The sequence below is a fragment of the Aquarana catesbeiana genome, linkage group LG13 (genome assembly GCF_042186555.1).
Source record: "Aquarana catesbeiana isolate 2022-GZ linkage group LG13, ASM4218655v1, whole genome shotgun sequence".
Classification (NCBI taxonomy): domain Eukaryota; kingdom Metazoa; phylum Chordata; class Amphibia; order Anura; family Ranidae; genus Aquarana; species Aquarana catesbeiana.
In genome coordinates this window covers 44,590,267-44,849,815 of record NC_133336.1, presented here as the reverse complement: position 1 = coordinate 44,849,815, position 259,549 = coordinate 44,590,267, and the positions used below count along the sequence as shown (strand labels likewise).

At 44.5% G+C, this 259,549-nt stretch overlaps 2 protein-coding genes and 2 long non-coding RNA genes across 10 annotated transcripts; 1 reads left to right on the top strand and 3 right to left on the bottom strand.

The window, feature by feature from the left end:
- Positions 1-45,466: 45,466 nt before the first annotated feature.
- On the bottom strand, positions 45,467-216,062 carry LOC141117628 (cholesterol 24-hydroxylase-like). 6 transcript variants are annotated; one of them, XM_073610572.1, is made up of 15 exons: positions 210,611-210,947; positions 205,756-205,818; positions 195,327-195,408; positions 193,990-194,060; positions 191,893-191,979; positions 184,441-184,579; positions 177,637-177,747; positions 176,053-176,209; positions 175,226-175,288; positions 174,852-174,924; positions 170,626-170,710; positions 167,354-167,464; positions 163,034-163,122; positions 158,768-158,834; positions 45,467-45,789 (listed from the first exon to the last, which is right to left on the bottom strand). In XM_073610572.1, the coding sequence occupies exons 1-15, from the start codon at positions 210,739-210,741 to the stop codon at positions 45,643-45,645; spliced, it is 1,476 nt and encodes a 491-aa protein (XP_073466673.1). In that variant the 5' UTR covers positions 210,742-210,947; the 3' UTR covers positions 45,467-45,642. The 6 variants fall into 6 exon arrangements, with proteins under 6 accessions (XP_073466673.1, XP_073466672.1, XP_073466670.1 ...); XM_073610571.1 differs by lacking the exons at positions 45,467-45,789; positions 210,611-210,947 and adding exons at positions 133,746-134,925; positions 215,741-216,062; XM_073610569.1 differs by lacking the exon at positions 45,467-45,789 and adding an exon at positions 133,746-134,925 and having other exon boundaries at positions 210,611-210,945.
- LOC141117629 (uncharacterized) lies at positions 58,540-64,529 on the bottom strand. The gene is made up of 3 exons (XR_012237186.1): positions 64,437-64,529; positions 61,133-61,243; positions 58,540-58,638 (listed from the first exon to the last, which is right to left on the bottom strand). It is a non-coding gene; the product is annotated as an uncharacterized lncRNA (long non-coding RNA).
- LOC141117627 (cholesterol 24-hydroxylase-like) lies at positions 78,384-125,242 on the bottom strand. Of its 2 annotated transcripts, XM_073610567.1 has the most exons (15): positions 124,985-125,241; positions 122,509-122,586; positions 109,585-109,666; positions 106,912-106,982; positions 104,241-104,327; positions 102,839-102,977; positions 92,787-92,897; positions 91,821-91,977; positions 91,177-91,239; positions 89,306-89,378; positions 87,064-87,148; positions 86,062-86,172; positions 84,877-84,965; positions 80,855-80,921; positions 78,384-78,721 (listed from the first exon to the last, which is right to left on the bottom strand). In XM_073610567.1, exons 1-15 carry the CDS (start codon positions 125,113-125,115, stop codon positions 78,566-78,568), a joined length of 1,500 nt encoding a protein of 499 aa, XP_073466668.1. In that variant the 5' UTR covers positions 125,116-125,241; the 3' UTR covers positions 78,384-78,565. The 2 variants fall into 2 exon arrangements, with proteins under 2 accessions (XP_073466668.1, XP_073466669.1); XM_073610568.1 differs by lacking the exon at positions 80,855-80,921 and having other exon boundaries at positions 78,566-78,721; positions 124,985-125,242.
- Positions 106,119-134,119, top strand: LOC141117630 (uncharacterized). The gene is made up of 3 exons (XR_012237187.1): positions 106,119-106,242; positions 127,513-127,697; positions 133,783-134,119. It is a non-coding gene; the product is annotated as an uncharacterized lncRNA (long non-coding RNA).
- Positions 216,063-259,549: the final 43,487 nt, after the last annotated feature.

Sequence of the window (259,549 nt, the reverse complement as noted above, 5' to 3'; positions counted from 1 at the left end):
CCCTGATTTGCAGTAATGTCCCTCTGTCCCTCATTCCTCCTCATTTGTCCCTCATTTTGGTCTGATCTATATAGTTGTATATAAAATGCACTTTTTATCTATCAAAAAGTATTTTCCAGCGCTAAACCTTTCATCTGATTTCTAAATGGCTGCATTTGTAAATTCCAAAAGCCAATATAAAGAAATAGTAGTGGTAAAAAAAAGCACTTGTGGGTTTACCCATCCTGTTTTTTTGTACAATTCTCCTATAACCACTTCGGCCCCGGACCATTTGGCTGCCCAAAGACCAGAGCACTTTTTGCGATTCGGCACTGCGTTGCTTTAACTGACAATTGCGCGGTCGTGCGATGTTGTACCCAAACAAAATTGAAGTCCTTTTTTTTCCCACAAATAGAGCTTTCTTTTGGTGGTATTTGATCACCTCTGCGGTTTTTATTTTTTGCGCTATAAACAAAAAATGAGCGACAATTTTGAAAAAAAAGAAATATTTTTTACTTTTTGCAATAATAAATATCCCCCAAAAATATATAAGAAAAAAATAATTTTTTTCATCAGTTTAGGCCAATATGTATTCTCCTACAAATTTTTGGTAAAAAAAAAATCGCAATAAGCGTATATTGATTGGTTTGCCCAAAAGTTATAGCATCTACAAAATAGTGGATAGTTTTATGGCTTTTTTATTTATTTATTTATTTTTTACTAGTAATGGCGGCAATCTGCGATTTTTATCAGGACTGCGACATTATGGCGGAAACGTCGGACAATTTTGACACATTTTTGGGACCATTGGCATTTTTACAGCGATCAGTGCTATAAAATTGCATTGATTACTGTAAAAATGTCACTGGCAGTGAAGGGGTTAACCACCAGGGGACAGTGCAGGGGTTAAGTGTGTCCTATTGTTAGTGTTCTAACTGAAGGGGGGATGGGGCTGTGCAGGGAAGATAACAGATGTCTGTTCATACTCTGTGTGTGACATTCCTGTTCTCCCCTCAGAGAACCAGAAACTGTGTGTTTAAACACACAGATCCCGGTTCTCCGTGTGCCCCGAGCAATCGCGGGAGCCCAGGGGTGATCACAACGGCCGAGCACTCGCATCGGCTCCGTGGGCGAGCAGGGGGCACGTGTACGCGCCCTCTAGTGGCTGTCTATGGTACAGACGTACCATGACGGCGATTCGCGCAGCCGAGCCATGTTGCCACAGTATAACTGCGGCGGCTGGTCGGCATGCGGACAAGGGGGCGTGGCAGGGGGTGTGTCCTATGCATGCATACTTTTGCTGATAGCTGTTCCTCATTCCCAACTTAAAAAGTTGGGAGGTATGCAACTAACATGCACTGGTGGTTCCAAACAAACAGAAGTGAGGGGAAAAGGAGAGGTTTTGGAGCTCACAGAGTTTGTTACACAAAAGTTGAAAAATGCAATAAGAAAAATGGAATAAGAAAATAGATTACAAGCCCATGAAGTAATGGATGTGTATATATTAATATAAAGAGGAAGGGAACCTGCGTTAAAGAGCAATTGAAGATACTAGACTACAGCTGCAACAAAAAAACACCAATATCTGTGTAATAAACTAAAGCAAATAAATTAAGTGCGCTTACAGTCGAATAGTCACAACTCAAAATTCATATGTTGCTTACATAAATGAATAAATGAATATATATTGTGAATAATTAATGAATCAGATACCCTAAATGAAAGAGTGCTGAAAAATCAATAAAGTGAATAAATTAAGTGCTCAATACGTAATAAATCATGTAAAATATAAAGTTAATAAATGTAAAAAGCAGAAACAAAATTGAATATCATAAATAGGGGAAAAAGGGGATAATCCTGTCTTAAGGCTCCCCTTTTCCTTATGGGATCGTGACAGGAGCAGTTTCAGGCTTCCTTCTGTGAGAAAAAGGAGGGAAAGCTTGTTATTGGTCCGTTAAGGTCAGCTGTCTTGGAATCCTCTAGAATCCAGTAGCCCCTTATCAGGATAGGCCAGCTAGGGTCACATGACCCCCTGGAACATTCTGGAATTCCAGGGGGACCCTATATAAAGGGCTAGTTCATAGGGTCTGGGGCCAGTCGTTTTGAAGAGGATCAACAGCGGAACTTGGGCTTTAATACTGGACAAAAGAGCTGTGGTATATCCACTGTTTTGATCCTCTTCAGCGACATGAAGACCCTGGTGCGCCAGCTATTGGAGCGGGCTGAGGCTGAAGCAGGAGATGATTGGATCCGGAGATGTCTGGAGTTACCTGCAAGTCAAGCGGTAGGAGTGTCCGCTCCGTTCGTCGCTGATTCCATGGATGTCCCGCCAGAAGATGTCAGACTATTGGAGGAAACAGCGGAATCTAATGCCGACCTTCCGTTTCCAGGTCACAGCAAGGACGACGCCTCAGAAGGCGGAGCGATAGAGGAGCGGCTAAGCAAGAGGCGGCGCCCTCAACATCGCAGATTCAGCCCTTCTCCAGCAAGGAGTGCGTCACTGCGCAGGGCGTAGCCGGCCTCCAAATCTAAACGGCGGCCTGCCACTCATACTTCTGACGGCGGAGTCTGCCGAAGGCGGTAAATGCGGAACGGCCCATCGAGGACACGGCATCTACAGAACACACAGTGATGCTGCCTGAGGTACAGTTGCCTAGGCAACAAGTCAACCATTCGTCTGTCTCCAGCGGCGCTACAGGATCAGCTTCGTAGGCCTTGGGAGCAGCTGGTTTTCCTATTCCAGTGCTCCATTCATCCCCACAGCCTAGCTCTGGCGCTAGTGCGGGTGATGTATCTGGAGGTGAGACGCATCTGTTGCCCTTATTTATTCAACTGTCATCTTGTTTCTCTAATTTTTTAACTGAATTTAAAGCTCACACTGCTTTAATTTCTCACACTAATCTTGTTTCTGCTAATCAATCTTCCCCTATTGTTAGTGTTTCCTCACAGGAACCAGCTGCGGTTATTTGGTCTGAGGACCATGTGCCGCATTCAGCTGATGTACTTCCAGTTTCACAGGAATATTGTAAGGTTAAAACAGTTACGCCTGCTAGCACTTTGCCAGATGCTACTTTTAAAGAGTCTATGCCAGGGGTCTTCAAACTACGGCCCTCCAGTTGTTCGAGAACTACAATTCCCATCATGCCTAGTCATATCTCTAAATGTCAAAGTCCTTCAATGCCTCATGGGACGTGTAGTTCCGCAACAGCTGGAGGGCCGTAGTTTGGAGATCCCTGGTCTATGCCCTGTTTTTTGTCCCCTTTAGGTTTTCATTTATCTATTGCTACTAAAGAAAAAATTTGGAAGGGTGACTTTGTAGATATTTTATCTTTTTTACCACCTGGCAAAGAGTCCTTTTTGAAACTGGATAAAGGTGATAAGATTGATGAAGATCGTCGTAGAACTGTTCCAAAATCTTTTTCTAATTGGTTGCAGGGTTTTTGTGTTTTTTCCAATGTAATTTCCAGATAAAAGTCCTGGTTTATTTCAACATATTGATATTATACAGGAAGCATACAAGTGTTTTTCAGGTTTTTCTTGGTTTTCGTACGACGAAGCATTTGGTCACAAGTTATCGGTCTATCCAGGTTTACAGTGGGGTTCGAAAGATGTAGGTTTGTAGCTTAACCTTTTCCTTCCACAGAAACCGAATTTTCCCAAGTCTGGTACAGGTAATGTCGCTAATAAGCCTGCAGTGCCGTATAAAAAAGGTATTTGTTTTTCATTCAATGATAGCCAATGCAGATGGCCAGCTACATGTAAATATAAACATGAGTGCGCTCTCTGTGGAGGCTTACATCCTGTATCTAAATGTTTTCGTTTAATTATCCTCGGCAACAGCCAAACCAGAGGGAATTTTTTCTTAAAAGCTCTCACCCCAGTGAACTTGGAAAAAATGCTTCCATGGCTACAGCATTATCCAAATCGGCAGACAGCGGATCTACTCATTAAAGGTTTTGATGAGGGTTTTTTAATCCCAAAATTTCATGGTTCAGGTTGCAGTATGGTGGATAATTTAAAGTCAGTTTCCGAATTGCCTTTGATAGTAACTAGAAAATTGGAAATGGAACTTTCAATGGGTAGAATCTCTGGCCCTTTTGATCACCCTCCTTTTCCTAATTTTCGTTTGTCTCCATTAGGCGTGGTGCCAAAAAAGGAGCCTCATACCTATCGCTTGATTCATCATTTGTCTTTTCCTGCAGGTTCGTCTGTAAATGATCAGATAAATGATGATTTATCGTCGGTTTCTTATGCTTCTTTTGAACAAGCTGTGCATAAGATTAAAATGTTAGGAGGTCCTGTTTTATTGGCAAAGGCAGATATAAAATCTGCATTTAGACTGCTTCCCATCCATCCTGATTGTTTTAATTCGTTAGGTTTTCAATTTCAAGGAAAATTTTATTTTGATTGCTGTCTGCCGATGGGGTGTTCGCTCTCTTGTTTTTATTTTGAAGAATTTTTAACTTTCTTGGAATGGGTAGTGTCATCTAAATCTGGATCCCCCTTTTTGATCCACTATCTAGATGATTTTTTATTCATGGGTCTTTCTGATTGTTCTCAATGTCTTTCTCTATTGTCAATTTTTGTTGATACGTGCAAGGAGTTTGGTGTTCTGTTGGCATCTGAAAAAACGGTTTTGCCAACTACTTGCATTGACTTTTTGGGTATAACCATTGATACAGTGGAAAGAGAATTTCGTCCACCTTTTGAAAAAATTGAAAAAATTACACATCTTCTTCAGTCACTTATTAAGAAACCAAAGGTTTTATTAAAAGATTTACTATCCTTATTGGGGCTTTTAGCCTTTGCGACACGAATTTGGTGGGTAATTTGGCTATTTCAGGTTATAAAAACCCTTTTTCTCATATTAGATTAACTACGGATTTGAAAGCAGATATGTTAGTTTGGCTGAATTTCTTACTCCATTTTAATGGCAGGGCTTTCTGGAAGGATGATTTTATCCTGGACAGAGATTTCTGCTTGGCCACTGATGCCACAGGTTCTATTGGTTTTGCGGCAATCTGGGGGGATCATTGGTGCGCTGAATCTTGGCCGGTAAGTTGGTCTACCAGGGGTCTATGTACTAATATTGTACTTATGGAATTGTTCCCTTTAATTGTGGCAATCGAGCTTTGGGGTGAACGGTTTGCAAACAAAAGGATCCTGGTTAGTACGGACAACCGGGGTGTTTTGTTTGCTGTTAACTGTTTGTCTTCCAGATCTCCTCCTGTAATTGCTCTTTTGCGTTATATGGTTTATAAATGCCTTTGTTTAAATATATGGGTTAAGGCTCAATATATACCGGGCAAGGCTAATGAGACAGCTGATGCCCTTTCTCGTTTACAGATGGAGCGATTTTTCTCCCTATTACCGACAGCGAATTCTATCGGAACACCTTGCCCACCTCGGTTATGGGAAATCGTTTAGTAGCTGAGAATATTAAGAAATCTTTGGCTTCAGCCTCATGGTCTGGTTACCGGTCCTCATGGTTATTGTGGTCGCAATTCTTGGCTGCTAACCAGGCTGCAGTTTCTGATTGTTCGGAACATGTTGTATTATTATTTCTAGAATTTTTAATGTCTAATGATTATTCATGGTCTCATGTTTATAAAATTTTGACAGGCATTTCATTTTTTCAAAAACTAAATAATTTGACCTCTTGTCTCATTTATTTTTCCGTACATCAAGCCCTTAAGAGTTATAAAAAATTTCATGCTAAGGTTGATGACAGGCGTCCTATAACTCCTGAATTTCTCACATCTTTCTGCTCTATTACGAGTTCTATATGTTTTTCTTCATTTGAAGCTATACTTTTTAATGCCGTTTTTACTCTGGCCTTTTTTGCGGCTTTACGAATTTCTGAAATGGTGTCATCTAGTAAACGTAAGCTTTCTGGTTTGCAAGTGCAACACGTTATCCTTGATTCTACAGATTTAAAAATATTTATTCAATCTAGTAAAACTGACCAATCGAAGAAAGGCGTTTGGCTATGTCTATTGGCTTGTCCCGGTTCTCCAATTTGTCCGGTGATGAGAATGTCTTCTTATTTGGCTATTCGCTCCAAAAAGGAAGGGGTGCTTTTTATCCATGAAGATGGTTCGCCTTTCACAAGATTCCAATTTAATAGGGTTTAAATGTTGCACAGCTTTGCACCTGTCAGACATACGTATTTCTTCACACTCTTTCAGAATCGGTGCTGCCACAAAAGCAGCTAAATTGGGTCTTGGTTCTGGTCGAATTAAAAGTTTAGGAAGGTGGAAGTCGGATTCTTTTAAACTCTATATTCGTCCTAACCCTGTTATTTAATTATTATAGGTGTGCCTGGAGTGGTCTGGATTTTAGGACACTCTTTCGTATATTGGGCGCATCAACGTGCAGCTGCTCTTTCTTACACTTCTAATTTAGGTCTGGATCCGACAATTTTCCAAGTTTTATGGTTTGGAAGACGAGGTATGCTGTGGGAGGAATTGCTATTTGAGTTCAGTTCACTTCTTCTCTCCTGGCCTACCCCTGATATTTTAATTTTACATTTAGGAGGTAACGATGTAGGACAGATGCACACGTTGGATCTTATTTTCAGCATTAAACATGCCATCCGTCTTACTAAGTTGTCATACCCTATGATGGTGATAGTTTTTTCAGAAATTATTCCCAGGTTACGGTGGTTAGATTCCGCCGTTCTGAGGCCTTTTGAAAAAGTCTGGAAAAGGGTTAATAGGGCAGTTTTTAAATTTATGGCCCCGACATTTGGTTTTGCTTATCGGCATGTAGATCTCGAGGGTGGGATTTCGGGTTTTTATAGATCCGATGGTGTACATCTATTGGACATTGGCTTTGATATAATGAATTTGGCTTTTCAGTCTTGTATTGAACAGGCCGCGTGCTGGGGGTCGATGACAGGTGGGGTTTATACAACCCCTGTCCTGTCTTTTGGGGACAGTTTTGTAAAATAATATTGAAGAAAGATTGTTTTTTCAGCTTGAGTCGTAGTGGCTGAGCTGTATTTTCTTAATGTTGGTTATTGCGTTTTTCCATGTTGAATAAATACGTATGGTAATTTAACCACTTCAGCCCCGGAAGGATTTACCCCCTTCCTGACCAGAGCACTTTTTAAAATTTGGCACTGCGTCGCTTTAACTGCTAATTGCGCGGTCATGCAATGCTGTACCCAAACAAAATTTGCGTCCTTTTCTTCCCACAAATAGAGCTTTCTTTTGATGGTATTTGATCACCTCTGCGGTTTTTATTTCTTGCGCTATAAACGGAAAAAGATATATTTTTGATATAAAAAAAATCCAATAAACTCAATTTTAGTCATACATTTAGGCCAAAATGTATTCTGCCACATGTCTTTGGTAAAAAAAAGTCAATAAGCGTATATTTATTGGTTTGCGCAAAAGTTATAGCGTCTACAAACTAGGGTACATCTTCTGGAATTTACACAGCTTTTAGTTTATGACTGCCTATTTCTTGAGGTGCTAAAATGGCAGGGCGGTACAAAATCCCCCCAAATCACAGTTTCGGAGGCTATGGAATGCTCAGGTGGCACAAACCCCCCCCCCCAAATGACCCCATTTTGGAAAGTAGACACCCCAAGCTATTTGCTGAGAGGCATGGTGAGTATTTTGAAGCTCTCATTTGTTTTTGAAAATGAAGAAAGACAAGAAAAAAAATTTTTTTTTTTCTTTTTTCAATTTTCAAAACTTTGTGACAAAAAGTGAGGTCTGCAAAATACTCACTATACCTCTCAGCAAATAGCCTGGGGTGTCTACTTTCCAAAATGGGGTCATTTGGGGGGGGTTTGTGCCACCTGGGCATTCCATGGCCTCCGAAACTGTGATAGGCAGTGAAGAGTGAAATCAAAAATTTACGCCCTTAGAAAGCCTGAAGGCAGTGCTTGGTTTTCGGGGTCCCGTACGAGGCTAGGCTCCCAAACAGTCTCACACATGTGGTATCCCCGTACTCAGGAGAAGCAACAGAATGTATTTTGGGGTGTATTTCACATATTCCCATGGCATGTTTGAGCAATATAATTGATCAAATAGGGAGGACAGGGGATTATCACGGTGCCAGAGAAAAGAGGTGTGAAGATAAGATAGCAGATATAAAATTACAAAAATACTTTATTTCACAGAATTCAAAAATTCTATACATACAAAAGACGATAAAATCATTAGCTGAGATTAACATATATATTGTACATGACCACAATGCAGTAGGGTGGGCCAGGGGTGGACGGCCTTCAAAGCAAGAGCTCAGTTTCCTACATGTTTCGCCAAGGCATTGGCTTCCTCGGGGAATGGTGAGAGCTAGTTGCAATATATAAGAATCTATGCATAGAAATACAAAAACATCATATAAACAAACAGATAAATAGACATTGGGATATAGGCTAGTATGAACAATGATATGTGTAGGGGTACATGGCTGGACTAATTCACAAGGGGAGGTATCCGTGCAAAGCCCCAGGAACCCGAACATACCTGAAAGCCAGACACCCGGGGGAGGCTCGGCGGGGGGTCCCCAACCGAGGAGAGATAAAGCTGCACCGTATCTATGTCTGCAGGGGGCATATAAAAGACCTGGCAATTAAATATATTATAGATTAGGAAAATGTAATGACTATGCAAGCTTGAAGTGTGTGTAAGACACACAATTTTTTAGGATATGAGCGGGGTCAAGGACCGCACGTAAAGTAAATAGGGCATCAAGGCCTCAAAAAGACTCACGCTTTAAAAACAGATTAGTTGATAAGACAGAAACGCCTGGAGATGGGTTGAAAGACAAGCTTGGAAGACTGGCAAGGATGATGGATAATAATCTAAAAAATGCATAAAATAAGGGGAGGTACAAAATGGGCCATATGACCTGAAAAAGAGATAAGTGGCAGCACTTTTATAAAGGGGTAGGAAGTGATAATAGAGAGGGGCTTACCCTAGAGGCTATTTGTAAGACATGTGGCTATACAGGATCGCTGCTCATATTGTATATGAGAAATGATAGTTGAGAACTAGTCAGTGGCAGGGGGTTGATTCGTCCTGAGAGAGGTTGAATGAGAGCAGAGTTAGGAATATAGAGGGGGATTGTTAAAAAGTGCTAGAAAATGAGAAGCAATTGAAAGTTACCTTGCCAGTATGTGCAGAGCTTGTCCAGGCGTTAATCTTGTCCAGCTGAATGGAAGGACAGGCCGGCTAATATATCCCCCCCACACCTGATCAGAGATCGATCAGGTGTGCGGACGCTGAGGTGAGGCGTCTGCGCACCCGGCAACACATCGGAGCCTACAAGGTCCGAAATGCCCCGCGGGCGCACGCTCGGATCACCCGGCCCCAGTGCACAGGGCTGGTGCAAGGATTTTTGACACCCTAGGCGAAACCTCATTTTGCCACCCCCATTGGCTCCACCCCTGACTCCACCCCCTTTGCCGTGCCCATGTGACAGGAGGCGGCGCTATACCGGAAGCATCGGCTCTGCTTCCTCTAGCGCTGGCTCCAGTGCTGCGCTGCACCTCTAATTACACTACCGGACAGACAAAGCAGCTGCCTGAGACTGAGTTAGTTACAAGCTGCAGCCTGCGGAGCATGCAGACGCGGAGGGAGACCAGTGGCTGGGCGCCCCTAGGCAGCAGTGCGCCCTAGGCGGCTGCCTAGTTTGCCTAGTGGTAGCACCGGCCCTGCCAGTGTAGCCAATAGGAGGTGGGAGGCGCCGTCAGAGAATGATCCAATAGCGCAGCCGAAACTCCATCAGCTGGTGGATTGAAGGAGGCCGGGTAGCACGAACGGTGCGCTGACGCCTAGGGGCAGACAGTAAATGTACTGCCCTGGGCGTCCATGCAAACAACAACAGTGCAAGCCCCGCCCGCCACCGCGGGGGACCGATGCCCGACCCCCCCGGGGTCCCGGTGATGGGACCCTCCGGTTGGGAAACTTGACGTGGGGAGAGGCGTCAGGTAGGGGGAAATTGTCCCCAGACTTCCCAGCCATCCCGTGGGTCTGTAGGGGCAGAGGGGATATCCCTGCGCCTCAGCCCACGCGGTCCAGCCACATAAACCATGAAGTACATATGGAATAACATGGTCCCAGTGTGAGAATAAAAGGGCAGATAAAACAAAAATCTGGAAGAACTAATGAAGAGTATAATATACTAATATAAACCATAGAACAAGGAGCCGCAAACTATATATGTGTCGTTTGTACAGCATCATAAAGTTAAGGTATTAAACATCAATAATAAATGTCAATGTACATAGAAACACAGGTAGTTGTTTTTTCACTGGTAAAATGACTAATACTGTGTGGGAAGGGCACAATATCATACCATGACAGGGAAATGGGGAAAGAAACGCAGTAAAAGGGGAAGAGAAAAAGAGAAGAGAAAAAAGAAGACGGGGGGGGGGAGAGAGGGGGGGAGGGAAGGAAGGGGGGTCAGAAAAGAACTAGACATGACGTGGATGGGAAGGTAACAAGTAACAATTATTTGGATAGATAGAGATTCTAGAACAGAGAATGAAAGATTAAGGAATATCTAAAGTCACAGAAAGGGTTTAAAACTGATGTGTTCATTGAGTCCAGGAAACTTAGTAGCCTGTAAGGTATGGATCCATTTTGTCTCCAGCTGTAGTAGTCTGTTATCAATGCTCCCGCCTCTAGCATGTGACGGAACATGCTCGAGTGCGGGGAATTGAATAACGTGGGGATCAAAATTGTGTTGGGTGGCAATATGCCTGTTGATGGCTGTGGTGGTAGTTTTTTTGGATAAGGGTTTAATGTGGTCTCGAATGCGAACCTGAAAGGGTCGCTTGGTAGTATGAGCCACATCGGCATTGAGCCAGGTATACGACTCCCACGGTGACGCAGGTGACTTGATGTCTAATACTGTGAGTCAATCCATTGGGAAGAACGAGTTCCCTTGAATTGGTTACAAAAGTACAAACGTCACATTTTCCACACTGATAGGTTCCAGTGCTGTTGGAAACATGTTGTGTGTCAACCGAATGGTGGCTTTTGATTAGTCGATCTCAAAGTGAGGGGGATCTACGATAGGTGATGTCAGGGTGGGCTTTGACATATTTAGAGATTGTGGAGTCCGCAGTTAGTAAGGGCCAAAACTGGTTTAAGATATGTCTAATTTGAGTGTGTTGTTTGGAATATTGAGTAATTAATCGTACAGGCTGTCTAGTGTCTGAGGATTTGTCAGAGAAGACTAGATCCTTTCTGTCAAGTTTCTTGGCCTTGTTGAAGGCTTTTTTCAGAAGAGAATGGCTGTATCCTCTGTCTATGAGTCTGCTGTATAGTTCCTGTGATGCTATTGTTTGAGCAATATATCATTTAGTGACAACTTTGTGCAAAAAAAAAAAAAATGTGTCTCTTTCCCGCAACTTGTGTCACAATATAAAATATTCCATGGACTCGACATGCCTCTCAGCAAATAGCTTGGGGTGTCTACTTTCCAAAATGGGGTCATTGGGGGGGTTTTGAACTGTCCTGGCATTTTATGCACAACATTTAGAAGCTTATGTCACACATCACCCACTCTTCTAACCACTTGAAGACAAAGCCCTTTCTGACACTTTTTGTTTACATGAAAAAATTATTTTTTTTTGCAAGAAAATTACTTTGAACCCCCAAACATTACATATTTTTTTAAAGCAAATGCCCTACAGATTAAAATGGTGGGTGTTTCATTTTTTTTCACACAGTATTTGCGCAGCGATTTTTCAAACGCATTTTTTGGGGAAAAAACACACTTTTTTAAATTTTAATGCACTAAAACACACTATATTGCCCAAATGTTTGATGAAATAAAAAAGATGATCTTAGGCCGAGTACATGGATACCAAACATGACATGCTTTAAAATTGCGCACAAACGTGCAGTGGCAACAAAATGAATACATTTTAAAAGCCTTTAAAAGCCTTTACAGGTTACCACTTAAGATTTACAGAGGAGGTCTACTGCTAAAATTACTGCCCTCGATCTGACCTTCGCGGTGATACCTCACATGCATGGTGCAATTGCTGTTTACATTTGACGCCAGACCGACGCTTAGCGCGAGAGCAGGGGGGGACAGGGGTGCTTTTTTTTTTTTTTTTTTTTTTCCTTTATTATTTTTTTGCTTTTTTATCTTATTTTTAAACTGTTCCTTTAATTTTTTTTTTTAATCATTTTTATTGTTATCTCAGGGAATGTAAATATCCCCTATGATAGCAATAGGTAGTGACAGGTACTCTTTTTTGAAAAAATTGGGGTCTATTAGACCCTAGATCTCTCCTCTGCCCTCAAAGCATCTGACCACACCAAGATCGGTGTGATCAAATGCTTTCCCAATTTCCCAATGGCGCTGTTTACATCCGGCGAAACTTCCTGTTTCTTGGGCCATAGAGATGTTTGGAGCCACTCTGGTCTCTGATCAGCTCTATGGTCAGCTGGCTGAATCACCGGCTGCATTCTCAGGTTCCCTGTTGAGAGAGGAGAGCCAGAGAAAAACACGGAAGAGGGTGGGGGGGTCATTCCCTCCCACTGCTTGTAAAAGCAGTCTAGAGGCTAATTAGCCGCTAGCATTGCTTTTACATGAAAGCGGACCGCTGGCTGAAAAGAATGATACCAAGATGATACCTAAACCTGCCAGCATCATTCTGGTATAACCACTCAAATTCGTGAATGGTGTACCTGAAGACAAAAAAATGGTTAACAGTAAAGCACAGTAAATGGTAAAGTATAAAAAATTGCATACCTGAAAAGCAAACATGATAAAACATAATAACAATAAAACATTGCAGAATAGAATACGGTAAAAAAGAGCAGAACAATAGAGAGAGAATAGAGAGAGAGAGAGAGAACAATAAAACGACAACTATTTTTTTTTATTTTATATATTTTTTTGTGTTTTCTTTTTTTTTACACTTTTTTTTTGTAACTGTAACTTTTATAACTGTAACCGGTTCCAGGTTCGGGTCTCTCAAAATGCGATGGCATCTTGGGAGACCCTGTGCAAGTGTGTCTAGTCTGTGCAATGCTGTACCCTACGCTATTACTCAACTAGTGAATGGTAGCGTTCAAAACATTCACCAAGGCAAAGACCAGGATTGTCAGGACAGGAGGGAAAATAATAGCGGGTGTCACGCCTATATCCGTGCTTGCTGCAGACACGACATCTTTTTTGGGGGGGTTCGTTGGGTAGGGGTACTCGGGAGGACATAAAGAAAATGCCTCTCATGCAGCCGACTGCATTTGGTTGGGGATGTGAATGGGGGAAGTACGGGTGCTGCAGAAGTGGTGGGTTCCCAATTAGGATTGGCGAATGCAGCAGGAAGGGCATTATGAGCACGACGGGCCTGTTTGTCTTCTTCTTGGTGGCAGCGGGACACTACTTGTGCTTGCCACCTCACCAGCTTGAACTGCACTTATGGGACTCGCCACGTCACCAAGTGTTACTGCAGTGCTGGTTTGACTACGACCGGGGTGTACTAGGCCTCTGGCGCTTGCCAGTTCACCAAAACGCTACCAAAAAAACTGTTAGCGATCACAGGGATCAGGCCTGACTCTGCAAATGCTGCAGTTATGCGTTTAGTGTTTTGTAAGTGTCGGTGATCGATCGATACTGCACTTGGGTGGGCTGGGCGGAGGGGCAAAACGCAGGTGCTAGCAGGTATCTGGGCTGATCCCGCTAACACTGCGTTTTTGGGAACCCTAAACTGCTGGGGACGCTAGTATAGATCTGATCGGATCAGATATTGATCCGTTCAGATACTATACCACTAAGGGAGGTGTACGGTGCGTGTGTGGGTGTTAGCGGTACTGGCACTAACCTAACGCTGCCTGGGGCTGGTGCTTGCCAGTTCACCAAAACACTACCAAAAAAACTGTTAGCGATCGCAGGGATCAGGCCTGACTCTGCGAATGCTGCAGTTATGCGTTTAGTGTTTTGTAAGTGACAGTGATCGATCGATACTGCACTTGGGTGGGCTGGGCTGGGCTGGGCTGAGGGGCAAAACGCAGGTGCTAGCAGTTATCTGGGCTGATCCCGCTAACACTGCGTTTTTGGGAACCCTAAACTGCTGGGGACGCTAGTATAGATCTGATCGGATCAGATATTGATCTGTTCAGATACTATACCACTAAGGGAGGCGTATGCTGCATGCGTGGGTGTTAGCGGTACTGGCGCTAATCTGACGCTGCTTGGGGCGACGCATATCACCGCCGGGCGATCAGGGGGCTAAACTTTTATTAGGTAATAAATGGCGGGTGCCCTGACACTATAAAAAATAAACTAACTAACCAGCGTCACCCGTAACGGTTATACGGTGATCTCTGGTGAAAGGGTTAACTAGGGGGCAATCAGGGGGTTAAAACCTTTATTCGGTAGTATATGGGGGTCCCTGTCGCTATAAAACACTGACGGCGAACCTAAATATCTACCTCCCTAACTAGCGTCACCAGTGACACTAATACAGCGATCAGAAAAATGATCGCTTAACGACACTGGCAACGGGGGTTGATCAAGGGGTTAAAATTTTATTAGGGGGGTTAGGGGGGTACCCTAGACCTAAAGGGGGCTAACACTAACTGCCCTACCACACTAACTGTCACAAACTGACACCATGCAGTAATCAGAAAAAAAATAAATAAAAAAAAACTGCTTGGTGTTAGTGTGACGGGGGGGGGGAGGGGTGATTAGGGGGTGATTGGGGGGGTAAAGGGGGGTGTAAAGTATGCCTGGCATGTTCTACTGTGTGTGTGTGTGTTTGTGTAACTCACTCGGATGTCTTCTCTCCTCGGCGCCGGAACGGGAAATACCGAGCCGAGGAGAGATGACATCACATCCCCTGCCTCTGTGTACTATACAGAGGCAGGGGAAGATTCTCATTGGCTGAGAGCCATCGCGAGGGGGGCCACGAATGGATGGCCTCCCCCTCATCTCTGAACGCTCCCAGACCAAAGCCAACCGCCTCGGGCACCGGGGGGGGGTCCGATCAGCCCCCCCGCCCGCGGGGAGGCAATCACGTACGAGATCCTGCCTGCACTCGTCAGTCCGAGTGCAGGCAGACGAGTGCAGGCAGGATCTCCCAGCTGCTGTCACACAAGTGTAGCGCTGGTAGATTTGCAATCTACCGCACGTTAGGTAAATTTAGTAACTTGTTCGTTAGGTAGGTTAAGTTTGCCTCTGTTCCAGCTTTGCTGACGTTGTGTGTGTTTCCATGCTGACCGGTGGGTGTCGCTGTTATCACTGGTTAGTGTTGGAAGGGCAACGCGTTGAAGCGTATGGATGCTCTTCTGTCCCGGAGACAACTCGGTGGAGGTGGTCCTCCGAGTTGCATTCTGGGCGAGGGTATTTATGGGACAGACACCATATTTTGGGGTTCATTTTTCAGCCACCTGCTGGCCCTCCTGGCCGACAGGTATGCGTTAAGGAGCTACCTCGTGGTCCTCCGTTCCGCGTGTGTCGTCCAGAGGTAAACTCAACGGAACCCTAGACCCGGTGCCGGTGAAACAGAGGGAAGCAGAGTGAAGGTAACAGACCCGCTTAAATCAGCAGCTCCACGAGAGTTATTGCTACATGTGGGGGCGTCGTCCGGGATTTGTTGACCGTCAATTCTTGCAACCCAGTGGAGTGTTTTACCGGGAGTTTACGGAGAGAGCTGGAATTTAAAAAAAAAAAGAAAAGAAGAGAATCTTTCAGGAAAAGGAAAGGTAAAACTGCAGGACTTTATTTCTGAGTGCGTAGACGGCGGGCACCAGTAAAAGGCCCGAGAGCTACGTGACTAGAAGAACAAGTGGGAGGAGTTACCCTACTTGCTACCGTGTGGGACGCGGGTATGTGTTTGGCGCCAGAGGAAAAGAGAAGCCTCGTGATCGTGCTAAGAAGATCAGAGTGTGGCCATGCAGCCAGTTGTGAGACCGAGAGTGTTTCCTACAAGCACCGTGATGAATAGTGTGCTATCTGGAACTCTGCTTACAGATACTGGAGTTCGTTTGAAACTGCAGGGGAGGTTTGTCCTGTATACCTCAGGAGATGTTGAGGGATTGGGCATGATCTGCCATCGATGCGAAGAATTGGCTGTGCATCTTCGTCCATTTGGCCGATGTCCGCAATGTGGAGAGTACTTGTTTGTGGTGGAGCAACCTACTACGTCGCCCCGTGCTTATAGGATGAATTGGGCAACAGGTATCGCCACAGTAGAAGCTGCTACTGCTACAGAGAGGGAGCGACAGGCCGCTACTTGGCCTGTTGTTACTGACAATGTTCCAGAAGGAGACACTGCTGCTGTTGTCTCATCAGGGGACATTACTTTGGTTTCTGCGTCCACTACGCCTACTCCTGTTGTACCTACTCAGAGGAAGGTGGGCTATGTAAAGGCTTCCCGCGGCCGTGGTCAAGGCCTACCCCAGAGGTTACCTGGACCGGAGCTACCAGAGTCCACGTCAGGAACGGGTAAGCCACTGTTGGGGAATGTGTCCGGGACTGTAAATAAATATTTGCCACCAGAAGAGTTGGGAGATTCGGAAATAGAATCCATGTCGGATCTTTCCGGTGATGATGACCTATTTGAGACTATGTCACAAGAGCTGTTATGGTCACAAAGTGAGGATGTTGCTTCCGCTATGACTTTACCTGAATGGACAGCCCTGAGTTCTGGGAAGACGTCACCCTGTGTGGAGCCACACAGTACTATTAATGGGACTTTGCCAAAAGTTGCCAGTTCACTGCAGACACCGGCTGGTTCTATGGAGAGCAAATCATTGGATTCCTGTATACCGCCTGGTATGGGGAGAGACAGATCTTTGCCAAAACTTGCCCGCTTACAGAGGAAATTGAACAAGCGTGTGGTGGCAGAGTATGGTTTGGAGTTCCCCTATGTACCCCGGGATATCATGCAGGAGATTGAAGCCGGTCGGGTACTTTGGTACAGTGAAGCTGTTTGGGACTATTTGTCTGTACCTAAGCCCTTCAGAAAGATTGGATGTTCTGTTAAGATGAATGAACGTTTTAATGGATGCTTTGAACATTGCAATTTCGGTCGGCACATCTATGCTGACAAAGTGGTAATTTGCAGACCGGGAAAAGACAATGTTGTGTATTTCATTACCACAGTGGATAAAGAGGGAAAGACACTGACTTTGTCAGATCCCCGGTTTTACTGGTAACTATGGACAAAAGAACTTTTAGCTAGTTAGAGTCAGGGTAAAGAGATCTGCGTGGTCAAGATCTACATATTCTGTTCAGTGTTTAAATCCAAGGACTTCCTTTTGCTAGCTGGATTTTGTTTCATAAAAAAAAAGGAGAAGAAGAATTTTATATAGGGATGGACTCCTAAAGAATATTTTTGATATAGGTTATAGGAAGAGAGTTTCATTTTTAAATGCTCCTAATGTTGTGTAGGATGTACATATGTGTGTGTGTAACTATGTTTTCTTTTCAGGGATCATCGGATCTTATATTAAAGTGGGGTTCCACCCAAAAAAAAAAAAAATACCTGAAAAATTCAAAAACAAAAAACAAAAAAACATTTGGATATTTTTTTTTTTTTTACTTACCTCTAAATGCCTGTTGCTAGGTGGTCCCTCGTAGTCTGCCTCTTCCTTTGCCTGGGCTGGTGACATCACTTCCCCCTCGGCACAGGAAGGGCTCGGCTCTTCTCCCTCCCTCCTGTCAATCATCTGGGACCCATTACAGGTCCCAGGTGATTGAGCGGCCAATCAAGGCGCGCGACGCCGCTCGCTCATGCGCAGTGGGTGCCAGGCTGTGAAGCCACAGCCCGGCGCCCACAGTTGAAATGCCGGCGCCGACGAGCGGAGGGGGGGGACGAGCGGGGCTTCGATCCCCCGCATCTGTCAGGGAAGACCAGCCAGTACTCAAGATGGCCGAAGGAGAGGTCGACCTGTGACCTCAGCCTGTCAGGGAAGACCAGCCAGTACTCAAGATGGCCTACGGAGAAGTCGACCTGTGACCTCAGCCTCTGTCAGAACACCTTCGGTTCACCTGTGTGCACATTACCAAGGGGCTATTTAAACTTGGTCTGTGCTTGCATCCAGTGCTGTCCGTTCTACAGCGTTCCCGTGTGTTCCTGCCTGCTTTACTCGTGATACCTGCACCTGTTTACCGACCCGGCTTGCCTCTGACTCTGCTACCTGCTGCCTGCATCTGACCCGGCTTGTTCTGACTCCGCATCTGCCTGCTCCTTCTACTACCACGCTGCCAGCCCGTTGCCGACCCTGCCTGCATCCAGACTACGCACCTGCCTCCGCTTCTGTTCCTGACGTTCCTGCCAGTGTTTGACCCGGCTTGCCCGACCTGCATCTTCCGCTCATTGGAGAACCCTGCTCCAGCACCGTGCCACCTGCCGCTGTTCTACATTACAGTGAAGACAAACTGTTTGGCACTTGTGCGACTCTGCACTTCTGCTCCTCCTGTCTACTCTATCAGGGGGCCAGAATCAGAGGAGCAAGAGAGGCCGTTCCCTGCACATCAGGCACTACCGTCAGGTACGTGACAGCATCGCTGGACCCTGGGACAGGTAAATGTCCAATTAAAAGTCAGCAGCTGCAGTATTTGTAGCTGCTGACTTTTAATTTTTTTTTTAATGCACTCCTGGGTGGAACTCCTCTTTAAGCTGGGAGGCTTTTCAGCTAGTTAGATAGTGAGGTTGTGTACAATCATACTGTGGTTTTGTTTGCGGATGTAAACATAATGTTTTATAGATATAAGTCTTATAGTGTCATTTACTGTCCTTTTCTCTCTCTCTGTCTATCCAAAGTTATAAGAAACTCAAATGCTTACTCTCAGGCTTGGGAGTTATTGTCACAGTTTTTTTGGACAGACGTTGGGGACAACGTCTATTATAGTGGGGGGAGTATGTATCGCTGGTAGATTTGCAATCTACTGCACGTTAGGTAAATTTAGTAACTTGTTCGTTAGGTAGGTTAAGTTTGCCTCTGTTCCAGCTTTGCTGATGTTGTGTGTGTTTCCATGCTGACCAGTGGGTGTCGCTGTTTTCACTGGTTAGTGTTGGAAGGGCAACGTGTTGAAGCGTATGGATGCTCTTCTGTCCCGGAGACAACTCGGTGGAGGTGGTCCTCCGAGTTGCATTCTGGGCGAGGGTATTTATGGGACAGACGCCATATTTTGGGGTTCGTTCTTCAGCCACCTGCTGGCCCTCCTGGCCGACAGGTATGCGTTAAGGAGCTACCTCGTGGTCCTCCGTTCTGGAGGCCCACGATACTACGGCGCAGGGGTGGGTCCAGAGGCTTGTCTGGGGCCTACCACCGCGGCCGAGGAATGGTCCTGAGCTGTTGATCCTGTGTGGCGAAGCTGGACAACCGAGGAGATCCCAGGGGAGGACCCGTCTTGAAGGGATCATGCAGCGTGCTGGTCTATAGAGGGGCCTGGTGACTCGGTTGGAGGACGTATCCGAAAGTAACTATACAGCATAGTGTTACCGGGTTGGCTTAAAGGTTCAAGCACTGTGACTGACATTCATTACAGAAAATCTGATACATCCTGTGGCAGAGGATCGTACGGATTTTGTTCCCAAGCAAGTCTGTGGCAGAGACTTTGATTCGTGCTGCGTGCTGGCTGCTAGGCTGGTGAGAGAGGCCTATCCAGATGAGCAAGGAGTGTGTCCCATGAGGGGAGCGCATTCCATACAATATCTGAATTCTACCCGAACATTTGTTAAAAGAACCCTAAAGGAAGATGTTTGAGTTTCTTCTGCAGTTTCCCTTTCGTCTCTTTCCTGCTATTTCCTAAGTCAAGTGTTTAATAAAGCATTGAAAACGTACTCCAGTGTTGGTGCGTGTATCGTCCAGAGGTAAACTCAACGGAACCCTAGACCCGGTGCTGGTGAAACAGAGGGAAGCAGAGTGAAGGTAACAGACCCGCTTAAATCAGCAGCTCCACCGAGAGTTATTGCTACACAAGTAGAGTGGGGTTGTGTGGCAGGCATAGCAACAACAGTCTGATAAGTACAGGCACAATATCCAAGCCTCTGTCACTCAGGAAAATGTTTCAACTGAATTCTTGCCATGGGAGAGTACAAACGTACAGTGCATAGGCATAGCATTCTATAGCTCAATACAGTGGTCAGCACTTCTGCCTGGCAGCACTAGGGGCTTTGGTTGAAATTCCAACCACAGCATAACATGCCTGGAGTTTGCATGTTCTGCCTGTGCCAGGGTTTCCTCGGTTTCCTGCATGCTGATTTGGTTGTGGAATTGAAGTACCAGGGCTCTGTTATAAGAAGTCACACACATATATACACTCCTGTTGTCCTGCCACTGGAGTCCCTCTGCACAGCAATCTTCTATGCCACAACATCCAGAAGGAAACTCCTGATGAGATTATCCACTTGATCTTTTCCATGCCTGAGGGTCAATCTGTGGCCACTACTGTCTGCCGACTTCAACTATCAAAGAAAAGTTCAACATGAATTGAACTGGGATCTTTTAAATCCCCATGAGCTTGAGATCTCCAATGAATTGTGGATCTGTGACTTTTCCCTCATGGGACTGATACACCTCCACTGAGCTGTCTTTGAATGGACTTTATTCACTAATTTATTATTTATGATATTCAATTTTGTTTCTGCTTTTTACATTTATTGAAAAACAAAATCAACCAGCGCAAACCAAAATCCCTAATTAAGCAGCTGTGATACTGAGGGTAAAATTTATCAAATTTATTAACTTTATATTTTACATGTTTTATTACGTATTGAGCACTTAATTTATTCACTTTATTGATTTTTCAGCACTCTTTCATTTAGGGTATCTGATTCATTAATTATTCACAATATACAGTGGGGCAAAAAAGTATTTAGTCAGCCACCAATTGTGCAAGTTCTCCCACTTAAAAAGATGAGAGAGGCTTGTAATTGTCATCATAGGTATACCTCAACTATGAAAGACAAAATGTGGAAACAAATCCAGACAATCACATTGTCTGATTTTTGAAAGAATTTATTTGAAAATTATGGTGGAAAATAAGTATGTGGTCAATATCAAAAGTTCATCTCAATACTTTGTTATTGTTAGGTTCAACTTTTAAACAAGTTGCTTAAGTTTATATTGCTTTGCCAAATTATTGCTTCATATAGGAATTAAGACACAGAGTCAGGTATGTCTGTATCAAAGTTCTGAGCATCCCCAAAAAGGACTGCTCCCTTTACGTCTTTTATAGGCAGTTCCAAAAGCAGTAATCTTATCGGCATTACCAAATGAGGTTAAGGTACAAAGAGTTTCTCATCAGCGAACATGTAATGATTATTCAGCAGTTCCAAATTCCATCTAGATACAGATTGATAGAACAATTGATACGTACACAGGTAAGAAAGGAGCACAAACAACTTAAATAGAACAATTGATACGTACACAGGTAAGAAAGGAGCACAAACAATTTAAATAGAACAATTGATACGTACACAGGTAAGAAAAAAACAGAAACACTTAAAGTGGAACTCTAAGTCATTATTTCAACCCTATCAATTTCCCCCTTTGACATCATCCTCTCCTTCCCCCTGGGTCCTCATGAATAAGTTCTAGTCAGTTTTTCCCCAGAGTCCTTTCCCTGACCGCGAGTTGTCAGAGGGGTAGAACCCATCCCCCTAGGTATTACCAACATCTTAAAATTCAAGAAGAGGAGTTTTATAGGAGTAGGGTGATGTCAATACACACTTATCAGTATACCCTGTCTATTCTCCTAATTTTCCTATTTATTTTCCTGTATACACATATATTCGTGATTGTAAGTGATATTAATATTAGAATAATAATTACCATTGGACTTAACAACCAGTGAAAGGTATTGGTTGCTGTAGAAGACATTCCACTAAATATATCCCACCAATGTGGTGCAGTATCCTGTTGTATCTGTGAGGAAAGATGTACTAGTCTACCTTTGTCAATAATAATTTGCTACTTTAGGATCATCTATAGCCCATTCGAAAGTTGTTGTTTCCTCTACTTCAAGTACATTAATACCAGGAGTCCATGCATATATTTGTAAAACAACAATCTTCAACAAAAAATCTGTAAGTAGATATTTCATCATGTTGTTTTCTCGGGTTGTTTCTTGCAATGTGATGCGTGTATCCAGGTAGGTTTTCCTTCCAGCTTTACTGAGGTGGCTGTGGTCAAGAGTACTTGGTAAGGACCTTCAAACCTGGGTTCCAATGTCTTTCTGGTGTGTTTCTTCACATATACATAATCCCCTGGTAGCAGAGTATGTGTACCTGTAATTGAATTAGGGTCTGGAAGAGAAGAATACACACTTTTGTGGATCTTAGTTAGACGTTGTTGTAATTGTATCACATATGCAGTCAAACTATCACATTGCAATTGCATACTCTGTGGAAAGTATAAACCCAATCTAGGTGCATTCCCAAAAAGTATCTCATATGGGGATAATCCTGTCTTTCCTGTTGGAGTGTACCTTATAGAGAACAAAGCCAAAGGCAGGCATTCTGGCCAAGGCTTGTTTAACTCTTGCATGGCTTTTTGTATTTTTAACTTTATTGTCCCATTTACTCTCTCCACTGATCCTGAACTCTGTGGGTGGTAAGGGGTGTGAAAACTTTGTTGAACCCCTAACATGGTCATCACATTCTGCATGATTTCTCCTGTAAAGTGTGTCCCCCTATCTGATTTTATGGTTTCAGGAAGACCAAACCTAGGTATTAACTCAGTGATCAGTTTCTTAGCTGTGGCTTTAGCTGTAGCCGATTTTACTAGATAACTTTCGGGCCAACCTGAGAATAAATCGATACACACGAGGACAAATTCAAAAGGGCCGCTCTTAGGCATTTGTATGTAATCAATTTGCAGTCTCTGGAAGGGGTATTGGGCCCGGACCTGGTGTTTTCGTGGGGTTTTTACTCTCTGTCCTGGGTTATTCAGGAGACAGATTTGGCAGGCTGCACAGTAGTTTCTTGCAGTGCTACTGAATCCAGGGGTGAGCCATCCTTGGTTCACAATCCTATACATGGAATTGGAACTGACGTGTGTGGGTAGGTGAACTGCCGCTGCCATTGCTGGGTACAGAGAGGCAGGTAGGCATATTTTGCCCCCTTCCCTCCATACATTGTCAAGGTCTGGTGCTGCTCCCATTCTGACCCACTTATCTTTCTCGCTCTCCCCTGCTTGTTCCTGTAATTTACTCAGCTGCTGCCATGTTGGTTCTGGGATACTCACCTCTACCGCTGCTAAGGTCTCAGGGCTTCCTTCCCCTAGAGCTGCCTGTTTTGCAGTCAAATCTGCAAATGCATTTCCTTTTGCCTCAATTGTTTTTGCGCTTGTGTGTGCCGCTATCTTCATAATGGCTACTCGTTTAACCTTTTGAAGATTGTTCAGGACTCTCTTAATCCCTTCTCCATGTTTTACAGATGTACCTGCTGCTGTCAGATAACCTCTAGCCCTCCATATGTGGCCATAATCGTGCGCTACACCATAAGCGTAGGCAGAGTCAGTGTAAATATTCCCTTCTCGTTCTTTTAAGTATTCTAGGGCTTGTTCTAAAGCTTTTAATTCTGCTTCCTGTGCTGACATGTGGGCTGGTAAGGCCTGTGCTTCAATTACCTGCGTATCAGTCACTACAGCATACCCTGTGTGATATTTACCCTTGTCATCAGCAAACCTACTACCATCTATATACAAGGTGTACTCAGCATTTAAAATCGGTGTATCTGTAACATGTGGGAATCCCATTGTCTCCTGTTCCATGAGCTGAAAACAATCGTGCTGATCTACTTCTTTAAACAAAAGAGTGTCAGTGTCCTCATTTCTTTTCTCACTAGTACTATTAGTACTATCATTCCCCCTTGCCAAATCTGGTGACTGAAGAGGCAAAAAGGTGGCCAAATTTAAGGTTGTACAGCGCTGAAAAGTAACATTTGGAGGTAAGAGTAAAGTACACTGTAATCTTAATTGCCTAGCCATTGAAATGTGTTTGGGCTGTACCTGAGACAAGATTGCATGTATGTCATGTGTGGTATGCACTACGACTGGATTGTCTAGAACAATCTCTGATGACTTATCTATGATAATTGACACTGCAGCTACCGCCCGTACACAAGACGGTGAACCTCTAGATACTGGATCTAATGCTGCTGAAAAGTAAGCGACTGGTCTTTGTTTTACATGTGCCTGTGTCAGAACACCTGTGGCGTGTCCAGTGATCTCAGCAATGTACAGATTAAATATCTTGGTGTAATCTGGTATACCAATAGCCGGGGCAGAAATCAACAACTTTTTCAAAGTGATAAACGACTCATAAGCTATTTCTGTAAGCATATACGGTACAATTTTCAAACAATCGTATAATGGCTGCATCAAAGCACTAGCATGTGGTATCCACTGTCTACAATATGACATGATACCTAAAAACATACGCAATTGTTTGAAATTCCGTGGGGGTAACATTCCCTTTATCACTTGAACCCTCTCCTCAGTGAGATGTCTCGTACCCTGTGATATACAATGTCCCAAAAAGATAACTTTTTCCTGACACACTTGTAACTTTTTCTTATTAACCTTGCAACCTTTTTCTGCCAAAAATCGCAACAAATTAAGGGTGGTGTGCAAGCTTTCAGTCTTTCACTTATCTGTGGAATTAATCCTTCCATAAACTGTCTATTGAAGGCTCGGATCGTGACTGGCAGCTCTAAATCCATTCCCTCATCTGCCATCATACTTTCCATAGATAAGTAAAATTCCGATACAGTCTGTCCTGGCATTTGCTTCATGGGTGATATGGACCCCCTCTCCTGTTGTTTTGCTGACAAAAAGCTTCTAATCTAGCAATAAAAGGGGCCCTTGAGTCTATATGTCTGACATGTCCTGTCTCTAAATTGCCATCCCCATCAACTTGTCCTGCAGGTCTGTGTGGACCTATTTCTGTCATAAACTGGTTAAACAGGGTCAGAGTCATTTTGTGTCTGCATAGATCCTCCCCATCCTGCCAGGTCGCTTCATGTGTATTCATTAACTGTGTCACAAATCTACAAAAAGCAGCTGGCTTTGCTACCGGGTCTGGGGCGCTCTGTATTAATGCCATAAGGGTGTCTGCCGACCATGGTGCCCAAGTCCTTATTTGCATTCTACGAGTGACAGTAGGCGGGGCATTTGGATGGGCTGCTTGTCCAAATTCTGAATTGTTTACCTGAACAATGCGTGTATCAGTGCGTACGGGAGCTACAGTTTCTGGATGAGGTTTTTGTGCCCCACAATGCACACATTCTACTGCCCATTCTGGGTTTTGTGCTCCACAATCCTGACAAACCCATCCTCTCCCCTCAAGTACCGGATATATCTTGTGTGGTTTGCGTTCTACGTCAGTGTATGGGGGTGGGATGGCTGAGCTGGGAGCCTCGACATTTTTTGTTCTTCTATCTTTCATATCCCAACCATCACAATCTGGATTATACTTCCACCCCTCTTCTTTCGCTCTATTTGAGACCTTAATTAAGCATTGAACCTGACGCATCCATTGCTTCTCTAACACCTCTCCTTGTCTGTCCCTTTTTATTTCACTCCATACATCCGGGTCTAAGCCCGCTGCTCCTTTCACCTTAAATTTACGAAGGACATCCTTTAAGTCCTGTGCTTCGGTTTTCCCATAAATGTTCTTAATTATCTGTGGCACCGTATAGTGCGCCACAATTCCCTGACGGGGTTTTGTGTTCCTCTGGCCCATTCTAACAGTCCTGCCTAGGTAGCCTGTGGGACACTTAGTGTACAATATAATGCGGCTACAACATATACAAGAATGAATAATTACTTTATATGCTAGCCCAATAGCAAACCAGCTAAGTTACACTAGTTCCTCGTTGCCTTCCTCCTAGGGTGCTAGAATTCTAGAAACCTCTCCGGAATGAGATTTCTGAAACCGAATTACTTTATATGCTAGCCCAATAATAAATAATTACTTTATATGCTAGCCCAATAACAAACCAGAATGCGGCTACAACATATACAAAAATGCGGCTACAACATATACAAGCATTCCTTTAAGTGGCCAGGTATCCGACTAGATCTCGGGACTTTGTTGAGACCTTATTCCCTCCCCGTATCTGGGAATCCCTCTCATACACTCTTATCCCTGCTTTATGGAGCAGACAGGGCTTATACTCTCAACCCGTCTATGGTTTATGAGTTAGATGTGAGGTTAAGCATAAGCGTCAGACCCCCAAGCTCACAAGCCCTCAGGTTCCCAATCGTGTGAGGTAAGGCGCATTCCGTTGCTTAGTTCGGCAATCCCCTTCTAACTCATACCATCCTTGACAAGGCTCATTCACTTTCTCAACAAGACAGACAAGACAAACACAGATAACAAAACAAACAAATAATTCCAGCAATATAAACTAAAATATGCAGTAATTCTAGACTCACCACTACAGAGGCTGGTGTTTTAAAACCAGGAGAACCGTAACTGACAGAACGGATAGGCACAAATCAGGGGAGCACAGAATATAAGAAAAATAAAGCTTTTTCTTACCTGCGCAGGTTTTTTTTTTCTGTGATTCCCGGAATGCCTATTCCTTTTTGTTCCGTCAGCCGCGTTCGTCCACCTCTTGTAGTATCATCGGTGAGTCCCTGTTTCGGGCGCCAAAATGTTAGGTTCAACTTTTAAACAAGTTGCTTAAGTTTATATTGCTTTGCCAAATTATTGCTTCATATAGGAATTAAGACACAGAGTCAGGTATGTCTGTATCAAAGTTCTGAGCATCCCCAAAAAGGACTGCTCCCTTTACGTCTTTTATAGGCAGTTCCAAAAGCAGTAATCTTATCGGCATTACCAAATGAGGTTAAGGTACAAAGAGTTTCTCATCAGCGAACATGTAATGATTATTCAGCAGTTCCAAATTCCATCTAGATACAGATTGATAGAACAATTGATACGTACACAGGTAAGAAAGGAGCACAAACAACTTAAATAGAACAATTGATACGTACACAGGTAAGAAAAAAACAGAAACAATTAAAGTGGAACTCTAAGTCATTATTTCAACCCTATCATTATATATCCTTTGTTGGAAATGACAGAGGTCAAACATTTTCTGTAAGTCTTGACAAGGTTGTCACACACTGTTGCTGGTATGTTGGCCCATTCCTCCATGCAGATCTCCTCTAGAGCAGTGATGTTTTGGGGCTGTCGCTGGGCAACACAGACTTTCAACTCCCTCCAAAGGTTTTCTATGGGGTTGAGATCTGGAGACTGGCTAGGCCACTCTAGGACCTTGAAATGCTTCTTACGAAGCCACTCCTTCATTGCCTGGGCAGTGTGTTTGGGACCATTGTCATGCTGAAAAACCCAGCCACGTTTCATCTTCAATGCCCTTGCTGATGGAAGGAGGTTTGCACTCAAAATCTCAGGATACATGGCCCTGATAAGTTCTGGACTTTCCCTAAGGACTTTCAATAACATTGACTGCTGAAGCCAAATTATAGATGATGTATTTAATATACAAGCCCAGAGTTTTAGCTATAGGCAGGGAGAACAATACAGTAAGTACATGGTGACATTCAATATGATTGTTCTGACTGAAGCTGGGACCTAACTAGCTTTTATACTCTAAACATAGCTGCAGGCTACCTTGTAAGTCTCTTTGAAGTCTTGATTAACATGTTGGTTATTTACATTGTTAAACAGATGGTCAATTACATAGTTACACAGCTACACAGCTAGTAAGGTTGAACAAAAACACCAGTCTATCCAGTATATCTGGTTAATCAGAATACATGGTTTTGGCTACTCATAAATAAATGTTTTGATAAATAAATAGCTATTCCATTTACCCTATCAATCCCATCTCTTGGTCAAATTAAAAATTGACCACATAACTAACAAAACTTAACATAACAGCACTATAACAAACAATTCATACACTGGTTGTGGACAGTTGGGTTCTTGACTATTCAGTGTAGAGATTCTTTTGGTGACAGTTAAAGCTGTATGGGCCTAACTAGATGTGAATATTACAGGCAATGATATTGGGAAAATGGAACAAACTAGGTCTCATAACACATGTAAAAGAACAGCAGATAAAGAACAGCAGATAAAATTACAATTCCTATAAATTGCTTCTAAATTCCAACATCTTCCTCCAACTGCCTAATCTTTTTTAGTTCATATTCCTCCTAATTTATGTACCCAATTTACTTCTGCAGAAAAATCTCATTTTGCTTTGTCAAGGCTAAACAAAAATAAAAAATACAAAAATGTCTGAAAACAAAATTTACACATTGGTCTAACAATGTATGAACACCAAGTCTTTAGTTGATTGTAACTTTGACAGCTCGTCCTCCATAAGACTCCATTGCAACACCTTAAGAAGGCATACAGTTTTCATACATAATCTTGTTTTCTTCAGGACTATCGCAGTCCACATATCAAGAAACTTCCAGTAGGTGTGCAGATCTTTTTGCAAATATATCAAAGTGAGCTGTGATTTTTTTTTTTAGACAGCTGACACGATAAGTATCAAAGTTCTTCAGACATCTCAAAAGCTTCTGAAAGCACGCTTTTCCATCAATGCTGTTTGTGGCTGATGTCATAAAGCCAAGGAATGAGGGAGGATATTTGTGAGGATGGCGTAACTCAGATTGTTAGTCCAACATTTGATCATTAACAAAAATGGCCATAAAGCCGTTTGAGTTTTTTTACTGCTGAAGTAAATCTATGTTCTACCTAGAAGAAAAGAAAAAATGTCTTAATACAAGGAGAAACCATTCTCATTTAGTATAAAATGTTATTCAACTGTCATTTAAACTAAACTGTCTAGACTATATAAACATTTATCATGAACAATAGGCTTCTCAGAAGGGGGGGGCTATCACGTATGGCCTGGACCATTGATCCTACAGGAACTTAGACAAGGAATGACAAGAATGACAGGAGTATAGTGCAGTACTGGGGTTCAGGGTTCACAGGAGATACAGTTGACGTGTACAAGGATTCTAAGCCAGGAAGGATACCTAATGGTACTATCTGGGGAGAACGCAGCATGTCCTAACATGCAACAATGGTGAGGGCCCCTGAAAGGGCCGAGGCGCAGAGTCTAAGGAACTGCCTTGTCTTCTCCAGAGATCTTGATGGTAGAGATGGTTTTGTGCTGCAGACAGATCCCCGGTTGCGGCCCTCTTACTCACCCAAGCCGGCAGATACCTAGAACTAAGGGCCAATGGACAAATGAGAATCCCTTGCAGCTCTGAGGTGCTGGGATCACTAAACAGTAGGGAGCAAAATTCAAGCTAACAGGTGTGTGCCTGGACACACACAGACATTGGGGACAGATACACAAAGACACATAAACAGCTAGAAATGAGTAGCCATGCAAACAGTCACACAGGAATCTATAAGAGTAGTGAAGTTGCATGGTGTCACCGAACAGGAAACTAGTTTACAAAAATACACTTGGAGCCACAAAGGCAGACTTGCTTGGGACATTATTATTCAAAGCCTAAGGCAATCTGCTTCAGTTTGAGAAGGCAGTACTGGCTGGGCATGTAGTTAATTCAATTAACAACAGGAGGTTTAATCTAGTCTTAAAAACAAATTTTGTGGGACAAGATACAACCGCAGACCTTATATGTTAAAGCATTGGAACTAAATGCCAATACCAATACAATAATAATACCAGTATACCTGCTGATCTTTGGGAATAGAGGAGACAGATCTGTGAAAAAGCTGACAATCTGTGACAGGTCTAATTTAAAATCTTAATAATACCCAAGTAATTCTTAACACTCCATGTAGTAACACTGACATACATGTAGTAATACATTCATTACTTTTTTTTTTTTTCATCATAGGTATTTAAACTAGAGCAGCAATGTTTCAATTCAATGTTAATAACTTTTTCATCTTAAAATAATATACAGAAACTATATAAGGCTCAGTTCCCACTATTGCGACTTAAAGTTGCAGCGACTTTGAAAAGGTTCTTCCACTACCCTGATGAGACATTCAATGCAACTATGATCTAGAAACTGTGAAGATGGATCAAAGTCACACTCCAGAGTCTCTGAATCACATGACTTTGGTAGTCATTATAGTGGAAACGTAGTCTAAGACAAGAAACGCTTAATTATCTAGGGCAGGGGTGTCAAACTCAACTTAATCATAGGCCGCATCAGCATTATGATTGTCCTCAAAAAGGGCTGGTTGTATCTGTAAGATTAGATGTCCAGCGCATCCCTTCCCCTTACATTAGATGTCAAAAGCCACCCCACCATCAGAAGTTGAGTCCCCTACTCTCCCTTACATCACAGTGCACCACCTTTCCTTATGCTGCTGCTGGGAAGAAGCTGGATGCATTGCTTGAAAACAGAATGTAAGGGTCTGGAGGAGGACCAGAGGAGGGCTGGAGCTCTCCTGCAGCTGCAGGGGAGGTGCGAGGGCCACATGAAATGGCCCGGAGGGCTGGATTCGGCAACAGGCCTTGTGTTTGACACCTGTGATCTAGGGCATTGAAACTCGTTAAATTTCAAAGCTCCTACATGTCAGATCATAACACCACATAAAATTTAGCACCTTATATTGTAAAGAGGAACCAGAAACTGGGCAGTACAGACTCAAATGACTGCATCAATATTTAGCTAGTGGGGGGAGTGAAGTGAAACCCATAAATGTTGACATATGAAAATAGAAACACTTTAGAACAATACTTCCATTGGTAAATTGTCTTTGAAGGCCGTGGTCTCCTTCTGTTTCGGAAGACCTTAAATATAAATCCACTCAGGGCATAGAACTAATCTGAGGAAATAAGTATCAAAATTTTAGTAACAACACATTATATTTTCCTCCTAAAAATAAACCAAAGGTTAGAGATATTTAGCATACAGTAAGCATTTTGAACATTTTCTTTCTTAGATGTTTTACCAGTGCACTTTTTCTAATACCAAAAATTGTTTGACGTCAAACTAAATGTTACCACGTGGATTTTATGTATGGTATACCATTACTATAAAAAACTATTATTCACCATGGTTAAAAATGAGCAGCTCAAAAAAACTAATTGTTTATAAGTTCCCCTTTGACTTGCAAGACAGTTATACTTCACCATACTGAGCACATTGGAAAACTTCTTCCAAAACTGTTTATTCTATGGAAACAAAGATTACCGTTAATATACACACACATATAAATATACATTATTAGGAGGTATTACTTTCTCTTTTTTTTGTTTTTTTTGTTTACAGTTCACTCAGCTCACTCAATTTGCATGACAATACAGCTGTTCACACACACAAGCCATGCAATTTAACCTTCATTTAAAGTCCCACCTTTTTTGTTCCTTTTCCTTGTCCAAATTATCGGGGATGGAGGCGCTTGGCTCTACACACCTCGCGCCTCATTCAAAGTCCCACCCTCCTGTTTTAGGTTTTTTAAGTTTATCGTATGCAATTTAACCTGTCAAAGAAAAAAGGTGGGGGCTCGTTGCTCCTTTAAACTATAAAAACACCATTCCTTATTTTTAAACTTTAATCATTAGTGAAAAAGGTTTTTTCTTACTAATTTAATTTTATTAAATGTATTGGGTGTGGCTCCAATGACCACATGATCAGCCACCCCAGCAAGTATTTAATTTAACGATTTTCTGCTCACAGTTTTTAGATTAACCTTTCTTTTAGAATAAGCAAATATAATAATTTGTTTTTCTTTTTCATATTAAATTGACCACAGTGCAAAATGACTACACATTGCACACAAAATTTATCATTTTAAGTAAAAATTTTTTATACCCAAATTTATTTAGATCAAATTGTTCTTTTAAGTCAGAAATACAATTTTTAGTCTTTTTTTTTTTTTTTAAGGTCACACTTTACAGACAAAATATTTTTCTTGCTTCTAAAAGTTGCAATGACCAACATTCCACTGACTTGTTACCTGTAAGAGCCCTTTCACACTGGGGCGGTTTGCAGGCACTATTGCGCTAATAGCGCCTGCAAACCGCCCCGAAAGTGCCGCTGCTTTCATTCCAGTGTGCAAGCCCCGAGGGCTTGCACACTGGAGCGATGCGCTGGCAGGACGGTAAAAAAAGTCCTGCCAGCAGCATCTTCGGAGCGGTGAAGGAGCGGTGTGTATACCGCTCCTTTACCGCTCCTGCCCATTGAAATCAATGGGACGGCGCGGCTATACCGCTGGCAAAGCGCCTCTGCAGAGGCGCTTTGCGGTGGTATTTAACCCTTTCTCGGCCGCTAGCGGGGGGGGTAAAACCGCCCCCCGCTAGCAGCCGCATACCGACGGTAAAACGCCGCTAATAATAGCGGCGTTTTACCTCCGACGCCGCCCCCCGCCCCAGTGTGCAAGGGCTCTAAATGTCCATGTGGCAATGTCCCATCATTTTAAAACAAAAATAACAAACACAAAAAACACAATCATCATGCCACCCATATTCATACTGTGTTACTATTATTTCACATTCATCAGTCCCTACCCTCAAGGAGCTTACAATCCTAAGGTCCCTAACTCACATTCATACATACACTAGGGACAGTTTAGACAGGATACAGTTAACCTACCAGCATTTCTCCAGAGTGTAGGAGTACCCAGAGGAAACCCAGGCAGGCACAGGGAGAACACGCAAACTCCATGTAGGTAAAGTCATGGTTTGGATCAACTGTTTTGCTGATACAGCACTTTGGGCATATTAATACAACTAACGTGACATAACAATCCATGGATCTCACACACATATATACAACAAACATAACTCTCACACTTAGCCAACTACACCCTGTAGACAAAAATATTTCTCTAATAAAACTGCACTTTTTCTTCTTTTTTTTTTTTTATTTTTTTTTTTATATGTTCACTCATCTATAATGGGCTCTAATCCATATGTCTACTTAGGTCATTATAAGTGCGCTGGGTGGTAGAGTATAATGTGCTTGCAGTTATTTTAGCAATGTTATTATTAGGTTCAAATTCATATACAGGACAATAAGTTTCTTTCATTTCCTTTTTTCAACATTTTTTGTCATTTGTTTTAGCCTTCTAGTGGTACAAAAGCATCTTGATTGTATCATTACCTTTGAGAGAAACATCAGCATACATATTATTCTCAAAGGCTTTATTGGACACTGGTTGGCCTTCTTGTCAATATCTATCCAGGTTAGAGGACTCCCTTTGTTCTAATTCTAGTTCTTTTTGAGGTTTAGCTTGATAATTTTTGCAAAATTTTGCATAATGGCCCCTTTTGCAACATCTGTAACATGTCACATTAGAGGGATCATGTTTTCCTGACTTAAAATGTTTTTTATTTGTTTTATGCCTACTATTTTTAGGTACAAATTTACCATTAGGACCAACATACATTACTTTTTGTGGTCTGGCTTTCTCTTTTTCCTCTATATCTCGTATTATAGAAAAGGACCCCATTGTCCTCCATTCTGGTCTTATCATTTTTATTCTGTCACTCACTTTTTTGTTAAACCCACTCATCAAAGCACTTCTAAGGATTCCATCAATCACTTCCTCATTTGCATTCTGACAACATGCAGCAACATGCTCACTCATTCTTTGAAAGAACATATCACGTGTCTCATTCGCCCCCTGGGTTGTTTGCAATAGACCAGCCCAATCACCCCCCTTGTATTGTTTTTGTACCTGTGTACAGAAGGTGTTAATCCATTCATCACCCTCTTTCACATCAGTATTTGGTATAGGTTCTTTCAGACTGCCACTGGTATTTAATAATTTGATTAGTAATTTGGACACCCAGGCATGCACAACAGACTCTGTACATATCATATGCTGAACACTGGTAAGCAATTTGTAATGCTTTCATCTTTTTAGTGAAAGCATGTGGATTTCTTTCAGGGTCAGGCATGGTTTCTATAATTATCTGTAAATCAGAGTTAGTGATGGGGACAAGCCAGGTGACAGTAGTCCTTGCCCTATCATTTGCTGTTATCAACTGAGTTCTCGCTGGCCCCCAAAAATTAGATTAATTGGGTGAAATAGGGGACATGGGAGGCTGATGTGTTATCACAGGTCTCCCTGAGGGGGAGGAAGTTAGGATGGCTGAGAACCCCTCTGCTAGTGGTATTGTAGAATCTGCACCTATTGTTGTTTCTGGCTGGGGGGGTAGGGGTGGGGGTGCAGATAAATGATGCACAGTGGAACTGTTTGCTGCCCTTTGATCATTATAAGTAGGTGGAGGTGGTAATGTAGGGTATAATCTGCTTACAGTCATTTCAGCAATATTGTCATCAGGCTCTTCAGCACTGTATTCATATAACTTTCTCACAGGGCAATAGGTTTCTTTCAATCTCGTTTTCAACATGTTTTGACACTGCTCACTTGCATACATCCATTTATCTAATGCCTGCTTGTCTTTTCTTGTTTTAAAAGTACTTGGATAGTATTTTTTACATTCATTCCAGAAGTTAGGGTCAAGTTTCCCTTCTAGAGGTATAAACCCTTGTGTGCCTCTGTTCCATTTCTTCAGGGAATGGACCGTCCCTGCTCCAAAGTTATATATCATATAATCTTTGGCAGACCAGGTAGGGTTCACAATAGGATCACACAGATCCTCCTCTGAGGCGTACGCGGTGGCACAATTCCCCATCTCACACGGTGATGAGACTTCCTGAAGAATTAATCTATTACTAGATCCCCATGTCACACAGACACAGTGAATCTTAAATAGCAGGAACGGTATATCTGGCCCCAAACCTGGCCAAGGTTCTATACCAGACTATACGCTGCACAAATCAGCCACACAGACTGACCGGCACACAACTAAAAAAAGAGTTCAGTTACACAAACTGAACGGGGTTAAAACAGTTTACGAATGTAAAGATACTCCCTTAGACAAGGCAGGACACACACAGCATCACATATTCCAACAAATTGTGCAGTACAGTAACAAAAATCTCAATAGGAGAAAATTCTAGCGTACAGAATCTGACAGTTCTGCTTCCCTAAAGTCTTCCACATCAGTTTATAGGCACTGTGCAGAATAGGAGAGATAGTACATCTGCTTATTGTGTAGTTTTATGGAGAACTACGCAGATGCGAAAAGTAAATCAGAATTTCATTCAAAACTGGTACTAAAATAAAAATTAAGTACAGCGCTACGTTTAGAAAGAAAGTGAAAAGCAGCCAACACACCTATAGACTCAAGGCAGAAAAAAAAACAAAAGAAACAAAAGTGTGGCGCTATATATCACATCCACAGCCGTGTGTATTACAATAAAGACATATAAAAATAGTGAATACTACCAAAAAATGTATGATCATAAAATGGATAGTGTCAAATAATTAATCAGTACAAACATATAAAGTAAATACACAATAATGCTTAATCATCAGATGTGCCAGTGATTAGTAGAAACCCGTGCTTGTTCCATGAGCCAGACACCAAACATAAAAAACATAAAACTTTAAAAGTCCATAAAAACTGTGTAGAAAAATAGTGAAGAAAACATCAACAGTGTTCAAAGGGGGTGATGCATGGCCAGATGGTATTCACAGAATTTTAGTCGCACCAAATCTGGCGAGTGGGCAGAAGTCGCACCAAAGTCGCACCAAATCTGGCGAGTGGGCAGAAGGGAAACCACAAGTGTGCATAGATTGTACATCAGTGCCGGGGCCAACACCAAGAGTAGAGGAGGCTTACCGGAAAAAAATTGACCTGAAATGGCGTACGCCAGACAAGTCAAAAAAACATAATAACCACTGGTTCTGGGAAATGCGTCTTGTCAGATGTCATTAACAGATCGTGGAAAGAAAAAGGGGGGGTCCGCACGGCTTCCTCTCCCATAGGTAATCCAGCATAAGCCAAACCTGTAGTTTCATATGCCATGCAAGGAGCAAACAAAACTCACATAGCGTAATAACGTTTTAAAACACTAGTTTATTAAAATAATAAAAAACAAACTCACATTTGGAAGAACGAAACAGAGCTCAAATATCAAATAGCAGCGATCGTGAGGGGTCCACCCGACATGTTTTAGCTAAGGAGCCATCATCTGGGGTATGGACCACCCTCACCTCACCGCTTTATAAACAGAAGATGACCCCCACTGGGAGTGTCTACAAACCGGAAGTGCAACAAGTAAGAATCACTTCCGGTTTTCAGGGTCATAGGATGACTAATTGAATAGTTATATTAAGAACAAATTAATGAAACAGAGAACCATGTATCTCATGTTTCTAAATTAGGAGATTAAAAATGAAAAAATAAGTACAAAAAAAAAAAAAAAAACAGTAAGCTGTGCCCTGAATCAGTCCATCTATCAGGAACTGGTCAGAGCGCTAGCCAAGCCTCCCTTTCAGCCAGCATGCTCCTCAAGCCTCACTCTCATATGTGATGCACTTCCCAACACACAGAGAGGAAGTAATACCACTGCACTCCATAAGGAGGAAACCAAGCCTCAATCTGAGGTGAAGTGTCAGCAGAGAGGAGAAAAAAATCAGTGCACTGAAAAAAGGCAGTGCACTGGTACTAAGGATTCAAGCGGCGCTGTTTTTTAAGCAGGCCGTCACCCTCGGCAATAAACCAGGGCCTCACCACACATAGTACCTTATCAGCCACAGCCTATGAATGATCCCTTGAGTCCGAAGACCCGATTCCTGACCTGCGCGGTCGCCCGACACAGGAAATGCAGAAATCCTAACTACGCGCACACTGCGCCTGAAATAGGGCAATTCATTCACACAGAACACACACTTGCAAGGACAGTAATAAGTACAGGTAGTATGCAAAGTAAAAAAGAAACGTAAAAAAAAAAAAAATTCAACAGTCAAGGTTCTTGGAAAGAGTACTTCTACATGACACCAACTTACGCAAATCAGTACAGCACAAGGGGAAATCACAGTAAGCAGAAAGTTAGCTTACCTTAGCCAGTTTCCAGCTTGTGTTGTCCTGTTCTGTGTCTCAGCGGCGTCTGCAAAGTATCGTTTTCCGGCTTCGAAGGACCAATTGATAGGGAAAGTCCAGAACTTAAGGACTTTCAATAACATTGACTGCTGAAGCCAAATTATAGATGATGTATTTAATATACAAGCCCATAGTTTTAGCTATAGGCAGGGAGAACAATACAGTAAGTACATGGTGACATTCAATATGATTGTTCTGACTGAAGCTGGGACCTAACTAGCTTTTATACTCTAAACATAGCTGCAAAATACAAAAAGGACTATCAAAAGAAGTATTAGACATGTAAAACAGGCACAATGCAACAGTACCTCTGTAAAGTGTTCCTTAATAGTCCAGGGGGGGGGCAAGAGTAGATATATATATAAAATATATATATATGTGGAAGAGTCTGTCAGGGCAGCCACCGAGAGGACCAAAAGCAGGATCCACAAAAGGCTAAGAAGAAACAAGGAGAGGGGCGCCTCTGAATATATATCAATAAACCATTTATTATAAAAAAACAATATCCACTCACATGAAAGACTGCATATATGCGTTTAAGCATGTCTCAGGATGGGAGGAGCGGAGGAGGACTACAGGTCTCAGCAAGTCCATAGGTGGTTGGCAGCACATCGAATCCAATAAGGATGGTGTGAGATGGTGGGGCACAGCGATTTCTCCTTTGTCTTATCCAAATTGTACACCGGGCAAAGATAAAGATGCAGCTTTAGCTTATCCGGCCAGGTGTGAGTTCCGGAGATGGGGGAAGGGAGGTCCGGTCCTGTCACAGGCTATGCCGTGGTGTTTGTGAAGCTCGTCTGGCGTCCGAGTAGGAGGAAAGACACGGCCGTGTATGGGGAGCCAGAACGAGGCCTAGAGAGCACAGCAGAGTGTTGTGACATCACGGCCCTGCGCCACTGGTCTGAGCACTTGCTATTATTGAAAGATGCATCTGGAAGATATTCCGTATTCGCTCCTGGCAACAGATGACAGAGATTTTTGTTATCAGACATTAAGTGAATGCACTAGGGAACAGTTGTTAGAATACATCCATCTAGCTCATGTTTTTATTGATCAAGGCAGTATTTTGTTTGAAGAAGTGCAACCATTTATTCATATCTGTGCTGAGATTATTGCACTGATAGAAGGTTTTGGACACAGACAGGAATTTAGTTAAGACGAGTCTCCCAATCCCTATTTGTAACCAAATAAAACAAAACGAAAGTTGTGATTCTTTCAACCGAATGGGATTTTTGTAGGGAGATAATACGTCTGTTAACCAGTAGGCATAAATGAGTAAAATATTTAAAATATAATTTTTTATTTAGATTGTAATAAAAAAGGAATATACAAAACAAATATACAGATACTGTATATACAGCAGTATGACCATCCAGTATTGTGTTTAAAGTTCATTCGTGTCTGTCAGCCAACATGTTTCGCAGAAAATTAATTGCTTCATCAGGGCATAAACAGCATCACTGGTTCATTTGAACTATATAGACAACAGATAAATATACTACGGTTATATAGTGGTCATACATACTTATGTAACCACATACAGTACAAGAATATTCAATCAAAACATTCAATTTAATAGTCTCACCCACTGGTGCAAGTTTAAAATTAAAAGCACACACCACCATTGCCAGGCATCATCCACTGTACCAACTGGTGCAAAAGATCCAAGGGTGCCAGATCCCAACCGGATAATACCAACAGAGGAACTGGACCACACAATAGCAGGGCAAGAGTCTAATATAGTATATGAAGAAAAAAAGAAAAAGGAAAAAAGACAAATAGAGCCAATAAATTCCTAATCCAAGGCAAAAATATAATTAATCTATGCAGTATGACAATTGAAAAATATTATCGCTCAAATTATGCTACAGCGTAAAGTTAAATGAGTGAGATTAAAGTTATGGCCATCTATGCTAGGAAATCAATCTTAATATGGGAGGCAAGTAGCTATATCCGTGTATGAGGTTATATTTAGTGTGTAATACAACTATGCATTGGACGCGTCCTGATCATGCATGGGCAAGCCTGGTCTCATGATACCTTTAATGACTGCAGGCAACTGTGTGAGGAATGTCAGTATTGACTGAAATGCTGCATAAAGCTAACAGGGCTAATAGGGCCATACAGTGCTGTATAGTGCTATATACAGCTAATAGAGACCCCAAGGTCCTAATAAGGTAGCCTGGCTGCCAGGCATTAAAAAATAATAGGTAAATGGCTACTGCATTTCCCTCTCTGACAGACGGTTATACCCCCCCCCCCCCAGACGGGAGGAAAACAGTGCACAAAGATCCACAAGAAGCCAGATGCCCTCCCAGATGGCCATAAAGATACAACAAAGTAATTACCTGCAGAGGCCAGAAAGTCGTAGCTCCTCACTTAGAGAGTCTCCTCCTGCCGATAAAGACGGGTCGGGCCGAGTGTGTCTGGTAGACAACACGCCGGCGCCTCCATCTTTTGTATGGTCCCACCGGAAGTGAAAAGGTCAGGAATAACCTCCGGCATCACTGCCGGTCCAGACGTCCCTGCACTTGATGCGCGCGCACCCAACCGGGCGGATGCAAGCGCAACCACTCCGGCGGATGCGCGCGCACTGCCCACACTTCGCGAACGGAGTAAGGGCATATAGGGCGGACATAGACACTCCGCCCCATTATGCAGGGATGTCTGAGTCCCCCTATCTATGGCAGTAACAGCAGTAAGGTACATGACAACCTGGCATGGGGGGGGGGGCTCCATAAAATAGTCCCGCAAAAGGCTATACAATCTGAGTATCAAATATAATATACAAAACAGATAGGAAGCCTATGTAGCTATACATAATAATAACCCATACAGGGATCTTTCCCTTAGAAGCCAAACAGGCATGCCTGTTTGGCTTCTAAGGGAAAGATCCTTGTATGGGTTATTATTATGTATAGCTACATAGGCTTCCTATCTGTTTTGTATATTATATTTGATACTCAGATTGTATAGCCTTTTGCAGGACTATTTTATGGAGCCCCCCCATGCCAGGTTGTCATGTACCTTACTGCTGTTACTTCCATAGATAGGGGGACTCGGACGTCCCTGCATAATGGGGCGGAGTGTCTATGTCCGCCCTATATGCCCTTACTCCGTTCGCGAAGTGTGGGCAGTGCGCGCGCATCCGCCGGAGTGGTTGCGCGTGCAGGGACGTCCGGACCGGAAGTGATGCCGGAGGTCATTCCTGACCTTTTCACTTCCGGTGGGACCATACAAAAGATGGAGGCGCCGGCGTGTTGTCTACCAGACACACTGGGCCCCGACCCGTCTTTATCGGCAGGAGGAGACTCTCTAAGTGAGGAGCTACGACTTTCTGGCCTCTGCAGGTAATTACTTTGTTGTATCTTTATGGCCATCTGGGAGGGCATCTGGCTTGTTGTGGATCTTTGTGCACTGTTTTCCTCCCGTCGGGGGGGGGGGGGGGTATATCCATCTGTCAGAGAGGGAAATGCAGTAGCCATTTACCTATTATTTTTTAATGCCTGGCAGCCACGCTACCTTATTAGGACCTTGGGGTCTCTATTAGCTGTATATAGCACTATACAGCACTGTATGGCACTATTAGCCCTGTTAGCTTTATGCAGCATTTCAGTCAATACTGACATTCCTCACACAGTTGCCTGTAGTCATTAAAGGTATCATGAGACCAGGCTTGCCCATGCATGATCAGGAGGCGTCCAATGCATAGTTGTATTACACACTAAATATAACCTCATACACGGATATAGCTACTTGCCTCCCATATTAAGATTAATTTCCTAGCATAGATGGCCATAACTTTAATCTCACTCATTTAACTTTACACTGTAGCATAATTTGAGCGATAATGTTTTTCAATTGTCATACTGCATAGATTAATTATATTTTTTCCTTGGATTAGGAATTTATTGGCTCTATTTGTCTTTTTTCCTTTTTCTTTTTTTCTTCATATACTATATTAGACTCTTGCCCTGCTATTGTGTGGTCCAGTTCCTCTGTTGGTATTATCCGGTTGGGATCTGGCACCCTTGGATCTTTTGCACCAGTTGGTACAGTGGATGATGCCTGGCAATGGTGGTGTGTGCTTTTAATTTTAAACTTGCACCAGTAGGTGAGACTATTAGATTGAATGTTTTGATTAAATATTCTTGTACTGTATGTGGTTACATAAGTATGTATGACCACCATATAACCGTAGTATATTTATCTGTTGTCTATATAGTTCAAATGAACCAGTGATGCCGTTTATGCCCTGATGAAGCAATTAATTTTCTGCGAAACATGTTGGCTGACAGGCACGAATGAACTTTGAACACAATACTGGATGGTCATACTGCTGTATATATCTGTATATTTGTTTTGTATATTCCTTTTTTATCACAATCTAAATAAAAAATTATATTTTAAATATTTTACTCATTTATGCCTACTGGTTAACAGACGTATTATCTCCTTACAAAAATCCCATACGGTTGAAAGAATCACAACTTTCGTTTTGTTTTATTCAGATCTGTGCTGAGTTGGCCCTGTCCGATGCCAGTCTAGAGAAGGTGATGATTATACACCCCCTTTTATTGCAGTTCAGGTAGAGTCTTTGGTTTGGCTATTGGAAGATGACTAAGCCTTTTTCTTTGAACAATATTCAGCTTGTCCTCAACAGGTGCTTGCAGAATGTATTGAGTCAGTGCAGTCTCTGGTCAGATGAGCAATGTGCAAACCTGATTTTGTGCAATCGCTATTATAGGCCTGGTCAAGTTTGTTGTCAGTTCCCAACCACCCATTTCTGTGGCTAGATACCAGCCTGCTGGGATGTCTTCCTCTCCTTTACCCCCAACAACCACAGTTTCCGCCCAATACACCCTTCTACCAATGAAGTACCAGTACCCTGTTTCCTCCTGCTGCATCTACCCTGCCTTTAACCCTTCTGCTTCTTCTTGGCTGCCTCCATCAGCTCCACTAAATCTCCCTTCAAAATGTGCTCCCTCTGTCTTACCATCCTTCTGTTCTTTGCTTCTACCAGCTACATCCACTACCTACAGCCCTATATCCACATACACATTTTCAGTGGCTAAAACCAAAAAGAGGAGGAAGTTTTTCCCAACCCATACCATCATGCCAGTATCCAATCCTGCCTCCACTCCATCCGTCATCCGGCTTGCTGAGCCGGTGCCCGTTACCCAGCCTACTGGGCCGGTGCCCGTTACCCAGCCTGTTGAGCCGGTACCCGTTACCCAGCCTGCTGATACGGTGCTCGCTGCCCGGCCAAATGTTTCAGTGTCTGCTGCCCAGCCAGATGACCCAAAGCCTGCTGCCCAGCTTGATGTGCCTCTGCCTGCTGCCCAGCTTGATGTGCCTCTGCTTGCTGCCCAGCCTGATGACCTGGTGTCCTTTGCCCAGCCTGATGACATGGTGCCTGCTAAACCTGTTTCTGATGCCCATCTTGTCGCCGTTTCAATCCTGCTTGTCGCCCAGTCTGGATGTAATGCCTCTGTGTGGTCCGCCTTCTATGGGTTCTTGCCCGTTGCCCTCCTAATTTTCATTTCCGAATCCAAACTTTCTGACCCCAGTGGTGGGGTGCGTGTCTTATTTTCAGACTGATGGCACGTCCCCCAGTGAACTAAAGGACTCTGGCCTTAGAAGTATGAAGAAGTCTGGAGATTCAGTAGGGAAACTTTTTAGGGTGTTTCCGCACCCACTCGGACTGTCGAACCAAGGGCTGAAAGGCCACTCCTTAAAGCGGTGTTCTGCCCCCACCCCCCCGCCCAAAAAAAAAATTAAAAGCCAGCAGCTACACATTCTGCAGATGCTGGCTTTTAACAATAAGACACTTACCTTTCCTGGAGTCCAGCGATGTCGGCACCGCAGCTGATGTTTTCATCAGCTGTCGGGTGCTGCTGCCGCCATTGCGGGTAAGGGTATAAGGCAGTGCAGCCTTACGGCTTCCTGCCGGGAACCCTACTGCAATATGTTTTTCTTTAATACTGCATTCTAGTCACTACATGGAGCTTATGATACAGGCTTTAATCACTTAGTAAATATATGGGAAATTTTGTTCAACTTTCATGAATGTTTTTGACATTAGTGCAACAAAGGCTTTATAAACAGACCCCCCCTAGTGTCAGAAAGGCATTACTGCTAGAGAATACATGATATGCAACTGATCCCAGTTGCATATCATGAACCATAAGAGTGGTTAGGGTATAACAAAGGCTACTCTTTATCTGTATTTAGTGTACTGTATACGTGTTTGCATTTGGGCTGTAATGGTTGACCGAAGAGCTCAAGAATAGTTAATCCGCAGGACCCTTTAGAGATTTGGTCCACCACTAAGCTCCAAATGTATTACTCAGGATAATAATAACGCTGAACTTGAAGACATATTTAAAAAGCAAACAGTAATGCAGATTTGTAATCTTTACTACAAGAGTAAATGCTTTTTTTTTCTTCAATCGTTTTTTTTTTTTTTTTTTCATTTTTACTAAAAATGCAGCAATTAGGAAACAAAAAAACTGTCAAGGCACCAAGCCTAAAAGTACAAAGGGAAGGAATACAAAACAAAAATTACACACAGATGAGCATATGGAATTTTTTACACAAACGTTCCACTGTGGCCCTTGTAACAAGCAATGTAAGTATCTGAAAAAGAAAAAACTGCGCTAGAAAAAAAATATATATAAAGCAGCAGCTATCAGTGAGATAAACACAACAAAAAAATAGAAAATAGAAAAGCTGCGCTTAAAAATTAAATAAAAATCATGAGTATAATAAAATAGTCTCTGTGAAAGATTATTATAATTGGTGATTATAAAACTAGTTGAAGTCCAAATTAATAGTCCCAACTTTCCAAATAATAACACATACTGATAAAGCAGAATGTGTCCCCAACTGATGAATGGCATGCTTACCAGAATGTAAGCCAATCAAGCAGGTGGCTTAACCCAGCCTGGGCCTTGATGTAAACCAGTCACAATAGGGTATAGCGATATTCCACAGATAGCAAATATTTAGTGCAAATCCTACAGGTATGTGAACCATCAACCAGTGAAGGGATCAGTAAGTGCACCAACACCACACGGAAAACCTGTTTACCAGATGATAAATCACAAGTGTGGATCCTGCAGCTATGTGGAACATCAACCAGTGAAGGGATCAGTAAGTGCACCAACATCACACAAAGAGCCTGCTTACCAGATGGCAGACTCAAGAAGGCAAATGTCTTAACCACCGAATGGAAATCTAGCTAAATGGATAGAGGTTATGGGACCTCCCATGGGAGGTAGGTGCTGACGTCACCACGTCGCCCCATTGAGGAGGACGGGAGTTTTGTTTGTTGCCGGCCGACTTCGATCTACCCTGAGTATCGCTCTTAATACAGTTCGTTTGTAAGTGTTTTTTTTCTTTATTTAATAAACCAGTATAAACAAGATCACGCTATTTGGCATTGTTCCATTCTTTTTGGGATTGGTCCTATTTACATCATGTGAGTCGTGGAGCCTTCGATTGAGGCTGCGGGGACGGATCATCCATACCCTCTGTCCATTTAGCTGGATTTCCATCCGGTGGTTAAGACATTTGCCTTCTTGAGTCTGTCATCTGGTAAGCAGGCTCTTTGTGTGGTGTTGGTGCACTTACTGATCCCTTCACTGGTTGATGGTTCACATATCTGTAGGATTTGCACTCAATATTTGCTATCTGTGGAATATCGCTATACCCTACTGTGACTGGTTTACATCAAGGCCCAGGCTGGGTTAAGCCACCTGCTTGATTGGCTTCTGGTAAGCATGCCATTCATCAGTTGGGGACACATTCTGCTTCATCAAATCACTGAGTGTTATTATTTGGAAATTTTGGACGATTAATTTGCACTTTAACTAGTTTTATAATCACCAATTATAATAATCTTTCACAATGTAAGTATCTGAATTTGATCTGGTATTAGCATCTTGACTACTAGTATATAACAAGTCCATATCTACATGCTCTGCTTTTCAACAAATACATTCAAAAATACATAGCTCTCTATGCATCTTTAGTTTAAAGAGTTAGTTCCATTTTTTTTCCTATTTTACCACAAATCTGCCTAAGCAGGTAAGGGGCGCCTGTAGATAAAAACAAACTGCAGCTTTGACTGAAGTTGAATGATGCCCTTGCTATAGGTGTAGGCAATTTATGTAACATACCTCCTGTAGCCTGGTTGAAAACTCCCACAGATGGCATCATCCCATCCTGCCTTGTTGCTAAGACATTGCTAAGGTTCACTCCCAGCTGCTACTGCTCACTCCAGCCATCACTGGAGTGAGCTCTCAAACCCTGGCAGATATGTGGTCCACTATCTCCTCTATCATAGCATCACTAAGCTCAAAGCTACAACAACTGGGGATAAAGAGTGCACGCAAAGGAGTTTGATTTAGCTGGGAGTGTCTTAGCAACGTCCTAGCAACAAGGCAGGACAGGATCATGCCATCTCTGGGAGTGTTTTGGCCAGGCTTTCAGAAGTACATAAATGGCCTACTCCTATGGTTAGGGCATTATTTAACTTTGGTGAAAGCTAAACAGTTTATTTCAATCTACCTGCATCCCTTACATGCATAAGCAATTTTCTGGTAAAAGTAAGCTGACCCTTTAAAATTACATTTTTTTTTTTTTTGTAAACTCATTAGTATATAGACTTTTACATAGTCTTCTTATTTTAGACAGTTATTTGACATAGTCTCTACGTGAAACAATATACATAAAAACTCTATTTCTTTGTGGTTCCAGAGATTGTTCGGGGCCTCAGTCTACATATTGCCTCTTTCTTTATCACTACATATTGCCCCTCCCATGGGCCGTAGAGAGCCTGTGTCGTATATCTCAAAGCTTTGTCCTTCCACCAACTCAAACTCGAATCTCTGCAGGAGCTTGGCTATTACCACCTTCGCTTCCATCTACATAGGAAGACACATAAAATCAGTTTTCGGTACACCCAACAGTAACATTGTAGATACAACTCATGCAGCTTCTCATATTTAAAAAGTTCCAAGACAGAGATCTCCCTGCCATAATTTCTGATTGCGTTGCTTTTCAATGGGAGTTTTAGGTCTTCCTGTACCCCTTTGTGTTTCATCTCCTTCTGTTACAATCTCCATAATATGAAAGAAATTAAAAGAATCCAGCAGGCGGAATGGGAGCCCCTTATACAGGCCACAGAAGATGCACAAAGTTTCCAAGAGAGCACCAAGGGGAAGGTGCAAACCTCTGGAATTCTATTGTGATCTCTATGTGTTTAAGATGCTGAACTGCACACCTGCTGGCCATGCGGTATTAGTAGAGGGGATGTATTGACTAAGGCTGTTGCCGCAACTTGTCAGTTGTTTTGCTTGTCACTTTTTGTAACCAACTATTAACATCGCTATATGGACTACAGAGTTGCCGGCTCAATCCTTTTACTTGTTTCAGTAGTAGAGGGGAGCTGGATAAAGATTTTCACAGGTCGTCAAAATGCGGACAAAGTCATTACTTGAGCCCAATGGGCCTCTATTTGGCAGGTCACCACAAAGGCAGGGAACTCTCCAGGAAAGAACATTCACCCGAGTTGAGAAATCCAAGTGTAATAAGTCAAAGTGAAAGCCAAATGAGAAATCCTTGGGAGTCCAAAGTCATTATTGTTCTACTGGGTACCACAACCAGGGCAAAAGCCACAAATGCGGTTTGGGGGGTCACACAATTCCTCTTCATTGGGCCCCCCAAAATGCATTGGTGGCTTTATTTGTGCACTTCTCATATTTGGTTGCTTTTTATATGTTTTACATTTATTTGACTGTTTTTTTTACACTGTGCTTTTGAGTTATGTTACATACCTATTGTACCCTATGACAACTTTTTAACCCGCAGACACTAATTGTATCACCTTGAACTGAGGAAGTTGCAATTTAAAGCCACAAAACGCATTTTATTTGGTGAAATAAAGTAATTGGATGTTTTACTAAAGCAGACGACTCATGCCTATCCTTTGAACAATCACATCGGGCGCTTCTGCCAATAGAACTACCTAAGGGTTCTTTTTGCACTGATTCTTTCTACCACTTCATTCACCCACCTGAGAACCCTCAAAGAGCACCCAGGATGGGAATGCCGAGGCATAGAGAGCCGCCACACTGACCCTGCATGGAGATAGTAATTGTAAGTCCATTTTGACCTTTTTGCGTTTTATTGTGGAAGCACGGTTTTCTTGTTTTCTAATTAATCTATTACACTATACAGTGAGGGCTCTCCTGCCTCCCTCTCTTTTTTTTTTTTTTTTTTTTTTGGTGGAAAATCGGAGCTCTACCAAAAACACCAGGCCAGCTCCTCAGGATCCTTCAGTCCACGATCTATCACCACACCCAGACCTTATTGGTGGCCTTTGAGTTGCTTGTTTTAATCAATTGAACAATAAAGAATTTTGACTCTTAAGGATTTTTCATTTGGAACTCTCTTTGACTTTTTAAACTTGAATGTTCTCTCCAGGACAGTCCCCTGCCTTTGCGGTGAGCTGCTGAATAGAGGCCAATAGGGCTCAAGTAATGACTTTGTTTACATTTTGATGACCTGTGAAAATCCGTATCCAGCTCCTATCTACCACTACCTCTTGGACAGCAGATGTGCAGATCAGCAGCTTAAAGTGGAGTGCCACCCAAAAGTGTAACTTCCGACCCCCTAACATGCCACATTTCATTTTTTTGGCGAGGGGGGGTAGGTACCTAGTTTTGACAGGTACCCAGCTCCCACTTCCGTTCTGACTGCCTAGGCGGCTCGAGCGGAAGTTCTGCTCTAACTGCAATCTTCTGGGACACGTCACAGGCCCCAGAAGATTCCCCGGCCATTCAGGATGTGCAGCGGGGCTCACGCATGCGCAGTGGGTACCCGACTGTAAAGCCGCAAGCTCTCACAGCCAGATGCCCACACTAATGATGCCGCACCAGGGAGAGGCGAGGGAGAGAACGGAGGCTTCAGGAGGCCACATCACTGGATCCTAGGACAGGTGAGTGTTTATTGAAAGTCAGCAGCTACACTTTTTGTAGCTGCTGACTTTTAATAAACACGGAAACGGCTGGAACTTCGCTTTAAACAAAGAGATATCACAACAGAGTGGTCAACATTTGTAAGAAACTGTCAAATGATCCCCCCACTTCCCCCCCACCGAGGGCTCTGACATTTAAACTGAGATTTGGAGGAACATGGAAGAAGAGAGTATCAATGGGGAAATTCAATTAAGATGCTGAGCCACTTTTCTGATGTTAATCACTCTTGTTAATGTATTGCTCCGAATTCATGAAGCTTCTGCAACTTCTTTGGCTCTGACAGCGACTCGCATAGCAAATTCAGGTAGTTCTAAAATATTTTACATTGTGGCAGGTGGCGGCTGGTGTTTTTTTTTTTTTTTGGAGGGGGGGGGGAGGCGGCAAACAACCACCCATTCCTCCCCCCCGAGCGGCACCCACCGGTCTGGTACTTACCCCATCATAGGGGTGGCAGGCAACGTGGTGCAGTGTCTTGGCTCCGAGTCCTCTCCTCCATGGCAGCCTCCCTCCTCCCCCTAGGCATCTAAAAGGATCACCTGTCTTTTCAGCCAATTAGGTGACCGGTGTAAAAACCCGCTTCCTGATTGGCAGGGATTCAAGTGCAAGTTTTAGACAGGTACATAAATTTAGCACATGCTGTAACACTTTTAGAACACATAAGAGACACTTTCGCAAAATCTGTGTGCGCCAGTCTTTATGAATTTCAGGGAGTGTGTAAAAAAACAGCCCTGATTATTCAGTAACACATAAGCATCTACTCATTTATACTGTCTTGTGAAATAGAATTTGAGTAGAGTGACTTAAAGCGGAGTTACACACAAAAATGGAACTTCCGCTTTTCGGAACCCTCCCCCCCTCCGGTGTCACATTTGGCACCTTTCAGGGGGGAGGGGGGTGCAGATACCTGTCAAAGACAGGTATTTGCACCCACTTCCGGCATAGACTCCCATGGGAGTCTATGCCTCTTCCCGTCCTGACCGCGCTGTCTCCTGGGAACACACAGCTCCCAGCAGAGAGCGGGGACCACTAGGGATGCGCAGCGCGACTCGCGCATGCGCAATAGGGAACCGGGAAGTGAAGCCGCAACGCTTCACTTCCTGATTCCCTCACCTAGGATGGCGGCGGCAACTGCCGAGAACCGAGCGGGTTCTCGGCGTCCCCTGCCGACATCGCTGGACCCTGGGACAGGTAAGTGGCCATGTATTAAAAGTCAGCAGCTGCAGTATTTGTAGCTGCTGGCTTTTAATATTTTTTTTTTTTTGGCGGTGTGGGTGAACCCCCGCTTTAACCACTTGCTTACAGGGCACTTAAACCCCCCTCCTATCCAGACCAATTTTCAGCTTTGAATGACAATTGCGCGGTCATACAACACTGTACCCAAATTAAATTTTTATCATTTTTTCACCACAAATAGAGCTTTCTTTTGGTGGTATTTGATCACCTCTGCGGTTTTTACTTTTTGTTAAAAAAATTTTTTTTTTTTTTTTTTATATTTTGTTATGAAAAATTTAAAACGGGTCATTTTTCTCCTTCATTGATGTACGCTGATGAGGCACTGATAGGCGGCAGTGATGGGCACTGATGGGTGGCAGTGATGGGCAGCACTGCCAGGTGGCACTGATTGGCACTACAGGTGGGCATTGATAGGTGGCACTTGTTGGCACTGTTAGGTGGCACTGTGGGCACTGTTAGGTGGCACTGTGGGCACTGTTAGGTGGCACTGTGGGCAGTGTTAGGTAGTACTGTGGGCAGTGTTAGGTGGCACTTTTAGGTGGCACTGATGAGGCAGATGTGCCTCTTCCACTTGGGGACCGATGTCCCTGACATCCGAGCCGGTGATCGGCTTTTTTTTCTACTCACGCTGTCAGCGTGAGTAAAAAAAAGAAACGATTACCAATCTTTTGTTTACATCATGTGATCTGCTGTCATTGGCTGACAGCTGATCACATGGTAAGGGTCGGTGATCAGCCGAGTCTCAGTGACTCGGTGATCACAGCGCGCCCGGCGCGCCCTACAGGGCGCGCGCAGGGAGCGTGCACAGGGGAGGCCGTCATATGACGGCCTCCCGGGAATTCAGGTCCGCGCTGTGGCCGTCATTCGGCCATAGCGTGGATGCGTAGTGGTTAAAGTGGTTGTAAACCTCAGACATGAAATATGAACAAAGCACATATTTCTATAGTGTTTTTGCATCTCTCCAATGCACTAAGTGGCAGTTCACACTAGCGCGATGTGGGAACCGACACAATTCCAGTGGCTGATCCCGCATCGCATAGGACTCGCAGGCAGTTCACACTGCACTATGCGAACCACTACGCTCCACATCAGCGCTCTTCACAGCCGGGCCTCTTCAATTTAGGAGCGAGGTGTGGCGAGCAGCAGAGATGACATCATCTCTCACTGCCCACCACACATCAGAACTCTTCCACCCTCACAGCACGGTGGAGTGGAGGTCATGTGCTTCCTGTCATCGTGGGGCTCCACTTTGCAGCCAGACCCCCTTGCTTCAATGTCGGAGGTGCATCGGGGAGCAGCGAGATGACATCATCTCTCAGTGCCCTCCCCGCATCACCGCTCTCCTGCTGTCACTAAATGGACCAGTGCTGTCAGCCTGCCACCAATGCTGCGTCAATGCACATTTGGTGGCACTGGTTGGCATGGCAAGTGACAATCCACATCAGTTGGCAAGTGACAACCCACATCTGGTGGCTGGTGACGTGGCAAGTGACAATCTGCAAATGGTGGCAGGAGATGTGAAAAGCCAAATGGTGCCAGGAGACGTGGCAAGTGACAATCTGCAAATGGTGGCAGGTGACGTGGCAAGTGACAATCTGCAAATGGTGGCAAGAGATGTGGTGACAATCTGCAAATGGTGGTAGGAGACGTGGCAAGTGACAATCTGCAAATGGTGGCAAGAGATGTGGTGACAATCTGCAAATGGTGGCAGGAGATGTGGAAAGCCAAATGGTGCGAGGAGACGTGGCAAGTGACAATCTGCAAATGGTGGCAGGTGACGTGGCAAGTGACAATCTGCAAATGGTGTCAGGAGATGTGGCAATCTGAAAATGGTGGCAGGTGATGTGGCAAGTGACAATCCACATCTGCTGCCAGGTGAAAGTGGCAAGTGACAATCCACATCTGGTGGCAGGCAACATGGAAGGTCCCCCCCGCAGGCATGCAAAAAGGTTGGTGACCGCTGCTATGGGCTCTAGCCCCAGATCTTTTGCAGACCTAGCAACGCCCCTGGTTACATAGTTACATAGTAAGTGAGGTTGAAAAAAGACACAAGTCCATCTAGTCCAACCTATGTGTGTGATTATAAGTCAGTATTACATTGTATATCCCTGTATGTTGTGGTCATTCAGGTGCTTATCTAATAGTTTCTTGAAACTATCGATGCCCCCCGCTGAGACCACAGCCTGTGGAAGAGAATTCCACATCCTTGCCGCTCTTACAGTAAAGAACCCTCTACGTAGTTTAATGTTAAACCTCTTTTCTTCTAATTTTAATGAGTGGCCACGTGTCTTGTTAAACTCTCTTCTGCAAAAAACTTTTATTACTATTGTGGGGTCACCAGTATGGTATTTGTATATTGAAATCATATCCCCTCTCAAGCGTCTCTTCTCCAGAGAGAATAAGTTCAGTGCTCGTAACCTTTCCCCATAACTAATATCCCCCCGATTCTTTATTAGCTTTGTTGCCCTTCTTTGTACTCGCTCCTAGTCCAGTACATCCTTCCTGAGGACTGGTGCCCAGAACTGGACAGCATACTCCAGCTGCGGCCGGACCAGAGTCTTGTAGAGCTGGAGAATTATCGTTTTATCTCTGGAGTTGATCCCCTTTTTAATGCATGCCAATACTCTGTTTGCTTTTGTTAGCAGCAGCTTGGCATTGCATGCCATTGCTGAGCCTATCATCTACTAGGACCCCCAGGTCCTTTTCCATCCTAGATTCCCCCAGAGGTTCTCCCCCCAGTGTATAGATTGCATTCATATTTTTGCCACCCAAATGCATTATTTTACATTTTTCTACATTGAACCTCATTTGCCATGTAGTTGCCCACCCCATTAATTTGTTCAGATCTTTTTGCAAGGTTTCCACATCCTGCGGAGAAGTTATTGCCCTGCTTAGCTTAGTATCGTCTGCAAATACAGAGATTGAACTGTTTACCCCTTCCTCCAGGTCGTTTATGAACAAATTAAGCAGGATTGGTTCCAGCACAGAACCCTGTGGGACCCCACCACCCACCCCTGACCATTCCGAGTACTCCCCATTTATCACCACCCTCTGAACTCGCCCTTGTAGCCAGTTTTCAATCCATGTACTCACCCTATGGTCCATGCCAACGGACCTTATTTTGTACAGTAAACGTTTATGGGGAACTGTGTCAAATGCTTTTGCAAAATCCAGATACACCACATCTAGGGGCCTTCCTTTATCTAGCTGGCAACTCACCTCCTCATAGAAGGTTAGTAGATTGGTTTGCAAGAACGATTCTTCATGAATTCATGCTGATTACTGCTAATGATACCGTTCTCATTACTAAAATCTTGTATATAGTCCCTTATCATCCCCTCTAAGAGTTTACATACTATTGATGTTAGGCTAACTGGTCTGTAATTCCCAGGGATGTATTTTGGGCCCTTTTTAAATATTGGTGCTACATTGGCTTTTCTCCAATCAGCTGGTACCATTCCAGTCAGTAGACTGCCTGTAAAAATTAGGAAAAAACACAAGGGGAAAGGCGCCTCTGGGTGTAGTATAAAACCAATTTATTAAAAACAATGTGCAAGCAACTCACATTTAGAAGGTTAAAAAGCAGCATGTAGTGGATTAGGGAGATGGTTAATGAGAAAAAGTCCATCAGGTCGGTCACGATCCCCTCTGCTAGCTGGTGAAGCGTATGGCTTGCTGTGTACCGCTGAAGCCGGCTGCGGTGATGGTGGAATCCAAAGCAAGGCCAAGAACGCAGATGGGAGGCAGGCGCGGGGTAGTGACGTCACTGGACAACGACGCGTTTCACGTCCAGTGACATCACTACTCCGCGCCTGCCTCCCATCTGCGTTCCTGGCCTCGCTTTGGATTCCACCATCACCGCAGCCGGCTTCAGCGGTACACAGCAAGCCATACGCTTCACCTAGCAGAGGGGATCGTGACCGACCTGATGGACTTTTTCTCATGATGGATCATCTCCCTAATCCACTACATGCTACTTTTTAACCTTCTAAATGTGAGTTGCTTGCACATTGTTTTTAATAAATTGGTTTTATACTACACCCAGAGGTGCCTTTCCCCTTGTGTTTTTTCCTTCAGAATTTGGAGCCCGGTTTCAGTTCTCCTGGAAGGCAGCCCTGGTTGTGGATCCCATACTATTATCCCATCTTCCCATACTTTTTACATGGACTGTCATGGACTAACATATCATTGCTCTCTCTTCATATATAGCATCTACCTGTATTATATGTTTAAACATTTGCCCATAGTGATGGTTTTATAACTTTCCAGTTTTTGCGCCTTTACTTGTGCATTGTAAAAGTTAGGAACAATGGTCTGGCAATCACTTGACTGAGTTCCCTAATTACCCTCGGGTGCAAGCCATCTGGTCGCGGTGATTTATTAATGTTAAGCTTCTCAAGTCTAATTTTAACTCTGTCCTCTGTTAACCATGGAGGTGCTTCCTGTGTTGTGTCATGAGGATAAATACTGCAGTTTTGGTTACTGAAGCCCCCGATTCCCTCGTGAAGACTGAGGAGAAGAATAAATTCAATACCTTCGCCATCTCCCCATCCTTTGTAACCAGATGTCCTTCCTCATTCTTTATGGGGCCAATATGGTCTGTCCTCCCTTTTTTACTGTTTACATACTTAAAGAATTTCTTGGGATTTTTTTTGCTCTCCTCCTCTATATGTCTTTTATGTTCTATCTTAACCATCCTTATTGCATCCTTACATTTCTTGTTGCATTCTTTATAAAGTCTGAATGCTGATGATGATCCCTCAACCTTGTATTTTTAGAAGGCCTTAAGTTTTATTTTATGTCTAATTTTATTTGTTTTCTTTTTTTAATGCACAATAAAAAAATTGTGGAGAATAATACTTGGCTATGTGTTTTACTTCAAATGACAGTTTGGGAGTAGGCAGTTACATTTTAAAAAAATTGACAAGGGACACCAACATAGTTGTATCTTTGATCTTAAAAACTACGGGATAATGGTGTTTTGGTAACTTGCACCAAAAAAAAAAAACAACAAGCATAATAATATTATTCTTGATATCACTAGAAAAAAAAAGCCTTTGGAAATTCGTTTGGCATCACTCCATCAGTATCACCAGCAAAGCAGCTTCATTATTATCCCATTAAAGAAGAGAATTGTGCGGTGCATTTCGAGATTTCATAATTTGCCGCGTCACAAATGTTAATTCTCCATTACGAATGCTAGTTTACAAGACCGACCACTCCCAGCTCGTCCTTGCTTCCGAGTATGTGTGTTTGTACTTTGGACTTTTGTCCGACGGACTTGTGTACACACGCTTGGAAAATCCGACAACAGACATTTTGTCCAATGGAGCGTACACACGATTTTCCGCCAACAGCCTGTCATCACACAATTCCCCTTGGAAAATCCGATCGTGTGTACGAGGCTTAACTCTCCAGTCTCTACCAAACTATCAAGTTTGGGTGGACTGACCCTTGTCAACTCTACTCCAATTCTATTTTACTAGACAGAATAAATGAGTAGATGCTTATATGTTACCATATAATCAGAGCAGAAAAAATGGAAAGGAATAGGCAAAGTAATAGGGTTACTAACCCCCTTGTCCCTCCAAGCATCAACTGATGCTTACCTTCTTTCTGGATTTGTCATCTGTCAAAGCTCTTGCAAATAACAGATTTGGGAAAGTGTGTGACCTTCTCCTAATCGCAACACGTGATGCTATCGCTCAAAAGGAGCTTCTCCTCCTTTTTGAGTGACAAGTGGCGCGCGTTGCTATTTTTGCCGCACGTGCAGCGCGACAATTGTGGCAAAGTCACGCCGCAATTGAAGTTATGGCATTGCAAACCCCCCTGACATACCTTTTTGGATTACATTAATTTAATCAAGCAATTCCACTGTATAAGATGACTTATGAAGCCAGAGGATGCCCTAAAACATTTCTTAAAATGTGGTCCCTTTGGGTAGAATCTGAATGCACTATAGCACCTGAAGGGAATTGATACCTAATGATCTTGTAACATATTTAAAATATATGAATGGTATGGTGAATCAGATATGTATCCACCCCCCCTTTTTATTTTTTTTTTTAATTTTTTTTTTTCTTACGTTCTGTTCTGGTTCGGATCGCTCAGGTGTGAATGGAACCTAATACCTAATAGACCTAATGTGCATAACATTTGTTGCTATAAAAATATCATTAATGCCTATTTGGGCAATAGTGAAACCCATTCACACATTTTCAAAATTGCCATGCAGGCTGATCTTTCAATAATGTCCAAATAGAGTCTGCTTCAGGAAGCCCTTTGAATGAGCTGGATGCCATGTCAATAATTTGCAGACTCCCTTAATTAAAAGCAGAGCTAAACCCATCAATATAACAGTTAAAAAAAAAAAAACTTACATTCAGAATGTAACTGTCACATTTGCTTGTGCTGTCAACCAAACTGACAAACCATCAAATGGCTGGAGTAATTACTGATCACATATGCAATGTCATGGCAGTTAAAGATCAAACAGAGGCTAAGGGCCCTTTCACACCTAACGCAGTGGGATGCAGTTGGATGCATTTTAAACATCACTCCAATTGCATAGACAGCTCATAATCAAGGTAAGCCTTTGGGCATAGTCCACATCATTGCAATGCAGTTCAGCACAGTTAAAAGAGTAGAGCATGCTGCATTTTTCCGCACCGCAAATGTAGGGTATACACTACAAGCACGCTTCAAATGCATCACACCACACCCCTTTAAGCCAAGAAAGCCAAGGCCAAAAATGCATAGACAAATGCACTATAAATGAAGCACAAAACGCATGCAAAATGCAGTCAAGGTCGCTTCAAATGCATGCAGTCAAAAATGCGAAGTTATGTGCAGTTTGTGTCCTAAGATGGCAGCTTCCTTGGTTAAAAAAAGATATCAGAGTTTAGTTCTGCTTAAAAGGCCTGATTCACAACTATGCATTTTTAGTGCTTTTTGTATTTTGCATGTAGCAAAGTCCCGGGGCTCCTGAGGCCTAATGGTGACCTCCAGAGTTGGGTACAGCTGACATCCTTCAGTGTAGAGTGGGTTACAAGGCATGGCGGGTGTGATGCAAGATGAAATGGTGGGCGCCAGACACCTTTTTGAATGCAAAGAGATTTATTGTCTCTTAAACAAAACTGTAGGAGAGAGGGTTAGGACCAGGACACCCTTAGGTAGATGCAATGTTGATTAACAGACTGTAAGACTTCTATAGGTGACACTGTTGACAACTTTCTTCAGAGCCTCAACCAAGACCCCTTTCACACTGAGCCGTGGGCGGCGTTAGCAGTAAAGCGCCGCAAGTTTTAGAGGCGCTTTACAGCTGTTTTAGTGGTGCTATTTGGCCACTAGCAGGGCACTTTTAACCGCCACTGGCGGCCAAAGAAAGGGTTAAATGTGCCCGTGTAGCGCCACTGCCGAAGCGCTTTGCAGGAGCTTCGGCAGCGGTGCTCATTAATTTCAATGGGCAGGAGCGATGTATACACCGCTCCTCCACCGCCCCAAAAAGATGCTGCTTGCAGGACTTTTTTCAATGTCCCTCCAGTGCAGCGCCCCAGTGTGAAAGCACTCGGGCTTTCCCATTAGGGTGGCAGGGGAGGTGTTTTTCAGGTGCTTTACAGGTGCTATTTTTAGCCCTTTAGTGCCTGAAAAACACCTGCGGTGTGAAAGGGGTCTTAAAGTAGAACTAAATGCAAAACTTTTTTTTCCATCTTGGGTAGAGTCAGGAAGGTTTTTAACCCCTGTTACATTTTTTTGCCATCTGTGTCCCATTGAGGAGATTTACCTTCACTTCCTGTCCCATAGCCAAAACAAGAAGTGAAAGGAAATCCCTTTAAAGCAAAGGAGTTCCCAGTTGTCACCTGGGTCACCAGAACTAGCATCTCCTTGAAGATTTCCCTTCTATTACCGTTCTGGTGACAATCCAAAATTTGGAATTTTCTTTCTATTTTCACTCTCAGTGATTAGGTTAACAGGACAAATAGAGAGGGTGAGTTTCCCTAATGAGGACAAAGGTAATGTATAGAAAAACTCACCCAAGCTCTACCGCATGGTTGTAGAATGATAAGCTAAATAACGGCGCTCAGGCTTGTTGTGTCCCATAAACATCAAAATAGCAAGAAAAGCCGGCAACTCGATTGCTTCTTCTTAAATTTTTATTGAACACTAACAGCAATGCAACATCTAAAGTGCTAACATGTTTCGGCCGGAGCCTTCTTCATCGCATACAGGTTTACAATAAAATCAAGTTTATATAGAAAAGATATCCATTCCTCCAAAAAAGGGGCGGTACAATCCAATTTAAAATCAATCAACAACTAAAATCATGTGAAGTTGGCAGAACCAGAAAAAGAAGGGAGGGAAAATAGAAACACAGACTGAAAACCGACATGATTTTAATTGTTAATTGGTTTTAAATTGGATTGTCGCGCCCCTTTTTTTGGAGGAATGGATATCTTTTCTATACAAACCTGATTTTATTGTAAACCTGAATGCTAGGAGGATGGCTCCAGCCGTAAAATGTTAGCACTTTAGATGTGGCAATGCTGTTAGTGCTCAATAAAGATTTAAGAAGAAGCAATCGAATTGCCGGAATTTCTTGCTAATGTGGACAAAGGTAGCAAAAAAATCCTAATACTGTAGGTCTTTTAATATCTCCCCACTCCCACCCTGAGAAAATAAGGTCTGGTTCTCTATGCGTTAAAGGCATAAAGGTTCGCCTTTAAAAATGTAAGAAATGCACCCACTTTATCAAAATATGAAATGTGCATTTATTCCATTTTATACATAGAAGCCTGCAGGGCATTTCAACCATGATCAGTGCATCACGGGGGCATTGCGCAGGCTACTGCTTTACATCTCAGCCAACAACACCAAAATGGGGCATAATTCCTTTAAATGGAAACCAAGAATGGGGCATAAAACCTCCCAACGACATAAGCAATGGGGCATAATTCCTCCCAATGACACCAACTATAGGGCACAATGGTCCACTGGCGCTGCGCTATGTAATTTTTTTCTAATCCTACTGACCACCAAGCCTGAAGCATTGTATACTCTCAGTGATGCCAAGCCATTTTCTACTCCCACCAGCTGCAGTTTGCATTCCCCCAGAGTCTGAAGGACAGTCAACTGATCTTTTGTTTACAAAGTTTTGGAGACCCTTGATCTTCTAGACCAGTGATGGCGAACCTTGGCACCCCAGATGTTTTGGAACTACATTTCCCATGATGCTCATGCATTCTGCAGCGTAGTTGAGCACCATGGGAAATGTAGTTTTAAAACCTCTGGGGTGCCAAGGTTCGCCATCACTGTTCTAGACCATAACCAATGATGAAGTATGGTTTTTAGTCAAACTGCCTATTTCCAGGGTATCACAGAGGTAACAATTAGCACAGGTAAGAAAAATTATTACTTGGGAGCATCAGGGTGAAATCGACCTGGGTTGAAAACAAGGGGATCTGGGTAAAACTGCTCCATCCTTCCCATGACGTAGGTGTTAAACTGTGCAAGGAACAACAGAAGATACAGGTTTATTTTATAAAATAAATTGTCCAAACTTTGTTTCAGTAAGTAGAACATTCCACATTTTTATTAGCTGGATTGATTTTAGAACATTACTCAATGAACATCACTCACTAAGGTGTCATACAGGATGTAGTTGTATACTATGCAATATACAATGATGAGCCATAACATTATGACCACTGACCGATAAATTTCAGAAAAAGGGGGAGGGGTGATTTTTTTTTTTATATGATTTTTATGTTTTTGTCATGTCCTTTTTGCATCATGTATATGTATTTATATTTTTGTATTTCAATTAAAGTTTATATTTTTTGGATATCCCTCTGGTTTGCTGTGCCTTCAAAGTCCGACCTGGGGTTTTCTTCTTGAGGAACCCCCCCCCCTTTTCTAAAATTTCTATATAGTTTACGGATGAGGCAATTGGAGTGTTCTCTCTTTTCACTGACAGATAAAGTGAATAACATTGATTATCTTGTGACCACGGCACCTGAAAGTTGGCGGGATATATTAAGTAGCAAATGAACATGTACTCCCTGAAGTTAATGTGCTGAAGTAGGAAAAATGGGGAAGCATAAGGATTTGAGGGACTTCAACAATGGCCACATTTTATTGCTAGATGACTGGGGCAGAGTAACTCCAAAACTGCAGCTGTTGTGGTGTGTTCCTGGTCTGCAGTGGTTAGGACTGACAAAAAATTGTCCAAGGATGGAAAACTGGTGAACCAGAGACAAGGTCATAGGTGGCCAAGGCTTATTAATGCACATGGGGAGAAAAGGCTGGCCCATGCAGTCCGATCCAATAGAAGGTCTATTGCAGCTCAAATTGCTGAAAAAGTGAATGCTGGTTCGGACAAAAAGGTGTCAGAACACACAGTGCCTCGCAGTTTGTTGCATTTGGTGCTGCGTAGCTGCAGACCAGTCAGGGTGCCCACTTTGAAACGTGTCCACAGCCAAAAGCACCTACAATGGGCACATGAGCATCAGAACTGGACCCCAGAGCATTGGAAAAAGATGGCCAGGTGTCAGGAAAACAGAATTCATGCCTGTGCTCACTCAGGAAAATGGAATTCATGCCGTAGTCAAAAGAGCCGTGTAGGGAATTAAGGCCATGCATGTGTGCCTGGGCAATTAGCATGCATGTTTGAATGAACGTAGCTGCCCAGACGCCTATTATAAAGCACTAAAAGACTCAAGGATCATTGCAGAGTGATCGTTAGCTCCTTCTGCCTGTGACCTGATCCCATATTTACGTGGGTGTTCTGACCTGGCTTGTCCGACTCTGCTTGCTCCTGAAACTCTGTTACTGACTCTGGCTTGTGACCCAACATTGCCTCCTGCCTGCTGTTCCAGTACCTTCTCTGCCCACCTGATATTAACCTTGGCCTGACTCCTGGTTCCTGATTCTGTACCTCTGCTGCCCGGGTTGTTGTTGCCTTCTGCCTGCCTGCCCACACATCTGAGATCCTGCACCTGCCAGCTTGCATGCTGCACAGCATTCCACGTCTACTACAAGATATCCTGACCTGGAGCTCCTCCAGGGACCCATGCTACTCTGTACCCGGTTATACCCTGTCTTTAAACCCAGAGGGAAACAGGACAAGTGGTGTAGCCTTCTTGTCAACTCATCTTTGACCAGGTAAGTGACACCTGGTCTGATGAATCACTAATAATAAATATTAAATTATTGGTATTGGAATTTCCTTTCAAATTTGGCTGTTAGTGAATGTAACAAGTACGAATTTATCCGAAATTACGCATTATCTGAAATAACGAATGCCGTATCTAAACTAATGGAACGTACAGTAACAATCTAATAATAAATAACAATAATAATAATAATAATAATAATAAAAAAACCTAATTTGTTCCGTTCCATTTGTTTAGATGTGGCATTCGTTATTTCGGATAATTCGTAACTTCAGATGAATTTGTATCCGTTACGTTTCTAAACAGCCAAATTTGAAAGTAAATTCCAATACCTATAATTAGTTAGTTATTATTTCGAATTTTACTGATTTTCTTTCTTTTTTCAAATTTTCGGATTTTCACATTTTTGAATTTCCGAATTTTCGAATTCTGAAAATTCGGAAATTCGGAATTCGAATATTGGGAAATTTGAAAATTTGAAAATTTGAAAATTCGGAAATCCGAAAATTCCAAATTCGAAAATTCGGAAATTTGAAAATCCAAATTTTCGGTTTTCCGAATTTTCGAATTTCCAAAAAAAGCAAAAAAATGAATGGAACCAAAAGGAAAACGAACAAATCTTTGGCAGTGCACATGTCTACATAAAAGGTTATGTAAAGAGGTGAGGGGAGGGACAAAGTTGCTGGGCCAGCACAGACAGTAATTAGACCCTCCCATTAAAGGGGTTAGATTGGTGATATAATCTCTCTAGGGTAGTCATTACTATATATGTAGACTGTAAACATTGCTTGGGTCAGTGGGTGCAGTAGTGGTTTGGATCTTACCATCAGGGACGATTTAGCAGGAATTCTCACGCCCTCTATAACAGTTTTTTCTTCTAGCGCACGTGTTGTACCTGGACCAGGGGGGTAGAGTCTTAAACTTTCCTTTAAGACCTACAAAAGATGCACATTAAATCCAAAGTTTGCCAATCTTGCGACTCTGACATATAATATCAGACAGCAAAGGTCTTTGTAATAACATCAATGTCCGTTTTTAGCCCCTTAATGCCTTAACAAAGTTTTTAAATGTGTTAGTAAAACTGCATAAATTATCGCAACTACTGTGAATCCAGGTGAATTATACTTAATTTTTTTCAGGACAAATTGGGCTTTCGTTTGGTTGTAAGTGATAATGGATACCGACCTGATTTTTAAAAAAATTATCATAGGAAAAATAGTAAAAATATATAATTAAAAATATTTAGCTGTATTTTTCTTGCCATTACTATGACCCACCATGAAAAAAAACCCAAATAAATTCTCCTACTGATGTTTGCAGCTATACCAGATATGCGCATGTTATTTGTACCTGTTTTTTTTATCATGTTTAAACAAACACATAGAGATTAAATAAGAGATAAAAGATTTTTTTTTTTTTCTAAAAAAAAACAAAACAAAAAAAAAGTCACCTTTGACCCCTGACATTAGCATCCTTGATCCTGACAATTATTTTTATTTTTTATTATTGTATTTACTACTTAATGGCCATGTAATCTCTTTCTTTATTAAGTTGTTTCACTGTGTTTTTCTACCTCCTTGCAATGGCCTCCCCAAGCTCCTAAATCTCTTTTTCCCCTTTACTTCCATTTGTTTGGAAGAAGCAGTACACATTAGTTGCAGTCATGTGCACTACTCCACACACACTACACATCTCATTGTCCATAGTCGTACTCGGGAGCCAGCACGAGAGGGTGGCTGCGTTCCTACATAGAGTGGGACCATGGAGAACAAATGTAGCCAACCCTCTAACAGGAGGTTAGATCACAGCAACAAAACGAGGAATTTGGAGAATTGGAGGAGACTAACAGCAATAGGAAGTTTGCTGAAATAAGAATACATACTGGAATAGAATTTTTAACATTCTGTGCATCGGACACTTCAATAATCTTGAACAAGGCTTTTAAAAGAGAGCAGCTCACTTTTCTTCTTCTTGAAATTTATGGAGTGGCCAGTGACAGCTGGGAACTAGTAATCAGAGTCGGCAAAGTAGGGGGTATGTGTGCCTGTGTTCTGTCAGGTAGTGCCCGCTATCGAGAAGTGCCCGGGGACGAACGGCGCATGTGCCGTGCATGTGCCATAAGGAGCAGCACAACAGCTGATTTTACCATCAGCTGTTGTGACGGCGAGACGGCGCCTGTGCACAATAGCCGACGGAAGAAATTTTTGTGTCAGATCATGCCCCGCGCTGCCGAGGCGTGTTCAGTGTTCATGTCAGTGAGGGGCGGATTATTAAATGATGGGCAGTGCTGCTAAACACATATTTTTCTGTACTATACATTATATATATAGATATATATTTATATATATCTATATATATATATATAGATATTTATACATATATATATATACACACAGTATTTCACAAAAGTGAGTACACCCCTCACATTTTTGCAAATATTTTATTATATCTTTTCATGTGACAACACTGAAGAAATGACACTTTGCTACAATGTAAAGTAGTGAGTGTACAGCTTGTATAACAGTGTAAATTTGCTGTCCCCTCAAAATAACTCAACACACAGCCATTAATGTCTAAAGCGCTGGCAACAAAAGTGAGTACACCCCTAAGTGAAAATGTCCAAATTAGGCCCAATTTGCCATTTTCCCTGATGTGACTTGTTAGTGTTACAAGGTCTCAGGTGTGAATGGGGAGCAAGTGTGTTAAATTTGGTGTTATCGCTCTCCCTCTCTCATACTGGTCACTGGAAGTTCAACATGGCACCTCATGGCAAAGAACTCTCTGAGGATCTGAAAAAAGAACTGTTGCTCTACATAAAGATGGCCTAGGCTATAAGAAGATTGCCAAGACCTTGAAACTGAGCTGAAGCATGGGGGCCAAGACCATACAGTGGTTTAACAGGACAGGTTCCACTCAGAGCAGGCCTCGCCATGGTCGACCAAAGAAGTTGAGTACACGTGCTCAGCATCATATCCAAGGGGTTGTCTTTGGGAAATAGACGTATGAGTGCTGCCAGCATTGAGGCAGAGGTTGAATTGGTGGGGGGTCAGCCTGTCAGTGCTCAGACCATACGCCACACACTGTATCAAATTGGTCTGCATGGCTGTCGTCCGAGAAGGAAGCCTCTTCTAAAGATGATGCACAAGAAAGCCTGCAAACAGTTTGCTGAAGACAAGCAGACTAAGGACATTACTTGAACCATGTCCTGTGGTCTGATGAGACCAAGATAAAATTATTTGGTTCAGATGGTGTCAGGCATGTGTGGTGGCAACCAGGTGAGGAGTACAAAAACAGGTGTGTCTTGCCTACAGTCAAGCATGGTGGTGGGAGTGTCATGGTCTGGGGCTGCATGAGTGCTGCCGGCACTGGGGAGCTACAGTTCATCAAGGGAACCATGAATGCCAACATGTACTGTGACATACTGACGCAGAGCATGATCCCCTCCCTTCGGAGACTGGGCTGCAGGGCAATATTCCAACATGATACTGGCCCCAAACACACCTCCAAGACGACCACTGCCTTGCTAAAGAAGCTGAGGGTAAAGGTGATGAACTGGCCAAGCATGTCTCCAGACCTAAACCCTATTGAGCATCTGTGGATCATCCGCAAACGTAAGGTGGAGGAGAACAAGGTCTCTAACATCCACCATCTCTGTGATGTCATCATGGAGGAGTGGAAGAGGACTCCAGTGGCAACCTCTGAAGCTCTGGTGAACTCCATGCCCAAGAGGGTTAAGGCAGTGCTGGAAAATAATGGTGGCCACACAAAATATTGACACTTTGGTCCCAATTTGGACATTTTAACTTAGGGTGTACTCACTTTTGTTGCCAGCGGTTTAGACATTAATGGCTGTGTGTTGAGTTATTTTGAGAGGACAGCAAATTTACACTGTTATACAAGCTGTACACTTACTACTTTACATTGTATCAAAGTGTCATTTCTTCAGTGTTGTCACATGAAAAGATATAACAAAATATTTACAAAAATGTGAGGGGCATATTCACTTTTGTGATATATATGTATGTATATATATATATATATATATTTTGCTCTGGTGATTGTGTGTTCCCTCAAAGGGCCTTTTAAATATAGGGCAACTTGTAAACTGGACCTTTTTTTTGCAGCTACCTGAGACAAATATTGCAGTTTTCCAAGATCTTCGTACTCAAGGTCTCTTTTGGAACCAATAACTTCATCCACTTCATCCTGAGCCCTGTAAGGTAACTTTGGTAACAATTATATATTTCAATCACTGTGCCACAGATTCAACCCTAAACTCTTTCAATACCCCTGCAGATCTTCTCACAATCTTGTGCTAAAATGCACTTAGATGTTAGACTACAAGGTTACCGCAATGAATGAGTGCTAGGTATCAATATGTGCCCCTAGACCTCAAACTTCACGTACGTTCCCTTAATAGTGCGCTTGAAGCCTATTAAACGTGTTCTCCAAATGGTGCTCTTCAGTGATTCCACTGTTACTCACTTCACATGCTACAGTGCCTCAGTTGGCACCCAGCAGATTCCAGCAGTGTAATCCCTCCAAAAACCTCCAAGACTGAGGCACTGTAGCATGTAAGTGGATTTTTTTTATCTCTGTTAGAGCTATACCTATTTTAATAAACTGGTTGCACAATGATCCTGTGTTTGGTTTTCCATCACTGAGTTGTAAAGACAGAGAAAAGGACCATAAGGGAGGTGGATATCCAAATATCCGGATCCGGGAACCAACACAAGCACATATAGACCCACTTAAACTGGGTCTAGAAATCTGGTGAGTCTCAGTGTATAAGGTAGATGGAGTAAAATCACTGAAGAACACCCTTTGGAGAGCACTTTTGCCTGCATGAATCGTGTGGAGCATGTTTAACAGGCTTCAAGCACACTATTTAGGGCACATTGAATTATTTTTCATGGACATTCAAAGTTTTTGAGCATGAGAATTATCATTTTAATTGGTATCATGAATAGTTTTTTGTTTGTGTTTTATTTTTACATTTTTACAAGTTTGATGTTTAGGGGCACATATAGATACCTAGCTTTGTGGTATCCTTTAGTTTGTTGTTTAATATATTCTACCGACTAAGCAAAAAGGGACCTCATATACACTAGACAACTCAACTACCAAAAAGAATGGTATTTTCTTTTTTTTATAAATGCTTTTTATTGAGTTTTCTTACAGTACAATACAGAACAAAACAACTTACAACACTTATAGGGCGTACACACGGTCGGACTTTGTTCGGACATTCCGACAACAAAATCCTAGGATTATTTCCGACGGATGTTGGCTCAAACTTGTCTTGCATACACACGGTCGCACAAAGTTGTCGGAAAATCCGATCGTTCTGAACGCGGTAACGTAAAACACGTACGTCGGGACTATAAACGGGGCAGTGGCCAATAGCTTTCATCTCTTTATTTATTCTGAGCATGCGTGGCACTTTGTCCATCGGATTTGTGTACACACGATCGGAATTTCCGACAACGGATTTTGTTGTCGGAAAATTTTATCTCCTGCTCTCCAACTTTGTGTGTCGGAAAATCCGATGGAAAATGTCCGATGGAGCCCACACACGGTCGGAATTTCCGACAACACGCTCCGATCGGACATTTTCCATCGGAAAATCCGACCGTGTGTACGGGGCATTAGCCAGGTAGGCAACATACCCAACCGACATTGGCCACGCAACCGTTGAGAACTAACATAGTTTGACCTAACCCCCTTCCCTTCCCCCACTCCCCCCGTCCCCTAACCCGACCAACTGTCACAACCTAGGATTCACGTAGATGTGCACCTTCTAACTTTGTACGGTTATATTTTGTCCTCTGTAAACACAGTTATCTTCATTCCTCAGTAAGCGAATATGATCTTGAATACCTCAGGGGGAACAATGGTCATTTCCAAATTGACAAACTCCCATTCACTTAAAACATGCCCAACCACCTATACATATTTTTTCAATTTGCCCACAGTTGCTGATGAGTGGAGCCATGCTTGCCAGACTCTTTTAAACTTTTTTTCACAGCCTCTAGCCCTGTATGTAGCTTTATAAAGATGTATCACAGAGTTGATCAATCCCTTCCAGAACGACAGTGTGGGTGCACGGATTTCTTCCACTTCAATAAGATAGCCTTTCTGCCATAAAATAACTCTATATTAAGCAATGTGCGGTGTGCCAGAGATGGAACTACCTCCACCAACCCTATGAGGCAGATCCTAGGAGTCATAGGGACCGGAATGCCAAGCACCTCCAACAGACAACCTGTTACACCGGACCAGAAGTTTTGAATTTGTGAGCATTTCCAGAAAATATGTTTCAAATCTGCTGGGGAATGTGTGCACCTCCATGAGGATGGATAGATACGGGACAGCTTGGCTGGGGTGAAATAAATTCGCTGCAGGAATTTGAACTGTATTAGACGGTCCCTAGCGGAAACCAAATGTTTAAAAGGGTGATCCCACATATCCTCCCAGTCCTCCCCTTCAATGTCTGGAATTTCCTTCTCCCACCGCTCTCTACATCTAGATACCCCCTGAGGTGTTTTGTTAAATAAGGATTTGTAAACTGTTGACAAGGGTTTGGCCAGGTCCTCCTCCTTTAAGAGGGTCTCTAGTGCTGAGGGAAGAAACGTAACTCTTCCGCCACTGAACTGCGCCTGAAAAGCATGGCGCAGCTGCAGATAGCGAAAGAAGATGGAGTAGATTATGTCTTGCCTTTAGTTGATCAAAGGTAATAACGCCTCCACAAGCCCATATCATGGGATCCGGGAGGGAGCAGAAATGTGGTAGATTTGGGTTCATCCACAGCGGGGCCAAGGGCTGACTCCCAGATAACTAGGTGACACTAGGGTAGTGTTGGCCTCCCCAATGGTGGCTTTCATCGAATCAGTTAAAGGTAGGCTTGATTTTGGGCCCCTGTAGAGGGCCAGTCGCAGGCTCTCGTAGGACCCCAAGTGTGCCGCTTTCAGAACTGTGGCAGAGTCCCCGTTGTCCGCCAGCAACCAGCATCTGACAAGAACGGTATTTTTAAGCACTATATCAGTATATACAGTATCTCACAAAAGTGAGTACACCCCTCACATTTTAGAGATGTTAGAGACTTTGCGTTCCTTCACCTTCCGTTTGAGGATGCCCCACAGATGCTCAATAGGGTTTAGGTCTGGAGACATGCTTGGCCAGTCCATCACCTTTACCCTCAACTTCTTTAGCAAGGCAGTGGTCATCTTGGAGGTGTGTTTGGGGTCGTTATCGTTATCATGTTGAAAAACTGCCCTGCAGCCCAGTCTCAGAAGGGAGGGGATCATGCTCTGCTTCAGTATGTCACAGTACATGTTGGCATTTATGGTTCCCTCAATGAACTGTAGCTCCCCAGTACCGGCAGCACTCATGCAGCCCCAGACCATAACACTCCCACCCCCATGCTTGACTGTAGGCAAGACACACTTGTCTGTGTACTCCTCACCTGGTTTCCGGTACACACGCTTGACACCAAATAAGTTTATCTTGGTCTCATCAGACCACAGGACATGGTTCCAGTAATCCATCTCCTTAGTCCGCTTGTCTTCAGCACCCCTTCAACCGCTGCAGCAATGCTGGCAGCACTCATATTTCTCTATTTCCCAAAGACAACCTCTGGATATGGCGCTGAGCACGTGCACTCAACTTCTTTGGTCAACCATGGCGAGGTCTGTTCTGAGTGGAACCTATCCTGTTAAACCGCTGTATGGTCTTGGCCACCATGCTGCAGCTCAGTTACAGGGTCTTGGCAATCTTCTTATAGCCTAGGTCATCTTTATGTAGAGCAACAATTCTTTTTTTTTTTAGATCCTCAGAGAGTTCTTTGCCACAAGGTGCCATGTTGAACTTCCAGTGACCAGTATGAGACAGTGAGAGCGATAACACCAGATTTAACATACCTGCTCCCCATTCACACCTGAGACCTTCTAACACTAACAAGTCACATGACACCGGGGAGGGAAAATGGCTAACTGGGACCAATTTGGACATTTTCATTTAGGGGTGTACTCACTTTTGTTGCCAGCGGTTTAGACATTAATGGCTTGTGTTGAGTTATTTTGATGGGACAGCAAATTTACACTGTTATACAAGCTGTACACTCACTACTTTACATTGTAGCAAAGTGTCATTTCTTCAGTCACATGAAAAGATATAATAAAATATTTACAAAAAATGTGAGGGCTGTGCTCACTTTTGTGAGATACTTTATATACTGTATATATGTGTATATATATATATATAATCAGTGTATGATATAATACAAACTAAACAAAAATACAAATAACACAGTTATTTGTGCTCTACTTACATTTGATTGTACTGATATAGTGCCTTAAAACTGTTCAATTGTCTATATCCAGGGCTTTTTTTCTCAGAAAAAAGGTGCAGGAACTCACCCTCCCCAACCAACTCTCCACCCCCAATCCTGTCGTTCCATGGGGAGAGAATTAAAGCAGCGCCAAATCCACGCAGGCCCAAAAGGCACTAAGGAGCGCATAACACACAGGACTCAAAAAAGTGTACTCTGCAGTGATTAGGTGTGTGTATCACACATGGCACAGAAATAAAAAATCAGCAGACAGTACTTGCATATCTCCCCCAATGTAACCATCTATTGCTCACCTCTGTGCCCCCCATTCAAACCTCACCTCTGCAAACCTTGTCCACAGATGACCTATGCCCCCCTTCCACAGCTCACCTCTTCTTCCCCCCGTCTGCAGCTCACTTCTTCTTCCTCCGTCTGCAGCTCACTTCTTATTCCCCCCATGCACAGCTCACATCTTATTCCCCCCATCCACAGCTCACTTCTTATTCCCACCATCCACAGCTCACCTCTTTCCCCTTTCCACAGCTCACCTCTTTTTTACCCTGTCCACAGCTCACCTCTTCTTCCCCCCTGTCTGCAGCTCACCTCTTCTTCCCCCCGTCTGCAGCTCACTTCTTCTTTCCCCTGTCTGCAGCTCCCCTATACTTCGCTCCTGTCCACGGCTCACCTCTTCTTCCCTCCTGTCCACGGCTCATCTGTTCTTCCCTCCTGTCCACTGCTCACCTCTTCTTCCCTCCTGTCCACGGCTCATCTCTTCTTCCCTCCTTTCCACTGCTCACCTCTTCTTCCCTCCTGTCCACTGCTCATCTCTTCCAACCTCCTGTGCAGGGCTCATCTCTTCCAACCTCCTGTCCACGGCTCATCGCTTCCAACCTCCTGTCCACTGTTCATCTCTTCCAACCTCCTGTCCACGGCTCACCTCTTCTTCCCTCCTGTTCACGGCTCATCTCCTCTTCCCTCCTGTCCACTGCTCACCTCTTCTTCCCTCCTGTCCATGGATCATCTCTTCTTCCCTCCTGTCCACGGCTCATCTCTTCTTCCCTCCTGTCCACTGCTCACCTCTTCTTCCCTCCTGTCCACTGCTCATCTCTTCCAACCTCCTGTCCATGGCTCATCTCTTCCAACCTCTTGTCCACGGCTCATCTCTTCCAACCTCCTATCTATGGCTCATTTTTATCCTCCCTCCTGTCCACGGCTCACCTCTTCTTCCCTCCTGTCCACAGCTCATCTCTTCCAACCTCCTGTCCACGGCTCATCTCTTCCAGCCTCCTGTCCACGGCTCACCTCTTCTTCCCTCCTGTCCACGGCTCACCTCTTCTTCCCTCCTGTCCACGGCTCATCTCTTCCAACCTCCTGTCCACGGCTCACCTCTTCTTCTCTCCTTTCCATGGCTCACCTCTTCTTCTCTCCTGTCCACGGCTCACCTCTTCTTCTCTCCTGTCCACGGCTCACCTCTTCTTCTCTCCTGTCCACGGCTCACCTCTTCTTCTCTCCTGTCCACGGCTCACCTCTTCTTCTCTCCTGTCCACGGCTCACCTCTTCCCCCCATAGCTCACCTCTTCTTCCCTCAGTCCACAGCTCACCTCTTCCCCCCGCAGCTCACCACTTCTTCCCCCGATTCGCTACTCCCTCTGTCCGCAACACACCTCTTCTTTCCCCTGTCCCTCCTCAATTCTGCACCCCTGTCCACATGTCATCTTAGCACCCCCCACAAATCACCTTTGTACCCACTGTCAACAACTTAACTCTGCAGCCCCCACATCTACAGCTTACACTCCCAGTCCACAACTACACCTTCAAAAAACCTGCCAGCCCCCCTACAAGCTCTTGCCACTGTATCACCTGCCCCCCCTCTCCACTACTCAGCTCTCACTTTGCACCTCTCCCTCTTTCAAGCTTTAACAACTTCACCCCCCTTCACAAATTCACCCCCACTGCAGTCCACAGCTGTTACCTCCCCTGCAGATGCCACTCGCCCCCCCCCTTCCCTCCATAGTTTTTAGTGCACTCACCTCTTCTCCATAGCTTGAAGTGCAGCTATCATTGATCCGTTTTGAGCATGCAGGCTTTTTTCCGGCCGAACACTTCACTCGGCTCTCAGCTACAGGGAGGCATGGCAGAGCGGGACGAGAGCCGCGGGGCAGGGTGGGATGGAAGCCGCGGGGCAGGGCGGGACAGACGGGAGTCGCGGGGCAGGGCGGGACGGAAGCCGCAACTCCCGAAACTCCACAAAAAGTAAAAAATAAAATAAAATATGCAGCGGTCACAGTGTGGGGAATGACTGACTTACACATGTCCCGACAATAGGACACAGAACCCGGTGGGGGAAGAACGTAGTGCCTACCTCCTCTACCGCCTTCTGTGTTCAGTGACTGGGGAGAGGACAGGGCTGCCAGAGGTGGCAGAACCCCGTTCCGCCGCGTTCGGGCAGAAAAAAAGCCTTGGGTATGACAAAAAAAAAGTGGAGAAACAAAAAGCCAAATCTGAGACATTCCACGTAAAACTCCAAAAATGGACTGGACAAAATTATTGGCACCCTCAATTTAATATTTGGTAGCACACCCCCTTGGAACAAATAACTAAAATCAGTTGCATCCTGCAACCATCATTGAGTTTCTTACACCTCTCTACTGGAATTTTGGACCACTCTTCTTTCGCCAACTACTCCAGGTCTCTGCTCCAGGTCTCTGAGATTGGAAGGGTTCCTTTTCCCAACTGCTGTTTTGAGACCTCTCTACAGGTGCTCTATGGGATTTGGATCTGGACTCTTAGCTGGCCAATTCAGTACTCTTCAGCGGTTTGTCTTAACCACTTCAGCCCCGGACCATTATGCTGCCTAAGGACCAGAGGACTTTTTCCAATTTGGCACTGCGTCGCTTTAACTGCTAATTGCGCGGTCATGCAGTGCTGTACCCAAACGAAATTTGCGTCCTTTTCTTCCCACAAATAGAGCTTTCTTTTGATGGTATTTGATCACCTCTGCCGTTTTTATTTTTTGCGCTATAAACGGAAAAAGACCGAAAATTTGGAAAAAAAATGATATTTTCTACTGTTTGTTATAAAAAAATCCAATAAACTCAATTTTAGTCATACATTTAGGCCAAAATGTATTCGGCCACATGTCTTTGGTAAAAAAAAGTCAATAAGCGTATATTTATTGGTTTGCGCAAAAGTTATAGCGTCTACAAACTAGGGTACATTTTCTGGAATTTACACAGCTTTTAGTTTATGACTGCCTATGTCATTTCTTGAGGTGCTAAAATGGCAGGGCAGTACAAAACCCCCCAAATGACCCCATTTTGGAAAGTAGACACCCCAAGGAAATTGCTGAGAGGCATGTTGAACCCATTGAATATTTATTTTTTTTGTCCCAAGTGATTGAATAATGACAAAAAAAAAATATTTACAAAAAGTTGTCACTAAATGATATATTGCTCACACAGGCCATGGGCCTATGTGGAATTGCACCCCAAAATACATTCAGCTGCTTCTCCTGAGTACGGGGATACCACATGTGTGGGACTTTTTGGGAGCCTAGCCGCATACGGGGCCCCGAAAACCAATCACCGCCTTCAGGATTTCTAAGGGCGTAAATTTTGGTTTCACTCCTCACTACTTATCACAGTTTTGAAGGCCATAAAATGCCCAGATGGCACAAAACCCCCCAAATGACCCCATTTTGGAAAGTAGACACCCCAAGCTATTTGCTGAGAGGCATGTTGAGTCCATGGAATATTTTATATTTTGACACAAGTTGCAGGAAAGTGACAAATTTTTTTATTTTATTTTTTGCACAAAGTTGTCACTAAATGATATATTGCTCACACAGGCCATGGGCATATGTGGAATTGCACCCCAAATTACATTTAGCTGCTTCTCCTGAGTATGGTGATACCACATGTGTGGGACTTTTTGGGAGCCCAGCCGCGTACGGGGCCCCAAAAACCAATCACCGCCTTCAGGATTTCTAAGGGTGTAAATTTTTGATTTCACTCTTCACTGCCTATCACAGTTTCGGAGGCCATGGAATGCCCAGGTGGCACAAAACCCCCCCAAATAACCCAATTTTGGAAAGTAGACACCCCAAGCTATTTGCTGAGAGGCATGGTGAGTATTTTAAAGCTCTCATTTGTTTTTGAAAATGAAGAAAGACAAGAAAAAACTTTTTTTTTTCTTTTTTCAATTTTCAAAACTTTGTGACAAAAAGTGAGGTCTGCAAAATACTCACTATACCTCTCAGCAAATAGCTTGGGGTGTCTACTTTCCAAAATGGGGTCATTTGGGGGGGTTTTGTGCCACCTGGGCATTCCATGGCCTCCGAAACTGTGATAGGCAGTGAAGAGTGAAATCAAAAATTTACGCCCTTAGAAAGCCTGAAGGCGGTGCTTGGTTTTCGGGGGCCCGTACGCGGCTAGGCTCCCAAAAAGTCTCACACATGTGGTATCCCCGTACTCAGAAGAAGCAACAGAATGTATTTTGGGGTGTAATTTCACATATTTCCATGGCATGTTTGAGCAATATATCATTTAGTGACAACTTTGTGCAAAAAAAAAAAAAAAAATTGTCTCTTTCCCGCAACTTGTGTCACAATATAAAATATTCCATGGACTCGACATGACTCTCAGCAAATAGCTTGGGGTGTCTACTTTCCAAAATGGGGTCATTTGGGGGGGGTTTGAACTGTCCTGGCATTTTATGCACAACATTTAGAAGCTTATGTCACACATCACCCACTCTTCTAACCACTTGAAGACAAAGCCCTTTCTGACACTTTTTGTTTACATGAAAAAATTATTTTTTTTTGCAAGAAAATTACTTTGAACCCCCAAACATTATATATTTTTTTAAAGCAAATGCCCTACAGAATAAAATGGTGGGTGTTTCATTTTTTTTTTTCACACAGTATTTGCGCAGTGATTTTTCAAACGCATTTTTTTGGGGAAAAAACACACTTTTTTAAATTTTAATGCACTAAAACACACTATATTGCCCAAATGTTTGATGAAATAAAAAAGATGATCTTAGGCCGAGTACATGGATACCAAACATGACATGCTTTAAAATTGCGCACAAACGTGCAGTTGCAACAAACTAAATACATTTTTAAAAGCCTTTAAAAGCCTTTACAGGTTACCACTTTAGATTTACAGAGGAGGTCTACTGCTAAAATTACTGCCCTCGATCTGACGTTCGCGGTGACACCTCACATGCATGGTGCAATTGCTGTTTACATTTGACGCCACACCTTTGCGCGAGAGCAGGGGGGACAGGGGTGCTTTTTTTTTTTCTTTATTATTTTTTTGCTTTTTTATCTTATTTTTAAACTGTTCCTTTCATTTTTTTTTTTAAATCATTTTTATTGTTATCTCAGGGAATGTAAATATCCCCTATGATAGCAATAGGTAGTGACAGGTACTCTTTTTTGAAAAAATTGGGGTCTATTAGACCCTAGATCTCTCCTCTGCCCTCAAAGCATCTGACCACACCAAGATCGGTGTGATAAAATGCTTTCCCAATTTCCCAATGTCGCTGTTTACATCCGGCGAAATCTAAGTCATGAAATGCTCGTAGCTTCCGGTTTCTTAGGCCATAGAGGTGGCCATAGAGGCACTGTTTGGAGCCACTCTGGTCTCTGATCATCTCTATGGTCAGCTGGCTGAATCACCGGCTGCATTCTCAGGTTCCCTGTTGAGACAGGAGAGCCAGAGAAAAACACGGAAAACGGTGGGGGGGGGGGCATTCCCTCCCACTGCTTGTAAAAGCAGTCTAGAGGCTAATTAGCTGCTAGGATTGCTTTTACATGAAAGCCGACCGCTGGCTGAAAAGAATGATACCAAGATGATACCTAAACCTGCAGGCATCATTCTGGTATAACCACTCAAAGTTATGAATGGCGTACCTGAAGACAAAAAAATGGTTAACAATAAAACACAGTAAACGGTAAAGTATAAAAAATTGCATACCTGAAAAGCAAACATGATAAAACATAATAACAATAAAACATTGCAGAATAGAATACGGTAAAAAAGAGCAGAACAATAGAGAGAGAATAGAGAGAGAGAGAACAATAAAACGACAACTATTTTTTTTTATTTTATATATATATATATATATATATATATATATATTTTTTTTTTTTTACACTTTTTTTGTAACTAACTTTTATAACTGTAACCGGTTCCAGGTTCGGGTCTCTCAAAATGCAATGGCATCTTGGGAGACCCTGTGAAAGTGTGCCTAGTCTGTGCAATGCTGTACCCTACGCTAATACTCAACTAGTCAATGGTAGCGTTCAAAACATTCACCAATGCAAAGACCAGGATTGTCAGGACAGGAGGGACAATAATAGCGGGTGTCACGCCTATATCCGCGCTTGCTGCAGACACGGCATCTTTTTTGGGGGGGGTTCGCTGGATAGGGGTACTCGGGAGGACATAAAAATGCCTCTCATGCAGCCGGCTGCATTTGGTTGGGGATGTGAATGGGGGAAGTACGGGTGCTGCAGAAGTGGTGGGTTCCCAATTAGGATTGGCGAATGCAGCAGGAAGGGCATTATGGGCACGACGGGCCTGTGTTTGTCTTCTTCTTGGTGGCAGCGGGACACTACTTGTGCTTGCCACCTCACCAGCTTGAACTGCACTTATGGGACTCGCCACGTCACCAAGTGTTACTGCAGTGCTGGTTTGACTACGACCGGGGTGTACTAGGCCACTGGTGCTTGCCAGTTCACCAAAACGCTACCAAAAAAACTGTAAGCGATCGCAGGGATCAGGCCTGACTCTGCGAACGCTGCAGTTATGCGTTTAGTGTTTTGTAAGTGACAGTGATCAATCGATACTGCACTTGGGTGGGCTGGGCTGGGCCGGGCGGAGGGGCAAAACGCAGGTGCTAGTAGGTATCTGGGCTGATCCCGCTAACACTGCGTTTTTGGGAACCCTAAACTGCTGGGGACGCTAGTATAGATCTGATCGGATCAGATATTGATCCGTTCAGATACTATACCACTAAGGGAGGCGTATGCTGCGTGCGTGGGTGTTAGCGGTACTGGCGCTAACCTGACGCTGCCTGGGGCTGGTGCTTGCCAGTTCACCAAAACGCTACCAAAAAAACTGTTAGTGATCGCAGGGATCAGGCCTGACTCTGCGAACGCTGCAGTTATGTGTTTAGTGTTTTGTAAGTGACAGTGATCGATCGATACTGCACTTGGGTGGGCTGGGCGGAGGGGCAAAACGCAGGTGCTAGCAGGTATCTGGGCTGATCCCGCTAACACTGCGTTTTTGGGAACCCTAAACTGCTGGGAACGCTAGTATAGATCTGATCGGATCAGATATTGATCCGATCAGATACTATACCACTAAGGGAGGTGTACGGTGTGTGCGTGGGTGTTAGCGGTACTGGCGCTAACCTGACGCTGCCTGGGGCTGGTGCTTGCCAGTTCACCAAAATGCTACCAAAAAAACTGTATGCGTTTAGTGTTTTGTAAGTGACAGTGATCGATCGATACTGCACTTGGGTGGGCTGGACTGGGCCGGGCGGAGGGGCAAAACGCAGGTGCTAGCAGGTATCTGGGCTGATCCCGCTAACACTGCGTTTTTGGGAACCCTAAACTGCTAAGGACGCTATTATAGATCTGATCGGATCAGATATTGATCCGTTCAGATACTATACCACTAAGGGAGGCGTATGCTGCGTGCGTGGGTGTTAGCAGTACTGGCGCTAATCTGACACTGCCTGGGGCGACATATGTCGCCGCCGGGTGATCAGGGGGCTAGACCTTTATTCGGTAATAAACGGCGGGTGCCCTGACACTATAAAAAATAAACTAACTAACCAGCGTCACCCGTAACAGTTATACGGTGATCAGTGGTGAAAGGGTTAACTAGGGGGCAATCAAGGGGTTAAAACATTTATTAGGTAGTATATGGGGGTCCCTGTCGCTATAAAACGCTGACGGCGAACCTAAATATTTACCTCCCTAACTAACGTCACCAGCGACACTAATACAGCGATCAGAAAAATGATCGCTTAGCGACACTGGCGACAGGGGGTGATCAAGGGGTTAAAACTTTATTAGGGGGGGTTAGGGGGGTACCCTAGACCTAAAGGGGGCTAACCCTAACTGCCCTAACACAGTAACTGTCACAAACTGACACCATGCAGTAATCAGAAAAAAATTAATAAATAAATAAAAAAACTGCTTGGTGTCAGTGTGACAGGGAGGGGGAGGGGGGATTAGGGGGTGATCGGGGGGGGGGGTCGGGGGGTAAAGGGGGGTGTTTTGTGTGCCTGGCATGTTCTACTGTGTGTGTTGTGCACTCACATTGAAGTCTTCTCTCCTCTGCGCCGGAACGAAAAATACCGAGCCGAGGAGAGATGACATAATTTCCTTTGCTGCTGTTTAGCATACAGCAGCAAAGGAATTATTTGATTGGCCGGCGGCGATCGCGAGGGGGTGGCCATGAACGGATGGTCTCCCCCTCATCTCTAATCGCCGCTGGTCAGAAGCGGACCGCCTCGGGCACCGGGGGGGTCCGATTGGACCCCCCGCCCGCGGGAGGCAGATCACGTATATGTATGTGATTCTGCCTGCCCGTGCCATTCTGCCGATGTACATCGGCGTGAGGCGGTCCTTAAGTGGTTAAACCATTTCTGGGTGCTTTTTTGACGTGTGCTTTGTCATTGTCCTGTTGTAAGACCCATGACCTCTGACCGAGAACCAACTTTCTGACACTGGGCCCTAAATTGCACCCCAGAATACTTTGGTAGTTTTCAGATTTCATAATGCCATGCACACAGTCAAGACATCCAGTGCCTGCAGCAGCAAAGCAACCCCAAAATATCAGTAAACCTCCACCATGTTTGACTGTAGGGACTGTATTCTTTTCTTTAAAGGTCTCATTTCTTTGTCTGTCTACAGCAAATTTTCCCAAAAGGATTTTGGGTTCCTCAGGTAAGTTTTGGGCAAACTCCAATCTGCCTTTTTTAAGTTTCTGTGTCAGTAATGGAGTCCTCCTGGGTCTTCTACCATAGTCTCCCTTTTCGTTCAGATGGCGAAGTATAGTGCGAGCTTACACAGTTCCCTATGCATAAAGGTCAGCTTGAATTTGTCTGGAAGTTGATCTAGGCTCTTTATCCACCATTCAAACAATCCTTTGTTGCAATCTTTGTTCAATTTTTCTCTTTCGCTCATATCCAAAGAGATTAGCTACAGTGTCATGGGCTGTAAACTTCTTGACAATGTTGCTCACAGTGGGCACAGGAAAGGATCTCTGATGGACTCCCGCCCCCCGCATGCTCACTGGAGCGCTAAGCTGTGGAGATGGCGGGAGTGGCTGGCTCAGGCTCTCAGCAGCTCGCTCAGAGGCTGAACTGGTTGCCAGTCCAGGCATATGGTCGCAATCTTTCCCCAGTCTGGACCGGCTCTGTGACATTAGCCGACAGCAGGCTTCAGCCCACTGTCTGCTGAAAACGGGTCACAGGAGTGCATAACAAACTGCACTCTTGTGATCCACAGCTGAAATACAGCCAAACAAGCTTTGCCTGTACTCCTCCTTTAATAATAATTTAAAATTAATCACTCCGCTAATACTAATAAAGCAGCTGACATAAATTGTATGGTAACAATAAATAACAAATGGATGGATATATATGCAGCGCTAAACGCATGATATTATAAAGTAAGAGTCCATTGTGTTGAAACAAAGTCCTTGTTCAGGGAAAAAAAAGTGGAGCCACCCACGGTGTAAACAGGGACATCGCTTGTATATCAAGCCAAAATTTATTTAAAAATGTTGCTTGTCTTGCACAACGCTCTCAAACCAAGTTACTCTCAAACCAAGGTTTTACTGTAGTCTTGTTACATTAGACAGTTAGTTGGTATAGTCATTACATAAAAAATGTACATAAAAGTCTATTTCTTCATGGTTCCTGTTCTGGGCCGCAGTCTACATATTGCCCCTCCCATGGGTCGTAGAGAGCCTGAATCATAAATCTTGAAGCTTTGTCCTTCCACCAACTCAAACTCGAATCTCTGCAGGAGCTTGGCCATTACCACCTTCGCTTCCATCTATATAAAGAAATACAGATAATCAGTTTAAAGTATTACCCTTGGATTTCTCAACTTGAGTGAATGTCCTCTCCTGGGAGGTCCCCCTGCCTTTGTGATGAGATCCTGAATACAGGCCAATTGGGCTCATGCAATGATTTTGTCTGCATTTTAGTGACCTGCGGAAATCCCTGTCCAGCGCCCCTCTACCACCATTGCATTGTCAGCGGGTGTGCAGGCCTAGCAGACTAAACACAGGGATGTCACAATGGAGACCTCAAGATTTGTAAGAAACTGTCAGATGTATGCCCTGAGGGCATAAACAGAGAGATGGAAGTATGTGGAGAAGGTGGGTATCAGTGTGTTGGGTGGAGGGGGTGTTACTAAGAAAACCTGACACTTTGCCTATTCCTGTTAACTCAAATCCCTTTTTTCTAAAAAACAGCCTTGATTATTCAGTAGCACATAAGTGCTCATTTATACTCTCTAGTGAAACTGATTTTGAGCAGAGTGACTTAAAGTTTCAGTTCACAAACTGCATACTCAATGATTGGTAGAGACTGGAGAGTTAGATCTCTTGCAGATTGGCGGTTGGGGAGGTGGCAAAAACAGGCAGCAGAGCCGCGGTTTTACTGCCACCTGGCTGCCCACCCAAATTTGAAAAATACAGCTGAATGGAGCTGTACAAATTTTTAACGTTAGGTACAGAGTTTGACGGGTGGTACCACCTGTCAAACTCACCCACTAAGTTCAATGGGGCTGCGCTGCTTTCGTGTGCAATGCATGCAATTGTGGTGCGGTAGTGTGGCAATACAGGGCTAAATTAGGCAGTTAGTAGGCGATATAACACTATAGATTGCTCTTCGGAGGGCACCACAGTCCACCACAGGTTTGAAAGAGCCCTTAGCTATCCAAATCTTCACAGCTGGACTGGGGGCAGGTGAGAATACAAGTTTTGGAGGGGGGCGGGGAACCACAGAAGGTGCAATTACACTTCAACTCTCCAGTCTCCACCAAACACTGAGTATCAAGTTTGGGTGGACTGACCCTTTAAGTCACTCTACTTAAATTCTATTTTACTGGACAGTATAAATGAGTAGATGCTCACATGTTACCAAAAAAGCAAAGCTGTTTTTAGAAAAAATGCAACTTTAGTTAACAGGAATAGGCAAAAGTGATAGAGTTATCTAATAACAAGCCCCCTGCCCCTCCAGGCAAACACTGATACTTACCTTACCCTTGGTCCTTCACTGCTCTGTTTATGTGTCAGAGGCCTTGGAAAAAAATGGTTATGGGAAAGTATATGACCTTATCCTATTCCTCACAGGATGTGGTGCTCAAGCCCAGGATTGCTGTTAAAAACCATGGGGCCCCGTGCAGCCTAGCTTACAGGAACAGTGAGCCAAGCCTAACGGGGCTCCAGCTGAATGAAGAAACCACTAATTCTTGCAATCAAAAATTCCTGTGAGAATAAGCCCTTGATTAAGGTTTTCTTTTATTTTTTTACAATTTTATTTTATTTTTTTTATTTTTTTAACAGCCCTGTGAGGGTTGGTGAAATATCAGAAGTCTAAACAGACACCCAACGTATCTCTTTTGAGACAGAGAAAGAGATTGAGGACACAGATTCCTCAATTCTTTCTCTGCACCCTCAGCTTCAGAGTGAATGAACAGGAAGTGTTCTGTACAGAGGCTCCCCGTTCATTCACACACTGAATCATTGCAAACACAGGGAGGGACATAAGGGGATTGGTACCAGTAATTGTGCCAATTTCTGCTGCTCTGGGCCCCCCTGTTGAACTTATGGGGCCTGGGCCCAGTACAGAAGGACAGCTACTACCCCCTTATCAGCAGCCCTGCTCAAGCCTGTTCAGCAAATTACCAGAGCTGTGCATGTGTGGGAGGGAATAAGACCCTGTGTAAGCTCCGGCATGAAGCTCCAACAAGGATTAGACTCATGGGTCCAACAAGCCAAGGGGACAGTGGGAGAGTGAGGGGAAGGTAAGTATCAGTGACCGGGGATAACTAGATATAAAAAGGACTTGTCACTTTGTCCTCCAGTTGTGTATGCTGGATGTGTCTAGGCAGGCTCTAGGCATATAGTCCAGGCATTTTCTTTGCCACATTGTTATGTGATAAACTAAAATATCGTACCTGCGCAAAGACTTGTCCAATACAAGAACGTGGCCCAAGTGAAAATGGGAAATATGTAAAATATGGCCTGTTTGGAGAAATCAAAATTACTCACTTCATGTGCCAAACATTTCAGCTGAAAAATTAAATTACTACAGGCAATTTTGTCAGAATCAAAGTGTACTACTTTAAGACCAAATGTGCATAGGCATTTGTTTGTATGAGATTTTAATTAATGCCTATGCTTTGACAATAGTGAAACCTATTAACACATTTTCAAAATTCCCATGTAGGCTGATCTGTTATTAATGTTCAATTGTGTCTGCTTCAGGGAGCTTTTTTAATGAGCTGGGTGCCATGTCTGTATTTTGCAGGCCCTTTTCATTAGGATGTAATGCAGAGAGGATGCTTTACTAAATACTTGTTTGCCCCAAACATACAGTATCTGTAGCCCTACCCTGGGAGCACTTGGCAGATGTTAGGAAAACGTACCAGGTGAATCTTTCTTATTTGTGCAAAAGAATGTCCCAAGATATCGGTGCTGCGAAGGTGCCCGGTATTGGTGCGTATGGAGAGGTCAATTTAAAAAATCTTGTGTCCAGAGTAAAATCTATTTTATTGTTGTAGTTACATTAAAACATCATATAATGCATTTCATGGTTGCTTGCTACGTCTTCATAACAGGCATGTCACATATACTTTAGTCAGGGTACTACACATTCTGCACACTGCTGACAACTTTCTTCAGGGCCTCAACTAAAGTGTGACTCACTTGTGCTGAAGAAATGTCACATTGGTATGAAACACATTATATGGTGTCTTATCATAAGTACAACAATAAATTTTAGCGTGGCTCCGAATGTATAATCCACCAATATTGGACACCTCTGTATAAGCATTTGATTTGCATATCTCTTATCCTACAAACCACTCCTGTCACAGCCCACCCTGAGGGAATAAGGTCTGGTTCTACCTATGCATTAAGCAGGGGTCTCCAAACATTCTAAACAAAGGGCCGGTTTATTATCCTTCAGACTTTAAAGAAGTCGGACTGTGGCCAGTTTGAGTAGAAAAAGAAATTTGCCCCATTGTTACTGTCGGTGGGAGGAATAGTTCTCCAAGGGGCAGTGAAGTAATTAGTACAATAAATATACCAGGGTGGTAACGAATTCCCTCTATTGCACCTATGTATTAACTTATCTATTCCTATAGTTAGCTAGTTTATTAAAACTCTGACCACAGTTACTGTTGATATCACTATAATACAAGGTTATCTATGAAACCAAGCACACTGCTTAATAAAACAAAGTCTTAGGAAAGGAAATAGGAAAACACTAACATGAAAATACTAAAGAAAGATATTACAAAGCATATAACACCAGAACATATAATACAAGAATATGAAAGATACTTATCCCAATGCTTTCCTCAAGATTTTGTTTCGTCAGCTGGGCTCAGATGGCAAAAGAGATAGCCATGAGGCTCAGAGCCATCAGGCAAGAGCCATGAGCGAAAAAAGGGACAAATTCTCTCCTGTGTGCCCTTTTTACACATTCATTCAGACCCATTCGTAACCACCCCCACTAGCCTCCTGTCCAATGAGATATTTTCAAGAGGTAGTCCTTTTAATATCTTATATTATTGTCCATCCTGCTGTATTGGCCTCTAGGGGCAGCACTGTCCATGTGTCATCTCTAGATGCCTCTTCTGATCCTTTGATCTATCTCACCCATCGTCATCAATCATCCTGGCAGCCATGGCTCTCTTTGAAGATTGCTTGAAGTGTATTATCATACCAGTCGGCTCGGAGCCAAGCCCTTGTTACAGCCTTGCTAGCTTTCAGATGCAGATTCTGATATTCTACAAAGCTCTGATGTGTAACTGGTTAAATTCCAACTTGGGGCCATCTGCCTGTATCAACCAGGGAATTAAATACCAGAAATATAATATTAAACCATGTTGCCTTCCAACAGGTAGATAAAGGCAAGCAAAGGGCCGCAGTTTGGAGACCACTGCATTAAAGGAATAATTTGTCTTTTGCAAAATTTAGCAAATGCATACACATAATAAAACAAATAATTTGCATGTATTACATTTTTGCATTGAAGCCTGCAGAGCACTCCAACCAACCATGGTTAGTGCATCGTGGGTGCAATGCACAGACTCCTGCATTACATCTTAGCCCCATGTTTGTACAGTTATGGGGCTAGAGGAAGTAAACAATGGACTACAAGTGCAGGGATGTCGGAGTACTTGTGCTGACACTCTGTGAGTCCCTGCCATGTTGGCAGATAGAACTTGTAGTCTTTCATTCACAGGTCCCTGTATATGAATCTGTGAATGGATGACGTGGCAGTGTGGGTGTAGCCACGCACAGCCTTGTTAAATAAAAAAAAAACAGGATACTCCAGGAAGAAGGCCCCTGTGATTCAGATAAATGGGGGGCAGTTTGAGGGTGGGGGTTGGGGAATACGACCATGTTTCATGTTACTGCTCAAATACTGTATGGGTGTAATATGAAACATGGTCCAATAGGTGGAACAAGCCTTTAAGTTTGACCATCCACTAAAAGATTAATCTGCGTGGAGACAGAGATATTCTTCATATGCCTGATGACAGGTTGCATACTATTTAGGTGGACTACTGCAACCTAACCAGATGTAAATAATATTATTCCAAGATATTTTCCTATTTGTGGCCATAAAAACCAAGGAAACTACACTATATGGGAGTCTTCAGACTGATTGGTTGCCTGCATAGGCTCTTATACTGCTGGGAACATCTACGATCTTTAAAAAAAAGTATTGGAAATCATTAGAATTGGAGATTTTTAGGTGCTACCATTGCCCTAAGGCAAGAATGGACTAGAAAATGTAAGTTTAGATGTCTAAAAAAAAGAAAACCCCAAAAATTCACAGCTGGACCTTTTGTTAAAATCTGACACTGACTCGAGATGAAAAATTTTTTGTCCTCGGGCTGCTCCAAACAGATCGAAAAGGCTGTATGATCCCATTTACATCCAGCAATAAGGCAACGCTGATATATGGAAACCTTTACATGTTATTGATGTCTGATATGTAGCTGTCCAGACCAGTGGTCTCCAAACTGCGACCCTCTGGCTGGATGTGGCCCTTTGCTTGTCTTTATTTGGCCCTTAGGGCACTATTACTCCCATTGATACGAGATAATATTCTACTAACACCAACAATGCAACACCATTCTTTCCACTGACACCAATGATGGGGCACTATTCCTCCCACTGATACCAATGATGGGGCACTATTCCTCCCACTGACACCAGTGATGGGGCACTATTCCTTACACTGACACCAATGATGGGGCACTGCTACTTCCACTGATACCAATGATGGGGCATTATTCCTCCTGCTAATACCAATGATGGAGCACTGCTCCCTCCACTGATACTAATGATGGGACACTATTCCTCCTACTAATACCAATGATGGGGCACTGCTCCCTCCACTGATATCAATGATGGGACACTATTCCTTCCACCACCACAAATAATTGGGCACTATTCCTCTCACTAATACCAATGATGGGGCACTGTTCCTTCCACTGATACCAATTATGGTGCACTATTCCTTCCACTGACACCAATGATGGGGCACTATTCCTCCCACTAATACCAATGATGGGGCACTGCTTCCTCAACTGATACCAATGATAGGGCACTATTCCTTCCACTGACACCAATGATGGGGTACTATTCTTACCACTAATACCAATGGTGGGGCACTATTCCTTCCACTGATACCAATTATGAGCCACTATTCCTTCCACTAGTACCAGTGATGGAGCACTATTCCTTTCACTGATACCAATGATGGGGCACTATTCCTCTTCCTAGTGACCACATATCATCAACCAAGCCTAGGCATGATTTACTCCCTGCGATGCCGGGACATTTCTACTCCCACTGGCCACAGTCTGGACCCCATGAAGTCTGAAGAACAGTCCAATTGGCTATTTCCAATGTATTACAAAGGTAACAATTAGCACAGGTAAGAAAAAACAATTACTTGGGAGCATCAGGGTGAAATCGATCTGGGTTGAAAACAAGGGGATCTGGGTGAAACTGCTCCATCCTTCCCATGATGTAGGAGTTCAACTGTTTAAAGAACAACAGAAGATACAGAAGATACGGGTTTATTTCATAAAACAAATTGGTCAAACCTTGTTTCAGTACATTCCATATTTTTATTAGGCGTATTGATTTTAGAACATTGCAATACTTAATGAACATCACTCACTAAGCTGAGATATAGGATATTCTATACAGTATACTTGTCAGTGGCTCCTTTCCACCCTTTACAAAAAACACAATTATGACTCTTCCCAGTTTTAAGGAAAATTGGTTCCAGTCTGTGTTCCCATTAGAGAGATTTTTCATCACTTCCTGTCCAGAAAGTGAGGGTAAAATTTACCAATGGAGACACAGAGAGCAAATAAACGGATGAGAGAAGTTCTATACCATTCCCATTTTGCCTAAAAAAAAAAAAAGCAGCTAAGCTTTAAAATGGTACAAAAAATGATAAAAAAAAAAAATCGCGGGCAGGCAGGCTCTTTATTGCAGACGGAAAACGGTCTCTTGTGTAATAAAATACACCTACCTGCATGTTTGCAATCCTCCGTAGAATGTACACTGAGCTGCGCATGCACAGCTCAGTTTACATTCTGGCACACTGCCTGTGTGATAGGATGACTGAACTCCTGTGCATGAGAGGGGGAGACATCATCCCATGTCAGGCAATCGAGATGCCCAAAGACCAGCACCCGGAAATAGTCAGGGAGAAGATGCTGGCACCGGCAAACGGACCTTGCAGGCATTGCTCCTCCCCAGCAGCTGCATAAAAGGTTATGTAAGGAGGTGAGGGGAGGGACAAAGTTGCTGGGCCAGCACAGATAATAGACACTCCCAGAAAAGGAAAAAGCTTTGACATGCACAAAAAAAGGGTGCTGTGTTAGGGAATCAATTAGGCTAATTTTCTAGCAAGTTCCAACAAACAATGCAAGTGAGTAAAACAGTTTTTTTTCTACGCCAAGGAAAAACACTGCAATTCTGCATGTAAAATACATATTTGTTTGTTGCTTTTTTTTCTGCATTTTTTTAAATTGGTGCAAGGGTCTCTTTAGGGTAGTGATTACTGTATATATACACTGTAAACATTGTTTGGGTCAGTGGATGTGGAGGGTTTGGATCTTACCATCAGGGATGTTTTAGCAGGAATTCTCAGGCCCTCTATAACAGTTTCTTCTTCTAGTGCACGTGTTGTACCTGGAGCAGGAGGGTAGAGTCTTAAACTTTCCTTCAAGACCTAAAGAAGATACATATTAAATCTGAAGTTTGTAATATCATTGCAACTACCTAGGAAATCCAGGTGGATTATACCTTGTTTTTTTCAGGACTAATTGTCCTTTCACATGGTGGTAAATGGTAATGAATACCGCCTGTTTTTTTTTTGTTTTTTTTTTTTTATCAAATGAAAACTGGACCAAAATAGTAATAAAAACAACCATTTTTTAAAATTCAACTGTATATTTCTTGCTGTTACTAAAAAATAAATAAATTCTCCTATTTCTTATGTTTGTGGCAATACCAGATATGCAACCCAGCCCAATACTTCAGGGGGCCCATGTGGCTTCCTTGTCATATTTAGTTCTACACCTGGATAGGAGGGGTGGTGGGGGCAGCATATAGAGGAACCAATGTCCTTCATTTTACTCCTGTAGCAGCTGAAAGCCAGCTTCTCCTCCTCTCCCTCCCGCCAGTATTCAGCGGCTGCAGGAGAAAAATGGAGGGCATTGGTACCGCTATATGCCGCCTCTCCCTTCCACCAGTATATAGCGGCTGCAGGAGGAAAATGGAAGCATTGGTTCCGCTAAATGCCGCCCCTGCATCCCCTCTTATCCAGGTTAAGTGTTTCCTGCTGCCCCTCAGGCCCCAGTCTGCTCCCCTGGTCCCTCTCCCCTGCTGCTGGCTTCCATCTTCCCCTCTCTCGCCAGCTGCTGCAGGGGATGCCTTGAGGATGGAGAGTGAGGGAAGGGGCCGGTAAATTATATATTTTCCTATTTTCCTTTTTTAAATGGACACAGTGAGTAAACGGTGCCAAACGCTCCTGTGTCCATTCATAAGTGAATGAGCTTTGGTGATCAAAGGAGCTTTTAAATATAGAGCAACCTGTAAAATGGACAGTTTTTGCAGCTACCTGAGACAAATATTGGAGTTTTCCAAGATCTTCGTACTCGAGGTCTCTTTTGGAACCAATAACTTCATCCACTTCATCCTGAGCCCTGAAAGGTAAACCGAGTTCGTTGTTTAATCTGTATAATATTTAACCAATGTATTGTGAGTTTTGCACTTTTCTACATAAATTTTATAATGTTTTTGAGGATTTATTCATAAAATATATGCATTATTCTCCTTTGCACAAAATGTTAGCCACTGCCCCCCCCCCACCTATAACTGGCCTTTGCAACAAGGAGCATTGGAGGGCAACATATATAAAAAAAGGCCAAGGAAAATTCCAAGCTCTACTTACCGACCAGCCTGCGACCAACCAAACTGACCTGTCTAACAAGATGCGTTAGGCCTCTTGCACACTGCAGCTTGAAAAAGCTCAGCACAGCTTATTTTTTTTACTGAGTGAAAATACAGCCTAATAATTGTAATGTGCCTATGCACACAGGCGCGTAAACAAGCGTCGTGTATTCTTCAGTAAAAAAAATAAAATAGAAAGATCTGCATTTTTGGTCAGTAATATACGCGTCACACGCGGAAATATGCACGCATTTTCCAAGTCCGTTAACCTATTGTGAACGCGAGAATAAGTTTGCGTGCGAAAATTCGCGGAACTGTGCGCATGCTTATGCCCTCAAATATATGCGCGCAAATACATACAAAAAAAACATCTGAAAAAACAGATGCGCAAACAGGAGTATCATGTGCAAGAGGCCTTAAAAACAGGGGTTTAGTCTGCACACATTTGCAAATACATGCGCAAGCTACAGGCTCAAGGCACCCTGTTACCTGTAGTCCCTACCTCTGACTTTTAAGAGGCTCCACAGTGGAAGCACATGCATTCTGATGGATAGATAGAGGGCAGATGGGCTGGAGGGAGCCCAAACCTCCTTAACCACTTCAGCCCCAGAAGATTTGGGCGCTCAATGACCAGAGCATTTTTTGCGATACGGCACCGTGTCGCTTTAACTGACAATTGTGCGGTCCTGCAACGCTGTACCCAAACAAAATTTTTCCCACAAATAGAGCTTTCTTTTGGTGGTATTTGATCATCTCTGAGTTTTTGATTATCTTGCGTGATAAACAAAAAAAAGCGTTGATTTTGAAAAAAAAACACAATATTTTGTACTTTTTGCTATAATAAATATCCCCAATTTTTTTTTAAAAAAAGCTAATTTTTTTCTCAGTTTAGGCCGATATGTATTCTTCTACATATTTTTGGTAATAAAAATCGCAATAAGCGTATATTGATTAGTTTGCGCAAAAGTTATAGCGTCTACAAAATAGGGGATAGATTTGTAGCATTTTTATTATTTTTTTTTTTTACTAGTAATGGCGGCGATCTGCGATTTTTATCGTGACTATGATATTATGGCGGACACATCGGACACTTTTGACACATTTTTGGGACAATTGACAATTATACAGCGATCAGTGCTATAAAAATGCATTGATTACTGTATAAATGTCACTGGCAGGGAAGGGGTTAACACTAGGGGCAATCAAGGGGTTAACTGTGTTCCCTGACTGTGTGTTCTAACTGTAGAGGAAATGACGGATCGTGGTTCCTAGCTATTAGGAACTCACGATCTGTCTCTACACACAGAACAGGGATGTGTGTTTACAAACACACATCCCTGTTCTGCATCTCGTGCCCGCCATCGCTCGTGGCCGGTGGTCATTGCGACCGTCGGCCACGAGCATCGGCACCCCTGCAGTGCAACTATCCCACTTAAACGAGCCGACGTATAGCTACGACGGCTCACGGGATCTTGCCGACCTGCCGCTGTATAATGACGGCGGCTGGTCGGCAAGTGGTTAAAGATGCAGGGGCACACTGGACACCCAGCACTTAGCACTATGGCCGCAAAGGTGTCAGTGCTTTACCTGACCAATATATATCTACTGTGGAGCCTCTTAAAACTTAAAGGTAGAGACTACAGGTAACAGGGTGCCTTGACAGGGCCTGTAGCTTACTCATGTATTTGCAAATCTGTGCAGACTAAACCCCTGTTTTTAACGCATACTGTTAGACAGGTCAGTTTGGTTGGTCGCAGGCTGGTCGGTAAGTAGAGCTTGGAATTTTCCTTGGATTTTTCCTTGGCCTTTTTTTGGAATTATTCTCTTTTGCCCAAGGAATGATTTGATTTCTTAATGGATAATACATCAGTAAAGTGGTATCTTCACTTTTATCATATTATGTGTCTCACTTTTTAAGAATGTCCGGGTTCCGTGCCAGTTCTATCACTGTAAATGATAACTGGTTGGCAGTTGTTTCTTGCCCTGAAAAGAACACAAATCTGTTTAAAGAGCCTTTTCAAGCAAGCACAAGAGCTAGCAATCGGTGCGGCTAATATACAAAAAAACAGAGAACTAGAAACAGTGGCAAAACTGAAGCTTGCTAATGACAGCCAATCCAAAAAAGGTGAAAGATGAAATCATATTGGTTGTTTGAGGATATTGCCACACATTTACCCTTATTTGCATTGCTTCAACGTCTGTAAAACATGCCCACCTACCCATTCAGGGCAGAATGACAGGGCCTCCCTGCTGTAGAAATCTATCCTGGGTCTGCTCCGTTGTCATATGGTGTCAAAATGTAGCTGGGTAGATGACATCACTGATTCCCTTCCCCAAGTGACACAAATGGCGATGTCCTGGGTCAATATATGTTGCTTGGGGATGGGGTTGCAATCAGGAGGCATTGTCATTCTGCTTTGTATAGGCCTAATGAGTGTCTTATTAAGTCAGAGCTCCTGATCTGCATACTTGCATCAGATCAGTGAGTCAGAATGTACTTATGATACTGGATCAGCATGACAGCCAGGCAACTAGTATTTTCAGGAGAGGTCAAGGATGGAGGCCTCCTACATTCTCAGTATAGTAAAGTAAAGTAAGTTCTAAGAAAAGCACATGTAGTTAGGCTTTAAACTGTATTATATACAATCGTATAATATTTGCATATATTTTCTGAGTTTACTGCTTCATTATACACCTTTGCTCTGAACAATTTCAGTGTAAATTTTCTGACTTGTTTTTCAACTGATTACATTGTATCAGTTCTATAATAAAGCGGAACTCAACCCAAAAGAGGAAGTTACGCTTTTCCTCCTCCTCCCCCCATCCTCTCCCATAATTGGAATGTATTTTGTGGGGGGGGGGCAGGTACCTGATTTTGAGTCGGAATGCCGCGGCAATCTAAGCAGAAGTTCGCCCCCCCCCCTCCCACAGTCTCTTGGGACACGTCCCAGGTCCCAGGAGACTGCAGGACCATTCACGAGGTGCGGCTCACGCATGTGCATTGGACAGCTGGCTGTGAAGCCACAAGGAGTCACAGTCAGCTGCCGACAGTTAGGATATTGACACCTGGCCCCGAAGACCAGCAAAGATCTGGGTCGGGTAAGGACATTGCTGGATCCTGGGACAGGTAAGTGTGTGTTTTTTAAAACAGTATTTGTAACTGCTGGCTTTTAAAATTTTGTTTACAGGGTGAAGCTCCTCTTTAATAATTTCCTCGCTTATCCTGAAACTTTCCTTATTACATCAATATATACTTTTGTAGAACAGCTAAAAAAAGCTGTTGACTCTTATGCCACGTACACACGGTCGGAATTTCCAACGGGAAATGTTCGATGTGAGCTTGCTGTCAGAAAGTCCGACCGTGTGTATGCTCCAGCGGACATTTGCTGTCGGAATTTCCACACACAAATGTTTGAGAGCAGGTTCTCATATTTTCCGCCAACTTCACTTTGTTGTCGGAAATTCTGAGCGTGTGTACACAAGTCAGACGCACAAAATTCCACGCATGCTCGGAATCAAGCAGAGGAGCCGCACTGGCTATCAAACTTAATTTTTCTCGGCTCGTCGTACGTGTTGTACATGACCACGTTCTTGACGTTCGGAATTTCCAACAACATTTGTGTGACCGTGTGTATGCAAGACAAGTTTGAGCCAACATCCTTTGGAAAAAAATCCACGATTTTGTTGTCGGAAAGTCCGATTGTGTGTACACGGCATTATTCTACATGCAGTTCTACCTGTTCAAAAAAGTCATTGTACATTTATGGATTAGATTACAAACCCGCAATGAAGAAAGTAACAAAATTATCTATCAAATCTTCCATATCACATTCATCCTCCTGGGCTGTGAAGAGAGGGAAAAGTAAATTAGTCTTTCTTGAAAAAAAAGAAAATGCTTATCCATAGATATTTAATAAGCAAGAATACTTTTTTCCCTAAATGTATTACATCATGACCCCAGACAACAGTGGGGGTTTATAAGGGAGACCTCTTTCAAAACCTCTTACAGGAGAACCTTTACCAAGATTGGAATACCTGCCTTACTTTTTTTCCTAGGTATGGCCCCTAAGTGTTTTACGTCATACCCCTGGGATGGGAACAGTAAAGAATGAGCAGGCAGACTTCTTTCCAAACCTCTTCCAGGGGGGAACCTCTTCCAAAATCAGAGAATTGGCCTTACTTTTTTCCTATGTATGGCCCCTAAATGTTTTACATTATAACCCCTGGGAACAGTAAAGAACGAGCAGGTGGAACTCTTCTAAAACCTCTTCCAGGGGGACCTCTTCTAAGATCAGAGAATCTGCCTTACCTTTTTCCAGGTATGCCTCCTAAATGTTTTTCATTATAACTTCTGACAACAGAAAAGAATGAGGAGGGAAACCTCTTTTGTATAAAATGAGATAACTGAGAGCTCTTTTGGCTTACCTGCCCCTTTGAGGATCTGTGTTAATATATCCACTGGAACGTCTTCTCCGTCTTCAATTGCCTTTCTGCGTCTATTGATACATTCTCTCCCAGTTTTTCTGAGAAGTTTGAGGCTCTCTTGAGTATCTTTAATATACTTCTGCTTTTCCATGGAGAACTAGCAAGAAAGATATACAGAAATATACATAAAATAATTTGTTTCAAAATGCATGACAGATCATGAAAGCTGCACAAACATGGACTCTTTACAGCAATGTCTTTGGGACTCAATCAGGATAACATGTGGCTGCATAGTGTCTATAAGACTCTGTAGCAAGAGAGAGTCCACCTGGAAGTGACTACTTAAGTAAAACAACACAACTACCCACAACTGTCCCCATAAACAGTGTCCCTTACAGTTAAAATCCAGGGTAGTTCTGTTAACATGGGCAAACAGCTGGAGGGATCCAAGGTCCAAGGACAAAGCGCCATCCAGCTGAAACTGTATTACTCTGCTAGCTGTGCACTGTTAGGCTCTGGCCCAGCTGTCCACACGCCGGTTCTGCCAGTAAAAGGCCTCACACCTGGCTGAAGGTCAATTACCCAACTACCTCTGCCTCATCAGGTGTTGTGTTTTGGAGCTGCTGAGGCAGGGAAGTAGAGAAACGTGTCTTCTGTGAGTGTGTCTAAGAACCCAGGGAGTTGTTGGAAAAAAGAGGTAATGGGTCGGCACCTACATTTGAGCATGGTGAGTAAATTGGCACTCCGCTACATTTTTTTAAGCCCCAGGTGCAATACTCACTGCCTCTCCAGTGCTATCACCCACAACTCCTAAGGACAAAACATAACCTAGGAGCATTAGAAAATGGAATATTGTAGCATCCTGTAGAGGAGAACAGCAGCAATATGATCATAGTAGCATGAGCTAAGGACATCAGTCTATATGGGCCCCACATTGCAAGATAGAAAAATCAATCCAGTCCTCACCCTAATAAAAGGGTTTCTCGTTTCCACTAATCCTCTCATAGCCAGGGATATGGCTCGAGGAAACGGAGTCTGATCATCATCAATGGAATTCAGGTCCATCCCAAAAGCTACCTAGAAAAAAAAAACAATGAATTATAATGTATGTCTAGATTTTGGCCACATTTATCCGCAAACCTTCCTCTCATCCTTTACATCAGACTTTTTTAACCACTTGAGCTCTGGAAGGTTTTACCTCCTTAAAGAGGAGGTCCAGCCTGGGTGAAAAAAATTAAAAGTCAGCAGCTACAAATACTGCAGCTGCTGACTTTTATTATTAAGGCACTTACCTGTCCAGGGAGCCTGCGATGTCGGCACCCCAGCCGATCTTCGGATCTACTCCCAGGTGCTGCCGCCGCCATTCCTGGTAAGGGAATCAGGCGGTGAAGCCTTTCGGCTTCATTGCTGGTTCCCTACTTTGCATGCACAAAGCGCACTGCGCTTTCTAATTAGCCCGGTGGCAGGGGAATAAGGAGGGGGGCCGAACTTCCTGGAAATCGGGCCACGGCCCGTCTCCCGGAAGTGAGGAAGGGGACCTGTCAAAAACAGGTCCCCGTTCCCCCCTCCCCCTGAAAGGTGCCAAATGTGGCACCGGAGGTGGGGGGGGGAGTATATAAGCAGAAGTTCCACTTTTGAGTGGAACTCCGCTTTCATGACCAGGCCATTTTTTTGCTATTTAGCACTGCTTTACTTTAACCGGTAATTACGCGGTCATGCAACACTGTACACAAAAGAAATTCATATCATTTTTTTTTTTTTTTTTACAAATAGAGCTTTTTTTGGTGGTATTTGATCACCACTGGGTTTTTATTTTTTGCGATATAAATGAAAAAAGACCAAACATTTTGGGGAAAAAAACTATATTTTTTACTTTCTGCAGTAATACATATCCAATAAAAGAAATTCATAAAATTGAATTTCTATATAAATTTAGGCCAAAATGTATTCTTCTGCAGGTATAACAATATACTCTGTCACTGTAATAATGACTCCGGCTGGGAAGCGGTTAACATCTATGACAATCAATGGGTTAAATGTGTGCCTAACAATGTGTAATTGTGTGTAATATGTGCTGCTTTTTACTAAAGATCTCTGTTTCTTATCCCTGTACAGCGCCCTGTGTTGATTGTCACCACAGGGCTCTGAGCTGTGATTGGACACAGGCATTAATCATTGGCTGGGACTTGCAGACAGACTCCCTCTGTGTACAATCAGAGAGGGTGCCGTGCGCTCTAAACCTGTAAGCAAGCAGCGATATACAGATACATCGCCGTGCCTGCACAGGCAGCCTGTTCTCAGTACAGTGCGGTGTGTGTGTGTGTGTGTGTGTGTGTGGGGGGGGGGGGGGGGCAGGGCCATCTTCTTTAATATTGATTGGACCCTGGGCAAACATTTTTTTGGGGTCCCCCAGCTCCCCCCCCCACTCAAAATCAGTTTACTGTAGCAGATCAGGCAGTGATTGCGATTGGTTGCCAGAGGCTACAGCATATCATTACCGCTCACTGACTGGATGCTAGAGGTTACAGCACAGATTACGACTCACTGATTAGTTGCTAGGTTACAGCACATCATTTCTGCTTGCTGATTGGTTACTAGAAGGTACTGCACATCATTACTGCTAATCAAATGGTTGCTAGAGGTTACATGCTTACTGCTCACTCATTGGTTGCTAGAGGTTACTGTGCATCATTACCACTTATTGGTTACATAGTTACATAGTTACATAGTAGGTGAGGTTGAAAAAAGACACAAGTCCATCAAGTCCAACCTATGTGTATGATTATGTTTTAGTATTACATTATATATCCCTGTATGTTGCGGTCATTCAGGTACTTATCTAATTGTTTCTTGAAGCTATCAATGCTCCCCGCTGAGACCACCGCCTGTGGAAGGGAATTCCACATCCTTGCCGCTCTTACAGTAAAGAACCCTCTACGTAGTGTAAGGTTAAACCTCTTTTCTTCTAATTTTAATGAGCAGCCACGAGTATTGTTAAACTCTCTTCTGCTAAAAAGTTTTATCCCTATTGTGGGGACACCAGTACGGTATTTGTAAATTGAAATCATATCCCCCTCAAGCGTCTCTTCTCCAGAGAGAATAAGTTCAGTGCTTGCAACCTTTCCTCATAACTAAGATCCTCCAGACCCTTTATTTGTGTTGTGTCATGAGGATAAACACTGCAGTTTTGGTTACTGAAGCCCCCCCGATTCACTCGTGAAGACTAAGGAGAAGAATAAAATCAATACCTTCGCCATCTCCCCATCCTTTGTAACCAGATGTCCTTCTTCATTCTTTATGGGGCCAATATGGTCTGTCCTCCCTTTTTTACTGTTTACATACTTAAAGAATTTCTTGGGATTTTTTTTGCTCTCCTCCGCTATGTGTCTTTCATGTTCTATCTTAGCTGTCCTAATTGCACCCTTACATTTCTTGTTGCAATCTTTATAAAGTCTGAATGCTGAGGATGATCCCTCAACCTTGTATTTTTTGAAGGCCTTCTCCTTTGCTTTTATATGTATTTTTACATTGGAGTTAAGCCATCCAGGACTTTTGTTTGCTCTTTTAAATGTATTACCCAATGGGATACATTGGCTAATGCCCTTATTTAATATGCTCTTAAAGCAAACCCATCTCTCCTCCGTAATCTTTGTTCCTAATATTTTATCCCAATTTATGCCTTTTAGCAAGGTTTGTAGTTTAGGGAAGTTGGCTCTTTTGAAATTCAGTGTCTTTGTATTCCCTTTATGTTTCCTATTTGTGTGATTTATACTGAAATTAATTGACCTGTGATCGCTGTTACCTAAATTGCCCCATATTTCAACATCCATGATCAGGTCTGTATTGTTGGTAATCAGTAGACCCAGTAATGTTTTATTTCTAGTTGGTGCGTCTACCATCTGACCCATAAAATTGTCCTGCAAGACATTAAGGAACTGGCGAGCCTTAAATGAACGCGCGGTTCCCTCCGTCCAGTCTATGTCTGGATAATTAAAATCCCCTGTAACGAGTCCTTGTTCGCTCGGTTCCACTCTCCCGACACTCCTCTGCTGCTATAGAATCAGACTGCAGATCGCAACATCTGATTGCTCGGTCATCCGATGCTTCGGGATTAGAACTACAGCTCTGTGCCGTTCTAACCCAGTTGTGATAGCTCAGAACAAACACCAGGCAGGCTGTATGTAAGTTCAAACAGGAATCTCTCTTATTGCAATATACAGGCTCTTTTATACACTAAAAGTGGAGGTGCATACCTCCAACTCATATTACTCTAACAATACAGCTGTAACTTAATTGACCTAATTAACATGAGCTAATTAACTAATCCCTTTAGACAGCCTAGATGACTCAGACATGACCTTTAGGCCAGACTGGCCGTTTTGTAGTTCAGAAAATCCAATCAACATTATCACAATAGCAGAGTTAATTAAACACAAACAACAATGGGGATCTAATGACTCTTAGATCCCATACTAGAGACTTATTTACAATACACATTTTAGCAGACAACAGACAGACAGGTGCTGGAATTTACATCAGCATCTCCTAACAGTATCTGTCCCAGCATTATGAATCAGCCACTATTCCAATATGGCAAATCCAGGGTCCCCAGAGTCTGTGTGTCCTGGGGGACCAAGACCCAAATCCACAGTAATACCACCTCAAGGGTCCCCAGGCATACAGCTCACAAAGAGCACCGTTACCCCAAATGCAAGGGCCCACAATCGATCGGCAAGAGGCTAGCATACAGTCCCCTCCAAAATCTCTCTCCCAGCTAGGTCTGTCACATCCCCCATTATGATAACACTTCCCATCCTTGCTGCTAATCCAAATTGTGATAGGAGATCTGTCTCCACTTCCTCCCTCAGGTTAGGGGGCCTATAGCATACTCCCAGTATTATTTTCCCCTTAGCTTCATCCCTTTGGAGCTCCACCCATAAGGATTCCACCTCCTCTCTAGCTCCCTCGGTGATGTCATCTCTCATATTCACTTGTTCATTATTCTTGATATATAGGCATACCCCCCCCCCTTTTTTAGCCTCTCTATCCTTGCGGTATAGGGTATACCCTTGAATGTTTGCCAGCCAATCATGAGAGCTGTTGAACCAGGTCTCTGAAATTCCCACAAAATCCAAATCCTCCTCGTACAAGAGTATCTCTAGTTCACCCATCTTGTCCGCCATGCTCCTGACATTGGTGAACATGCCACATAGTTTAGACCGGTCGCATATTGTCCTCGTATTGGGTGTTTCGAGATTGCAACTAGGACTTGCTACTATACTCACCTTGTGTTTTTGTGCTTTGGTTAACCTACCACTAATGCCCCCAATACTACCCTCTGGAATATCTTCCGCGCTGGCTATCTCTGCCTCTGGACCCTCCCCCCCCATCGCCTAGTTTAAAAACCCCTCTAACTTTTTGGCCATCTTCATTCCCAGCAGATCTGCACCCTCCTCATTTAGGTGCAGTCCGTCCCTTCTATAGTACCGGTTACCGACTGAGAAGTCGGCCCAGTCCTCCAGGAACCCAAACCCCTCCTTACTACACCAGCTCTTCAGCCACTTGTTTACTTCCCTAATCTCCCTCTGCCTTTCTGGTGTGGCTCGATGTACCGGTAGTATTCCTGAGAATACTACCTTGGAGGTCCTTTTCCTCAATTTAGCTCCTAAGTCCCTAAAATCATTCTTTAGGACACTCCATCTGCCTCTGACTTTGTCATTGGTGCCAACGTGCACCATGACAGCCGGGTCTTCCCCAGCCCCTCCCAGTAATCTGTCCACAAGATCCGTGATGTGCCGAACCCGAGCGCCCGGTAGACAACATACTGTTTGGCGCTTCAGGTCTTGGTTACAGATTGCCCTCCCTGTCCTTCTAAGAACTGAGTCCCCTACCACCAGAATCTGTCTTTCCTTTCCCTTTGCTGCCCCCCCACTCTCACTGGAGGAGTTCTTCCCCCGGCAGCTAGGAGAGTCCCTCAGCTCCAGCAGTGCTGGTCCCTGACTGGTTTCACCAATGTCACTCAATGGAGCGTACTTATTGGGATGCTCCAGTCCTGGATCGGCCTCCCTGGCACTTCCCCCTCTACCCCTCCTGACTGTCACCCATCTACTCTTTGCTAGTGCCTGCACCTCTTTGTCTCCACCCGCCTCTGTGCTGGCCACTGCCGGCACCTGCCGTGTACGTTCCTGGCTCTCCTTTAGTATGGAGGGACTTCTCAGTGCTGACAGTTGCTTCCCCATATTCAGAATCTGGGCTTCCAGGGAAACAATGTGCTTACATTTTGCACAGCAGTATTCGCCCTCGATCGGATGATCAAGGAACGCATACATGCAGCAAGGTGTACAAAGAGTCGCCTCTCCACACACGCCAGGCATCGTACCTATTAAATATAGTGAGGATTGGGGATTTTACCCTGTCCAAATTACCTAACAGCTAGCTTCCTGGCACTAATACTCAAGACAATACACAGGGTTGTTAGGGGTTACAGCACATCTCCCCACTGCCTGCACACCATGGACTGGGGAGGTGAGGGGACCCACCAATAGACAGAAAACTCCTAGAACTTGCTATTAGCAATGAGCAGAGCAGAGAACACAACTATGAAGGTTAACTGAGTGCATGTAGGCACAGAGTCCAATGTGAGCAGTATCCCTAAGGACAGGCTCCCAGAAATAAATGACTAGTCATGCCACCTGCAGTAGAGCAGTGTTGAGGGGTAAGCTACATACAGAGTGCAGGATTGAGGAGTGTGCTTTGTATGGAGTGCAAGGTTGAGTGGTACGCCATGTACAGAATGCAGGGCTGAGAGGTGAGCTACGTACAGAGTGCATGGTTGACGGGTGCGTTACATACAGAGTGCAAGATTGAGGGGTGCATTACATACAGAGTGCAGGGTTGAGGGGTGCGTTACTTATAGAGTGCAGGATTGAGGGGTGCGTTACATACAGAGTGCAGGATTGAGGGGTCCATTACATATAGAGTGCAGGGTTGAGGGGTGCGTTACATACAGAGTGCAGGAATGAGGGGTGCATTACATATAGAATGCAGGATTGAGGGGTGCGTTACATACAGAGTGCAGGCAGGGCCGTTTGAAGGAATTTGGGGGCCCCAAGCAAAATGGACATGGAGGCCCCCCAGTGCATTGCGGGCGGTATAGCCATGCTGTCCCATTGCTTTCAATGGGCAGCAGCAGTGAAGGAGCGGTAAACATACCTCTCTTTTTCCGCTCCAAAGATGCGGCTAGCAGGACTTTTTTTACCATCCTGCTAGCGCAACGCTCCAGTGTGACAGTCCTCGGGCTGTCACACTGGAGTGAATGTGACAGCACTTTAAGGGCGGATTGCGCTATAGCGCCTGCAATACACTCCAGTGTGAAAGGGGTCTTATGTACACATCAACATGGAAGCATTGTGGCAGTAAACAATGAGGTCTTAAAGCACCCATATGGCTGGACATATAAATTATGGTGTAGCGCTGGTAGATTTCTAATCTACCGCTTATAGGTAAATTTAATGGATCATCTGTGCTATACATTGTTGAGGTTTAATCTAATGTTAGTTTAGCCTCTGTTCCAGCTTGGCTGTGTTGCGTGCATTTCCACATTGCGCCTGTGGGTGTCGTTGTCATCGTGGGTCAATGTTGGAAAGCAACAAGCTGAAGTGTATGAGTGCTCTTCTGTCCCGGAGATAACTCGGCGGAGGTGGTCCTCCGAGTTGCATTCTGGGAGAGGGTATTTATGGGGCAGACGCCATGTTTCGGGGAGCTTTTCGCTTCGTGGCCCTCTTGGCCTAGAGGTATGTGTCAGTGAGTGCTATCTCGTAGCCCTCCGGCTTGGAGGGTTACGCCGCTGAAGCCGTGCAGGTAGGCCCAGAAGCCTGTCTGGGGCCTGCTACTGCTGGGATGGTCCTGTGCTGTCTGTCCTGAGGGAAGAAGCCGGACAATTGAGAAGAATCCAGGGGAGGACCCGTCTTGGAAGGGACCATGCGGAGCGCTGGTCTGGAGAAGGGCCTGGTGACTCAATTGGAGGATGCATCCTAAATTACCCTACCGCACAAGTACTGCCGGGTTGGCTTAAAGGTTCTGGTACTGTGTTTGCTGTTCATCGAAAACTACTACATCCTGTGGCAGAGGATCGTATGAGTTTGTCCCACCAAAGTCTGTGGCAGAGACTTTTTGTTCGTGCTGCGTTCCAGCTGCTAGGTCAGTGAGAGAAACCTATCCAGGCGGGCAAAGATTTATTCCTAAGCTGAGGAAAGGGACAGAGGGGGGCAAGGCACTGGCGCCGTTCTCTAGTCCAGCATACATGGCTGGTTGGGCTTTCAGTGCAGAAAAGACTATGTAGTTCAGTCAAAATGTTAGAACCGCACTGGATTTTTAGCAGATCAACATGTATTTGATGAGATTTGTTTCTTGTGTGTCCCTACATTTTTAACCTCTTGCCAACCATGTAACGCATATGTGCTGTAGCGGGGAGGTTGGGCCTTAAAGCCACACATGAGTCCATGTCTGAGTTTTCTGTGCTGAGAGCGTGATCAATGCATGCTCCCAGCACAGTGACCGAGTTGCCACAGACAGATCCCAGCCCCTGTTTGTGATTGGGCTCCTGATCATGTTATAGAGAAGTCCGTTCAGGGACACACTTGAGGTCTTCAGTTACCACTGAGCTATGCTGGGCTCCTGTTGTGACCCTTCAGCATTAGAGCGAGAAAACGTCACCAGCATGCAATGAATGAATGGGTTCAAAGCTTTATTCAGCGATCACAATGCTACAGCAGAAGCAACGTTTCGGAGCCTTGTAGGACCCCTTCATCAGGCATGCCTGATGAAGGGGTCCTGCAAGGCTCCGAAATGTTGCTTCTTCTGTAACAATGTGATCGCTGAAAAAAGTTTTGGACCCATTCTGGTGGTTCATGGTGTGCTGGAGACATTTTCTCGCTCTGACTATCTTCGGTTCCAGCCGTTGGTCGCACTTATGCACATACCCGTAGCCATTTCTTCATGAACGTGTGCATTGAGAGTAGTGGTTTGGAACCTTCACTGTTAGGGCACAGGGATACACTAGCATAGCATACAGGCATATGTCCATGCGCTATACTCGTGTTTAGGATAGCACTGCTGTATATACCCAGAGTACAACCCTTCATTTCTTTCATTTCTATTGGAGGCTATACGCAGTACCTGGGCTTTCTGGGTGAGGGGGGTAAATGTTAGGACTTGCATTGAACAGGCTCAGGTGGCTGTGTGCATCAGCACAAACAGTGTATAGCAGTGGGTAGAGTGTTAATTCTGAATTTTTTGATTTACTTCATGGTTGCCGGTTGAGTCGCAAATTACTTCCAATGCTGCTCTAAACTACAATAAAATACAATCTGCCATGGGACCACTTCTTAGCTATGTGTCTGTTTGGATTAAAAATCTTCAGTGCTAAATCTTTCTCAGACCTTTGCAATTATGTGCATAGACTTTGTTAATTGAAAGGCAGCCTGATTTTTGTCTAATTGTGTTGCTCATTTTGAGCAGCGCTTATGCTAGGGCTGCATCCATTATCCTATATGCAGTCTGGGATTTCAGGTCAAAGGCCGAATGTCTGGATGTTTCTGATGCTGAGACAAATCCAGGCATGGGGTATTCATGTAGTGCTCTCCTCTAGTTAGGTTGCTAGGTTAAAATCAGGGTTGCCACCTATCCGGGATTCACCCGGACTGTCCGGATTTTGAATCATGTATCCAGTTTTCAGTCTGCCTGAAACCCGGATAGACGGACTAGACTGCAGGGAGCGACAGAGAGAGTCGGCACTGGGACTGAGAAGATGGACCTGATATAGGAAGCCACTCTACCGGGGGCACCTGATGTAAGGGGGCACTTTACTGGGGACACCTGATCTTAAAAGTCACTCTGATGGGGAACCTTGATGTAAGGGGGCACACTGATGGGGACACCTGATGTAAGGGGGCACTCTGATGGGGACACCTGATGTAAGGGGGCACTCTGATGGGGACACCTGATGTAAGGGGATACTCTGATGGGGACACGTGATGTAAGGAGGGACTCTGATGGGTACACCATATGTAGGGGGTACTAGCACTGTTAAAGTGTTTGGCTTGAAGAAAAGGTGGCAACCCTAGGTTAAATTTAGTTTATGGCTTCGCTGTAGTGAATGGAGCAGTGATTGATGGTTTTTGTCTGTACAGGGTTTCCTAGTTGGGTGTTTGATTTCTCCCACCGGTTTCTGGAAGAAGCTTGGCAATCTCTGGAAGGAGGTTTCTAGAGGGTGGCTGTGGAGGTGATCCATTTTGTGGGAGCTCTGGATAAGTGTGCTTCCTTTTCAAGGATAGTTCCAGTTTCCTAGGAGGCTGCTGCCCCTAGGAGAGAGTCTCTCAGAGAGGAGATTGCAGTCTGGTACTCAGCAGATGCTGGGCTGAGACCCCGGGAAAGACTGCTAAAGATGTATTTGCTGAAGAGCACTGTTCTGAAGTCCTAGTTTGGAGAAGGATCCTTTTATCTCTCTCCCTAAGGATCTACTTCTGGAGGCTGGGTGGCAGACAGCTCCAAGGACATTGTGAGTAAAGACCTTGCTGTGGACTTTGGGTGTGCTTGTGCTAGAAGAGATCTAGGTGACAGTGGTTGCTACATGGACTGGGGCTGCTTTCATAGAGTCTTAGGTATACTGGCCATTCCCTGTTACCTCCAGGAAAGGCTATTGTAAGAAGATTAGGGAGAAGCTGTCCTCCCATTATTGCTATTGATCATTTTGGGAGTATACTGTAACCCTAAACCCTTCTTCTGCTAAAGTTCTTCAGCAATGGATACTAAAAAATCATCCCCTAGACTGAACCTGTATTGTCAGTGTGCGTGGGACTGTACTTATGTGACTGCCAGCCAATGTACTGCATTGAGAAACTTGGGTACATTCTCAGTGGCTACGTTGGGGGTAAGCAATACATTTAGATTGAAGGAATCCATCTGCTGGTGTATGGGCAACCTTATAAGTAAAGCCTACATCAGTTCACTTTATGTACCTTCGAGATGACATCCAGGGTGACTCTGCATAGCATGTCATGCATTCCAATCTCAGTTTTTCCATCAGCCTTTTCTGCAAGTCTCTCCACCAAGTCTTCAGCTTTCTCATTGAAGGGTGCCATCAATCCTATCAAGTATCTGTATGCAGATAACAGAGTCAGTGCTAACCAAGGTTAATGCACAATGCACCAGACACCAAAATGTATCTTCTCATATACCTCCATTGCAACAGTGGAGAGCGATGCTACTTTACTAGTGCACCGTCTTATAGCTAGTCTGCTAGAATAAAAACCTAAAAAATGGTCTCTCTGTAAACACACACATAAATCACGCATACAGTCTTGTTCTAAAAAGCGGTCAGGGGACGGTAAAAGCTTGTGGTTGAGCCACTTCATCATCCATCTAAAGAAAGGAATGCAGCTGCTCAGGGCTAGACACATGCCACAACCTTGATGCTTTGCTTCGCAATGAAGGCAGAAATTACTGCACGTCGGCGGGCGGTAAAGATGCTGAATGCAAGCCCTTTAAGTTTATGGGACTGGGCCACAACTACCCTGCAACCGCATGCATTGTGGTGGCTCAGCCTTTTGAGAAGGTGACATATAGCCTCCTTGCAACCTGCCAAAAGACCTCTAAAGGGTTGCCATGAGTGAGACCGAACCCTGCCCAAAGATTTGTTTAAGTTCTTGAATTTGATCTGGTATCATTATCCTTTCAGTCAAGCTTGGACCAATGTAACTATGTACTGTATATACCATACCAGGCTGATGCCCCTGGAAGCTGGAAATCACTGATGCAGACACGGCTACTCCAGTGATCTCCACTTGCTTCCAGGTCCTGTGCTGAGCAGCTGACATGCTGTATTGTGACCACAAAAGATCGGCCGCTTGGCACGGGCACCCGTCAGAGAATGCTTTACATTTTCTGAATGAATGCAAAGTGTTCTATGTTTGGACAAGGTGGAGAGCGTGACATCACCGCTCCACCTCGTCAGTGAATTGTTTGCATTCATTGAGAAAAGGAAAGTGTTCTCTGAATGGCACCTGTGTTGAACCGCCAACTTCCCTTGTTCACAATGCATCAGGTTGGCCGCTCAGCACGGGACCGAGATGGTAGTGGAGATCGGTGGGCATAGCGGTGTCTACTTTAGTGGCTTCCAGCTTCAAGGGGCATTAGACAGGTATAGTATATACATAGTTACATTGCTCCAACCTGGCACAATGTACTGTAACTATGTAAAAAATATCCATATCTGGAATTTTTCTTTAACATCTCATATGTGTATTTCGCTGTTTCCATGGTCTTCAGGTTTTTTTTTAACAGAGAAGATGGTCTTCAGGTTTAAAAGCAGCATCTATTTTACCCTCTAAGTTTTAACGTCTGGTTAATATTTGTACTTACGTTCTACTAAACGCTGGATCCATGATTCTCCTCTGTTTGTGCCAGTGATCATAATCCCGATCTGTCACCAAGCCTCTTCCCATGAACCTGGTATATGATGGGTAATAAAACACCAAAAAATGTTAAAGCTAGAAAAGTGTTAATGTAAGTTCTGCATAACTAAAGGAGGTGATTGGTATTATTTTAGTTGGGTCAGCCATGTGGATCTGCATCGTTTTCTCAGTCTAGTCTTCTTTTGAAGTATAACTAAAAGCAAAACCTTTTTTAACTTTTGTATAGAGTGGAGAAGGATTAGTACATGTCAGCTTTTTTATTGTTGTCTGTGCCCCCCCCCCCCCCTTAGGGAGATTCACCCCCTTTATTTGCCTATTATAACTGAGAGCAAAAGTGAAAGAAAAGCCCGAATTTTGGGTTGTCACCAAAACAGGACAAGAAGAGGAAATCTTCCAATGTGAACACTAGTTCTAATAACACCCAGGGATTTCTTCCCACTTCTAGCTTTGGCTATGGGACAGGAAGTGAAGAGAAATCTGTCCAGGCAGACACGTGATTCAAAACCCAGGCTGTCTGGGTGAATCCTGGACAGGTGGCAACCCTAGTATAACCCCTGTCAGTTTTTTCCATCTGGATCAGGATTCACCCAGACAGCCTGAGTTTTGAATCACGTGTCAGGGTTTCAGTCTGCCTGAAACCCAGACACATTATTCAGACTGGGCTGTGGAGTAACTTAGATAGTTACACAAAAATCTGTTGCCGTCTGGGAGCTGTGGGCCACTGTCTGGGGACAGGTTCATCATCACTGGGGGGGGGGGGGGGCAATGATGTCAGCAAGAGCAGTTTTGCTGCATTATCACTCTCCTTGGGGCACCCAAAGGTGTCCCAGGTCTTTTATAATCCTATAGTGTATAGTACAAAAAAACAATGTGACCTGTGCTGCTAAAGTGTTCAGTTTTGGCTTGAAGAAAAGGTGGCAACCCTAGTTGAAAGTGAGGGATTTCTCGTCTTGAAATGGCATGGATTTTTAGAATTAAATGTTACACACCATTCGTATTGAATGTGGAAGTCGATCTGAATGCATTCATTGATAATGCTTAAAGTCGTTTTGAATGTGAACTCGATGTGACATCTCAGTGTTCATGGAATTATTTAATTCCCCCTTCCCTCCTTTTTTTTCCCCTTTTTTTTCCTTTTTTTATCCCAGCTTATTTTTATTTTTATTTATTTATTTTTTATTCATTTTATGTTTGTTTATTCTTAATATTGTATTCATTTTCTATTCATTATCATTTTTTTCATCTAATTACATTATTTTTATAATATCATTTTTAGTGCCACTTTTATGTAAAATTTGGCACATTACATTTATTTCTATCACAATATGTCCCTCATAATTGTGTGAAGTATAAGTTCACACAATTATTATTGTATACCATGAGACGTTTCTGCCTCTTGGTTTATATATGATAATTGGGAATAAATTAGGTTTTCTAGTTTCATATCCATGAAGACCGTTCAATTATTATTTGAGTTCACTCATCTGGTTTTCTTGCACTTCCACTGCCATTTCTTTAATCACCACATGATGGCAGAGTACCGTTTTATACTTCATTTGCATAAGTATTAAGGGGTAATGAACTAGTCCGACCCATTGGTAGATGAAGAGTTTTTAGATTGCATATTTTTAATAAAATTATCCGTTTCACATATCTATATCCTTGAATTGGGTATTCTTTAAGTACAAGATGTGTTTTCTGTTTTCTCCTTTTCAATACGAGCCGTGACTTGAGTGGCTGGTTCCTTCTCCACCGCTGAGATCTCAGAACAAGGCGTGGTTTTTGTATCCTACTTAAGGCGATGACTCAGAGCGTCGCCCGTTCCCCAGACGACGCCATTTGTGGTGAAACGTACGTCGGGAGGTTGACGCTCTGACGTCATTGCCATCCTACTGTGGACGGGTGCTCGCTATGCCAGCCGGCGTTTTGCTGTTTTTATACCTTGTTATGTAAGTTTTCTACCTTTTTTAATACATTATTCTGCCAGATTTACACTATGGCCAGTTTCCTTTCATTTACATGCCTTTGGGGTCCCTGCGGTATCTTCCTAGCCACGTTGCTTGCAGTAGTATACACCAGCTGGATTTCCCATGTTGAGATGGATTACAGGCTACTTTTTGCTTGCTTTGTGGTAAGCGCAAAATCTGTGTGGTGGCGGATCACTGAGTGGGGTGTCTTTTCCATCGTCACCACCGAGTTTTATTGTGTTCATCTATGGGCTTTCCTCTGGGACTGTTTCTGCTAACATCATATATAAGGATTCCCATGTAATCTTATGGACACTACTGTTTGATTCACATTTATATGTATGGACATTCTGATTATTATTATGGTTTATGAATTTCCCAAGAGTATTCTTGAGATATGATTGCATGATCATTTCATTAGTATTTTTTAGGTAATTCAGCGCGTTTTTTTATTTTTATTTTTAACCCTAGTTGAAACCCTCCCTTACTCTATCCAAAATGAGAAAAAAAAAAAGTTTTGCTTTTAGTTCTACATTAAGCACAGAAGCTTTTACGCATAAAAAGAACCATAGCAGGTGAGGAGTTAGACCTTCTGTATTGGATAACCCCAATTTAATTTGTATGTAATTTTCTGGAAGATATGATACATACCGAACGCCAAACATGTTGGACATACTGTTGTAAAACCAGTCCTTTGGGTATTTTGGAGACATCAGAAATTCCTACAATAAGGTATAAAAAAGATATCTTAGCGCTTTGCTTTCTTTTCCTGCACATTGTTCCAACAGTATCCCTTGTGAAATATACATGCTTCACCCTGACAACTCCATTCTATTTAGCCTGGCAAAATTTCTCTACAGAATTCTCAATTTCCTGGACACATGTGCATTCTAACTGACATTTTGCACGCTATTTAATCACCTATTGCCCAAATCTATGGCATGTACTGTGCTGCAAAATGATGCTACCAGAGTTTTGTAGTGTACCTAAGCTCAAGAACAAAAAAAATGTAGCAGCTTACTGGTTCTTAGATGTGGTGGCTGCATTTGTTTTTTTGTTTTTTTTTGTGTATTTATCCCTTTTTCACACCTTCTGTCTGTTAGGACTATCTCTTCTTATCTCCATAGCATATCTCTACAGCATAGTGTGGAGTGTTCTGTAGTCAACTGTGATAACTGGGAGCAATGCTAACTTCCCCCTCAATGTCCTGAGATCAGTCGGGTGCAGTCCGCTCACTCTCTGCTGCAGTCAATAATTCAAAAAAACAGGCAGCACAAAACAATCATTTTACTCCAAGGAAGGTTTATTGCAATGAAAACACACCACTCACTCCCACTCAAAGCCACGCCCCCAGTGCTTTTCACCCAGCGTTGTGTTTTTTTCACTTATATCAAAATTATGTATTTAGCGGTTTGCTTGAAGTTCCATTCTAACCTACACATATATTCATTATTTATTTTTATCAATTTACCAAAAAAAAAAATCGAAATTGAATCAACATTTGGTGTGACCACCCTTTGGCTTAGAACCAGCATCAATTCTTCTAGCTACACTTGTACACAGTTTTTGAAGGAGCTTAGTAGGTTGATTGTTCCAAACATTTTGGAGAGCTAACCACAGATCTTCTGTGGATGTAGGCTGCCTCAAATCGTTCTGTCTCTTTATGTAATCCCAGACAGACACAATGATGTTGAGATCAGGGCTCTGTGGGGTCCAAACCATCACTTCCAGGACTCCTTGTTCTTCTTTACGCTGAAGATAGTCCTTAATGACATTAGCTGTATGTTTGGGGTCACTGTCCTGCTGCAGAATAAATTTGGGGCCAATCACACGCCTCCCTAATGGTATGGCATGATAAAAAAGTATCTGCCTGTATCTTTCAGAATTGAGGACACCATTGATTGGGTAACACTGAGGACCATAGACGCGGTGGTCAGCAAAGGAAACTTAATGCAGCAGATTAAAGGCACATCATGCTTATCTGCCTTTGGAAGGTGTCCTGCAGTGCCATCAACAAAAAACTGGTGAAAAAACAGTGGTATCCATGCATGCCTATCTACCGTCCGGAGAAGTCTGGTCAGAAGTGGTTTTCATAGAAGAATTGCAGCAAAAAATCCATATCTCAGACGTGGAAACAAGCGACTCAACTATAAATAAGTTTATCTTGGTCTCATCAGACCACAGGACATGGTTCCAGTAATCCATGTCCTTAGTCTGCTTGTCTTCAGGAATCTGTTTGCAGGCTTTCTTGTGCATTATGTTTAGAAAAGGCTTCCTTCTGGGATGACAGCCATGCAGACCAATTTGATGCGGTGTGTGACGTATGGTCTGAGCACTGACAGGCTGACCCCCCACCCCTTCAACCTCTGCAGCAATGCTGGCAGCACTCATACGTCTATTTCCCAAAGACAACCTCTGGATATGACGCTGAGCACATGCACTCAACTTCTTCTTTGGTTGGCCATGGTGAGGCTGTTCTGAATGGAACCTGTCCTGTTAAACTGCTGTATGGTCTTGGCCACCGTGCTGCAGCTCAGTTTCAGCGTCTCCGCAATATTCTTATAGCCTAGGCCATCTTTATTCAGAGCAACAATTCTTTTTTTCAGATCCTCAGAGAGTTCTTTGCCATGAGGTGCCATGTTGAACTTCCAGTGACCAGTATGAGAGAGTGAGAGCGATAACACCAAATTTAACACACCTGCTCCCCATTCACACTTGAGACCTTGTAACACTAACAAGTCACACGACACCGGGGAGGGAAAATGGCTAATTGGCCCCAATTTGGACATTTTCACTTAGGGGTGTACTCACTTTTGTTGCCAGCAGTTTAGACATTAATGGCTGTGTGTTGAGTTATTTAAGGGGACAAAAATGTACACTGTTATACAAGCTGTACACTCACTACTTTACATGCTAGCAAAGTGTAATTTCTTCAGTGTTGTCACATGAAAAGATATAATAAAATATTTACACAAATGTGAGGGGTGTACTCACTTTTGTGAGATACTGTATATAGTGAAGCAAAATCTGTAATCACATCCAAACATTTAGGGGTCTCTTTATCAATGTTTTAACCCAAGATGCACACAAGTTTCTTTAAAGATTTAAACATTTTTTTCTGATTGAATATTTTTTTAAAAAATGTGTGACTCTTGGGTGATCAACGTGTGAATCTTGGGTGAATACAAATGCATAGATAGACCCCCTTACCTTAAACGGGTCAAATTTTACTACAGCTAATGATGACATATCTTATGCTTACTCTAATGAGTCAACTGGTTCATTGAAGGGTCAGAGATGGTGCAGAGATGGAGATATTCTTACCTTTACTGCTTCTGGGCTGACAACTAAAATCACCACACTATGGAAAAAATTCAACCGTAAAACTGGGCCATATTTCTGGACCCTGTAAAAAAAGACAAAGTATAAACACAGGTACTCTTATTTGTCCTTTATTGTTCAGAACAAGAACTGTGCACTGCATTGTAGTGGGTGGGAGCCTCCTCCATGCTGGGCACCTGACCCTTTGTGTGACACCCTTTTTATCTTATGCACGCTTCATATTCTTTTAGAAATGTGTGGCTATCACCAGCGCTCCAGAGTGGCTCCAAGAAGACCTTTTTTGCCACAATGCAATGTTTCAAAACCATACTAGGACCCTTCATCAAGATAACAGTCCCTGTTGAAGTGCTGGTGATATCCAATTTTTTCTGAACTGAGTAATAGCGACATTTGTTCATTTGTACCTTAGCACCCCTTCCATCCAGTTCTCTACACTGTAAGATGTGTGCCAAGTGTCCCCAAAGCTGGTCAGATACTAGTAGAATTTTGTTAGAGAGTTTTCATTTTAGAATGTTCTTTTCGTTTTTTAGTGGTTAATGAGCTCAAATCAACATTTTTTTTTAACAACAGTGACAAGAAAATTGAAAGAAGACGGATGGAAAAGTGTTCTTGAACAAACAAAATTCCAACTGTGAATGTGGTTTTTGTTTTGGAAAAAGCATACATATTGTAATGTGCATGTTCTAGGCACAAAAGAAACCAGTTTTCTATGTCTAGGATTCCATTCAAGTAGCAGATCTGGACACATTTTCAAAGACCTTTGAACAAAATTAGTTGATGATGACTTAATGATGGAAGATCAAATGCTTTGACCAATGATTTTTCGGAATTTCTTTTAAACGTTCAAACAAAATTTGACTAGTGCATGGCCAGCTAGTCTCACTCCTGTTCTTTTGGGCTCCTAAGAAGCTAAAACTGCTCTCAACCATTAAAAATGGCCATAGATGGCCATAGATGACTTAAATTTTGAATGAAAATTCTTAGGAAAAGAATGATTTAAGAAAGTTTGTTAGTTCTTGTAATTAGTGAGGTCATTTTGACATTTGCTTTTGACCGCAGTGATGATAAAATGTGATGGATCAGAATAGAAAAAATTTCTTTAAAGGAGTTGTAAAGGTAGAAGGTTTTTTATCTTAATGCATTCTATGCATTAAGATAAAAAAACCTTTTGTGTGTAGCAGCTTCCCCAGCACCTCCCTAATTACGTACCTGAGCCCCATCTCTCTCCAGTGATGTCCACGAATGTCTAAGCCGTCCAGGGCACTCCTCCTGATTGGCTGAGACACAGCAGCGGTGCTATGGCTCCCATGGCTGTCAATCAAAGTCAGTCAGCCAATCAGGGGCGAGAGGGGGCAGGGCCGGGTCGGGGGTCTGTGTCTTTTTTTTAAATTCCTTTATTGTTGACACACTGAAGGCATAGAAATACAGTCTAGGTTACAGTATGTTACATATTCCATAAAAAAACATACTTTTGAATCACATAAAATATGACTGTAGACCAAAATCCAAGTTATTAATCCAACAAATATGGTAGCATAGATAAGTTCTAGCCAAAAGTATGTCTGTTCCATACAGAATATAAAATATCAAGGTTGCCTACCACGGGCTTCCTTGCATAAAGCTTAATTGGTATATGAACAGTTTTGATATATATAATAATATTTAAACCTTCAAAGACAGATATGTCTATTGCTATACAGATGAGTGTTACCTGCTCATCTTAAGTAATGTCATTTACATTGTATTCGTTATCGCCGTCCACTACGGCTGCTTAGTGAGCAGATCGAAACACAAAAGATTAAAGAAAAGAAGAGATTAGAAAGTGAAAAGAAAAGCGGAGTAGGAAGGGGGGAGGGGGAGGCATGAAAAGAGTGGGAAGAGGGCAAATAAGAGGGGGTTATATAGGAATGGCTGTGACACCGCCCCCCACCCGATCCCACCTGTCACACCCCAGAGGGGTGTATACAGATATCTGTGTTAATGGGGTTGCATCTCAGGTAGGCGAGGATTGTGTCTGTACCAAGTCCTGTAGATAAGCGTCTGTACCGACAAAATATCTCCAGGGCCTCCATTTGTCCATAAATTGTTCCTCTTTGTTTTGTAGAGTTGCCGTCAGTTCCTCCATACGTAAAATACAGTTAACTTTTGAATACCACAGAACCCTGGTCGGGGGGAGAGGATCACGCCAGAGCGCCGGAATGCATGTTCTAGCAGCGTTTAGGAGTTGCATAGTCAATGTTTTCTTGTACTTTTGAATCGGTCTTGTGGTCAGGTGTAGGAGGCATGCGGCCGGGTTATCTTTGAGATCGACCGAGGTCAGACTTTGAATAGTCGAAGTCACCTCCTCCCAAAAGGGTCTCAGAAGTGGGCACGACCAAAAAACGTGGAGCAAGCTTCCCACTTCCCTGTCACATCTCCAACACCTATCCGACAGCGACGGATTCATTTTATGTAACACGTATGGGACTCTGTACCACCTGGTCAGGATTTTATATCCCGCTTCTTGATATTGGCTCGCAATCGAGGACTTATGTGCCAAGACCAAGACCTTCTCTCTTTGCTGAGTGGAGAACTGGGTCCCCAGATCCCTTTCCCATTTCAGGAGGAACTCTGGAGTTGAGTCCCCTCTCTGACCTGAAAGAAGACTGTACAAGAAAAATAGTGTGTGTCTGATAGGTTCTCCAGACCTGCAGAGGGATTCCAGAGGAGTGTAGCTCCGAGGGACATATGATAGTTCCTGGAGCGTCCTCAGATAGTGCCTAAGTTGGAGAGTGCTGAAGCCGTCTAATGGAGGATCTATGAGTCTGGAGAGTGTGGAGGCAGTTGGGAACTCTCCCCGGGGCCAAATCTCACCTAGAGACTGCTTCTCATTAAACTTTAATTGTCTCAATCTATGACTTGTGAGTCCGGGGGTAAAGTCCGGGTTACCTATAATAGGCGTCATGGGTGAGGGTAAAGGAGATATGTCTGTGGTGCGGAATATTTTCCTCGCCACCGGAAGGGTGGCCCCTATTAGCGGGTGGGATTTCATGTCCGCCGGCGGAGTGGACAAGAGCCACGGTGATGGGAGTAAGGGAATAGAGGAATCTTCAATTTCCATTCCCACCCATTGTTTGGAGTCTCTATTGCAGTGCCAATCGGCTATCCTGGCTAAGTGAACCGCTTGGTAATATCGAAAGATATCCGGGAGACCCACTCCCCCCTTGTCCTTGGGTTTGGTCAGTGTTTGTAATTTCGTTCTGGGGGATTTATGAGACCAGATAAACTCTCTAATGATAGACTGAATTTGCTTAAAGAAAGTAGTTGGTAGCTGGATCGGTAATGTTTGAAGTATATATAAAATCCGGGGAAGGGCTGTCATTTTCAGGGCGTTACAACGCCCAAACCAGGTCAAGGTAAGTCTGTGCCACGTCTGGAGATCTATCTTAAGTCTCTGCAGTAGGGGTGCAAAATTGCTGTTGTATAAATGTGCCAAGTCCGGGGTGATGTCCACCCCCAGATAGCGGATAGATTTCTCCGCCCACCTAAAGGGGAAGGTTTTGCTCATGCTTACCGCTTCCATAGCTGGTAATGTGATGTTTAACACCGCGGACTTGGCACAATTGACTTTGAAATTTGATATTTCCCCATACACCCTAAGAGCTGACAAGATGTTGGGTAAAGTGATACGCGGGTTGGAGACGAAAAAAATCAGATCATCGGCGAAAGCCGCGATTTTGTGATGTCCCGAGGGCTTAGCAATACCGTTACATTAGGGTTCCCACGGATGCTACACATGAACGGCTCGAGGGTGAGAATGAAAATCAGTGGGGACAGGGGGCACCCCTGTCTCGTCCCGTTTGTAATGTCAAAGAATTCCGAACGCCACTCGTTGACCCATACCGCCGCCGAGGGAGTCGAGTACAGAGACGATATCCAGCCTCTCATGTTTGGGCCCATACCGATATGCTCCAGGGTGGCCCGCATAAAATGCCAGGCCACCCTATCGAAAGCCTTCTCTGCGTCCGTGGAGAGGAGCAGAAAAGGCTTCTGGACTGATCTCGCTTCATGGATTAGATTGAGAACTCTGATGGTGTTGTCTCTCGACTCCCTCAGCGGCACAAACCCTGCCTGGTCTAGGTGAACTAGCTGTGGGATATGTGGTAAGATTCTATTGGCGAGGATTTTGGAAAATAATTTCAGATCTACGTTAAGCAACGCAATCGGGCGATAGTTACTGCAATAATTGGGATCTTTCCCCTCTTTTGGGATCAGGGATATAAATGCCCGTAGGGAGTCTACCATGTTAGTACTAGTATTATCCCCCTTTAGTGAGTTGTACGCTTTCAGAAAGTGTGGCGATAAGTTGGGCTCAAAAGTCTGGTAATAGGTCAGAGTGAAGCCATCCGGCCCCGGTGCCTTCCTGGGTTTCATTTGTGCCAGGGCTAGCAATAGTTCTTCCTGGGTAATATCCGCTTCAAAAGCGTCACTTATTTCAGTTGGCAAAGTAGGCATGCCCGAGGCCCTGATGTATTCACCCGCCAACCTCTCCTTCTCCACTAAAGAGCCAACAGGTTCCCCCCTGTGTAAATTGTATAGTTGTTGATAATACTCAACAAATTCACTGGCTATATCCCTAGAGGTATGGACTTTTGCCCCTTGTGAGGTCACTATAGATGGAATGTAGGTGCGTTGTCTCGGAGCCCGTAGAAGTCTGGCCAACATGGTACCTGGCTTATTGGAAAATTCGAACGTAGCTCTTCTAGCCCAAGCCAGATTCTGTAATGTTTTATGGTACAAGAGGTCTTTCAATTCACCCCTGGCCTTCAGTAAAGCCTTGAGGTGTGTTTCGGCCATGGACTTCTTGTGTAGCTGCTCGAGAGACCGCACCTGGGATATCAAGAGGTCGATCTGTTTGGTTCTTTCCCTTTTTTTGGCAGCCCCGATCCTAATTAGTTCCCCTCTTATTACACATTTGTGGGCCTCCCATATTGTCATTGAAGACAGCGATGGGTCTGTGTTTTCTGAAAAATAGTTGGTTAATGTCCTACTTATCTCTGCACGTACTTCCGGGATTTGTAGCAGAGACTCGTTTAGTTTCCATGTAGGGGGTGATCTGAGTTCTGTATCCCAGCACATGGTTACATGCGTGGGAGCATGATCCGATAGGGAAATGTAATCAATTTGGGATGAAGTGACACAGGGGAGATCTTTATGTTGGATCTGGAAGAAGTCTATCCTGGAGTAGGTTCCATGCACCGCCGAGAAGTAGGTGTAATCCCTCTCCTCAGGGTGCATGATCCTCCAGGGATCAACCAACTGAAGGCTAGCCAACTCCTGTTTAAGTTTTTTCAGGTAGGCGAAGGACAAGTGAGACGCTCCTCTCGAAACGTCAAGGAGCGGCTCCGGGGCAAAGTTAAAGTCACCGCCCATCAGGAACAGACCCTCCCGGAACTCTAGGATCAGGGGAGTGAGTGTTCGCAAGAAGGACAAGTGGTCAGAATTAGGGAAATAGACATTGACCAGAGTCACAGTGGTACTCCTAATTTTGCCTTTCAAGAGCAGGTACCGCCCCAGTGGGTCCGCTCTCTTTTCTAGCAGCGTCCACGGTACAGATCTGGCTATCAATATGCTAACCCCCTTAGATTTCGACAAGGGGGAGGGAGCATGGTATGCGTTGGGGAAATCCCTGTTGCAAAGTCTGGGAACTGCCGACTGTTTGAAATGCGTTTCCTGAATAAACGCCACCTGTGAGCGTGTTTTTTTCAGGTCAGAGAGGAGTCTGGAGCGTTTTTCCGGTGTCGCCAGACCCCTAACATTGAGAGAGGTAAATTTTATCTCACCTTGCGTACGTGAACCCGAGGGGATACCCAGGGGGGCCATGTCGCCCACCAATAACAAACCGAAAATACAAAAATAAAGAAAATGATCTGAGAGGTATAAAGCTTGGGGTGAGGGGGGGGGGTCACAGTCAGGGGGCGAAAAGGAGTAGAGAAAGGAGAAGAGAAGGGGGGGAGGGTAGAAGTGGAGGGGAGGACCGGGAGAGAAAGGAAAAAGTAAAGAAGCAAAGCTAGGAGATGAAAAAGAACAATACTAAGAAGGATAAATGAATTATCCCACTGTTGCTAAACTAAGCCTTGCGCACGTATGCGCTACCTATTAGCGGGTGTGGAAGACTAGACTCTGCGACACAGCGGGAGATGTGTCGACAGGTGAGAACCGGCATATTAAGAGATACCGGACTACTACCGTTATAAATGGAACATAAAAAATAATAAAAATTTCCAAAAACAACTCTATTTGCCATATTGCAGAACCTTCAGGCCGCGTGTATGTAGCCCCCTGTAATGTAGTATATATGAACACAGAGAAATACATACACTAGCTTCCCGTCTGCAACATAGCTATCACAGTGAACTCTGGTATCAAACATCAAAACAGTATTAAGCTATACACAATTCCGTGTCTTGTGGATCAGGGCTCCTTCAGTGCCGCTCTCCCACCCCTTCGACAAAAAATGAGAGAAAAACTGTAAACGGAGGGCAACAAAAAAAAAAAAACGAACAAAAAATGTCTCCGTTAAAAGAGGTGAGTAATGGAGGGGGGGCGCAGCGCGAAGGCCCCAATAGCATTTGGGTCTAAGCAACCATTTTAGGCATTGCCTCCCTGTATCTAGGGGCAAGGCCCCTCAATAGCATATATACAAAATAAGCCCCTTAGACTATCTATGACCCACTCACGGAACCGTGTAGATATATTATAAGATCAGGAAGGATAGTCCAATCAAGACTCTGGTGAAGTGAGGTTGTCTCTCGGAGAAATCCTGGATCTTGAACGCCATTGTCGTCTACTGGGTCTTTGGGGTCTCGGTGATGCAGAACGTGGGTTGTTGAAGGTTATTGGAAAGTCCAGCCAGTTGGGTACAGAGAAACCGGGGATCGCCAAGAATCCGAACAGATCAGGAAGCTGGTCCGGCCATCGCAGTACAAAAGAGTTGTTCCCTTTCAGCACTATCAAATGGAAGGGGTGTCCCCATCTGTATGTGGCACCCGTTGATCTGATTGCTTCAAGTAATGGTCGTAGTTGGCCCCTCATGCGCAGGGTGAGTCGCGATAAATCTGGGAAAAGTTGCACAGACGCCCCATCAAAGTCCAAGGGACCCCGGGACCATGCTCTTTGTAAAATTTCCTCCTTAATTGTGTAATAGTGAACTCTCGCCAATACATCTCTCGGTGCGGGATCATCTCCTCCCCTAGGACCCTGTACACGGTGCACTCGGTCCAGTTCCAGCTCATCTGTAGGTGGTTTGTCCAGCAATCGATTAAATATGGCCACTATCGTGGCTCTGAGATCACCCCCCGATGTGGCTTCAGGTAGGCCTCGCACCCTAATGTTGTTTCTCCTGCTGCGATTTTCGCCATCATCTATGGAAAGCTGCATCAGGATCAAGCGCTTTTTATAATCAACATGAACCTTTTCCATGGCTGACATTCTGGATTCAAGCAGGGAAGTGGATGTTTCCACCTCAGATACCCTAGAGTCCACCGTATCTATCCTCTGCTTAAGGTCATGGATTTCTTTAGAAAGGGTATTCACAATTATAGCTGCAGAGTCAGAGATATCTTTTTTAGTAGGGAGAAGGGCGATCAGCTCTTTCCAGCCTTCAGGGAGTGCTGGCCCCTGTGTGCTGGCAGTCTGTACAGTTTGCACGAATGAGCAACTATCTAACCCCGGGATTTCTGGGGATAAGATCGGGGAGTCCGGTCTGTTGGGGAGAGACCCGTTACCTTGTGAGGCGCTGGGGGGTCCTTTGCCCGTCTTTTTGAGCGATGCTGTGCCTGCGTTGTTGTTGCGCGGCGGCGCCATCTTGGATTCCTGGGCCTGTAACGGAGTGGCCGAATTCCGCAGGAAATAGGCTGCAATGTCCGCGGTTTTGTTGGCTGCGGGAGATCCCGGGGGTCTGTCCGTCATGGACATGTAGTTGTTTACCCGGTAGGTGTATTAGATCCGGTTCCCGGCCTGAACGAAGCACGGAGCTCCCAGGAGAAGTAGCCTCACAGCGCCATTGCCAAGCCACGCCCCGGGGGTCTGTGTCTGAATGGACATACGGAGATGTGACTTGGCTCCAGTGCCCCCATAGGAAGCTGCTGACTGTGGGGGCACTCGATGGGAGGGAGGAGCCAGGAGCAGCAAAGAGGGACCCGAGAAAGGGAGGAGCCGAGCTGTGCAAAACCAACTGCACAAAGCAGTAAAGTAAGTAAACCAGGTTTGTTATTATTTATTTATTTTTTAAACGAGACTTTACAATCACTTTAATGATTGTAAATGGTTTTCATTCAGTAAAGTCCATTCTTTCCAAAATCAAACGTTAAAAGCAAATAAAATCTTTCAATTGTTCTGAGAATTTTCCTACAAGTTTTGTAGGAGTTTTCCAAAGAATTTCCAAAATTCTATCCAGCTATGGCCAGCTTTAAAGAAGTTGTAAAGGCAAAAGGTTTTTTATCTTAATGCATTCTATGTATTAGGATAAAAACCTTTTATGTTTAGCAGGCCCCCCTGTACCCCCAATACTTACCCTGAGCTCCTTCTCTATCTAGCGATGTCCACGATTCCCTCGGCCATCCAGAACTCTCCCCGATTGGCTGGGGCACAGCCATAGCGCCATTGGCTCTCGGGGCTGTCAATCAAAGTCAGTTAGCCAATCAGGGGAGAGAGGGGGCAGGCCGGGAGCACAGAAGAGGGACCCGAGAAGAGGAGGATCCGGGCTGCTTGGTGCAAAACCACTGCAACAGGGGAGCTAAGAATAACATGTTTGTTGTTTTTTTTTTTTTAAGTCAAGACTTTACAGTCACTTTGAAGTAGTCCTGATGTAAGTAAATTACTGTTGCAAGTACAATCATATATCCAATGAAAGTGTTTGCAAACTGCCTATGTCATCTAGGATTTCATTTGAAGTGGTTCTAAAAGCAAAAGGCTTTTTTACCTTAATGCATTTTCTGCATTAAGGTAAAAAACCTTCCAGTGCCTGTTCACCCAACCCTGTCCCTAAACCCCTACCTGAGTCCTCTCTCGATCTAGCAATGTCCCCTGTGCAGCAGTGCTGCTTTCTCTTCCTCTTCTCACAGGACACACTGAGAGTAGTGGGAGGCAATGGCTCCTGTTGCTGTCATATCCTGTGAGGAGAAAGCAGGGGTGTGTGGTCAAGCCATGCTATGTGTCTATGAATCCACACAACCCTACTTGTGAGCCCACTAGCACAAGTGCCCCCTCAGCATACGGCTTGCTGAGGGGGTACTCGGAGAAAAGAAGGCATCTACAGTGAAATATGGGACCACCAAAGAAGAGGTATGGGACTGCTCCGTGCCATACCATGGGACAGAGCAAGTGGGTATCCTATTCATTATTAAATTTTTTTTTTCAAAATGTTTTTATTGAATTTAGAAAAGGGTAAGATGTACACAGAAAGCCTGTTGGGCATACGCAGGCTTGAGAAAACACAAGACAAAAGGCAACAATAAAACAAACACATAAAACTTAAAAGTTGGCAACCAAGGCCCAAGGTCACCCCCCCCTCAGACTGGGCAGCTCCCCAAAAAGGCACACTCTCTCACTCCAGCTCTTCCACCCTACAACTCCTCCCCAGCTGGTCTGACCCTAGATATTTATGGAGGCCTGCCCCCTGCCAATCCAGGTTGGGGATTGGTCAGGGCTCCCTAAAACACCACAGGCAGCTCCACCTCTCCTCTCCTCTTCTCTTTACAGAACTTTCCAGCAAACTCTAGAAAGAAGAGGGAGGTCTCAGTGATGCTGCCTGTGAGTCACCAGCTGAACCCTGAGCAACTCTAAATTTGCCTGTCCTACAAAAAATCCTACCTCTAGCACCTACCTACCTAGAGGGTGCTACATATTTATTATTTTAATGGAAAAAAAAAAGATTTACAACTGTTTTTTTAAGTAGCAGGTCTGGACAACATGTTTTAAGACCTTTGAACAAAATTAGTTGACTCAACAACGGAAGATTAAATCTCACTATTGTACAAAAAGAAAACATGGTAGATATCGGGAATCCCACTAGTTAAATGACATGGTGGTGCTATCCACAGTATGACTGGATGGGTGGCACCAAAAATAAGTACCAAAAAGGAAAACAGAAAAGAGACTAGGACACCACAAAAGCTACCATCCAAAAGATATGTTTATTAATAAAGTCATAGCAAAAGTTACATGTCAAAAAATAAAAATTATGCTAGTGCCCTCTGGACCCAATCTGACCCTCCCCGTAACCCCCCACAAAACCACCCACCTGCAATTACTCCCGCACCCCTCCACACTCTTCAGGACCCCCCCCCAGGCATGTACTGGCCATTGGGACTACAGGGAGTTTCCCGGTGGGCCGATGGCTCAGTGGGCCGATTTCAGTGACAGTGGACCGCTGCCTCCCTCCGGTCCTCTGTCCCCCCCCCCCCCCGCAGTGCTCACCTCCTCTCCCTGGCTAGTTATGCAGCGCGCCTGAATACAGACATGATGCTCAGGAGTCAACACTGAGAAGCTCATCATACGATCTGGAAGGAGGGCGGCCTCACTTTCCTGCCTAATCTTGTCCCATTGGGGGGGGGGCGCCAAACTGATTCTTTGCCCCAGGTGAAATAATGTCTAGCTTCCCCACTGGTACTGCCTATAAGAGAAATAATGTAGAACGGCTAATGGCTAGTGGGGGGGAGGGGGCTTGGGTGGCAAGCCGTCATGGGAGAGACCTGTCAAAGTGGGCCAGTCTGGATGAAGTCCAGGGCCAAATTTTTGTCCCAGTCCAGCCCTGCCCCCCCCCCACCTTTCAACCCCCCTCTCCCTCCTCCCAAAGGGGCCCAAATAGAACCTAATAGAAGACGCGCAAAGACAGTGGACGTTCCAAGTAGGGAGATTTGGCTGAATAGCCAACAACACCACAACGGGTAGAGTGTAATCACTCAAAGGTTCTTCACTCGAGACATCCACTGGTGAAAGGCAAAAAAAAAGGAGGGCCCTCAGCAAGGGTACCTAGCACTAGAGGATGGCCAGCCCAGAAATTACAGATGGCCTGTAAACTGCTGGGGGACCTAGCCAGTGTCCCAGCAAGAGGGTGTCCACTAGCATAGGTTTATGAAATAAAAGTAGACAACACAGTAGATCCTCAGTGGTTGGCCAACCATCTGCAGATGGAAATAAACTCAATGTGAAGGACCTATAGACTACTACATGAGAGTATGAGAAAATCTCTCTAATATGTGGGTGCTACCCAAAAGTATGCTGACCAGTCCATATAGTCCACGATCATATGCACAGGGCTTTTTTTCAGGGGGAACTTGGTGGAACTCAGTTCCATCGCCTCTGGCTCAGACCCTTTGGTGCCTGCTCACCACAATCACTTGTAAAAACAGAAGTCTGGTTTCTGTGTTTACAAGTGACAGCTCTGCACTCTGTATGTAATGCAATTCTGGTATTTAATGCCCCTGTAAGACCCTCCTACTGTTTTTGTGAAATTTGACTGAACACACCCACTATTTGATGTAATTTGGGGGGGGGGTGTAGGGGGAGGGGTTTTGTTGGGCCGTGGCTAAGTTCCAGCACCTATTGTTTGAGGAAAAAAGCCCTGCATATGCATGCATGCAAAGTGACAGATATACAGTGCCTTGAAAAAGTATTCATACCCCTTGAAATTGTTCACATTTTGTCATGTTACAACCAAAAATGTAAATGTATTTTATTGGGATTTTGTGTGATAGACCAGTGTTTCTCAACTCCAGTCCTCAAGGCGCCCCAACAGGTCATGTTTTCAGGATTTCCATTATTTTGCACAGGTGATTTGATCAGTTTTACTTCCTTAGTAATTACCACAGCCGTTACATCTGAGGGAAATCCTGAAAACATGACCTGTTGGGGCGCCTTGACGGCTTGAGTTGAGAAACACTGTGATAGACCAACACAAAGTGGCACATAATTGTGAAGTGGAAGGAAAATGATAAATGGCTTTCAATTTTTTTTTACAAATAAAAACCTGAAAAGTGTAGCCTGCATTTGTATTCAGCCCCCCTGAGTCAATACTTTGTAGAACCACCTTTCACTGCAATTACAGCTGCAAGTCTTTTTAGGTATGAATCTACCAGCTTTACACATCTAGAGAGTGACATTTTTGCCCATTCTTCTTTGCAAAGTAGCTCAAGCTCTGTCAGATTGTATGGAGAGCATCTGTGAACAGCAATTTTCAAGTCTTGCCACAGATTCTCAATTGGATTTAGGTCTGGACTTTGACTGGGCCATTCTAACACATGCATATGCTTTGATCTAAATAATTCCATTGTAGCTCTGGCTGTATGTTTAGGGTCATTGCCCTGCTGGAAGGTGAACCTTTCAAAAGAATTTTGATCCATCCAAAAAATTTACGAATAATCGAGGAATTCATCGTTAATTTCCGCAGCCCTACCTTTAATAAAACAAATACACTACAAATTACACTCATATAACAATATACATCAGAGTCCTAACATACTCCAGCAGCATGGCAGAGCAGGTCTAGATGGAGGTGCTCTCTATCTTCTGAATGCTGGGCGCAGCCTGCCCTGGATCAGCACCATGCATTGCCATTATGCGGGTGGGACATTGTGTGTTCCAGCTCTAGAACTTCATTGATTGTTATGGTGCCTGTGGCTGGCCCACACCATGGCAGCGCATTATACTGATTCAGGGCAGACCGCATCATGTGTTCATGGCATCCCAGGGGAACCAGAAAAGGCTGCTTTATTATATCCATATTAGCAAGATGGCAAATGTAATCACTTTTTTCATAATCTCAAATAAATCTGTTGCCTTTGCTATTTTTTTTCCCATATGTCACGCCTCCCCAGTATAATGTAAGATAAATTATTGCTTATGTGAAACTTATGATAAACTTACCACTCAAAAAACAAGTCATACACAAGCTCATTTTTCTTCATGTGCTTCAATGTTGTGGTAGCATGTCCAAAGAGGAAGCTAAAAGTGAAAATAATTTCCTATGAATGATACAGCAGATTGTGTTTTGTACGCACATATTTTTAGTTATAATTGCAGTGTTTAACCACTTAAAGCGGTAGTAAACCCGCTGACACTTTTTTTGTTTTTTATACACCTGTAAGGTAAAAGGCATTATGAGCTAGTATGCACCGCATACCATCTCATTATGAAATACTTACCTTAGAACGAGGCATCAGTATCTCACTTGGTCCACGCCGAGGTAGCTGACATGTTGCCTCGGCGTGTCTTTCGGGTATCGTGGCTCCAGCGCTGTGAGTGGCTGGAGCCGCGATGTCGTCACTTCCGCGCATGCGCGCGGGAGACTTCTTTCCGGCAAGGTCCGGCATCTGCCGGGCTTTCAGCTGAGAATCTCCTGTGCGCATGCACCTCTGCAGTCGGCGGCTCATTGCAAGGGGAATATCTCGTAAACTGTACAGCCTTATTATAGGCTTACCTGTAGGTAAAAGTTAAAAATTTGACTATACAACCGCTTTAAGGGCCGAGCCTCTTTTTGAGATTTGTTGTTTACAAGTTAAAAACTGTTTTTTTTTGCTAGAAAATTACTTAGAACCCCCAAACATCATACATTTTTTTTCCTAACACCGTAGAGAATAAAATGGCGGTCGTTGCAATACTTTCTGTCAAAACGTATTTGCGCAGCGGTCTTACAAGCGCACTTTTTTTGGAAAAAATACACTTTTTTGAATTAAAAAAATAAGACAACAGTAAAGTTAGCCTAATTTTTTTTATATTGTGAAAGATAACGTTACACCGAGTAAATTGATACCCAACATGTCACGCTTCAAAATTGCGCCCGCTCGTGGAATGGCGACAAACTTTTACCCTTAAAAGTCTCCATAGGCGACGTTTAAAAAATTCTACAGGTTGCATGTTTTGAGTTACAGAGGAGGTCTAGGGCTAGAATTATTGCTTTCACTCTACTGATCAGGACGATACCTCACATGTATGGTTTGAACACCGTTTTCATATGCGGGTGCTACTCACGTATGCGTTCGCTTATGCACGCGCGCTCGGGGGGATGGGGCGCTTTAAAAAAAAAAAATAGTTCTTATTTATTTTACCTTTTATTTTTTATTTTTACACTGTTCTTTTTTAAAAAAAAAATCTATCACTTTTATTCCTATTACAAGGAATGTAAAAAAAAGCATGACAGGACCTCTTAAATATGAGATCTAGGGTCAAAAAGACCTCAGATCTCATATTTACACTAAAATGCAATAAAAAAAAAAAATAATAATAATTTGTCATTAAAAAAAAAAAAAAATGGCCCTTTAAGAGCTATGGGAGGAAGTGCCGTTTTGACGTCGCTTCCGCCCTGCAATGGTATGGAGACGGATAGGGGCCATCTTCCCCCCACTCGTCTCCATGCCAAGAAAGGCACAACATCCGTTTGTCTCCGCCGCTGCCGACATCTCTGGTAAGCGGCGGAGGGCGGCGGAGCGAATCCACCGCAGAGACCACTTTTATCTGAAAGTGGACCGCCGGCCGAAGAAGAGGATACCGGGGTTATGGCAGCTAGATGCTGCCATAACAACAATATTCCTCTTCAAAGTCAGGACGTATATCGGCGTGCGGCGGTCTGGAAGTGGTTAACTTATCTGAAGGACATTTAGGCTGGGTTTACACGGCAGCACGATCCAGCTCACAGCCGGAGTCCGGTGCTTCTCCATTCACCGTTTCAGGTCCATTTTCAGCACAAATTTTTGGCTGAATTCGGACCTAAAACGGACCGGACCAAAAGACACACCGGACTCCTGTGCAATTCTCACCGGATGTGTGAACCGGCTCTATAGAGAGCCGGTCAATTGGATGCAGGGACACCCACATCCAATTTGCAGTAGTCTGAACCCAGCCTTAGGCCCTGAGTGATTTTATGCTTGAAGCTTGTAGCTCTAAAACTCTCAAAAAGCCAAATTCAATTTATTTCAATGGACCCTGTACCGGCTGTGAACCCTAAAGCGCATGCGTGAAGCGCGCTGCACTTTGTGAATGGCCTGGCGGTGGGGGAAGGGGGACCAAACTTCCGGGTAGAGTTGCCACCTCATCCCTTTAAAACCGAACACATTTTAATTACACAGGTTCTGGGGCTAATTAAGGTTGTGATTAAACTCACTTGGTGTCTTATCTGCATTATGAACCTGTGTAATTCATATTGGGGGCCCAGGGGCTTAAAGGGATGAGGTGGCAACCCTACTTCCAGGTGATCTTGCCGCGGTGAAATCACCCGGAAGTGGAAGCGCATACCTGTCAAAACGAGGTATCCGTTCATCCCCTCCCCTCCGAAAGGTGCCAAATGTGGCACAGGAGAGGGGGGTGGAGCTCCGCTTTAGCTATTTTAAAATAAGTTTTCACTTACCTGTCTCTGGGGGGTCCAGGAATGTGGTCATATTTCCTGTGTATGTAGAAGATATATCCGCAGAATAGGATAAAAGACACAGAGGCCAGGGATAGCAGAAGAGCAAAAATCCAGAAAACAAGAGCCCACATTGTCACCGAGAAGCTGCAGAAGCCTTTTGGCTGACAACAACTCTTCTCAATTCCAAGCCGGCTGCTGAAAATAGGACAAAGGCCAACAACAAACTCGATTTCCTGGATTGGTCCAACCTTCCTTTAGACTGGGGCCTCTACAATAAGATGAGGGCTGTGCAGTGCTTGGTGGTGCAATATGAGAAACTTGCATTTTATAGCTCCTCAGCATGATACAGGATTTAAAGGGACAATAAACTCTGGATTTAAAAAAAAATGATATTCTATTAAATATTCTTAACTCAAAAAAAGTCCCTTTTGTTACTCTCAGCCTCCTCCAAATTATTATTATTATTTTATTTTGCTGCTGTGATCTGACTCCCTGTTAGAGAGGGGCTACGTTCGATCTCCGAGGTCCCACTGTATGTAGCCGCTCTCTCTTGCTCGCTCCTGAGATGGACTATGGGATTTGTAATGTGCATAGAGCAATGTACATGACAGCAACTACATAGCTCCCAACTGTCCCTGATTTCGAGGGACTGTCCCTGATTTGGAGCAATGTCCCTCTGTCCCTCATTCCTCCTCATTTGTCCCTCATTTTGGTCTGATCTATATAGATGTATATAAAATGCACTTTTTATCTATCAAAAAGTAGTTTCCAGCGCTAAACCTTTCATCTGATTTCTAAATTGCTGCATTTGCAAATTCCAAAAGCCAATATAAAGGAATAGTATTGGTAAAAAAAGCACTTGTGGGTTTACCCATCTTGTTTTTTTGTACAATTCTCCTATAACCACTTCAGCCCCGGACCATTTGGCTGCCCAAAGACCAGAGCACTTTTTGCGATTCGGCACTGCGTCGCTTTAACTGATAATTGCGCGGTCGTGCGACGTTGTACCCAAACAAAATTGTCATCCTTTTTTTGCAACAGAGCTTTCTTTTGGTGGTATTTGATCACCTCTGCGGTTTTTATTTTTTTTTGCGCTATAAACAAAAAATAAGCGTCACTTTTGAAAAAAAAGCAATATTTTTTACTTTTTGCAATAATAAATATCCCCCAAAAATATATTAAAAAACTATTTTTTTCCTCAGTTTAGACCAATATGTATTCTTCTACATATTTTTGGTAAAAAAAATCGCAATAAGCGCATATTGATTGGTTTGCCCAAAAGTTATAGTATCTACAAAATAGGCGATAGTTTTTTGGCTTTTTTATTATTCATTTTTTTTTTTTTACTAGTAATGGCGCCAATCTGCGATTTTTATCGGGACTGCAACATTATGGCGGACGCGTCGGACAATTTTGGCACATTTTTGGGACCATTGTCATTTTTACAGCGATCAGTGCTATAAAATTGCATTGATTACTGTAAAAATGTCACTGGCAGTGAAGGAGTTAACCACTAGGGGGCAGTGAAGGGGTTAAGTGTGTCCTATTGTTAGTGTTCTAACTGAAGGGGGGAGGGGACTGTGCAGGAAAGATAACAGATGTCTGTTCATACTCTGTATGAACAGACAATCTGTCTGTTCTCCCCTCAGAGAACTGGAAACTGTGTGTTTACACACACAGATCTCGGTTCTCCGTGTGCCCTGAGCAAAAGCAAGAGCCCGGCGGTGATCGCAACCGCCGGGCACTCGCATCGGGTCCATGGGCGAGCAGGGGGCGCGTGCACGCACCTCCGGCGGTGCACACGTGCCCCCTAGTGGCCTTCTATGGTACCGACGTACCACGATGGCGATTCGCGCAGCCGAGCCATGTTGCCACAGTATAACTGCGGCGGCTGGTCGGCATGCGGATAAGGGGGTGTGGCAGGGGGTGTGTCCTATGCCTGCATACTTTTGCTGATAGGTGTCCCTCATTCCCATCTCAAAAAGTTGGGAGGTATGCAACTAACATGCAGTGCTGGTTCCAAACAAACAGAAGTGAGGGGAAAAGGAGAGGTTCTGGAGCTCACTGAGTTTGTTACACAAAAGTTGAAAAATGCAATAAGAAAAATGGAATAAGAAAATAGATTACAAGCCCATGAAGTAGTGGATGTGTATATATTACTTTATAAAAACAAGGATACTATTTAGTGTCTCTTTAATGGGTGAATGTTGTCCCCTTTGAAGAGAGGAATACTTTATAGGGTGGAGTTGACCACATCTGATGAGGACTAACCATTTTCCAACTGCCAGCATTTACTGCTGGTGGGCGGCTGCTCCTGGCACCGCCATGGCTCTATCCAATTGCTTTGCAACAGAAACACACCACTTCTAGTTGCACATTGCTTAAAGAATAATTTTTTTAGGCTGTGGAACGCACGCCGTTACCACGCCACCTTAGCGGCTATTGGTTTCCAGCCAGCGGAGCATTGTCAGCTCCTATTTTTTTTTAATTTTTTTATTCTTTTGTCTAATAAATTCATATTTTTTCAGATTTACGCTATGAGGCTTCCTTGTTTTCTCTAACATGAACTTGCTCCGGTGGACACCATTTAAAGAATGATAGCGAATTAAGTGGGAAGGAGATCACGGACCCTGAGAGAGGGATTTCTGTCATCCAGGATTCCGGCTATTGGATCTACATATGCCCTATACCCCTGCAGGGGTTGGGATATCCGGTGAGTGTGGGCACAAGTGGGGGCCTAACTAAAAACGGACTACACCAGTACTGAAAATCTGTTGGGGATCACCTGCATATACACACCATCTGCGCACAGGGACTTCCTTTACACCTATTGGACAATTTTTTTTGGACAATTTTTACTGGTGCACATGATATTTATACACGTTTTTGGTTGCACACATTCACGAACTGATTGATCATATCTATATTTTTTTGACTGCTGCACATTTATTAATCATATATTTAGCACTCACTTTTTCAGAATTTTTTTCAGTCAATTTCAGAGGATTTTTAGTCGTTTATTTTTTATGTCACATGGCACCTTAGTGGAATTTTCAATGTGAATATGTTTTAGTGTCACTTATACCAGTTTTTTTTATATATTTTTTATGTTCTTTATGTTTATTTTCACTTCGTACTAATGCTGGTGACTTGCACACCCACATCCTATATGATATATACACTGTAAATGGTTGTAGCATTTTTTAGGATTTTTTCATCATATTTGTTGTGGACTTTGGTGGACACATTTTATATATTTTGATTCATTTATTCACTTGTTAGCTTTCACCTCCTTAAATTGTTTGTGAACAGCGCCATTCCCCTATTAGAACATACTTTAGTACGTGGATTGCACTTTGGTGTTTTCCTTTTGCTTGGGGGGCTGCAGTTCCTTGCTGGTTTTGATCCTAAGCGCGGAATATTTGAGTCTCAGGCTCTAATTGTGCTTTAAGAAAAAAAAATCCCATTGCAGGCCATGCATCTGGCGCCCTGCATGTAGATTAGGGGCCGGGTGCATGGATCAGAGGGGCGGCGCCCCTGCGCCCTGCATGGACAGGCCGCCACTGACGCAGATTTAAATACACTAACAAATTGAAGCCAAGCTCCGGCTCACTTGTTTTAATCAGTTACAGCAAACAGTTCTGCTTTTGCTTTGCTTTTCGATTGGCTGCTATGAGTCCCCACGCCATGCATATTATTTTTCTGTTTATATTTTTTGGTAAGTTCTCTGCATTGTGTATAGTTGCTTTTGCCAACATTTGCAGAGCTGTTATCATCTGCCTTTTGCTGGCGTTAAAACCTTGCAGGCAGCATATGGGTTAAAAATATACACTGCAGAGTTATATAAGTTTTTCATAATGCGCTGACTCTGTATTATTGAAATTGCCTCAGTCTGAACGAGGTTGGACAAATCCAGGTGAATCAAGTTTGTTGCTGTTTAATAATTGACAGCCCTATGTTCTATTATTTTTAGCAGCCAGCGTAGCATTTACAAGTGTTACTATGAACCCAAAGGTGTGGCCACCAATGTAAGGAACATTCTTTCCACTGCCCACCAATGTAAGGAACATTCTTTCCATTGACCACCAATGTAAGGGGCATTCTTTCCATTGACCACCAATGTAAGAAGCATTCTTTCAACAAATAATGCATATAGGTAAGCAAGTATGCCAACCGTCATATAACTACATACATTGTATATACTCATGGTTGGCAACCCATCAGTAGCTTGCCAACATCTACTGTAATTAATGCAAACTTTCTCAACCTTTCTACTCCATGGGAATCCCTGAAATATTTTTTCAGGTCTCAATGAACCCCTGCTAAAATTAATTAAAAAAGGGTCACTGGAAAGAATGCTCCCATACATTAGTGGTCAATTGAAAAAATGCCCCTGATGTAGCACCCTGGGGTTTAGTCAGGAACCTCCTCACAAATTTACTTGCGAAGAGTAGTCATCTTAGTCAATTGATAGAGATCTATTGATTTCTCCCTAAATTTGGCCTTGTTGCACTTTTCTCTTCTACCACTAGGTGGCCGGGAACTTGGTGGTACTAGATATTAGAGGGCAACCCAAGGTCAGGTTATGGGTATGTGGGGTATCTCAGCCAATGAGCAGGGGTTTTCTTGAATCCCTTGGCCTGCTGGGAGAACGTATATATTCGGGTGAGGTCAGGTAATCGCTGTTCTGTGCCACCTGGACGGCTGTCTGGGTGGACGTGTGTCGTACTCCCCGGGCTGCAAAACCGGAGATTGGGCCTATCCCGGGGGGCCCCTAGCTGCCAGGCTGTGTGAGGGCCTATCCAGAAGTAAGAGGGCAGCACACGGTTGGGACTGCGGCTTGCAGTCCAACCGAAAGTGACGGTTCTGTCGGCCGGAGAACCTGTCAGTGGTCGGAGGTAGAAGGGAAGCTGTCCAACCACCTTTACCAGGGACCACAGTGAGTAACTGAAGAAAGTACCGGAACCATATTCTCAACAAACGGGCACGGTGGAGAATCGGGAAACTTCATGCAGTGATCAAGTCAGGGACCCAACCTGTGGCGGAGACACTTGCAGGGCAGCCTTGTTAGTCAAGCCAGGGACCTCACAGGTTAGCAGAGGTGAAGCTTGAGAAGTATCTAGAGTACCAAGCAAGGGACCCAGCAGGGATGCATGGGTGACACTTGAGGGAGATACCATCGCCAACCTTGGAGGAGCTCAAGGGATTTAGTCAGTGAATGAGAGGGTCTAGTGAGAGACCGGGAGCTCGAGTGTTCAAGAACTACAAGAGGCAGTTGTAGTGGAGCTGAAAGGACTGTTACGTTTGAGTTAGGAACTGTTAAAGGACTGTTGCCATAGGAGACAGCATTCCTGCATGTGCAGAAATTACGCCTTGCTGGGGCCTTTCCCTGCACAGCTGTCTCCTATTGAAGTCTTGGAGTCTGCTAATTGAATAACTACTTAAGGGTGTCCTGGCCCTAACCCTCTTTCCCCCAAAAAATACAAAAAGGACTATCAAAAGAAGTAAAACCTCTTTTACATCCAAGAAGTGTCTGGTCCCCAATGGCTTTCACCATCTTTTGCACCCACTATGCCTCACAACCCACTACATATTGAAGGATGTCAGCTATCTTTGGCCTTGGAGGTCCTCATTAGACTGGACAAGGCCAGAAATCTTGTGTCAGGAACGGTGTCATTACTGGTTTCACCTGCACCAAATTCATATAATTCTGGTGACCACCAGCAGGTGTCTCTCTGCCTGGATTACCAACCAGCTATCAAGCACACCTGTTGTGTGTCTGCTGGTCTATATAAACCCGCCCTGAACCAAAGCTCAAATGCTTCCCTCTGCTATCCCTGAACCTGCTTTTGTTCCTGCTGTGTCCTGGACCCCGTTCCGTGTATCCTGTACTTGGGACCTGTTACCTGCTCCCTTTACGGTCCGCTTCCTTATACCTGACTTCTGTTCCTCTTTTGCTCTGTCCCTGCCTTGTTTATTTCATGTTTGTTTCCTTTGCTTGTGTATATGTATTAGTTAGATAGTTAGGTGTTTTGGGGTTTTGCTGTGTCTTGCACTTATCACTCGTTTATGTTTTGCTGTTTGGTTTGCACGTGTGTCTTTATTTTAAATAAACGTACTTTTTTAACTTATTTGTTGGTTCCTAATTCCTTGGTGCAGCCCAACGATCTGATCACCTGTATTGGATGTCTGTGTATGACATCCCGTGACAGAATTCTGAAGCCATACAATCAGATCGGTTGCACCTGGGAATTGGGTCTGAGCACTTGCTATTATTGAAAGATGCATCTGGAAGATATTCTGTATTTGCTCCTGGCAAAAGATGACAGAGATTTTTGTTATCAGACATTAAGTGAATGCACTAGGGAACATTTGTTAGAATACATCCGTCTAGGTTATGTTTTTATCAAGGCAGTATTTTGTTTCAAGAAGTGCAACCATTGATTCAGATCTGTGCTGAGTTGGCCCTGTCCGATGCCAGTCTAGAGAAGGTGATGATTATACACCCCCTTTTAGTGCAGCTCAGGTAGAGTCTTTGGTTTGGCTATTGGAAGATGACTCAGCCTTTTTCTTTGAACAATATTCAGCTTGTCCTCAACAGGTGCTTGCAGAATGTATTGAGTCAGTGCAGTCTCTGGTCAGACGAGCGATGTGCAAACCTGTTTTTGTGCAATCGCTATTATAGGCCTGGTCAAGTTTGTTGTCAGCTCCCAACCACCCATTTCTGTGGCTAGATACCAGCCTGCTGGGATGTCTTCCTCTCCTTTACCCCCAACAACCACAGTTGCCGCCCAATACACCCTTCTACCAATGAAGTACCAGTACCCTGTTTCCTCCTCCTGCATCTACCCTGTCTTTAACCCTTCTGCTTCTTCTTGGCTGCCTCCATCAGCTCCACTAAATCTCCCTTCAAAATCAGCTCCCTCTGTCTTCCCATCCTTCCGCTCTTCCCTTCTACCAGCTGCATCCACTACCTACAGCCCTGTATCCACATACACATCTTTAGTGGCTAAAACCAAAAAGAAGCAGAAGTTTTTCTCAACCCATACCATCATACCAGTATCCAATCCTGCCTCCACTCCATCCGTCATCCGGCTTGCTGAGCCGGTGCCTGTCGCCCAGCTTGCTGAGCTGGTGCCCATTTCCCAGCCTACTGGGCCGGTGCCCGTTTCCCAGCCTACTGGGCCGGTGCCCGTTTCCCAGCCTACTGGGCCGGTGCCTGTTTCCCAACCTACTGGGCCGGTGCCCGTTTCCCAGCCTGTTGAGCCGGTACCAGTTACCCAGCCTGCTGATACGGTGCTCGCTGCCCGGCCTGATGTTTTAGTGTCTGCTGCCCAGCCCGATGACCCAGAGCCTGCTACCCAGCCAGATGATCCAGAACCTGCTGCCCAGCTTGACGTGCCTCTGCCTGCTGCCCAGCTTGATGTGCCTCTGCTTGCTGCCCAGCCTGATGACCTGGTGTCCTTTGCCCAGCCTGATGACATAGAGCCTGCTAAACCTGTTTCTGATGCCCATCTTGTCGCCGTTTCAATCCCGCTTTTCGCCCAGCCTGAATGTAATGCCTCTGTGTGGTTCGCCTCCGATGGGTTCTTGCCCGTTGCCCTCCTTATTTTAATTTCCAGATCCAAACTTCCTGACCCTGGTGGTGGGGTGCATGTCCTATTTTCACACTCTGATGGCACGTCCCCCAGTGAACTAAAGGACTCTAGCCAGGGGCGGACTGATAACTCATGGGGCCCCCGGGCAATAGGAGATTATGGGGCCCCCAGGCAGTCAGAGATTATGGGGCCACACAGTATACACACACACAGTATACAATCACACAGTATACACATACATGTACACACAGTATACACAGACAGATGTAAAAAAAACACAGATTTATATATACTGTCCCTGGTTTTACTGAGGCTGGCAACCCTGATGGGGCCCCCTAGTGGCCCAGGGCCCTCGGGCAGTGCCCGAGTGGCTCAATGGTCAGTCCGCCCCTGACTCTAGCCTTAGAAGTGTGAAGAAGTCCGCAGACTCAGTAGGGAAACTGTCAAACAAGGGCTGAATGGAGTGTCTGGAGGCCACTCCTTAAAGCGGTGTTCTGCGCAAAAAGAAAAAAAAAAAAAAAAAAATGAAAAGCCTGCAGCTACACATACTGCAGCTGCTGGCTTTTAACATTAAGACACTTACCTGTCCTGGAGTCCAGCGATGTTGGCACCGCAGCTGATGTTTCCATCAGCTGTCGTGTGCTGCTGCCGCCATTGCGGGTAAGGGTATCCGGCAGTGTAGCCTTACGGCTTCATGCCGGGAACCCTACTGCAATATGTTTTTCTTTAATACTGCATTCTAGTCACTACATGGAGCTTATGATACATATTTTAAAATATGGGAAATGTTGTTCAACTTGCATGAATGTTTTGACATTAGTGCAACAAAGGCTTTATAAACAGACACCCCCCTAGTATCAGAAAGGCATTACTGCTAGAGAATACATGATATGCAACTAATCCCAGTTGCATATCATGAAGAGTGTTTAGGGTATAACAAAGACTACTCTTTATCTGTATTTAGTGTACTGTATACGTGTTTGTATTTGGGCTGTAGTTGTTGACCGAAGAGCTCAAGAATAGTTCATCCGCAGGACCCTTAGAGATTTGGTCCACCACTGAGCTCCAAATGTGTTACTCGGGATAATAATAACGCTGAACTTGAAGACATATTTAAAAAACAAACAGTAATGCAGGTTTGTAATCATTACTACAAGATTAAATGCTTTTTTTTTTCTTTAATTTTTACTAAAAATGCAGGAATTACAAAAAAAACGAAAAAACTGTCAAGGCACAATGCCTAAAAGTACAAAGGGAAGGAATACAAAACAAAAATTACACACAGATGAGCATATGGAATTTTTTACACAAACGCTTCACTGTGGCCCTTGTAACAAGCAATGTAAGTATCTGAATTTGATCTGGTATTAGCATCTTGAATACTAGTATATAACACGTCCATATCTACATTCTTTGCTTTTCAACAAATACATTCAAAAATACATAGCTCTCTATGCATTTTTAGTTTAAAGAGTTAGTTCCATTTTACCACAAATCTGCCTAAGCAGGTAAGGGGTGCCTGTAGATAAAAACAAACTGCAGCTTTGACTGAAGTTGAATGATGCCCTTGCTATAGGTGTAGGCAATTTATGTAACTTACCCAGGGCCTTGAATGTACCTCCTGTAGCCTGGTTGAAAAACTCCCACAGATGGCATCATCCCATCCTGCCTTGTTGCTAGGACTTTGCTAAGGTTCACTCCCAGCTGCTACTGCTCACTCCAGCCATCACTGGAGTGAGCTCTCAAACCCTGGCACATGTGTGGTCCACTATCTCCTCTATCATAGCATCACTAAGCTCAAAGCTACAGCAACTGGGGATAAAGAGTGCACGCAAAGGAGTTTGATTTAGCTGGGAGTGTCTTAGCAACGTCCTAGCAACAAGGCAGGACAGGATCATGCCATCTCTGGGAGTGTTTTGGCCAGGGTTTCAGAAGTACATAAATGGCCTACTCCTATGGTTAGGACATTATTTAACTTTGGTGAAAGCTACACAGTTTATTTCAACCTACAGGCATCCCTTACATGTATAAGCAGTTTTCTGGTAAAAGTAAGCTGACCCTTTACAATTACATTTTTTTTTTTTGTTTGTAAACTCATTAGTATATAGACTTTTACATAGTCTTCTTATTTTAGACAGTTATTTGACATAGTCTCTACATGAAACAATATACATAAAAACTCTATTTCTTTGTGGTTCCAGAGATTGTTCGGGGCCTCAGTCTACATATTGCCCCTCCCATGGGCCGTAGAGAGCCTGTGTCGTATATCTCAAAGCTTTGTCCTTCCACCAACTCAAACTCGAATCTCTGCAGGAGCTTGGCTAATACCACCTTCGCTTCCATCTATATAGGAAGACACATAAAATCAGTTTTCGGTACACCCAACAGTAACAATTTAGATACAACTCATGCAGCTTCTCATATTTAAAATGTTCCAAGACAGAGATCTCCCTGCCATAATTTCTGATTGTGTTGCTGTCCAATGGGAGTTTTAGGTCTTCCTGTACCCCTTTGTGTTTCATCTCCTTCTGTTACAATCTCCATAATATGAAAGAAATTAAAAGAATCCAGCAGGCGGAATGGGAGCCCCTTATACAGGCCACAGAAGATGTGCAAAAGTTCAAAGAGAGCACCAAGGGGAAGGTGCAAACCTCTGGAATGCTATTGTGATCTCTCTGTGTTTAAGATGCTGATCTGCACACCTGCTGGCCATGCGGCAGTAGTAGAGGGGATGTATTGACTAAGGCTGTTGCCGAAACGCATCAGTGGTTTTGCTTGGCACTTTTTGTCACCAACTATTAAAATCGCTATATGGACTACAGAGTTGCCGGCTCAATCCTTTTACTTGTTTCAGTAGTAGAGGGGAGCTGGATAAAGATTTTCACAGGTCGTCAAAATGTGGACACAGTCATTACTTGAGCCCAATGGGCCTCTATTTGGCAGGTCACCACAAAGGCAGGGAACTCTCCAGGAAAGAACATTCACCCGAGTTGAGAAATCCAAGTGTAATAAGTCAAAATGAGAGCCAAATGAGAAATCCTTGGGAGTCCAAAGTCATTATTGTTCTACTGGGTACCACAACCAGGGCAAAAGCCACAAATGCGGTTTGGGGGGTCACACAATCCCTTTTCATTGGGCCCCCCCAAAATGCATTGGTGGCTTTATTTGCACACTTCTGATATTTGGTTGCTTTTTATATGCTTTACATTTATTTGACTGTTTTTTTAGACTGTGCTTTTGAGTTATGTTAAATACCTATTGTACCCTATGACAACTTTTTTTACCCGCAGACACCAATTGTATCACCTTGAACTGAGGAAGTTGCAATTTAAAGCCACAAAACGCATTTTATTTGGTGAAATAAAGTAATTGGATGTTTTACTAAAGCAGACGACTCATGCCTATCCTTTGAACAATCACATCGGGCGCTTCTGCCAATAGAACTACCTAACGGTTCTTTTTGTGCTGATTCTTTCTACCACTTCATTCACCCACCTGAGAACCCTCAAAGAGCACCCAGGATGGGAATGCCGAGGCATAGAGAGCCGCCACACTGACCCTGCATGGAGATAGTAATTGTAAGTCCATTTGGACCATTTTTGCCTTTTATTGTGGAAGCATGGTTTTCTTGTTTTCTAATTAATCTATTACACTATACAGTGAGGGCTCTCCTGCCTCCATCTCTTTTTTTTTTTTTTTTCTTTTTGGTGGAAAATCGGAGCTCTACCAAAAACCCCAGGCCAGCTCCTCAGGATTCTTCAGTCCATGATCTACCACCACACCCAGACCTTATTGGTGGCTTTTGAGCTGCTTGTTTTAATCAGTTGAACAATAAAGAATTTTGACTCTTAAGGATTTTTCATTTGGAACTCTCTTTCACTTTTTAAACTTGAATGTTATCTCCAGGACAGTCCCCTGCCTTTGCGGTGAGCTGCTGAATAGAGGCCAATAGGGCTCAAGTAATGACATGCCACATTTCATTTTTTTGGCGAGGGGGGGCAGGTACTTAGTTTTGACAGGTACCCAGCTCCCACTTCCGTTCGGACTGCCTAGGCGGCTCGAGCGGAAGTTCTCCTCTAACTGCAATCTTCTGGGTTATGTCACAGGTCCCAGAAGATTCCCCGGCCATTCAGGATGTGCAGCGGGGCTCACGCATGCGCAGTGGGTACCCGACTGTAAAGCCGCAAGCTCTCACAGCCAGGTGCCCACACTAGTGATGCCGGCACCAGGGAGAGGCGAGGGAGAGAACGGAGGCTTCAGGAGGCTGCATCGCCGGATCCTAGGACAGGTGAGTGTTTATTGAAAGTCAGCAGCTACACTTTTTGTAGCTGTTGACTTTTAATAAACACGGAAACGTCTGGAACTTCGCTTTAAACAAAGAGATATCACAACAGAGTGGTCAACATTTGTAAGAAACTGTCAAATGCACTTCCCCCGACCGAGGGCTCTGACATTTAAACTGAGATTTGGAGGAATATGGAAGTAGAGAATATCAATGGGGAAATTCAATAAAGCTGCTGAGCCACTTTTCTGATGTTAATTACTCTTGTTAATGTATTGCTCCAAATTCACGAAGCTTCTGCAACTTCTTTGGCTCTGACAGCGACTCGCGTAACAAATTCAGGTAGTTCTAAAATATTTTACATTGTGGCCGGTGGTGGCTGGTGTTTTTTTTTTTTTTTTGGAGGGGGGGTTTCGGCAAGCAACCACCCATTCCTCCCCCCCCGAGCAGCACCCACTGTTCTGGTACTTACCCCATCATGGGGGGGTGGCAGGCAACGTGGTGCAGTGTCTTGGCTTCGAGTCCTCTCCTCCATGGCGGCTTCCCTCCTCCTCCTAGGCATCTAAAAGGATCACCTGTCTTTTCAGCCAATCGGGTGACCGGTTTTAAAACCCGCTTCCTGATTGGCCGGGATTCAAGTGCAAGTTTTCGACAGGTACATTAATTTAGCACATGCTGTAACTCTTTTAGAACACATAAGAGACACTTTCGCAAAATCTGTGTGCGCCAGTCTTTATGAATTTCAGGGAGTGTGTAAAAAAACAGCCCTGATTATTCTGTAACACATAAGCATCTACTCATTTATACTGTCTTGTGAAATAGAATTTGAGTAGAGTGATTTAAAGTGGTTCTAAACCTCAGACATGAAATATGAACAAAGCACATATTTCTATAGTGTTTTTGCATCTCTCCAATGCACTAAGTGGCAGTTCACACTCGTGTGATGCGGGAACCGGCACGATTCCAGTGGCTGATCCCGCATCGCATAGGACTCGCAGGCAATTCACACTGCACTATGCGAACCACTGCGCATGTCAATAGAAAGTTAAAGACACCCCCCAATCAGTTCGCATATCGCAGTGTGAACTGTCAAATGGTGCAGGAATCGGAACACATGGGTGTAAACACCAATGTAATCCGATTCCAGTGTGGACCAAAAAAAAGGATCCTGTACCTTATTGGTGTGAATGCGATGCAAATTCACCCATACAATGTGTATGGCTGAATTCGCATCGCACAGGCATTTGTATGTGATCTGTACAGCAGTGCGGTGCGAATCACATGCATTGCCTAACATCGCACTAGTGTGAACCCAGCCTAAGTGTCTGTTATCAGCATAAGTCACTTATGACAAATTTACCAGACACCAAGAGAAAGGAGAGGGATCAATCTGATTGACAGCCTCAGCTCTGTTCCTGTGTGAAGGGGTCCCTTCCCTCCATTCAGCTCTCAGGGCTCTTGCACAGTGCATAGCTGCATCTCCCGGGCCCCTTGCTTAATGAGTCTGTGAAAAATCCTTTTCATCTCTGAGTCTTACAAGGAAGTACAGGTCAGATGGCTGCAAATAAACAGGCACCACTTATGTAGGAGGATTTGTTTCACCACTGTGCGCCACCTGAGGCCAGTCACTGCTCTGGGTATAGGTAAGAGTTCAAAACCCCTTCAAAGGGTCAGTTCACAAGTTGGATACTCAATGTTTGGTAGAGACTGGAGAGTTAATATGTAACTGCACCCTTTCTCCCAGTCATAAGCTGGCTATACAGGGACCGATGATGAAGCGGATGAGATTCGATCCATGTATGCAGATTTTTTACATACGATTATTGCCGGCAGCTATAAGCACTAGCAGTATTCATTGTGTTCTGCCATCCAGGAAGGCTGTCCCCCCCGCTGGCAGAACACAATAGCGCCATGGTATGCATTCCCCCATCAACACTAAATGTGTTGATGGAGAAATTGAGTCATCTATGGGCTGCTTAAAGTGTTTGTTACAACACTTCATATTCCTGATATGTGCCTGCTATACCATGTACTTGTATGAGAAAGTATCCTGTTCTCTTTGTATTGCTTCCTTTATGTGAAATCCCTGCTGTTCCTGCCAGTCCCTCTGCTTTCCTATTAAAAACTGACCACACTAGGCAGGAGAGCACACAATGGTCAGTTATCTAGCTATGCTGGGAACTCAGTGTACTCCCCTCCAATGATAAAACTTGTCCTGACACCCCCCTCCCTGCACAGCCATTCACTGGGAAGCTCAGTGTACTGCTGCTTCTCCTCCCCCAGCTCTTTTGCAGCTGAGAACAGAGGAAATGTGATCACTTATAAGAAAAGGGAAAAAAGGTATTTATAATGTTTTTTTAATCTATACACAAATGTTTTGCCTTTCATTTCTTTTTTAAACTGAATGGGTTGTTTTACAAGGTGATTGTTTACAATCACTTTAACACTCACCTGTTCCCGATCCAATGAGATATCACTGACTACATCGTACAGCTATCCAAATCTTCAGAGCTGGACTTGAGAGAACTGAGAATAGAAGTATGGAGGGGAGACTATATAGGGTGCAATTGTACTTTAATATGCAAGTATAGGCGCAATGAACTGGAAACGGCAATGGAGCGAACCCCCCAACCTACAAACTGATATATGAATGGTCAGGAAAACAATGCATATGAAACTATGGAGATATTAAAACTAGGGAATGTAACAGGTAAAATATGTGGAAGGAGCCACAATGGTGGATATATAAATATTTATATTTATATCACAGTCATATGTGTGCAGAAAGGGAGTCCAAGGGTCCATAGAACCAAGACAATAAGTCCACCTGTAGGGCTGCCTTCACTGGGAACTGAAACCAGATTCCAAATCCTGAGAAAAAACAAAAGAGAGAGGCGCCTCTGGGTGTAGACATAAAACAATTTATTCATTAAAACAGGTATCTATCACACTCACATTTAAGAAGTCATCAGAGGGCATGTGAATGTGAAAAATCCGTCATGGGGAATATCATCGGCCGCAGTGGTGACAAGATCCAAAACGAGGCTCGGAGCGCAGGTGGATAGCCGGCGAGGAGAGATGACGTCACTGATCGAGCGACGCGTTTACAGGGCGTACGGGCTGTGGTGACGTGACAGTCGCGCCCCTTCATCAGGCTATGGATGGATGGGACTGGATGCCATAAGAATATAATGTAGGGGGAGGGGCTGGGGCGAAAAATGCTATGATTGGTCCAGACGAAAAGGAGAGGAGGGGGCAGAGGTGACGAACAGGACTGGGGGAGTGGTCACAGCAGTTATTACCAGAAGTGTCAGCAATGGGGTATGGAACAACAAACAATAGTCGGCAGCACAGGCGAAACGAATGTAGGCATAAAAATTATCAAAGACAGTAGTGTACAATGGAAGGGTGGAATGGATACCTGAAAATGCAATTTTTGGACAATAAATAATTCTAATGAGGAAAAGGGAGGTATTGCATGTGTCTCTACCACACGCAAAGCAGGCCCCATGCCAACACGATCGTACTGAAAACGAGCCTACAAAAAGAGCTATATGAACATGTGTGCATGCATGTGCACACACGCACATACACACGCATGCACACATATACGTGAACAAAAACACAGGCAATACAATTATAAGTATCAATGACGTAGCCCAAATAATAGATGATGATGACAAACAATAACAAAATTACAATAAAATTACTACTGGTCATTGAAAAAAGCTTATAGACATATAAATAATATATAGATAAAAATATATAGATTAAAAATACTAACGGTTGAAAACCACTAGTGATTAAAAACAATGGGAAAAAAAGGAGGGGGGGAGTGGGGAAGGGGGGAGGGGGAAGAGAAGGAAATTAAGCTGAAGTGATCTAAAACATACCAGCAACCATTAAAAGAAAAAAATGGAAAAGTTATTATTATATATCATCTAAATCATGAAAATCGATCAATATGGAGCTAAAGAAGTTTATTACAAAATGGCGGAAATCTCGATACTCTCATTAATTCCTTCTGGCGACAGGGCATCCAGGGTATATATCCAGAAAGTTTCACGAGCGCAAAGCTTCTTGAACCTTTCAGCAGGAGGAAGAGACTTGGGGATCTGTTCGTTCACCCACACCTTGAGGCCTACCGTAGAGCTCTGGTGGGCCACCGCAAAGTGTCTCGGGACACTGTGAGGATCAGTGCCGCCCTCAATAAACCTTCTATGCTCGCCAAATCTCTGTCTAAGAGCCCTGATAGTCCGACCTACATAGATCAGCCCGCGAAGGGCAACCAAGGCCATAGATAACGAAGTCCGACGAGCAATTGAAAAAGTCCTTTAACATATAGGTTTTGCCTTTGGTGGTAAAAGACTTTTGTCCGTGATGGACAAAATGGCAAGTTTTACACAAGGCCTTACGGCACTGGTACATACCCACCAAAGATATTAGTATGGGTACAGCAGGAGAGGCTACAATGGATTTGAGCTTACTTGGGGCAATTTTGCGCTTCAAATTGGGAGCCCTTCGGTACGTAACTTTCGGATGAGGAGGGAGTACAGCTGAAAGATGGGGATCCTGTTGTAAGATATCCCAATGTTTAAGCAGAATTTTCTCCATATACTTATGTTTATAGTGGAAAGTGGTTACAAACCTACTGGGGCAATCCTTTAACCACTTCAATACCAGGCACTTATGCACCTTCCCGCCCAGACCAATTTTCAGCTTTCAGCGCTCTCACACTTTGAATGACAATTACTCAGTCATGCTACACTGTATCCAAACAAAATGTTTATCATTTTCTTCTCAGAAATAGAGCTTTCTTTTGGTGGTATTTAATCACCACTGGGTTTTTCATTTTTTGCGATATAAGCAAAAAAACTGCGAAAATTTAGAAAAAAACGTACTGTTTTTTAGTTTCTATTGTAACATTTTGCAAACAAGTCATTTTTCTTCATAAATTTGTGCCAAAATTTATACTGCTACATATCTTTGGTAAAAATAACCCAAATTAATGTATATTATTTGGTCTTTGTGAAAGTCTACAAACTATGGTGCCAATCACTGAAAATTGATCACACCTGATGTACTATCTCACCTGAAGGCCTATCTCATTTCTTAAGACACTAACAAGCCAGGAAGGTACAAATACCCCCCAAAATGACCCCTTTTTGGAAAGTAGACAGTCCAAAGTATTTACTAAGAGGCATGGTGAGTTTTTTGAAGCTGTAATTTTTTCCCACAATTCTTGGGAAAATTAAGATTTTTTTTTTTTTTTTTTTTACATAAACTGGTCATATTAACAGGTTATTTCTCTCACACAGCATATGCATAATTGCAACTACACCCCAAAATACATTCTGCTACTCCTCCTGAGTATGGCGATACCACATGTGTGAGACTTTTACACAGCCTGGCCACATACAAAGGGCCAACACTGAAGTAGCACTTTCATGCGTTTTTCAAGCATAAATTGCACATATCCTTTCTCAACCACCTATTACAGTTTTGAAGGCCCTGGAGCACCAGAACAATGGAATTATCCACAAAATGAACCCATTTTGGAAAGCACACACCCCAACATATAATCTGTGAGGCATAATGAGTCTTTTGAACGGTTCATTTTTTTCCAAAAGGTTTTGAAAAAAGTGGAAAAAAAATGAAAATGCATTTTTTTTTTACACAAAGTTGTCCATTTATAAGATATTTCTAACACATAGCATGTACGTAGCAAAAATGACAACCCAAAATGCATTCCTCTACTCCTCCTGAGTATGGCGATACCACATATGTGAGGCTTTTACACAGCCTGGCCACATACAAAGGCCCAACATTGAAGTAGCACTTTCATTCGTTTTACAAGCATAAATTGCACATATCCTTTCTCAACCACCTATTACAGTTTTGAAGGCCCTGGAGCACCAGAACAATGGAAGTATCCACAAAATGAACCCATTTTGGAAAGCACACACCCCAACATATAATCTATGAGGCATAATTAATCTTTTGAATGGTTCATTTTTTTCCAGAAGTTTTTGGAAAATGTGGAAAAAAATGAAAATGCATTTTTTTTTTTTTACACAAAGTTGTCCCTTTATAAGATATTTATAACGCATAGCATGTACATAGCAAAAATGACACCCCAAAATACATTCTGCTACTCCTCCTGAGTATGGCGATACCACATGTTTGAGACTTTTACACAGCCTGGCCACATACAGAGGCCGAAAATCCAAGTAGCACCTCCAGGCATTCTAACAGCATTAATTACATTTTTGAAGGCCCTTCATATTTCTAACACATAGCAGGTACATACCAAATAACAAAAGATTACCTGTGGTTTTAGAAGTGCAGTGGTCCACAGAGGAGAGCATCGGTCCAGGCAGCAGGCAGGAATGAGGTCAGTGACAGCAAAAGCAATCATCCAGGCAGCAGGCAGGAATACTGTCCATAGTTCGTACAGGCAGAGATACTGTCAGCACAGCCAGAGCACAGCCAAAGCACAGCCAGAGCACAGCCAAAGCACAGGTCCAGGTAGCAGGCAGAGGTGTCCCGGCAGAAATACTGTCCAAAGTCAGTAGAGGCAGCAGGCAGATATATGGTCAACACAGCCAAAGTATTGGTCCAAAACAGCAGGAAGAAACATGGTCCATAATGTCATGGGTCTTTACAGGCAGCAATATGGTCAGCACAGCCAAAGTATTGGTCCAGGCAGCAGGAAGGACCATCAAGCTTAGGGCCAGGGGGACAGGGGTAGAGGCTTCTCCCACCCAAATCACTTTGAAGCCTCCGGGCAACCAGACCCTGTTCTAGGAGCACAAAAAACGAAAAACTGGTTTTCTCTACTCAGAACGCTATTCTAAAGCCCCTCACACATGTGAGACCCCTGTGTACTAAAGTAGATGGCCAAAAGATCAGTCCAAGTGGCAGGCAAAAACGTGGTCGATTAAGAGGCCAAGGTCGGTACACGTGGAAGTCAGAAACGTGGTTTCAATCGGCAGGCAGAGGCATCGTCGGTAAACAGGCTGAGGTTGGTACACGTGCAAGTCAGAAACGTGGTTTCAATCGGCAAGCAAAGACATCGTCAGTAAATAGGCCAGGGTCAGTTAATTAGCATGGTAGCAGGCAAATGGGGAAATGGCAGTCTGGTAATAATACAGGGAACTAATATTGAATGGATGTATGATAATTTTTGAAGCAATCTCCGATGCACAGGCCAGGTTGGGAGGGACATTGGGGACAATAATAGCTGGAATCTCTTCTTACTCCTCCTCTGCTGCATACACGGCATTTCAATTGGCGTCTTCTTCCAGATTCTGTGGGGGGAATGCTATAGGGAAAGTGTTGCTCGTGAAGTCGACTCACATTATCCGAGCGAATGCTTCCTGGGGCGGGACCTTGTTGGTAAATGAGGGCAGTGACGATATATTCAATATACTTGAGGTAGGTGACTTGTTGGTTTTGAGTTGCTTTTTTGGTAGCAGACAAACAAATTAAAAAGGGCCATGTGAAACAGGTGAAAGGCAACTTTCTTGTACCAGTAACGGGACTTTCTGTTTGATAAATAGGGCTGTAGCATCTAAACATTTAAATCCACCCCCCCCCCATATACATATTGTAGTCGTGGACACATTTGGGCTTTACAATGGGGCCGCATCTTCTTTGGATCTCCACCATGGTGTCATTGTGGATGGTAGAGAGGATGTGGATATCTTTCTTGTCCCTCCACTTCATGGCCAACACCTCCTCGTTCCTCATGAATGCCGATTCTCCCTTTTGTAATTTTTTCGCCAACAGATTTTGTGGGAATCCCTTATGGTTTTTTTTTAAGGTACCACAGGCCGGGTTTTTTTTTGCTATAAAGGTGACGAAAAAGGGGCAGGCTGGTATAATAGTTGTCGACATATAAACGGTATCCTTTGTCGAATAGGGGGCATGCCAGCTCCCAGACAATTTTCCCACTGGTTCCAATATATGTGGGGCAATATCCAGTGCCTCGATCACATAATTTATTTAACTTCAGCCCATACCTGGCTCTCTTGCTTGGTATATACTGCTTGAAGTGCAGTCGGCCAGTGAAATGTATGAGGGACTCGTCCACACAAATCTTTTGGTCTGGGATGAAAACTTCTCTAAATCGCTGGGAAAAGGAATTGATTAGGGGGCGTATCTTGTACAATTTGTCATGGTTGGGATGATCTCAGGGAGGGCACTGGGAATTGTCATTGAAGTGGAGAAAACGTATAATCATGTCGTATCTTGTCCAGGACATGACAGCGAAATATATGGGCATGTGTTGGATGGGGTGGGTGGACCAATATGCATGGACTTCGTTCTTTTTTGTAAGCCCCATACTGAAAGTAAGGCCCAAAAACAATTTAAATTCATCCAGTGTGACACATCGCCACTGGAACATGCGGGCGTAGGAAGAATTGGGGTTGGCAGCAATAAATTGGGATGCATACAAATTAGTTTGATCCACCATATTCTGCAGAAAATCTTGTGGGAAAAATAAAGAAAAATAATCGAATTCAGAAAAATTTGTAGTGTCGGGCTGCACGCCTGGCTGTGCGGTGAAAGGGGGGATGATAGCGGTTCCTGAGTTGGCAGGCAACCATAAGGGGTTTGCCAGGGCATCGGGAAGGTAGGACTGGGGCTGGGTTCTTCGGGTTGGGCGGGTAATTCCAGTGCTTGTACTGGGCTCCTCTTCCTCTTCCTGGGGTCTGGCGCTGCTGGTGGTGGGCAGATCTCCTGATCTTGGTCCTGATCTTGGTCCTGATCTCATTCTTTTGGGAGGGACAGTTTCCTCCGCGGACTCGGACTCTGATTCACTATCCTCCACTGGCTCGTATTCCGAACCAGATGATGTGAGCTCCCCACTGCTCTCATCATCTGACATGGCAAGAATCTCATATGCCTCCTCAGGTGTGTAAACCCTTTGGGACATTATGTCAATGCTTATTGGCGGGCCTGTGTGGTGGTACAGATGGTGGTATGGGTGGTGGTGGTACCAATGGTGGTACGGGTGGTGGTGGTGGTACCGATGGTGGTACGGGTGGTTGTGGTGGTGGCGGTACCGGTGGCAGTACGGGTGGTGGTGGTACCGATGGTGGTACAGGTGGTGGTGGCGGTACAGGTGGTGATTGTGGTACCGGTGGCGGTACAGGTGGTGGTGGCAGTACCGGTGGCGGTACGGGTGGTGGTGGTACCGATGGCAGTACAGGTGGTGGTGGCGGTACAGGTGGTGATTGCGGTACCGGTGGCGGTACAGGTGGTGATTGTGGTACCGGTGGCGGTACGGGTGGTGGTGGTACCGATGGCGGTACAGGTGGTGGTACCAATGGCGGTACGGGTGGTGGTGGCGGTACAGGTGGTGATGGCGGTACAGGTGGCGGTATGGGTGGTGGTGGTACCGATGACGGTGGTACGAGTGGTGGTGGTACCAATGGCGGCACTAGTGGCGATACTGGTAGCGGCCTGTGTGGCAGTATAGATGGTGGGCCTGATGGAGGTACTAGTGGCATTACTGGTGGTGGTACCGATGGCGGTACTGGTAGCCTGTGTGGCGGTACCGATGGCGGTGGGCCTGTGACAGATGGGCTGATTGACAGATGGGCTGGTTGACAGATGGACCGATTGACAAATGGACCGATTGACAGCTGGACCGATTGACAGATGGACCGATTGACAGATGGGCTGTGTGACAGGTCCTCTTTATTGGGGGGGGCCGTGTTGTGCACAGTACAGTACAATACAGTAATGTCAGACAGACACTGATTTCACTCACTGATCCCTGCTCTCTCATCTCACGATCGGTGTGTGAGGAGAGAGCAGGGATCAGATAGTAACCGGCTGTGATTGGACACAGCCAGTCACATGGTAAACAGCCAATTTCATTGGCTGTTTACCGATCGGGGAAGCGCTGTGTCCAAGGGACACTCGCCTTCCTCGATCCCTGCTCTGGATGTCTTCGGCGGCACGCAGGGAGCGCGCCGCCGAGTTTGTTGTGACAGGTGGTCGGCTGTGACTTTGACACAGCCAATCACGGGGTAAACGGGGTAAAATTGGCTGTTTACCTAGATCGGGGAAGCGCTGTGTCCGAGAGACACACGCCGCCCCTGATCGCCGGCATGTCATATGACGCCCAGTCAGGATAACGCAACCACTTCCCGGACGTCAATATGCAAATGACCGGGCGGGAAGTGGTTAAGGGTTGGCTATTTTTGGGAGGTTTACCATGTAGATAATATTCATAAGCTTCTTCGACCAAAGATTCAGGATATTGTTTATCAAGAAATTTTCTTTTTAAATTAGCACTAAGTTCGGTGTAATTAGAATCTTTCGTGCAATTCTGTCGAAGGCGGCAAAACTGCCCTTTGGGAATATTCGTAATCCATTTAGGAAAATGACAACTCTTATAATGCAAATACGTTGTAGGTTTTGTATAATTCTTGGAGATGATGACTGGGCCATCATGTCCCAACTCCAAATCTAAGAAAGCTATAGTGGCAAAATCTGTAACTGATGTAAATGAGAGCCCATAGGGATTATCATTACAATGTCTGACAAAGGGAGCGATCATCCCAGATGATGATCAAGTCATCGATATACCTGCCGAAAAAGATATTGGCTGCGAAGGGATTGCGATTATGAATATATTCATTTTCCCAAAAACCCATCACCAAATTGGCGTAGGAGGAAGCAAAATTAGCTCCCATCGCCGTACCTTGTATTTGCTGGTAAAAATCTCCGTCAAAAATAAAATAATTGTGCGTCAGCCAGAAATCTGTGGCTTCTATAATGAATCTAGCCTGGCGCATATTCATCAAAGGGTCCATGGATAGAAATTGCTCCAATGCCATCAGTCCAAAGTTGTGTGGGATAGAGGTATAGACGGAACAGACATCAAGTGAAAGCCAAACGTAAGAGGGCTCCCATCTGTAGGAGGACAGGAGTTCTAGCAAATGTGTTCCATCACGTATATATGACTGTAGGGATGAAACTATAGGTTGTAGAAACTGGTCTATGTACAAGCTAAAACCGGTAGTAACGCTGTCCATAGCTGCCACGATCGGTCTGCCGGGGGGGGTCTTGTAGACTTTTGTGAATCTTTGGTAGATAGTAAAAATAAGGAATTTGATAGAAAGACTTACGCAAAAAAAAGCTCTCTGTTTTAGTTATGATACCTTCTTTGAGGGTAGTGTTGATAAGTGTATCAGCTTCTAGTGCAAACTCTGCAGTGGGATCCTTATTAAGTTTGGCATAAGTAGCTTTGTCAGAGAGGAGTCGATAGGATTCCTTCAGATAATCAGACCTATTTAACAACACTATACCGCCTCCCTTGTCAGCTGACTTGATCACCAGGTCTTCGGCATGTGTAAGGCGGCCCAGTGCTTTAATTTCAAGAGGTGAGAGATTATTGACTTTGGAAGTAGAATTGCACATTTTTAGTAGGTCTGCATAGACCACCCTGTAGAAACTCTCTATGTATGGACCTTTAGATTGGGTTGGAAAAAAGATGGACTTGGGTTTCAATGTAGAACGGGTAATCGGAGGAGATGAGACTAAGTGTTGTGTGAGCATTAGTGATGTAAAGTCATCACTATTGGGCATGTCCAGATCATCAATATCGAAGTCGAATGACTCCGAGATAGATTCTGATGAGACTGTAGGGGGTGTAGTCAAGATCTGAGTGGTATCAGCACCATCTTTGTTTTGGTCTTTATGTTGTTTAATCTGGAAATGCCTTTTTAGAGTCAAATTAGGTATATAACTGTTAAGGTCCTTAAAGAGAACAAAGGGATTAGGTTTATTGGCAGGAGCAAAGTTCAGTCCGTGGTTGAGGAGAGAGATATCTGCAGGGGACAAGGTATAGGTAGATAAGTTAAATATCTTTATCGTTTCAGGTGTCTTAGCACATTGACGTGTTTTTCTAGTTCGTCCTCCTCTGCATCCTCTTCTGTGAGCTTTCTTTTTCTTGAAAATGGGGTCAGAGGAGGACTGGACACTAAAAAAGGCGAAATAGAACAATTGGCTGTAGAAGCAATGTTAATGGTGGAAATATTATTAAGTGGGAGAGTGCCAAGAGATGATGGGCTCTCCATCGGAAGTTCCTCTGATACTGTAGGCCTAAGTTCCATGACGGCTTGATGGCCAGTATGTTTGGAACAGGTAGAAGTGATGGTGAAAATGTCACCAACAGTATCCAGGGTGGGAGGGCCATCTATTGGAGCATTAGGTGTTGGAATGGATAATGAGACTCGTGAAATACTCGATCTATTGTAAAATAGGTTAAGGGCATTAATCAGTTCAGCATTCTTATTGTTAGCAAAGCTTCTCTTGGATTTTTTTTGGGGAGTGCTTAGAGATATTGGACAGTCTTGAAACATGTGGAAGGGACTGGCGGGAAGAGCGAGAAGTAAGGGAATTATTCACGTGTCTAACAGGGATAATGACATCATATGGCTTTATATCCAACAGAGAAGGAATAGAAGGATTAGGAGGTGCCTGGTCACATCCACTCCAATGGGATGGATGGGGGGTAGTGGTAATAGATGATGAGGAAAAAATGGGTTTTGGATTATTCTTTTTATTCCATGAAAAGACCTTGTTGGAATTATAATCATCAAGGTCACGTTTGAATTTCCCCATCTTTACACTAATAAGATCATCCTCATCTTTTTTGTTTTTTTCCTTCAGTATCTCTAGCCATAGCTGTGGGATATGAACATCAAAACTAGCAATTTCTCTAATAATGGCTTGGACTTGCTGGGTAAATTTGTTAAGCCTGTTGGCTCTGTGGGAGATGAGTATTCCCATCCACTTAGTCGTACAAAATTCTGCGATGCTGGCCCATTCTTTGGTGCTGTCTTCACTCAAAAAACTGGGGCAGTCTTTCATGACTCGTAAGCCTCTAGGTGAGATTGTAACATCAGTATATTTCTGTAGAAAGAATTTATCCCACCACTGAAGATTAGTGGCGTGGATTATTCTTTCAAGTTGTTTAAACTTGCCACAGAGACTGTGGCATATTCTACCTTGGAGTTTCACAGTGTCTGAAAAGGTAATAGGGGATAACAAGATGTATAGTTGTTCAAGTGTCTATAGCAGAAACCATATCCATATATCTAAAGGTAAAAAGGCCCCCTCCCCCCTTCCCCTCCCCACCCTCTCTTTTTTCCCCATTGTTTTTAATCACTAGTGGTTTTCAACCATTAGTATTTTTAATCTTTATATTTTTATCCATGTATTATTTATATGTCTATCTATAAGCTTTTTTCAATGACCAGTAGTAATTTTATTGTAATTTTATTATTGTTTGTCATCATCATCTATTAATTGGGCTACGTCATTGATACTTATAATTGTATTGCCTGTGTTTTTGTTCACGTATATGTGTGCATGCGTGTGTATGTGCATGCATGCACACATGTTCATATAGCTCTTTTTGTACGTTCTTTTTCAGTACAATCGTGTTGGCATGGGGCCTGCTTTGCGTGTGGTAGAGACACATGCAATACCTTCCTTTTCCCCATTAGAATTATTTATTGTCCAAAAATTGCATTTTCAGGTATCCATTCCACCCTTCCATTGTACACTACTGTCTTTGATAATTTTAATGCCTACATTCGTTTCGCCTGTGCTGCCGACTATTGTTTGTTGTTCCATACCCCATTGCTGACACTTCTGGTAATAACTGCTGTGACCACTCCCCCAGTCCTGTTCGTCACCTTCGCCCCCTCCTCTCCTTTTCGTCCGGACCAATCATAGCATTTTTCGTCCCAGCCCCTCCCCCTGCATTATATTCTTATGGCATCCAGTCCCATCCATCCATAGCCTGATGAAGGGGTGCGGCTGTCACGTCACCACAGCCCGTACGCCCTGTAAACGCATCGCTCGATCAGTGACGTCATCTCTCCTCGCCGGCTATCCACCTGCGCTCCAAGCCTCGTTTTGGATCTTGTCACCACTGCGGCCGGCATCACATCACAGCGGTATCTCTCCACACACAGGCAGAGCTTCCAGCCAGCTGATAGGATTTATGACCGATCTGATGGTACTTTCCATGATGGATGATATTCCCCATGACAGATTTTTCACATTCACATGCCCTCTGATGACTTCTTAAATGTGAGTGTGATGGATACCTGTTTTAATGAATAAATTGTTTTAAGTCTACACCCAGAGGCGCCTCTCTCTTTTGTTTTTTGGAATCTGGTTTCAGTTCCCAGTGAAGGCAGCCCTACAGGTGAACTTATTGTCTTGGTTCTCTGGACCCTTGGACTCCCTTTCTGCACACATATGACTGTGATATAAATATAAATATTTATATATCCACCATTGTGGCTCCTTCCACATATTTACCTATTACATTCCCTAGTTTTAATGTTTTTATATCTTCATAGTTTCATATGCATTGTTTGTCTAGAGATACATTTTTTCCTGACCATTCATATATCAGTTTGTAGGTTGGGGGGTTCGCTCCATTGCCGTTTCCAGTTCATTGCGCCTATACTTACATATTGTGACTCTTCTGAAACTCCTTGTGCTGCTTACTGGTAAATGTGTATAAATAACCCTCCTTACCTCCCTCTGCTTTCTTCGTATTGATTAGGCCTTTTACTTTTAGAAATATGCATATTGTTTCTGCTATAGCTAGCCATAGGAATACGACACTTGAACAACTATACATCTTGTTATCCCCTATTACCTTTTCAGACACTGTGAAACTCCAAGATAAAATACGCCACAGTCTCTGTGGCAAGTTTAAACAACTTGAAAGATTAATCCACGCCACTAATCTTCAGTGGTGGGATAAATTCTTTCTACAGCAATATACTGATGTTAAGATCTCACCTAGAGGCTTACGAGTCATGAAAGACTGCCCCAGTTTTTTGAGTGAAGACAGCACCAAAGAATGGGCCAGCATCGCAGAATTTTGTACGACTAAGTGGATGGGAATACTCATCTCCCACAGAGCCAACAGGCTTAACAAATTTACCCAGCAAGTCCAAGCCATTATTAGAGAAATTGCTAGTTTTGATGTTCATATCCCACAGCTATGGCTAGAGATACTGAAGGAAAAAAACAAAAAAGATGAGGATGATCTTATTAGTGTAAATATGGGGAAATTCAAACGTGACCTTGGAATAAAAAGAATAATCCAAAACCCATTTTTTCCTCATCATCTATTACCACTACCCCACATCCATCCCATCGGAGTGGATGTGACCAGGCACCTCCTAATCCTTCTATTCCTTCTCTGTTGGATATAAAGCCATATGATGTCATTATCCCTGTGAATAATTCCCTTACTTCTCGCTCTTCCCGCCAGTCCCTTCAACATGTTTCAAGACTGTCCAATATTTCTAAGCACTCCACAAAAAAAATCCAAGAGAAGCTTTGCTAACAATAAGAATGCTGACCTGATTAATGTCCTTAACCTATTTTACAATAGATCGAGTACTTCACGAGTCTCATTATCCATTCCAACACCTAATGCTCCAATAGATGGCCCTCCCACCCTGGATACTGTTGGTGACATTTCCACCATCACTTCTACCTGTTCCAAACATACTGGCCATCAAGCCGTCATGGAACTTAGGCCTACAGTATCAGAGGAACTTCCGATGGAGAGCCCATCATCTCTTGGCACTCTCCCACTTAATAATATTTCCACCATAAACATTGCTCCTACAGCCAATTGTTCTATTTCACCTTTTTTAGTGTCCAGTTCTCCTCTGACTCCAATTTCAAGAAAAAGAAAGCTCACAGAAGAGGATGCAGAGGAGGACGAACTAGAAAAACACGTCAATGTGCTAAAACACCTGAAACGATAAAGATATTTAACTTATCTACCTATACCTTGTCCCCTGCAGATATCTCTCTCCTCAACCACGGACTGAACTTTGCTCCTGCCAATAAACCTAATCCCTTTGTTAAGTTTTGGATAGGAGAATCTGGATGCCGCACACCGGATGAAGTTGAAAACTTGTCTTTATTATAAAAATGGGACCATCAAAAGTACAAGACAATCAGGCAGAATGTACAGGTTCAGCTGACGCGTTTCACACTCGAGGTTGAGTGTTTACTCAACCTCAAGCTTACTCAAAGAGAACAATCCCTTTGTTCTCTTTAAGGACCTTAACAGTTATATACGCAATTTGACTCTAAAAAAGCATTTCCAGATTAAACAACATAAAGACCAAAACAAAGATGGTGCTGATACCACTCAGATCTTGACTACACCCCCTACAGTCTCATCAGAATCTATCTCGGAGTCATTCGACTTCGATATTGATGATCTGGACATGCCCCATAGTGATGACTTTACATCACTAATGCTCACACAACACTTAGTCTCATCTCCTCCGATTACCCGTTCTACATTGAAACCCAAGTCCATCTTTTTTCCAACCCAATCTAAAGGTCCATACATAGAGAGTTTCTACAGGGTGGTCTATGCAGACCTACTAAAAATGTGCAATTCTACTTCCAAAGTCAATAACCTCTCACTTCTTGAAATTAAAGCACTGGGCCACCTTACACATGCCGAAGACCTGGTGATCAAGTCAGCTGACAAGGGAGGCGGTATAGTGTTGTTAAATAGGTCTGATTATCTGAAGGAATCCTATCGACTCCTCTCTGACAAAGCTACCTATGCCAAACTTAATAAGGATCCCACTGCAGAGTTTGCACTAGAAGTTGATACACTTATCAACACTGCCCTCAAAGAAGGTATAACTAAAACAGAGAGCTTATTTTTGGGTAAGTCTTTCTATCAAATTCCTTATTTTTACTATCTACCAAAGATTCACAAAAGTCTACAAGACCCCCCTGGCAGACCGATCAGTGGCGGCTATGGACAGTGTTACTACCGGTTTTAGCTTGTACATAGACCAGTTTCTATAACCTATAGTTTCATCCCTACAGTCATATATACGTGATGGAACACATTTGCTAGAACTCCTGTCCTCCTACAGATGGGAGCCCTCTTACGTTTGGCTTTCACTTGATGTCTGTTCCCTCTATACCTCTATGCCACACAACTTTGGACTGATGGCATTGGAGCAATTTCTATCCATGGACCCTTTGATGAATATGCGCCAGGCTAGATTCATTATAGAAGCCACAGAATTCTGCCTGACGCACAATTATTTTATTTTTGACGGAGATTTTTACCAGCAAATACAAGGTACGGCGATGGGAGCTAATTTTGCTCCCCCCTATGCCAATTTGGTGATGGGTTTTTGGGAAAATGAATATATTCATAATCACAATCCCTTCGCAGACAATATAGTCTTTTTCGGCAGGTATATCGATGACTTGATCATCATCTGGGATGGCGATTTTGAGCTTATCGCTCCCTTTGTCAGACATTGAAATGATAATCCCTATGGGCTCTCATTTACATCAGTTACAGATTCTGCCACTATAGCTTTCTTAGATTTGGAGTTGGGACATGATGGCCCAGTCATCTTCTCCAAGAATTATACAAAACCTACAGCGGGCAACTCGTATTTGCATTATAAGAGTTGTCATTTTCCTAAATGGATTAAGAATATCCCCAAAGGGCAGTTTTGCCACCTTCGACAGAATTGCACGAAAGATTCTGATTACACCGAACTTAGTGCTGATTTAAAAAGAAAATTTCTTGATAAACAATATCCTGAATCTTTGGTCAAAGAAGCTTATGAATATTATCTACATGGTAAACCTCCCAAAAATAGCCAACCCTTAAAGGATTGCCCCAGTAGGTTTGTAACCACTTTCCACTATAAACATAAGTATATGGAGGAAATTCTGCTTAAACATTGGGATATCTTACAACAGGATCCCCATCTTTCAGCTGTACTCCCTCCTCATCCGAAAGTTACGTACCGAAGGGTACCCAATTTGAAGAGCAAAATTGCCCCGAGTAAGCTCAAATCCATTGTAGCCTCTCCTGCTGTACCCATACTAATACCTTTGGTGGGTATGTACCAGTGCCGTAAGGCCTTGTGTAAAACTTGCCATTTTGTCCATCACGGACAAAAGTCTTTTACCACCAAAGGCAAAACCTATATGTTAAAGGACTTTTTCAATTGCTCGTCGGACTTCGTTATCTATGGCCTTGGTTGCCCTTGCGGGCTGACCTGTGTAGGTCGGACTATCAGGGCTCTTAGACAGAGGTTTGGCGAGCATAGAAGGTTTATTGAGGGCGGCACTGATCCTCACAGTGTCCCGAGACACTTTGCGGTGGCCCACCAGAGCTCTACGGTAGGCCTCAAGGTGTGGGTGATCGAACAGATCCTCAAGTCTCTTCCTCCTGCTGAAAGGTTCAAGAAGCTTTGCGCTCGTGAAACTTCCTGGATATATACCCTGGACGCCCTGTCACCAGGAGGAATTAATGAGAGTATCGAGATTTCCACCATTTTGTAATAAACTTCTTTAGCTCCATATTGATCGATTTTCATGATTTAGATGATATATAATAATAACTTTTCCATTTTTTTCTTTTAATGGTTGCTGGTATGTTTTAGATCACTTCAGCTTAATTTCCTTCTCTTCCCCCCCCCCCTCTCTTTTTTTCTTTCCATTGTTTTTAATCACTAGTGGTTTTCAACCATTAGTATTTTTAATCTATATATTTTTATCCATATATTATTTATATGTCTATCTATAAGCTTTTTTCAATGACCAGTAGTAATTTTATTGTAATTTTATTATGGTTTGTCATCATCATCTATTAATTGGGCTACGTCATTGATACTTATAATTGTATTGCCTGTGTTTTTGTTCACGTATATGTGTGCATGCGTGTGTATGTGCGTGTGTGCTGCTGACTATTGCTTGTTGTTCCATACCCCATTGCTAACACTTCTGGTAATAACTGCTGTGACCACTCCCCCAATCCTGTTCGTCACCTCCGCCCCCTCCTCTCCTTTTCGTCCGGACCAATCATAGCATTTTTCGTCCCAGCCCCTCCCCCTACATTATATTCTTATGGCATCCAGTCCCATCCATCCATAGCCTGATGAAGGGGCGCGGCTGTCACGTCACCACAGCCCGTACGCCCTTTAAACGCATCGCTCGATCAGTGACGTCATCTCTCCTCGCCGGCTATCCACCTGCGCTCCGAGCCTCATTTTGGATCTTGTCACCGCTGCGGCCGGCATCACATCACAGCAGTGTCTCTCCACACACAGGCAGAGCTTCCAGCCAGCTGATAGGATTTAGGACCGATCTGATGGTACTTTCCATGATGGATGATATTCCCCATGACGGATTTTTCACATTCACATGCCCTCTGATGACTTCTTAAATGTGAGTGTGATAGATACCTGTTTTAATGAATAAATTGTTTTAAGTCTACACCCAGAGGCGCCTCTCTCTTTTGTTTTTTGCAATTGTACTTTAAAGTGGAAGTCCATCCTAAAACTAAAATCCCTACATCTATAGATACCCACCATCTAACACTAATCTATCTAGCTCTGTAAAGAAATAATGAGTATACATACCTTTTTTGAAGCTGATCCGACCCGATCCCATGTTGAGCTGTCAGCTGTGGCTTTGCCTTGTAGGCGGGTGCAGAGGACTCGTCTGACAACGGAAGCCCCATAGTAAGTCTTTGAGTGACGTCACTCCCTATTCACTTCACAGCAGTTGTCGGCCGTGTCCTCTGCAGAGCTTTTGCTGTTGGAGACCAGGTCTGATCGCCTTCAAAAAAGGTATGTATAATGATTTCTTCTTTACAGGGCTAGACAGGTTAGCGTTAGATGGTGGGTGTCTATAGATACAGGGATTTTAGTTGTAGGGTGGACTTCCACTTTTAAGCCTCATACAAACGATCAGATTTTCTGCACACAAAACCTTGGGCTTTTGTCCGAAGGGCATTTGCTCCAAACTTGTCTTGCATACAAACGGCACACAATTGTTGGCGAAAAAACACGAACATAGTGACGTACTATGTGGTTTTTCAGCTCTTTAGCGCCACCCTTTGGGCTCCTTCTGCTAATTTAGTGATAGTAGAAGTTTGGTGAGTGTTGATTCGCGCTTTTCATTTCGCGCTTTTCATTTTGTGCTTTTCAGTTCATTTCTCAACAGCCGTTCGTCAACCAGACATGTTGCGGAAACGGAGGAGATAACATGTTATTTATTATTGGCCTTGGAGTTATTGCGTTGACCCAAGTTCAGTCCAGGAACAGGAGGAGGAGGAGTTCTTGGACCAAAAATTGGTTGCTTTATTAATCGTGACTAATTATGTCATATGCCTTTGCTGCAGGAGCTCCAGGATAATAATCCAGATGATTTTCGGAATTATCTCCGGATGATGGACCCCTGCTTCCACCAATTCTTGGCATTGTTGACCCCTATATTAAGAAGCAGGACACATGCATGAGGCTTTTCTTTTATTTTTTGTTTGAATAATGATTTGATTTGGTATATTTTCTATATTTTTGGATGCATAGAATGCACTTTTTGGTTAAGTTCTATTGGCAGATCGCATGTCTAATTTTATTTGTTTTCTTTTTTTAATGCACAATAAAAAAATTGTGGAGAACAATACTTGGCTATGTGTTTTACTTCAAATGACAGTTTGGGAGTAGGCGGTTACATTTTAAAAAAATACAATGTAAAATTGACAAGGGACACCAACATAATTGTATCTTTGATCTTAAAAACTATGGGATAAAGGTGTTGTGGTAACTTGCACCAAAAAAAAAAAAAAAAAAAAAACAAGCATAATAATATTATTCTTGATATCTATACCTTTGGAAATTCGTTTGGCATAACTCTATCAGTATCACCAGCAAAGCAGCTTCATTATTATCCCATTAAAGAAGAAGAGAATATGCGCTGCATTTCAAGATTTCATAATTTGCCACGTCACGAATGTTAATTCTCCATTACGAACTCTACTTTACAAGACCGACCACTTCCAGCTCGTTCTTGCTTCCAAGCATATGTGTTTGTACTTTGGACTTTTGTCCGACGGACTTGTGTACACACGCTTGGAAAATCCGACAACAGACATTTGTCCGCGTAAAATTTTAAAGCCTGCCATCCAACATTTGTCCTCAGAAAATCCGACAACAATTGTCCGATGGAGCGTACACACGGTCGGATTTTCCGCCAACAGCCTGACATCAAACAATTCCCGTTGGAAAATCCGATCGTGTGTACGAGGCTTAACTCTCCAGTCTCTACCAAACTATCAAGTTTGGGTGGACTGACCCTTGTCAACGCTACTCCAATTCTATTTTACTAGACCAGGGATCTCCAAACTACGGCCCTCCAGCTGTTGCAGAACTACAAGTCCCATGGAGGCATTGTAAAACTCTGACATTCACAGACATGACTAGGCATGATGGGAATTGTAGTTCCTGAACAACTGGAGGGCCATAGTTTGGAGACCCCTGTACTAGACCTTATAAATGAGTAGATGCTTATGTGTTACCAAATAATCAGAGCTGTTTTTAGAAAAAAATGGAACTTGAGTTAAAAGGAATAGGGAAAGTAATGGGGTTACTTAATAACAACCCCCTTGTCCCTCCAAGCATCAACTGATGCTTACCTTCTCCTTTCTGGATTTGTCATCTGTCAAAGCCCTTGAAAATAACAGATTTGGGGAAGCATGTGACCTTCTCCTATTCCTCGCTGGATGCAGTGCTGAAGCCTGATCGGCAAACTACCAACCTGAACATGTGGGGGTGGAAGTAAGATCATTAACCCTGTGTAAGCTCTGACACAAAGCCACTCCCAACAGTGGGAGAGCGCAGAGAAGGCAAGTATCCGTGCCCAGGGGATGGTGGGGTATAAAGACAATTTATCACTTTGTCCTTTGTTCTGTGGATGTTTTCTAGTTGTGTATATGTCTCTATACTCCAGGCATTTTTCATTGATATGAAATAAAATGAATTAACATACCTGTGCAAAGACTTGTCCAATACAAGAACGTGGGCCAAGAGAAAATGGGAAATATGTAAAATATGGCCTGTTTGGAAAAAGAAAACAAGTGCTTACTTCATGTGGCAAAGCAAACTACTCTAAGGCTCTGTTCACACCTGATCGATCCGAATGGCACCACAATCGCGGTGTGATTTTGCTGCGATTGTCACTTGATAAATTGTGCTGCAATCAAGGCAAATGGCAACACGTGACGCTATCGCTCAAAAGGAGCGTCTCCTCCTTTTTGAGCGACAAGTGGCGCGCGTTGCTATTTTTGCCGCACGTGCAGCGCGACAATCGTGGCAAAATCACGCCACAATTGGGGTGCCAATAAGAAGTTTTGGCATTGCAAACCCCCCTGACATACCTTTTTGGATTACATTAATCAATCAAGCAATCCCACTGTATAAGATGACTTATGAAGCCAGAGGATGCCCTAAAAAAATTCTTAAAATGTGGTCCCTTTGGGTAGAATCTGAATGCACTATAGCACCTAAAGGGAGCGATACCTAATGATCTTGTAACATATTTAAAGTATATGAATGGTATGGTGAATCAGATATGTATCCACCCCCCCCCCCCCCCCTTTTTATTTTATTTTTTTTTTTTATGTTCCGTTCTGGTTCGGATCGCTCAGGTCTGAACGGACCCTAAGACCTAATGTGCATAACATTTGTTGCTATGAAAATATCATTAATGCCTACTTGGGCAATAGTGAACACTATTTACACATTTTCAAAATTGCCATACAGGCTGATCTTTCAATAATGTCCAAATAGAGTCTGCTTCCGGAAGCCCTTTGAATGAGCTGGATGCCATGTCAATAATTTGCAGACTCCCTTAATTAAAAGCAGAGCTAAACCCATCAATATAAGAGTTAAAAAAAAAAAAAAAAAAAAAAAAACTTACATTCGGAATGCTAACTGTCACATTTGCTTGTGCTCTCAACCAAACTGACAAACCATCAAATGGCTGGAGTAATTACTGATCACATATGCAATGTCATGGCAGTTAAAGATCAAACAGAGGCTAAGGGCCCTTTCACACCTAACGCAGTGGGATGCAGTTGGATGCATTTTAAACATCACTCCAATTGCATAGACAGCCCATAATCAAGGTAGGCCTTTGGGTATAGTTCACATCATTGCAATGCAGTTCAGCACAGTTAAAAAAGTAGAGCATGCTGTATTTTTGTGCACCGCAAATGTAGGGTATACACTACAAGCACGCTTCAAATGCATCACACCACACCCCTTTAAGCCAAGGCCAAAAACGCATAGAAAAATGCACTGTAAATGAAGCACAAAACGCATGCAAAATGCAGTCAAGCGCGCTTCAAATGCATGCAGTCAAAAATGCAAAGTTATGTGCAGTTTCTGGTATGAATGTGTCCTAAGATGGCAGCTTCCTTGGTTAAAAAAAGATATTAGAGTTTAGTTCCGCTTAAAAGGCCTCATTCACAACTATGCATTTTTAGTGCTTTTTGTATTTTGCATGTAGCAAAGTCCCGGGGCTCCTGAGGCCTAATGGTGACCTCCAGAGTTGGGTACAGCTGACATCCTTCAGTGTAGAGTGGGATACAAGGCATGGTGGGTGTGATGCAAGATGGAATGGTGGGCGCCAGACACCTTTTTGAATGCAAAGAGATTTATTGTCTCTTAAACAGAACTGTAGGAGAGAGGGTTAGGGCCAGGACACCCTTAGGTAGATGCAATGTTGATTAACAGACTGTAAGACTTCTATAGGCGACACTACTGACAACTTTCTTCAGAGCCTCAACCAAGACCCCTTTCACACTGAGCCGTGGGTGGCATTAGCGGTAAAGCGCCGCAAGTTTTAGCGGCGCTTTACAGCTGTTTTAGTGGCGCTATTTGGCCGCTAGCAGGGCACTTTTAACCCCCACTGGCGGCCAAAGAAAGGGTTAAATGCGCCCGTGTAGCGCCACTGCCGAATCGCTTTGCAGGAGCTTCGGCAGCGGTGCCCATTAATTTCAATGGGCAGGAGCAGTGGAGGAGCGGTGTATAAGATGCTGAAAAAAAGATGCTGCTTGCAGGACTTTTTTTAATGTCCCGCTAGTGCAGGGCCCCAGTGTGAAAGCACTCGGGCTTTCCCATTGGGGTGGCAGGGGAGGCGTTTTTCAGGTGCTTTACAGGCGCTATTTTTAGCCCTTTAGTGCATGAAAAACATCTCCGTTGTGAAAGGGGTCTTAAAGTAGAACTAAATGCAAAACTTTTTTTTCCATCTTGGATAGAGTCAGGGAGGTTTTTAACCCCTGTTACATTTTTTTGCCATCTGTGTCCCATTGAGGAGATTTACCTTCACTTCCTGTCCCATAGCCAAAACAAGAAGTGAAAGGAAATCCCTTTAAAGCAAAGGAGTTTCCAGTTGTCACCTGGGTCACCAGAACTAGCATCTCCTTGAAGATTTCCCTTCTATTACCGTTCTGGTGACAATCCAAAATTTGGAATTTTCTTTCTATTTTCACTCTCAGTGATTAGGTTAACAGGACAAATAGAGAGGGTGAGTTTCCCTAATGAGGACAAAGGTAATGTATAGAAAAACTCACCCAAGCTCTACCGCATGGTTGTAGAATGATAAGCTTAATAACGGCGCTCAGGCTTGTTGTGTCCCATAAACATCAAAATAGCAAGAAATGCCAGCAGCTCGATTGCTTCTTCTTAAATCTTTATTGAGCACTAACAGCAGTGCAACATCTAAAGTGCTAACATGTTTCGTCCGGAGCCTTCTTCATCGCTTACAGGTTTACAATAAAATCAAGTTTATATAAAAAAGAATCTATTCCTCTAAAAAAAGGGCCGGTACAATCCAATTTAAAATCAATCAACAATTAAAATCATGTGACGTTGGCAGAACCAGAAAAAGAAGGGAGGGAAAATAGAAATACAGACTGAAAACCGACATGATTTTAATTGTTTTAAATTTTAAATTGGATTGTACCACCCCTTTTTTTTGGAGGAATGGATATCTTTTCTATACAAACTTGATTTTATTGTAAACCTGAATGCTATGAGGACGGCTCCAGCCGAAAAATATTAGCACTTTAAGTGGAGGGCCACCCTGAAAAAAAAAAAAATTCCACCAAAAATCCTAAAAAAATAAAATCTGGAAAAAAACATTTTTTTATACTTACCTAAACCCTTGTTGCTAGGCAGTCTTCCTAATCTGCCTCTTCCTATTCCGCGGTGTGTTCTGCTCCTCGGTGAGCGGCCCCGTTGTCTTCTGGGAACTGTGTGTGTTCCCAGAAGACCACGGGGCCATTCACAGATCGCCGCGCTGCTCGCGCGAGAGCAGTAGGAAACTGGCAGTGAAGCCGCAAGGCTCCACTGCCTGTTTCCATTACCTAGGATGACAGTGCCGGGACCCGAGAGCCGAGGGACGGGTCGGCCTCGGGCAGCCAACATCGCGGGCACCCAGGACAGGTAAGTACTTTTTAAAGTCAGTAGCTACAGTGTTAGTAGCTGCTGACTTTTAAATTTTTTTTTTTTACAGCCGGAATCCCGCTTTAGATGTCGCCCTGCTGTTAGTGCTCAATAAAGATTTAAGAAAAAGCAATTGAGTTGCCAGCATTTCTTGCTATTTTAGACAATGGTAGGAAAAAAATCCTAATAGGTCTTTTAATATCTCCCCTCTCCCACCCTGAGAAAATAAGGTCTTGTTCTCTATGTGTTAAGGCATAAAGGTTCGCTTTTAAAAATGTAAGAAATGCTCCCACTTTATCAAAATATGAAATGTGCATTTATTCCATTTTATACATAGAAGCCTGCAGGGCATTTCAACCATGATCAGTGCATCACCGGGACATTGCACAGGCTACTGCTTTACATCTCAGCCAAAAACACCAAAAATGGGGGATAATTCCTTGAATGGAAACCAAGAATGGGGCATAAAACCTCCCAACGACATAAGCAATGGCACATAATTCCTCCCAATGACACCAACAATAGGGCACAATGGTCCATGGACGCTATGTAATTTTTTCTAATTCTACTGACTACCAAGCCTGAAGCATTGTATACTCTCAGTTATGCCAAGCCATTTTCTACTCCCACCAGCTGAAGTCTGCATTCCCCCAAAGTCTGAAGGACAGTCAACTGATCTTTTGTTTACAAAGTTTGGAGACCCTTGATCTTCTAGACCAGTGATGAAGTATAGGTTTTAGTCAAACTGCCTATTTCCAGGGTATCACAGAGGTAACAATTAGCACAGGTAAGAAAAAATTATTACTTGGGAGCATCAGGGTGAAATCGATCTGGGTTGAAAACAAGGGGATCTGGGTAAAACTGCTCCATCCTTCCCATGACGTAGGTGTTAAACTGTGCAAGGAACAACAGAAGATACAGGTTTATTTTATAAAATAAATTGTCCAAACTTTGTTTCAGTAAGTAGAACATTCAACATTTTTAATAGGTGGATTGATTTTAGAACATTACTCAATGAACATCACTCACTAAGGTGTGATACAGGATGTAGTTGTATACTATGCAATATACCATGATGAGCCATAACATTATGATCACTGACAGATAAAGTGAATAACATTGATTATCTTGTGATCATGGCACCTGAAAGTTGGTGGGATATATTAGGTAGCAATTGAACATGATAATCCCTGAAGTTAATGTGTTGAAGCAGAAAAAATGGGGAAGCATAAGGACTTGATGGCCAAAGTTTATTGCTAGATGACTGGGGCAGAGTAACTCCAAAACTGCCGCTGTTGTGGCATGTTCCTGGTCTGCAGTGGTTAGGACTGACAAAAAATGGTCCAAGGATGGAAAACTGGTGAACCAGAGACAGGGTCATAGGTGGCCAAGGCTTATTAACGACTTGCCGACCGGGCCATAGCCAAAAGACGGCTACAGCGCGGTCGGCTTATTCTGGGTGCACGTCCGTGGGACGTCATTCCAGAATGTTGCTCCCGCGCGCCCCGGGAACATCCGTGACCGTCGGGTCCCGAGGACCCGGCGCATCACGGATCACAGTAAATACCTGCTGATCGCGCCCGTTTTCCACGTGATCGTTCCGTCAATTGACGGAGCGATCACTTGTAAACAAACCGGCATCACGTCATGACGCCGGTTACTCCCTCCCCTCTCTGTACCGATGGGTGCAGTGCGAGGGGAGAGGGGGAGAGATTGCAGCAGCGCTGTGGGCTGGATGTTTAGTGCCCACAGCGCTGCTCACTGTACAATACTCTGCAACACTGTACAATACTCTGCCAATACTCTGCAACACTGTACAATACTGTGCAATACTCTGCAACACTGTGCAATATTCTGCCAATACTCTGCAACACTGTGCAATACTCTGCAACACTGTGCAATACTCTGCAACACTGTGCAATACTCTGCCAATACTCTGCAATAAAGTTTAACAAAAACAAAGAATTTTTTTTTTTTTTAATCTAATTTTCAGTCTTTTTTGATTTATAGCGCAAAAAATAAAAAACCCAGCGGTAATTAAATACCACCAAAAGAAAGCTCTATTTGTGTGAAAAAAAGGACAAAAATTTAATATGGGTACAGTGTTGCATGACTGAGTAATTATCATTCAAAGTGTGAGAGCACCGAAAGCTGAAAATTGGTCTGGTTAGGAAGGGGGTTTAAGTGTCCAGTGGTCAAGTGGTTAATGCACATGGGGAGAAAAGGCTGGCCCATGTAATCCGATCCAATAGAAGGTCTATTGCAGCTCAAATTGCTGAAAAAGTGAATGCTGGTTCGGACAAAAAGGTGTCAGAACACACAGTGCCTTGCAGTTTGTTGCATCTGGTGCTGCGTAGCTGCAGACCAGTCAGGGTGCCCACGTTGAAATGTGTTCACAGCCAAAAGCACCTACAATGGGCACATGAGCATCAGAACTGGACCACAGAGCATTGGAAGAAGATGGCCAGGTGTCAGGAAAACAGAATTCATGCCTGTGCTCACTCAGGAAAATGGAATTCATGCCGTAGTCAAAAGAGCCGTATAGGGAATTAAGGCCATGCACATGTGTGGGCCTTTAGCATGCGTGTTTGAATGAACTTAGCTGCCCAGACGCCTATTATAAAGCAATAAAAGACTCATCAAGGATCATTGCAGAGTGATCGTTAGCTCCTTCTGCCTGTGACCTGATCCCATGTTTACATGGATGGTCTGACCTAGCTTGTCCGACTCTGCTTGCTCCTGACACTCTGTTACTGACTCTGGCTTGTGACCCAACATTGCCTCCTGCCTGCTGTTCCAGTACCTTCTCTGCCCACCTGATCTTGACCTTGCCTGACTCCTGGATCCTGATTCTGTACCTCTGCTGCCTGGGTTGTTGTTGACTTCCGCCTGCCTGCCCACACATCTGAGATCCTGCACCTGCCGGCTTGCATGCTGCACAGCATTCCACGTCTACTACAAGATATCCTGACCTGGAGCTCCTCCAGGGACCCATGCTACTCTGTACCCGGTTATATCCTGTCTTCAAACCCAGAGGGAAACAGGACAAGTTGTGTAGCCCTGTCAACTCATCTTTGACCAGGTAAGTGACACCTGGTCTGATGAATCACGTTTTCTTTTTCATCATGTGGATATCTGGGTGCTTGTGCATCTCTTACCTGAGAAAGAGATGGCACCAGGATACAGTATGGGAAGAAGGCAAGCTGGCAGAGGCAGATACTACAGCATACCTTCAGAGGTCTAGAGGAGTGTGTCAGGGCTGTGTTGGTGGAAAAAGGGGGACCTACTCAATATTAGGTGTGTGGTCATTTTGTTATGGTGGGTGTTCATAATGTCATGGCTGATCAGCATATACGTGTCAGTGACTCTTCTTCACACTATAAAAAAAATAAATAAAAATAAAACCACAATATTTTAGAACCCTTCCCAAATTTAGGGAACGGATTAAAAAGAGTGGAACCATGTGGGACTCCACCCACGCAGCCCCGGTGTTCATTCTCAGTTTTCTGATGGCTTTCCGGCTGACGGGTTGCAGTTCTCAGTGGACTATGAGGGCACTGGTGAGTGCTCTGGCGGTTCATTGATTCTTTCTACTCTCAAGTACCTACCTGCTCATATCAGGTACGGGCAGACAGCTATCCTGAGAGTCTGCAGAAGCTTGACATTGCACCCGCAATCTGCTGCTCACGGGTGCAATGCTCTGCGGGCTCCTTAGAAAAAAAATAAATAAATGTCACATTTTTTTACCTGCAAAAAAAGTGCATTTATTATTTTTTCTAAAAGGTGATCTTATATTTTAAGATTTAACCTCCACCTACACCCTAAATCTCAACACACACTATAGTACAACAAATAATAATGAAAATAATGCCAAGTGTAATTTTTTTTGAATACTCTGTTAGTAGTAGTAGTAGTAGACAAAGTAGACACGTGCAATTCGTTTAGTTCCGAATTCCTTTTTTTTTAACTAATTTTGACAAATTCGTTATTTCCGAAATTTCCGAATTCAGAATGTCCGAATTTCCAAATTTCCGAAAATTCAAAATTTTCCAAATTTCGGAAATTCGAGATTTCGGAAATTGGAACATTTCGGAGATTTGAAAATTCAAATTCAGAAGTTCGGAAATTCAAAATTAGGAAATTCGAATATTCGAAATTTCATAAATTTAAAAATTCTAAAATTTGAACATTTGAAAATCCAAGAATAAGGATGAAAATCTGAAAATTCGAAAACCCGAAAATCTGAAATAATAACTAATAATAAATATTAAATTATTGGTATTGGAATTTCCTTTCAAATTTGGCTTTTAGTGAATGGAAAGAGTACGAATTTATCCAAAGTTACGAATTATCTGAAATAATGAATGCCGTATCTAAACTAATGGAACGTAATGATCTAATAATAATAAATAACAATAATAATAATAATAATACCTTTTTATTATTATTATTTTTTATTATTAATTTGTTCCATTCCATTTGTTTAGATGTGGCATTCGTTATTTCGGATAATTCATAACTTCAGATAAATTTGTATCCGTTACGTTTACAACAGCCAAATTTGAAAGGAAATTCCAATACCTATAATTTAATAGTTAGTTATTATTTCAAATTTTTCTGATTTTCTTTCTTTTTTTTTCAGATTTTCAAATTTTCGGATTTTCAAATTTTTGAATCTCTGAATTTTCGAATTCTGAAAATTAGGAAATTCGGAAATTCGAAATTTGGAAATTCGAAATGCAGAAATTCGAAATTCGAAATTCGGAAATTTGAAAATTTGAAAATTTGAAAATTCGGAAATCCAAAAATTCCAAATTCGAAAATTCGGAAATTTGAAAATCCACATTTTCGGTTTTCCGAATTTTCGAATTTCCGAAAAAAGCAAAAAAATGAATGGAACCAAAAAGAAAACGAACAAATCTTTGGCAGTGCACATGTCTACATAAAAGGTTATGTAAAGAGGTGAGGGGAGGGACAAAGTTGCTGGGCCAGCACAGACAGTAATTAGACCCTCCCATTAAAGGGGTTAGATTGGTGATATAATCTCTTTAGGGTAGTCATTACTATATATGTAGACTGTAAACATTGTTTGGGTCAGTGGGTGCAGTAGTGGTTTGGATCTTACCATCAGGGACGATTTAGCAGGAATTCTCACACCCTCTATAACAGTTTCTTCTTCTAGCGCACGTGATGTACCTGGACCAGGGGGGTAGAGTCTTAAACTTTCCTTTAAGACCTACAAAAGATGCACAATAAATCCAAAGTTTGCCAATCTAGCGACTCTGACATGTAATATCAGACAGCAAAGGTCTTTGTAATAACATCAATGTCCGTTTTTAGCCCCTTAATACCTTAACAAAGTTTTTAAATGTGTTAGTAAAACTGCATAAATCATCGCAACTACTGTGAACCCAGGTAAATTATACTTCATTTTTTTCAGGACAAATTGGGCTTTCGTTTGGTTGTAAGTGATAATGGATACTGACCTGATTTTTAAAAAAATTATCATAGGAAAACTAGACCAAAATCGTAAAAATATATAAAAAAATAAATTTAGCTGTATTTTTCTTGCCATTACTATGACCCACCATTAAATAACCCCAAATAAATTCTCCTACTCCTGATGTTTGCAGCTATACGCATGTTATTTGTACCTGTTTTTTATCATGTTTAAACAAACACATAGAGATTAAATAAGAGATAAAAGCTTTTTTTTTTTTTTTTTTCTAAAAAAAAAAACAAAACAAAAAAAAAGTCACCTTTGACCCCTGACATTAGCATCGTTGATCCTGACAATCATTTTTTTTTTTTTTATTATTGTATTTACTACTTAATGGCCATGTAATCTCTTTCTTTATTAAGTTGTTTCACTGTGTTTTTCTACCTCCTTGCAATGGCCTCCCCAAGCTCCTAAATCTTTTTTTCCCCTTCACTTCCATTTGTTTGGAAGGAGCAGTGCACATTAGTTGCAGTCATGTGCACTACTCCACACACACTACACATCTCATTTTCCATAGTCGAACTCGGGAGCCAGCACGAGAGGGTGGCTGCGTTCCTACATAGAGTGGGACCATGGAGAACAAATGTAGCCAACCCTCTAACGGGAAGTTAGATCACAGCAACAAAATGAGGAATTTGGAGAATTGGAGGAGGCTGACAGTAATAGGAAGTTTGCTGAAATAAGAATACATACTGGAATAGAATTTTTAACATTCTGTGCATCGGACACTTCAATAATCTTGAACAAGGCTTTTAAAAGAGAGCAGCTCACTTTTCTTCTTCTTGAAATTTATGGAGTGGCCAGTGACAGCTGGGAACTAGTAATCAGAGTCGGCAAAGTAGGGGGTATGTGTGCCTGTGTTCTGTCAGATAGTGCCCGCTATCGAGAAGTGCCCGGGACGAACGGCACATGTACCGTGAATGTGCCATAGGGAGCAGCACAACAGCTGATTTTATGATCAGCTGTTGTGACGGTGAGACGGCGCCTGTGCACAATAGCCGACGGAAGAAATTTTTGTGTCAGATCATGCCCCGCACTGCCGAGGCTTGTTATGTCAGTGAGGGGCGAATTATTAAATGATGGGCAGTGCTGCTAAACACATATTTTTCTGTACTATATATATATATATATATATATATATATATATATATATATATATACACACACACACACATACACAGTATTTCACAAAAGTGAGTACACCCCTCACATTTTTGCAAATATTTTATTATATCTTTTCACGTGACAACACTGAAGAAATTACACTTTGCTAAAATGTAAAGTAGTGAGTGTACAGCTTGTATAACGGTGTAAATTTGCTGTTCCCTCAATATAACTCAACACACAGCCATTAATGTCTAAACCGCTGGCAACAAACGTGAGTACACCCCTAAGTGAAAATGTCCAAATTGGGCCCAATTAGCCATTTTCCGTCATGTGACTTGTTAGTGTTAAAAGGTCTCAGATGTGAATGGGGAGCAGGTGTGTTAAATTTGGTGTTATCGCTCTCACTCTCTCATACTGGTCACTGGAAGTTCATGGCACCTCATGGTAAAGAACTCTCTGAGGATCTGAAAAAAGAACTGTTGCTCTACATAAAGATGGCCTAGGCTATAAGAAGATTGCCAAGACCTTGAAACCGAGCTGAAGCGCGGGGGCCAAGACCATACAGTGGTTTAACAGGACAGGCTCCACTCAGAGCAGGCCTCGCCAAGGTCGACCAAAGGAGTTGAGTACATGTGCTCAGCGTCATGTCCAAGGGGTTGTCTTTGGGAAATAGACGTATGAGTGCTGCCAGCATTGAGGCAGGGGTTGAAGCGGTGCGGGGTCAGCCTGTCAGTGCTCAGACCATACGCCACACACTGTATCAAACTGGTCTGCATGGCTGTCATCCCAGAAGGAAGCCTCTTCTAAAGATGATGCACAAGAAAGCCCGCAAACAGTTTGCTGAAGACAAGCAGACTAAGGACATTACTGGAACCATGTTCTGTGGTCTGATGAGACCAAGATAAAATTATTTGGTTCAGATGGTGTCAGGCATGTGTGGTGGCAACCAGGTGAGGAGTACAAAAACAAGTGTGTCTTGCCTACAGTCAAGCATGGTGATGGGAGTGTCATGGTCTGGGGCTGCATGTGTGCTGCCGGCACTGGGGAGCTACAGTTTATCGAGGGAACCATGAATGCCAACATGTACTGTGACATACTGATGCAGAGCATGATCCCCTCCCTTCGGAGACTAGGCTGCAGGGCAATATTCCAACATGATACTGGCCCCAAACACGCCTCCAAGATGACCACTGCCTCGCTAAAGAAGCTGAGGGTAAAGGTGATGGACTGGCCAAGCATGTCTACAGACCTAAAACCTATTGAGCATCTGTGGATCATCCTCAAAAGTAAGGTGGAGGAGAACAAGGTCTCTAACATCCACCATCTCCGTGATGTCATCATGGAGGAGTGGAAGAGGACTCCAGTGGCAACCTGTGAAGCTCTGGTGAACTCCATGCCCAAGAGGGTTAAGGCAGTGCTGGAAAATAGTGGTGGCCACACAAAATATTGACACTTTGGGCCCAATTTGGTCATTTTCACTTAGGGGTGTACTCACTTTTGTTACCAGCGGTTTAGACATTAATGGCTGTGTGTTGAGTTATTTTGAGAGGACAGCAAATTTACACTGTTATACAAGCTGTACACTCACTACTTTACATTGTATCAAAGTGTAATTTCTTCAGTGTTGCCACATGAACAGATATAACAAAATATTTACAAAAATGTGAGGGGTATATTCACTTTTGTGAGATTATATATATTTATTTATTGTGCTTTGGTGATTGTGTGTTCCTCAAAGGGTCTTTTAAGTATAGGGCAACTTGTAAACTGGACCTTTTTTTTGCAGCTACCTGAGACAAATATTGCAGTTTTCCAAGATCTTCGTACTCAAGGTCTCTTTTGGAACCAATAACTTCATCCACTTCATCCTGAGCCCTGTAAGGTAAGTTTGGTAACAATTATATATTTCAATCACTGTGCCACAGATTCCACCCTAAACTCTTTCAATACCCCTGCAGATCTTCCCACAATCTTGTTCTAAAATGCACTTAGATGTTAGACTACAAGGTTACCACAATGAATGAGCACTAGGTATCAATATGTCCCCCTAGACCTCAAACTTCACATAAAAAAAAAGAACAAACAAAAAACGTGTTATGATACCAATTATACTAATTCTCATGCTCAAAAACTATGAATGTCCATGAAAAAATAATTCATTCATTGTTCCCTTAATAGTACGCTTGAAGCCTATTAAACGTGTTCTCCAAATGGTGCTCTTCAGTGATTCCACTGTTACTCACTTCACATGCTACAGTGCCTCAGTTGGCACCCAGCAGATTCCAGCAGTGTAATCCCTCCAAAAACCTCCAAGACTGAGGCACTGTAGCATGTAAGTGGATTTTTTTTTACCTCTGTTAGAGCTATACCTCTTTTAATAAACTGGTTGCACAATGATCCTGTGTTTGGTTTTCCATCACTGAGTTGTAAAGACAGAGAAAATGACCATAAGAGAGGTGGATATCCAAATATCCGGATCCGGGAACCAACACAAGCACATATAGACCCACTTAAACTGGATCTAGAAATCTGGTGAGTCTCAGTGTATAAGGTAGATGGAGTAATATCACTGAAGAACACCCTTTGGAGAGCACTTTTGCCTGCATGAATCGTGTGGAGCATGTTTAATAGGCTTCAAGCACACTATTTAGGGCACATTGAATGATTTTTCATGGACATTCATAGTTTTTGAGCATGAGAATTAATACCATTCTAATTGGTATCATGAATAGTTTTTTGTTTGTGTTTTATTTTTACATGAAGTTTGATGTTTAGGGGCACATATAGATACCTATCTTTGTGGTAACCTTGAGTTTGTTGTTTAATATATACTACCTGCTAAGCAAAAAGGGACCCCGTATACACTAGACAACTCAACTACCAAAAAGAATGGTATTTTTTTTTTTTTTTATTCTTTTTATTGAGTTTTCTTACAGTACAATACAGAACAAAACAACTTACAACACTTAGCCAGGTAGGCAACATACCCAACCCGACACTGGCCACGCAGGGCCCAACCGTTGAGAACTAAAATACTTTGACCTCCAGCATTGACTGCTAGAGGATGGATAGATACGGGACAGCCTGGCTGGGGTGAAATAAATGCGGTGCAGGAATTTGAACTGTATTAGACGGTCCCTAGCGGAAACCAAATATTTAAAAGGGTGATCCCACATAGCCTCCCAGTCCTCCCTCATTCAATGTCTGGAATTTCCTTCTCCCACCGCTCTCTACATCTAGATACCCCCTGAGGTGTTTTGTTAAATAAGGATTTGTAAACTGTTGACAAGGGTTTGGCCAGGTCCTCCTCCTTTAAGAGGGTCTCTAGTGCTGAGGGAAGAAACTTAACTCTTCGGCCACTGAACTGCGCCTAAAAAGCGTGGCGCAGCTGCAGATAGCGAAAGAAGATGGAGTAGATTATGTCTTGCCTTTAGTTGATCAAAGGTAATAAGGCCTCCACAAGCCCATATCATGGGATCCGGGAGGGAGCAGAAATGTGGTAGATTTGGGTTCATCCACAGCGGGGCCGAAGGCGTGACTCCCAGATAACTAGGTGACACTAGGGTAGTGGTGGCCTCCCAGGCCCGAATGGTGACTTTCATCGAATCAGTTAAAAGGTAGGCTTGATTTTGGGCCCCTGTAGAGGGCCAGTCGCAGGCTTTCGTAGGTCCCCATGTGTGCCGCTTTCAGAACTGTGGCAGAGTCCCCGTTGTCCGCCAGCAACCAGCGTCTGATAAGAACGGTATTTTTAAGCACTATATCAGTATATACAGTATATCACAAAAGTGAGTACACCCCTCACATTTTTGTAAATATTTTATTATATCTTTTCATGTGAAAACACTGAAGAAATTACACTTTACTTGTAGTGAGTGTACAGCTTGTATAACAGTGTCAATTTGCTGTCCCCTCAAAATAACTCAACTCTGGTTTAATGTTTAAACCGATAGCAAAAATAGCGAGTACACCCCTAAGTGAAAATGTCCAAATTGGGCCCAAAGTGTCAATATTTTGTGTGGCTACCATTATTTTCCAGCACTGCCTTAACCCTCTTGGGCATGGAGTCACGAGAGCTTCACAGTTTGCCACTGGAGTCCTCTTCCACTCCTCCATAACGACATCACGTAGCTGGTGGATGTTAGAGACTTTGCGTTCCTTCACCTTCTGTTTGAGGATGCCCCACAGATGCTCAATAGGGTTTAGGTCTGGAGACATGCTTGGCCAGTCCATCACCTTTACCCTCAACTTCTTTAGCAAGGCAGTGGTCATCTTGGAGGTGTGTTTGGGGTCATTATGTTGAAAAACTGCCCTGCTTCCCAGTCTCCGAAGGGAGGGGATCATGCTCTGCTTCAGTATGTCACAGTACATGTTGGCATTCATGGTTCCCTCAATGAACTGTATCTCCCCAGTGCCGGCAGCACTCATGCAGCCCCAGACCATAACACTCCCACCCCCATGCTTGACTGTAGGCAAGACACACTTGTCTGTCTACTCCTCACCTGGTTTCCGGCACACACGCTTGACACCAAATAATTTTATCTTGGTCTCATCAGACCACAGGACATGGTTCCAGTAATCCATGTCCTTAGTCCGCTTGTCTTCAGCACCCCTTCAACCGCTGCAGCAATGCTGGCAGCACTCATATTTCTCCATTTCTCAAAGACAACCTCTGGATATGACGCTGAGCACGTGCACTCAACTTCTTTGGTCAACCATGGCGAGGTCTGTTCTGAGTGGAACCTATCCTGTTAAACTGCTGTATGGTCTTGGCCACCATGCTGCAGCTCAGTTTCAGGGTCTTGGCAATCTTCTTATAGCCTAGGTCATCTTTATATAGAGCAACAATTCTTTTTTTTCAGATCCTCAGAGAGTTCTTTGCCACAAGGTGCCATGTTGAACTTCCAGTGACCAGTATGAGAGAGTGAGAGCGATAACACCAGATTTAAAAACACCTGCTCCCCATTCACACCTGAGACCTTCTAACGCTAACGAGTCACATGACACCGGGGAGGGAAAATGGCTAATTGGGCCCAATTTGGACATTTTCATTTAGGGGTGTACTCGCTTTTCTTGCCAGACATTAATGGCTGTGTGTTGAGTTATTTTGAGGGGACAGGAAATCTACACTGTTATACAAGCTGTACACTCACTACTTTACATTGTAGCAAAGTGTCATTTCTTCGGTCACATGAAAAGATAGAATAAAATATTTACAAAAAATGTGAGGGCTGTGCTCACTTTTGTGAGATAATGTATATAATTTATATATATATATATATATATATATATATATATATATATATATATATATATATATATATAAATCAGTGTATAATATAATACAAATTAAACAAAAATACAAATAACACAGTTATTTGTGCTCTACTTTTCATTGTACTGATATAGTGCCTAAAAACTGTTCACTTGTCTATATCTATTTTACAATGCTTTAGGCTCCATGCACAATATCATTTTATATAAGCGCAAACAACGGTAAAAAAAAACGCTAGATGGAAAATGCTGATATTAACTTTTTTTGTGCTTGGTTGTAGTAGCATTTTAGAAGCTTTTAGGAGCATTTAGGAGCGTTTTTACAAGAAAAAAAAAAAAGCTGTTTAGGAGCATTTAGCATTTTTTCTGCTGGGAAATTGCTCCCAAAAATGCTACAAAAAAACTTTTTTTTTCTGCTCCTAAACACAGAAGCTTGAAAAACGCTTCTACCATAAAATAGTGTGCATGGACACATAGGACACTATTAGCTTCTAGGAGCAGAAAAAAATGCTCATATTAGCTTCTAGGAGCTTAAAAAAATGCTAGTGTGCATGGAGCTTTAGAGGATTTTTCATCCTACAACACCTAAATGGATATTTTTGTAAATGTACAATATATAGCTTCATGCAGTACAATCAGAAAAAAAAATGTACTTAAATTATTCTCCTTTCCCCAAGAAATGATTTGATTTGTTAAGGGATGACACATTGGTAAAGCAGTTTGTAAATCATATTATGTGCCTCACCTATTTAGAATGTCCGGGTTTCGTGCCAGTTCTATCACTGTAAATGATAACTGGTTAGCAGTTGTTTCTTGCCCTGAAAAGGACACAGATCTGTTTAAAGAGCTTTTATAAGCAAGCACCAGTGCTAGCAATTGGCACAGTTAATTTGCAAAGACCAGAGAAACAGAAACTGGAGCAAAACTGAAGCTTGCTAATTCCAGCCATGCAAAAACCGAATGAGGGCGAAAGATAAAATAGGATTAGTTGTTATAGAATATTGCTACACATTTATCCTGATTTGCATTGCCCTAGGCCTGTATTTCTTGTGTCTTATTCTACATGCAGTTCAACCTGCTCTTTAAAACCATTTTACATGAATGGATATGATTACAAACCTGCGAGGAAGAAAGTAACAAAATTATCTATCAAATCTTCCATATCACATTCATCCTCCTGGGCTGTGAAGAGAGGAAAGAGTAAATTAATCTTTCATGAAAAAAAGGAAAATGCATATCCACAGATGTGTAATTAGCAACAAGATCGGAGAATAGGCCTTCTTATTTTTTCCTAGATATAGCCTCTAAAAAATGTTTTGCATCATAACCCCTGAAAACAGTAAAGAACAAACAAGCAGGTGGACCTTTTCCAAAACCTCTTCCAGGATGACCTCTTCTAATATTGGAGAACCTGTCTTACATTTTTCCTAGGTATGGCCTCCAAATGTTTTGCATCATAACCCCTGAAAACCGTAAAGAATAAGCTGGGGGACCTCTTCTAAAATCTATTACAATCTATTTCAATATTGCAGAACCTGTCTTAATTTTTTTCTAGGTATGCCTCCTAAATGTTTTACATTATAACCCTGACAACAATAAAGAATGAATAGGGGACCTTTTCCAAAACCTCTCCAGGAGGACCTCTTCCAAGATTGTTGAATCTGCCCTACTTTTTTCCTAGGTATGACCCCTAAATGTTTTGCATCATAACCCCTGGCAACAATAAATGAAAGAGCAGGTGGTCCTCTTCCAAAACCTATTCCAGTAGGACTTCTTCCGAGAACTGAGACTCTTGTTTTTTTCCTTGGTATGGCTCCTAAATGTTTTACATCACAACTTCTGGCGACAGTAGAGAATGAGCAGGGGGACCTATTTTGTGTAGAGTAGATCTTTTTTTTCCTTCTATAATAAATGTGACATGTACTGTACAAACTTTTTTGGCATACCTGCCCCTTTGAGGATCTGTGTGAGTATATCCAATGGAATGTCTTCTTCATCTTCAATTGCCTTTTTGCGTCTCTCGATGCATTCTCTCCCAGTTTTTCTGAGAAATCTGAGGCTTTCTTGAGTATCTTTTATATACTTCTGCTTTCCCAAGGAGAACTAGAAAGAAATACATACTGTAATAAACATAAAATAAAAAGGTTCTTACAATAAATGTAGTAGTGTTCATTACACAGTATAATAGTGTAACAGAAGGGGTAATCAGCTGAATGATCAGACAGAGTAAATGTAACCTGTAGTTTACTAAACAGGTGCAAAGTTCGAATAATGCTAAATTGAGTTAGAATGGCAAAGAGCATGCAAAGTGTGAATATGCCTCTGCGCTACCAAAGTGTGAAATAAAGCAAAAAAGTGATAGTGTGCAAATAATGAATGACTAGCCATTGCGTCACCTGTTGTGTTCTCAAAAATAAAGCAATATATAGTGTTTGATTGGTGCCATGCAAAACTAAATGTTGCAGATGAATTGTGTTATATATTATATTCTTAGTGATATTTCAACCAAACATAAGCAAAAACAAAACAAATATTAAATTGTAACAACGTGTAGTACAGATATTGTTGAATAATATTAAGGTGAATAAAGTTCATAATAAATGATAATTCATTCCTCCAGCAATGATATATCAAACGTAGTGTTCTCCCACTAAAGTGCTGTATTAGTGCATATATACAGTATAGCAAAAACGGTGTGTTTTCCTTCTAGTGCCACCTCTGTGCTCCCAGAACTCTCACCTTAACAAAGCTATGATAAAGCCTTATAATTGTAGTATCAGGCTTGATGTTGCCTCTATCTTGGCTCTGTTCCAGGATTTCCAGGGGTCTCCAGGCTATCCTAGGTGTAGGTCCCTTTAAGGTTCTCTCTGAATGATACTTTTAACTACTGCACTATGGAGGATTACTGTCTTTACCCTTACATGGAGTGAGCGTGGGAGAGAGAACCTTAAAGGGACCTACACAATGGAACTGTAGTACTGGCAGCCATCGGGGAGGGGCTCCCCACTATAGGGGAGTCTTTTGGAGAAGACATTTGCTGCTGAGCTCTGGCTTGGCTTCCTGCATGCCAGTTCTGACAATGAAGGACCTCCCACCTGGCTGAAGATCATTTGCCAAGCTACCTCTGCCTCATCAGGTGGGCCTCTTAGAGCTGCTGAGGAAAAGAAGTAGAGAAACTTATCTTCTGTGGGTGTGTCTAGGAAGCCAGGGGGTTGTGGTACAAAGAGGTAAAGGGGCCTGCACCTCCATCTGAGCATAGTGAGTAAAATTGGCACTCTACTACATTAGCTTTTTTATTTCCCATCCATGGGCTACAGTTTTTTAAGATGCCCAGGTGTTGTAAAATAAAGTGCATCTCAGGCAGCAATGCTCACTGCCTCTTTAGTTCTGTATTCTGCACCTTCTAAGAACAAAACATAACCTAGGAGCATTCCAAAATTGCACTGCACACTGTAGAGGAGAACAGCAGTAATATGATCATAGCAGTTTATTATGGGACCACATTGCAAGACAGACAATCATGTTCTTACCCTGGCAAAAGGGTTTCTAATTTCGACTATTCCTCTCATAGCCAGCGATATGGCTCGAGGAAATTGAGTCTGATCATCATCAATGGAATTCAGGTCCATCCCAAAAGCTACCTAAAAAAAAAACCAATGAGTTATAATAACACCTATATTTGTCGTTAACTATGTAAAATTTGTGTGAATAGGGACCCTCTTTTGTGTCCCCATATATAACTATGTTTATTAATTGTAAAACTTATTGTGTATTTTTCTTGATTTTAGTTTTATTATATTAAAAAGGTCCTACAGAAGCTCCAGAAGGTGGTGAAGAGTCAACCATTTTTTTGTATTGTGAACATAGGGCTGTTCTTGCCCGATTAATTTTAGTAATTTTATATTATCTGTAATATACGTTTTTCTAATTTTTGATAATTTGATGTTGATCAATTCTCCTGCATCTTAAAACTCAATTTTTTGCTCTTTCGGTGTTTCTTGATATACATATATTAGGAGGTGGTGCGTTTATTAATATCATCAAGTTTCAATACTAATATATTGTAATGAGTTATAATGTGTGTCCAGGCATTGTCCACATTCAACTCCAAACCTCCCTATCGTCCACTACAGCATGTTCCTAAAACAACTTTTATTATGCCCCTTCAGGTCACTACCAAAGGAGCTATTGGGAGGCCAAATCTACTGATTGGGTTCTCGCCCAGAGCTTCATCCCCCAAGAGCCCTTTCCCTACACATAAAATATGAATCAGATTCTTAAGGCAGCAACTTAGCAACTCCCCATTCTTAAAGAAATCAAGAATGGGGCGAGAGGCAGAGAGGGGCAAAGGTGTATGATCTGTAGTCAAGCATGTAGGGCTGGTTAGGTTTTCAGTGCAGAAAAGACGCAATGTTGTCAGCTCAAACAAGAAGATTGTTAATATCATTTTGGGCAGTGCTTTACACTTTGCTCCTGTGAGCTTACAAACTAATAGGGAGGGGCTGGTGAAACAAAAGGTAGTAACTGTGAGGGATAAAATATTGAGGGATGTAGAAGATTCAGCTGTTAGCTGAAGGCAGGATAGGCCTCCCAGAAGAGATGAGTTAACATGCATTTGATGTGTTCATGGTAGCAGAGAATGTGTTCAGTGGGCACCCCCAGAACAGTGACCGAGCTGTCACAGACAGCTTTTGGTCTCTGTGATTGATAGCTTGTGGGATGGACTCCCATCCGTGTGACCACTGTGACAACCAATCACAGTGATCACATGACTGAGGAGGCTGTCCTTGCATTAAGACCCAGTTAAAAGGTCAACAGGAGGGGACAGTAAGGGGTTAGGGAGGATAACTAAATAAATTGGGCTATGGCAGAACCAAAAAGCTCATGGCTTAGCTGAGACCGAGGAAGAAGCTTGAAGCTTGGAAGGTGCTACGCCGGGAGGTGTCCACTTCTGTGGTTGTGCATCGGTGACCGTGTTCCTTCAGTGATAGCGGCTTTATTCCTTCACAAGTGCGCTCTCATACACTTGCCAGTGGCCAAGGCAGGGTCTGGTTTACACACGTCATCACTCACTGTTATGCCTAGCACATGCCATTTTTGTGAGTGCAATTTTATCCATTTAATAATTTTTTGTGCTTAATATACTGCACTATGGGGTTTTGCTCCTTTCTTTCCCTTTGTTTTTCAGGGGTTAAGGAGGAATGGGCTACCTTCAGGCATACCAATTTATCAATTGCTATACATGCTTGAAGACTGAAGCTCCATATTTCACTGAGTGGTCTTGGTGAGACGGAGTAGCTTCCACATATACAGTCATGGCCAAGAAATATTAGCACCCCTGCATTTCTGTCAGATAATGCACCACTTCGCTCAGAAAATTGTTGCAATTACAAATGTTTAGGCATTCTCATGCTTATTTCTTTTGTTTGTATTGGTATGACTCAAAAAGGTGGAGAAACAAAAATCCAAATCTGACGCATTCCACGTAAAACTCCAAAAATGGACTGAAAAAAATTATTGGCACAGTCATTTTATTTTTTGTAGCACACCCCTTGGAAAAAATAACTGAAATCAGTCGCTTCCTGTAACCATCAATGAGTTTTACACCTCTTTACTGGAATTTTGGATCACTTTTCTGCTCCAGGTCTCTCAGACTGGAAGGGTTCCTTTTTCCAACTGCTGTTTAGAGATCTCTCCACAGGTGCTCTATGAGACTTTGATCTGGACTTATTGCTGGCCAGTTACGTACTCTCCAGCGCTTTTTCTTAAACCATTTCTGGGTGCTTTCTTTGGTAGTCTACATTTTTTATAATGATATGCACACAGTCAAGACATCCAGTGCCTGAAGCAACCCCAAAACATCAGTGAACCGCCACCATGTTTGACGGTAGGGACTGTATTTTTTTCTTTAACCACTTGCTTACTGGGCACTTAAACCCCCCTCCTATCCAGACCAATTTTCAGCTTTCAGCGCTGACGCACTTTGAATGACAATTGCGCGGTCATACAACACTGTACCCATATGAAATTTTTATCATTTTTTCACAACAAATAGAGCTTTCTTTTGGTGGTATTTAATCACCTCTGCAGTTTTTACTTTTTGTTAAAAAAATGTAAAAAACTGAACTGAAAAAAAAAAAAAAAAAATGTATTTTTTATATTTTGTTATAAAAAATTTAAAACAGGTAATTTTTCTCCTTCATTGATGTACGCTGATGAGGCGGCAGTGATGGGCACTGATCAGTTACACTGATAGGCAGCACTGCTAGGTGGCACTGATTGGCACTACTGGTGGGCATTGATAGGTGGCACTTGTGGGCACTGATAGGTGGCACTGTGGGCACTTATAGGTGGCACTGTGGGCACTGATAGGTGGCACTGTGGGCACTGATAGGTGGCACTATTAGGTGGCACTGATGAGGCAGATGTGCCCCTTCCATTTCGGGACCGATGTCCCTCACATCTGAGCCGGTGATCGGCTTTTTTTTCTACTCACGCTGTCAGTGCAAGTAGAAAAAAAAAACGATTACTGATCTTTTGTTTACATCATGTGATCAGCTGTCATTGGCTGACAGCTGATCACATGTTAAGGGGCCGGGACCGGCCCCTTCCTTAGATCGGTGATCACCCGAGTCTCAGTGACCCGGTGATCACAGCGCGCTCGGCGCGCGCACAGGGTAGGCTGTCATATGACGGCCTCCCGGGAATTCAGGTCCGCGCTGTGGCCGTCATTCGGCCATAGCGCGGATGCCAAGTGGTTAAAGGCCTCATTTCTTTTTCTGAAAACAGTAGAATGATGGGCTTTACCAAAAAGCTGTAATTTTGTTTTTTTTGTTTACAGAACATTCTCCCAAAAGAATTTTGGCTTCCTCAAGTAAGTTTTGGCAAACTCCAATCTTGCTTTTTTATGTTTCTGTGTCAGTAAAGGGGTCCTCCTGGGTCTCCTACCATAGCCTCCCTTTTCATTCAGATGGCGACATATAATGCGAGCTGACACAGTTGTACCCTGTGCTTGAAGGTCAGCTTGAATTTGTCTGGAAGTTGATCGAGGTTCTTTATCCACCATTTGAATAATGCTTTGTTGCAATCTTTGATTCATTTTTCTCCTTTGTCCACGTCCAGGGAGATTAGCTACAGTGCCATGGGCTGTAAACTTCCGCACAATGTTGCGCATAGTGGACACAGGAACATTAAGATCTCTAGAGATGGACTTGAAAGCTTGACAATGCCCATGCTTTTCCACAATTTTTGTTCTCAAATCCTCAGACAATCCTCAATCCTCTTCTCCATGCTCCATGTGGCACACAGAGACACACAACAGAAATGCTGAGTCAATTTTTCATCATTTTAACTGGTTGACGGTTTGATTTCTATATTGTCAGCACCTGGTAATTTATATAGGTGAGATTAAGTACAAATTAAAGGAGCATCACAAACTTGGAATGCAATTATTTCTTACAATTTGGAGACAGTGCCAATAATTTTGTCCGGTCCATTTTTGGAGTTTTGTTTGGAATGTGTCAGATTTGGCTTTTTGTTTCTCCACTTTTTTGTGTCAGACCAATACAAACAAAAGAAATAAACATGCCTGAACAATGCCTAAACATTTGTAATAGCAACAATTTTTTGAGTCAAATGGTAAATTATCTGACAAAAATGCACAGGTGCCAATATTTTTGGCCATGACTATCCATCCATGTCTATGGGAGAAATAAGCATGAAAATACCTAAACATAGACCATAGACCTAGACTATAAGTCTACCGAGGAAGCTCTCTTGAGTGAAACATATTGAGCACAAGTGGCTGCAATGGTGTATGAAATGTATGTATTTGACTACTCTGTCATTTTAAAGATTATTGTTATTTATTAAAGTTCATAATTTTTTAAACAAACTGTCTAGTTAATTGGCACCTTTAAAGTACCACTTTTTGTACCTTTAAAATCCAATATCCCTAGGAATGTGGTGCCTATTTCTGTTTCTCATCACCCATACTCTCTTTTCTTCTTTTATACATATTAAATAGTTTGAAATAAATTCTTTGGAACCTATTACACCAGAGTGGTCGCACTTTCTCACTCCTCCCCATCCAAATTTTTTTTTAAAGAGGTGGAGTCCCTCCTCCTTGCGTACAGCTGCACCCCCCCCAGACTGTTGGTTTCCTTTGTCTAGTTACAGGGCTGCCAGCTCCTTAGCCCCTTTGTTTGTTGTTGTTTATTGTACATTGTTCCAAAATCTTTTGTGCGGTCTCTTAGCTATTTGCCTCCTTTTCACCAGTAAACGTGTGAGCGCTGTCAGCCAAGCGTCGTTCCTGGTGCAAGATGATGGTTTTCATTTTTTGTAAATTCCTTCTCTGCTGCTCTCCAAAATAAAACCTGCCATTGACCACTTCTTAATTGTGTATCTGTATGGAGTGAAATGTAATCTCTTCTCCAGTGCTAAATCTGTCTTCGACCTTTGCATATACAGTGGGGCAAAAAAGTATTTAGTCAGCCACCAATTGTGCAAGTTCTCCCACTTAAAAAGATGAGAGAGGCCTGTAATTGTCATCATAGGTATACCTCAACTATGAGAAAAAATGTGGAAACAAATCCAGGCAATCACATTGTCTGATTTGGAAAGAATTTATTTGCAAATTATAGTGGAAAATAAGTATTTTGTCAATATCAAAAGTTCATCTCAATACTTTGACCTCTGTCATTGCCAACAAAGGATATATAACAAACATTTTCTGTAAGTCTTCACAAGGTTGTCACACACTGTTGCTGGTATGTTGGCCCATTCCTCCATGCAGATCTCCTCTAGAGCAGTGAAGTTTTGGGGCTGTCGCCGGGCAACACGGACTTTCAACTCCTTTCAAAGGTTTTCTATGGGGTTGAGATCTGGAGACTGGCTAGGCCACTCCAGGACCTTGAAATGCTTCTTACGAAGCCACTCCTTTGTTGCCTGGGTGGTGTCTTTGGGATCATTTTTATGCTGAAAGACCCAGCCACGTTTCATCTTCAATGCCCTTGCTGATGGGTGGAGGTTTGCACTCAAAATCTCATGATACATGGCCCCATTTATTCTTTCATGTACATGGATCAGTCGTCCTGTTCCTTTTGCAGAAAAACAGCCACAAAAGCATGATGTTGCCACCCCCATGCTTCACTGTAGGTATGGTGTTCTTTGGTAGCAACTCAGCATTCTCTCTCCTCCAAAGACGACGAGTTGTGTTTCTACCAAACAGTTCTACTTTGGTTTCATCTGACCATATGACATTCTCCCAATCCTCTTCTGGATCATCCAAATGCTCTCTAGCAAACCTCAGACGGACCCGGACATGTACTGGCTTAAGCAGGGGGACACGTCTGGCACTGCAGGATCTGAGTCCCTGCGGCGTAGTGTGTTACTGATGGTAGCCTTTGTTACGTTGGTCCCAGCTCTCTGCAGGTCATTCACTAAGTCCCCCCGTGTGGTTCTGGGATTTTTGCTCACTGTTCTTGTGATCATTTTGACCCCACAGGGTGAGATCTTGTGTGGAGCCCCAGATCGAGGGAGATTATCAGTGGTCTTGTATGTCTTCCATTTTCTAATTATTGCTCCCACAGTTGATTTCTTCACACCAAGCTGCTTGCCTATTGCAGATTCAGTCTTCTCAGCCTGGTGCAGGTCTACAATTTTGTTTCTGGTGTCCTTCGACAGCTCTTTGGTCTTCACCATAGTGGAGTTTGGAGTGTGACCGTTTGAGGTTGTGGACAGGTGTCTTTTATACTGATAACAAGTTCAAACAGGTGCCATTAATACAGGTAATGAGTGGAGGACAGAGGAGCCTCTTAAAGAAGAAGATACAGGTCTGTGAGAGCCAGTATTCTTGCTTGTTTGTAGGTGACCAAATATTTATTTTCCACCATAATTTGCAAATAAATTCTTTCAAAAATCAGACAATGTGATTGTCTGGATTTGTTTCCACATTTTGTCTCTCATAGTTGAGGTATACCTATGATGACAATTATAGGCCTCTCTCATCTTTTTAAGTGGGAGAACTTGCACAATTGGTGGCTGACTAAATACTTTTTTGCCCCACTGTATGTGCATAGGCTTTGCTACCCAAGAGACAGCCTGATTTCCATCTGTTTTGCCCATTGTGAGCAATGCCTGCACTAGGGCTGCATCCGTTGTCCTATATGTGATCTGGGCGCTCTGCTCAAATGACGAATGTCTGGATATTTTAGATGCTGGGACAAATCTAATCAAAGTCCAGTTATGGGGTGTTCAGATTGGAAGAGCCCATTTGCTAGTTTTTGGGCAACGCTATTAGTAACAGAAAAACTAAATCTGTTCTTTCTAAGTACCTTTGAAATGACATCCAGAGTGACTCTGCAGAACATGTTAAGCATTCCAACCTCAGTTTTCCCGTCAGCCATTTCTGACAGTCTCTGCATCAAGTCTTCAGCTTTCTCATTGAAAGGGGCCATCAATCCAGTCAGGTATCTACATACAGGTAACAGAGGCACTGATTATGTAGGTTAACGTACAGTGACCAAGACACCAAAATATGTCTCCTTGTATACTTCCATTACAACAGTGCAGAGCGATGCTACCCTTTTATAGCTAATTTGTGTAGAATATAAACTTAAAAAATGGTTTCTCTGTAAATACATTGATAAAATACCTTACCAAAAGCGCTAGCTACTCTGGTAAATCAAACTAATTATAAAGTGAACAGTGCATGATGACTGCATATAATCTAAAATTGATTAATATCAATAAAAAAGTCTTTTCAGGTGTGAAAAATCATCCTAGTAATGATTTGGCGTGTGTTCCACCTGGGGATCAGCGTAGCACACTGTGCTTATCAACTTGACGTGTTTCGTCATAGAAATGACGTCATCAGAACTCAACATCATTCATCTTGGTTCATCATTACTAGGATGATTTTGCATACCTGAAACAACTTTTTTTTAGTAGATGTCATAATATTTTTTTATTTATATCACTGTTTGGAGTCTATGGTTTTGCCAAACCACATCATTTATTTAATCAATTTTAGATCATATGCATTCATCATGCACTGTTCACTTTATAATTAGTTTGATTTACCAGAGTAGCTAGCGCTGTTTCTTCACATGGAGTCACCCCTGTGGATCCCTTTACACATTACTTTCTATTTTGTTTGCTACAGCAGCTGCTACATAGCAATTAATATTTAACTTATATTTATATTGTGTTGGCGCAAGTGTATACCTCAGTATACAGTATCTCACAAAAGTGAGTACACCCCTCAAATTTTTGTAAATATTTTATTCTATCTTTTCATGTGACAACACTGAAGAAATGACACTTTGCTACAATGTAAAGTAGTGAGTGTACAGCTTGTATAACAGTGTAAATTTGCTGTCCCCTCAAAATAACAACACACAGCCATTAATGACTAAACCGCTGGCAACAAAAGTACACCCATACGTGAAAATGTCCAAATTGGGCTCAAGTAGCCATTTTCCCTCCCCGTTGTCATGTGACTCATTAGTGTTACAAGGTCTCAGGTATGAATGGGGAGCAGGTGTGTTAAATTCGGTGTTATCGCTCTCACTCTCTCATACTGGTCACTGGAAGTTCAACATGGCACCTCATGGCAAAGAACTCTCTGAGGATCTGAAAAAAAGAATTGTTGCTCTACATAAAGATGGCCTAGGCTATAAGAAGATTGCCAAGACCCTGAAACTGAGCTGCAGCACGGTGGCCAAGACCATACAGCGGTTTAACAGGACAGGTTCCACTCAGAACAGGCCTCGCCATGGTCGACCAAAGAAGTTGAGTGCACGTGCTCAGCGTCATATCCAGAGGTTGTCTTTGGGAAATAGACATATGATTGCTGCCAGCATTGATGCAGAGGTTGAAGGGGTGGGTGTCAGCCTGTCAGTGCTCAGACCATACACAGCACACTGCATCAAATTGGTATGCATGGCTGTCATCCTAGAAGCAAAGATGATGCACAAGAAAGCCTGCAAACAATTTGCTGAAGACAAGCAGACTAAGGACATTGATTACTGGAACCATGTCCTGTGGTCTGATGAGACCAAAATAAACCTATTTGGTTCAGATTGTGTCAAGCGTGTGTCGCGGCAACCAGGTGAGGAGTACAAAGACAAGTGTGTCTTGCCTACAGTCAAGCATGGTGGTGGGAGTGTCATGGTCTGGGGCTGCATGTGTGCTGCCGGCACTGGGGAGCTACAGTTCATTGAGGGAACCATGAATGCCAAAATGTACTGTGACATACTGAAGCAGAGCATGATCCCCTCCCTTCGGTGACTGGGCCGCAGGGAAGTATTCCAACATGATAACGACCCCAAACACACCTCCAAGAAGACCACTGCCTTGCTAAAGAAGCTGAGGGTAAAAGTGATGGACTGGTCAAGCATGTCTTCAGACCTAAACCCTATTGAGCATCTGTGGGGCATCCTCAAATGGAAAGTGGGGGAGCGCAAGGTCGCTAACATCCACCAGCTCCGTGATGTCATCATGGAGGAGTGGAAGAGGACTCCAGTGGCCACCTGTGAAGCTCTGGTGAACTCCATGCCCAAGTTGGTTAAGGCAGTGCTGGAAAATAATGGTGGCCACACAAAATATTGACACCTTTGGCCCAATTTGGACATTTTCACTTAGGGGTGTACTCACTTTTATTGCCAGCGCTTAGACATTAACGGCTGTGTGTTGAGTTATTTTGAGGGGACAAATGTACACTATTTCCCAAAGACAACCCCTTGGACATGACGCTGAGCACATGTACTCAACTCCTTTGGTCGACCTTGGCGAGGCCTGCTCTGAGTGGAACCTGTCCTGTTAAACCACTGTATGGTCTTGGCCCCCTTGCTTCAGCTCAGTTTCAAGGTCTTGGCAATCTTCTTATAGCCTAGGCCATCTTTATGTAGAGCAACAGTTCTTTTTTCAGATCCTCAGAGAGTTCTTTGCCATGAGGTGCCATGTTGAACTTCCAGTGACCAGTATGAGAGAGTGAGAGCGATAACACCAAATTTAACACACCTGCTCCCCATTCACACCTGAGACCTTTTAACACTAACAAGTCACATGACGGAAAATGGCTAATTGGGGTGTACTCACTTTTGTTGCCAGCGGTTTAGACATTAATGGCTGTGTGTTGAGTTATATTGAGGGGACAGCAAATTTACACTGTTATACAAGCTGTACACTCACTACTTTACATTGTAGCAAAGTGTCACTTCTTCCGTGTTGTCACATGAAAAGCTATAATAAAATATTTAAATATTTACAAAAATGTGAGGGGGGTACTCACTATTGTGAGAAACTGTGTGTATGTAATATATATATATATATATATATATATATATATATATATATATATAGCGCTTGTAGACAATCTACCGCAGATTAGGTAAATTTAGTAAATAGTGTGTTAGGAAGGTTAAGAGTTCGCCTCTGTTCCAGCTTGGCTGACATTGTGTGTGCTTCCGTGCTGACCGGTGGGTGTCGCTGTTACCACTGTTCGGTGTTGGAAAGGCAAAGTGTCGAAGTGTATAGATGCTCCTCTGTCTCGGAGACAAGCTCGGTGGCATTCTGGGAAGAGGGTATTTATGGGACAGAAGCCATGTTCTTGGGTTTTTTTTTTACAGCCACCTGCTGGCCCTCCTGGCCGACAGGTATGCGTTAAGGACCTACCTTGTGGTCCTCCGATCGGGAGGCCCACGATACAGCGGCGCAGGGGTAGGCCCAGAGGCTTGTCTGGGGCCTACCACCGCGGCCGAGGAATTGTCCTGAGCTGTCGGTCCTGTGTGACGAAGCTGGGCGGCCGAGGAGATCCCAGGGGAGGACCCGTCTTGGAGAGATCACACAGCATGCTGGTCTATAGAGGGGCCTGGTGACTCAGTCGAAGGACGTATCCAAGAGAAGTAACCATACAGCATAGTGTTGCCAGTTCGACTTAAAGGTAACAGACCCGCTTAAACCAGCAGCTCCACCGTGAGTTAGTGCTACATGTGGGGGCTCGTCCGCGATTTGTTGACCAACAATTGTTGCAGCCCAGTGGAGTGTTTTACCGGGAGTTTACAGAGAGAGCTGGACTTTGAGAAAAAAAACTCTTTTCAGGAAGAGGAGCGGTTAAACTGCGGGTCTTTGCTTTCGGGTGCATAGACGCTGGGTGCTAGAAGAGGCCCAGGAGCTACGTGACTGAAAGAACAAGTGGGAGGAGTTACCCTACTTGCTACCGCGTGGGACGCGTGTAGTATGCTTGGCGCCAGAAGAGAAGCCTCGTGATCGTGCTGGAAAGATCAGAGTGTGGCCATGTCTTTTCCGGCGTTGCAATCGATTGTGGGACCCAGAGTGTTCCCTGCAAGCACCGTGATGAATACTGTGCAATCTGGAACTCTGCTCATGGATACTGATGTTCGAATGAAGCCGCAGGGGAAGTTTGTCCTGTATACCTCGGGAGATGTTGAGGGACTGGACATGACCTGCCATCGTTGTGGAGGATTGGCCGTGCATCTTCGTCCATTTGGCCGATGTCCGCAGTGTGGAGAGTACTTTTTGTTTGTAGTGGAGCCATCTACTATGCCGCCCGTGCCTATCGGATGGATTGGGTGACAGGTATCGCTACAGTGGAAGCTGCTACCACTGCAGAGAGAGAGCGACGGGCCGCTACTTTGCCTGTCGCTACTAAAAATGTTTCAGAGAGAGACACTGTTGCTGTTGTCTCGTCAGGAGACATTACTTTGATTTCTGAGTCCACTACTCCTGTTCCTGTAGTACCTACTCAGAAGAAGGTGGGCTATGTGAAGGCTTCCCGCGACCGTGGTCGAGGCCTACCCCAGAGGTTACCTGAGCCGGAGCTACCAGAGTCTACGCCTGGGAAGGGTAAGCCACTGTTGGGGACTGTAAATAAATATTTGCCAGCGGACTCGGAAATAGAATCCATGTTGGATCTTTCCGGGGATGATGACTTGTTTGAAACCATGTCGCAAGAGCTATTGTGGTCACAAGGCGAGGATGTTGCCTCCACAATGACCCTTCCTGAATGGACTGCCATGAGTTCTGGGAAAACGTCACCCTGTGTGGAGACGCACAGTACCGTTGCTGGGACTTTGTCAAAAGTTGTTGATTCGCTACAGACACCGGCTGGGTCTATGGTGAAAAAATCATTAGATTCCTGTGTACCGCCTGGTATGGGGAGAGACAGACCTTTGCCAAAACTTACTTGCTTGCAAAGGATGTTAAACAAGCGTGTAGCTGCAGAGTATGGATTGGAGTTCCCCTATGTGCCTCAGAATGTCATGCGGGAGATTGAAGCTAATCAGGAGCTTTGGTATAGTGACGCTATTTGGGACTACTTGTCTGTGCCTAAGCCCTTTAGAAAGACTGGATGTTCTGTCCGGATGGGTGAACGGTTCAATGGATGCTTTGTACATTGGAACTATGGTCGGCTGATAAAGTGGTAATCTGCAGACCAGGAAAGGACAATGCTGTATATTTTATTACAGCATTATAAAAAATATGTGACTTTGCCAGATCCTCGGTTTTACTGGTAATTATGGACACTACCACTTTAAAGTTACTTAGCTAGATAGTGACAGGGTAAAGAGGTCTACAGATCCTGTTCTGTGTTTAAAGCGGGGGTTCACCCACACCGCCAAAAAAAAAAAAATATTAAAAGCCAGCAGCTACAAATACTGCAGCTGCTGACTTTTAATACATGGCCACTTACCTGTCCCGGGGTCCAGCGATATCGGCAGGGGACACCGAGAACCCGCTCGGTTCTCGGCAGCTGCCGCCGCCATCCTAGGTGAGGGAATCAGGAAGTGAAGCGTTGCGGTTTCACTTCCCGGTTCCCTACTGCGCATGCGCGAGTCGCGCTGCGCGTCCCAAGTGGTCCCCGCTCTCTGCTGGGAGCTGTCTGTTCCCAGCAGACAGCGCGGTGGGGATGGGAAGAGGCATAGACTCCCATGGGAGTCTATGCCGGAAGTGGGTGCAAATACCTGTCTTAGACAGGTATCTGCACCCCCCTCCCCCCTGAAAGGTGCCAAATGTAACACCGGAGGGGGGGAGGGTTCCGAAAAGCGGAAGTTCCATTTTTGTGTGGAACTCCGCTTTAAATCCAAGGACTTCTGTTTGCTAGCCGGATTTTGTTTAAAAAAAAAAAAAAAAAAGAAGAAGTTCTTATGCAGGGATGGACTTCAAAAGTATATATATTTTTTCTAATATTAATATAGGAAGAGAGTCTCATTTTAAATGAGGCTTTGCTCCAGGTGTTGCGTAGGATGTATATGTGTGTGTTTAAATATGTTTTTTTTTCAGGGATCATCGGATCATCTGTATAGCTGGGAGGCTTTTCAGCTAGTTAGTTAGTGAGGATGTGTAAAATTGCATTGTGGTTTTGTTCGCGGCTGTGAACATAATGTTTTATAAGATATAAGTCTCATAATGTCTTTAAACTGTCCTTTCTCCCTCTCTTAGCCTATCTAAAGTTATGAGAAACTCAAATGCTACTCTCAGGCTTGAGAGTTACTGTTACTGTGTCGGGACAGACGTTGGGGACAACGTCTATTGTAGTGGGGGGAGTATGTAGCGCTGGGAGATTTACAATCTACCGCAGATTAGGTAAATTTAGTAAATAGTGTGTTAGGAAGGTTAAAAGTTTGCCTCTGTTCCAGCTTGGCTGACGTTGTGCGTGCTTCCGTGCTGACCGGTGGGTGTCTGTTACCACTGTTCGGTGTTGGAAAGGCAACGTGTCGAAGTGTATAGATGCTCCTCTGTCTCGGAGACAAGCTTGGTGGCATTCTGGGAAGAGGGTATTTATGGGACAGACGCCATGTTCTTGGGTTTTTTTTTACAGCCACCTACTGGCCCTCCTGGCCGACAGGTATGCGTTAAGGACCTACCTCGTGGTCTTCCGATCGGGAGGCCCACGATACAGCGGCGCAGGGGTGGGCCCAGAGGCTTGTCTGGGGCCTACCACCGCGGCCGAGGAACGGTCCTGAGCTGTCGGTCCTGTGTGACGAAGCTGGGCGGACGGGAGGACCCATCTTGGAGAGATCACGCAGCGTGCTGGTCTATAGAGGGGCCTGGTGACTCGGTCGAAGGACGTATCCAAGAGAAGTAACCATACAGCATAGTGTTGCCAGTTCGACTTAAAGGTAACAGACCCGCTTAAACCAGCAGCTCCACCGTGAGTTAGTGATTATATATATATATATATATATATATATATATATATATATATATATATACGCCATACCTGGGGAATGCCCCTGGAACCTGGAAATCGCTGCTCCGGTGATCTCCACTTGCTTCTGGGTCCTGTGCTGGCCTGCTGCATTGTGAACACAATAGGTCGGCAGCTCAGCACAGGAGCCATTCAGAGATGGCCTTACATTTTCTGAAAGTATGCAAAGCGATCTCTGATTGGACTAGGTGGAGAGCAGGACATCACCGCCCCACTTTGCCACCTCATCCAATCAGAGAACGCTCTACATTCATTCAGTACACAGTAGTTTACAGTACAGCAGGGCAATTTCTCAGCACAGGACTCGGAAGTTAGTGGAGACCACTGGAGTAGCTGTGTCTACATCAGTGATTTCCAGCTTCCAGGGGCATCAGACAGGTATTGTATACACATAGTTACAGTGATCCAAGCCGGAACAATGTACCTATGTATAAAATATTCATATCTGGAATTTCTCTAACATTTCATCTGTGTATTTAGCTGTTTGCATGGCCTTCGCTTTAAAAGCAGTGTCTATTTTAAGTTTCAATGTCTGGTTAATATTTGTACTTACGTTCTGCTAAACGCTGGATCCATGATTCTCCTCTGTTTGTGCCAGTGATCATAATCTCGATCTGTCACCAAGCCTTTTCCCAAGAACCTGGTATATGATGGGTAAGAAAAACACACAATTTGGTAAAGCTAAAAAAGTGTTAATGTAACTTTTGCATAACTAAATTAATCAATCTGTGTTATTTTAGTTGGGGCAGCTATGTGGATCTGCATAGTTTTCTCACTCTAGATTAGTTTAGGTCAGGGGTGTCCAACCTGCGGGGCGCATGCGACCCAAGAAAATTCAGCATGTGGCCCGGGCATGTCTAGAGGGATACCGTGCAAGCATAGAAGCCACAGTGGCAAGCAGGACAACTTAAAGAGGAGTACCACCCACTTTTTTTACTTTTTATTAATCAACCTATTAATGCTAATATTGTACTTATTGAATGGTTATTTGTTTTTTATGCGTCAGCTTACCTTGTTTAAAAGCTGCTCAATTGGACTTCCTCCTCCTCCCACCCGTGGGTAATGACATCATTTCCCAGCGGCGCACTGTCTCCTGGGAGCTTGGTGTCATAATTCCCAGGAGTCAGTGTGTATCGCCGCCGCTCAGCATCGCGAGATTTCAAAACCAGAAGTGATGCATGATGGACATGTTTATCTTCGTTGCCATCACAATGGGACGGGCACTTCCGACGCCATCACTCGTTGTGATGGCAACGTTAGAAGTGTACAGCGCTGCGAGCCGTACATTCTGCGCATGCGCGAGAACGGGCAGTGCGTGCTGGTCGCTCAGCTGCACCCTATCCCGGAAGATAGTGCTTGTGGGCTTCACATGCCCACAAGCAATATGGAAAATGCCAGGAGAGAAGACTATAAGATATCGTAGGATCGTAAATCGGCAAACGAGCAGAGATCAATCCCTAGAAATAAGAGTTTTAAAAAAACGATATTCATCCAAAAAAAAAAAATTTAGACAGTTGTAACTCCACTTTAAGTACAGGCACATATGGAGAGACACCGGGGATGCCATTCAAGCATAGCAGCCACGATGGCTGGCACTGAGAATCCAGGCACAGGCAAGGCTGGAAGGATACAGGGGCTGCCGTTCTTGTAATTGGACCGGTAGCAGAAATACAGGGACTCCAGGTTGCGCCTGGTAAGTAAATGCTGCATGGCCATATCTAGGGGGCTGCACAATTTCAGCTGTGCCCCCCCCAGGGCCCCCTGTCCACAACCTTCCCTCCAACTCCCTCACATAGTGCTTTGTGGGAGGTAGGGGGGAGGTTGTTGGCAGGGGTCTCTTGGGGGGGGTGCGGCTCAAGACAATTCCTCTTCTTCCAATGTGGCCCAAGAAGTTCAAAAGGTTGGACACCCCTGCTTTAGAGTATAACTAAAGGCAAAACCATTTTTTTTCTTTTGGATAGAGTGTAAAGAGATAAGAACCTCTGTCAGATTTTTATTGCCGTCTCTGCCCCCGTTGGGGAGATTCATCCTATTTGTTCTGTTTACTGTATTACTGAGAGTGAAATTGAAAGAAAATACCCAAATTTGGGTTGTCACCAGAATAGGACAAGAGGGGAAATCTTCCAAGTAGGGACACCAGGTGTTCTGGTGACAACCAGGGATTTCCTCAGGGAGGGATTTCCGCTAACTTCCAGCTTTGACTATGGAACAGGAAGAAAATAGAAATCTACCCAATGGGAACACAGATGGAAAAAAATGACAGGGGTTATAACCCTATCTTACTCTATCCAAAAAAAAAAAACAAAAAAAAAAAAACAAGTTTTGCTTTTAGCTTTACATTAAGCACAGAAGTTTTTATGGACATAAAGGGGTTTATTTACTAAAGCTGGAGAGTGCAAAATCAGGCTCATGTCTGCATAGGAACCAATCGGCTTCCAGGTTTCATTGCCAAAGCTTAATTGAACAAGCTGAGGTTAGAAGCTGATTGGCTAACATGCACAGCTGCACCAGATTCTGAGTGCACTAGTTTTAGTAAATCCACTCCAAAATGACTATAGCAGGTGTCAGGTGTTTGACCTTCTATATTGGTTATATTGGATAACCCCAATATAATTTGTATGCAATATTCTGGAAGATGTGTGGTACATACCGAACGCCAAACAGGTTAGACATGCGGTTGTAAAACCAGTCCTTTGTGTATTTTGGAGACATCAGAAATTCCTACAATAAGGTATAAAAATAGATCTTAGAGCATTGCTTTACCCTTCAATCAAATGTAGCATCTTACCGGTCCTTAGATGTGGTGGGTGCATTATCTTATGTTTTGTGGCTTTATCCCTTCTTCATACTTTCTGTCCTAGGGTGACAATGCCCACACACTGTACCACATCAAAGGAACAGCAGCATGGACAACCTAGGGTAGGAAGCGTTAGGACTACCTCCTCCTCCTCATCTTGGTTCTTTAACATAGGGGGTTGGTGTGTTCTATAGTCAACTGCAATGACTGGGAACAATACTAACTTCCTTATCAATGTCCTGAGATCATCCAGGTGCATAGCTTTGGAGTCCACTCACTCTCTAGAAGAAAACAGAAGGCATTCCAAAAACGTCTTGCTCCAGTCAAGTTTTATTGCAATGACAGCACACCGCTCAGTCCCACAGAAAGCCAGATCCAAGACGCGTTTCACCCACAACAGAGCTAGTTTCTCATGACTGAGCCCTGCTGTGGGTGAAACACATTGGGATCATGACTTTGGACTGGAGTGAGTGATGTGCTGTCATTACAGTAAACCTTGACTGGAGCAAGACATTTTTTGGCATGCGGCCTGCAACCATGCAGCTTTGTGTACACAAAGGGTTGGGGATACTCATGACGTAATTGTCCTAATATGGTCACATAGCCATATTAGGTCAATGACATTGACCTAATATGGCCACGTGGCCATATTAGCTCAATAATGCCACAGGCGTTATCACCCCTTTGTGTATATAAAGTTGAAAGGTGGGAGATCACCCATCTGCAGCTCATTGGCCTGGCACTGACAGCTGCCTTCCAGGTTCAGATGAACATGGGTGCGGACCAAACACAAGCTCATCACTACTGATAACTTCCTTTGCTCTCTGCCCCTAATGCATCCTTATCAGTTCTCTGGATTTGCAAAAAATTGTGTATTTTGTGGTTTTCCTGAAATTTCACTTTTTCCTTCCCATATATATTGAAGAAAAATCTGTACTTACATCCAAAGGTTTATAGATCTATTTACTAATTTTTCACACAAGATACCCACAACATTCTTCCAAGATTTACAACAATTTTTTTTTAGTGAATCTTATTTGATTTGTGAATCTTGGGTAAATAAAATGCTTAAGCAGCTTACTTATGTTATCTTTTGCTACATCTTATGATGACATATCTTATGCTTGCTCTACTGCTTCAACTGGTTCATTGAAGTTCCAGGGAAGATGCAGAGATGGAGATATTCTTACCTTCACTGCTTCTGGGCTGACAACTAAAATCATCACATTGTGTAAAAAGTTAATCCGTACGACAGGGCCATATTTTTGGACCCTGAAAAAAAACAAGACAAAGTATAAACACAGGTACTCTTATTGATCCTGAAGTGTTAGGAACAAAAACTGTGTACTGCATTGTAGTGGGAGGGAGCCTCCTCCATTCTGGCCACCTGGACTTATGTGGGACACCCCTTTTTATCTTACACACCCCTCTTGTTCTTTTAGAAATATACAGTGCCTTGAAAAAGTATTGATACCCCTTGAAATTTTCCACAATTTGTCATGTTACAACCACAAACGTAAATGTATTTTATTGGAATTTTATGTGATAGACCAACACAAAGTGGCTCATATTTGTGAAGAGGAAGAAAATTAATAAATGGTGTTCAACAGTTTTTACAAATAAATATCTAAAAAATGTGGCGTGCATTTGTATTCAGCCCCCCTGAGTCAATACTTTGTAGAACCACCTTTCAATGCAATTACAGCTGCAAGTCTTTTTGGGGATGTCTCTACCAGCTTTGCACATCTAGAGAGTGACATTTTTGACCATTCTCCTTTGCAAAATAGCTCAAGCTCTGTCAGATTGGATGGAGAGCGTCTGTGAACAGCAATTTTCAAATCTTGCTGGAGATTCTCGATTGGATTTAGGTCTAGACTTTGACTGGGCCATTCTAACACATGAATATGCTTTGATCTAAACCAGGGGTCTTAAAACTATGGCCCTCCAGATGTTCAAGAACTACAATTCCCATCATGCCTAGTCATGTCTGTGAATGTCGGAGTTTTACACTGCCTCATGGGGTGTAAAGTTCTGCATCAGCTGAGGGGCCATAGTTTGAAGATCCCTGATCTAAACCATTCCATTGTAGCTCTGGCTGTATGTTTAGGATCATTATCCTGCTGGAAGGTGAACCTCTGCCCCAGTCTTAAGTCTTTTGCAGACTCTAATGCCGCGTACACACGGTCGGACTTTCCGGCGGACCTGGTCCGGCGGACCAGAGTGTGCCGGACAATCCGCCCGTGTGTAGGCGCCAGCGGACTTTTCCCGTGGGGAAAAAGTCCGCCGGACCAAGATTTTAAACATGTTTAAAATTTATCCGACGGACTCAGTTTCGGGCGGAAAGTCCGCTCGTCTGTGTGCTGGTCCGACGGAAAGTCCGCTCTTGTGTATGCTGGTCCGACGGACCAGATACGACGCGAGGGCAGGGTATTGCATCTCGCGCTCGTTGCAATAGGAAAAACAGATTTTCCTATTGCGGTGAGCGCGGGGCATACCAGGCCCTTAGGTCTGGTATGGATTATAAAGGGCAACCCCCTACGCCGAAAAAACGGCGTGGGGTTCCCCCTAAAATCCATACCAGACCCCAATCCGAGCACGCAGCCCGGCCGGTCAGGAAAGGGGGTGGGGACGAGCGAGCGCCCCCCCCTCCTAAACCGTACCAGGCCGCATGCCCTCAACATGGGGGGTGCTTTGGGGGAGGGGGCGCCCTGCGGGGCCCCCCTCCCGAAAGCACCTTGTCCCCATGTTGATGAGGACAAGGGCCTCTTCCCGACAACCCTGGCCGTTGGTTGTTGGGGTCTGCGGGCGGGGGGCTTATCGGAATCCAGGAGCCCCATTTAATAAGAGGGCCCCCAGATCCCGCCCCCCCACCCTATGTGAATGAGTATGGGGTACATGGTACCCCTACCCTACCCCATTCACCTAGGGAAAAAGCGTCAATAATAAAACACACTACACACTACACAGGTCTTCCTCCGGCTTCGGGGGTTCCTCCGGTTCCTCTTCTCCCGGCGTCCGGTTGGTTCTTCTCCGCTCTCTTCTCGCGGTGTTCCAGTTCTTCGGCCGGCTCCTCTGCTGTCTTCAGGTAGCTCTCTTGCCAGCAGAGGCCCGGGCTTCTGGGCTTCTGGGCTTCTGGGCTTCTTGGCTTCTTCCCTCTTCTCTTCTCCAGATGTTGACATGACGCTCTCTCTGGCTGGACTGCTCTCTGAGGGCTCCGTTGTGACTTATATAGGCGGAGACCCCGCCCCCTAATGATGTCACAGTCCCTGGGCATGCTGGGACTGTGACGTTTTAGGGGGCGTTGTCACCGGGCGATGTTGACCACGCCCCCTAAAACGTCACAGTCCCAGCATGCCCAGGGACTGTGACATCATTAGGGGGCGGGGTCTCCGCCTATATAAGTCACAACGGAGTCCTCAGAGAGCAGTCCAGCCGGAGAGAGCGTCATGTCAACATCTGGAGAAGAGAAGAGGGAAGAAGCCAAGAAGCCCAGAAGCCCAGAAGCCCGGGCCTCTGCTGGCAAGAGAGCTACCTGAAGACAGCAGAGGAGCCGGCCGAAGAACTGGAACACCGGGAGAAGAGAGCGGAGAAGAACCAACCGGACGCCGGGAGAAGAGGAACCGGAGGAACCCCCGAAGCCGGAGGAAGACCCCCCCGGAGCTGTTTAATAAATTATTTTAAAAACCTGTGTAGTGTGTTTTATTATTGACGCTTTTTCCCTAGGTGAATGGGTAGGGGTACCATGTACCCCATACTCATTCACATAGGGTGGGGGGGCGGGATCTGGGGTCCCTCTTATTAAAGGGGGCTCCCGGATTCCGATAAGCCCCCCGCCCGCAGACCCCGACAACCAACGGCCAGGGTTGTCGGGAAGAGGCCCTTGTCCTCATCAACATGGGGACAAGGTGCTTTCGGGAGGGGGGCCCCGCAGGGCGCCCCCCTCCCCCAAAGCAACCCCCATGTTGAGGGCATGCGGCCTGGTACGGCTTAGGAGGGGGGGCGCGCTCGCTCGTCCCCACCCCCTTTCCTGACCGGCCGGGCTGCATGCTCGGATTGGGGTCTGGTATGGATCTTTGGGGGGACCCCACGCCGTTTTTTCGGCGTAGGGGGTTCCCCTTTATAATCTATACCAGACCTAAGGGCCTGGTATGACCCGCAACGGGGCTCGCAAGGTGTCAATCTTGCCGATAAAGGGGCAAGATTGATTTCCTTTTCTAGTCCCGTCGCACATGAGTCACGTTCAAAATGAACGGACTTGTCCGTGTGTGGGCAAGTCCGTTCATTCTGAAAGTCCGCCGTAACTCCGGTGAAAGTCCGTCGGAAAGACAGGCGGACTTAGCCCGCCGGAAAAGTCCGGTCGTGTGTGGGCAAGTCCGTCCGTTTTAAAGTCCGGCGCACCTGGCGGACAAAGTCCGTCAGAAAGTGCGCCGGACCAAGTCCGCCGGAAAGTCTGACCGTGTGTACGCGGCATAACAGGTTTTCTTCTAAGATTGCCCTGTATTTGGCTCCATCCATCTTCCCATCAACTCTGACCAGCGTCCCTGTCCCTGCTGAAAAAAAGCATCCCCACAACATAATGCTGCCAATACCATGTTTTACAGTGGGGGTAGTGTGTTCAGGGTGATCTGTAGTGTTAGTTTTCCTCCACACATAGCGTTTTGCTTTTAGGCCAAAAAGTTCAATTTTGGTCTCATCTGACCAGAGCACCTTCTTCCACATGTTTGCTGTGTCCCCTACATGGCTTCTCACAAACTGCAAACGGGACTTCTTATGGTTTTCTTTCAACAATGGCTTTCTTCTTGACACTCTTCCATAAAGGTCAGATTTGTGGAGAGCACAACTAATAGTTGTCCTGTGGACAGATTCTCACATCTGAGCTGCGGATCTCTGCAGATCCTCCAGAGTTACCATGGACCTCTTGGCTGCTTCTCTCATTAATGTTCTCCTTACCCAGCCTGTCAGTTTAGGTGGACGGCCATGTCTTGGTAGGTTTGCAGTTGTGTCATACTCTTTCCATTTTCAGATGATGGATTGAACAGTGCTCTGTGAGATGTTCAAAGCTTGGGATATTTTTTTATAACCTGACCCTGCTTTAAACTTCTCCAGAACTTTATTCCTGACCTGTCTGGTGTGTTCTTCATGATGCTGTTTGTTCACTAAGGTTCGCTAACAAACCTCTGAGGGCTTCACAGAACATCTGTTTTGTACTGAAATTAAACTACACACAGGTGGACTCTATTTACTAATTAGGTGACTTCTGAAGGCAATTAGTTCCACTAGATTTTAGTTAGGCTACTTTCACACTGAGTCGCTTTGCAGGCACTAAAGTGCTAAAAATAGCGCCTGCAAAGTGCCCTGAAAGAGCCGCTCAATTCACTCCAATGTGAAAGCCCCGAGGGCTTTCACACTAGAGTGGTGCGCTTGCAGGACGGCCAAAAAAGTCCATCTTTGCAGTGCTATAGAAGCGGTGTATTCACCGCTCCTAAAGCACCCCTTCCCATTGAAAACAATGGGGCAGCAGTGCAAATCCGCCGGCAAAGCGCCGCTGCAGCGGTGCTTTGCGGCCAGTTTCAACTCTTTTTCGTCTGCTAGCGGGGGTTAAAACCTCCCCGCTAGCGGCCGAATAGTGCCGCCAAAACGACAGTAAATCGGCGCTAATTATAGCGCCGCTTTACCGCCGGCGCCCGGCCGCGTGTGAAAGTAGCCTTAGGGGTATCAGAGTAAAGGGGGCTTGAATACAAATGCGCACCATACTTTTCAGATATTTATTTGTAAAAAAATTTTGTCTATCACGTAAAAGCGCAATAAAATACATTTATGTTTTTGGTTGTAACATGACAAAATTTCAAGGGTTATGAATACTTTTTCAAGGCACTGTATGGCTATCACCAGCACTCCAGAATGGCTCAAAGAAGAGCTTTTATTTTGTTTCGCTAAAACAATGCAATGTTTCAAAATCACTTAAGGACACTTTGTCAAGATAAGAGTCACTGCTGAAGTGCTGGAAATATTGATATTTTTCTAACTATTAGTAATAGCCACATCCATTCATTTGTCCCTTAACCACTCCTTCCTTCCAGCTCTGTACGTTGTAAGGGGTGTGCAAGGTGTCCCTAAAGATGGCCATACACTAGTACCATTTTGAAAGTTTGGAAATGTGAACATTCATTCGGTGTTCAAATGATTAATGATCTACTGTAGTAATAGGAAAATTGGAAGAAGAAGGTTGGAAAATATTTCTTGAATAAACAAAATTCTTACTGTGAATGTGGTTTTTCTTCCAGAATTTTTTTTTGTTTTTTACATATTGTAGGTGGTGCTCTAGACACAAAAGAAACCTGTTTAATATGTCTGGGATTCCATTCAAGTAGCAGATCTGGATGAACTTTGAACACATTTAATTGACTCAACAATGGATGGTCAAATGCTCTGGTGGCTTTTTCAGAATTTTTGTTTGAACATTTATATGAAATTTGACTGGTGTGTGGCCAGCTAGTATGGCTCTTGCTCTTTTCGGCTCCTAAAAAGCTAAAACTACCCCCTCCATTTTTTTTCCTTCTCTCCCTTTCAGTACTAGGACAAGGTCATCTAGAGCCCAGGGCAAACAGGCCAAACTGCACCCCCCCCAAAGATGCATATGTGTCAGTAAAAATCCCTCAAATGCATAAAACTGAGCATTAATCTGCACTAAGCACAAATTCCCCCTACTCCCAATACAAATCTGCCCCCCCAGCGGAGAATGCCCCCCCCATCCCCCACATCCTCCCAAAACAAATGCCCCCTCCCAAAAAAAAAAAATCACCCCCTCCGAGTCCTAGCACAAATCCCATAGCTCCCAACTGTTCCTGATTTCCCTCTGTTCTTCTTTCCTCCTCATTTGTCCCTCATTTTGGTCTCATACATACTGTAGTTGTATATAAAATGCACTTTTTATTATTCAAAAAGTGTTTCACAGTGTTAGAAACTTTCATCCAATTTCTAAATGGCTGCATTTTTAAATTTCAAAAGCCAATATAAAGGAATAGAAGTGGCGTTGGGTTTAACTATTTTATTTTCACTGTTTTTTTTTCAGTGGGATAGAATGAGTAGAAATATATTTTTATGTAAACCCTAACCATGAACTCTTTTGCTTCATTTTGGTCCATTAAATATACAATTGGGAGCATTCTTTTTTGTTTCAAGAAATTATGATTAGGAAGCATTTTTTAAATTATTTTTGTGCAAAAAAAACCCAAAACTGCTTATCTGCTGGAAATCCGGTGCTATTCTGTGCACTCTGCAGTGTTCTCAAGTGTTATCAACTGCCCGGTTCTCTGTGGACTACAGAACTCCACTACCCATTGTTATGGAGATGAGCAGAGGGAAAGGTTTTCTGTCATTTTTTAAACCCTTCTTGTCCAAGGGTGACCACTTTGTTCCCGCATGGATACAGTACAGTGAGCAATCATTGTCACCCTAGGAAATGAAGTGTGTTACTGACAGGATCACCAGGTGTAGTAAAGGAATAAAATCTTTTAAAAAAAGGGGGGGGGGGCTTGGCCGTTCCCTCTGTGAGATTGTACTTTATAGCTGCTCAATTGCAACCCTTTTCTGGGTGGGGTGTTATGAACGAAATATCTCATTCAGGCTGTGTATTTGTCCAGATCCAGCAAATATCATTTGTTGGCTCGATTGAAGGTGGGCAGGCTTTGGGAATGTTTCCGATATCCCACTTTGACTCTTATGTCCAATGTTTGGGATGAGATGAGGTGAATCATGAGATATGATGGGATAGCAAAGTACCTACCTATTTGGGAGGGAGGGCGTTTGGAAGAATTTGGTCAGCTGCAGAGCTTTGATGGCTGGTACTCCAAGGGTGCCCAGTTCCTTCATCAGTTGACAATGACCAACTGAAATCCTTTTCAGGGTTTACAGCGGGAATTCGGTATGCCCTCTTGCAAATTCTTCCAATTCCTTCAACTCTGTTATGCTGTCTTGGCCCAAGCTAAGCGGACTACTCTTAGACAGATTAACACTCCACTTATGGATCAGTTTGCTACCACTATGGACAAGAAGGGCCTCATTTCCACCATTTCTAGATCTTTGTTGACTAGTTCCTTACAGCTTCCTGGCAGGAGAGGGTGGGCTACAAATATAGCTGCCTTAGATGGGGAGATTTGGCAAACTATTCTGAAACAGGTCCTAGCAGTGTCCCTTTCACCAACCAACTCTTTGTTATACATAGGCGTACATAGAACGTCGTATAAATTACATTTCTGGAACTATCGAGAGAAAGTCTGGACTGTCCCAGATGTGGAGGATCCCCTGCAGATCTTCTACATATCCTCTGGAAGTGCCCCAAACTGGTGCGTTACTGGCGTTGTGTTATCGCTACTATCAATCAGGCATTCCAGTCTCCCTTGCACAATGACCCGTCGACCTGTACATTGGGTTTCCTAAATAAAGAAGTATATATGAGTCAAGCCCTGACTTCTATCTCTGGACCGTAAATGTATTCTGTTAAAATGGCTTTCGCCACTCCCTTCTACTTTTGAGGACTGGCGAGCGCAGGTTAATTTTACCCTGCTTAAAGAAAGGCATACCAGAATTCGACCCTTCCTGACTAATGACACCACAAAGCAACTTATTCACTCCTTGATTATTTCCCGCCTTGACTACTGCAACTCTCTCCTTAATGGCCTACCCTTATGCCCCGTACACATGATCGGACATTGATCGGACATTCCGACAACAAAATCCATGGATTTTTTCCGACGGATGTTGGCTCAAACTTGTCTTGCATACACACGGTCACACAAAGTTGTCGGAAAATCCAATCGTGTGTACGCGGCATTACACTGGCTATCCCCCCTTCAGTCTCTTATGAATGTTGCTGCTAAACTAATACACCTCACTAACCGATCCGTGACTGCTGCCCCTCTCTGCCAATCCCTTTACTGGCTTCCCCTACCCCACCGTATAAAATTCAAAATGGTAACCACAACATACAAGGCCTTCCACAACATTGCCCCCAGCTACATCACCAACCTCATATGCAGATATCGCCCAAATCGTCCCCTCCTCTCCTCCCAGGACCTCCTGCTCTCTAGCTCCCTTGTTACCTCCTCTCATGCTCATCCTCAGGACTTCTCCAGAGCCTCTCCCATCCACTGGAAATCCCTGCCCCGGTATATCTGATCAGCCCCTAACCTGTCCACCTTTAGGAGATCCCTAAAAAAAACTCACTTATTCAGGGAAGCCTATCCCACACCCACCTAACAACCCCATCAAATCATTCCCCGCATCTATTACCTTTTGTACCACCCCCCCTCCCTCTTAGAATGTAAGCTCTACGAGCAGGGCCCTCCTGTACCTTCTGTATTGAACTGTACTGTAATTGTGCTGTCCCCCCTCTACATTGTAAAGCGCTACGTAAACTGTTGGCGCTATATAAATCGTGAATAATAATAATCATAATAATAACTAACCATTTAAAAAAAAAATTACCATACAGTCTCTGCCATTAATAAATCCTCCCTAAAGTGTTATATCATTAAAATGCCTTTATTAAAGGGTAACTCCACTTTCTTGGAAATAAATAGCAAATAAAAAATATAATATAGCATATATAGCATATACAATTGTGACACAAGTCATATTGTAATTGAATGTTATTAAAAATAACCTTTCCTTTTCAATCTGCAGCTCTGTAATTTTTTGTAAAATGCAATGCAATATGGCTCCCTGGAGGTGTTCTGTACACAGAATGTGTGTACAGAACACCCCCCAGAAACATAATTTCACGCTTGTGAGATTGGCTCACTGTTTTTCCCAGAAGTCCAGACTACAATACAAGTCAGATTTTTGGCATCCCCTGCAACAAAAATGTAATTTTTGGTGGGATACTCCCAATAGGAAATCACATCTAAAGGGATGCAGAACCTGCAATTTTCCTAATTAGAGGCCTACAGGTGCAGCAGCTGGTTGATAACTATGAAACCACCCCCATTAAACTCACTTTGCACATGGACACACAGAAACAAACAGCAATTTCTTCAGAATAACAAAAAGGTAGGAATCTGCAACAAAGTTTGTTAAAATTCTTGTAATGTACATAGATCACCCAGAGGGGAATGTTTTTTTCCCAACAAAAGTGGTGTTACTCTTTAAAGCTGGAAAAAGGCAACTCCTCCTTCTACCCAATACTGGAAGCATTTAGTGAACACAAATTTACCATTATATCAAGGTACTTACTATAACAGGAGATTTCCAAAGAAGTTTACTAAAGTTTGAATGAGATGGCTTAAAGCGTAACTCCACTTTTGTTGCGAAAAAAACATTCCCCTCTGGGTGATCTATGTACATTGCAAGGATTATAACAAACTTTGTTGCAGATTCCTACCTTTTGTTATTCTGAAGAAATCCCTGTGTGTTTGTCTGTGCCTCTGTACTGAGTGGGTCTAATGGGAGTGGTTTCATAATTACCTGTCAGGTGTGCAGCTTCAGAGAACTAATGAGGAAAGCTGCTGGGCCTGCATCCCTTTAGACGTGCTCCTATTGAAAGTATCTCTCCAAAAATGACATTTTTGTTGCAGGGGATGCCTGAAATCTGACTTGTATCTTAGGCAAACTTCTGGGAAAATTGGTGAGCCAATCACATGAGCAGGAATGATGTTTCCGGGAGTGGTCAGTACAGCCAGGTAGCCATATTGCAATGCATTGTTAGAAAATTACAGTGGCTGTAGATTGAAAAGGAAAGGTCATTTTTAATAACATTCAATTACAATATGACTTGTGTCGCAAGTATATGCGCTATATTATATATTTTTTTATTTGCTTTTTTTTTTCCCCACGAAAGTGGAGTTACCCTTTAAGGATGCCTTAACAGCAATGGCACCAACTCTCTAAATTATTTAAAGTTCAGCTATAGGGATAGTAGGACGTTCCCCTCTTTTTCTTCTTTTACTTGGGGACCTGACCTTGAGTGCCCAATTCTTATTACTCCTAACATTTCTATTCTTTAATTACAGGAAACTTTTTTTTCTGTGTGTTTTTTCTGTCTATCCATATGTGGCATACCCCTGCGCACAGGTCAAGCCATTTGGAACCTGTCCTTTCCTAAAAAAATCTAATAAAATTGACTTTATGAAAACAAATTCCTTTTTTAATACAAATAGACTACAACTACACTCACATAATAATATACATCACAGTACTCACAGCCCTAACATACTCCAGCAGCATGGCAGAGCAGGTCTGGATGGAGATTCTCCCCGCTTTCTCCTGAATGCATGCCACCTGCCCTGGATCAGGACCATTCATTACCATAGTGCGGGTGGGACAACGTGCATCCCAGTCCTAGCGCTTCATTGGTTAATATGGCACTTGTGGCTGGCCCATACCATGGCAGCTCATGACGCTGATGCAGGGTAGACTGCGTCCTGCATTTTCGGCACACCAGTGGAACCAAAACAGCACCCCGTTTGAAAAATGCTGCTTTATTATATTCATATTAGCAAGAAGGAAAATGCATTCCCTTTTTCAATAGACTCAAATAAATCTGTTGATTTTGGCTATTTTTTTTTTTCCTTTCACCCCATTTCCCCAGTGTAATGTAAGAGAAATGATTGTACGACTTACCACTCTAAAAGCACGTCATATACAAGGTCATTTGCTGTGGTGGGATAATGTCCAAGGATGAAACTAAAAGAGCAAATAATTTTATGTTAATATGACAGCAGAGTGTTTTCTGTATATACATTTTAGGTTATAATTGCAGTGTTTAGCGCAAACCTTATCTGAAGGACATTTAAGGCAGCCATAGATGGATCGAATCTCGGCCGGTTCAACAGGGACTGTTGAATCTGATCCATTTATGGGTAGACTTGTACCCTAGTCAATCCATCGATCAACTCGTGTGCAACCAGCTTGTCGGATTTTTTATATTGGATTGCTGCCAGGGGCTTTAGCTGCTAGCAGTAATCATCGTGTTCTACTGGCTGGGAAGGCTTCCTACCGGCAGAACACATAAGCACTGCAGGAGAAAAGTGACTGTGTTGATGAAGGAGTTGAGCGATTTTCTTTCCTTCCACCCATGGTGAAAAGAATGAAAAGCAAAATTATCTATGGCTTGTCTTATGCCCTGTACACACGAGCGGACTTTTCTACCGGACTGGTCTGACGGACCAAATCCGGCGGACAATCCGACCGTGTGTGGGCTTCATCGGACCTTTAGCGGACTGTTTCTGTCGAAAATCTGACGGACTTTAGATTTGGAACATGTTTCAAATCTTTATGTCAGAACTCCGCCGGACCCAGTTCCTATCGAGGAATCCGCTCGTCTGTATGCTAGTCCAACGGACGAAAACCGACGCTAGGGCAGCTATTGGCTACTGGCTATGACTTCCTTATTTTAGTTGGATCGTACGTCATCACGTACTAATCCATCGGACTTTGGTGTGATCGTATGTTGGCAAGTCCGTCAAAAGTCCGTCAGAAAGACTGTCAGACCTTTGTTGCCGAAAAGTCCGCCCGTGTGTACAGGGGTTTATTTATAAAACATTTTTTGCATGAATGTCTGAAACATCCATGCATTCTAAACAAAATGTCACCGTAATTAATTAATAGCAATTAATTCTTGTAAGTAAATATGATATATTTTCCTATCCATTTACCAATGCTAGCAGCATAAGGATTATACAGTGCCTTGAAAATGTATTCATACACCTCTTGGAATTTTCCACATTTTGTCATGTTACAACCAAAAACGTAAATGTTAATGTTAAAATGTATTTTTTTTTGGATTTTATGTGATAGACCAACACAAAGTGGCACATAATTGTGAATTGGAATGAAAATGATAAATGGTTTTCAATTTTTTTACAAATAAATATGTGAAAAGTGTGGTGTACATTTGTATTCAGCCCCCCGGAGTCAATACTTTGTAGAACCACCTTTCACCGCAATTACAGCTGCAAGTCTTTTTGGGGATGTCTCTACCAGCTTTGTACATCTACAGAGTGACATTTTTCTCCGTTCTTCTTTGCAAAATAACTCAAGCTCTGTCAGATTGGATGGAGAGCGTCTGTGAACAGCAATTTTGAAGTGTTGCCACAGATTCTCAACTGGATTTAGGTCTGGACTTTGACTGGGTCATTCTAACACATGAATATGATTTGATCTAAACCATTCCATTGTAGCTCTGGCTGTTTGTTTAGGGTCGTTGTCCTGCTGGAAGGTGAACCTCCGCCCCAGTCTCAAGTCTTTTTCAGACTCTAATGCCCCGTACACACGATCAGAAATTCCGCCAGCAAAAGTCGGATGTGAGCTTTTGGTCAGAAATTCCGACCGTGTGTATGCTCCATCGGACTTTTGCTGGCAGAATTCCAGCCAGCTAAAATTTGAGAGCAGGTTCTCTATTTTTTGGTCGGAAAAAGTTCCTATCCGAAAATGCGTTCATCTGTATGCAATTCGGACGCGCAAAAAAATCACGCATGCTCGGAAACAATTCAACGCATGCTTGGAAGCATTGAACTTCATTTTCTCGGCTCATCGTAGTGTTGTACGTCACCGCGTTCTTGTAGGTCGAAAGTTCAGGGAACTTTTGTGCGACTGTGTGTATACAAGGCAAGCTTGAATTCCGTCGGAAAAACCATCCAAGATTTTTCTGACGGAAAATCCCCTCGTGTGTACGTGGCATAACAGGTTTTCTTCTAAGATTGCCCTGTATTTGGCTCCATCCATCTTCCCATCAACTCTGACCAGCTTCCCTGTCCCTGCTGAAGAAAAGCATCCCCACAACATGATGCTGCCACCACCATGTTTCACGGTGGGGATGGTGTGTTCGGGGTAATGTGCAGTGTTAGTTTTCTGCCACACATAGCGTTTTGCTTTTAGGCCAAAAAGTTCAGTTTTGGTCTCATCTGACCAGAGCACCTTCTTCCACATGTTTGCTGTGTCCCCCACATGGCTTCTCACAAACTGCAAACAGGACTTCTTATGGATTTCTTTCAACAATGTCTTTCTTCTTGCCACTCTTCCATAAAGGCCAGATTTGTGGAGTGCACGACTAATAGTTGTCCTGTGGACAGATTCTCCCACCTGAGCTGTGGATCTCTGCAGATCCTCCAGAGTTACCATGGGCCTCTTGGCTGCTTCTCTGATTAATGCTCTCCTTGCCCGGTCGTTCAGTTTAGGTGGACGGCCATGTCTTGGTGGGTTTGCAGTTGTGCCATACTCTTTCCATTTTTGGATGATGGATTGAAAAGTACTCCGTGAGATGTTCAAAGTTTGGGATTTTTTTTTATAACCTAACCCTGCTTTAAACTTCTCCACAACTTTATCCCTGACCTGTCTGGTGTGTTCCTTGGCCTTCATGATGCTCTTTGTTCACTAAGGTTCTCCAACAAACCTCTGAGGACTTCACAGGACAGCTGTATTTATACTGAGATTAAATTACACACAGGTGGACTCTATTTACTAATTAGGTGACTTCTGAAGCAATTGGTTCCACTAGATTTTAGTTAGGGGTATCAGAGTAAAGGGGGACGAATACAAATGCACCCCACACTTTTCACATATTTAATTGTACAAAAAAATTGAAAACCATTTATCATTTTCCTTTAACTTCACAATTATGCGGCATTTTGTGTTGGTCTATCACATAAAATCCCAATAAAATACATTTACGTTTTTGGATGTAACATGACAAAATGTGGAAAATTTCAAGGGTTAGGAATACTTTTTCAAGGCACTGTAACTAGTCAATGTTGACTGGGAGTGTGAAGTCCCGCTTTAAAGTATAACTAAAGGCAAAACTTTTTTTCGTTTTGGATGGAGTGGAGAGGGATTAGAGCCCCTGTCAATTCTTATTGCTGTCTGTACCCACATTAAGGAGATTCATCCTCTCTATTTGTCCTGTTTACTATTGTCATTGAAAGTGAAAGTAAAAAAGAAAACCCCAAATTTTGGGTTGTCCCCAGAAAAGTAATAGATGGGAAATCTTTCAATGGGGACACTATGCATTCTGGGAACGTGGCAAAAAACACGTGTGGCACTTATGGTGCTATTGATTGCCAATGACATCCCAAACACAGTCAGGAAACCTGTGTTTTGTAGCACGACAAACGCACAGTAAGAAACCTGCAAAGCTCAGCGCCCGATAAGGTGCAAGAGCTTCTATTGGTGCATTTGTCACACGTAGGACAGTCCATTCAAGTCTATGCTGCAGTGCGAAAAAACATGCATTAGCATAATGCACAGGGGTGAATGGAGCCTAACTAATGATCTCAAGTTATCAATCATAATCTGATCATTTGAAATACAATCGTATTCATGAACAAGGTATTTCAGTGATGCTGACTGATGCAAAACGTTCAATATTCTGCCCTGGTGAATTGACTTAATCGCATCTCATTGAAATGGTTTCTAAATTTATCGGTAGGGAACATATGGCTATTGTTTTGATGGAATCGCACATCGATCGAATAAAAAAAAAAAAAAAATCTAAATGTTTATGGCCACTATTAGGAGGATTAAAAAACTTTTGAAATTGGATTACTACGTTAAGTCTTAGTTTATTCATTGGATTTAATTCTATGTTAACCATTTGCTGACCGGCTCACACCGATATTTGTTGGCAGAGTGGCACGGGTGCGCAAAACAACGTACACGTACGTCGCTGCGTCATCCGCGGCCCGCGGACTTGATGTGCGCCGGTGGCCCGCGATCGTGACACCTATGTAAACAAGGCATTTCCCTGTTCTGCCTAGCGACATGACAGGGATTTACTGCTCCCAGTGATCTCTGTCAGTTTCTAGTGAGCTCATCCCCCTACAGTTAGAACACGCTGAGGGAACACAGTTAACCCCTTCCCTGCCAGTAACATTTACACAGTAATCAGTGCATTTTTATAGCACTGATCACTGTATAAATGCCAAATGGTCCCAAAAGAGTGTCAAAAGTGTCCAATCTGTCTGCCACAATGTCGCAGTCATGATAAAAATCGCAGATCGCCGCCATTACTAATAAAAAAAATTATTAATAAAAAGGCCATAAATCTATCCCCTATTTTGCACACGCGATCACTTTTGCACAAACCAATCAATAAAACCTTATTGTGATTTTTTTTTACCAAAAATATGTATAAGAATACCTATTGGCCTAAACTGTGGAAGAAATTTGTTTTTTATATATTTTTGGGGAATATTTATTATAGCAAAAAGTAAAAAATATTGTTTTTTTTTTCAAAATTGTCGCTTTTTTTTGTTTATAGAGCAAAAAATAAAAACCACAAAGGTGATCAAATACCACCAAAAGAAAGGTATATCTGTGCGAAAAAAAGGACATCAATCTTGTTTGGGTACAGCGTCACAGGATCGCGCAATTGTCAGTTAAAGCGACGCAGTGCCGTATCACAAAAAATGGCTTGGTCGGGAAGGGGGAAAATCCTTCCGAGGCTGAAGTGGTTAACTATGTTAATATAATGTTCACTTACCTGTCTCTGGGGGGTCCAGGAATGTGGTCATATTTCACATGTATGTAGAATATATATCCGCAGAATAGAGTAAAAAAGACGGAGGCCAGAGATAGCAGAAGAGCAAAAATCCAGAAAACAAGAGCCCACATTGTCACCGAGAAGCTGCAGAAGCCTTTTGGCTGACAACAACCATTAGTAATTCTAAGCAGGCAGCTGAAAATAGGACAAAGGGCAACATCAAACTCGATTTCCTAGATTTGTCCAACCTCCCTCAGACTGGGGCCTCTACAATCACTCGGGGTCCAAGCAGTGCAGAGCACAATATGAGAATCTTGTATGACTGCATTTTGGCAGAAATCAGGATTTAAAGTAACAATAAGCTCTGGATTAAAAAAATATATTTTTTTTACTCATAAAAGTCCCTTTCTATTATGCGCAGCCTCCTCCAAATTCCTTCTTTTTTTTGGTTTGACTTTCTGTGGCTACGTTCCTTCTCCATGTTCCCACTGTGTAGGAAAGTAGCCACCCTCTTTTGCTCCCTCTTGAGATGGAATATGGGATGTGTAGTGTGTGTAGAGCAGTGCACGTGACCACAACTAACGTGCACTGCTTGTTCCAAACAAATGGGAGTAGAAAAGGAGAGGTTTGGGAGCTCTCAGAGGATGTTACAAAAAGGATGAAAAGCACAATAAGAAATGATTCAATGAAAAACAGATTCTTACGAGGGGTGTGCTGCAATAAGATCAGCATTGTAATAACAATACAAACAATAGTTATATTTGGCAATCCAATATAAAAGTTTACTTGAAAAACCCCATTTCATGTTGTGAGTGTTGCCTGTTTGCTGGCCATCTCTTTCCACAAATTCCTGGATTCCCTGCATACTTTACAGCTTCTCCTCAATTTCTAAGGACTACATATCCCATGGTACCTTGCTGCCTGCAAGCAGTGATTCCTGTACTGACTCTGCCTCCTGAAGCTCCTTCTTACAGCACCTACATAGTTCAGAAGGCAGGCTCTGTGAAATGTGTGACACAGCAGTGCCTACTCACAAGGAATAATGACTACTATGTGTCACAGAATTCAAGGAAGTAAATGTATTCGGATCTTTAGGCCCCTTTCACACGATCTGCTCGGCAGACTCTGCTAGCTCAGCGGAGGATCGATTCGTTGATCCACCGCTGAGCAGGCGGATGACAGGTCCGTCTCCGCTCACTATGCAGGGACGGACCTGTCAGGGCTCTGCTGATCTCTATGGGAAGATCGGATGAAAACAGACAGCATGTGCATTTTCATCCGATACGTTCGCCATCCTTCCAGCGGATCGCCATCCGTCTGTTTTGAGCGGATCTTGTCGGATCGGACAGCAGGCGGGTGTCAGCAGACACATCTCCATTGACATTCGTCTGCCCATACAAGTCAATGGGGGCCCACTCAGATCTGCCTGAAAAATGGACAGGCAGATATTTGCAGGCCAATTGAGTGAAAGGGACCTTACAAAGTAAGTTTTCAAACATCAATATTGTTCAGATTAAAAGGAGTAGACTAAATGAAGATTAATTAATAAGATAAATAATAATTGATTAATCATCTGTATGCAATTCGGACGCGCAAAAAATCACGCATGCTCGGAAACAATTCAACGCATGCTTGGAAGCATTGAACTTCATTTTCTCGGCTCATCGTAGTGTTGTACGTCACCGCGTTCTTGTCGGTCGAAAGTTCAGGGAACTTTTGTGCGACTGTGTGTATACAAGGCAAGCTTGAATTCCGTCAGAAAAACCATCCAAGATTTTTCTGATGGAAAATCCCCTCGTGTGTATGTGGCATAACAGGTTTTCTTCTAAGATTGTCCTGTATTTGGCTCCATCCATCTTCCCATCAACTCTGACCAGCTTCCCTGTCCCTGCTGAAGAAAAGCATCCCCACAACATGATGCTGCCACCACCATGTTTCACGGTGGGGATGGTGTGTTCAGGGTGATGTGCAGTGTTAGTTTTCTGCCACACATAGCGTTTTGCTTTTAGGCCAAAAAGTTCAGTTTTGGTCTCATCTGACCAGAGCACCTTCTTCCACATGTTTGCTGTGTCCCCCACATGGCTTCTCACAAACTGCAAACAGGACTTCTTATGGATTTCTTTCAACAATGACTTTCTTCTTGCCACTCTTCCATAAAGACCAGATTTGTGGAGTGCATGACTAATAGTTGTCCTGTGGACAGATTCTCCCACCTGAGCTGTGGATCTCTGCAGATCCTCCAGAGTTACCATGGGCCTCTTGGCTGCTTCTCTGATTAATGTTCTCCTTGCCCGGCCTGTCAGTTTAGGTGGACGGCCATGTCTTGGTAGGTTTGCAGTTGTGCCATACTCTTTACATTTTTGGATGATGGATTGAAAAGTACTCCGTGAGATGTTCAAAGTTTGGGATTTTTTTTTATAACCTAACCCTGCTTTAAACTTCTCCACAACTTTATCCCTGACCTGTCTGGTGTGTTCCTTGGCCTTCATGATGCTCTTTGTTCACTAAGGTTCTCCAACAAACCTCTGAGGACTTCACAGGACAGCTGTATTTATACTGAGATTAAATTACACACAGGTGAACTCTATTTACTAATTAGGTGACTTCTGAAGGCAATTGGTTCCACTAGATTTTAGTTATGGGTATCAGAGTAAAGGGGGACGAATACAAATGCACGCCACACTTTTCACATATTTATTTGTACAAAAAAATTGAAAACCATTTATCATTTTCCTTTAACTTCACAATTATGTGCCACTTTGTGTTGGTCTATCACATAAAATCCCAATAAAATACATTTACGTTTTTGGATGTAACATGACAAAATGTGGAAAATTTCAAGGGTTATGAATACTTTTTCAAGGCACTGTAACTAGTCAGTGTTGACTGGGAGTGTGAAGTCCTGCTTTAAAGTATAACTAAAGGCAAAACTTTTTTTCGTTTTGGATGGAGTGGAGAGGGATTAGAGCCCCTGTCAATTCTTATTGCTGTCTGTACCCACATTAAGGAGATTCATCCTCTCTATTTGTCCTCTTTACTATTGTCATTGAAAGTGAAAGTAAAAAAGAAAACCCCAAATTTTGGGTTGTCCCCAGAAAAGTAATAGATGGGAAATCTTTCAATGGGGACACTATGCATTCTGGGAACGTGGCAAAAAACACGTGTGGCACTTATGGTGCTATTGATTGCCAATGACATCCCAAACGCAGTCAGGAAACCTGTGTTTTGTAGCACGACAAACGCACAGTAAGAAACCTGCAAAGCTCAGCGCCCGATAAGGTGCAAGAGCTTCTATTGGTGCATTTGTCACACGTAGGACAGTCCATTAAAGTCTATGCTGCAGTGCGAAAAAACATGCATTAGCATGACGCAGAGGGGTGAATGGAGCCTAACTAATGATCTCAAGGTCAGGGCCGTTTTTAAGGCAGGGCAAAAGGGGCAGCTGCCCTAGGCCCTGTCAGTGTTGTGGGGCCCAAAGCAGCTGCCTCATACTTGCCAACTATCCCAGATTAAATTCCCTCGTCCCTTGAGGTTTTAGTCCCGTGCTGCGTCCCAATATCTCAGTGTGAAGTGCTGCTACTAATGCTGCCCAGCTCTGCCCTTTTGTTGTGTACAGACGACTCACCTGTAGACCCTGTGTTTACATGTAAATTACCGGCATTCATATGTAAATAGGGGCGTCCGGCGGCATTGATATGTATTTCATGCCACCCTGAGGTCATATCCACAGTAATCTCTAGCAGCCAATCAACAAGCAGAAATCATGTGCTGTAACCTTTATCAACTAATCAGTGAGCCGTAATGTGTGCTGTAACCTCTAGCAACCAGTAAGTGAGCGGTAATGATACACTGTAACCTCGCAACCAATCGCAATAGCTGCCTGATCTGATTTTTTAAACTGATTTTGAGTCTAGCTGCTATTTATTGTATGTCTCAGCGCAGGTGGAGACTGGAGAGCAAAACTGCATGGGGGGGGGCCCAAGAAAAGTTTTGCCCAGGGTCCAATCATTATTAAAGACGGCCCTGCTCAATCATAATCTGATCATTTGAAATACAATCGTATTCATGAACAAGGTATTTCAGTGATGCTGACTGATGCAAAACGTTCAATATTCTGCCCTGGCGAATTGACTTAATCGCATCTCATTAAAATGGTGTCTAAATTTATCGGTAGGGAACATATGGCTATTGTTTTGATGGAATCGCACATCGATCTACGTTAACCATTTGCTGACCGGCTCACACCGATATTTGTTGGCAAAGTGGCACGGGTGCGCAAAACAACGTACACGTACGTCGCTGCGTCATCTGCGGCCTTGATGTGCACTGGTGGCCCGCGATCGTGACACCTATGTAAACAATGCATTTCCCTGTTCTGCCTAGCGACATGACAGGGATCTACTGCTCCCAGTGATCTCTGTCAGGTTCTAGGTAGCTCATCCCCCCTACAGTTAGAACACGCTGAAGGAACACAGTGAACCCCTTGATAGCCCCCTAGTGTTTAACCCCTTCCCTGCCAGTGACATTTACACAGTAATCAGTGCATTTTTATAGCACTGATCGCTGTATAAATGCCAAATGGTCTCAAAATAGTGTCAAAAGTGTCCAATCTGTCTGCCACAATGTCGCAGTCATGATAAAAACCGCAGATCGCCGCCATTACTAATAAAAAAAATTATTAATAAAAAGGCCATAAATCTATCCCCTATTTTGCACACGCGATCACTTTTGCACAAACCAATCAATAAAAGCTTATTGTGATTTTTTTTTTTTACCAAAAATATGTATAAGAATACCTATTGGCCTAAACTGTGGAAGAAATTTGTTTTGTATATATTTTTGGGGAATATTTATTATAGCAAAAAGTAAAAAATATTGCTTTTTTTTCAAAATTGTCGCTCTTTTTTTGTTTATAGCGCAAAAAATAAAAACCACAAAGGTGATCAAATACCACCAAAAGAAAGGTATATCTGTGCGAAAAAAAGGACGTCAATTTTGTTTGGGTACAACGTCGCTCTATTGTCAGTTAAGGCGATGCAGTGCCGAATCACAAAAAATGGCTTGGTCGGGAAGGGGGCAAATCCTTCCGGGGCTTAAGTAGTTAACTATGTTAATATAATGTTCACTTACCTGTCTCTGGGGGGTCCAGGAATGTGGTCATATTTCACATGTATGTAGAAGATATATCCGCAGAATAGAGTAAAAAAGACGGAGGCCAGAGATAGCAGAAGAGCAAAAATCCAGAAAACAAGAGCCCACATTGTCACCGAGAAGCTGCAGAAGCCTTTTGGCTGACAACAACCATTAGTAATTCTAAGCAGGCAGCTGAAAATAGGACAAAGGGCAACATCAAACTCGATTTCCTAGATTTGTCCAACCTCCCTCAGACTGGGGCCTCTACAATCACTCGGGGTCCAAGCAGTGCAGAGCACAATATGAGAATCTTGTATGACTGCATTTTGGCAGAAATCAGGATTTAAAGTAACAATAAGCTCTGGATTAAAAAAATAATTTTTTTTTACTCATAAAAGTCCCTTTCTATTATGCGCAGCCTCCTCCAAATTCCTTCTTTTTTTTTTTTTTTGGTTTGACTTTCTGTGGCTACGTTCGTTCTCCATGTTCCCACTGTGTAGGAAAGTAGCCACCCTCTTTTGCTCCCTCTTGAGATGGAATATGGGATGTGTAGTGTGTGTAGAGCAGTGCACGTGACCACAACTAACGTGCACTGCTTGTTCCAAACAAATGGGAGTAGAAAAGGAGAGGTTTGGGAGCTCTCAGAGGATGTTACAAAAAGGATGAAAAACACAATAAGAAATGATTCAATGAAAAACAGATTCTTACGAGGGGTGTGCTGCAATAAGATCAGCATTGTAATAACAATACAAACAATAGTTATATTTGACAATCCAATATAAAAGTTTACTTGAAAAACCCCATTTCATGTTGTGAGTGTTGCCTGTTTGCTGGCCATCTCTTTCCACAAATTCCTGGATTCCCTGCATACTTTACAGCTTCTCCTCAATTTCTAAGGACTACATATCCCATGGTACCTTGCTGCCTGCAAGCAGTGATTCCTGTACTGACTCTGCCTCCTGAAGCTCCTTCTTACAGCACCTACATAGTTCAGAAGGCAGGCTCTGTGAAATGTGTGACACAGCAGTGCCTACTCACAAGGAATAATGACTACTATGTGTCACAGAATTCAAGGAAGTAAATGTGTTTGGATCTTTAGGCACAATCTGCTCGGTAGACTCTGCTAGCTCAGCGGAGGATCGATTCGTTGATCCACCGCTGAGCAGGCGGATGACAGGTCCGTCTCCGCTCACTATGCAGGGACGGACCTGTCAGGGCTCTGCTGATCTCTATGGGAAGATCGGATGAAAACAGACAGCATGTGCATTTTCATCCGATACGTTCGCCATCCTTCCAGCGGATCGCCATCCGTCTGTTTTGAGCGGATCTTGTCGGATCGGACAGCAGGCGGGTGTCAGCAGACACATCTCCATTGACATTCGCCTGCCCATACAAGTCAATGGGGGCCCACTCAGATCTGCCTGAAAAATGGACAGGCAGATATTTGCAGGCCAATTGAGTGAAAGGGACCTTACAAAGTAAGTTTTCAAACATCAATATTGTTCAGATTAAAAGGAGTAGACTAAATGAAGATTAATTAATAAGATAAATTAAATAATTGGAGGCCATGCACCCGCAGCCCCTCATTCAGCAGATCCCCAGCTTATTATTCCCCTTATTCAGCAATTTCCCAGCTTTTGTACCCTTGTTCAGCAGATCCCCTGCTCAGTAATACCCCCAACTTTGCTGATCCCCGCTCAGTAGTAACCCCCAGCTCTGCTGATCCTGCCCTCAGTAGTAACCCCCATTTCTGCAGATCCCCCGCTTAGTAGTAACCCCAGCTCTGCTAATCCTTCTCTCCCTTTGATCCCGGCTCACCTCTCACTATGTTGCTCCCACGTTGTGGACCACGTGTGACGTTGATAGGTCCTGCTCCTGTCCCCCAGCTCTGCAGATCCTCTGCCACTCAGTCCTCTCTTTCCAGTCACCACTCACCTTTTGCTATAGCGTTCCCAGGGGGGCAGCGGCGGCCATAGATAAATTCATACAATGCATGAATCTATCTATTGGTGGTAGGACAAAATTGACAAATTGTCTTTATACCCCACCATCCCCTGGCCACTGATACTTGCCTTCTCTGCGCTCTCCCACTGTTGGGAGTGCCTTCGTGTCAGAGCTTACACAGGGTTAATGATCTTACTCCCACCCCCACATGTTCAGGTTTGGTAATTTGAAGTTCAGGTTTGGTAGTTTGCCGATCAGGCTTGAGCACTGCATCCCAGGAGGAATAGGAGAAGGTCACATGCTTCCCCAAATCTGTTAAGTAACCCCATTACTTTTCCTATTTCTTTTAACTCAAGTTCCATTTTTTCCTAAAATAGCTCTGATTATTTGGTAACACATAAGCATCTACTCATTTATACTGTCTAATAAAATAGAATTGTAGTAGAGTTGACAAGGGTCAGTCCACCCAAACTTGATACTCATGCCCAGTACACACGATCGGAAATTCAGCCAGCAAAAGACCAATGAGAGCTTTTTGTCGGAATATGCGACCGTGTGTATGCTCCATCGGACTTTTGCTGCCCGATTTTCCGCCAGCAAAAGATTGAGCATGTTCCCAATTTTCCCGATGGAAAAAGTTTTGATCGGAAATGCCGTTTGTGTGTATGCAATTCCGACGCGCAAAAAAAACCATGCATGCTCAGAATCAAGTATGAGACGGAGCCGCTCAGTCTGGTAAAACTGTTGTTCGTAATAGAGATGGCACATTTGTCACACTGCAAATTTTTAAATCTTTCAATGCAGCGCATTCTCTTCTTCTTTATAATGCAAAGAATGAAGTTGTTTTGCTGCTCGTATTCACACAGACTTCTCACAAACTTGTTTCTTTATTATTTCTCGTGATCTCCTGAATAATCTTTTTTGTTTTACAAGCCAGATCTCCCCAATAATGTTTAGAACTAATTTTTATAGTATTTTTTTTTTTTTTTTATCAAGATCTCCTGTTGTTTTATATATTTTTTTTATTTTAATCTCCAATTTTTTTGTTTTTGTATGTCACGTTTCTACAACACCATTATTATCTTATATTTGTAAATCCCAAGGAGTTTGGTTGGTGTCCCTTGTTAATTTGACATTGTCATTTTTAAATGTACCTGCCCACTCACAAACTGTCCTTTTTGAAGTAAAACACATAGGCAAGTAATTGTGAAAAAGAAATATCCATTTATTCTGGGTCATAACAAAAGAAAGAGGAAGGCAACGCTGAATAAACTGGTGAAGTTTGCGAAGCCTTTGTACCCCAGGGCACATGTCAATTATTTCACAGTCAAAATTGGTGGCCTGAGGAGTCCTTATAATAGGGAGCACAATCCGGTCCAGGACTACAAGAGATCAGGAACAGCAGCAGATGACATATATGTCCCCAGGCTGTGGTCATACCACAGCCTGCATCTTTTGCCAGACCAGACTGAACCCAGGCCATCACTCTCTGGTCTTCCTTAGATGCTTCCTTTCAGGCTGTGGCTGTGGTGTTGGAGGTGTGGCAGGGGGTGGAGGAGGAGGAGGACCTGGAGGAGGAGGACCATGGTTCAACTCACAAATGTGGCTTTGACTTTGGAGTTGGCCCCTCAAGCCCTTATTTAGCATCACTTTGTAACATTGTAACATCACTTCCTCACATAAGAGGTGTTGTCCCTCCTCCATTTCCAGCATTTTGCATGGTGTAATGTATGCAAAGTCCTCTTGAACACTGGGGGGGGGGGGGGGTTCTAAGGGCCGCAGTAGCCTTCAGAATTAGGCCAATTGCTGCCTCCTTCAGGTTACTCCTCTTCCTGCAACTTTCTGGTTGAAGGCGGAGGGGAGGGACCTGCGATTCTGGCAGGCTACTGGGCCCTGCCACCTCCTGGCTGCACTTTCCACGGCCTGGCTGAGGATTTCCTGTGTATGAAAAAGGGACATCGTTTTAGTTTTTGGTTCATCAATCACACACAATTTACATCTCATGACTGTTGCAAATTGAATGTTAATAAATATAAAAGACTATTATTCTGACCCCAGCATTTTTCATTCTTGTCTCAATCATTTGTGGCCACTACTATCTATTGATATGTAAAACACTTTGTGAAATCAGAAATTAGTGATCAAAATTAGCATATATTTAACATCATTCATTTGACAACCAGAAATTTTTTGAACAATGCTATACCTGGCTCAAGCTGGGCTCCTCCACATATTGCTGCCTGGAAGGCCCAGGTTGGACGTCAGAAGCCTCAGCTGGGGGGAAGGAAGCGTGGAAGGAAGACTGAAGAGTGCTGGCCTGGGTTCATTCTGGCCTGCCAGAAAATGCAGCCTGTCATAGTACCACAGCCTTGGTACATAAATGTCATCTGCTGCAGCTGCTGATCTCAGGGAATCCTGAACTTTCTTGAGCTCCCTATTATAAATGCTCCTCAGGCCACCAATTAGGGCCTTTAAATAGGGGATGTCTACCGCGGGGATCTGCGGCTTCACAAATTCCACCAATTGATCCAGAGCTGCCTTCCTCTTTGTTTGATTGTTATAATCGGGGTGGTTTACCTGCCACAGACAGGGCAGCTCCCTGAACATATCAATGAATATGGGCATAAAGTCCTCATAGATCCATTTTCTCTTCAAGACACACAAGACACAAGACAAACCCTAATGTCAGGCTAAACTCTCCTAATATTGACACAATATAGGCCTCAATCTATAAGCAGTATAGGCCACTGATGCCCCAAATTAAAATTGTACCTTCGTTATAACGATCAGTGCTTCCGCTACACCTTCCTCCGCTCACAGATCGTACGTATGACGCACGCGTGTTACGCTTTATATACACTGCGCATGCGTGAAACTACGCCCGCATCACCCGCCCCTGACGTTCTTTGTACAATATTCCCCGTCTCTTTCATCGCAGTGGGAGATGACATGGCGGAGACACAGCAGGTGCTTAATAGCAGTAACGAGGAGGAAAGCCCGGAGCAAGAAACGTCCTGGTCCCGGAGGAGAAGATTTAAGGCCTCAAATATGTCCTTTGAAGAGATGGTGGACATATTGAAGAGGGCCGACTCTGATGGGAAGTATGGACTGTACCTAAACCCAAATGTGAGAAAGGCCAAGATCATGACTAAAGTTGTGAAGAGTCTGCACCGGAATTTTGGGGTACGACGATCCAAGGAGCAATTGAGGAAACTCTGGTCGGACCTCAAATTGAGGGAGCAGGATCAGTACAGAAGGATCAAGAAAGTGCTTCTAAAAAGTAAGTAGTTTTCGTGTGTTCTGATTATTATTATTACTTGCATTGCTTTTCTTTACTGTTGTACAGTTTAAAATGGCTACTTTCATGTTCATGGGCACAGTAATCGGTCGTAGTAAACTTCATTCGTTTGCTAAGAAATACAATGTTTTTGCCAGATACAGGGTTAACTACATTTGGTCATGATAATTTGTATTCAAAGAATTTTAGGACATTGTTGTCTAGATGTGTTTGAAACTTGAAAGAATAGCAAACTTGATTCAGTGTAATGTAAGGAGAGGACACTCAGCAGCTGTTTACACATCTGGACTCTGGAGCACTAGTGTGGGACACAAGGACAAACTTTTTAGGGTGTCCCACACAGGTGCTCCAGTGGATACTTGGAGTGTCTACATGTGTGAAACTTGACCAAAAAAGGTAAGTATTCCAGCTTTGTTAAGGGAATTAATCATGTCTTCAGCTTCAGCTTCTTCTGCCCAAACAGACAGTTGTACCCCACTTCCAAGCAATGTTTCATATTCCTATTTCTGGCCTCAAATATCGGTGTGCTAAGTATACCTTTCTCATAGGGGAGCAAAGACTCGGAAAATATGAGGACACCGGGAAACCCCCACCTCCTGAAGAAGGAGAACAAAGGTCACAACCTGAGGATGTGGAGGAAGGTAGAAATTAACACCACAACAGGTGAGTGTCTGACACCATTCAGGTAATAGATTCAGGTAATAGATGTATGCCTGCATATTTTTAATAGATGGTGTGTATTTTTATTTTAAGTAATCTTCAGGTTGTGGTACCAAAATCAAGTCATTTCACCAGTGACAGTGCACAACGGATTATACAGGAAATCATGTTTTGTAGTTAGGATTTGGACCTTATCAAGGAAAAAAACAAGGAGATTGAACAAAGACTGAAGAACATGATTGATGTACTAGGGAGAATATAAAACCTAAAAAGATTCCTGTAATTTTTTTTTTTGTTTTTTTCGAAAAAAAAAAAAAAATTGTATCTAAAGTTTTAATACATTTTAAAAGCCAAATTTGTTAGATGCACACAGTGTGTCAACATGTGCTATCTGCCATCAGAGGATATCAATGTACGCGTTTTGTGGCTGCAACCCCTTCCTCACAAGTCAAGTAGGTGAGAGGAAGTGGTTGCACCCCAAAAACACGTCCATTGATACCTGATGATGGGAGATAGCACGTGTTGACATTAGGTATGGGATCATAAAGGAAATCCCCATTTTGACTCCCAATTTGTGTGCATCTTCTAAATTTGGCTTTTACAGGGGTGACTTCACTCCATCTGATGAACGCAAGATCAAGACCTTTTTCACACTATAAAATGTCTGATATTGCCTTCTTTTTTGCACTGTTGAACTTTGTAAGTTTCAGAGTTGTGTATGTTATGTTTGGAAACATGCCTGTTTCTGTATTTGTAAAAAAATTTCAAGGTAAAACTTTGAAAAAAAAAAAAAATAGATGTGTTTTTTTTACCGCCAAATGTTTTATAAAACACACGTGTGAATGTGCACAGAGTAAAAGGTTGTGGTGTGGCTTCTTCTTTCAATGATCAATACTAGTTTTTGTGTTAAGTTGGTGTTTACAGTGACAATGGGTGTTATTTCATAAAGGAAAAACCACTTGGCACTACAAGTACACTAGGAGAACTTAGGAGACAGCAAAAATAAACCCAAGTAGTAAATGAAAATCAAGATTTTTCTGATAAAAGAAAATTTTTTTCCAAATGTGCCGGCATAGCAATGCCCCCCCCCCCCGTAAAATATTCCACATATTTTGCTTGCACTTCATGGGCGCTTTGGAGGGGGCAAGCCAGGACGGCCAGCTTCCAGGGACACATTGGAATTTCAGAAAGTCCGGCCTCAGGCCCAGCGGAGGCAACATTCCACGTTCTCCTCCGGAGGTGGCTATTCCAGGCCACCACTCTCGAAACATTGATAGAACTCGGTCCGGGCAAATACTCCACCATCCGACGTCCGGCCATTCCTCCCCACGTCCACATATAAAAACTCATATGTCACCGACACCACCGCAATCAACACTGTACTATTAAACCCCTTGTAATTATAATAGTATGACCCCCGAGTGGGGTGGTGGGACGGTGTGGATGTGCTTCCCATCGATTGCCCCTCCGCAGTTGGGAAAGTCCCACCGCTGGGCAAAGTGGGAGGCCACAGTCTGCCATTCCTAACAAGAACAAAAATGAGTCATTTTGCACATAAACATTGCAAGCAGATTAGACACAAGCATTCTTGGCCAACATCAGTATAACATTATTTTTTTTTGAAGGAGTATTTAAAGGAAAAAATATAAGGTCCACATATTCCTCACCCCCTCTGATGGCCCCTTGGAAATATTTTAGGGGGGGGGGGGGTTGTTTTGGACAGGTAACCCTCTCCACTTCAATGAGAGCTGAATGCATAAATAATGTGTGTTACTCTGGCCAGCCACTCCTTACTTACACTATTGTCAGCCGAATACACACTGTACAAATGGAAGCACATTTTTACATTCTGCAATTACCTATCAAGATAATAGGAGAACAAAACTTTAACCAGTACCATTTGAAAGTATACAGACAGGCCCTTTCACTACATGCTTTGGTGAATTCATCCATAAATATGACCACAAAAGAGGTAGGTATAGTGTGTATGGGTTGGGCAAAGTCAGTAGATAGAGGATTGTTATCAGCTGTCTTAGCGGATGGTGGAGGGAGGGTTCCAAATGAGTTTGCCCCCCCCCCCCCCCCAAAAGATGCCTCTGGCACTCTGCATGAATTTAAGGACACAAATAAAATTTGTACACATTTTAAGGGGTGTTTAGGGTAAAGCACTACAATGGAGCTGACAAAATACGTTGTTAAGTGACTAGGCTAGGTGGATATGGGCCCAGGATAGCATGCTGGGGAGGTTAGTGAAGGCAAATATGCATGAAGGACAAAAAACAAACTTTTAACAAATCCAGCATGCATGAGGACAAAGGGGACATTCACAGCATATTCCAATCATGGTAATTAGGGAATGAGGAAAGAAATACAATATATTAGCAAACATTATATACAATAGAATGTGATGTTAAAGGATAAAACTTACCTTAATATAGTCCTTCTGCAGGACCTGAATGATGGCAGAACAGGTCTCTGGGATATGATCCCCAGAGCCTGGGGGGAGATGCCTGTCGAGAACTTGAGGTCCTGCAGACTTCTCCCCGTCGCCAAGTACCGCAACATGGCGACTAGCCTCCGGAGTGATGGCTTGCCACATGCAGGTGTCCTGCCTGCTGATATAAGTGTTGTAATATGTTGTAATGTTCACCGATTTATGTGGGACATTGTTGTGTGTATGTACACATGCAGTCAATGTTGACAAGACCAGAATTCAATGGACAATGGTTAATTAGTCCAACTGAATTCTGACCTTGTCAACATTGACTGCATGTGTACATACACACAACATGTCCCACATAAATCGGTGAACATTACAACATATTACAACACTTATATCAGCAGGCAGGATACCTGCATGTGGCAAGCCATCACTCCGGAGCAGAGGCTAGGTCATTGTTTCCATCCAATGACACACTGCCGATGCAGGGTCATTGTTTCCATCCAATGACACACTGCCGATGCAGGGTCATTGTTTCCATCCAATGACACACTGCCGATGCAGGGTCATTGTTTCCATCCAATGACACACTGCCGATGCAGGGTCATTTTCTCCATCCAATGACACACTGCCGATGCAGGGTCATTGTTTCCATCCAATGACACACTGCCGATGCAGGGTCATTGTTTCCATCCAATGACACACTGCCGATGCAGGGTCATTTTCTCCATCCAATGACACACTGCCGATGCAGGGTCATTGTTTCCATCCAATGACACACTGCCGATGCAGGGTCATTTTCTCCATCCAATGACACACTGCCGATGCAGGGTCATTTTCCCCATCCAATGACACACTGCCGATGCAGGGTCATTGTTTCCATCCAATGACACACTGCCGATGCAGGGTCATTGTTTCCATCCAATGACACACTGCCGATGCAGGGTCATTTTCCCCATCCAATGACACACTGCCGATGCAGGGTCATTGTTTCCATCCAATGACACACTGCCGATGCAGGGTCATTTTCCCCATCCAATGACACACTGCCGATGCAGGGTCATTTTCCCCATCCAATGACACACTGCCGATGCAGGGTCATTTTCCCCATCCAATGACACACTGCCGATGCAGGGTCATTGTTTCCATCCAATGACACACTGCCGATGCAGGGTCATTGTTTCCATCCAATGACACACTGCCGATGCAGGGTCATTTTCTCCATCCAATGACACACTGCCGATGCAGGGTCATTGTTTCCATCCAATGACACACTGCCGATGCAGGGTCATTGTTTCCATCCAATGACACACTGCCGATGCAGGGTCATTTTCTCCATCCAATGACACACTGCCGATGCAGGGTCATTGTTTCCATCCAATGACACACTGCCGATGCAGGGTCATTTTCTCCATCCAATGACACACTGCCGATGCAGGGTCATTGTTTCCATCCAATGACACACTGCCGATGCAGGGTCATTGTTTCCATCCAATGACACACTGCCGATGCAGGGTCATTTTCTCCATCCAATGACACACTGCCGATGCAGGGTCATTTTCTCCATCCAATGACACACTGCCGATGCAGGGTCATTTTCTCCATCCAATGACACACTGCCGATGCAGGGTCATTTTCTCCATCCAATGACACACTGCCGATGCAGGGTCATTTTCTCCATCCAATGACACACTGCCGATGCAGGGTCATTGTTTCCATCCAATGACACACTGCCGATGCAGGGTCATTGTTTCCATCCAATGACACACTGCCGATGCAGGGTCATTTTCTCCATCCAATGACACACTGCCGATGCAGGGTCATTGTTTCCATCCAATGACACACTGCCGATGCAGGGTCATTGTTTCCATCCAATGACACACTGCCGATGCAGGGTCATTTTCTCCATCCAATGACACACTGCCGATGCAGGGTCATTGTTTCCATCCAATGACACACTGCCGATGCAGGGTCATTTTCTCCATCCAATGACACACTGCCGATGCAGGGTCATTTTCCCCATCCAATGACACACTGCCGATGCAGGGTCATTGTTTCCATCCAATGACACACTGCCGATGCAGGGTCATTGTTTCCATCCAATGACACACTGCCGATGCAGGGTCATTTTCCCCATCCAATGACACACTGCCGATGCAGGGTCATTTTCTCCATCCAATGACACACTGCCGATGCAGGGTCATTTTCCCCATCCAATGACACACTGCCGATGCAGGGTCATTGTTTCCATCCAATGACACACTGCCGATGCAGGGTCATTGTTTCCATCCAATGACACACTGCCGATGCAGGGTCATTTTCTCCATCCAATGACACACTGCCGATGCAGGGTCATTTTCTCCATCCAATGACACACTGCCGATGCAGGGTCATTTTCTCCATCCAATGACACACTGCCGATGCAGGGTCATTGTTTCCATCCAATGACACACTGCCGATGCAGGGTCATTTTCTCCATCCAATGACACACTGCCGATGCAGGGTCATTGTTTCCATCCAATGACACACTGCCGATGCAGGGTCATTTTCCCCATCCAATGACACACTGCCGATGCAGGGTCATTTTCTCCATCCAATGACACACTGCCGATGCAGGGTCATTTTCCCCATCCAATGACACACTGCCGATGCAGGGTCATTGTTTCCATCCAATGACACACTGCCGATGCAGGGTCATTTTCTCCATCCAATGACACACTGCCGATGCAGGGTCATTGTTTCCATCCAATGACACACTGCCGATGCAGGGTCATTGTTTCCATCCAATGACACACTGCCGATGCAGGGTCATTGTTTCCATCCAATGACACACTGCCGATGCAGGGTCATTTTCCCCATCCAATGACACACTGCCGATGCAGGGTCATTGTTTCCATCCAATGACACACTGCCGATGCAGGGTCATTGTTTCCATCCAATGACACACTGCCGATGCAGGGTCATTTTCTCCATCCAATGACACACTGCCGATGCAGGGTCATTTTCTCCATCCAATGACACACTGCCGATGCAGGGTCATTGTTTCCATCCAATGACACACTGCCGATGCAGGGTCATTGTTTCCATCCAATGACACACTGCCGATGCAGGGTCATTTTCTCCATCCAATGACACACTGCCGATGCAGGGTCATTTTCTCCATCCAATGACACACTGCCGATGCAGGGTCATTTTCTCCATCCAATGACACACTGCCGATGCAGGGTCATTGTTTCCATCCAATGACACACTGCCGATGCAGGGTCATTGTTTCCATCCAATGACACACTGCCGATGCAGGGTCATTGTTTCCATCCAATGACACACTGCCGATGCAGGGTCATTTTCTCCATCCAATGACACACTGCCGATGCAGGGTCATTGTTTCCATCCAATGACACACTGCCGATGCAGGGTCATTGTTTCCATCCAATGACACACTGCCGATGCAGGGTCATTGTTTCCATCCAATGACACACTGCCGATGCAGGGTCATTGTTTCCATCCAATGACACACTGCCGATGCAGGGTCATTTTCCCCATCCAATGACACACTGCCGATGCAGGGTCATTTTCTCCATCCAATGACACACTGCCGATGCAGGGTCATTGTTTCCATCCAATGACACACTGCCGATGCAGGGTCATTTTCCCCATCCAATGACACACTGCCGATGCAGGGTCATTTTCCCCATCCAATGACACACTGCCGATGCAGGGTCATTGTTTCCATCCAATGACACACTGCCGATGCAGGGTCATTTTCTCCATCCAATGACACACTGCCGATGCAGGGTCATTTTCTCCATCCAATGACACACTGCCGATGCAGGGTCATTTTCTCCATCCAATGACACACTGCCGATGCAGGGTCATTTTCCCCATCCAATGACACACTGCCGATGCAGGGTCATTGTTTCCATCCAATGACACACTGCCAATGCAGGGTCATTTTCTCCATCCAATGACACACTGCCGATGCAGGGTCATTTTCCCCATCCAATGACACACTGCCGATGCAGGGTCATTTTCTCCATCCAATGACACACTGCCGATGCAGGGTCATTTTCCCCATCCAATCACACACTGCCGATGCAGGGTCATTTTCTCCATCCAATGACACACTGCCGATGCAGGGTCATTTTCTCCATCCAATGACACACTGCCGATGCAGGGTCATTTTCTCCATCCAATGACACACTGCCGATGCAGGGTCATTTTCCCCATCCAATGACACACTGCCGATGCAGGGTCATTGTTTCCATCCAATGACACACTGCCAATGCAGGGTCATTTTCTCCATCCAATGACACACTGCCGATGCAGGGTCATTTTCCCCATCCAATGACACACTGCCGATGCAGGGTCATTTTCTCCATCCAATGACACACTGCCGATGCAGGGTCATTTTCCCCATCCAATGACACACTGCCGATGCAGGGTCATTTTCTCCATCCAATGACACACTGCCGATGCAGGGTCATTTTCCCCATCCAATGACACACTGCCGATGCAGGGTCATTGTTTCCATCCAATGACACACTGCCGATGCAGGGTCATTTTCCCCATCCAATGACACACTGCCGATGCAGGGTCATTTTCCCCATCCAATGACACACTGCCGATGCAGGGTCATTGTTTCCATCCAATGACACACTGCCGATGCAGGGTCATTTTCCCCATCCAATGACACACTGCCGATGCAGGGTCATTGTTTCCATCCAATGACACACTGCCGATGCAGGGTCATTTTCCCCATCCAATGACACACTGCCGATGCAGGGTCATTTTCTCCATCCAATGACACACTGCCGATGCAGGGTCATTTTCTGCATCCAATGACACACTGCCGATGCAGGGTCATTTTCTGCATCCAATCACACACTGCCGATGCAGGGTCATTTTCTCCATCCAATGACACACTGCCGATGCAGGGTCATTTTCTGCATCCAATCACACACTGCCGATGCAGGGTCATTTTCTCCATCCAATGACACACTGCCGATGCAGGGTCATTTTCTCCATCCAATGACACACTGCCGATGCAGGGTCATTTTCTGCATCCAATGACACACTGCCGATGCAGGGTCATTTTCCCCATCCAATGACACACTGCCGATGCAGGGTCATTGTTTCCATCCAATGACACACTGCCGATGCAGGGTCATTTTCTCCATCCAATGACACACTGCCGATGCAGGGTCATTGTTTCCATCCAATGACACACTGCCGATGCAGGGTCATCGTTTCCATCCAATGTCACACTGCCGATGCAGGGTCATTGTTCCATCCAATGACACACTGCCGATGCAGGGTCATTTTCTCCATCCAATGACACACTGCCGATGCAGGGTCATTTTCCCCATCCAATGACACACTGCCGATGCAGGGTCATTGTTTCCATCCAATGACACACTGCCGATGCAGGGTCATTTTCCCCCATCCAATGACACACTGCCGATGCAGGGTCCATTTTCCCCATCCAATGACACACTGCCGATGCAGGGTCATCGTTTCCATCCAATGTCACACTGCCGATGCAGGGTCATTGTTTCCATCCAATGACACACTGCCGATGCAGGGTCATTTTCTCCATCCAATGACACACTGCCGATGCAGGGTCATTTTCCCCATCCAATGACACACTGCCGATGCAGGGTCATTGTTTCCATCCAATGACACACTGCCGATGCAGGGTCATTTTCCCCATCCAATGACACACTGCCGATGCAGGGTCATTGTTTCCATCCAATGACACACTGCCGATGCAGGGTCATTTTCCCCATCCAATGACACACTGCCGATGCAGGGTCATTTTCCCATCCAATGACACACTGCCGATGCAGGGTCATTTTCTCCATCCAATGACACACTGCCGATGCAGGGTCATTTTCCCCATCCAATGACACACTGCCGATGCAGGGTCATTGTTTCCATCCAATGACACACTGCCGATGCAGGGTCATTTTCCCCATCCAATGACACACTGCCGATGCAGGGTCATTTTCCCCATCCAATGACACACTGCCGATGCAGGGGTCATTTTCCCATCCAATGACACACTGCCGATGCAGGGTCATTTTCTCCATCCAATGACACACTGCCGATGCAGGGTCATTTTCTCCATCCAATGACACACTGCCGATGCAGGGTCATTTTCACCCATCCAATGACACACTGCCGATGCAGGGTCATTGTTTCCATCCAATGACACACTGCCGATGCAGGGTCATTTTCCCCATCCAATGACACACTGCCGATGCAGGGTCATTTTCCCCATCCAATGACACACTGCCGATGCAGGGTCATTTTCCCCATCCTATGACACACTGCCGATGCAGGGTCATTGTTTCCATCCAATGACACACTGCCGATGCAGGGTCATTTTCCCCATCCAATGACACACTGCCGATGCAGGGTCATTTTCTCCATCCAATGACACACCTGCCGATGCAGGGTCATTTTCTCCATCCAATGACACACTGCCGATGCAGGGTCATTGTTTCCATCCAATGACACACTGCCGATGCAGGGTCATTTTCTCCATCCAATGACACACTGCCGATGCAGGGTCATTTTCTCCATCCAATGACACACTGCCGATGCAGGGTCATTTTCCCCATCCAATGACACACTGCCAATGCAGGGTCATTGTTTCCATCAATGACACACTGCCGATGCAGGGTCATTTTCCCCATCCAATGACACACTGCCGATGCAGGGTCATTGTTTCCATCCAATGACACACTGCCGATGCAGGGTCATTTTCTCCATCCAATGACACACTGCCGATGCAGGGTCATTTTCCCCATCCAATGACACACTGCCGATGCAGGGTCATTGTTTCCATCCAATGACACACTGCCGATGCAGGGTCATTGTTTCCATCCAATGACACACTGCCGATGCAGGGTCATTGTTTCCATCCAATGACACACTGCCGATGCAGGGTCATTTTCTCCATCCAATGACACACTGCCGATGCAGGGTCATTTTCTCCATCCAATGACACACTGCCGATGCAGGGTCATTGTTTCCATCCAATGACACACTGCCGATGCAGGGTCATTGTTTCCATCCAATGACACACTGCCGATGCAGGGTCATTTTCTCCATCCAATGACACACTGCCGATGCAGGGTCATTGTTTCCATCCAATGACACACTGCCGATGCAGGGTCATTTTCCCATCCAATGACACACTGCCGATGCAGGGTCATTTTACCCATCCAATGACACACTGCCGATGCAGGGTCATTGTTTCCATCCCAATGACACACTGCCGATGCAGGGTCATTGTTTCCATCCAATGACACACTGCCGATGCAGGGTCATTTTCTCCATCCAATGACACACTGCCGATGCAGGGTCATTTTCCCCATCCAATGACACACTGCCGATGCAGGGTCATTTTCTCCATCCAATGACACACTGCCGATGCAGGGTCATTTTCCCCATCCAATGACACACTGCCGATGCAGGGTCATTGTTTCCATCCAATGACACACTGCCGATGCAGGGTCATTTTCTGCATCCAATGACACACTGCCGATGCAGGGTCATTTTCTCCATCCAATGACACACTGCCGATGCAGGGTCATTTTCCCCATCCAATGACACACTGCCGATGCAGGGTCATTTTCTCCATCCAATGACACACTGCCGATGCAGGGTCATTTTCCCCATCCAATGACACACTGCCGATGCAGGGTCATTGTTTCCATCCAATGACACACTGCCGATGCAGGGTCATTTTCTCCATCCAATGACACACTGCCGATGCAGGGTCATTTTCTCCATCAATGACACACTGCCGATGCAGGGTCATTTTCCCCATCCAATGACACACTGCCGATGCAGGGTCATTTTCCCCATCCAATGACACACTGCCGATGCAGGGTCATTTTCTCCATCCAATGACACACTGCCGATGCAGGGTCATTTTCTCCATCCAATGACACACTGCCGATGCAGGGTCATTTTCCCCATCCAATGACACACTGCCGATGCAGGGTCATTTTCTCCATCCAATGACACACTGCCGATGCAGGGTCATTTTCCCCATCCAATGACACACTGCCGATGCAGGGTCATTTTCCCCATCCAATGACACACTGCCGATGCAGGGTAATTTTCTGCATCCAATGACACACTGCCGATGCAGGGTCATTTTCTCCATCCAATGACACACTGCCGATGCAGGGTAATTTTCTGCATCCAATGACACACTGCCGATGCAGGGTCATTTTCCCCATCCAATGACACACTGCCGATGCAGGGTCATTGTTTCCATCCAATGACACACTGCCGATGCAGGGTCATTTTCTGCATCCAATGACACACTGCCGATGCAGGGTCATTTTCTCCATCCAATGACACACTGCCGATGCAGGGTCATTTTCCCCATCCAATGACACACTGCCGATGCAGGGTCATTGTTTCCATCCAATGACACACTGCCGATGCAGGGTCATTTTCTTCATCCAATGACACACTGCCGATGCAGGGTCATTGTTTCCATCCAATGACACACTGCCGATGCAGGGTCATTGTTTCCATCCAATGACACACTGCCGATGCAGGGTCATTTTCCCCATCCAATGACACACTGCCGATGCAGGGTCATTTTCTCCATCCAATGACACACTGCCGATGCAGGGTCATTGTTTCCATCCAATGACACACTGCCGATGCAGGGTCATTTTCCCCATCCAATGACACACTGCCGATGCAGGGTCATTTTCTCCATCCAATGACACACTGCCGATGCAGGGTCATTGTTTCCATCCAATGACACACTGCCGATGCAGGGTCATTTTCCCCATCCAATGACACACTGCCGATGCAGGGTCATTTTCTCCATCCAATGACACACTGCCGATGCAGGGTCATTGTTTCCATCCAATGACACACTGCCGATGCAGGGTCATTGTTTCCATCCAATGACACACTGCCGATGCAGGGTCATTTTCCCCATCCAATGACACACTGCCGATGCAGGGTAATTTTCCCCATCCAATGACACACTGCCGATGCAGGGTCATTTTACCCATCCAATGACACACTACCGATGCAGGGTCATTTTACCCATCCAATGACACACTGCCGATGCAGGGTCATTTTACCCATCCAATGACACACTGCCGATGCAGGGTCATTGTTTCCATCCAATGACACACTGCCGATGCAGGGTCATTGTTTCCATCCAATGACACACTGCCGATGCAGGGTCATTGTTTCCATCCAATGACACACTGCCGATGCAGGGTCATTTTCTCCATCCAATGACACACTGCCGATGCAGGGTCATTGTTTCCATCCAATAACACACTGCCGATGCAGGGTCATTGTTTCCATCCAATGACACACTGCCGATGCAGGGTCATTGTTTCCATCCAATGACACACTGCCGATGCAGGGTCATTTTCCCCATCCAATGACACACTGCCGATGCAGGGTCATTTTCTCCATCCAATGACACACTGCCGATGCAGGGTAATTTTCCCCATCCAATGACACACTGCCGATGCAGGGTCATTTTACCCATCCAATGACACACTACCGATGCAGGGTCATTTTACCCATCCAATGACACACTGCCGATGCAGGGTCATTTTACCCATCCAATGACACACTGCCGATGCAGGGTCATTGTTTCCATCCAATGACACACTGCCGATGCAGGGTCATTGTTTCCATCCAATGACACACTGCCGATGCAGGGTCATTGTTTCCATCCAATGACACACTGCCGATGCAGGGTCATTTTCTCCATCCAATGACACACTGCCGATGCAGGGTCATTGTTTCCATCCAATAACACACTGCCGATGCAGGGTCATTTTCCCCATCCAATGACACACTGCCGATGCAGGGTCATTTTCCCCATCCAATGACACACTGCCGATGCAGGGTCATTTTCCCCATCCAATGACACACTGCCGATGCAGGGTCATTGTTTCCATCCAATGACACACTGCCGATGCAGGGTCATTTTCTCCATCCAATGACACACTGCCGATGCAGGGTCATTTTCTCCATCCAATGACACACTGCCGATGCAGGGTCATTTTCTGCATCCAATGACACACTGCCGATGCAGGGTCATTGTTTCCATCCAATGACACACTGCCGATGCAGGGTCATTTTCTCCATCCAATGACACACTGCCGATGCAGGGTCATTTTCTCCATCCAATGACACACTGCCGATGCAGGGTCATTTTCTGCATCCAATGACACACTGCCGATGCAGGGTCATCGTTTCCATCCAATGACACACTGCCGATGCAGGGTCATTTTCCCCATCCAATGACACACTGCCGATGCAGGGTCATTTTCCCCATCCAATGACACACTGCCGATGCAGGGTCATTGTTTCCATCCAATGACACACTGCCGATGCAGGGTCATTGTTTCCATCCAATGACACACTGCCGATGCAGGGTCATCGTTTCCATCCAATGACACACTGCCGATGCAGGGTCATTTTCCCCATCCAATGACACACTGCCGATGCAGGGTCATTTTCTCCATCCAATGACACACTGCCGATGCAGGGTCATTTTCCCCATCCAATGACACACTGCCGATGCAGGGTCATTTTCCCCATCCAATGACACACTGCCGATGCAGGGTCATTTTCCCCATCCAATGACACACTGCCGATGCAGGGTCATTTTCCCCATCCAATGACACACTGCCGATGCAGGGTCATTGTTTCCATCCAATGACACACTGCCGATGCAGGGTCATTTTCTCCATCCAATGACACACTGCCGATGCAGGGTCATTGTTTCCATCCAATGACACACTGCCGATGCAGGGTCATTGTTTCCATCCAATGACACACTGCCGATGCAGGGTCATTGTTTCCATCCAATGACACACTGCCGATGCAGGGTCATTTTCCCCATCCAATGACACACTGCCGATGCAGGGTCATTTTCCCCATCCAATGACACACTGCCGATGCAGGGTCATTTTCCCCATCCAATGACACACTGCCGATGCAGGGTCATTTTCCCCATCCAATGACACACTGCCGATGCAGGGTCATTGTTTCCATCCAATGACACACTGCCGATGCAGGGTCATTTTCCCCATCCAATGACACACTGCCGATGCAGGGTCATTGTTTCCATCCAATGACACACTGCCGATGCAGGGTCATTTTCTTCATCCAATGACACACTGCCGATGCAGGGTCATTTTCCCCATCCAATGACACACTGCCGATGCAGGGTCATTTTCTCCATCCAATGACACACTGCCGATGCAGGGTCATTTTCCCCATCCAATGACACACTGCCGATGCAGGGTCATTTTCTCCATCCAATGACACACTGCCGATGCAGGGTCATTTTCTCCATCCAATGACACACTGCCGATGCAGGGTCATTTTCCCCATCCAATGACACACTGCCGATGCAGGGTCATTTTCTTCATCCAATGACACACTGCCGATGCAGGGTCATTTTCTCCATCCAATGACACACTGCCGATGCAGGGTCATTGTTTCCATCCAATGACACACTGCCGATGCAGGGTCATTTTCCCCATCCAATGACACACTGCCGATGCAGGGTCATTTTCCCCATCCAATGACACACTGCCGATGCAGGGTCATTGTTTCCATCCAATGACACACTGCCGATGCAGGGTCATTTTCTGCATCCAATGACACACTGCCGATGCAGGGTCATTTTCCCCATCCAATGACACACTGCCGATGCAGGGTCATTTTCCCCATCCAATGACACACTGCCGATGCAGGGTCATTTTACCCATCCAATGACACACTGCCGATGCAGGGTCATTGTTTCCATCCAATGACACACTGCCGATGCAGGGTCATTTTACCCATCCAATGACACACTGCCGATGCAGGGTCATTGTTTCCATCTAATGACACACTGCCGATGCAGGGTCATTGTTTCCATCCAATGACACACTGCCGATGCAGGGTCATTGTTTCCATCCAATGACACACTGCCGATGCAGGGTCATTTTCTCCATCCAATGACACACTGCCGATGCAGGGTCATTGTTTCCATCCAATGACACACTGCCGATGCAGGGTCATTGTTTCCATCCAATGACACACTGCCGATGCAGGGTCATTTTCCCCATCCAATGACACACTGCCGATGCAGGGTCATTTTCTGCATCCAATGACACACTGCCGATGCAGGGTCATTTTCCCCATCCAATGACACACTGCCGATGCAGGGTCATTTTACCCATCCAATGACACACTGCCGATGCAGGGTCATTGTTTCCATCCAATGACACACTGCCGATGCAGGGTCATTTTCCCCATCCAATGACACACTGCCGATGCAGGGTCATTTTCCCCATCCAATGACACACTGCCGATGCAGGGTCATTTTCTCCATCCAATGACACACTGCCGATGCAGGGTCATTTTCTCCATCCAATGACACACTGCCGATGCAGGGTCATTTTCCCCATCCAATGACACACTGCCGATGCAGGGTCATTTTCCCCATCCAATGACACACTGCCGATGCAGGGTCATTTTCCCCATCCAATGACACACTGCCGATGCAGGGTCATTTTCCCCATCCAATGACACACTGCCGATGCAGGGTCATTTTCTGCATCCAATGACACACTGCCGATGCAGGGTCATTTTCTGCATCCAATGACACACTACCGATGCAGGGTCATTTTCTGCATCCAATGACACACTGCCGATGCAGGGTCATTTTCCCCATCCAATGACACACTGCCGATGCAGGGTCATTTTCTGCATCCTATGACACACTGCCGATGCAGGGTCATTGTTTCCATCCTATGACACACTGCCGATGCAGGGTCATTTTCTCTATCCAATGACACACTGCCGATGCAGGGTCATTGTTTCCATCCAATGACACACTGCCGATGCAGGGTCATTTTCTCCATCCAATGACACACTGCCGATGCAGGGTCATTTTCTCCATCCAATCACACACTGCCGATGCAGGGTCATTGTTTCCATCCAATGACACACTGCCGATGCAGGGTCATTTTCCCCATCCAATGACACACTGCCGATGCAGGGTCATTGTTTCCATCCAATGACACACTGCCGATGCAGGGTCATTGTTTCAATCCTATGACACACTGCCGATGCAGGGTCATTGTTTCCATCCTATGACACAGTGCCGATGCAGGGTCATTGTTTCCATCCTATGACACAGTGCCGATGCAGGGTCATTTTCTCTATCCAATGACACACTGCCGATGCAGGGTCATTTTCTCTATCCAATGACACACTGCCGATGCAGGGTCATTTTTTCCATCCAATGACACACTGCCGATGCAGGGTCATTTTCTCTATCCAATGACACACTGCCGATGCAGGGTCATTGTTTCCATCCAATGACACACTGCCGATGCAGGGTCATTGTTTCCATCCAATGACACACTGCCGATGCAGGGTCATTGTTTCCGTCCAATGACACACTGCCGATGCAGGGTCATTTTCTCCTTCCAATGACACACTGCCGATGCAGGGTCATTTTGCCCATCCAATGACACACTGCCGATGCAGGGTCATTTTCTCCTTCCAATGACACACTGCCGATGCAGGGTCATTTTGCCCATCCAATGACACACTGCCGATGCAGGGTCATTGTTTCCATCCAATGACACACTGCCGATGCAGGGTCATTTTCTGCATCCAATGACACACTGCCGATGCAGGGTCATTTTCTGCATCCAATGACTCACTGCCGATGCAGGGTCATTTTCTGCATCCAATGACTCACTGCCGATGCAGGGTCATTTTCCCCATCCAATGACACACTGCCGATGCAGGGTCATTTTCTCCATCCAATGACACACTGCCGATGCAGGGTCATTTTCCCCATCCAATGACACACTGCCGATGCAGGGTCCTTGTTTCCATCCAATGACACACTGCCGATGCAGGGTCATTTTCCCCATCCAATGACACACTGCCGATGCAGGGTCATTTTCTGCATCCAATGACACACTGCCGATGCAGGGTCATTTTCCCCATCCAATGACACACTGCCGATGCAGGGTCATTTTCCCCATCCAATGACACACTGCCGATGCAGGGTCATTGTTTCCATCCAATAACACACTGCCGATGCAGGGTCATTGTTTCCATCCAATGACACACTGCCGATGCAGGGTCATTTTCCCCATCCAATGACACACTGCCGATGCAGGGTCATTTTCCCCATCCAATGACACACTGCCGATGCAGGGTCATTTTCCCCATCCAATGACACACTGCCGATGCAGGGTCATTGTTTCCATCCAATGACACACTGCCGATGCAGGGTCATTTTCCCCATCCAATGACACACTGCCGATGCAGGGTCATTTTCTGCATCCAATGACACACTGCCGATGCAGGGTCATTTTCCCCATCCAATGACACACTGCCGATGCAGGGTCATTTTCTGCATCCAATGACACACTGCCGATGCAGGGTCATTTTCCCCATCCAATGACACACTGCCGATGCAGGGTCATTTTCCCCATCCAATGACACACTGCCGATGCAGGGTCATTTTCCCCATCCAATGACACACTGCCGATGCAGGGTCATTGTTTCCATCCAATGACACACTGCCGATGCAGGGTCATTTTCTCCATCCAATGACACACTGCCGATGCAGGGTCATTGTTTCCATCCAATGACACACTGCCGATGCAGGGTCATTGTTTCCATCCAATGACACACTGCCGATGCAGGGTCATCGTTTCCATCCAATGACACACTGCCGATGCAGGGTCATTTTCCCCATCCAATGACACACTGCCGATGCAGGGTCATTTTCCCCATCCAATGACACACTGCCGATGCAGGGTCATTTTCCCCATCCAATGACACACTGCCGATGCAGGGTCATTTTCCCCATCCAATGACACACTGCCGATGCAGGGTCATTTTCCCCATCCAATGACACACTGCCGATGCAGGGTCATTGTTTCCATCCAATGACACACTGCCGATGCAGGGTCATTGTTTCCATCCAATGACACACTGCCGATGCAGGGTCATCGTTTCCATCCAATGACACACTGCCGATACAGGGTCATTTTCCCCATCCAATGACACACTGCCGATGCAGGGTCATTTTCCCCATCCAATGACACACTGCCGATGCAGGGTCATTTTCCCCATCCAATGACACACTGCCGATGCAGGGTCATTTTCTCCATCCAATGACACACTGCCGATGCAGGGTCATTTTCCCCATCCAATGACACACTGCCGATGCAGGGTCATTTTCTCCATCCAATGACACACTGCCGATGCAGGGTCATTTTCCCCATCCAATGACACACTGCCGATGCAGGGTCATTTTCCCCATCCAATGACACACTGCCGATGCAGGGTCATTGTTTCCATCCAATGACACACTGCCGATGCAGGGTCATTTTCTCCATCCAATGACACACTGCCGATGCAGGGTCATTTTCCCCATCCAATGACACACTGCCGATGCAGGGTCATTTTCTCCATCCAATGACACACTGCCGATGCAGGGTCATTTTCTTCATCCAATGACACACTGCCGATGCAGGGTCATTTTCTCCATCCAATGACACACTGCCGATGCAGGGTCATTTTCTCCATCCAATGACACACTGCCGATGCAGGGTCATTGTTTCCATCCAATGACACACTGACGATGCAGGGTCATTGTTTCCATCCAATGACACACTGCCGATGCAGGGTCATTTTCCCCATCCAATGACACACTGCCGATGCAGGGTCATTTTCTGCATCCAATGACACACTGCCGATGCAGGGTCATTTTCCCCATCCAATGACACACTGCCGATGCAGGGTCATTTTCCCCATCCAATGACACACTGCCGATGCAGGGTCATTTTACCCATCCAATGACACACTGCCGATGCAGGGTCATTGTTTCCATCTAATGACACACTGCCGATGCAGGGTCATTGTTTCCATCCAATGACACACTGCCGATGCAGGGTCATTGTTTCCATCCAATGACACACTGCCGATGCAGGGTCATTGTTTCCATCCAATGACACACTGCCGATGCAGGGTCATTTTCCCCATCCAATGACACACTGCCGATGCAGGGTCATTGTTTCCATCCAATGACACACTGCCGATGCAGGGTCATTTTCTCCATCCAATGACACACTGCCGATGCAGGGTCATTTTCCCCATCCAATGACACACTGCCGATGCAGGGTCATTTTCTCCATCCAATGACACACTGCCGATGCAGGGTCATTTTCCCCATCCAATGACACACTGCCGATGCAGGGTCATTTTCCCCATCCAATGACACACTGCCGATGCAGGGTCATTTTCCCCATCCAATGACACACTGCCGATGCAGGGTCATTGTTTCCATCCAATGACACACTGCCGATGCAGGGTCATTTTCCCCATCCAATGACACACTGCCGATGCAGGGTCATTTTCCCCATCCAATGACACACTGCCGATGCAGGGTCATTTTCTGCATCCAATGACACACTGCCGATGCAGGGTCATTTTCCCCATCCAATGACACACTGCCGATGCAGGGTCATTTTCTGCATCCAATGACACACTGCCGATGCAGGGTCATTTTCTGCATCCAATGACACACTGCCGATGCAGGGTCATTTTCTGCATCCAATGACACACTGCCGATGCAGGGTCATTTTCTGCATCCAATGACACACTGCCGATGCAGGGTCATTGTTTCCATCCAATGACACACTGCCGATGCAGGGTCATTGTTTCCATCCAATGACACACTGCCGATGCAGGGTCATTTTCTGCATCCTATGACACACTGCCGATGCAGGGTCATTTTCTCTATCCAATGACACACTGCCGATGCAGGGTCATTGTTTCCATCCAATGACACACTGCCGATGCAGGGTCATTTTCTCCATCCAATGACACACTGCCGATGCAGGGTCATTTTCTCCATCCAATGACACACTGCCGATGCAGGGTCATTTTCCCCATCCAATGACACACTGCCGATGCAGGGTCATTGTTTCCATCCAATGACACACTGCCGATGCAGGGTCATTTTCCCCATCCAATGACACACTGCCGATGCAGGGTCATTGTTTCCATCCAATGACACACTGCCGATGCAGGGTCATTTTCTCTATCCAATGACACACTGCCGATGCAGGGTCATTGTTTCCATCCAATGACACACTGCCGATGCAGGGTCATTGTTTCAATCCTATGACACACTGCCGATGCAGGGTCATTGTTTCCATCCTATGACACACTGCCGATGCAGGGTCATTGTTTCCATCCTATGACACACTGCCGATGCAGGGTCATTTTCTCTATCCAATGACACACTGCCGATGCAGGGTCATTTTCTCTATCCAATGACACACTGCCGATGCAGGGTCATTTTCTCCATCCAATGACACACTGCCGATGCAGGGTCATTTTCTCTATCCAATGACACACTGCCGATGCAGGGTCATTTACTCCATCCAATGACACACTGCCGATGCAGGGTCATTGTTTCCATCCAATGACACACTGCCGATGCAGGGTCATTGTTTCCATCCTATGACACACTGCCGATGCAGGGTCATTGTTTCCATCCTATGACACACTGCCGATGCAGGGTCATTTTCCCCATCCAATGACACACTGCCGATGCAGGGTCATTTTCTCTATCCAATGACACACTGCCGATGCAGGGTCATTGTTTCCATCCAATGACACACTGCCGATGCAGGGTCATTGTTTCCATCCAATGACACACTGCCGATGCAGGGTCATTGTTTCCATCCAATGACACACTGCCGATGCAGGGTCATTGTTTCCATCCAATGACACACTGCCGATGCAGGGTCATTTTCCCCATCCAATGACACACTGCCGATGCAGGGTCATTTTCCCCATCCAATGACACACTGCCGATGCAGGGTCATTGTTTCCATCCAATGACACACTGCCGATGCAGGGTCATTGTTTCCATCCAATGACACACTGCCGATGCAGGGTCATTTTCCCCATCCAATGACACACTGCCGATGCAGGGTCATTGTTTCCGTCCAATGACACACTGCCGATGCAGGGTCATTTTCTCCTTCCAATGACACACTGCCGATGCAGGGTCATTTTCCCCATCCAATGACACACTGCCGATGCAGGGTCATTGTTTCCATCCAATGACACACTGCCGATGCAGGGTCATTTTCTGCATCCAATGACACACTGCCGATGCAGGGTCATTTTCTGCATCCAATGACTCACTGCCGATGCAGGGTCATTTTCTGCATCCAATGACTCACTGCCGATGCAGGGTCATTTTCCCCATCCAATGACACACTGCCGATGCAGGGTCATTTTCTCCATCCAATGACACACTGCCGATGCAGGGTCATTTTCTCCATCCAATGACACACTGCCGATGCAGGGTCATTTTCTGCATCCAATGACACACTGCCGATGCAGGGTCATTTTCCCCATCCAATGACACACTGCCGATGCAGGGTCATTTTCCGCATCCAATGACACACTGCCGATGCAGGGTCATTTTCCCCATGCAATGACACACTGCCGATGCAGGGTCATTTTCTCCATACAACGACACACTGCCGATGCAGGGTCATTTTCTCCATCCAGTGACACACTGCCGATGCAGGGTCTAACTCTCCATCCAATGACACACTGCCGATGCAGGGTCTAACTCTCCACCCCAAACAATTGAGGCACTGAGGATGCCCTCCTGTAGCTTCACCCCAAAGTATTGAGGCACTGAGGATGCCCTCCTAACTCTCCACCCCAAAGTATTGAGGAACGGAGGATGTCCTCCTACCTCTCCACCCCAAGGTATTAAGGAACTGAGGATGTCCTCTTACCTCTCCACCACAAGGTATCAAGGTACTGAGGATGCTCTCCTATCCCTCCACCCTAAAATATCGAGGCACTGAGCATGCCCTCCTACCTCTTCACCCCAAGGTATGGAGGTACTGAGGATGCCCTCTTACCCCTCCACCCCAACGTATTGAGGCACTGAGGATGCCCTCCTAATTCTCCACAAAAAAGGTATTAAGAAACTGAGCATGCCCTCCTACCTCTCCACGCTAAGGTATCGAGGTACTGAGGATGCCCTCCTACCTCTCAACGCTAAGGTATCAAAGTACTGAGGATGCCCTCCTACCCCTCCACCCCAAAGAATTGGGGCACAGGAGATGCCCTCCTAACTCTCCACCCCAAGGTACTAAGGAATTGAGGATGTCCTCCTACCTCTCCACGCTATGGTATTGAGGCACTGAGGATGCCCTCCACCCTAAAGTATTGTGGCACTGAGGATGCCCTCCTACCTCTCCACACTAAGGTATCGAGGTACTGAGGATGCCCTCCTACCCCTCCACCCTAAAGTATTGAGGCAATGAGGATGCCCTCCTACCTCTCAACGCTAAGGTATCGAGGCACTGAGGATGCCCTCCTACCCCTCCACCCGAAAGAATTGAGGCACAGAGGATGCCCTCCTAACTCTCCACTCCAAGGTATTAGGGAACTGAGGATGCCCTCGTACCTATCCACGCTAAGGTATCGGGGCACTGAGGATGCCTTCCTACCCCTCCACCCCAAAGTAGTGAGGAACTGAGGATGCTCTCTCCACCCCAAGGTATTGAGGAACGGAGGATGTCCTACCTCTCCACCCCAAGGTATCGAGGTACTGAGGATGCCATCCTACCCCTCCACCACAAAGTATTGAGGCACTGAGGGTGCCCTCCTACCTCTCAACACTAAGGTATCACCCTCCACACCAATGAATTGAGGCACAGAGAATGCCCTCCTAACTCTCCACTCCAAGGTATTAGGGAACTGAGGATGCCCTCCTACCTCTCCACGCTAAGGTATCGAGGCACTGAGGATGCCTTCCTACCCCTCCACCCCAAAGTATTGAGGAACTGAGGATGCTCTCCTAACTTTCCACCCCAAGGTATCGAGGTACTGAGGATGCCCTCCTACCCCTCCACCCCAAAGTATTGAGGCACTGACGATGCCCTCCTACCCCTCCACCCCAAAGAATTGAGGCACAGAGGATGCCCTCCTAACTCTCCACCCCAAGGTATTAAGGAACTGAGGATGTCCTCCTACCTCTTTACGCTAAGGTATCAAGGTACGGAGGATGCCCTCCTACCCCTCCACCCCAAAGTATTGAGGCACTGAGGATGCCGTCCTAACTCTTCACCTCAAGGTATTAAGGAACTGAGGATGTCCTTCTACCTCTCCACGCCATGGTATCGAGGCACTAAGAATGCCCTCCTACCCCTCCACCCCAAAGTATTGAAGAACTGAGGATACCCTCCTATCTCACCACCCCAATTTATTAAGGAACTGAGGATGCCCTCCTACCTCTCCATGCTAAGGTATAGAGGCACTGAGGATGCCCTCCTACCCCTCCACCCCAAAGAATTGAGGTACAGAGGATGCCCTCCTAACTCTCCACTCCAAGAGATCAGGGAACTGAGGATTCCCTCCTACCTCTACACGCTAAGGTATCGAGGCACTGAGGATGCCCTCCTACCTCTCAACGCTAAGGTATCGAGGCACTGAGGATGCCTTCCTACCCCTCCACCCCAAAGTATTAAGGAACTGAGTATTCTCTCCTAACTGTCCACCTCAAGGTATTGAGGAACTGAGGATGTCCTCCTACCTCTCCACCCCAAGGTATCGAGGTACTGAGGATGCCCTCCTACCCCTCCACCCCAAAGTATTGAGGCACTGAGGATGCCCTCCTACCTCTCCACAAAAAAGGTATTAAGAAACTGAGGATGTCCTCCTACCTCTCCACGCTATGGTATCGAGGCACTGAGGATTCCCTCCTACCCCTCCACCCTAAAGTATTATGGCACTGAGGATGCCTTCCTACCTCTCAACGCTAAGGTTTAGGGGCACTGAGGATGCCCTCCTACTCCTCCACCCCAAAGAATTGAGGCACAGGAGATGCCCTCCTAACTCTCCACTCCAAGGCATTAGGGAACTAAGGATGCCCTCCTACCTCTCCACACTAAGGTATCGAGGCACTGAGGATGCCCTCCTACCCCTCCACCCCAAAGAATTGAGGCACAGGGGATACCCTCCTAACTCTCCACCCCAAGGTATTAAGGAACTGAGGATGTCCTCCTACCTCTTTACGCTAAGGTATCAAGGTACGGAGGATGCCCTCCTACCCCTCCACCCCAAAGTATTGAGGCACTGAGGATGCCGTCCTAACTCTTCACCTCAAGGTATTAAGGAACTGAGGATGTCCTTCTACCTCTCCACGCCATGGTATCGAGGCACTAAGAATGCCCTCCTACCCCTCCACCCCAAAGTATTGAAGAACTGAGGATACCCTCCTATCTCACCACCCCAATTTATTAAGGAACTGAGGATGCCCTCCTACCTCTCCACGCTAAGGTATAGAGGCACTGAGGATGCCCTCCTACCCCTCCACCCCAAAGAATTGAGGTACAGAGGATGCCCTCCTAACTCTCCACTCCAAGATATCAGGGAACTGAGGATTCCCTCCTACCTCTACACGCTAAGGTATCGAGGCACTGAGGATGCCCTCCTACCTCTCAACGCTAAGGTATCGAGGCACTGAGGATGCCTTCCTACCCCTCCACCCCAAAGTATTAAGGAACTGAGTATTCTCTCCTAACTGTCCACCTCAAGGTATTGAGGAACTGAGGATGTCCTCCTACCTCTCCACCCCAAGGTATCGAGGTACTGAGGATGCCCTCCTACCCCTCCACCCCAAAGTATTGAGGCACTGAGGATGCCCTCCTACCTCTCCACAAAAAAGGTATTAAGAAACTGAGGATGTCCTCCTACCTCTCCACGCTATGGTATCGAGGCACTGAGGATTCCCTCCTACCCCTCCACCCTAAAGTATTATGGCACTGAGGATGCCTTCCTACCTCTCAACGCTAAGGTTTAGGGGCACTGAGGATGCCCTCCTACTCCTCCACCCCAAAGAATTGAGGCACAGGAGATGCCCTCCTAACTCTCCACTCCAAGGCATTAGGGAACTGAGGATGCCCTCCTACCTCTCCACACTAAGGTATCGAGGCACTGAGGATGCCCTCCTACCCCTCCACCCCAAAGAATTGAGGCACAGGGGATACCCTCCTAACTCTCCACCCCAAGGTATTAAGGAACTGAGGATGTCCTCTTACCTCTCCACGCTAAGGTATCGAGGCACTGAGGATGCCCTCCTACCCCTCCACCCTAAAGTATTGAGGCAATGAGGATGCCCTCCTACCTCTCAACGCTAAGGTATCGAGGTACTGAGGATGCCCTCCTACCCCTCCACCCCAAAGTATTGAGGCACTGAGGATGCCCTCCTAACTCTCCACAAAAAAGATATTAAGAAACTGAGGATGCCCTCCTACCTCTACACGCTAAGGTATCGAGGCACTGAGGATGCCCTCCTACCCCTCCACCCCAAAGTATTGAGGTACTGAGGATGCCCTCCTAACTCTCCACTCCAAGGTATTAAGGAACTGCGGATGCCCTCCTACCTCTCCATGCTTATGTATCGAGGCACTGAGCATGCCCTCCTACCACTCCACCCCAAAGTATTGAGGCACTGAGGATGCCCTCCTATAGCTTCACCCCAAAGTACTGAGGCACTGAGGATGCCCTCCTAACTCTCCACTCCAAGGTATTAAGGAACTGAGGATGCCCTCCTACCTCTCCACGCTTATGTATCGAGGCACTGAGCATGCCCTCCTATCCCTCCACCCCAAAATATTGAGGCACTGAGGATGCCCTCCTATAGCTTCACACCAAAGTATTGAGGCACTGAGGATGCCCTCTTAACTCTCCACCCCAAGGTATTAAGGAACTGAGGATGCCCTCCTACCACTCCACGCTAAGGTATCGAGGCACTAAGGATGCCCTCCTACCCCTCCACCACAAAGTATTGTGGCACTGAGGATGCCCTCCTAACTCTCCACTCCAAGGTATTAGGGACTGAGGATGCCCTCCTACCTCTACACGCTAAGGTATCGAGGCACTGAGGATGCCCTCCTACCCCTCCACCCCAAAGAATTGAGGCACAGAGGATGCCCTCCTAACTCTCCACTCCAAGGTATTAGGGAACTGAGGATGTCCTCCTACCTCTCCACCCCAAAGTATTGAGGAACTGAGGATGTCTTCCTAACTCTCCACCCCAAGGTATTGAGGAACTGAGGATGTCCTCCTACCTCTCCACCCCAAGGTATCGAGGTACAGAGGATGCCCTCCTACCCCTCCACCCCAAAGTATTAGGGAACTGAGGATGTCCTCCTACCTCTCCACCCCAAAGTATTGAGGAACTGAGGATGTCTTCCTAACTCTCCACCCCAAGGTATCGAGGTACAGAGGATGCCCTTCTACCCCTCCACCCCAAAGTATTGAGGCACTGAGGATGCCCTCCTATCCCTCCACCCCAAAGTATTTAGGCACTGAGGGTGCCCTCCTAACTCTCCACTTTAAGGTATTAAGGAACTGAGGATGCCCTCTCCATGCTAAGGTATCGAGGCACTGAGGATGCCCTCCTACCCCTCCACCCCAAAGTATTGAAGCAGTGAGGATGCCCTCCTAACTCTTCACCTCAAGGTATTAAGGAACTGACGATGTCCTCCTATTTCTCCACGCTACGGTATCGAGGTACTGAGAATGCCCTCCTACCCCTCCACCCCAAAGTATTGAGGAACTGAGGATGCCCTCCTATCTCTCCATCCCAAGTTATTAAGGAACTGAGGATGCCCTGCTACCTCTCCATGCTAAGGTATCGAGGCACTGAGGATGCCCTCCTACCCCTCCACCCCAAAGTATTGATGCACTGAGGATGCCTTCCTAACTCTCCACTCCAAGGTATTAAGGAACTGAGGATGCCCTCCTAGCTCTCCACGCTTATGTATCAAGGCACTGAGCATGCCCTCCTACCCCTCCACCCCAAAGTATTGAGGCACTGAGGATGCCCGCCTATAGCTTCACCCCAAAGTATTGAGGCACTGAGGATGCCCTCCTAACTCTCCATCCCAAGGTATTAAGGAACTGAGGATGCCCTCCTACCACTCCTCGGTAAGGTATCGAGGCACTAAGGATGCCCTCCTACCCCTCCACCACAAAGTATTGTGGCACTGAGGATGCCCTCCTAACTCTCCACTCCAAGGTATTTAGAAACTGAGGATGCCCTCCTACCTCTACACGCTATGGTATCGAGGCACTGAGGATGCCCTCCTACCCCTCCACCCCAAAGAATTGAGGCACAGAGGATGCCCTCCTAACTCTCCTCTCCAAATTATTTGGGAACTGAGGATTCCCTCCTACCTCTACACGCTAAGGTATTGAGGCACTGAGGATGCCCTCCTATCCCTCCACCCCAAAGTATTGAGGCACTGAGGGTTCCCTCCTAACTCTCCACTTTAAGGTATTAAGGAACTGAGGATGCCCTCTCCATGCTAAGGTATCGAGGCACTGAGGATGCCCTCCTATCCCTCCACCCCAAAGTATTGAGGAACTGAGGATGTCTTCCTAACTCTCAATTAACTCTTCACCTCAAGGTATTAAGGAACTGAGGATGTCCTCCTACCTCTCCACGCTATGATATCGAGACACTGAGAATGCCCTCCTACCCCTCCACCCCAAGTTCTTAAGGAACTGAGGATGCCCTCCTACCTCTCCACGCTAAGGTATCGAGGCACTGAGGATGCCCTCCTACCCCTCCACCCCAAAGTATTGAGGTACTGAGAATGCCCTCCTACCCCTCCACCCCAAAGTATTGAGGCACTGAGGATGCCCTCCTATAGCTTCAAATCAAAGTATTGAGGCACTGAGGATGCCCTCCTAACTCTCCACCCCAAGGTATTAAGGAACTGAGGATGCCCTCCTACCACTCCACGCTAAGGTATCGAGGCACTAAGGATGCCCTCCTACCCCTCCACCACAAAGTATTGTGGCACTGAGGATGCCCTCCTAACTCTCCACTCCAAGGTATTAGGGACTGAGGATGCCCTCCTACCTCTCCACCCCAAGGTATTAAGGAACTGAGGATGCCCTCCTACCACTCCACGCTAAGGTATCGAGGCACTGAGGATGCCCTCCTACCCCTCCACCCCAAAGAATTGAGGCACAGAGGATGCCCTCCTAACTCTCCACTCCAAGGTATTAGGGAACTGATGATGTCCTCCTACCTCTCCACGCTAAGGTATCGAGGCACTGAGGATGCCTTCCTACCCCTCAACCCCAAAGTATTGAGGAACTGAGGATGCTCTCCTAACTCTCCACCCCAAAGTATTGAGGAACTGAGGATGCTCTCCTAACTCTCCACCCCAAGGTATTGAGGAACTGAGGATGTCCTCCTACCTCTCCACGCTAAGGTATCGAGGTAATGAAGATGCCCTCCTACCCCTCCACCCCAAGGTATTGTGGAACTGAGGATGCCCTCCTACCTCTCCACGCTAAGGTATCGAGGCACTGAGGATGCCCTCCTACCCCTCCACCCCAAAGTATTAAGGCACTGAGGATGCCCTCTTAGCCTTCCACCCCAAAGTATTGAGGCACTGAGGATGCCCTCCTAACTCTCCACAAAAAAGGTATTAAGAAACTGAGGATGCCCTCCTACCTCTCCACGCTAAGGTATTACGGCACTGAGGATGCCCTCCTATCCCTCCACCCCAAAGTATTGAGGCACTGAGGGTGCCCTCCTAACTCTCCACTTTAAGGTATTAAGGAACTGAGGATGCCCTCTCCATGCTAAGGTATTGAGGCACTGAGGATGCCCCCCTATCCCTCCACCCCAAAGTATTGAGGAACGGAGGAGTTCTTCCTATCTTTCTACCCCAAGGTATTAAGGAACTGAGGATGTCCTCCTACCTCTCCACCACAAGGTATCGAGGTACTGAGGATGCCCTCCTATCCCTCCACCCTAAAGTATTGAGGTACTGAGGATGCCCTCCTACCCCTTCACCCCAAAGTATTGAGGCACTGAGGATGCCCTCCTACCCCTCCACCCCAAAGAATTGAGGCACTGAGGATGCCCTCCTAATTCTCCACCCCAAGGTATTAAGGAACCGAGGATGTCCTCCTGCCTCTCCACGCTATGGTATCGAGGCACTGAGAATGCCCTCCTACCCCTCCACCCCAAGTTATTAAGGAACTGAGGATGCCCTCCTAACTCTCCACGCTAAGGTATCGAGGCACTGAGGATGCCCTCCTACCCTTCCACCCCAAGGTATTATGGAACTGAGGATGCCCTCCTACCTATCCACACTAAGGTATCGAGGCACTGAGGATGCCCTCCTACCCCTCCACCACAAAGTATTGTGGCACTGAGGATGCCCTCCTAACTCTCCACTCCAAGGTATTAAGGAACTGAGGATGCCCTCCTACCTCTACACGCTAAGGTATCGAGGCACTGAGGATGCCCTCCTGCCCCTCCACCCCAAAGAATTGAGGCACAGAGGATGCCCTCCTAACTCTCCACTCCAAGGTATTAAGGAACTGAGGATGCCCTCCTACCTCTACATGCTAAGGTATCAAGGCACTGAGGATGCCTTCCTACCCCTCCACCCCAAAGTATTGAGGAACTGAGTATTCTCTCCTAACTCTCCACCCCAAGGTATTGAGGAACTGAGGATGTCCTCCTACCTCTCCACCCCAAGGTTTCGAGGTACTGAGGATGCCTTCCTACCCCTCCACCCCAAAGTATTGAGGCACTAAGGGTTCCCTCCTAACTCTCCACTTTAAGGTATTAAGGAACTGAGGATGCCCTCTCCTTGCTAAGGTATCGAGGCACTGAGGATGCCCTCCTATCCCTCCACCCCAAAGTATTAAGGAAGTGAGGATGTCTTCCTAACTCTCAATTAACTCTTCACCTCAAGGTATTAAGGAACTGAGGATGTCCTCCTACCTCTCCACGCTAAGGTATCGAGGCACTGAGGATGCCCTCCTACCCCTCCACCCCAAAGTATTGAGGTACTGAGAATGCCCTCCTAACCCTCCACCCCAAGGTATTATGGAACTGAGGATGCCCTCCTACCTATCCACACTAAGGTATCGAGGCACTGAGGATGCCCTCCTACCCCTCCACCCCAAAGTATTGAGGCACTGAGGATTTCCTCCTAACTCTCCACTTCAAGGTATTAAGGAACTGAGGATGCCCTCCTACCTCTACACGCTTATGTATCGAGGCACTGAGCATGCCCTCCTACCCCTCCACTCCAAAGTATTGAGGCACTGAGGATGCCCTCCTACAGCTTCACACCAAAGTATTGAGGCACTGAGGATGCCCTCCTAACTCTCCACCCCAAGGTATTAAGGAACTGAGGATGCCCTCCTGCCACTCCACGCTTATGTATCGAGGCACTGAGCATGCCCTCCTACCCCTCCACCACAAAGTATTGTGGCACTGAGGATGCCCTCCTAACTCTCCACTCCAAGGTATTAAGGAACTGAGGATGCCCTCCTAACTCTACACGCTAAGGTATCGAGGCACTGAGGATGCCCTCCTACCCCTCCACCCCAAAGAATTGAGGCACAGAGGATGCCCTCCTAACTCTCCACTCCAAAGTATTAGGGAACTGAGGATTCCCTCCTACCTCTACATGCTAAGGTATCGAGGCACTGAGGATGCCTTCCTACCCCTCCACCCCAAAGTATTGAGGAACTGAGTATTCTCTCCTAACTCTCCACCCCAAGGTATTGAGGAACTGAGGATGCCCTCCTACCTATCCACACTAAGGTATCGAGGCACTGAGGATGCCCTCCTACCCCTCCACCCCAAAGTATTGAGGCACTGAGGATTCCCTCCTAACTCTCCACTCCAAGGTATTAAGGAACTGAGGATGCCCTCCTATCTCTCCACCCCAAAGTATTGAGGAACTGAGGATGTCCTCCTACCTCTCCACCCCAAGGTATCGAGGTACTGACGATGCCTTCCTACCCCTCCACCCCAAAGTATTGAGGCACTGAGGATGCCCTCCTATCCCTCCACCCCAAAGTATTGAGGCACTGAGGGTTCCCTCCTAACTCTCCACTTTAAGGTATTAAGGAACTGAGGATGCCCTCTCCATGCTAAGGTATCGAGGCACTGAGGATGCCCTCCTATCCCTCCACCCCAAAGTATTGAGGAACTGAGGATGTCTTGCTAACTCCACCCCAAGGTATTAAGGAACTGAGGATGCCCTCCTACCCTTCCACGCCAAAGTATTGAGGCACTGAGGATGCCCTCCTACCCCTCCATGCCAAAGAATTGAGGCACAGAGGATGCCCTCCTGACTCTCCACCCCAAGGTATTAAGGAACTGAGGATGTCCTCCTACCTCTCCACGCTAAGGTATCGAGGTACTGAGGATGCCCTCCTACCCCTCCACCCCAAAGTATTGAGGCACTGAGGATGCCCTCCTAACTCTCCACAAAAAAAGGTATTAAGAAACTGAGGATGTCCTCTACCTCTCCACGCTAAGGTATCGAGGTACGGAGGATGCCCTCCTACCCCTCCATCCCAAAGTCCTGAGGCACTGAGCATGCCCTCCTAACTCTCCACCTCAAGGTATTAAGGAACTGAGGATGTCCTCCTACCTCTCCACGCTAAGGTATCGAGGCACTGAGGATGCCCTCCTACCCCTCCACCCCAAAGAATTGAGGCACTGAGGATGCCCTCCTAACTCTCCACTCCAAGGTATTAGGGAACTGAGGATGCCCTGCTACCTTTCCATGCTAAGGTATCAAGGCACTGAGGATGCCTTCCTACCCCTCCACCCCAAAGTATTGAGGAACTGAGAATGCCCTCCTAACTCTCCACCCCAAGGTATTGAGGAACTGAGGATGTCCTCCTACCTCTCCACCCCAAGGTATCGAGGTACTGAGGATGCCCTCCTACCCCCCCACCCCAAAGTATCGAGGCACTGAGGATGCCCTCCACCCCAAAGAATTGAGGCACTGAGGATGCCCTCCTAACTCTCCACAAAAAAGATATTAAGAAACTGAGGATGCCCTCCTACCTCTCCACACTAAGGTATCGAGGCACTGAGGATGCCCTCCTACCCCTCCACCCCAAAGAATTGAGGCACAGGGGATACCCTCCTAACTCTCCACCCCAAAGTATTAAGGAACTGAGGATGTCCTCTTACCTCTCCACGCTAAGGTATCGAGGCACTGAGGATGCCCTCCTACCCCTCCACCCTAAAGTATTGAGGCACTGAGGATGCCCTCCTACCTCTCAACGCTAAGGTATCGAGGTACTGAGGATACCCTCCTACCCCTCCACTCCAAAGTATTGAGGCACTGAGGATGCCCTCCTACAGCTTCACACCAAAGTATTGAGGCACTGAGGATGCCCTCCTAACTCTCCACCCCAAGGTATTAAGGAACTGAGGATGCCCTCCTGCCACTCCACGCTTATGTATCGAGGCACTGAGCATGCCCTCCTACCCCTCCACCACAAAGTATTGTGGCACTGAGGATGCCCTCCTAACTCTCCACTCCAAGGTATTAAGGAACTGAGGATGCCCTCCTAACTCTACACGCTAAGGTATCGAGGCACTGAGGATGCCCTCCTACCCCTCCACCCCAAAGAATTGAGGCACAGAGGATGCCCTCCTAACTCTCCACTCCAAAGTATTAGGGAACTGAGGATTCCCTCCTACCTCTACATGCTAAGGTATCGAGGCACTGAGGATGCCTTCCTACCCCTCCACCCCAAAGTATTGAGGAACTGAGTATTCTCTCCTAACTCTCCACCCCAAGGTATTGAGGAACTGAGGATGCCCTCCTACCTATCCACACTAAGGTATCGAGGCACTGAGGATGCCCTCCTATCCCTCCACCCCAAAGTATTGAGGCACTGAGGATTCCCTCCTAACTCTCCACTCCAAGGTATTAAGGAACTGAGGATGCCCTCCTATCTCTCCACCCCAAAGTATTGAGGAACTGAGGATGTCCTCCTACCTCTCCACCCCAAGGTATCGAGGTACTGACGATGCCTTCCTACCCCTCCACCCCAAAGTATTGAGGAACTGAGAATGCCCTCCTAACTCTCCACCCCAAGCTATTGAGGAACTGAGGATGTCCTCCTACCTCTCCACCCCAAGGTATCGAGGTACTGAGGATGCCCTCCTACCCCCCCACCCCAAAGTATCGAGGCACTGAGGATGCCCTCCACCCCAAAGAATTGAGGCACTGAGGATGCCCTCCTAACTCTCCACAAAAAAGATATTAAGAAACTGAGGATGCCCTCCTACCTCTCCACACTAAGGTATCGAGGCACTGAGGATGCCCTCCTACCCCTCCACCCCAAAGAATTGAGGCACAGGGGATACCCTCCTAACTCTCCACCCCAAGGTATTAAGGAACTGAGGATGTCCTCTTACCTCTCCACGCTAAGGTATCGCGGCACTGAGGATGCCCTCCTACCCCTCCACCCTAAAGTATTGAGGCACTGAGGATGCCCTCCTACCTCTCAACGCTAAGGTATCGAGGTACTGAGGATACCCTCCTACCCCTCCACCCCAAAGAATTGAGGCACAGGAGATGCCCTCCTAACTCTCCACCCCAAGGTATTAAGGAATTGAGGACGTCCTCCTACCTCTCCATGCTATGGTATTGAGGCACTGAGGATGCCCTCCTACCCCTCCACCCTAAAGTATTGTGGCACTGAGGATGCCCTCCTACCTCTCAACGCTAAGGTATCGAGGAACTGAGGATGCCCTCCTACTCCTCCACCCCAAAGAATTGAGGCACTGGAGATGCCCTCCTAACTCTCCACTCCAGGGTATTAGGGAACTGAGGATGCCCTCCTACCTCTCCACACTAATTTATCGAGGCACTGAGGATGCCTTCCTACCCCTCCACCCCAAAGTATTGAGGAACTGAGGATGCTCTCCTAACTTTCCACCCCAAGGTATTGAGGAACTGAGGATGTCCTCCTACCTCTCCACGCTAAGGTATTGAGGCACTGAGGATGCCCTCCTACCCCTCCACCCCAAAGTATTGAGGCACTGAGGGTGCCCTCCTAGCTCTCCAATCCAAGGTATTAAGGAACTGAGGATGCACTCCTACCTCTCCACGCTAAGGTATCGAGGCACTGAGAATGCCCTCCTACCCCTCCACCCCAAAGTATTGAGGTAATGAGGATGCCCTCCTAACCCTCCACCCCAAGGTATTATGGAACTGAGGATGCCCTCCTACCTCTCTACGCTAAGGTATCGAGGTACTGAGGATGCCCTCCTACCCCTCCACCCTAAAGTATTAAAGCACTGAGGATGCCCTCCTACCCCTCCACCCCAAAGTATTGAGGCACTGAGGATGCCCTCCTAACTCTCCACCCCAAGGTATTAAGGAACTGAGGATGCCCTCCTACCACTCCATGCTAAGGTATCGAGGCACTGAGGATGCCCTCCTACCCCTCTACCCCAAGGTATTGTGGAACTGAGGATGCCCTCCTACCTCTCCACCCCAAAGTATTGAGGAACTGAGTATTCTCTCCTAACTCTCCACCCCAAAGTATTGAGGCACTGAGGATGCCCTCCTACCTCTCCATCCCAAGGTATCGAGGTACTGAGGATGCCTTCCTACCCCTCCACCCCAAAGTATTGAGGCACTGAGGATGCCCTCCTATCCCTCCACCCCAAAGTATTGAGGCACTGAGGGTGCCCTCCTAACTCTCCACAAAAAAGGTATTAAGGAACTGAGGATGCCCTCTCCATGCTAAGGTATCGAGGCACTGAGGATGCCCTCTTATCCTTCCACCCCAAAGTATTGAGGAACTGAGGATGTCTTCCTAACTCTCAATTAACTCTTCACCTCAAGGTATTAAGGAACTGAGGATGTCCTCCTACCTCTCCATGCTATGGTATCGAGGCACTGAGAATGCCCTCCTACCCCTCCACCCCAAGTTATTAAGGAACTGAGGATGCCCTCCTACCTCTCCACGCTAAGGTATTGAGGTACTGAGAATGCCCTCCTAACCCTCCACCCCAAGGTATTATGGAACTAAGTATGCCCTCCTACCTATCCACACTAAGGTATAGAGGCACTAAGGATGCCCTCCTACCCCTCCACCCCAAAGTATTGAGGCACTGAGGATTCCCTCCTAACTCTCCACTCCAAGGTATTAAGGAACTGAGGATGCCCTCCTACCTCTCCACGCTTATGTATCGAGGCACTGAGCATGCCCTCCTACCCCTCCACCCCAAAGTATTGAGGCACTGAGGATGCCCTCCTATAGCTTCACACCAAAGTATTGAGGCACTGAGGATGCCCTCCTAACTCTTCACCCCAAGGTATTAAGGAACTGAGGATGCCCTCCTACCACTCCACGCTAAGGTATCGAGGCACTAAGGATGCCCTTCCACCCCTCCACCACAAAGTATTGTGGCACTGAGGATGCCTTCCTAACTTTCCACTCCAAGGTATTAGGGACTGAGGATGCCCTCCTACCTCTACACGCTAAGGTATCGAGGCACTGAGGATGCCCTCCTAACCCTCCACCCCAAAGAATTGAGGCACAGAGGATGCCCTCCTAACTCTCCACTCCAAGGTATTAGGGAACTGAGGATGTCCTCCTACCTCTCCACCCCAAAGTATTGAGGAACTGAGGATGTCCTCCTACCCCTCCACCCCAAAGTATTGAGGAACCGAGGATGTCTTCTTAACTTTCCACCCCAAGGTATTAAGGAACTGATTATGTCCTCTTACCTCTCCACGCTAAGGTATCGAGGCACTGAGGATGCCCTCCTATCCCTCCACCGCAAAGTATTGAGGCACTGAGGATGCCCTCTTACCCCTCCACCCCAAAGAATTGAGGCACAGAGGATGCCCTCCTAACTCTCCACCCCAAGGTATTAAGGAACTGAGGATGTCCTCCTACCTCTTTACGCTAAGGTATCGAGGCACTGAGGAAGCCCTCCTATCCCTCCACCCCAAGGTATTATGGAACTGAGGATGCCCTCCTACCTATCCACACTAAGGTATCGAGGCACTGAGGATGCCCTCATACCCCTCCACCCCAAAGTATTGAGGCACTGAGGATTCCCTCCTAACTCTCCACTCAAAGGTATTAAGGAACTGAGGATGCCCTCCTACCTCTCCACGCTTATGTATCCAGGCACTGAGCATGCCCTCCTACCCCTCTACCCCAAAGTATTGAGGCACTGAGGATGCCCTCCTATAGCTTCACACAAAAGTATTGAGGCACTGAGGATGCCCTCCTAACTCTCCACCCCAAGGTATTAAGGAACTGAGGATGCCCTCCTACCACTCCATGCTAAGGTATCGAGGCACTGAGGATGCCCTCCTACCCCTCCACCCCAAAGAATTGAGGCACTGAGGATGCCCTCCTAACTCTCCACTCCAAGGTATTGAGGAACTGAGGATGTCCTCCTACCTCTCCACACCAAGGTATCGAGGTATAGAGGATGCCCTCCTACCCCTCCACCCCAAAGTATTTATAAGTATTTATCCTCGAGTGTGCACCCACAGATGGGGCCACTTGTTCTCCAGCTTAAAGCCTCTGACATTGGTGGCTCAGCCAACACATTCAGCTGGCTGATGCTATGCACTATTCTAATGATGTGCTGCTTTCCATTATCTGCAGAATGAGGGTGTTTCTAATGATGTGCTGCTTTCCATTCTCCGCAGAATGGGGGTGTTTCTAATGATGTGCTGCTTTCCATTCTCCGCAGAATGGGGGTGTTTCTAATGATGTGCTTCTTTCCATTCTCCGCAGAATGGGGGTGTTTCTAATGATGTGCTGCTTTCCATTCTCCGCAGAATGGGGGTGCTCAGGACTTTAATAGGCTCTTTTCTTCTTTTATCCTCGAGCGTGCACCATCAGACGGGGCCACTTATTCTCAGCTTAAAGCCTCTGCCATTGGTGGCTCAGCCAACACATTCAGCTTGCTGTTGCTATGCACAATTCTAATGATGTGCTGCTTTCCATTCTCCGCAGAATGGGGTGTTTTTAATTATGTGCTGCTTTCCAATTCTCCGCAGAATGGGGGTGTTTCTAATGATGTGCTGCTTTCCATTCTCCGCAGAATAGGGGTGTTTCTAATGATGTGCTGCTTTCCATTCTCCGCAGAATGGGGGGGTGTTTCTAATGATGTGCTTCTTTCCATTCTTCGCAGAATGGGGGTGTTTCTAATGATGTGCTTCTTTCCATTCTCCGCAGAATGGGGGTGTTTCTAATGATGTGCTGGTTTCCATTATCCGCAGAATGGGGATGTTTCTAATGATGTGCTGCTTTCCATTCTCCGCAGAATGGGGGGGGGGGTGTTTCTAATGATGTGCTTCTTTCCATTCTCCGCAGAATGGGGGTGTTTCGAATGATGTGCTGCTTTCCATTCTCCGCAGAATGAGGGTGTTTCTAATGATGTGCTTCTTTCCATTCTCCGCAGAATGGGGGTGGTTCTAATGATGTGCTGCTTTCCATTCTCCGCAGAATGGGGGTGTTTCAAATGATGTGCTGCTTTCCATTCTCCGCAGAATAGGGGTGTTTCTAATGATGTGCTGCTTTCCATTCTCCGCAGAATGGGGGTGTTTCTAATGATGTGCTGCTTTCCATTCTCCGCAGAATGGGGGTGTTTCTAATGATGTGCTGCTTTCCATTCTCTGCAGAATAGGGGTGTTTCTAATGATGTGCTTCTTTCCATTCTCCGCAGAATGGGGGTGTTTCTAATGATGTGCTGCTTTCCATTCTCCGCAGAATGGGGGTGCTCAGGACTTTAATAGGCTCTTTTCTTCTTTTATCCTCGAGCGTGCACCATCAGACGGGGCCACTTATTCTCAGCTTAAAGCCTCTGCCATTGGTGGCTCAGCCAACACATTCAGCTTGCTGTTGCTATGCACAATTCTAATGATGTGCTGCTTTCCATTCTCCGCAGAATGGGGTGTTTTTAATTATGTGCTGCTTTCCAATTCTCCGCAGAATGGGGGTGTTTCTAATGATGTGCTGCTTTCCATTCTCCGCAGAATAGGGGTGTTTCTAATGATGTGCTGGTTTCCATTCTCCGCAGAATGGGGGTGTTTCTAATGATGTGCTTCTTTCCATTCTCCGCAGAATGGGGGTGTTTCTAATGATGTGCTTCTTTCTATTCTCCGCAGAATGGGGGGGTGTTTCTAATGATGTGCTTCTTTCCATTCTCCGCAGAATGGGGGTGTTTCTAATGATGTGCTTCTTTCCATTCTCCGCAGAATGGGGGTGTTTCTAATGATGTGCTTCTTTCCATTCTCCGCAGAATGGGGGTGTTTCTAATGATGTGCTTCTTTCCATTCTCCGCAGAATGAGGGTGTTTCTAATGATGTGCTGCTTTCCATTCTCCGCAGAATGTGGGTGTTTCTAATGATGTGCTGCTTTCCATTCTCCGCAGAATGGGGGGGTGTTTCTAATGATGTGCTTCTTTCCATTCTCCGCAGAATGGGGGTGTTTCTAATGATGTGCTGCTTTCCATTCTCTGCAGAATGAGGGT

Coding starts and splice junctions, on each gene's coding strand:
- LOC141117627 (XM_073610567.1), bottom strand. CDS start 125,115: ATGTGGGCTCTTGTTTTCTGGATTTTTGCTCTTCTGCTATCCCTGGCC. Junction 122,587..124,984: donor CCTGGACCCCCCAGAGACAG/GTAAGTGAAAAC, acceptor TTTCACTTTTAG/CTTCCTCTTTGGACATGCTA. Junction 106,983..109,584: donor TCAGCCCAGAAGCAGTAAAG/GTAAGAATATCT, acceptor ACCTTATTGTAG/GAATTTCTGATGTCTCCAAA.
- LOC141117628 (XM_073610571.1), bottom strand. CDS start 215,871: ATGTGGGCTCTTGTTTTCTGGATTTTTGCTCTTCTGCTATCTCTGGCC. Junction 174,925..175,225: donor TGTTACTTTCTTCCTCGCAG/GTTTGTAATCAT, acceptor TGTCCTTTTCAG/GGCAAGAAACAACTGCTAAC. Junction 158,835..163,033: donor TTTCACCCTGATGCTCCCAA/GTAATAATTTTT, acceptor TTTTCCAAACAG/GCCATATTTTACATATTTCC.